Source organism: Pleuronectes platessa, chromosome 22 (assembly GCF_947347685.1).
Source record: "Pleuronectes platessa chromosome 22, fPlePla1.1, whole genome shotgun sequence".
Classification (NCBI taxonomy): domain Eukaryota; kingdom Metazoa; phylum Chordata; class Actinopteri; order Pleuronectiformes; family Pleuronectidae; genus Pleuronectes; species Pleuronectes platessa.
The window spans coordinates 15506304-15789946 of record NC_070647.1 but is presented as its reverse complement, the minus strand read 5'-3'; the positions used below and the strand labels follow the sequence as shown (position 1 = coordinate 15789946).

General features: G+C 44.8%; 18 protein-coding genes and 1 long non-coding RNA gene across 30 annotated transcripts in view; 10 read left to right on the top strand and 9 right to left on the bottom strand.

The window, feature by feature from the left end:
* The window catches only part of gnai1 (guanine nucleotide binding protein (G protein), alpha inhibiting activity polypeptide 1), a 204665-nt gene extending 144992 nt beyond the window's left edge, over positions 1-59673 (top strand). Inside the window, exon 10 of the transcript XR_008333798.1 lies at positions 59664-59673. The gene's annotated coding sequence lies outside the window, so the exon portion shown is untranslated. The remainder of the gene's footprint in view (positions 1-59663) is intronic.
* magi2a (membrane associated guanylate kinase, WW and PDZ domain containing 2a) overlaps positions 1-65371 on the top strand; it is a 169971-nt gene extending 104600 nt beyond the window's left edge. Inside the window, exons 3-23 of the mRNA XM_053414651.1 lie at positions 4432-4551; positions 8804-9022; positions 11695-11905; positions 14540-14619; positions 27801-27858; positions 28887-29008; positions 31065-31247; positions 36614-37303; positions 46843-46874; positions 49815-50016; positions 51586-51627; positions 51729-51820; positions 52153-52345; positions 54850-55110; positions 55605-55790; positions 56586-56802; positions 57749-57965; positions 58825-58968; positions 61879-62017; positions 62272-62360; positions 65315-65371. Coding sequence (XP_053270626.1) covers positions 4432-4551; positions 8804-9022; positions 11695-11905; positions 14540-14619; positions 27801-27858; positions 28887-29008; positions 31065-31247; positions 36614-37303; positions 46843-46874; positions 49815-50016; positions 51586-51627; positions 51729-51820; positions 52153-52345; positions 54850-55110; positions 55605-55790; positions 56586-56802; positions 57749-57965; positions 58825-58968; positions 61879-62017; positions 62272-62360; positions 65315-65371 — 3554 coding nt within the window. The remainder of the gene's footprint in view (positions 1-4431; positions 4552-8803; positions 9023-11694; positions 11906-14539; positions 14620-27800; positions 27859-28886; positions 29009-31064; positions 31248-36613; positions 37304-46842; positions 46875-49814; positions 50017-51585; positions 51628-51728; positions 51821-52152; positions 52346-54849; positions 55111-55604; positions 55791-56585; positions 56803-57748; positions 57966-58824; positions 58969-61878; positions 62018-62271; positions 62361-65314) is intronic.
* A 7003-nt stretch (positions 65372-72374) lies between these two features.
* On the top strand, positions 72375-103730 carry si:dkey-97m3.1 (fatty acyl-CoA reductase 1). Of its 3 annotated transcripts, XM_053415156.1 has the most exons (13): positions 72375-72578; positions 83649-83937; positions 93698-93873; positions 96386-96565; positions 97081-97258; positions 98051-98095; positions 98171-98289; positions 98932-98999; positions 100498-100669; positions 100759-100888; positions 101226-101353; positions 101523-101615; positions 101711-103730. In XM_053415156.1, coding segments are annotated over exons 2-13 (1488 nt in total). In that variant the 5' UTR covers positions 72375-72578; positions 83649-83739; the 3' UTR covers positions 101712-103730. The 3 variants fall into 3 exon arrangements, with proteins under 3 accessions (XP_053271131.1, XP_053271130.1, XP_053271129.1); XM_053415155.1 differs by lacking the exon at positions 101711-103730 and having other exon boundaries at positions 72375-72573; positions 101523-101685; XM_053415154.1 differs by lacking the exon at positions 101711-103730 and having other exon boundaries at positions 101523-101685.
* A 4503-nt stretch (positions 103731-108233) lies between these two features.
* On the top strand, positions 108234-126150 carry kdm7aa (lysine (K)-specific demethylase 7Aa). 2 transcript variants are annotated; one of them, XM_053415131.1, is made up of 18 exons: positions 108234-108373; positions 115601-115686; positions 116194-116311; positions 116542-116702; positions 118436-118577; positions 118752-118938; positions 119286-119448; positions 121084-121171; positions 121278-121384; positions 121533-121624; positions 121762-121848; positions 122292-122543; positions 122634-122764; positions 123404-123558; positions 123648-123742; positions 123926-124098; positions 124192-124577; positions 125043-126150. In XM_053415131.1, exons 1-18 carry the CDS (start codon positions 108276-108278, stop codon positions 125126-125128), a joined length of 2607 nt encoding a protein of 868 aa, XP_053271106.1. In that variant the 5' UTR covers positions 108234-108275; the 3' UTR covers positions 125129-126150. The 2 variants fall into 2 exon arrangements, with proteins under 2 accessions (XP_053271106.1, XP_053271105.1); XM_053415130.1 differs by having other exon boundaries at positions 123401-123558.
* Positions 126151-127697: 1547 nt separating this feature from the next.
* Positions 127698-129728, bottom strand: ndufb2 (NADH:ubiquinone oxidoreductase subunit B2). The gene is made up of 4 exons (XM_053415153.1): positions 129520-129728; positions 129212-129356; positions 128415-128490; positions 127698-127786 (listed from the first exon to the last, which is right to left on the bottom strand). The coding sequence occupies exons 1-3, from the start codon at positions 129603-129605 to the stop codon at positions 128419-128421; spliced, it is 303 nt and encodes a 100-aa protein (XP_053271128.1). The 5' UTR covers positions 129606-129728; the 3' UTR covers positions 127698-127786; positions 128415-128418.
* Positions 129729-144281: 14553 nt separating this feature from the next.
* On the top strand, positions 144282-147472 carry LOC128428881 (fibroblast growth factor 6-like). The gene is made up of 3 exons (XM_053415150.1): positions 144282-144624; positions 145135-145238; positions 147296-147472. Exons 1-3 carry the CDS (start codon positions 144282-144284, stop codon positions 147470-147472), a joined length of 624 nt encoding a protein of 207 aa, XP_053271125.1.
* A 4308-nt stretch (positions 147473-151780) lies between these two features.
* fgf23 (fibroblast growth factor 23) lies at positions 151781-153120 on the top strand. Its single transcript, XM_053415144.1, has 3 exons — positions 151781-152015; positions 152115-152218; positions 152644-153120. Exons 1-3 carry the CDS (start codon positions 151781-151783, stop codon positions 153118-153120), a joined length of 816 nt encoding a protein of 271 aa, XP_053271119.1.
* A 1864-nt stretch (positions 153121-154984) lies between these two features.
* Positions 154985-158850, bottom strand: LOC128428873 (fructose-2,6-bisphosphatase TIGAR B). Its single transcript, XM_053415143.1, has 6 exons — positions 158767-158850; positions 158460-158497; positions 157949-158070; positions 156650-156727; positions 156433-156543; positions 154985-155918 (listed from the first exon to the last, which is right to left on the bottom strand). Exons 1-6 carry the CDS (start codon positions 158796-158798, stop codon positions 155484-155486), a joined length of 816 nt encoding a protein of 271 aa, XP_053271118.1. The 5' UTR covers positions 158799-158850; the 3' UTR covers positions 154985-155483.
* Positions 158851-159453: 603 nt separating this feature from the next.
* Positions 159454-170901, bottom strand: LOC128428869 (G1/S-specific cyclin-D2). The gene is made up of 5 exons (XM_053415139.1): positions 170451-170901; positions 169356-169571; positions 166981-167140; positions 164689-164837; positions 159454-162461 (listed from the first exon to the last, which is right to left on the bottom strand). The coding sequence occupies exons 1-5, from the start codon at positions 170643-170645 to the stop codon at positions 162297-162299; spliced, it is 885 nt and encodes a 294-aa protein (XP_053271114.1). The 5' UTR covers positions 170646-170901; the 3' UTR covers positions 159454-162296.
* An 18838-nt stretch (positions 170902-189739) lies between these two features.
* On the bottom strand, positions 189740-194780 carry usp18 (ubiquitin specific peptidase 18). The gene is made up of 10 exons (XM_053415137.1): positions 194588-194780; positions 193817-193913; positions 193489-193631; positions 193329-193408; positions 193112-193246; positions 192608-192703; positions 192368-192529; positions 192167-192298; positions 191954-191997; positions 189740-190944 (listed from the first exon to the last, which is right to left on the bottom strand). Exons 1-10 carry the CDS (start codon positions 194634-194636, stop codon positions 190872-190874), a joined length of 1011 nt encoding a protein of 336 aa, XP_053271112.1. The 5' UTR covers positions 194637-194780; the 3' UTR covers positions 189740-190871.
* Positions 194781-195198: 418 nt separating this feature from the next.
* pex26 (peroxisomal biogenesis factor 26) lies at positions 195199-197386 on the bottom strand. Its single transcript, XM_053415140.1, has 5 exons — positions 197055-197386; positions 196831-196971; positions 196325-196641; positions 196083-196223; positions 195199-195991 (listed from the first exon to the last, which is right to left on the bottom strand). The coding sequence occupies exons 1-5, from the start codon at positions 197174-197176 to the stop codon at positions 195879-195881; spliced, it is 834 nt and encodes a 277-aa protein (XP_053271115.1). The 5' UTR covers positions 197177-197386; the 3' UTR covers positions 195199-195878.
* Positions 197387-197427: 41 nt separating this feature from the next.
* On the top strand, positions 197428-199000 carry llph (LLP homolog, long-term synaptic facilitation factor). The gene is made up of 3 exons (XM_053415152.1): positions 197428-197554; positions 198189-198396; positions 198488-199000. Exons 2-3 carry the CDS (start codon positions 198201-198203, stop codon positions 198667-198669), a joined length of 378 nt encoding a protein of 125 aa, XP_053271127.1. The 5' UTR covers positions 197428-197554; positions 198189-198200; the 3' UTR covers positions 198670-199000.
* A 364-nt stretch (positions 199001-199364) lies between these two features.
* On the bottom strand, positions 199365-204200 carry hcls1 (hematopoietic cell-specific Lyn substrate 1). Its single transcript, XM_053415133.1, has 16 exons — positions 204064-204200; positions 203239-203322; positions 203086-203159; positions 202340-202463; positions 202098-202208; positions 201775-201829; positions 201560-201670; positions 201378-201488; positions 201182-201292; positions 201049-201104; positions 200825-200894; positions 200588-200736; positions 200276-200500; positions 199953-200124; positions 199805-199870; positions 199365-199713 (listed from the first exon to the last, which is right to left on the bottom strand). Exons 2-16 carry the CDS (start codon positions 203320-203322, stop codon positions 199580-199582), a joined length of 1653 nt encoding a protein of 550 aa, XP_053271108.1. The 5' UTR covers positions 204064-204200; the 3' UTR covers positions 199365-199579.
* A 1858-nt stretch (positions 204201-206058) lies between these two features.
* On the bottom strand, positions 206059-220595 carry golgb1 (golgin B1). Its single transcript, XM_053415118.1, has 20 exons — positions 220470-220595; positions 218678-218756; positions 218198-218389; positions 217992-218105; positions 217693-217854; positions 217475-217597; positions 216952-217065; positions 216012-216714; positions 215829-215905; positions 215295-215355; positions 210000-215079; positions 209493-209904; positions 209166-209399; positions 208250-209086; positions 207927-208120; positions 207580-207739; positions 207396-207496; positions 207216-207287; positions 206811-206901; positions 206059-206700 (listed from the first exon to the last, which is right to left on the bottom strand). The coding sequence occupies exons 2-20, from the start codon at positions 218744-218746 to the stop codon at positions 206563-206565; spliced, it is 8934 nt and encodes a 2977-aa protein (XP_053271093.1). The 5' UTR covers positions 218747-218756; positions 220470-220595; the 3' UTR covers positions 206059-206562.
* LOC128428885 (uncharacterized) lies at positions 219065-223631 on the top strand. The gene is made up of 2 exons (XR_008333846.1): positions 219065-220607; positions 222031-223631. It is a non-coding gene; the product is annotated as an uncharacterized LOC128428885 (long non-coding RNA).
* A 622-nt stretch (positions 223632-224253) lies between these two features.
* Positions 224254-225867, top strand: guca1a (guanylate cyclase activator 1A). The gene is made up of 4 exons (XM_053415151.1): positions 224254-224451; positions 225303-225452; positions 225545-225638; positions 225740-225867. Exons 1-4 carry the CDS (start codon positions 224254-224256, stop codon positions 225865-225867), a joined length of 570 nt encoding a protein of 189 aa, XP_053271126.1.
* A 1013-nt stretch (positions 225868-226880) lies between these two features.
* orc5 (origin recognition complex, subunit 5) lies at positions 226881-232234 on the bottom strand. Its single transcript, XM_053415135.1, has 14 exons — positions 231812-232234; positions 231475-231567; positions 231069-231254; positions 230785-230859; positions 229954-230065; positions 229536-229666; positions 229358-229406; positions 229046-229136; positions 228907-228962; positions 228414-228526; positions 228095-228142; positions 227903-228013; positions 227224-227336; positions 226881-227106 (listed from the first exon to the last, which is right to left on the bottom strand). The coding sequence occupies exons 1-14, from the start codon at positions 231923-231925 to the stop codon at positions 227061-227063; spliced, it is 1338 nt and encodes a 445-aa protein (XP_053271110.1). The 5' UTR covers positions 231926-232234; the 3' UTR covers positions 226881-227060.
* A 1121-nt stretch (positions 232235-233355) lies between these two features.
* Positions 233356-253695, top strand: lhfpl3 (LHFPL tetraspan subfamily member 3). The gene is made up of 3 exons (XM_053415148.1): positions 233356-233797; positions 252618-252848; positions 253673-253695. The coding sequence occupies exons 1-3, from the start codon at positions 233356-233358 to the stop codon at positions 253693-253695; spliced, it is 696 nt and encodes a 231-aa protein (XP_053271123.1).
* Positions 253696-256695: 3000 nt separating this feature from the next.
* Positions 256696-283280, bottom strand: kmt2e (lysine (K)-specific methyltransferase 2E). 9 transcript variants are annotated; one of them, XM_053415123.1, is made up of 25 exons: positions 282915-283280; positions 274122-274306; positions 270419-270533; positions 269667-269896; positions 269319-269458; positions 268645-268760; positions 268439-268477; positions 268145-268345; positions 267843-267985; positions 267602-267719; positions 267389-267498; positions 267044-267296; positions 265989-266087; positions 263893-263964; positions 263080-263268; positions 262460-262786; positions 261935-262234; positions 261587-261737; positions 261220-261446; positions 261081-261137; positions 260194-260739; positions 259524-259804; positions 259348-259427; positions 259178-259257; positions 256696-258959 (listed from the first exon to the last, which is right to left on the bottom strand). In XM_053415123.1, the coding sequence occupies exons 2-25, from the start codon at positions 274190-274192 to the stop codon at positions 257892-257894; spliced, it is 5013 nt and encodes a 1670-aa protein (XP_053271098.1). In that variant the 5' UTR covers positions 274193-274306; positions 282915-283280; the 3' UTR covers positions 256696-257891. The 9 variants fall into 9 exon arrangements, with proteins under 9 accessions (XP_053271098.1, XP_053271094.1, XP_053271096.1 ...); XM_053415119.1 differs by having other exon boundaries at positions 268579-268760; positions 282915-283279; XM_053415121.1 differs by having other exon boundaries at positions 267855-267985; positions 268579-268760; positions 282915-283279.
* Positions 283281-283643: the final 363 nt, after the last annotated feature.

The window sequence follows — 283643 nt, the reverse complement described above, 5'->3', positions numbered from 1 at the left end:
CATGCAATATTGTGCTCATCCTACCTGGTTTATCTGCAAAAAACGATTTGACAGTTAAGTTTGAATGATTTACTGACCGGCTGTTATATTCCCCTACATAACATATTACACAGATAGACAGAGATTTGTGGAACTAGTAGATTGTTGTGCTGCCTCGTTCCAACTTTCTCCCTTTTCCATTCTCCGTCTCGTTCCTCGTCTCACGTCCCAGACACCGAACCTCAGATTCCCACAAAGCTCCTATCAGGAGACAAATGTCCCGTTACTACATCTGTTCACTATTCGCTGCCACGACCTGTTTGTTTGTCTCCGTCATCTTCGGAGACTCTGAGCAGCTGCAGTAAAGTGTAAAGGTGGATTTATTCTCCTGTTCGACGGTGCACGACGGGTTCTGCCGCAGACGCCTCGAGTGCTGGAACTGATTCATAGTCCGGTGTCTGACTTCATCTGTTTATAGCTCCACAGCTCCGTGTTTATTGCCCCTCGTTCGGAGAGAGATTTTCACCCGTCTCGAAACAAGCCGGCGGCCGATCACGACCATTTATCTGGAGAAGGGCGAGTTTGATGCAACGATTGAAAGAGGAAGCTGCACCGCTGAAGGCCAAAGTGGCTTCCGCTGGTTGGGGGGGGGGGGGGGGGGGGAATCTGTGGAGTCAGTTTGTCCCATGTTTTATTTGCTCTGATTGGTTATTCAACCGCAACTTTGTCAGGATTCTCTCCATGTTGTAAACTTTTGAAGGACTTTTGATTTATCTTTGTGCTGATGGACTTTTACTTTGTTGTTTTCACTTGTTTTTTTGGGGGGGGGGGGGGATTTATATCTTTGATGGCACCCAAACCTCTCCACCTCCAAGATGCTTCAGTGTCATGGTTGCTTTCTCAGGACGGCTTTGCCTGCTAGCGTCCTCCAGTTCTGCAGCAAAACAGCGAAACATTACTTACTCACTCTACTGTCGGGTCAAGCTGACAGTGAGCGCCCCCTGCAGGACAGTCTACTGGGCCTCTAGACTTTGTATTTAGAAGTTTGAATATGAACTTTCCCCCCCCACGTTTCAGTTAATGTTCGAATGCCAATTAAATGCGACTTCCTTTTTCCTCCAGCGTGCAAAGGCGCCAAGTCTTCACCATAACTTCCCTGCATATAAATCCAGCTTTTTAATGAATATTATCGAGTTCATCTTGTGCGATCCGTCTCTCTCTCTCTCTCTCTCTCTCTCTCTCTCTCTTTTTGTCTCACGACTAAAGCAGGAGCTTAGACACGACGTCTGCTCACAAAGAACAACAGTGGCTATTTTTAGTGAGGAGCTTCCCACACTCCTGACTGGGCCCAAACCCAGAAACACACCTGAGGGGTTTTGAGAATCCCGGCTCCAGTAAGACTGGCACAATGATGGCTGCAGTGTTTAACCTTAATGAGTGTCCCAACCCTCAGTGATGAAGGAATTGTAAATACAGATGATTATAACCACCCACTTGAAACCTCCTAACATCATTAGACTGGTGCCTCGGAAAGGTTGCTTCCCTTTGAAAGTCTCTACAGGATCGTGACCCACATACAGAGGATGGAAAAATGGAGAATCGGCATTGTGGTTGCTTTCGATATTGTCACCCGAGAGAAGTCCCCACCAGAAGATGCTGCTAATTATAGTCCCGCAACATCAAAAGTCCTCTTTGAAATGTGTGTATGTGTGTGTGTGTGTGTCTTTGCATGTGTCTGTGTGTTGCTCTGTCAGTAGCTCTGCATGTGAGGGAGGCTAATCTGATGGGTACATAAGCCCCCGTGCAGACAGACACAATCAAGAAGCTCTCCAGTGGAGGTGCGACGCAAACGTGCACACTGACACATCCACTCGTGCAGTTGTGTATTCCTCCCACTGTTCCCTGCAGCCCATTTGCTCTTTTAAACTGGTACAAATGAGTCTGACAGCAGGTTGCTGGTTCGGCTGCTGCAGCTCTGAAGGTCGCCATCAGTAAATCTGCGTTCTGAGGTTTGTGTGTGAACGGAGCTCCACTTCGTTCCAATTTGTTGGACAACTTGATTTCCACAGCAAGACATTTTGTTTCCTGATTTAATGTTCTGTAAACAACAACCAAAAAGAGCACAAGTGCTGATCATCGGCCTTTGGTGGGTTTAGCTTCTCCACTCAAGGACCAATTAATCGGCGCATTAACGAGACAACATTGGAGGAGCTTGGCAAACGGCTTAATGTCCTCATTTGGATTCATTTTCTATTAATTACATTGTCTGCTGGCATCTGGAGGAAGTTGAAACCATAAACTCGGACGAGGGTTGGGATTTTCTTTGCCGTTCACCCGAAAACACTTAACCCCAGGAACATTTATATGTATATAGGATTAGTCGTTATATCTTGTTGATAGTTAGAGAAGAGTAAGATAAGGGAAAGGAAGGATGGAGAATCACAGTCGAATGGAAACCAAGAGCATTACAGTTCATAGTCAGGAGCTTGAGCCTTAAATCAACAGTAAGAACTCCAGGAGTGTTTTCAAACCCAAACTTTAGAGTGAGTTTCGATTCGAGACGTGTTGCTGTTTATCCCCCAAAAAAGTCCATAACAAGTATTTTCTACAGCGAAGAAAAACTTTTCAAATGAACATGAACTCCTTCTGGCCCAGTGATGTGATTTCAACTTTATATAGACGTCGAACTACCGGGATGATTGAAATAAAAACATCTCAGATAAAACATTTGCTGGGACGGTGAGAGCAGCGCTGTCTAACCGATGCCTCTTCCCTCTCTATCCCCAGCAGAAGACTGATATAAGAAAAGTTTACAGTAGAGTTTGGGGTCTAAGAGGATTTAACTAGTTTATTTGACATATTCTTCTTCCACGTCTTCCCCCTCCACATCTGGACGATCCCAGAGTTGAGATTGTCCTGAATTTGACTGATATCTATGAGTGTGTGTGTGTTTTTGTGCAGCTTGATGGAATTTAAGGAGACCGTATATGAGCCTCACATTCAATAAACCGATCAGAACATCATCTTCTATTCGCTCAAAGATCAAGATGCACTTGCACCTTGATGAATTGCTATTATAACTAGAAAGCCACTTGCTCATTTATCTGCCCAAGGCCCAACAAGTCCCTTTATGAAACCACTTGTAAATTCACGTAATGTGGATCTTTATTTGGAACACTCATAAACCTCAGTCCCATTAATGTGCCAGATGTTTTTCATCAAGTTCCATGAATTGTTCTCTTTGAAATCAATGAAAATGTTTAAAAATATCCAGATCTGCTCCAAAATGAAACATATTCTTCCCTGACATACAACACATCCTTCAACCAAGTTTCATGGTAATGCATCCCATAGTTTTTTGTGTAATCCTGCAAACAAACAAACAAACAAACAAACAAACAAACAAATACAAACAGTTGTGTTTGACAGAGGTAAAATCAGATTTTCCAGGTTACTTCTCTGCAGAGGAAACTGATTTGTGTGTGAAACATGCAGAGGCCATGTTTACAATGCAATACAACTTAATTAACCCTAAAGGCAATTTGGTTTAAGCCAATTAATAGAAAAACAAGATCCAGACGTCCAACATCGTGGACTCTGGACGTGAAAAAGTCAACTGTGTCCGTCTGAAGCAAGCGGAGACACTGAAATTACACTTGATGCCTCTTTGCAAACTGTGTAATGAAACTTTTACGGGCATTTTTCCATCTTCGTGCAGTGAGTGGTGTCTTTAAAACAGAACCAATCCCAGCACGCCGCCTCCCAGGGAGAATCGGTGGCACAGTCGCTCCCCTGCTGACGTTAAAACGCACAGATGGATCCTTTAAACGCTGCGGTGAGGGTCTAACAAGTGGGTTTCACGGGGCTCCTCCATTTACTGTGAACAGCCCCTCGCTCAGACGTGGAAACCTCGGGGGTGCAGGGCCTGCGTGGTGTCACAGCCGGGATCACTTTGAAACAGTCTAATTAACGGCGAGGAAGTATTTAGGAAGTCATCTGAACCTCAGTGTAACGCTATAAACTGTTATTGTTCCACCAACTGGAGGACACACGATGGCGGCGGGTGGAGAACTCGGTGTTTAATGCTGCTCTTAAAGTTGAGAATATTTTCATTTCACTCTTGTGCTGCAGTCAGATGTCGGGGAGTCCTCATCAGGGCCGTCAGCTCCATGCAAATGGACTTGATTTCTCCTGTTGGCGTTCAAATTGCATCACTTAGCCCCTGAAATGGAAACAGCCTCCTCTCTTCTCCCGGGAAAGCTACGCTACTCTGATATAATGTCTCAGATGTGATAGACGGGAAAGGACAAAAGGAATAATGAGGGCATTTAATGAGTCAAGCAGGATCAACCTGTTGTAGATGTTTTTCCGATCACTTGGTGTCAGACGGCGATGAGGAGGCGTCCACAGCTGCAGCAGCGGCTCTAACTCCTCTTCTCTTATCTCCTGCAGGCACAACCAGGCAGCCCAAGGAAGGAGAGGTCCCGGGGGTGGATTATAATTTCGTGACCATTGACCGGTTTATGGAACTGGAGAAAAGCGGAGCCCTGCTAGAGAGCGGAACGTATGAAGGTAAGGGATTTAGCGAAGTGACAGATTGTGATTATTTCCTCTTTTAGCTGCTCTCAGACGTCCACGGAACTTTGGACATTTTCCAGAACTTACAAAGAGGCTCACAAACTTTGAAAGACATCATGTCCTGCCTCTTACGTTCTCTACCCAGACGCCACTTCTTGTTTTCCAGACTCCGACAGCCTCCCACTGAGTTCTTCCTATGTGAACTCCAGAAAATGTCATCACTCAATTTTTCGATTTTGATATTTCAAAGCGTTTTCTTGTGGAATTTATGCATCAGTGTGGCACTCCAGGCATTTTCCTCTGTGTGTGTGTGACAGTGGTGTGAATGAGTGCTGAGACAGAGCTCATCACACTCGCGCTCATACACACACACAAGCACACACACACACACACACACACACGCATACCATCCATCTTTCAGCTTTGCGCGGACATGAGCATCATCAGTCATGAAGGACAGAAAGGAATCTGTAAATTCTGAATGAAGAGAAGCCTGCACACACACACACACTCAAACACAAACACACACACACACACACACACACACACACACACACACACACACACATCAGTATCTTCATGTGCACTCTCTGGGCTCTGTCCTTGAGTCTGAGCTGCAGTGGCTCTTCAGTCGTCTAATCAAAACAAACAGACCGACACTCGCTCTCCTCTCTCTCTCTCTCTCTCTCTCTCTCTCTCTCTCTCTCTCTGGTCAGACGGACCCGCGGCTCGGATTTTAAAGCACTCCAAAAAAAAAAGAAAAGAGGAAGCCTTCAGCTCTCGGTTCGCCCGGCCACCTCCAGCTCTCAGGAGACCCTCTGCCATTATACAGATAACAGACACTGGAGCCACTAACTTCCCTCTCTCCCACCTGACTCCAGGTCTCTGTCGGCCCGCCACCCCCCCGCAGGAAGGAGGGAACTAAATTGCAGATGGCCGATTTAACGGTCGGCTGCCAGGAGCAGTGTTAGATCCTCTCGCCGATGGGAGCCGCTCTACACAGCGTGAGGGGGGGAGAGTTTCTTCTGCACCGTCGCTCGGCCACCATTCAGTGGTTTATATACTTTAATAATTTAACGGCCAATTAGATGTGGAGGAAAAAAGGGAGAAGGGGTGAGATTTAAGAAAAGAACGGGCAGGACGAGCAGCTTATGTTTGAGTCTTTATAACATAGAATAATGTAGGAAGAGCTCAGGTTCACTTCCTGAAACAAATCACCTTGATAACAACAATGAGGTTCTGACATCTCACTGATCCTGAGTCTGCGTTTCAATAGGTTTTTGAAATACGTTTTAAAGTGGGAGGAATGACAACAGATAAAAACATTATCAATTGTCTAACATCCTCTATTTTGGTCTAAAATTAAAGATTGTATAAAAAAATTGACTAAATCAGTAAAATAGAAATCGTCGTAGGAGCCTTTATGAAATTGACAAATGGGCTGGATCTGCCCCGTGGCCCTGTCGATTGAGCTCCCAGAGAAAATTAGAAACTCAAATATATTTGTTCAGCTCACGTGGCACTAAAATCCTTAAGAGCAACATCTGTGGCTGCTGCTTTCGGTGCCAGAAACCGATTGAAGGTTGATTGGATGTTTTTTTCCTTGATCATCTTTCTCCTCTCACTCAGAGTGTTATTGTGCAGAGAGATGAGGATCACTCCCTCATGAACCCTGGAAGAAGACTAAAGCACTGCCCTCCACTTCACCTCCAATGTGCCGAGGGAGACTTTCATTTTTCTTTTCTTTTCTTTGTCACGACGGGTTTTATCCTCACGTGTACGAGACTCAGCGCAGCTCTCTGATGCGACAGCGAGGCAGCCACTTCAAAAAGTGCAGGTTTCTGTGAAGCTGCAGGTTATTTAAGTTCACACGTGGAGCATCATTTCCTTCTCGGAGGCAAATCTCCGGTTCGTTAAGGCTCCAGGATTTGTGTCTGCTGTCGGGGGGGGGGGGGGGGGGGGCTCTAATCCCGACAGTCCCCGTAATCTTTTTACAGCTACTCTCCTTTATTTTTCATTGCAGCCTTCATGTTTTCCAGATCGTGAACACGATGTTTCAGGAGGTCTTTCCAACGCAGAGGGAGACACCAGCTAATGTTTTTTTAAATCTTCTTGGCTACTCTTCTTGTTCCCCTGCAGTTAATGCGGCAGTGTCCCTCCTAATGCTCAAACCCAGTGGGTTGAAATCATCTCTGAGGACTGTCACACGCGTCATCTTCTAATGTCTGATCGTTCGGTCACGGCCCGTTGAGTGGAGCTTTACCGCTCGTCTAATAGCAAACCTCACGTGACCCTCCAGACCTAAACTGTGGCGGTTGTCCTCCTCCTGGAAACCCGTCCTGTGCCGTGGCCAATCTTTGTGCCGACCACAAAGAGCCTCAGCTGTCTTTCAGGGCTCGGATTTGAGAAAAAGCTCAGAGGCGAGTGGAGTCAGATCTATTTTCTGTTTCTAAAGAAGAACATCTCTCAGACTTCGGGGCCGACGTGATTCGACACCTCAGCCCTGCACTTGAAGAATCACAGTCGAGTGTTCGGCTTCGACGACAGTGTCTTCTGCAGTTATTTCACTCGCTCTTTTCTTTACAGGCCTTGTCTTTCCTCCTAAAATCAAAGCGGAGGATGTAACGTGTCTAGTCAAAGGATTGGTTCAGCCCTTCACAAACTCCCACTTAATTCCATTACACATTTCACTGGCAACATTACACAGTGTAAGACACAAAAGCCCGAAATGAAGCCAGGACGAATGCTGATACGAAGTTTCACAGTTTTTTAGAGCATGAAAAAACTAATTAAAACCAAACTTACTAGAACATTGAGTACATGGACGTTAATTATTGTGGTGAGAGGACAGAACCCATGACAAAAATCTATTAATGTTCTTTTGGATTTATCGTTTGTTTAGTCCTTATCCCATCAGCTAACATGGAGGAGGCACCTTATACTGCAGCCAGCCACCAGGGGGAGCTTGAGATGCTGTAACTTGCCTCTCAGGAGCTGTCTTGTCCTCTACGTCCCATCCACTCACATGGTGGAGGCAGGGTTTATGACCCATACTGCAGCCAGCCACCAGGGGGCGATTAAGATACTATTAAGATATGCTTTGGCTTCATCTATAGGAGACATAATGTCGTCCATCTTTATCTTCAGTCTGTATTTTGTTCCCTAAAAGATTTCAGTGACCCTTAAAGAAAGGAGTGACCGTGACTAATGGAGGCTGTCGGAGGAACTCGGCCGCTGCCAGAAGACGAACTGAGAGACGGTGAAAATCTACACAGAAGACCGTGGAAGAAGCTGCTGACTCCGAGCCAAGTCAAGTCCAAACTGCAGCTTTGTTGGCTCTGACCAACGACTCGAATCTTAGAGGGAGATTCAGCGATTGTTCAAACCAAGCAGAGCAGAAATACGCATCCAGTGCATTGAGTGAAGTGCAGATGAGAGGACGGACGAGTCTGGCAACGGCAAATATCCCACAAACGTTGATGGAATTAGTGCAGGAGGAGGAGGAGGAGGCGTGTGCTCGTCTGTGTCACTTTTTATTGCATCTCCCAACTTGTCAGTGTTGTAAGACATGATGTGAAGTGGAGACCACAGCCTGTGTGCTCACGGATCAACGGTCTGACATCATGGAGCACAGAACATGTTGTTCTCCCTGCAGAGGCTACAGTGGTTTCATTATTTATTTATCATGTGGATGTAACTTGGGTGCATGACCTTTCCTGCAGTCAGCCACCAGGGGGCGGTTGAGATGAGTTGGCTTCACTTTTGGGGAGGAGTCTACGGCCTGTAGTGCTGCTGTGATTTAAATGCTAACATCTGGATGCAAATATGGTAAAATGATTGTTCACCATCTTAGTTTGGTGTCTTAATGCTAAGTACAGTTTATGCTAATGAGAATGTGATTTGTTTGTAGAAGAAGACGTACAAAAGGATCTCGGTTCATCCTCTGGTGACCTTGAATATCAAATGGGATGGAGTCAATGTTTCACTCAGATCCAAAAACCTCCACCTCACTGGGTCTTTACAGGAAAGATTGAGTCATTAAGGTCAATCCTCTGGAGACCACGAACATCTGCACGTCTCAAAATCCTTCCAGTATTTTCAGAGACAGACCAGCAGACAGACCCCCCCCCCCCCCCCCCCCCCCCCACAGCCCTAACACGAGCACAGCATTAAATATAAGATGTGAATTCAGTACATAAAAATAACTTTGGTTTTAAATGTCTCCCCCGTCTCGCTCTTGTTCCAGATAACTTTTACGGGACCCCGAAGCCCCCGGCCGAGCCCAGCGCTGCTCTGCTGCTCAATGTAACGGACCAGCTGCTGCCGGGCGCCAGACCCAGCTCCGAGGGCAAGAGGAAGCGGAACAAGTCGGTCAGCAACATGGAGAAGGCCAGCATCGAGCCCCCCGAGGAGGACGAGGAGGAGAGGCCAGTCGTCAACGGAAATGGCATCGCGGTCACCCCAGGTCAGCTCCCGACATCGAACCTCCACAGACGCAGAGGCTCAGGTCTCTCTGTCGGGACGTCTAGGTCTGAGGTCAGGGTCAGAGCAGCCGTCTTGGCTGGATCGGCCGCCGAGCATCAGAGAGAGTAACATTGATTTCACACAAATGTCTGTGGGAAAAATTATTTTATGGCAGGTAATGACTTTTAAATGGGTGACGAGGATGTCTTTATGTGCAGTTTAATGGGCGGATATGTAAAGTGTAAATTACAATTCACTCTCAGAGTCGGTGATTACCTCTGCGATTCAAAGTGTTTATGATTAAAAGCTTCGGTGCAGTCGCTCCCTGGTCAGTCGCTGGGTTTCATTATGAAACCCCAGATAGCCAGAGGGCGCACACACACAGACACACACACACACACACACACACACACAGCAGCCTGCAGGCACTTCAACAATCAGACCTTTTTGTTAAGTGTTTATTTTTCCAAACCAGCGTTCCCCTCCGTGTGCATTCTGAGAAAATAGCAGAATAGACATTAAACACGACTCTTTATATTATTATAACCAACGTTTCTTTATATATGTTCGTTCAACAGCAGCACGCAGCATCTGAGTCCACATACGTCCAAACACACATACACATGCACCCCCCCCCCTCGCGTTAACAGAAACCCCTTTGAATGCATCCCATGATCACATGAAAGCAGAATAATAAAAGGGGCTTTATGAGTTTGATTTCTGCGATTCCAAATCCAAAACCATGCTTCGGTCCTGTGACTTTCTAAGCTGGTTTTTAGAGCCCGAGGACAGTGGAGTCTCTCGCTGCACAGCAACAGTCACAACACCAGGAAAATCCAAAGCGTTCAGTTACTGATCCCGATCAGCGCCCGCAGTCACTTCTGCTTTAAACAGCCTCGCTCTTCTTTTTTCTTTTTCTTTTTTTTTTTACGGGAACTGTGGCGTTTTGAGATGAGATTTTGGTTTTCCTATCGCAAGGAGCTCAAACAAGGTAGGATCTGAATAATAATTACAAAGAAGTTTTAAAGATTCTAACTTAATATCCTGGATTTCTATTCCAGCACAAGACTAAAGACATAAAAGACAGATTTCTGAAGTAAATGACTGAATTAGTGAAAATGTGAATTTACAATCTAACAGTAACGACATTATGTACATATGACAACAACTTGCTTCTTGTTTTACAAAGTGATTTAAGTGTTAAGAGTCATGAAAGAGCTTTTTTATATCTTTAAAGAGGGAATGCCATAAATATACAATTTTAAATGAAACCGCTTTAGGTGAAAATATGATTGTAATGATCATTTAGCATCTTTCTTTATGTTTAGAAAATGTTTTATTGGACAAGAGTTATAAAAATACTAATTCAATCAGAGGAGATCCGATTTAAAAAATGCTATAAAATGCAAAAGCAATGACAAAAATGCATAAAATACAGTAAATTAAATTTGGTTTAAGGAAATTGTTTTAGGAAACTTTTGCATTTTATGAAACAAATTCTAATAACTGGACATTTGATGAAACTGATGCTCCATATGTTTGGGTTCAGACCTGAAAAGAGGTTTAAATTATATCTATATCTCAAAGAATAAACTGTTATATAACATTGTAAGTTAAATGTTAATAGACCTCTTTGGGTTTTTAGAGAGGTCGAGTTGTTTAAAGGGTTCACCTTTTAGTGAGTATATGAAAATCCATTTTATTAACTTAACCTTCGTTCCAGGAACCAAAACAGACGTCCTCAGGCTCCTTATTCTGAAACGTTAAGAGACCTAAAGGAGAAGACTGTACCATTTAAGTCATTAAAATGGATTTAGTAAGATCTAGCGAGCCTGTATAAGGATTTCACAGCAGTGCAGTGTTTTATGAAGGGTTACAAGTTCTGTAAAGTCTCCTGGAGCCTCCCTGTGTACATTTCTGATCGTCATCTGAAGTGAGGCGGACGACCCCGGCTGAACGTTTTGAGCTGATTCCTATCGGCGGCCTCCAGATGCTTGATACCTTCGGGCTCCGGGCAGCTCAGGGAACCTTGTTGGGTGTTGGAGAGCCTCTCTGAGCTCGGCAGCGTGGGGGGGGGGAGTCGTGTCTCTGTGGATGGACGGTGTGTGAGCTGACCAGGAGAGTTGAAGGGGAATCAATAGAGCACAGCGGGCTCTGTGATCTAAGCAGATAGCTGCTGCTTCACTCTTTCCCTCTCATAGATTATCTCTCAATCCCCAACTCTTATTTGTCCCCTCTCTACTTCCCTCCACCGTCTCTCTCTCTCTCTCTCTCCACTGAGATGTGCACACACTTGCCGTTTCTATCTCTTTCCTTCTATCCACCCAATTCTTCTCACCCTTTAACGTGTTCGCACTGCGCCACAACTCAAACTAGGGCATCCGGCTTCTCTCTCAATCTCTGTTGTCTCCTCTTCTTTATTCATCCGTCTGTCTTGTTACCCTCAATCATTCCCTTTCTTCCCGTCACCTCTCCTCACCTTATTCCAAAAACTCTTTCCTCTATATTCCTCCTGCCTCCTCCCTAAACCTGACTTTCAATCAATCTCTTCTCCCGACGTCCTGCGTCAATCCTTCCTCGCTTCACCTCCCCAGTTATTGACGCCCCCCCCCCCCCCCTCCCCCTCTCCTCCCTGAGTGATAATGACTCATCCTGTCCTGTTTGTCACCTCAGAGTCCAGCGAGCATGAGGACAAGAGCACAGACGCCTCAGGGGACATCGCCCCACAGAACAGCCCAGCGGAGGCCTCCACCGAGCCGCCCAAAGACGACGGCCAGTCGCCAAAGATCACGCTGCCCAAACTAGAGGAGAACGACGAGCTCGGGCCCCTGCCGGACAACTGGGAGATGGCGTACACGGAGAAAGGAGAAGTCTACTTCATAGAGTGAGTGGAAAGTTGTCATACGATGCATCGTCTCCTCCCTTAGACAAACAAAGATGGGGTTGGGTAATAAAACAATGTAATTTTATCAATAGCAATATAAAAAAGATTATATATATCGATATGTTTCTTATGCTTAGTGCAAACACAGATTTATAACATCATTGATTTTTATAACACTTTTACCTTTAACAGATTCAATAATGTGACTTTTATTGTGAAAATTATCGATATCGACTAATTTGAACATTTCAATCTTGATATAACTTTTTTGCTGAATCACCCACCCCTTGGTTAAAGTTATGTTACATGTTAAAGGTATTTGCTTCACATGTGGGAAATCATATTTCATCTGTAACGTTCTTCTGTGATTTATTCATGTAACACCTGAGTGACCAAATTAGAGCCGTTAGGCAGCGGCAGACGAGGATTGGTGTTGTCATGCCGCCAAACACATGTTGCCTGTTCATGTCTAGGCAGGCTTTGAATCCCCCCCCTCGCCACGGACGAATCACCATATGTCTCCTCCCCTCAAACGCTGAACCTTCACGCCCCCCCCCCCCATCCATCAAGCGCCGTACGCAGCTAATGCAGGAAGCTGAATTTGCAGTTTCGAGATTCCTCTCTTTCCTGAGCCTAAGTGTTGCCGTTCCAAAGTGAACGCAGTTGCCAAGAGGAAGCTCGTCTTTGATTGGCCTCCACACGAGATGAATTTGTTTACCTTGAAGTGAGGCGGCTGAATAGGGGGATAGAAGGGAGGGAGTGGGAGGTGGGAGAGAAAGAAAAGTGATAGTGATTAAAAATAGTCGAGACGGAAATAAGAGAAGGTGAGAGGGGTGGGACAAGAAAGAGGGAGAAGTTGATTTAGATACTGTAAATATGGCGAAAAAGGGAAGAAGGTTGGAGATGGGAATGATTGAGATGAAGGGAGGATGAGAAAAAGGAGAGAACAGGACGAGAGAGGTTGTTGGAAAGCAGAGCCAGAGAGGTTCGACCTTACCTTGAACTGCACTTTATTTGGCTCAGTGTTTGGCGTGGGCCCTAATCTCTCACTTTTATCTACGTCTACTCTCCCAGTCTTTTTCGAGTCCTCTGTTTTTAGCTCAAGGGGAGACAGAGCTGGATCGGCCACCAATCGAATCCAGACTGAAATATCTCAGCCGTGGCCTGCCATTAAATCATGTTCCAAACATTCGTGGTCCCCAGAGGAGGAATCCTAGGGATTGTGGTGTTTCCCCTGAATCCTCCCAGTAAATTGTCCCTAATATTGAGGCTAAATTAATCCAAAACACGACTCCGGTGGGAGGATAACGTTGTTTTGTGTCTGGAGGATGTGCAAAATGAGAATTAAACTTTAGCTTTAAAACGATGGGTACCGAAATCCGACATGACAGGTACCTCCCAGACCCAATCACAATCGTACTCAAGTAACTTCCCATCAACATCACCGCAGATGCCTAGTTAACAATGGTCTTAAGTCTGGTGGCAACAGACTCTCTGCATGGCTCTGGCAGCACGTAAAGTTAGCCTACAATTAGTTAGCTGTTACCTCAAAAACCAGTCGACAACAAAAGGCCTAAAGCTAAACGGCTTGATTTCACACAAATTAATTCCTTTTTAAAAACAATCCCGTGTATAGAGGGGAACCTAGCGTCATGTGGGATACGTTGGAAAGCAGAGGGATGATCCGTGTTTGACTGATTGCTTGATCCCATGCCGAGCACATCAGTCGGCAGTGTGGCTCCCCCTGGTGGTAAGACAGTTAATGACGAGTTTGGAGGTGGAGTGTTTTACTGTATTTACCCCTGAAATTGTTATTTGGGGTTTAATTATTGTAGGTGGGTAACTTTTTACTTGTGATGTGATTGTTGTCCTTTAAGCTTGTTGTTCTGCCCCCTAGTGGCCATAACATAAATAAGTGCAGCTTTAATATCTGGATGGTTTTTGTTTTTGTTCATGGCTGTAGTATGTTGATGTGTTTAAGGCCGTCGGTGCAGCCTCGGATCCGCTGTGTTTGAATCCAAGCTGCACAAAAACTTTTGTTCAGCAAAGCAAAGACCTCTTCGCTGCATCCTCTTCCTCATCTGACCTATTTTCGTATTTTTTTATTACTGCAAGCATTTTGCACAGCTCCCCTGCCCTCCCACTCCTCTGTGGAGGGAGGGAGGGAAGCCATTGTGGCTCCAGAGCTTCAGACGAGCTGCGGAGATGCATCGAGTTTCTCTGGCACTTCCTCATATCTGATCTAGATCCAGCTCTGTGTCAGAGAGGCTCTGGATGAATCTGCCAAACCCACAGCTGTTCCCCTCCATCACTCCCTCAGCCCCCCCCTCTCTCTCGCCCTCTCCGTCCCTTCCCCTCCCCTCTTCCGCCTCTGCCTGCTAATGAGCGACAGTAAGCAAATTAAAAGTATTGATTGCCATTTTGTAAACCCAAAGCTTTTTCTTTCTTTTTTTCTATCTCCACACCTTTTTTTTTTAAGAGGCAGGCACACGAGGGAGTCTCTTCTTTCCTCTCTGAAATCATCCTCCAGCTGAATTAAGAATCCACCAACCTCCTTCTCTCTTTCTGCCAAGTCTCCTCTCTCTTGCCATCTATCGCACTCCCTCTCACTCCGGCTCTGTCGTCTCTCCACAGCCACAACACCAAGACAACATCGTGGCTGGACCCGAGGCTCGCCAAGAAGGCAAAGCCGCCCGAGGAATGCAAAGAGGACGGTGAGTACCGCGTCCCGATCTTCTAGCACCTCGCGTTCACTCCTTTTTTGATTCCTCCAGCCTCCCACTGCTTTTATTCTACTGGATTTTGAGGCTCGCCTGTTGGTCTAGCGCGAGAGGAGACACCGAGACGGTTTCGTCCTCGGCTCATCGGAGGGAAAGGTTTAGTGCCGGTGTAGCGTTTCTGTTTATGAGGAGTTATGTGGTCGTGTTAACCGACCGGCGGTCCACTGTGAGTAGGAAGTCTCATGATATGTGTTTTTAAAAAGCACAGGTTCAGAGGCACTGGAAGTCACAAAGACTTCTTTATTCTGAACTGAGGGAGAGTGTCCTTCGCCCGCCCACACACACACACACACACACACACACAAACACACACGCACACACACACACACACACACAGACACACACACACACACACACACACACACATTCACATTCACAAACACACACATAAGAGAAAGAACTGGGATGAATGTTAATGCAGCCGCTGTACATATACGCATCGATCTTTTCGGGCCTCAACCCCCCCCTCCCTCCCTCCCCTCCCAACTTTCCCATTTGTCTTTTCTTTACCTGTCAAAGCGAGACGAGGATTTATGGTCTGAGCTATAGACGGGGAGGTGGTGGAGAGGAGGAGGAGAACCGGAGGTAGAGATGGACACTGACAACAGATGAGAAATTACTTTTTAAGTCTGTGTGTGTGGTTTGTGCTCACGGTGGGCGGATGCTTTATATTATATTTTCATTGTTTGTATTTAAGTCTTTCGCAAGATTAAGCCAAATATTTTCTTGGGGCGAAGGAAGAACTCGTGGAACTTTAGAGGAACTTCAAATTTCTTTAACATTGTGAGATAAGGCGTCTTTCCACATATCCTCAGAATCAGGAAGTGTGCTGATATCTGTGAACGGGTGAAATTTGGTTTCAGATGCAGATGATGATCTGAAATTTGTGAATGAAACATTTATAGTATCAAATATTCCTGTCGGAGAATGGATATCACTGCATATGATTAAAGCAGTTTCGTGAAAAACTTGTGTGTACGTGGTATCTGACATCATTATATGTATATACATAAGCCTTGGATGGGAGGGGGCTCTCTGAGTGCCCTTCTGGTTGTGTGTACTCCTGGGTCACAACAAGGATTGAGTTACTTTTAAAATACATCAAGTACTCAGACAGAGAGACGGTGCAGTGCTGGGTCAAACTCTGTTTTCACATCACACCTGCCTCGTGGGACATTAGGGCCTTTACACATTTTCTATTTCGTTTCTATTGTCTTTTATTCTCTATGTGTTTTATTATCCTCTTGTTGGGTTTATAAAATGTGAAAATGTCCGTCACCAGTTCCCCCGGCTGAAACGCGATCTTTTGAAACTGCTCATTTCAGTCTGATCCAGAAGTCCATCAGCTGGAAAATCAATATAAAACAAAGTCACTTCACCAATTTGGTTCAGGCTGATACATCTCTTCAACTATCCGATGGTTTGTCATGAAACTCTGTGCAGACGTGTCTGGTTCCCAGACGATGAATCCTCACAGCTCTGCTGATGCTCTGATTTATCCTTCAGCGTCTCCTTGAGGTTGACATTTGTGCTTTTGATTAAAATGTCTCAACCAGAGAGATCTTAGAGCATTATTAATGAATTTCAATTTGACAAAACACCTGTTTTCTCTGGATTCCGTTTCTCTTGTTACTCCTGCTTCCCTCCACAGTCCAAAGACCTGACTCCAGGTTATCTGGAGACTCTAAATCGACCTCTAGGTGTGAAGCTGAGCATGAATACATGTTTGTATTTATTCCTGCAATACATGAGCGTCCTGTCCAGGGTGTAGCCGGCCTCTTGCCCCATATCAGCTATTCTTAGATCTAAAGGATAAGCGGTATAGCTGATGGATGGATTGAACTATTTCAGTAGAGTGACAGAGGTGGTATCGGGTCTGAAAGCATCTGCACTGGTGGCATTAAAAAAAAATGGGCCCTCATCATGTTAACACTTTGCTCATTTTATCCTTCAAACAGAATTACCGTCCTGATCTTGTATTTTGCTCACAACACTCCCCCCAGTGCCGCCACTGATCGTCCCCTTTCCCCTTCAGTCTGTACATCAAAGGCAAAAAGAGCTCGGAGACGATGAGATGACACGGAGACAAAGATGGAGACACTTGTGAGGAGTTGTTCCAAATGAGATTGCACTTTTATCTCGGGCTCGTTCAATCCCAGTTATCTACTGCAGGGGAGAGGTGCTGGTGGTGCTGGTGGTGGTGGTGGGGCTGTTATCGATCTCGTTGGGCGACTCATCCACTTGGTTGATCCCGTTTGAGGGGACCGTGGTGCAATGGGGGGGGGGGTGCAGCTTTGTGAGGAGGTAGAACAATATTTAGTCGGGCCAAGTTGACGTCAGTTTTTGGAATGTGTACTTTTACTTTTTAGTTTGGCCCATCCACTAACACGGAGGAGACAGGCTTTATGACCTATACCGCAGCCAGCCACCAGGGAGCGATCACACCAGAGGAGCTGTCATGACGTCCATCTTTACATACGGCCTATGTTGATTACACTGTCTTCTAACTTCTTTGATTAGTTGAGTTTCTCAGGATGTTTTTTTCTCACTCCCAGGTTTAAATATCTGGGGAAACAGTCCATATAAGTGCAGAGTCGGGTCTTTACTGGTCTTTTTAGCTCTCAGAAACTTTGAGCTGGTCTCAGATTCAAGGGGTTTGTGTCAGCAGCCAGAGAAGAAGAGTGTTGTTCACTTTAAACGTCCACAGCCGGGTGGCACCAGACGCCCCGGGGAGCTGAGCTCAGTTAGGGAGAGAAAAGCTGCCTCCGTAAATTCGGTATTGATTGGTGGAAAAGGTGTGCGTTTTGTGTGTGTGTGTGTGTGAGAGAGAGTGTGTGTTTGTGTTAATTTTTGGACCTGCACCATGCTCTGATAAGCGCTAACAGGATCGCAGGGTGGGGTCTGTGAGCTGTGACTGAACAACAGGCTGAGAGGAGGAGGAAGAGGAGGACAGCACTAAGTGGGAAGCACACACAGAGAGGAGCAGATGTAGAGGAAGTGTTTGGATCCAGTGTCATACACCACAACGTCAACACAATTAAAATGACACTGGAATACTGTTATCATATTTATTATAGCGTGGGTCTGATGCTTGTTACTCTGGTGGTTCTACAGGTCTCAAGTCCTCAGAAGATCGAATCTCTTATAGTGGAGTAAAAATTTAAATAACAGCTGAGCCAACATACAGAATATTATAAAAAAGAACCGTATACTTGAGAAAATGTTTACACCGCAGCTGAAGGTGAAATCTTTCTTACGTTCAAACTCGGTTGTGAACATGAAGGTGAAAACCAGGAGCTGTCAGAGAAGTGTATGTTTGCTTTAACGTTCTGGTTCCTGCTCCCGTGAAGACGGAGCAGACGACATCACAGAAGCCTTGTCGTTACATAACTCGTGTTTCTCACCTCCTCTCTCTACCTCCGTATCCATCTTTGTGCTCCCCTCCCTCCCTCCCTCCCCCCCCTCCCTCCCTCCTGTCTTCCTGTCTCCTCTTTTTGTTTTGGCAGACGAAAAAGAACGAGAACAGGCTCTTTGCAGAAACTCGCTGTTGTTTCAAACTCTCTCAGCCTCTTAAAGTCGATTTTGTTTTTTTCCCGTTCTGCCAAATGTTTGTTGGCTGGTAGAAAGAGAAGCTGAGCCCCCCCCACCCCCGCGCTGTCGTCTCACCTGAGTCTGTGCTTATTGAGCCTGTTATTCAGCAGGTAGCCCCCCCCACACCCCCGACAAGCGAATGAAATGCAGACAAACCAGCGAGTTGTTGTTCGCCGAGATTTCAGCAGGTTTCATCAGACACCAGTGTTTTCCTATTCAGAGCAGCTCAAGTGACACAGAATGGAAAACTTTGAGAGTGATGCTCCGGTTTGAAGGCTCGTAATTATCTTACATTCTTTTATTATATTTTTATGGGACAGTCTGAGGACAGCGATGTGTTTTCTGAACATTAGCGCATGTGAACCTCAACAAGGTAATAACACACGTTAATGTTTTTAACCCTGAATATGAGCAGAACACGTCTCCTCTCTCGCTCACAGACATACTTCAAAACTCTCTTGAGGGAAAATAGTTTTTATTTTTCACTCCTCGGGGCGCCCGTAAAAAATAAATTGAAAAGAAAGAGAGAGAGAAAGAGAAATGTCACGTCGGCCGTTCACTCTGTTTTCCTTTTAGCCGCTTCAGTGGCACCACAGACTCTGTCACTTCTGTGTGATGCTGGGAAGTTAGATTTTTAAATTTTTTTTAAGGGGCGACACTGAATTTGAACGTGCACTCCGTGTGCTCGCAGTCCTACAGGTGAGTTATTACACGCTGGGAGACGCGGCCCCCCCCTTCTTCATCTCGAGACTCTTGTGGCGGTCGGGAGGGGGGGGGGGGGGGGGGTGTAGCTGTCTGCGAGGTGATTGATGGGTGTATTTTGAGAACATCCCCAGCAGAGCACGCCTGCGGCCTGAAGATTGGAAGAGGGATTCAAAAGACGGTGTGAGGCAGATGCACATATGTGTGTGTGTGTGTGTGTTTGTGTAGGTGTGTGGCCGGTACCTGGTGTATTAGCTGTCACTTTGCGTCTATATCAACCTCAGTGTTTTTGCACCCAAGTGAACTCGTATACTATAAGTTGAACTCAATATCGATATTTTTATATTTTTGTCTCTGCGTCTGGGATGAAGTTAAAGAATGAGTTCTATAATTTCCTTTTCATCGGCAAACCCCACAAATAGATTATATTCATGAATATTTCCTGGTTGTTGTTCTCCAGAAACCATTTAAAAAACCATAAATGAACTCCGGGTGATTTGTTTCTGTTCTATGATGAACATGGGGCTGTGTTTTTATTTTTGAATGAATCCCCTGCACATCATCCTGCTGCTATGAAGACTCACCAGAGCTCCAAATGTTTATCAGTCCACAGCTAAAAATAGTCCCTGAGCAGATTCATTATTTATCCTGTTTGAGCTACAACGTCTGTGTCTGGCTGGGTTATTGAAATTATTGAGACTGTGTTTAAAAATGAAAGCTACACTTTTATGATTTTAAAGGTTCAGTGGGAATAAACAGGCCACAGACACGGTGAAGAAATTTAGGAAAAGAAAAGTTAGTGAAGCAGAAATATTGAACATCATCTTTTATTTGATTTATTAGGCTTTACCGACTCAACAAACATTAAAAGGTAAAATCAGTAGATCTTCATACTTGTTTGGGCTTTAAATTATAAATACATATCTTTTTAATATTTGTAATTAACTGTTATAAATATTATAATCTACCAGAAACTGATCAACAATCCAAAGCCCCAAACTTGTTTTAACCATCATTAAATACAATTGGAAACATCTGAAGTTTATTTTGTCATAATTGCTTGAAAATGTATAAAAAAGTTGTTTTACTGTGGATTGATTATTAAAATAATCAAGTTTTAATACAAATATTATTCATTACATTAGTTGTAGCACATTACTATGAATAAATTCATCCCTCTCAACACATTTATCTTCACAGACTCTTATTATTTATATTTTATCTACAAACGGACGACTTGACAAACTACAAAGTGCATTTTTAATGAACTTTTCTCGAGGATGGTTTCTTTGATTTAAGATTTTATCACACTGATGAATGTTCAAGTGTTGATTTTACAAATTAGTAGCTTGATGCTATTAAACGTGGTGGAAGATCGTGATTGGTCGAGCCCATGTATCAGCAGGATCATCCATCATCATATACCGTCTATAATTCCACTTGTCATGGTGAGATTGACGTTTTTTACATCACTGGTCCAATAAGCAAATCAGATTTTTGTCAGTTTAGATTCTAATTGAGTTAAAAATGTGTTGAATCTAATTATCGTTAATTACATTTCCATTGCATCAACAAACCCATTACAAAACAAGCTCATTTGCATAATTTTCATTAACATGTAACAAGAGTCTCGTAAAAAAAAAAGAAGCGTCTCCACTCCTGACCCCACGGGGACAAGGAGGAGGTTCCTGGAGAGGAATACTGCAGCAGAATAAGTGTGTGTCTTTGTGTTAATCTGTGTGTGTTTGTGTGTGTCTGTACTGTAATTGTTCGCCCAATAAAGCCGAGCTTCGGAGGCGAAAGAGGAGTGAATAAGTGCCAGGTCACGGTTCAGTACGTCTCTGTGTCTCTGTCCCCGGATCGTCCTACCAGCTTGTGAAGCAGTTTGATTTTGCATTTGTATTCTGCTGCTTAACTACTGTCTGCTCGCTATGAGACACAGACCAGTGGGATGGGGGGGGGGGGAATCTAAGGACATGGATTTCTCCACACACGGTGCGGGAGCATTAAACCAACGAAAAACCAGCAGCATCAGAATTCACTAGAAGAGTCAAACTCTGCCTCGGCCGGCGAGTGACACCATTAAGTGATTTGTTGTGAGAGCCGGGGGTGTCACATTGACTTTCCCTGTCACGCTGCAGATGTATTGGCTTGTTAATCATCTTCTAAAAGACTTAAATCAAGAATCTTTCCCCAGCGGAGGGAAAATGTTCCCCTTGATTAATGTGCGTCGGGCCTGTGATGTAAGAATGTAGCAGTCAATCTCAGCTCATCCATCTGCGTCAGGCCCGGCCCCAACTTTTGAGATGTCACCATCGTCTAAACAGATTCGGCCGCATGATTTATCGGCAGCGATTAGTGCGGCGGAACTTGTGCGTCGGAGTGAGACTCTGACCGCAGCTTCCTGTCCGAGCCCGTCGGAGCTGGAGAGAAAACTAACCGAGCCTGACCCAGATCCGACAGGGAGGTCTAGACTGCTTCTTGCAGTTTGTCCTCTGGGATCTTTAATATTCTAGTTATTTACAGCAGGGACAGTAACACAATCCACACAATCCTCATGTCAAATTTATCACGAGTCCCCCTTTTTAAGTATTTTGGGGCAAGTTCATGTTTTTAGTCCTTGGTTTCAAACTCAGAAATTGACCGATTAGTTCCAAAAGTTGATTATCCAGAGATAACCTGCTGAGCATCAATCGCACCATGTTCAGGGGAAATCGGTCTATGCATTCTTGAGTTATTTTGCACACAAACACACACACACAATGGAACACGGTGATGCTTTTGTATAGTTTTCTATTGACACCATATCCCTCTGATCCAAATTCAACCAATACCCCCAAGATTCAAATCCCAGTTGTGTGTGATAGATTTCATTCGACCCGTCTCCCTGAGTGTGACGTGTTTGTAAACGTTTCTCTGATCCTGCACAGGAGACAGAGTCAAGTCATCAAATTCTCCAATTCTCCTCTTTATCGATCGACTTTTACTTCCAGCAAATCTACAGCCGTGTGAATTCCCCCTCTCTTTTTATTTTGGCTCACACTTCCTTGTTGGAGTCACAACATGTTGCAGCAGCCCAGTGACTTTCACACACGATGCAGACTCTGCTCGTTTAACAGCCGAGGCCGGTAAATTGCTCTTATTGAGATTTTCTCTTCCAAGTCATGTTTACCCGTCAACAAGCTCCACGAGGCCGTAGAAACACTCTATGTGTGTGTGTTTGTGTGTGTCTCTGTTTGTGTGTCTTTGTGTGTCTGTGTGTGGCGAGGCCAGCGGGCTCCACTCAGAGCGCTCAGGGTCCCCGTCCTCATATCTTCACTCTAATGTGCTTTTGATTGTGTCGGAAAAGACGGTGATTATCAGTCAGAAAAACATGATGAGATGTTTTCACTCGTTGATTCGAGAGAGCGCGGAGTTTGTGAATTCTGGTTTATGGATGTTGAGGAATTGAACTTCATCAGAATATTAATGCTTTAGTCACAATCAATAGATTTCACTCTGTTTATATTGTTTGGTTTCGGGAAAAAAAAATTATGGAACTGCCGAGAATAAAAAGATTTTATGATGGAAGATTCAAACGATGCTAGAGGAGGTTTCTGCTGATTTTCACAGAGGAGCTGGATAATATCAGATTAATCACTTTATTTTTATGCAAACACAGAAGGAATTGAATTCATGGGAGGTCTGCGTGAATTCATTTTCCCTGGGTTCTGTCCGTGCTACAGAAACTTCATAATGACCATATCTAATACCTTATATCACAAAGTGACGTCTGCTTGTTTCATGATAACAGCCCAATAGTGAAAGATATAAATTATGACCACAGAAATAAACCCAATCTTTATTTTCCAAATAATTTCTGGAATTGTTTGGTTCTTTTCTTTTCCAGCTTCTTATGAAGGTTGTTTGAATTTCAGAAATTTAACGAGTCAAAAATGGCAAAAGATCCTTTTTTTCAGTTACTGGTCGTCAAACTATGTTTCAATACTGTTAATGGTCACTAACCACTCAGTGTACTAACAGTCTGTTATAACCTCCACCAAGGATTGGTTGGTTGGTTGGTTGGTTGGTTGGTTGGTTGGTTGTTTGGTTGATTGGTTGTCTACATGTGAATATGGTTTCATAGGGATCTGTTGGGCCTTGGTGGAGATGCTCTGAGTTCCCAGTAACCTCTGTATATACTGGTTTTCATTGTTTAGTGGAGTTTTTACAGGAAGTAATCGATTGCAGAATCCAGGGGTGATTGATGACCAGCTTTCCTTCTCCCAGTTGTGGAGCTTTTCACTACACCACGAGAAAAATCCTTCTTAATCTGATGCACTACACTTTCCTGATAGAAAACTAAAAGTCAAGGTTGCTCAAAACATAATGGAAAACTTCCTCAAACTCTAACTGCTGTCTTATAGCAATTTCAGTTTGTGTTGCTGCTGTAAACAAACATTCTGTGTTTGCTTTCCAGATCCAGAGTTTAGCAAATGAAATGTTGTCTGTTGCAGTGATTTAACCTAAAGGTCATTTTATCTCATGGGTTATCAAAATTGTGTTAAATGTACTTGAATGTATGTACTTGTACGTTTGTGTGTGTGCGTGTGTGCGTGTGTGTGACATTTCATAATCTCAGATAAGTAGTTGTGTTGTAGTTTCTTTGTCTGTGTTGACATTTCGACTTTTCAGCTTAAGCTTGAGTTTAGATTGTCGTCGGTGATTCTTAACCGCTGCTCAAGACAACAGGAAACAAAACTTTTATTTGTTCAGAATCCAAACTTGTTCATCGGAGTGTGTCGCTAATTCCTGAAAGTCGGTTCTCACCAGTCGAAGTTTCCATGAATCTCTTTGACCCCGGCACAGAGCGGCACCCTGCTGAAAAGGACTTTAATTTCTGGAAGGCTGGAGGCACTTGAAATGATTCAGTTCAGCTGGTGTTCTCCTCAAAGGAAAAAGAAAGAATAGAGTAAAAAGAAACAGGACATGTGTGAATCCCCGCGGTGTCTCGGGGCTGTGTGGTTTGCCACCCGGACCAAATTAGAAATAGCAGAATAAAAGATGCACAAGCTTGTGAGCATGAAACTTCACTTCAAAAAAAGAGGCTTGTGTGAGACGCGGAATGAGAACATGAGATCGGGAGGAGACTCAGGATGGAGGGAGCAGAGATGGAAGAGGTCAGGGGAAGTGAGGTGAAGCAGAAAGAGAGACGTTATGAAGAGAAACCGGGGGGGAGAGAATATGTGGAAGATGTCAGGATGCCTCCTGCTGGCAGTAAGTGGTCCTCCACCTGTGACTGCAGGACGAGAGATGCCAAAACTTGTTCCACTCGCTTCTGGGCTCCATCATAAGAACTCCTGCCCGGACATTTTACATCAGCTTGACATTTTCCTCCTGGACTCATGCGGCAGGGCAGTGATAAGCAGTGTCGGCTTTTTACAGTGTGGCGTGCGCGCACACACACACACACACACACACACACACACATTGTCCCATGGAGCTAGGACTCCATTTGCAGGCTGCTGACAGAGAGGTTATAAACGAGGCTCACTGGAGCCAAACAACAGAGTGCGAGCAAAGAGACAATCCTCCCAGGTTCAGCATTTATCAGCCGGCTGCTCAGTGAAAGAAACACTTCATTGTGTGTGTTTCTTTTTTTGTGGGGGGGGGGGATACTGCACTGCAGCCATGACACCACAGGAACTCCTTAAAACATGAAATTCTGCAGAATAGCGGCCTCTGTGGCAGGAAGGTGATCCAACGATAGCTAATGTTAATTAACATGAGACACAAAAAGCATCAAGAGATAATTTCGATTGACTACAACTATGTTCTGAATATTGTAGGATGTTTTGGTATTTTTAAGATTGACATGAAAATGATTGATGCCCCTTTCCTGATTGTATATTAGAGAGAAAATGTTTAGTTAATAACTAACTCACAGCGGCTTCACATTTAGTTATTGGTGTTTTATTTCCAACTGAAATCTGGTTTATTTGTTGCCGTCTCCCCAACGTGTGTGTCTTCTGTCTTCCCTGGTCCGACCCTCTATCGTGAATAACTCTGTTTTCCTTCTTATAAATAAACCATCATTCTGCTGTGGGTGTTGTTTGCAGCTTGATTTGTTTGAGTTCCTCTTTTCGGAGCAGAGACATTTCTGGCTTCTTCTTGTGGACACTTAAATAGAAAAGGCTTTGGCTAAGATTCATGACAGCCCTTTGATCTCTACACGTGTGTGTGTGTGTGTCTACGTGTTTGGGCATATGCAAAACGTTGGTGAGGGTTTGTGTGTGTGTGAGAGAATTAACGTAAAGTGTGTGTGTGTGTATATGTGTGTAAAGGTGAGAACATGAAACGCTCTCTTTCATATTTAATGAGTGGAGATGGGGCTAAGGAACGTTGCAGTGTTCACAGGAGGTATTCCCGTGGGCTGTCAGCCTGCTCGCAGCGCTCTGTTATATCACTCACAACCCTATGTGCGTCTGTGTGTGTGTGTGTGTGTGTTGTAGTAGTAGATATCTCGGTGTGTGTGTGTGTGTGTGTTCATCCCACTGAAAGTTTAATCATTTGTTTGGAGGCGATGGGGGCAGGGGTTCAGAGCAGCATATGGCACGTGCATTAGCATTGCACCAGCATTGTTGTGATACGTCTGCTCCGTGACTGGGAGGGATGGGAGCGTGCACGGTAGGGATGGGAGCGTGCACGGCGCTAACTAGGCCAAGCAGTGTTATTGAATATATGCAGTGACCACACAGAGCAGTGTCTGTGGCGTGCAGCTCCTCGTTCCTCGTCTCTCTCGAGCTGCAGCCGGACTTTTCGGGAGGTGCTCCATGGCTCCCTCTGCTCGCCTCCCTTTCCTGATTAGGAAGCGTTTCCTCTGCTCTTATCTCCGCTCTCCTCCTGATTCCCCTTCGCCTCGTCACTAATCAAAGCTCGTGTGATTCCACGCTGAGCTGCACTGGAACACACTGTCGTCCCCCCCCCCAGCTCCGGGCTGCACTCACCTCGAAATGCAGTTTTAACGAGAGCCTCTCACACTGTGTACCCAACTTGCTTTTTGAATGATCATGCTATTAGGCTAAACCCTGCATGGGGATGGGGGGGGGTGCTTTAAATGCTAATTGTAATGTTCTGCAAAAGCAAACGGGAACTCCTTCCAGACGGGTTCTGAAGAGCTGCAGAGTCAGGGAGCTGTGGAGAGGGGAAGGAGGAAATGGAGGAGAAGGGGACTTTTGAAAATCCCGTCCAGTGTGACTGACGAGTGTCGGAAGGTTTGACGGCGGATCGGCTTTGATCTCCAGGAACAGAAGCTCGTCCTGCAGCACAGTGCACGTGCAGGAAGAGGCAGAGAGGGCAGGAATAATATGACTCCATGCATCTGTTCAGAAATATTAAAAAGTTCGAGGCCACTTTGAAAATACCAAGTTAAAGCTCTTAATCTGAGCGATGGGGATCTGGTCAGTGTGAGTTGCTCGGATGGATTTGGACATTTCTGCTCCTCTCAGGACGAATTACAGAATTCTTCAGTGACTTTTCCTGAGATGACATTTTCATTTTGTCCTGTGTAATTAATGTGCCTGCTCATAGCAAGCTAACAGGCTGAGCTCAGGGTTCTGAGCAGAGAACCACAGAGAACATGTAGATGCCTTATATATGTATGAGGTGTAACGCTTGGGCACTGAGCAAAGTCTCTGTTGGAAGGCTGTTGCAGATAAAGTTGTTAAAATAAATAAAAAAAATGCATTAATTCATATTTTAATGTTCATGATAAATATTTATACATCTATATTTATTTCTGCGGACCCTCTCATTAGTCGATGGCCTGTAGAGAGGAATCGGATCCGTGGCAGTTTGTTGCCTCTTGATCATTTCAATGTGTGGACTGAAGGAGCCGGGAATCAAACCACAAACCTTCTGATGAGTTGTGTGATGTTGTGTTGAGGGTTTAATCCCTTTACACATCTGTACTTTGAACCTGTGGCAGTTTAGTCAAAGTTTAGATGCTCATGTATTCAATAAAAGTACTTGTTGTATTTAATAGAACTCAGAAAGTAGGAACAATACATGTCTTGATAACAGCAGTTATTATTTTAAACGTTTAACTTTTTTCTACACACAGATTTTTCCTGTTTCATGTGTTTGTTCACATTAGATCACGGAAATCAGAGTTTGAATATTGATGCTTTGATCCGTCTGTCATTTGCCACTAATTGACTGTCATGTGTTACCCGTCGTTGTGTTAATGCTTTAGCTGGTAGCGTTTTGAGAAGGTTCGATGCCCCGAGGGTTCTCGCTCGCTCCAGTTCCTGCTCTGCTAATCTATGCAAAGTTCCTGCATCAAAACACAATATTTACAGCGGGTGGCAGAAGATGCGGCGCATAAATATTTCACCCAGTGCTTTAAATTCCGGCACCAGATCTTTCAATATTTGGGGGTTATTTTTCAACTTTGTTTCTTGAAAGGGGTTTTGGGGTGGGGGGGGAGCTTTAAAGAACCAGTAGCCTCTTTAAATCAATCAAAGTGACACGCTGCTGAGAAAACACATCGTTGTGTTTTTTCATCTCGTGTCTTGTCGCCATCAAATTTTCATAAAAAGATGAGATTGAAGATTTATTCACAAGAGCGAAAACGAGGCCCCGCTCGGAAAAAAAGGAAAAAAGGAAACCACGACACGAGCCTTCCAGTGAGCGTGTTAGTGCTCCATGAAAACACCCGGGTGATCACAGACAGGGAAGCCATGCTGTAAACTAATTCTACCACCGCAATGTAGCTGCTCTGAATAAACAAGTCCTTCATTCTCCCCGTCTCACTGCTGCTGTTGTTTCTCTCTTTCTTGCAGAGCTTCCGTACGGCTGGGAGAAAATCGATGACCCCATTTACGGCAGCTACTATGTCGAGTGAGTCGGGTGCATCTTTAATATGTAATGACTTGCTTTTGATTTCTCAATGTTGCCCGCCGGTGCTGTGTTAATCATATTTATAAGGAAGAAGAGCCGGCTGCTGCCAGGAAGCATTTGCTCGCTCTGTCTACCTGCTGACAGCTCACTGTTTGTTTGCAGGCCAGGGGGGGGGGGGGGGGGGAGAGGGCGGGGGGGGCTCATCAGCGTCTCTTTTATAAACATTCTGCACGTGTGTTCTCAAGTGTCACTTCTGTGGCTGGATGCTCTGAACTCTGGGGCACGGGGACGAGGACCTATTTTTAAACAAGAGGGCGGCGGAACAACCTCCAGAAAGACACATGACTATAGGAACTGCGCACACACACACACACACACACACACACACACACTCCCCTTCAAGACGCTCTCGTTGCGTTGCATTGTGGTCACGTAAACATCCGGACCTTCAAATTATGTAACTAAAGGTCAAAATATACTTGAGCCGGTGTTTTCATTCTCTTCGTGATACTTGGGGTTGTTCATTAAAAAGGTAAGGTGTGTGTCTGTGTGTGTGTGTCTCTGTGTGTGTGTGCAGTCTTAAAGAGTGTGTGGGGGGGGGGGAGTATTTAATGATTACTAATTATGTCACGCAGCCAAATTACAGTATTTGTGGTGGTTGACTCTCTCCCCTCATACAAACTAAATTAAGAACGTGGTGGGACGCAGAAGGAAGTCTCTGTTTCATGAGCAGGTTTCCTCTCAGTCTCTGACTCGCACAATACTGACTCTCAGAAGACGGAAGAAAAGCTCTGAATCAGTCGTTTGTTCTTCTGTCTTTTCCTTTTTTTTTACTCAGCAAAGTCTTTCTGCAGCTCTGTTACATAATCTGGGGACCTGCCGTTTAATTAGTCATCACAGCGGCAGCGGCTGGAGTGCTTTTCAGATCTGATCTCAGGTCGAGAGGGAGGCCGAGTTCAGTGCGGCGCCAGCCTGTGAAATCTAACATCTCTTCTTCTGTTGTTGTTGTTGTTGTTGTGTCATTAAAGTCATATAAACAGAAGGACCCAGTTCGAGAACCCAGTCCTGGAGGCCAAGAGGAGAGTCCAGCAGCAGCAGCAGATGCAAAGCCAGGGTCTGTCCTCACTGCCCCTCCCCTCCATCTACAGAGGTGAGAGCCCCCCCCCCCCCCCCCCTAGTGTCTGAGCTGAGCTTCTCTTTGTGTAGTCAGACCTATAACCTGTCAGTATCGTGTATGTTCGGTTCTCAAGCTACTTGTATCTGAAGGTTGTATATCTTCAAATGTAGATTTAACAAACTCTTATATGGAATAGATAAAGAACTGGAATGGCTCTTAGAAGAGTGCGTGCCTCTGCAAGGCCAAACATTCCTACATGTGAGTGTCTAGATCTTATATATAGACCTTATACGATCTGATACAAAGGCTCTATAACTCTGCGTTTGCACAATCCTGCTCACAAACAAATCAGAGATCAGACAAAGGAGAAAATGTGACCTCTGTGGTGAAGGTGAACGTCTCATTAAATCATTTAGAATAACATTTTGCCCAGACATAAATCAGTTAGGCTTGAAAATGGATTGAAAACAAATTCTGAATGTTATTTCAATAACTCACTTTCACTTTCACTTTCTTCCAAATTCACTTTCCTCGTCTTTCTGGAGAAACTATTGTTTTGTTGATTGACAGAAACAGATCAGAGGAGACGTCTGTGTGTGAATCAAAGTCTTCCCCGACTGCACGTGTGGGATTCAATGGTTTTGTTTAATCACTGGTTTGCTGCTGCCTGGTTCCAGTGCTCACGCTGCACCAGCACTGGGATGCACTGGTGAAGAGGAGGTTTGTTTCCGTAGTAACGTAGTGGTCCGGAGTGGAGAGCCTGTCTCCGTGGTTACACTTCCATTGAGGCTCTCTCTCCTCCCTCTCCCCACCTTCATCCTCCTCCCTCCTCCTCCTCCTCCTTCTTCTCTCTCGATGCCAGTGGAGGATGCCAAGCCCTGTGCCACCCTCCCCAGATCCGCCCTCACGCAGGTCGGCCCGGTGCCCGAGCGCTGCCACAGCCTGGGGGACCTCTCCCGCTCGCCGACCCTGTGCCGCCGGGCCGCCGTGTGCGCCTCCTCCTCCTCCTCCTCCACCGACGCCTCCCCGCTGCGGCGTGTTCTGACTCGGCGGATGAATATGTGCCCCCACCAACAGCACCACCAGCAGCAGCAGCCACTTCACACCTCCGCCTGCGCTGTGGTGCTAGAGCAGCCTGTCTGTAGCCCCTACTCCCTGTGGCACTTCGTCAGTAAGTAGGCCAAGAGAGAGGCAACGGAGGCCGACTGTCGCCCTCACGGCTGCCTGCGCTCCTTTGACTAACTGTAAGCATGCTAGCTTTGTGAGCACGCTTTCCCCCTGAAGGCTGCTGAAGGGCTTGTGTGAACCATGACATGTCTTATCGGCTGGCAGAAGCCGGCAGAGGAGTGTAATCACTCAGGCGATGTCTGGACCGGCGACGGCAAAACAAAGGATGTTAACTAGAACACTAGCCGCGACTCTTTTCTGAGGTGAAACGATGGGGAGACTTGTTTAAGTGTGACTAAGCTTGTTGGCTGAGATCCTCTCATTCTGCACAAGACGCTTCTCCTCCAAAGGCCCCCGCCCCCCCCCCCGCCCCCCGCCCCCTGCCCACCCGCCCCAGCTCCCCCTTCCTCCAGTAATCTCCCAGTTCCTCCCTAACCCCCCCGAGCATCTTCTCTTGGAACCGATCCCTGATTGACAGCATGTCATGTGCCCGATGTTGCTTCTTGTGGTTTCCTCTGGACGAGACTGAAGACCTGCACCTGTGATACTCTCTGCACCCCCTTCACACCCCGAGCATGGGAGCAGAGGAACAGACTGATTGTTTGGGGTTTTGCCAGGAGGGATTTCATTCTTCTTTTCTTTTAATTTCGACTCTGCACGGGAGCCCAATCTGCTGAAGTCCACATGCAGCTTCCAGCACCGCAGCCTCACCTCTGTCCAGAGTTGTTTGTTTTGCAGCTAAGATCATACCCTGCCAGTTTTTCCTGCGGCTTCACCTACTGGATAAGCTTTACCCGTTCCTCCACCCTGTGACCACTGCCCCCGAACCCAAACATGAGGCCCTGTCATCCTTTGCCTTAAAGCCTGTGAAGTATTGATGTTTCCATGTGGTTATTGGGTTTCTCTCTTGTGTCCTCTATAGAGAAGCCGCTGTTCACGCGGGACCCGACTCAGCTGAAAGGCAGCTTCCTGTCCACACCGCTCCAAAAGAGCAACATGGGCTTCGGCTTCACGATCATCGGAGGAGACGAGCCCGATGAATTCCTCCAGGTCAAGAGCGTCATCCCCGACGGGCCGGCTGCAGCTGACGGGAAAATGGCCACAGGTGAGAGACACAGGAAATCAAAGCAGGGACACTCATGAACCCAAAAACAACTTCAAGATAAGATCATTTATTTGTAACGGCCATATTCATAAATCAAAGTCCTCTGTCGTCATGCAGCTGGAAAGTTCAAATACTTATAAATATGACAAAAATAGTTTTATCGCTGTAAATGTCGGCATTAAAAATTCATGCTCTGATTTCTCCTTGAAGATTTGCCTCCTGCAGCGTCTGGTTTGTACATTAGTGCACATCCACAGAAGTGAGGTTAAGTGCACGTGTGCAAACCTCCCGTTTCACACATTTACCTTCTTTAATGCACATGAGCCGACAATTCATCAAACCTGTGCAGCTCACACAGAGATGAATGCAGCTTCCTGCTCAAGATGAAATATCTACAAGTGCAGTCCCCCATTCAGACACACAAATTATACCAGTAATGCAAATATGGTTCATGCGTTTGTGTGTATGTGTGTATGTGCGTGTGTGTGCAGGTCTATCTTGCCAAGCCTGCACTATACGTACATATATTTGTGTTTGTGCGTGTGCACCAACTGCAGAGTTTTTGTTCTCCCATTAATCATGAAAGGGTTGGACTGCGGCACATGTGCACACACACACACACTCACACACACTCACACACACACACACACACACACACACACGCTAGAACACACCAGCTTGTGTTAGGGGAATAGTAGAATCAGTTTTTTTTTTGCTGTTATCAGCATGTGATTATGTTTCTATCTGTAAACTCTGGAGCAGGCACAGAGGGTTTATTGGTCATTTATCACACGTTAGTGAAGATAGAACTCTCGTCCAAAATAAGCTTGAATCGTGTTTTGACCTTGAAGTTGTGTTAACACTCTTCTCTTAGAATATTGCGTCATAAATGTGCTGTAGAGGATTTATCCCTCCTTATGGATGATGGTCATAGACAGAGGAATTACATGTTCAGGTCCATCCGTACATACGTCCAGTCCTTGTGATTGTAATATCTCACAAACACCTCGAGGGAACTTCTTCAAATTTGACTTGAACGTCTACTCGGACTCGAGGATGGACGGATAAGTGTTTGGTGATCAAAGAGTTAAAGGGCAAAGTCCCTGTGGCATCTGAGAAATACCTTTCTAGATATAATTTAAAGCAACACTATGTAACTTTTACTGAGCAACAGCGCCCTCTGCAGCCACATGTGGGGATTCATTCTGTCGGGCTCCGGGTCCGTTAGGTTTTCACTGAAAGAGGAAAAACAAAGTTTGTCAATGTTTTGACTCACTGAACTGAAACAGAACTGACTTGTGAATATTACCCATGATCCCCTGGAAGTTGTATAATTGTGTGAGAGTCTGAAATAGATCTTGATGACTAATAAACAAAACCGCATATAAAACATTCTGGGTCTCATCCCATCCTGTGTACTCTCCCCAGACTAAACTCAGAAATCCCTCACCTCCTGTCTCCTCACCGCCACTTCCTCCCCATCTCTGCCTTCTCTCCTCCTCCCTCCCTCCCTCCCTTCCTCCTCAGACTGTGTGTCCTACTTTCACGATCACACGAGCCCACACTCAGGGAAACCCGGTCCGGCGAAGGTGTGAAATTTCCCAGACTCCAGATAATTTGCGTCGCCCTCTCCCGTGTGACGACCTCCGGGCTGTCTCCGCCATCAGAGGAGTTTCTGATGTATCGCACATTGCAGCTCTAGCACAGTCCAGGCGTTTCAGAATACTTTCAAAGAATTTATTGACTGCAGGATAAATGTTTCTCCGCAGATAGGAAGTGCAGGGGTTCGTTATCTGTGATATGTCTGAGTTGTGAGTGCTTGACGTGAAGAGGTTTAATTTGGAAGCTGGAGGCTGTTAATGAAAGATCAAGTGGGTTTAAAACGAGTGGAGCTGCTGCAGCACTCTGCTGCTCTGTGTTCAGACTCCACAGTGTGTGTTCGGTTCAGATAAGACGAGAGAGAAACAGGTACCACAATTTAAGTTTCACTTTATTGTGTTAAATGTGCATATTTTCATCCACAACACCGAACAAAACACACAATTGAAACGACAGACAACAGAGAATGTGTGAATTTAATGGTTTGAGCTTAGCGTGGGTTAAAACTTATATACACTTTGAACAGCAGGTCCTGTTTGGGCTTTTTACTGCATATCTCTCCTTTCTCTCATTGACTTTCACCATTTAAAGAAGTTATGAGTTTTTTTCAGTTTTATTCCCTCTTGTGTATTAGAAAGTTTTCTTTGTCAATTTTCAAATCTGAAAAGTTCAAAAGACCAAAGTGTAAATTAGTTTGGTTCTTGCTGTCAGACAGAAGTAGACAAACGTTGATCCTCTGTATGTGCTTATCATGATCAGGTTTATAAAATAACCAGTAACACCACAAGTTAATGCTGTTAGTTAATGACTCGTTGCCTTCAGGAGTAACACAACAGGACTTTTACTAGTTAGTTTACTGCACAGTCTAAATATCACTCTTTAACAAAAGCCGGCCCCCTGCTGAGACTCTATCGTGGCCCCGTCTTCTCAGCAGGGGCCACAAAGACCTTTACGTCCACAGACTCCTCAACACACCATTAGCTGGAGATGAATGTGTCATAAGGAATATGCAAGGATGGGACAATGACAGATGAATTAGCTGCTGGGGCCTTGGTCCCCGGCGAGCTTGGCGTTAAGGTCAGCGTGATTTAGAATACACAAAGGGACCAGCGGGAGCTATTCTAATAGATGGAGAACGGACGCATGGCGGATGTGAGTGAGAAGTTTTGTCTCCTCTCTCTCTGATGTGTTAATTTCTCTCCACCTTCATCCGTCAGTCTGTGTTCGTGACCTGATCAAGGCTCATTTTTACTGCACTCACAAAAGCAACAGTGCTTCTGTAGCCATGTTGAGTGCAGATTATACAAAGTGTCAAGAAGTATCAAAGAGTAACAAGATGGATCTGTTTTTAAATACTTTCTGGGGAATTTATCTTTCTTCTGCAAAATGCCAAACAGATTCTTCCTCTTCAGAAGAATCAAACATGAGATTGCTTCGCTGGAAGTTCGCCCAGCCCTCAGGAATCTGCAGTAATATTTGAAACAATGGAGTTTTGATTAAAAACAGACGTGGAGAACAGCAGGATGTTTGTTTCTGTCTTTTTCTGAGAAAAATCAAGGATTAAAACTGAAAACTGAACAACACGAGCCGGTCGGACTTCTGGTAGGACTACATGCTCGCACTCTTCATAGAATGGGTTAGGGTTAGGGTTAGGACCCTCCTTCAGATGTTAGTCAATCTCATCTCCATCATATTCACCGGTGTTAAAGACAATGGTCTTGGGGCCCCGAGCGAAGAGGGCCCCCCCTTAATAACAGCTGATTATGTCCCCCCCAGGTCCCTTTTGCCTGGGTCCCAAGAGACCAGTGAAACAATTGATTGTGTTCGAGGCAGAGACTGTTTTTGTAAGAGCGTTTTCTCACCTGAGGTCTGAACCAATGTTTGTTTCTTTATTTACATTCGATGATTCGGTGTCAACACGTCCTGCTGTCCTCTTCCTCTTCTTGGCATTAATTTGTTTGTAGACGGGCGTGCGTCTGACATCTGTGTGTTGGGTAGTGCTCTCTCTGTTTGAGGGAAGAAGACGAATGAGCTGATTCATTTCTTTAAATTAGTTGCCACTCTTATATCGCTGTTGTTTTACTACCTGCATGAATTATCTGAATTATCAGAATAAATGTTTTAACACTTCAAATAAACAGAAACTAGCTCTTTTTGGTTTTCACTGGTCGGTCATTTCGCTGCCGACTAAACTTTTTAAGTCCGAAGGTCGGGACCAAACAAAGTAAACGTGAAAGTGCCGTAAATCTTGGCTGATAAAACTTTGAGCACGTCTGCTGCAGATGATGATGAACTGATCCGTCAGGTGCCATCATGCACAGACGCCTGTGAGCTTAGAGCTTTCTGTCTCTGTTAAAACAAAAAAGCTCGATGCCTCCTTCTCTGTCCTCCCTGCCGGCTCATAAAGAATGAGATATGGTCGCGGCCCGGGCGCTGTGAGGTCACGGCTCCATCGTTTGTTTTCTGCCAGCGTGCCGCTCGACTATTGATTCCGACGCCGGCGCTCAAGGCAAATGTCGGCCCGGATTAATTAAGAGTTCTGTCACGTCACGTTGCCTCGAGATGTGAGCTCGCTCTGTCAGCGCCGGCGTTTGTCTGCATCACAGTTCACAATGAGAGAGAGAGAGAGAGAGAGAGAGAGAGAGGGAGAGAGAGAGAGAGAGAGAGAGAGAGAGAGAGGGAGAGAGAGAGAATTATGGTGATATCTTAACTTGGGTTTCTCGCCGTCGGTAGCTCGGCTCCCGATCTACTGTCAAACCAGGGAATCGATGTGAATTACCTTCAGTGACCCAGTCATTAGAGCTGTAATAGTCTCCCACTCACGTTTTAATAGAAGTGAACAGAACTTGGCTGGTGGTTGGCGAGGTGAGAGCCAATCACTGCAGCACACACTTTGATTATTAATCCTGAAGGAACTCTGTTTTTCCTCAGCAACACGCGCCTTCACAGTCTCCTCCAGCCGCCGCTCTCTCTAAAGAGCACCACAATTATCCCTGCAATTAGAAAATAATTGTTTTCATTATCAACGCAGGTAAATGCTGTTTGTGAGACTTCAATGTGGATCTCGCCTCGTGTTCCCACTCGCTGGGTGTTTTAATAACCTGCATGGTGCCGGCACCAAACACTATATTTAGTCATCTGGATGCGGAGCCTCTTTGTGTGGGAACAGTTAATTGTCAGGGAGGTTTTTATCTAAAGTGCAGTGTGTTGGAGTAAGCAAATAAAAAGAAACACTGTGTGCCGTGAAAGACAAAACATTTGAGCCTCTTGTCATCTTTCACATTTGAAAGATGGATAATAAGTTTTTATCTGTGGTCCTGGTCGACGTCTCTGAGGTGGACGGCGCTGAGGGAGATGTGGAAAAGTCCGGATCTCAGCTCCAGACACTGGATTTGGTTGAAGTTTGACTAAAGGATGAGCTGAGTTGAATTTGGTGATGAAGGTCAAAGGTCAAGGTCGCTGCGACCTCACAAAACACCTTTTTTTTCTTGTCAATGCAATTTGTCAGGAACGTCTCCAGGAAATCCTTTGAAATTTCAGTTCAGTTAACGGATTTGATCTTTTTGGGATCATGGATCCGTGTCTTGATCGAGATTCACCCAAAATGTGATGGTTTCCTCTTTGGGTCATAGCTCAGCCCTCCACTGGAGTTCATGGGAATATATCCAGTAATTCTTTTAGTAATAATTAGCTGTTAATATCGTTTCAGCTTATCAAACCTTCCACGATTGACACCTGACCACCATCTTTCCTCTATTTGTCTTCAGGCGATGTCATCGTCTACATCAACGACGTGTGCGTCCTGGGCACCACCCACGCCGACGTGGTCAAGCTCTTCCAGTCGGTGCCCATCGGCCAGAGCGTGACGCTGGTGCTGTGTCGTGGTTATCCTCTGCCCTACGACCCGGAGGAAGCCGCCAACACCAACAACAACACCACCACCACCACCACCACCATCATCTCCCCGCTGGGCATCATGGAGCAGCGGCCCATCATGGTGAACGGCCGGACGGGCTACGACAACTACCTGGAGTATCTGTCCCGCACGGCCCGCTTCGTCTCGGACCCCGGTCAGGACCAGGTCAACGCCCAGCAGCTGCTCCCGCCTCATCCGGGCGACACCCACTTGGACGGCTCCCTCCCTCCCACCACCGGCACCACGCCCCCCGACAGCATCTCCATGGCCTCGTCGGGCGCCACCCAGGGGGAGCTGCTGACCCTCACCATGGTGAAGGGGCCGGACGGCTTTGGCTTCACCATCGCCGACAGCGCCACGGGCCAGCGCGTCAAGCAGGTGCTGGAGCCTCAGGGCTGCCCGGGCCTGTGCGAGGCGGACCTCATCGTGGAGATTAACAAGCAGCCGGTTCAGGGCTTCACACACACGCAGGTGGTGGAGCTGCTCAAGGAGTGTGCCGTGGGAACCGAGACCAGCCTGGTGGTGCAGAGAGGGGGAACAGGTGAGAGGAGGAGCGTCGGCTCAGCTGGAGCGCTTGATTCTCTCCCCATCTTTTACCTATTTGTCTTTCTAGCTGCGGCTCTCTCTGCCTTTTCATCTATGTCATCCTTTGCTATTATTACTAAGTGTGTGAGTGTGTGTGTGACCCGGCTCAAAGACCACAGAAACCTATTATAGTTCTGCAGAGCTCCACAATGGCTGACTAATGCACAGCTCCTCTCAAGTGTCCTTCCTACTCCTCTCTCCTCTGCTCAGGGATAAAAACCCATCTTTCCCCTCAGTTGAATAGATCCAGCTCTGCTCCGCTCACTGAGCCGTGGTGGACAACATGCTTTTACAGCACTGAGCTATTTTCAAAGCCACTGTTTCATGTTTTTGTCATGACATTTTATTTCCACTGCGAATAAAAGCCCAGAAATGAGGGCCATGTCAGAAACACCAGAGTTTTTACACCAAACCCGGGCACAGGCTGCAAATGGCACCAAAGTGCTTTCATCCCTGTGTTTTTCAGACTGTGGCCCTCTGACAATCATAATTATGCGCTGCACTCTGTCATGAGTCACTCACAGGGTTGTTATTGGCAGAATCCACAGGTAGACGACTGTTTTCTGAGTGTGTGTGTGTGTTTGTGTGTCTGTGTTTGTGTGTGTTGGGGCAGGTTATGTGTAGATGTGTCTACATTCACTCTCTAAAACAAGCAGAAACCTTTTCACAGTTGACTGGTGAGGACTTTGACTTTGAAAGAAAGAGATTCGACTGATTTGACGGAACATTGCGTAAGCCTCCTGTGATCTGCCTGCAAACTTAAGGTGGTCTCCTTTCTGAATGGAGGATGTGCATCTGCCAGCGATGACTCACTGAAGAGAAAAAAACGTTTAAGATTTTAATTAAATCTCGAATCAGCATCCCTCTATCAGACAGATCACATCACAGCGGCCTGACTAGACTGTCCTGTCCCGAAGGCTCCGACTTGCGCGGCAGACAAATGCGTCCCCCGAGAAACAAAGGCTCCAGCAGGTGGATCCTTCTCAGGGCCAGACCTATCCCAGGAGTCATTCTGTTTCAGAGACAAACCATTTCAACCGAACAGCTAATCGTACAAATGTCAAAACACAAAGGCACATTAATATTTTTGTGTCTGAGAGAAGATTAACCTGTCCTCGATTTATTCGCTCATGCTCCACCTGACCTCATGGGATGATTTGGGAAACCGGTGCTACTTGTGCTTCTCTTTGTGCGACCAATTTGTACTTCTGCATTTTGCCTCTTTGTGTCGTGTAATGTCAGATACCAGTCATGATGCCAGCCGCCTGGTGCCACCGACACCGCTGAGACTTACACACAAAAGGTCAGCGGCGTCCTCTGAGTGGATTTATTGCCATTTATTTCTTTATTAGTCCGCCCGTGTCTCCGTCATGAAGCAGCGAGCCAACACAGCCCGAAGAGAAGAGAACACACACAGTCAACATATTTATGAAAATGTAGATTTTTTTCCCCCTTCTCCAGAATAAATATTTTTGTGGCCAGGACGTCTGTGACATCGTCAGCCATACGCGCACACATGGGAAAGGTCAGGAGTTGTGTGCCACGGTCTCAAACATCACCAATCTGTCAACACACTCCCCACACACGACACATACAAACACACAATCTCCCATCTGCGCTGGGAGCTAACGGCGAAGCCCTCCCGCCATCTGTCCGGGGTCTTCACTCGCCACGGAGCTTCAGAAGGTCGAAAACAAGCGCTCCCTTCGAAAAGAATCCACCCATTGGCCCTAGGAGGAAATAGCAACCTTATTTACGCGCTGTATTTCATCTCATTATTCCAAACCTGGATGTGGCTCAGCTCCACTACACACAACAACACACCAGGTTGCCGTGTCACATCTGTTTGTGTTGATTTCACTGTGACGTGACAAGCTGTAGGAGCCAGAGGTGGAAAGAGAAAAGGCGGCGGCTAGTACAGACACACGGCTGCAAACATATGTAGAAATGAGCACAGCTGAGAAAAAACGTGCAAGAATATCCTGCTCGTGTCTCAGACGTCGTGGATCTCTCCAGAGTCTTTTAGGGGATTTAACCAGTGTCAGACTTTAAGCTCATTAAGATCAGAGACGCGTGAGCCTCCTGGGAGAGAAACTGTCACAATCAAGCCTTTGTAATCTTTGTTTTCTTCCTTTCTCTTAAATAATGAGACGAGGGGCCGGGCAGGAAAACCACAGATCTACTTATATGTGGGAAAAAGCTAATCATTTAGTTATTTTTGTTAAAACCCTTGTGATGTTGGTTGTGTTGACGTTCACCTCTGGTTGACAGGTGTGTGTGTGTGGGGGGGAAGCTGTTTGTTGTGTCATCCATCAATGCGCACAACAGGTTAGAGATATTAAGAGCCACTACTGCAAGTTTATCTTTAAGGATCATTTTAACATTAAAGTAATTTAAAGTGCTTTACTTAAGATGTATCTAAGAGCTCAATTAATTAGAATAATAACATTTTGCAAGAATCAAAACCCAATTGTCAATATTTTTCTAGACGTTGAATCGACTCTGGATTTTTCCACCCTTTGAAAAACCTTGTTTCTCCTCTGGTGCTGATGAGAGTCGACACTCTTCAGACTTTCTGTAGATATTTATCACTCTCAAGCCGCGGAGCAGCACGTGGTGATTGAGAGGAAGAGTCGAGTTCTACCTTGTACTCGAACACAATGCAACACAACAGACAGAAGCAGTAACTAACACAGGAAGTGAGAGCCTCTCGTCCAAGATGTCAACTCCACCTTGTTTATGACTTTCACTTAGTTTAAATCTCCGCTGTCTCCTCTCGGCAGCAGCACGAGTCGCACGTCCTCTTTCAAACCTCCTCAAATCCTACGTGGACAGGAAGGAGGCTTCACTTCCCCTCAGGCTCGAATCCTACATAATTACTTTCCTCGTATATGAAGACATTTATATCATCTGGGGTTTATGTAAAAAATCTTATTAAAAAGTGATGTAGCGTACAAGATACATCTCCTCAAAACATCGATCATATTAAAAAATATATTAGATACATGATTGCCACATAAATTCCCCTCACACTCTCACACGCTTTCTATTAATTTGTGAAATAACTGACTGAATAATTAATGATAAGTAATAATCCCATTGAAATATGGAGCTGAGGAGGTTTATACCTCATGTCGGCTGCAAACTGGAGGATTTTATAATCTTAGGTGAATCATTAACGTGGGAAACGACAGATGTGACAGAGTTTTAATCTTTTAATCGTGAGAACGTACAAACACTGAGAGACTCCAGAGACTTGGGAACTCACCTCAACAAACATGACTGCAGGATACACAACAAACATGGAGGTGGACTTGTTTGTGTAATGTTTTGTCCTGTAAAACGTAATGAAAGCTATAAAACACAAGCCCTCCTACTGTTGCCACAATTTTCGTTTGTCCTTTTCTCCTGTGAACCTAGCAAACAAAAGTTAAAAGCCAATGAGAGGAAGCCAACCGAGCCGTGTTATAAAACGTTTATTACTGAAACATGGCTTCCTACTGTGTTAATGTGTCTCCCCAAACATGTTTCATATTCACCATTCAAGATTCAGACGGTGACATTAAGCCGTCTGTGAACTCTTCACACAACCAAACTGCAACAGCCCCAATAATCCTCTAGAGGGCAGCAGGTATAACATGTGCCTGAATGGCGCTAGGCTGCGTGGTATCGACTGCACTTTCCCATTTGATAAAAGTTCATCCAGTTTCATTATAGTTTTGTTTCCAATTAAATCCGATGTGAGTGAAACTTCATTAGTGTTTTGAAATCAATATTTGTCCAATCAGCGAATCCACCGTAGAAACTGTTCCAATCAATTTCCTTTCACGATATGTGGAACGAGGAGACTTTTATGGATTAAAGTGTGAGACATGTCAGAGTAGCTATCATTATAGAACTGTCACCATGCGGCTGGACAGATGTTCCAGCTTCTCACCATCAATACGTCATCACCAGAATAAAGTCGATTCCCGTGTCTCATCATTTTTACTGCAGGTTTGTTAAAATCATCGTTAACCAGACTCTCAGTCAGAGAGAAGCTGCTCCTCGCTGTGTTTTCCATCCTGCACCACACAGAGTGATCTGGAGATCTGATCAGTGCAAACTGAGCCGAGGCTTCACAGGTGGTTGTAAAAGAAGATGGAGACTTTCATTTAGCCGGCCCCGTCACAGGCTGTGAGCAGAATGTGATATTTAATAGTCTCAAGCAAAGTGAAACAGGAAGACGGATTCTTAAACTGGAAAGTTACACCTCCTGCTGGCTAGTGAATGTATTTATCTCACAATAATGATGGTTTTGATAATTACACACAACCTGATATTCTGAATCAATTACATTTTGGTTAAGTTCAGCCATTATCAGGTTGCTGGTGAGGGTCATTTACTTTTAATAAATTTAATCTTTAGTCAGTAATTCACAGTCCATTACAAACTTACTGTATCTGTTGCCAGCAGCATTTAAAGCTTGTATGTACAATATTTTGCCACCAGAGGTCACTAATGCACCGGCAGCGTAAACCACAAAAAGTTTTTCGTAGGCCACACTGTCCCGACACTTTGTTTATCAGCAAAAAAGTTACCATTAAACCAGTGTTTCCAGATGTGCGATGATTATTGTATTTGATACGGTAATTGTTCCCTCTGTACGATCAATAATTCATAATGTACGATAATTTGATCATCTGGTCCTTTTTTCCGAGCTAACTGGTTCCTCTAAGTAGCCTGTGTCTGTCGAGATATTATTTCTTTGAGGGGCCGCTTTGAATCTCGAGCTAAATCTATTAGCTGAGGTCAAATGGCTGCACTGTCCTACACATAATTAGTTTCGGATTATAATGTAATGATGTAGATGTTCTTCTCTTTTTTTTTTAAACACATTTTTTCCTCGGCTTGTGTCACGACTCCCAAAGCGCTCGGCATCAAACACACGTCATTAGAGCCGAGTTGACCGTCCCCAAAACTGGAGACGTGAAAACCCCACGTCGTGACAAAGTTAAACTATTAAGCGTCCCTTAAATCTGACCCCCCCCCCCCAACCTGTGGTTTGATTCACACAGGTTGGACGCACACCTACACGACAGCCAGGCACACTTGCCTCGTCTTATTCGCACATACCCTGAGGCGGCGTTCTGTGCACCAGCCTCTGCACACTTACATAAACTCCCCTCTCTTGTACTGTCATGGGTAACGTGCGCTTTAGGAATCAGCCGCCCGGTTCTGGCTTCTCACCTGAGACGGGTCTCATGCACCGAGATGACCAGAGGCTGCTTTGGAAAGCATGCAGCCCTCAGGTGAAGGTCGGCTTTGTCGAGAAAAGAGAAGAAGAAGAAGAGTTTGACTCACCGAGCCTCCTTCAGCCTCTCAGGGACTCGCTGGGCAACTAGACAGTGATTCATTGGATTTGTGTGTGTGTGTGTGTGAAGATAGTATAGTTGGAAGCAAAAGGGAGAAAGCAAAAGAGTGATTACTTTGGCGTTCTGCCTGTGGACCGCAGACTGTCAGCCATGTTCACACTTCTGTCCCCGGATGCTCCAAACCGTGAAGGAGCTCCCTGCCAGGGATCGATATCCCACCCGGTCGGCCCCCGGGGAGACGTCCGGGGGCCCGTGCATTAACGGCCAGACGCTGAGATCAGATCTTTGCAGCACACGGAGCGGTTAAGAAAAACTGGATGTTTGTTTTTCTGTCTCGTTGCCGTCAAAATGAAATCACAGGAGCTGAAGCTGGGCACCCATCTCCTCCCCGTGTGTGTGAGGAGGAGGATTGCTGACCTTGGTTGCCTCTTAAACAAATCAAGCGCTCCTATTTGGGTCTTAATGGGCTGGAGTGATTACACAGTGATTGCATTCGCGTGATTAAACAAATTGTTCAGTTTTCAGCTTTAATATCGTGCATATTAAACCGTGCAAACAATTTGTTTTGCTCACAGCTACAATGAGGCTGCTTCTTTTCTTTTTGTATTATTTAAACATCTGGCGAACGTGGAGCAGGCGTTTTTAATTGAGCTGCACAGTTTCCTGCTCTGGATTCTGTGTGGAGCTGCCAGTCTCTTCCCCGTGAGGTGCAGATACATATTCATAAAGGTCTGAAAAATTCATGTGTGCTGCCACAAAATTCTAATGTTGTCGTGGCCTCATTTGAATAATTGAAGGGCCAGAGGTAGCCTCTCATTGTGAAATTAAAGAGATTTTTGTGTTTTTTGTCACGCTGAACAAATGCAGCATCATGTGTGTCAAATGGTTTTAAACGTGTGTGTGTGTGTGTGTGAATTAGTTTTACGTGTCAGTCTTTGCTTTCTTTTCTTCTCGCAGAGCCGATCTTTTGTCTTTTAGAAATTTGATGATGAATAACCGTGAAAATGTTTTAGAACTACTAAGATTTGTAAGAACCACTCAGCTAATAAAAGAAAAACTTCACGGTCGAGTCATCAGCATCCTAACCTGCCTAGTTTGAAGTGGATCAAATAAGCATTTGAGAAAATCTAAAATACAGACTTCTCTCAGTGACTCTTGTCTGTGCACGTTAATGCAGCTGAATCATACAAGCATATCTTTATTAATGTACTTTGTCTGTACACACGGTAAACAATAGTTATTTTATGGCATTTAAGGTTTAAGTATAAGTGAATATGCCACATATCTTGAGTTTTTCAGAGGATTCATATCTAATCACACAGGTTCCCACTACAAGATGTGCAAACCATGTAAATAAAGCATGATGGTGCTGCACAGACACCAGAGACAGTTAAACACTTTACCAAGTTGATGCGCTGTCTTCTTTATCTTCCTTTTCTCACCATTGTCCTCATTTGACTTTGACCTTTTGTCCATTAAACTTTGTAGTAGATGTTTCCTGTTGAGGACAAGAACATGTTTTCTATGCTGTTTTGTTATATGACCTTCAGAAGTGAAAGCGAAAGTTGATTACCTGAGACATAAGTGGGGCCGAGTGCGCATCTATAGGCAAGCAGCCTTGTAGAGAAGCATAGAACCACTACTACTAATAATAACAATACTAATAGTATATTTATAAGGATTTATATCTATCGTTACATAGACTGTATGTTGTAGTGATCTTAATCTGATGTTAACCTCTACCCATTTATTCCTTTTTATCTATGATGAATAGTCCGATGTCCTTGGGTGTATAGAAATGCTCGGTGAATTAAAATCTTACATTATAAATGAAGAAAAACGGTTAATAAACAATCAAGAAATAGCCAAAGAACAAATTGTGTGAAAGCCATTCGGTAACCGGACATTTTGAGAGATTATTTAACAGCAAATTTCGATGCGGTGAAAGATTTTCTCATTTTTCACTCTCTTACTGTTTGAGTTTTCGTCTCGTCCTCCCACATTAATCTTTTCCCTCAGTTGTCACATTGCAGTGTGTGTGTGTGTGGGTGTGTGTGTGTGTGTGTGTGTGTGTGTGTGTGTTTGTGTGTCGCTGGAGTCTGATCACAACAGAACCATCATCCCCACAGAGAACCAGGAGGACCCGTCGCCCTCGGAGCAGAAACACTCCCCGACTCACAACTCTTTAATTGGACTTTTTCTGAACCTAAATTGAAAAACGAGGCTCGACTGCAGCCGATCTCATTCATCACTACCTGGAGCTGTGCCTGTGGGGGGGGGGGGGGGGGGATCACTGTGAAGATATTTGAACTGGGATAATCTGCTCTCATTGTTGGTGTTCTACTGGTGCTGCAGGTATCACACAGATGTCTAACTGTGGCATCAGGGCAGATAACCAGTCTGTTTCCTATCTGTATTTAAAAAGAGAGGTCTCTCAGCTTGAGAGCGGGACTCATTGATTTCACACTTGGGTATCTAACACAATGGGGCTGATCTATTCACTTCAATTCTATTATTGCGCTGCGTGCCGGTAGACTTGACTCACAACAAACACACAGAGCAAAAACGAGGAGTGAGCCAAAGAGTTATTTAGCACTTCCTACTCCAAACAACTTCCACGGCTACTTGCAGTATCTGCAAAGGAAACATGGAGGGGTGAAAGCAGCTCATTTTAAAAGATCATGCTCTTTGAATGGAGGAAAGAAAACGTAACCGGTTAACACAGTTTGATAAGTGTGGGTTGGACTCCACAGGGTTCATGTATGAGCATTCAGGCTCTGGGCTTTCAGCACCACGGACAGCTCCTTCACTCTCTCTCTCTCTCTGTCTCCTCCTCCTCCTCCTCCCAGTCTTCCTCTCTGTCGCTCGCCCCTCCTCCACTTCTAGCCGTGGGGCACGGTGACACCCGCTTCCGACTAAATGCTTGGTCCGCCTGAGTTAACAGTGACTCTACCCGAGGATCCCTGTGCACTAGAAAGGAAATTGGCAGATAAGCTGTCGTGCTGTTTTGATCTGTAAAATTTGAATTGGCTTATTCTGGCCATGAGTCGCTAACAGTCTGTAAAAAAGGCTGCCAGATTTCACTGTGTGGTTTTTATTTGTTCATTTCCGCTTTGCCACCGTTTGACTCGTGAATCAGCGAGAAGGATGTTGTAGCAGTGGAACTGGAGCCTGGCCAGGCCCGGACTGGGAAGGTTGGCTCATAAGTCAAGAAGTCAACCCATAATTAGATCCGTCCATATGCAGATGCTTGTTCCCAGAGGGGAGAGGGAGGCAGCACGTGGAAATCAAGAAGGGGAGAAATTGAATCAAGAAGATGGAGCGTGCTGTAAATTTTACTACAGAAATGGTGCTGGATCGTGTTTCATTACTGTGTGAGTGTGTGTGTGTTTGTGTGCATGTGGTTTGTGAATGTACCGGTGTCAGCTGCTTCTGTCCTGGATGGAGATCTGGAGGTTGTGCTTGTAAACAGCAGAAGGGACGTCCCTGTTTAAAGTCCACTGATAAATGAATGGGAAAGTCAAAGGGAAACTTTTTTGCCTTTTATTTTGCTGCTTTGTTTTACAAACAGAAACAACTTGAATATGTCACATTCATCCTGAAGCACCTTAAATGAAAACCAGATATAAATCCCATTAAGAGCAGCAACACATTTTAAACTTGGAATCATTACAAAAGAAAAGCACAGTTTATGAAAATCCTCATCACTGCTAAAAGATGAATCTGTTGCTGCTTCGAAGACCATACGTTTATTTTATATCACTTTTCAATATGAAGATACTTCACATTAGAGAAGCTTTTTTTCCGAGGTCTTAAATTAATCCCTCTCTCCCCTCACAATAAGTTTGTGCCTCATATTTATTTATTCACCATCTTCCGCTTTTTATCCTGTTTGAGTGAGCACTTCTTCTTTATCATTTCAACCATTCTCGCTGGTTTCATGTCACTTTCTTATTTTTATTAGCTTCCTCTGCAATTCAATAATGGGCTTTATTCCTCTTCTTCATTCTTTTATCTTCAATAATCCCTCGAAAAAAAAAAAGGCTCTATGGCTCAAATTAAACCTCACATTTCCTGATCTGCCTCTGCCACCGTTTCCCTTTTCGGTCTAAATCATATTTTTGTTCTCTCGACATTGCAGGTCACTATTCACCCTGGAAGACTCCTAAGCAGGTAACATGCATCAGCTTCCAAAATCTGGACCGTCCCCAGCTTTTGAAGCATCGATATAGATTTTAGTGGCAGCGGCTGCAACACGTGCTATAATCCCATCGACTCCTCTGCTCTCCAGAAATGACTTTTCTGTCCCTCCATCGTCGTACTAACTCTACTGATGATTCACTCCATGTCCGTGGCTTTTATAGCAGCTAGCCCTTGATGGCTGTCCCTCCTTTTATTGCTGTGAGATGGCAAAAAAGGTCAAGTAGCGCACTCATAACACCAGCAGACTCTTGATCCCGCTCGTCAGACTTGATTCATGGCCCTGACTCGGTGCCATCAGGGTTATACGCACATCCATGTATGTGAGTGCTTCGGCGCGGCCCAGATGCATTTGCGTCACTTTCTTAACCTTCACTTCACAACATCTTCCTGATTTCTGAAAGCTTTTTTATACCTTACACTTCCTCTTCCCGGTCGTTTATCTTTCCTTTCACCTTTATTTCCTTTTATCACATTAAAGTGAAATCCCCTCTTGCTGCTTCCTGTTCTGCCTCAAACACATTCCTGTAGCATCATGCTCTCCTGAGGCTGAGCAACAACCCACCAAACATCCTCTCAGATCAGGTTCCCTCTGTCTTTTACATTTCTCACCCTCACCCTCATGCCTGGACGTCCTGCCAGCCCCTGACCCCGGATCAGGATGTCCCCGTCCTGGATCGCCACCAACGGCCCAGAAACAAACCTCCATTGCTTTAAAGTCACCCCCCCCCCTTTGGAATCCGCCCATTGTTCATCATCTCTGCTCCCCCCCCCCCCCCCCTCTATTTTATCAATCTCCTGCATCTCCCTCGGAATAATTCTAATTCTGAGCTCTGAAGGAAAAGCTTTGAACATCACAGTGCAGCAGCCAGCGTGCAGAGCCTCACTCTTCTTTTTACCCCCTGGTGGTAATTTGTTGCTGTCCTGCCCCTCTCCCCCAGCTGCTGTACACCCCCCCTACACACAAACACACACACACACACACACACACACACACACACACACACACACACACAGAGTTCAGCCTCAGTTTAATTGGATTTCATTTGTTACAGGAAGACTTCCACAGCTATGAGAAGGAAATATGGAGGAAACTCGGCTAATAAGGGAAGAACAGGGAATTGATATAATTGTCATATCGACCTGCAGCCGAGCGCAGCCCTGAGCCACTGAGAGTTTCATTTGCAAATGAGCTCATCGAGGTTTGTCTGTCAGATTCAGCACCTTCCGTGTTTCCACATCAGCCTTAATGTGGACTTTATACTTTTATATACAGGTGGAGAAAGTCCTCAGATAATCCGGAGGCTCTCGCTCGGACATTTATGTTCACGAACGCACCTCCTCCCGAGTTGTGTGCGTGTCTGGAAGCAGCTCTAGTGTGTGCTTGCTTTAAAAGTCTTAAAACAAACAGACATTAAAGAGACAGACAGAGTGGAAGAGAGACGAGGATGCAGTCGTCTCATCTCAGGCGTAACAAGGTCTCCAGTCTCTGCAGCCCGGCCCCCGTGCAGACGTGCTCCACATCAATGGGCTCGACTCAAACCATAACGAATGGGAACACTTTTGATTCCGGCCCGGAGCTTTTATGGAGCTGATATTTATTCTCAGTACATCTTGAACCAGATGCCCCCATAATTCTGGATATTAAAGTGTGCCATATGCAGCCGGTCTCCCGACTCGGTTTCAAACAGCTCATCGCTCTCCCTCCGGATCCATCGCTCACACTTCCTGACGTGTCCCTGTGTCAGCGCCGCGGCTCATCTGACACATCAAGGCTGACACTCTGACTGGTGTCACAACACTGACGCTGTCACCACAAATACTTGACAGCACACACATACATGTTGTGTTTTGGAAGCAAAATTGGCCAAAATACACAATATGTATCACCTCCTTTTTGCTATTATCTAAAACTCCCCTCCATCATCCTTCTGTGTACTTCTTCATGTCCTTTGTTATTATTATTTGTTACACACTAACCTCACTCACTCTCTGGCTTCCTGTCTGTCCAGCTAGACTTGACCGTTCACTAAACCCCCGTCCCAGACAGTGATTGGCCCGTTACTGCTCAGTAACAATAACCAGGCATGAAAGGCCCTGTCAAGTTTGGCGTTTCTCTACACGGCCGAAAAACAGACAATTCTCATTTTTTAACGAGTTCAGAATGTGGTGTCGTTTCTTCAACAAAAAGGCAAGAGAGTAAAGTCTGGATATAACTGTTTACCTTCTTTAACATAAGCTGCAATCATTTATTTAACATTGATTCAAAGGCAAAACACACGACAGCAGCAAATGACCGAATGAAGTCATTGTCTTTCGAGTTACAAGTTAGAATTAAAGTGATTAGAGGTAAAAACAGCAGCTCTGCTCTTTATTTAATTCAGGACTTTCCCATTCCAAACAACATTAGCTAAACGTCAGCTTTGTTTCAAAGGCAGAACGCTCGTAATTAGTTATCAAGCTGGAATTAACAGAGTAAAAACAGCAGCTTTGTTCTTTTAATGGATTTGGGAAAGTTCTATCTTCTAACAACATTAGCAAGATGGTTGCACATTAGTCCGACACATCGATTTCAGCTTATCCTTAAATCCCGAAGAAGGCTAACTAGCTTTATTCTGAAGTACAAAAAACAATGACTCCTGCACTGATCATTAGCTGGTGAGAAGCTTCTGTTTCTAAACATGTTATAGATAAGCAGCATTGTCTCAAACCAGAACCTATTGTTTCAAAGTTACTATGAATTTAGTGTGTTGTTGGGGAACAGAGAACTTGACAGGCATAGCGGCCATGGGTTTAGCAAACGGTCAAATATCATCAGAGCAAACCCTCCTTTAGTTTTGTTCTCATGCTAATCAAGCTAACCGAGACTGGACTCTGGGAAGTACTGACCCCTCATGCCGCTGTGCTTTACAGGTGCTGGAGCAGTGGGATTCCCAGCAGGGCCAGGGCAGCCCCGCTCAGACCAGCCTGTCGGCCCCTGTTATCCCCCACAGCGCCCCCTTCCCGACACACCATCTTCACAGGGCCTCGGTCCCAGACTCTGCCCCCCTGGCCCTGGCTAAACCCGACCCCTATGACCTTTATGAGAAGTCCAGGTCTATCTTTGAGAGTAGGCGTAAGTACCAGAGCTAGGTAGCACTGTGGGTAACGACCCGTCACCGGGAGGCGGTGCCGTGAAGATTCATCACTTTCTCTCTTTGTTGCACAAACACACACAGGAGAAGAGGAAATCGCGAAAATTCAAATATCAAAATGTGTTTTTATTTGTACAGCCGATATCCACGAATCACAATTTGGGGTTTCACAAGGTGCAAGAGAAACTTCATCGAGAGCCACACGTTAAAAAGCTTCTTGAAGTGATTGACCGTCTTTCTATCAGAGATCAGACGCCCATTAGCATTTGCAGCTACTTATCCTGGTGTTATCTCCTTTGATCCTTGTTCATTAAACGCACACAAACAAAGCAGCATATTCACTAACGGCCTCTTTATTGACCGGTGGGATCTTTACGTCGAGGCGGTGACATCCTGGCACCTCGCGCCATAAACACCGGAGGAATAAACCAGCGTTTTATTTCTGTGCCAGTGATAATACCTCCCCATCCATTTGTTAAGAAAGTCTTTTTTTCCTTTCCTTGGGAGGACATTATCATCAGGACGCATCATTACTCTTCCCACAACTCTGCGGAAATGTTAGTGGGTTGTTTTTATGTGTGTGGGTGTTTGATTGTGTGGTTGTGTGTGTGTGTTCAGGTGGGTGGCTGCTGTTAGGATTGTAGAAACACTGAGGTTATAATTCAAACTCTGCACAATCTTTTAGTCTTTTATCTACTGGTCTATAACATTGACTGTATGAAGATGGACGATGTGAGAGCCGCCCCAAATCATCTTGATCGCCCCCTGGTGGCTGGCTGGTGTAGGTCATAAACCCCTGACACCTCCATGTTACGCAAACTTACTCCGAATATGTTGATTCAGAGTGAAACTGTTTCTGTAGAGATCTGCTCCTGTTCTGATTGAAAGCTCGACCTTGATCTGAGGTCAAAACTTTATTTTCTGCACTTCAAAACAAATCCAATCCGAAAAATGACCTTGACGTGATTTTTTGGTGTTTTTTTTTACTGCGATAACGATGTTTTCTGTAAGTACTTTCAAACATTGCCTTGGTAACATCCTGTATTTACCAGCTGGATCTCTGCAGCACTGGATGTGGTTTCTGTGGTAGCAGCTGCGTCACCGCTCTCGTCTGTAGTCATGATATCATCTTCTCCCATCATCCCTGCTGGGTCCCAGCAGAGCGCTCCCTGTGATTAAAACAGTCGGAATTGGAATCAATTTTTCATTCACAGCCACTTGTCTTCGGTTGACTTCCTTTCGCTACTTTGCAGATCCTGTTGTTGTGTGAAGCCCCTGATTGCAGATTAGTGCTCGCGTCCCACCTCACGCTGTAAACAAAGAAGCGCTATATTATTATTATACAGCCGTAAGCACTTCCTGACGTTTATGGATGATGCTGAAGTTCTGCGGTGACAGTTGTGCTGAGACACGGCCTTTTCTGCCTCGTTCTAGTCTTTGTGGAAGTTTGTGCATTTTCCGTTGTGCTCTCCGAGTGCGTGCTGCCTGTGTGTGAGCAAGATTCGTGCATCTGTTATTGTTTATTGGTGCGTTTCTCTCTTCCTGTGTAGAACCCGGCCAACCGAGGACTGTGTTTCCTGTGGACCTGACAGGTAAAAGTCTGATCCCTGCTTGGACACTGTTAGAGAACAAACTGTCACCGCAGCAAGCTAACAGAATTTTGTGTTTGTCGACTGTGGTTGTGTTACTCCAGGGGCGGAGTACCAGGACATCGAGGTCCACCTGCGCAGGCAGAAATCTGGGTTCGGGTTCCGGGTGCTCGGGGGCGATGAGGCCGGGCAGCCTGTGAGTCCGGAGACGCGTGAGAAGGCTCGTATGGCGATGGGCGTGGAACCCTGTCATTTCCTCCTCTCTAACCCACTACACACACACTGTGCTCACCTAACCCCCTGACCTCTGACCCCCCCCCTCCCCCGAGAGAGTGGTGGCTCTGGCTGCTTTAGTGTCTTCTGCTGTCTGTCAACGTAACAAAACAAGATTCCAACAGTGTTCTTCAGCCGATTATTTATCACTTATAACAAGTTAACACCCACTGCATGTGACACTCAAACAAGTCCAGCATCTGAACCCGTCGGATCTCCACTTCCTATTTGTGACAGTTGACGTTCTTCTAATAGATCTTGATCGGGGCGATCATCGAGAAGAGTCCGGCGGATCTGGACGGACGCCTGCGGCCCGGGGACGAGCTCCTGTTCGTGGACGGGATCCCGGTGGTGGGGAAACCTCACCGGTACGTGATCGACCTGATGCACGGGGCGGCACGGAACGGTCAGGTCAGCCTGGTCATCAGGAGGAGAGTGCAGGCGCCAGGTGAGAGATCAGGGATGGAAGCTCCTTATTATCATCACATCTTATAAATGAATCTATGATTTGATTGATCGTTAAGAGTAATTTATGGTCATGTAATAAATACAGTTCCAAAGCTGCTACTGGAGAGAATACGATTGTAAATATTCACAGTTTTATGGCTTTAACTGTCAAGTTGACTCTTTAAAAGGTTGAATGAGGTCGTATATCAAACCTTCCTGAAGAACTTCACTTTTAAATATATGTGTTTTCTGCAGAAAAATAAGTTTTTCAGCATTTGCAAATCATAGAGACGGGAAACAAGAGCAAGGGGATGACATGCTGATGTGACCAAGTATTACAGGTTCAAGTCAGTCTGCAAATTGCATCACATGCATAGTAACTGCTTGACCACCTGGATAACCCATTGACCAATGGGCTGTTAGTAATGGAAAGATATCCACTTTTAATTTAATATGATGAACAGTTGACTTGAAACACCAGTTAGTGCGACTGGGACAGATCCTCAGTGACGAACCCAGAAGACGAGAAACGTCCACACACCAGTTGATTCTCCCACAGACCTTTTAACTGGTGGACGGACATTGCTCAGTGAAGGGACTTCCCTGCAAAGCCCCTGCAGCCCAGACCTTGATCTATTCCTCTAACCAGAGTTCCCAGCGAACAGTGAGTTCCAACACGACAACCTAAATAAAACTCTGATTTAAAATAAATCTGTGATGACTTTAGTGGCTGGATGTCGTAGCATGGGAGGTCTCTCTTCTGGTGTTAACACTGGTGGGACACATTTTTCTTTTTGTCCACAAATACAATGAAACAAGCAAAAACAAACAATGTGTGTTGCCAGAAGCCTCAGTTTAATTCTTCATGGAGCTCAGCCCACGCTGCTGCACGGGGACATGTTCCTGCAGCATGATGAACGTGGGCTCTGCTGCTGTAAATACTCACACTGACGCTTTTTATATATGAGAAACATCGAGTCTCATCCTTAAAATAGACGGAGGATGAACATTTTAATTTGAGACGTAGTGACGGCTCTGTCACTGAAAACATCTTCGGGAGGAACACGGTTAACTCTGCACTCATCAGCTTTGAGGTTATGAGGTGACTTGATATCGCGGGCCGCCCACATGTCCACAGCTCTCGTCCTGTAATGATTAATAAAGCAGAATTTAATCAGTGAGAAAACCGAAGTTCTAATTTCACATTAATTGCACTGAAACCTCTGGAGATCGCTCTGGTTCTTCTACAAGCTCCTTCACCTTTGAGTCTGCACACTGGGACGACACGTCTCCTCGTGTGAACTCCGGCCTCCTCCGTCCTCATTATTACCTCTCACACACACAGACACACACACACACACACACACACACACACACACACACACACACACACTCACAGACACACACACACTGTTCTCACCAATCCACTTCTTCCCACTCTCTTTCGCCTTCTCCGTCAATTTCTGCTCACCAAAGGCTACTGGGTGACTCATGCCTGGCCTCTTCTGTGGCCCTTACTTCCGTCCTAATTGTCTGGCTCCCACTGGCACTTAGCGAGACGTCAGACTCCGCTCTCTGCTCCGAGCTCACACCTCCTCCTGCACCCAACTCCCCACTCTGGACTATTTTCTCCCATCGTAAAATAACTATCTGTGTCAGTCAGCGGGCGTGAAGCAGAACTACGCGAACGTACGTGGCTGTTTAAAGAGACAAATCTCCCTGAATCTTCATTCCGGTAAACTGAAGTTACGATTTAAATTCTCGATGAGCCTTCAAAACCACAACATCAGGTTTGATCTAGAAGCTGCTCGCACCCTGGATTGTCACGGTGCCGCATTTTAATGATGTTTTTTTTTACCGCGTGGTGACTGATGTGTTACTTTTTCTGTTGCGCTCTCCTTTTTTAAAGATCGGAGAAGAAAAACAGCTCCCGCCTGTCAAATTAATTGTTTTCTTTGCACGTTTAAAATTAGCTTTGGATTCTATTGAAGAAAATTATTTTGTTTCTGGGGAAAACAACATCAAGAGAGACAGAGAAGAGGAATCTTAAATTACATTCATCTGTAGAAGAGAAACACATTGTGACTGACGGACGGGATTTGATCTGAAATGTGTTTGTGAGATCTGTGGGGAGACGTGGAAAACAGCCAAGTACATTTACTCAACTAAAGTACAACTAACGGGTACTTTACTTGATTGTTCTACTTCACAACATATCAGACGGGAACTATTCAGCTTTTTACTCAACTACATAAATTTGACATCTGTAGTTTAAGATTGTACATAAAACTGGATCTGCTCCAAATTGAATATCTTCTTCCTCCACCAAATTTCATGGAAATCAGTTCAGTAGTGTTTTCCGGAAAATAATAAAATTCGTGTCACAGGGTCGTTCTTTCTGCCGTAAGAGTACTTTTACTTTTGATACACCAATGATATATTTGTACATTCTGTTCTGCACAGTTATAATAGTTACGTTACTTATTCCCCCCCCTCCCCCTCCAGGTGAGCCCTGTCCGGAGAACGGCCGCAGCCCCGGCTCGGTCTCCACGCAGCACAGCTCCCCGCGCAGCGACTTCACGTACGCCAACAGCACCGGCATCAACCCGCCGCCCAACACCTGCGTGGGCAACGCGGCCTCCTCGGACGGGACGTCGACCCCCAGCGCTCAACCCAGCGACGTCATCATCAACAGGAAGGAGAGCGAGGGCTTCGGCTTCGTCATCATCAGCTCGCTGAACCGGCCCGAGGCGCCCGCCGCTAACAGTGAGTCCTGTGCTTGTTTCAGTGCGGTTTGATGGAGGGAAGTAGATTCTCCTGCATCATCAGTCATCGTCTCTACACTGTTTAACCTCGGGGGGGGGCTAAACCTCACGTGAACCCTCTCAGACACACATCTAAGATGACATGTAATCTTTATTTAGTGTCAAGATAAACCTCAGTATATGAGAGGAGGTCACGACTCATTAAATAGTGAAGCACCTCTCTTTTTATCTGCTGAATTATGCACCCCCGCCCACGACACGTCAGTCACACACATCTCTGCTGCTGCCGAGCATCAGTGCATCGCCCACACACATGGGAGAGAGAGAAACCTGGATGCCTTACATAAGCCCGGGGTGAATCGTAAAACCAGAGAGACAGAGACACACTCAGTCAGTCAGGGAGCGAGCGAGCACACGCAAGTGTAATCCGCCAATCTGCTGCAGAGAGCGCGTCCTCACCTGCAGCGTGTTGCGTTCGATTCCCCCCCCCGACAGCTGTGCCCCACAAAATCGGCCGCATCATCGAGGGAAGCCCGGCCGACCGCTGCGGGAAGCTGAAGGTGGGAGACAGGATCCTGGCGGTGAACAGCCAGTCCATCGTCAACATGCCCCACGCCGACATCGTCAAGCTCATCAAGGATGCAGGCCTCAGCGTCACCCTGAGGATCATACCGCAGGAAGGTGAGAGAGCACGTGCACACTCACACACACACACACGCACTACACACTACACACACCCACGTTACAGAGGAGGGTCTGAAACTGCAGGACTTTGCGTCGACAGTGATTTATGACAGTAATTGAACTGGCTCGGTTAAATCAAAGTTGTTGTATAAGTTTAGCAAAATCTGATTCTTTTTAGATTAACTGTCACTTTCATTCACTTATATTGTTTTCTTTAGGTCTCAAACTTCTCTTCAAATCTCCAATTTAACGCTTTAGAGTTGTTCTTTATGATTCGTTTGGGAAAATAAGATTAAAAGCCAACTTAATATTTACGTGACATTTATGAACTCAGTCTTCAGAGCTACATTAAAGGAACCCAATGGAGATATTGACCACTAGGGGCACTATTGAGCAAAGCTTTTATTGGTAGGTCAACACTGTTTGTATTGTGAGCAGCTCAACCAACAAGACTCGTACAAAGATGGACGACATGACAGCTTCCCAGAAGTGAAGCCAAACCGTCTCCATCGCCACCTGCTGGCTGGCTGCTGTATAGGTCATAAATCCTGCCCTCTCCATGTTCGTGGATGGGACATGGACCAAATTACAAGTGGAGACACGTCATCCATCTTTATTCACAGTCCATGATCAACTTGGCTTTACAGTTGTTTTAAAGCAGTTATACGCTTGTTGTTATGTCTCCAGGTTGTGAAACAAATCCAATAACGCAGGTTTTACCTTTTTTAAATGGTTGAAAAAAGGATGAAGATATTTGTGATATGATTTTTCTTTTCATTATTCTCATCCCAGAGATCAGCAACCCCCCCTCGGCCCACAGCTCGGAGAAGCAGAGCCCCATGGCGCAGCAGCACAGCCCTAAGACGCAGCCCGGCATCGTGGCCTCCGAGCCCAGCCCGGCAGCCACGGAACTCAACCCCTCCGTCGGCCAACCCAACCCGGTGCCCCATCAGAGCCCTGTGACCCAGCTGCCCGCCCCTCCGCCTCCGACCTACGTCCACGAGAGCAGGTGAGACGCAGGTTCACAAGGAGGCCGGGTTACAGAGCGGCACACATCTAACAGTTACACCACAAACCCGTCTCATCCTGGTGCTGCGTTAAAGTGTCATGTTTTGATTTGCTGACACAGGGAAGCTTTTTTATAGACTCGCCCTCTATCTGTCTCTGGGGCAGAACACAGTAGAGGGAGTCCCTCTCCTCCCTCTGCCTCCATTCTCTCTTCCCTTTCTTCACCTTTTCCTTCTTTCGTTCTCTTGCTGCACTTCTTTCCCCTCTTTCTCGAACTTATAACGTCTTTTTGATTCTCCCTCTCTCGCCGTCTCCCATCAGTTTGTTGCATAACATCACTTAACTCCCAAGGCGCTAAATTATTTACCGAAATTGCTTCTTTTATCGAGATCTGTTGAATTTTTCACAGAGAAGTGCAGGTGTCCAGAGTGTCATTGTCTTTTCCCTCTGCTTCAAACAATGAACGAGTCTCTCTGGGCTCAGTATCAGCAGCCAATCAGAGACGGCTGTATCCCACACACGAAGAGGCCATGTTGTGCTTTTGACTTCATTTGGTCACGGTATCATAACCTGCTGATACATGCCCTCGACCAATCACAAGACTATCTCAGCTGTCAATCATGATGACTGGAACAGACAGAAACCATCTTTAAGATAAATGCATTTGACGTACAACTTATTACTTTGGTCCATGTCCCGTTCACTAACATGGAGAAGGCAGGGTGGATGATCTATACTACAGCCAGCCACCAGGGGGAGATCTAGATGAGTTGGCTTTAGTTTTGGAGAGCTGTCATTTCGTCTGTTTTTTATAATATAGGTCTAGTTTGATGGTTTTCAATCTGACTGTTAAAACAAGCCGACTCTGTCCTTGTGACCCAGCACCATGAGAGTTAACTGTGACAGGTGTAGGAATCCTCATGGACGTTCCTCTGATCCTCTGATAGTTACAGGTCAGAAGTGAAAGCGAGGCAGGACGTCAAACCGGACATCCGACAGCCGCCGTTCACGGATTACCGACAGCCGCCGGTGGACTACCGGCACCCCCCTGTGGCCGACTACCGGCAGCCGCCCACGTTGGACTACAGACACCCTCCGCTACTGGACTACAGACAGCTGGCCGCGGACACCAGGCAGTACATGCCTGATTACAGAATGCCACCAGTTCAGGTGAGGGTGTTTTCCATCATTCTGCTGGTTCTCCTGTGGGGACGCAGAGGAATTGAGTTTTTTCCACAAGTAGGAACGAAGACTGAATTTCTGAGACCAGTTAATTGATACTTAAAGGAGCACTGGTCAATAGTGTGTTGTGGGAAATGTGTGTGAAGCGTTTTATCAACTTTCAGCTCATAGTTTTGGTTTTACCCTTCTGGTTCAGTCTCACTTTGCTCATCAGTGTTTTTTAAAATACACTTGTCAGCGCTCTCTGCTGGACAAACAGTGTAATCATGGTTTCTAAATGACGTCAAACTTATTTTGTGTATGTCTTTACTGCAATGTGGTATTTCCTCATTAATGCCAATAGATTCTGAGCTTAGCTTAGATCTGCTGATATCATCCGCCTCTGCTCTGCTCATAATTTATACAGCATTAAAATGTTACTCTTTGTTCCCAGTTCAAGGCTTTTCAGTGTACTGCCTCTAATGAAGATCCAGAAACTGCCATAAATGTTCATAACGAATTCAAGTCCTCCTTTAAAAGTTATAATTTTTTATTTTAGACAGATTTTATTCATGTCCTCATCGTTTTTGCAGCTAATTCAATGTATTCAAAGTTCTGACTGCCAGCTCCCTTCTGAAAAGTTTTTTTCTTTAGCTCAAACTAAACTACACTACTTCAAAACTCACATAGTTTTTTAAATTACATATTTCTATATTTTATAAGTTGTTTCTCAGCCAATTGGAAGTCAGGGATAGAAACTAAGCAGTGAAATATAAAACTTTACACGCTGTATGCGGTCATAGTCCCGTGTCCTATGTTCTGTTGAGTCTCATCCTGTCTCATCATGTCTCAGCTCACACAGGACTTCGACTTCTTCACGGTGGAGCTGGACAAAAGTGTGAAGGGCTTCGGTTTCAGCATCCGTGGGGGGCGGGAGTACAAGATGGACCTGTTTGTCCTGCGACTGGCAGAGGACGGACCGGCCATCCGCAACGCGAGGATGAGGGTGGGTTCTGATGACGTGATTTATTTTAAAGAAAGCAACTATCACCCCCCCCCCCGCTATAGAGGTTAAGCTGCTTTCTATCTTTGTGGATTACATGGCAGACGCTCCCTGTAATTGTCTGATGTTATCAAAGCTCAGAGAGGGTTTGTCCTTTTGTGGTTTTTCAGAAGTTGGTCTCCTCCCAGAAGTTCCTAAAACTCAGTGCGTTTAGTAACAGATAATATTCAGACAGATAAAGAAAGATAACGTGTTTAAGTGGGACGACTTCAATTCTACTTTGATGTTTGCAGATCTGCACAATTCTCTCTCTCCAGATGAAGTTGTGACTGTGTTCGGTGAAAGAACAGACGCATGTTTTCACATTTTCTCAGGACCTACTCAAAATGCGAAAGAAAATCAAACAAAGCAAAAGGCTTCACTTCTACATCCCCCTCATTTCCTCCTGGTGCTTTGCTGCCAGAGACAGAATTTCACAGCAGCTTTTCTCTACTTGTCGATGTCGGTTTAATTCAACAACACATCGCTGCCGGTCTTCTGTTTCCTCTTTCTCTTACTTGTATGTTCCACGTTCTTTACGTCTGCGGCTCCGATAGCTTAAGTCTGCTCAACAGTCCTTATCTGTAATGAACCTGTAAAAGATAATGTGTGGTAAATGCCCCCAGGGGAGATATTAGTTCACCTCCTCAGTGGTGTAGTTGGAGGAGGAGGAGGAGGAGGAGGAGGAGGAGGAGGAGGAGGAGGGAATCTATCTTCAGCTTCACTTCAAGTCAGAAAAGAAGCTGCCAAGTCGTCTGATCAGTGGTGAAAGGCACCGTAAAAATCCTGCAAGTCCTAAATCCTACTCAAAGTAAAACATATAACATAAATATGCACTCGTATGTTATTTTGAAAAATAGAAATTTCCCAAGTGATTCTTTTAAATAGATAAAGCGCACAACTCTACCAAGGACCAACAATTCCTCCTGTAGCTTTTTCCGAAATCCTGCTGACTGACAAACAATAAAAACATAATTTCCTTTGCGGATGTGATAAATTAAAAGTACTATGTTTACATTCTAGTACCATCTTTTCCCTAGAAAGCTTGATTGTTGGAAAGTACAAGGTTGTACCTGAGTAAATGTACTGAGCTGCTTTCGATGAACTGCTTCTCAGTTACAGAAACTCACTGAGTCTGGAGCAGATTCCAGAGAACAAGGTGCAGAGAACACTTTGATCTCTCCTCCGACCCCCCTCTGTGTGTGGGGGGGGGGGATCAGTCTGTATTTAACTTAAGTACATGTGAGACGCTGGTTAGAAAGCACCTGACGCGTCTGTCACTTTGGATCTGAGCGTTATTAAGATGCAGAAAAGCCCCAAAAAACCCACTTGTGCCTTGACTCCCCGCTGTCGCTCTGACATTTGGAGTTCAGGCCAAATGGTTTCTCCTCGACCGGCTCAACAGGTTCTTTGTCACATCTTCAAAAGAAATGTAATTTGTCCCGAGCTGCCGTACACCAATCACAGCAGAGGAGCACTGACAGTTTCTAACAAGCTCCAAGTGCCAGACTGGATCGTTTTAAGAAGATTGTATGAAGTGATTGGTTGTTGCAGATCATCGTTGAGTGGGTCTAATTACCCCCCCCTCGCAGCTCTGAGAAGGGAGCAGCCCCCCCCCCCCCCCCCGCTCCACATTCACACGTCGTCCATCAAACTTTATTAAAGATGAAAATGGAGGCTCGCTCTCCTCGGCTGTTACGAGGTGAGGATTAATGAGGGAGTCGTCTTCCCCTCCCACCTCTGTCCAGACCACTCTAATGGGTCCTCCTGTCTCCACTCCAGTCCGCTCCTGACTTTCAAATTAGCCTGATCATTACCACAGGACTTCTCCATTTGTTAGCGCAATTGGCCCGGAACGTTTTTTGTCCCCTTACCCATGAATCCCCCCCCCTGGAGGGAGGGACGACACTTGACCCGTCCTCGTGTCCGTCCGGTAGCGTCCACGGAACAAATACAAACTCTCCAGTTGATGTTTATATTTGCAGCTGACTGTTCAGCTTATTAGAATTCATCAGGGCGTCTTAATACGTTTCTCAGCAGCTCCACAGAAAGGCGTTCGCCATAATTCCATTCAAATGACATGTCGGAATTACGGCTGAAGTTAATTACAGCTGACGGCAGCTCCTGACGGGTAACGCTTATTAATGCTCGCAGAGGCTCACGGGAAAGCAAATGAATTATGGATCCATATTGATCTTTATAAATCACTGTCGTCCGCAATAAAAGAAGCTTGTTAATTTTTCTATTTGGTACGTGCCACCCGCTCGTCTCCAGCCCCGCTCGCTGGTAATTGGCTCGGTCCTCGGTTCCTTAAACAGCTTCATTAATTTGCTCATCTCACTGGTGGCCCTGTGTACGTCCCCAAGAGGCTCATGGGACAAGATGGCAGCTAATAAAGATGTAATGTTATTAATTGGGGGTTTCTGGCAGTCACACCTCGCTCAAATGAGCCGGCGACAGTTTAAAGGACCAGTGGTGGTTTGGATTTAAGAGGATTCATCAGCAGAAGTGAAATAATAATAATTACGATGTTTTTATTAGATTATAATCCCCTCAAACTAAGAGTCACTCCTTTTGTTACCATAGAATGAGCCATTTATATCTACATCATGAGTGGGGGGGGTTCTACAGGAGCCCAGAGTGGACAAACCAAACCCTTTGAAGACTATCATCATATTTAATATATGAGGGTAGGGTTCCCTTCTGCATGGGGACTGCAAAATCCCTAGAAACGCTCCTGTTCCTCCCACAGGTATCAGGTTCGGGTCAGTCAAGTTCCTCCAAACTCAGAAAACTGTAAAAACAGCTCTGTCAGACAGTTTGCACAAAGTTAGAAGAAGGTCTAAAACTGTCACCCGCCTACTTTACATCCAGGTCGGGGATCAAATCATTGAGATCAATGGCGAGAGCACCCGGGACATGACCCACGCCCGAGCCATCGAGCTGATCAAGTCCGGAGGTCGGCGTGTCCGTCTCCTCCTGAAGAGGGGGACAGGGCAGGTCCCAGAGTACGGTTAGTACCAGAAACTTTCTTTGTCCTCATCATGTCTTTTAACTCTTAAGATGAATTACTGTCTTTCTAATATCACTCTATAATATCATTATTCTAGCATGTACCTGATATAACTTCTCTTTAATACACTCATTGTATTCTATGTTTACTAATTCTATGTCTTTTCTATCTGGACTAACACTCGTTTATCTTCTGTCCATTTCAGTGATCTATCACTAATTGATTGGTCTAGGTTGTTACTTCCCCTTCTATAGGAATGGTATCTTCCAGTCTCTCCATGTGCATGAAAAGTGACAAGCATGGCTCCCCCTATTTCTTCCTAATGGGCCACTCTAAAGACACGGTTTGTGACCATCCCGACGTTTCTCTCTTCCCTTTAACCCGGGCGTTCTGTGCTGTGGTGTGGTGTGGTTTGTGTGTTTGTGTGTGTATTGTTGTGTTGGTGTAAACAACTGTTCAAGACGCACTTTCATAACCAAACCGCTTGTTTTATGACCTCGGACGGTTGAAGAGTCTTTTGCCTTTCCGCTCTCAGATTTCTCTCCCAGCTGCAGGATGTTGTAAACCTCTCCCGTCTTGACTGGGAGATAAATCATCAGCTACCTGCAGCCGCACAGATAGAGCAAATCGAGCGTTCGCCCTGAGTCAGCCGGAGGAGACGGAACGTAAAATAACCCGGCCGATTATTTACCCCTGTGAAATTTCCGAGTAGCTCGAATTGAGCCTGGAAGGGGGACGTTTACTTGTGTGACACTGCAGGTGATAAAACTCTTAATGCGTCACTCACTCCTGTTGCAACCTCCCACTCGAGGGAAAGACATTTTAGGCGGGAACACGAAACCACTAAAGCCCAAAAGTGACACATGTTCATGAGTGATTTGGCTTCGGAGTCCTTAAACACAGGAAACGCACTTTGGTGATGTCGTCTCCCTCCTCCATCCGGCCCGAGATTTAATTTTCTCTCTGTGAAGTGTTTTTGTACTTTTTACCTTGAGGAGGCCTGATGTGCACACGGGGAGTCTGACTGTGGTCATCCAGGAGACACAGTGCTCCATCATCACAAATCTTCTGTGCTGTTTCGGCAGCTCTCCACGTCACAGGCAGCGTTTTCTAACCCACACGCTCTGTTCCGCGTGGGCTTGATTCAGCATTTCATCACTCGGAGTTTACAGGCACTTTATTTGCATAGTGGAAGGTTAAGCAAATCATCTATGGAGATTAATTAGGCCATTTAAAACATTAGCATAATAATGTTCAAGGGAGCGAGTTATTTTCGCTTCACGTTCATCGCGCTGCGCTTTTCAGGAAACGGCTAAAAGTGAAAACAAAGAACAGTGTTTTGCATAAAGGCATATGGCTGTGTGCACGTGCATGGCTGGGATTGTGTTGCCTGTCTTTGTGTTGCATTGTGTGGGGTTTTGTGTGTCTGTCTAGTGTGAGATTTGAAGCTGAAGGGCACGTATTTATCAAAGTCCTTCTACTCTACATCAAATTGACACGACAGCAAACTATAAAAATAATTAATCACAGCCGCACACGGTGATGAAGTTACATAGAGCAACAGCAGACGTCCAGGGTGAGGACTGGGAGTGAGAGAGGAAATCATTTTCTAACTGGTAATCGTCTGTATGTTACTGTGGGCGATCCAAGAAGAACAGACGGATTAAATAAATCTTTACTTTAGGGGCGATGTAGCTCAAAACCAAATCATAAACTTCCCATAATGCAACTTTCATCTTTTCCGTTAGATGATCCCCGCCGAGTAAACATCTGTCTGACTCTGGGCCTGAAGTTTGTGATGCTGTCGGTGTTGCTTGATTCACTTCCTCAGACTTCAGAGGCTCCTTTAAAGAAACATAAGATATTACATCTGTAAATCAGATATTATAGTATCTCTGTGACTAAAGATTCTCTCCTTTAACATATGGAATTAAAACCAAACAGCCTCTATACGGGTGAAAATACAAGAAACCATAAAAAGAAAAGGTTACTAACTGAAAGCACATTCTCAGGTGAGGATTTTAAAGCCATAATCAATATATTTTAACAAAAACACAATGGAAAATAGCACCTGTACTTTTCTACAAAACCTTTTACCAGGCTGTGACTTACAGCTGCACACGACCTGCCCAGACACACAGTTAGCATGAAGCTGGGGAACCTAGTGGAGCGTTGAGCAGTTGAAGAGCCAGGTGTTTCCCTCGGGAGTCACTGAAGTGCTCACTGGGATTAAAGGAGATGCGAGTATTGGGAGTTGTGTTCATCAGGTGGACACAAACCCTCCAGAGGAATCAATAACAACAGATCAACATCTCTTAATGAGGATATAGGTGTTAAGTTTAAAGTCGGTTGCCAAAACATCTGAAAACAATCAGGTTCAGACTTTCTGGCGTTTTTCTTTTCACATATGAAGATCAAAGCAAGAGATTCACAACAACAGGAAAATGTCCAAGGGCTTCTGGGTATTAATTCAACTTCTGAAATCACGTGTTTTGATTTACAACACATCGACACCAGCATCTGCTCTTATCACCAAAAGCTCTTGTGTCTCTTAGTAATGTTTTCTGAAGTCCACCATTGGACACACACACACACGGGACCCTAATGGATCTGATGTCCCTCCCCGTGCAGGACAGAAGTTCCTGTGTCCTCATAACGAGACCAGGTTCCCGTGTTCCTCCCTCTCAGTCCTCTATCTCACCTGCTCCCTCTTTATAATTGGGCCTCCCGGCGCCGGTGCAGTTAGCCCTGGCCTCTGCCCCCTGCCCAGCCCTGAACGTGACTGATGGCCGGGACTCATCAGTGCAGAAGCGGAAGCCAACAGTCCGTGAGACTGGAAGGGCGAGCTGTAGATTCACTGCAGCTGGATACACTGCCTCAGAGAGAGAGAGATAGAGAGACACTTGGCCCCTGAGGGTTTTTCATTCTCACTAAAGCACCACCCTATTGGGCACATCATCCATTTCATTAAACCTGTTTTCGATTTTCCGCCAAGGTTTGAGATTGGCCGAGGCTTTAAAGAGAGCAACGGGAGGCAGATTGATGTTTAAAAGTAGAGTCGCCCTGTGACACGCTCTGAAGTGGGTTGTCGTGCTGCGCTGATATTTGCTTTAATGCTTTTAGCTTGTAGAATAGGAAGGATTGCTGTGGTGATTATTTTTGTTTGTATTTATTGTTTGGTTTTGTTTTTGCAGTGGCATGCATGCAAGCTTTAAACTTTGACTTGTGCATGCGTGTGTGTGTGTGTGTGTGTTTGCGTTGCTTTGGTATTACTGACTGTGTGTGTGTGTGTTCCAGACAATGCTGCCCCATGGGATGCTCGCCCTTCAGCCTCCCCAAGCCTGTCGGAAGTAGCCCCTCCCATCGACAGCCTTTCCATGTCATCGCCTTCATCTCATCTGGCCCCGGCCCCCGACCCACCTCACCTGCTGCCTCTGGACGTCCCTCGGGACGCGGGGGCACGGGACGGCCGGACGGAGCGTTCAAAGAGCCCCCAGAAGGTCGAGCTGCTAAACCCAGATCCCATCGGCCAGGGGAGGAGAGCGGCTTCCACCGGCGGCAGCGGCAGAGCCAAGAAAGAGGGCGGCAGGTCCTCCCGCAAGGGGCACCGGGTGCAGCCCACTACTGAGGGGGAAGGGGGCAAAGAGGGGCAGAGTGGGGAGCTCAAAGCCTCCAGGAGCACCAGAGGGAGGTCCAAGGAGAGACAGACCGGGGAAACCAGAGAATCCACCCACTCTCCCAGCTGCTCCAAGCTCCCACACACCAACGGGACCAGCCGAGAGGACGTGGAGCGTTACGGCGTCGGGTGGCAGCAGCAGGTGGAGTCGGAGCAGTGCAAGCCCAGGCCCAGGGACCGCAGCCTGGGAGAGAGCCGGCCCAGTCTGCCCATCAAGACCACCAGCAGCAGCAGCAGCGGCGGTGGCGTAGCAGGGAGGAAGGTCACGGTCTCTCCCGGGCCCTGGAAGATCCCCGGGTCGGACAAGCTGCCCAGCACACTGCGCACTGGCACGTCCACGCTGAGCAGATAACACCGCGGCTCCGGGCAGACGACAGGGGCCACACTCATCTGAGCTACACCACCAACATCTGGATGACCCCACGATCCCCCCCCACCACCCTCCTGTGCTTCTTTATCTCCCCCCACCTTACTCCTGTTCTCCCATGAACCAGAGTCAAAACCACGGGGCTGGCGGGGGGGGGGCAGGATGATCTGGACCACGTGTTTTTAGAAGTTTATTTATGATACTGTACTCTAAATTATTTTGAGAAATATTTTACACCCACCACCTTAAGAACTGGTAAACCATCCACCTTTTTGAAGAAAACAAAAAATGGAAGAGCAAGTAGAATGTGTGTGAAGTGGGGCGGGGGGGGGTTGGGGGTTGGAGGGATCATTCTGGGGGGGGGGACAGACTTTTTAAAAAACTCCTCCCTGAGCGTAACTTGGGGACAAACATGCAAATATAAACCAGATTTTTTTTATATATCTTCCCAGTGGAGTCTATTTTATGAAGCAGAATGTGCAGAAGAGGGTTTGCCTGTTTTTGACGTGAGCGAATGGAACAAAGTGCGACAGCGGAGATGATCAACAGAACTTTGCCTTAACAGAGACTGTGTGGGCCTGGCTCTGTCTTGAATACTCTATCAGATGATTATAGACATAGATATATTATAATGAATATGAATATGTGGGATCATTCTTGTAAATAAGATCATCTTTTAAGCGAACGGACCCTTATAGCTGAGCCGATGGAAATTCTGGTCCACGATGAAACAAGCAGAACCAGAGCGACACGGACCAGAACTCTACTCTCAGCGGGGGGGGGGGGGGGCGTCTCCAACAGCTGTTTTCTTGTTTATCTGCTTAACGAAGAAAGCAATCCAGGAGGAGGTGGAGGAGGAGGAGGAGGAGGAGGCGTGGCACCGACACAGAGGCAGAGTGCCTTAGACTGCCAGGGTCAAAGGTTCAACTCCGAGACACTTCAGAGGGTTTGAAACAGGCTGCTATACCAACACCAACTTTACAGAACATCAACAATAAACTGTATTTTTTTTTACGTGTGACGAGGTGAAATGCATCGTGGGTAGAAACGAGTCCATTACCAGAGATATTAACGCCCCGTGTTTGTGCACGCAGTTCATTCTGGGTCACGCTTCTTTTCATTACTGATTTCTTAATGAGGTCTGACACCGGTAATTTCCATGAATTATGGCTTATACAACGTGGCATAATTAAATGTCAGCTCACGCCAGAGCTCTGCACCCAAACCAAACAGAGTTCAATCTGATATCGAGTCTTCGGAGAGAAATCAATCTGGAACCTGAAGCAACGAAAGCCCTTGATTTTGAAAATGCAACATTTCTCTTTTGGGTGAGACGAGGCGGCTGAATATGATTCCCTTCCTGTGACTGTGTGTTGTTCCCTGTATGTCTTAATTGTATTATCTTACGTTTGTATTTTTTTACACAATAACCTGACACCTGACCGCCTGCTGAACCTGTCGCCCTTTCTGTTGCTTCATTTACTCCCGTCGAGCTTTTGCTTTCTTTGCACGGCACGTTGGCAGCTTCTCGATTCTTTGGGGAAACAATGGCCGCTGGATTTCAGACAACAGCCTGTCACTTCTAAGCAGCGACTCACAAAAGGAGGCTTCACCTGCTCAACAGGTTTGTGGGGATCTGTCATCTCCTCCAACTTTGTGTACGGTTGATTTGGTTGGAGTGGATGTTTGAACAGCAGGACAAAAGCTTGCAAACTGAGACCATGCTTACATTAGGTAGTGAACCAGTAGTGAAGAGTTTCATCCTTTGAGACGCTCGGTACTTGGGTTTCTACCACTCCCTGCTGCTCAGCTGTGATTGGATCCCTGTGGTGGGGGAAGGGGTTTCGTCTTCTCCCATCGTCTGAATCTTCTTTACTTACATGACATTAACGAGCGGTCATTCCCCCCCCCCCCACTCCCTTTACAAACAAACCAGAAACAGAAAATCATTACAGCCCATAACACCAGAGCAAATGTTTCCTCTGCCTCCTCCTGCAGACAGAGGGTCCAGCGGTGTTTGGGTAATGAAAGAGCGACGGGAGAGCAGTCATTATGTTTGCTATTGTAATCCCTAATTACACGAGGACTAAGCAGACTGACTTTAAAGCACAATCGCACACAGAAGGTTTGGGGATATGAATTATTATGTCACAGGAAATCGTCAGCCAGGCACAGCACCCCCCCTGCCCCCCACCCCACCTCAGTCACGTGGAACCTGGAGGGTTGGCGTTTGCAAAACAAGCCCCCAGACCTGAATTTCAAGCTTTGTCAGACTAAAGGAATTGAAACTGTGTCATCCTGGAATGCTCCTTTTATTTCCTGACCTCCTCTTTTGAAGCGAGGAGCAGAACGATGCGTGCTGCGCTGCTCTCCACGTCCGAGTCGTCTCCTCTGAACCAAACTGTCTGAGTGGTTTGCTCTGGGAAGCTGAAAGAACAAGAACACAATGTGTGTGTGTGTGTGTGTATGTGAGTTGGAAGAAGAAGAAAACAGCAACACAGGCTGCATCATAAACTCTGAAACGACTCAGCATCACTGTGTAGTGTCATGGCAGCGAGTAGACCCCCCCCCCCCCCCCCCCCCCCCCCAACAAATATCTCTATAAATATGACTGTGTACTATGGACGATCACAAAGAGTGTAAGTGGAGCAATTATTTTTATGAAATGCAACGCTATGGATATATTAACTTTTGCAAAAATCTTGTTTACCTGTAAGATATTCTGAATCGCTGTCAAAAATAAAATAAAATCTTGACACAACACGGAAGATCCATCGAGGAGATGCTGCTGTGATTTATTACGGTTGTCTGGTTTTATTTAAAGCACGTTACACTTGACTTTAAACCCCCTGTTATTCATTTATACACCAAATACACAGTTTATAATGTACAGTACTGTAGTTTTAAACGCGTATTACTGTACAAGTATAGTTTACGTGAAATTTCTGTTTTAACCAATAAAGAATGATAAAGTAACACAGCTAGAATTGTTTGACATTTTAGGAAGTTTGCTTTCTTGTAGGATGTTTGTATCAAGAAAGTAAATAAGGATATTTACCAAAAATGACAAACTATTTTATTTTAAATATTATTACACTACACTAGGTAAATCCTTACAGTATTTTACAAAACTTTTTCCCAGGTCAGTTCTTGGCCTTGTCCACTTGATGGGTTTCTTCCAGACAGCAGATTATGTTTGAAAAACGTTTTCAATAAGTGAAATTGATCAATATTTCATAAAAACGTTAATATATCAACATCCCAGTGTTGAATATGCTGAACAGGGGGTTTGGAACCCAGTGTTTTCAGAGCATGAATAACCTCAGACTGCTTCTTCCTCTGCAGTGTCTCTATCTGGCCACACAGCGGCCGTCTGATGGTGAAGTAGAATCCTGCAGAAAATACTTTAAAATTCCCTGATTGCTGATAATACTCAAGTGTACATTTCCTGTAAATATATGTAATAACTGGTTCTTTTCTACTTTGAGGCTTGAATAGAAGATCTCAGGAGTTTACAGCCTGTGTGCACATCAGCCATGTCTCCACTGGAGGGCAGCACAGTCTAGGGTTTATAGTTTCATGCTGCTTGGTTTCATAATTTCTGAACTTACATAAAGTTATTAGTCAGACTCTTATAACATTGTGAAGGGATTTTACACATTACACAACGTCGCACCTTCAGTGGTAAATAGCAGAATAAAACAGTTGTAGCAGCTTTCAGAAGAGTCGATCACCGGTGTTTACACTTCCTCTAGGTGTGGTTTTGTGGTGAACACACATCCTGTTGAAATACACAAGAAAACACGAGATAACACTGTCATTAGCATCTGTATTTATTTAAGAGTAGATTTTGCACATGAGCAATCCCTCAGATTTACATGTGTGTGTCCTCAGCATGAGACCGGTTCTCTTTTATTTGACCCTGTGAAGTAAACGTTAAATATACTCCAGGCTTAAAGAAGACATCCATGCACGTGGACAGAGAGATGAAGCTCCACAGGAGAACGACAACACGCTCCCCTGCAGAGGCAGCGCAGGCCGAGGGGCCGAGTACAGACCTCAACACACGGAGGAAGTCACGGCTGAGGAACCACCTCTGACGTGTTTATTAAACGGAACTCCCTCACTTTACAGATTGTTGGGCTCAACTGCTCAGAGATGGAGAATTCAGATTAACACAGGGTTTTGTCTAAGCTGCACAAAAGATTGTTTACCAGTTGACTCACCGCTCACACACACACACACACACACACACACTGATGTAATTGGCAGCAGACATGACTCAGATTTTTCTCAGCAGTATCTGATGAACTGATTCACCTCCTCCGCTGATGTCTCACTGAAGAGCTTAATGTTGCAGAACAACTGCAGTGATGAGAAAACATATAATAATATCACCCGAGATGAACTCACTGTGCTGCGATTGGTATATATTTTTGTTCGTAAGATTAGAATGAGAATTGCTGTAATTCAGAATCTGAAAAACATCCTCATCTGTTAAAGATATTAAATCCTCGAGGCTCCTCTGATCAACCAGATCCACTGAAGCTTTGTTTACCTGTATAAAAGTTGATTCCCTCTAATCTCAGTGTTGCCTCACTTGTGAACCTTCACGTGGGAAGAAGCCCGAGAGGCTGCGCGTCAAAGTGAGATAGTGACAACTGGTGAAAGCTTAGTAGAAACTCCCTTAAAGCCAGACTTTGAGATATCGGGGTCAAAAGGCCTAAAACGTATGTTATGAGGCCACCTTGACCTTTGACCTTTGACCCCCTGTATCTTATCAGTTGATCCATCCAAGTGTTCTTAGATTACCTGGCTGCTGTAGCAACAGAAGCAGCGTCTGAGTTGAAACTCTGCTGGACTCGTGGTGGAAGCTGTGAGATGTGGAGTAACGACACAGACTGGAGCTTCAAAGTGTTCTCCAGGCAAACGGCTGGATCACAACCGACATGCTGCTATTTGATTCCTGCCACTTGATGTCTTTAATTATACATGAGCAGGGAATGAAACGATGCCCCCCCGTGTTTTTTTATGTCCCGACACCAGATCTCAGCTGCAGAGGGATCGATGGATCATTAATGTGCGGGGGGTAAATAATTTAAAGACATGGTTTGAGTGAGCGTGAAGGATCTGGGTCATTAGATCACTCTGATCTTGTCTTGTTATATAGATTTGTTTATGTGCACATTATTTCAGGTCACAATAAAGAGTGAGATCATTTACAGGCGGCCGTAAACTTTCTTGGCTCCATGACAAATGCAAATACGACAATTTCCCAAATCCTTTATATATAATTATGTAAATGGGGAAACAGGGGATTCAAGTGAGTGAGACGGAGAAAGTGGAGAAAGAGGAGTGAGACTGAGAAAGTGGATAAACAGGAGTGAGACTGAGAAAGAGGAGTGAGACTGAGAAAGGGCGAGACACAGGGGTGAGATTGAGAAAGTGGAGAAACTGAAGTGAGACTGAGAAAGGGAGAGAAACAGACGAAGTGGGGGAGTGGGATGTAAGAGGGGAAGAAAGTGGTTCTAAAACTGTTCAATTGTTAAAATGTGTTGAGATTTATTATCTGTAAAATTGGTTGAGACTTTTGAGTCAAGATGTGAAACGCAAAAACTTAAAATTATAGCTTTTGCTCCCTTCATTTTATTTTTCTGAATATAAGCCCTTTATTTGAATAGGCACAATTGTCACACTTGATTTATTTTCTCTTATTTTGAAATTCCACCCTTTTTATTTAGATAATGAGAGAACATTATACATATCTGCGATCATACATATATATTCAGTTCTACGTTGCGTGACAATAAATATTGTCAAAAAGGTTTTGAATGGTACTGAATTCATTTGATTTGATAGTCAGGTAGTGAGTACATGCAGATGTTCATTCAACTACTAGGCTACTTAAATATATATCACAATAAATAGTGAGACATTATGAACTTCTGGACCTTTGCTTCAAGACATTTTCTCTAACTCGACCTCTTTACATTTTAGTTGAATATGAGCTGAACTATATTAATCATGTGTTAAACCCAAGGCCCATTTTCTATCAAGTTGTAAAACAAGTACTAAATATTTTCTACAAAATAATAAAGTATCATTTAACTACTGAGCTGTGTGTATTGTTGTGTATTTACTTTAATAATCATGCTGTTATGAATCAGTCCCATAATTAAAAAAAACTCCACTTGTTTCCTCCAGAACGGCGTGTGCCTGCGGGCCTGCGGGGCGGTCCCTGCGGGGCCTGCGGGGCGTGGAGGGGGGGACACGCCCTGCCACCTCCGGAGTCAGTGTCACCGGGTCCCAGCCTCCGCAGACACACGTTCACAGGCGGGCAGGCAGGTTGTGCAATCGACGGAGGAAGAACCGGGCGTCTTGAGTCGGTGGAAGTATCCGAGCAGCAGGAGCCCAAACGCGGCCGGTGGGTGGAGGCAGAGAGTCCGCAGCTACCGCACAGCCTCTTTGACAACCTCGAGAGAAAGAAGCCGCCCGCACCGAGTGACGTCCACGGTAAGGTGCGTTTCTATCCCCCGCCTTTTAGTCCTCGTTTCAGCGGCTGTGCTGTGTGGGAATGCGGGGCTGAGCGTGGCTCCGGGCAGGTGGCAGCGGGGCGCTGGGGCAGGGGCACGCCGCCTCTGGAGCATCTTCCTCCGCCGGGTAGGAGGATGCTGAGCGGGGGAAGGAGAACATGGATTCAGGGGGTTTGGGAGGTTGTGTTTGAATTGTTTGTTCGTGTTGTGTGGAGGGTTGTGTTGGCGTGTGTCAGCGCAGAGCTGTAGCCGCCTCAGACGGCAGGGAGGGCGGCAGACACCGGGACCGGAGCCGCAGTCAGCGTGGAGGAGCCGCGGGGAGCGAGCAGCAGTTCGCCGCTACACGTCTGGAGCTCGGCCTTCAGAGGAAAAGCTCAGAACTAATACACAAAATAAACTATAAAATACATATAACTGTATTTAATTAAATGTGAACTTCTTTCACTTTCAGCCTTTAAAGTGGCCCTGTACTCTGCCTGTCTGACAACCTGATGAGTCGGACCAGGAAGTTGTTTGAAAGTGAAATTGGTTATTTTTCACATAATTATTTATATATATATATTAGAACCATAAGTCAGAAAAAGTTATAATAATGGTTATCAACAGCTATTTGATATTATTTGCAGGCACACAAATCAGTTTCCATTTAGTTAATACCAAAATACACACCTGCTTCTGTTTAATTCCCTGTGATCGTTGTTCAATTATTATAATTAATCCAATTATTTATGGATTAAAAACTCAATAGAAAGTAGAAGACGTTGGAACCTTCCTTCAGCTTTTTTTTTTTAGTTTTTTATCGGAAGTAGTGTGTTAACCATTTCCGTCTTCACGTCATCAAACCGTGTTATCAGGGATTTATGAAAACGATAAATTTATAAATATTGTGATTTCTTTTTTTTTTGGCGATCGAAGCGATAAATAACAGAAGAGTGTGTGTGCGTGTGCATGTGCGTGTGCGTGTGTGTGCCATGTGGAGGCCACTCGTTGAATCACCTCCTCCTGGCTGATGTGTTCTGACTGAGATGAAGATGAGCCTCCTCATCGTGAGTTCAGACCCTTCCCTCCATGTTTATTCGTTTCTATATAATATTAATTTCATCTCCTCAGCTCAGGTTCACATCAGAACACAGAACCTGAGGTTTAATCCCCCCCCCCCCCCCATCTCGTTCAGAACTCTAAACATTGTGTTAAATGGGCTGTGAACTGAGAACCAGCAGGTTCTAGTGATTTAAAACCATTATTAAGTCCTCAAATGAGTTCTTTAGTCGTCCTCTATTGATTAACTAACTGACTTATCGTTGCTGCTGTATTTTTTAAAGGCTTTGTCATCATTAATCATGTCGTAGATCTGAACTAAACAGGTTAAGGACACTGATCATCTCCCCTTCATTCACACAAACATGCATAATTCAAACCCAGTAAGCCAATGGGGTCCCGGCCCTGATCGATATCAGACGTTTGTCTCGTGTAATTCATTCACCGTCTTCTTAATGAAGTCCAACCACTCGTGCTGAGTCATGAAACACTTCCCTTTGAAAGATTTGAGCACACAATGCCTTTCACACATGTTGAATGTTTCAACAAGTTCCATCATGAAATGTGGGGAATATATCTTATTTGATTCTATATATAAACTCATAAATAACATGTTCTGTGAGCAGGTTTCCCTCCTCAGAACCTGTTTTGGTGCTCGTCACTATCGCAGCTATAAAAGACCCGTGAGCTGATTTCTAAATCGAGATCACAAAAAGCTAATTATCACAGGGCGACCTACATTTTGCTCTCAGTTTAGTGTAATGTATTCAATTCTGTGTTCAGTCTGTTTAGATGCTGCTCGAAGGATTTATAAAATCAAGGCTGCTCTCGAAGTGGAGGATGTTTAAATGTTAATAATTTAATATATCAACTTTAATTTACAGAATAAACAAAGCAGAAAGTTCACGTTGAAGGGTATTTTACTCAGTAATATCGGTATCGGCCTGACCCTTAAATCTCTGAATGTTAAGTAGATGAGTTTCTTCTCAGTCGTCCTGTGTGTTTCCATTTGTCAGAGTTCTCACACAGCACAGAGAATGCAGAGGTATGTCTCTTCTGCATCTTTGGTATTGGGCCTCTGGACACGGCTGTGATATAAAGACCTCCTCAGAAGATATACATCTTTTCACTCATTGCCTGTGTGGAGGAGTGAGTCCTGTAAAGTGCACCACCTTCCTTAGCCTCAGATTGTTATCAATCAGTCATGTTGAAGTGTGAAGTAACACATCATGCACACATCTCCATTTGGACATTCTGAGAAGTGTTGTGTAAAAATCTCCTTGTTGATTCGCCTCCTCCGGGGAATTCTTTTCAATGTACGACAGTAAATCCCTCAGTGAAACCTGCTGGTTAAGTATCGCCTTTAGAGGAAGGAGGTGCCTGTTAGGTGACTCTTCATATGGGGAGGGGTGGGGGGGGGGGCTGCATTATTGACTGTTTTAGATATTGATAAGTCTTGCGATGATTTTCTTATTTTGTAATTTGATTTTAAAAAAATGTCAGAGAAATGAAAAAGGCTTTGTTCCACAAAAACGCTCTCTGGGAATCGTGCACTTCTAGGCAGACTTCATCACACAGGCTGAAGCTGTTCCACCTCATTCCATTCACAATCACACATTTAATCTGGCAGGACTGAGATTTGCTCATGGTGCAATAACTTTAAAAAGACACTGTAGGCTTTGTTGTTGCTCTAATTTGAATGTGTTTAAAAGTTACAGGTTGCTCTATTGTGATCGGTTGTGCCGTCTCCTCTACCACAGCAGGACTGTGTGTGTGTTGTGTTTGTGTTGTGGTCTTGCCAGTTAGAGCTGCTGAGTAGTGTCTGATATGATAAATGTTTTAATTCAAGAGCAAGAATCTGAATAGTTTAGTAAAACAAACAACAAGTAGAATAATGCAGGTGTTTATTTAAAGAAAAAAACGAAATAAGATAAAAGTAGTTCACACACACTGCGGTTGTGGCCTTTCTGCAGAGCCAGGTCTAAAGAAGGAGTGGAGTCCCTGCACCTGTGGTTCACTGGTTCTCAGGGGAACTCCCAGTTAGGGTTGATTCAGCATTTGGTGCCAAGGCGGTGGATTGTGAGGATAAATGAGCAGGAGAACGGGGCCACGGCGGCAACAGGGAGGGATTGTGTTGATCCCACATTCACCCTGAAGATGAACTTTACTTTTTCTTTTATCAATGTGGCTGAAACCATCTGTGATTTGAGGAACTAAAGAAGTTGGCAGGTTGGTTTAACTACATTCCACTTGGAAACACTTGGAGGTGAAAGTCGTCTCTGGCCACTTTAAATGGGAGGACTACAACACCTGCATTGAAGGCTCAAGCAGATGTTGTAGATACGGTCCCTTGTAAAATGTCAGAGTGAGCTCATGTGAGAAAACCACAGGAACATGTTAGGAAACACACACACACACACACACACACAAACAGGAGGAACAAGTGGAACAAGATTACCTCGAGGTGAAGTAACGACAGGCTGATTGCCTCGACTTGCCCTCGAACCAAAGCCGATCTTGTTCCACTTGTAGAAGTCAAACATGTGACACATTCTAAGTCAGTGTTTATTTTTTAAGGGAGCAACAAGGAAACAACTCTCTGGGGCTAATTTGGAAAGAGATGTTTGACTAAGACCCTGTTAGGTCAAACCTTGCTCTCCAGATCCGGGGCTTGTTGGATAAACACCTAGCCTCCTATACATTCGACCGTTTGTGGCCAGCAGCCAAAGATACACATAGTTTCCTCCTGTATGTCAGTCTTTGCTCTCCCACGAGCTGATCCTGTCTAACCTGCTATCCCCCCCTGACTGGTTGAACATGAATGGGTGAGCGGGAGCTTACTGGGATCATAACCTCCTCACGAACGCCACAATGCAGCAGAGGTGGCCGGAGTGCAGAGGGGATAGAGGGGCAGCCGCTCCCAGGGCTGTTTCACAGTGAAGAGTGCAGCGGCTCTTTAAATAAGAACACAGTCAATTAGCAAGTTGTTAGTGAAAGTGAGGGCTGTTTTCCTCCCGAGGTATTTCCTCATGTTTTTAATGCCGGCTTTGTGTCTGATGTGGAGCAGAATTAGTTAACGCAGCGATGAGTCTGAAGATTAAAGGGCAGTGTGAGTCACTTGATTATTTAAGTCATCCATCAAGGAAACCAAGCTTAATATTTGCCTACTGTGTCGACACTAGTCAGTGTGGTTGGTTTAGTGTGGTAACGACAGCAGGAGTCGGTGTTAGTCATGGTTTCAATGAGTTAAGTATCAGACATTTTAAAGATATTTGACACTGACCAAAGTGTTTGCTCAGATAAATCTTAAAATCCTGCAGCAATAACCACGTTTACCAGAAGAAAATCAGAACTGCACCACAGTAAACATCAGATCCCATTTTGGGTAAAACATCAGTGACTCTCGCCCGAGCATGAACCACATCTTCACTCCGGTGCCTGGAAGAGAGCGGCCTTTCTCATAATCTCTCCTCCTCGTCTGGTATCCAGCAGACAGCCAAAGCTACCTCTTTTTTCTGACACATACTTAAGGACATCTGACACACACTTACACACTCACACACTCACACACTCTCTTTATTGACAGAAATTGGTAATTGGCAACAACCATCGTTTGCCTCCGATAATATCACAATGTGATTGGAATGAGCTGTGTGTGTGTGTGTTTGTGAATGTGTGTGTGTGTTGTTTGGTGTTCCCTTGTGTCAAATAAGATAAGATTACACATTACAAGATTACTGTACGTTTCCGTCCACTAGCCGCGTAAATCTGAAATATTCTGTGGATGTTCATGCCTCTCGTGTTCAAAAACCATCAGTGTTGTGGTGGTGTTTTCGACCTCGGCTCTTATCTGATGGATGGATGGATGTGATACTCGAAACGCTCACCAACTGGTGCCAGAGCTGCTCTGTCATTAACTATATGAGCCCAACTGGGGAGCAACAAAAGATGAAGCTGTTGAGCACGTGTGTGAACTACTACATTATTCTAAGTGCAGTGTGTTCACTGTGATCTGTCTTTGCACCAGAGACCTGATCAGATCCCTTGGTCACAGATATTGGTTTCCATGTTTGCAGACGGGTGTTTGTTCAAAGGCATGAAGGAGTCTTGAGTTAGAAGAAGGTGTGTGTCTGTATTGTGTCACCGAGGTTTCCATTTTACACTTAAGCGTATTACAGATGAAATTAGAGCATGTGCACATCTTGGATTAAGAGCAAAGAGGTTATTAATCAGCCCGGAGCTGAGTGGTGTAGCTTTTAATGTTATTATATTCCCAGTATCACATTCAATACACTGGGAATCTTTATTAAATGCATGGGGGAAATGAGGGCTTTTAATGGGTCAGTCTTCACACCGACACACTGAGAGCGTCCAGTGTTCCGGGACTTTACCCTCGGAGTGAATAACCAACATGGAGCAGTGAAGGCAGCTTGAAGGGGCCTCAGACATATCCAGGTCCGGGCCTCTTTCCACTGTTGGAAAATGAGTCTGCAGGATAAGAGACGGTTCATTCGTGGCCTGTGCCCCAGTCTGCTTCTGTGATAAGGGCTTAGAACTGCCTCACCAAAAGGCCTGTTGCCACCACCACTGCATGTCTGCATATGTGAGCTTGTGTCGGGCTGCGGAAATCGAGGCTCGTGTGTCAGCCACTGTGTTAATGGCTTCCTTGGATCAATCATAAAAAACCACTGAGCTCTCTTTTCAAGTCAGTCCAAGTGCATCCACAGTGAAAATCAAACAAATCCCACGGCTGTGTCCTGAAACACTCCCTCATTCACTTCTCCTCACATAATAAACACTCAATATATTCACTGTATAGTGAGTAATGCACCGAGAGTGGATTCTGAAGGATGAATCGTCCTTTTGCACGAGGCACCAACAGGCGTGGCGTTGCAATAATGCTCTACACTGGAATCTATACTAGAGTCTCTACTGGTGGAAAAGTTTTACAACCAGTTTGACAAGTTTGAACAAAATATGTCCACTGGGTTGCAAACAAAGCCTCCGTTGACATAATTGATGAGTTATTTGCAAGTTAGAAACACAAACGATGACATTTACCCCAGTGCCCAGAGCAAGACGTGTGTATAGGATCGGATGAGACCTTCATAGCTCTGTTCCCCACTGTCTAAGTGCTCCTGAGCAAGGCACCTTACTCCCCCAACACCTACTCCCCGGGCGCTGTGCATGGCTGCCCACTGCTCTGTGTGTCCTCCTGTGTTCACCAGATAGGACAAAAGCAGAGAACAAATTTCCCCCCATTTGCATTTCATGTGTGTGTGGGACCAACAAATTTATCTTATCTTATCTTATCACAAGAAACACCAAAGGCAGATAAAGAGAAATATACTGATGAAGTAAAAGCAGAGCTAAAAGGGAAAAGGTATCTATTGCACCCCACTAGTTGCATCTTCCTCTTACACACGCTCTTCAGTGGCAGTGATGTGATACAGAGCTTCACTTGTTTCAGTGCTGAAGACGACAGCATCCAGGGGAGTGTTATGTTTTTGTTAAAGGTGTTGGAACAACTCGTTCCCATGTGACAGGCTGCTGTAAGGTGCCGGATTTCTGCAAAACGAGCTGCGGTGGATTCGTTACTCGAGAGCAGGGAGCTGGGACTCGAACCGAGAGGACCACACGGTGCAGGGTCATGAACTCACGGCCCTGGCACGGCAGATAGATTACTATTGCCGGTCTGGGCCGGAGCCAGGCGTAAACTGAAGCCGCAGCGCCAAGAGGCTGTGTCACTGAGAGGCGGCTGGTGTCATTACACAATCCCTCTGCCTTCACACGAAATGTAGACAATGCACTGTTGCACGTGTTTGCCAATACACAGAAACACACACACACAATCTCCTCTGGCCCGGCATCTGATAGCGAGCAGTGACCTTCATGTGTAGATTTGAAACTGGCTCATGTTTTCCACTTTTAAAAATAAAAATGATATTAAGGAGACCCAGCTTAAATCCTCGAAGCCCACGGCCAACATCATTAATTCTAATTAGATTAGCCTTTAACTGCCTCGGGGGGGGGGATTACAAGGAAGAGAAGACCTGCTAGTTTTTGTGCGGTAATGTAATCTCGGATAAGGACTTCTTAAAAGTGCTGTGACATTACGTGGGTTTGTGTAAAAGGGCCGTGTCACCATCTCATGTGCTGGAGCTGGAAGTGAAGTTTTAAGTGATTCATCATCATCATGGAAAAAGTGATGTGTTTTTATTCCAAGGAAAGAATTCAGGGTTTGACTTGTTGACTTGAGTTCAGTCTGCTGTTATCTTAAATTCGTCTGAACAGCTCAGCAACCACGTGTAGCCGTGAGGATGTTGTAAGAGTGGTGTCATTTCTTTGCCTTTTAAAAAAAAAAAAACGGCGCGGTGCCAATGGGCGTGGCTAAGAGATAATTTCCGGCTACATGTGGTGTTTTTAAAAACAAACTTTATCTCTGTCCAGACTTGTTTCGTAGCTGCAGATCAGAAACAATCTCTCTGCAGACTCACACACCTGAGATCTTGGTTGCAGGGAATCCTACGAACTATAATGATGCAAAATAAGAAGGATTTTCTTTTCCTGGACAGACAACTTGTTTAGTTCATCACCCGTAGAGTCGTGACAGATTTGAGCCAATCAGGCAGCGACTGCATCCACCTCTTCCTCTCAACTGTGGAGTTTTCAAACTAAAATAAAAGTAGTCCGATCTTTGCCTTATTCTTGTAACACCAACAAACACGCTGTCGTCTTGGCGAAGGGTCCAAATGACACAACATTCCATCGGTGTCTCAAGTGCAGGTGATTTCTTTCCATGAGCTGATATATGTTATTGATCTAATTTTTATTTTCAGTCCTTACCCAAGTCCACTCCCTCTCGGTAAAGAGAAACGCACCTGCTCACTTTCTCTTTACTTGAGATTCTCATCGACAAGAACCTGATCACTATCACGTAGTTAAAGACTTATTGATGATCTGTCTTTAACGATTGTACTGTGGGAGGGTAATGACTGTATCTGGGAGATTCAGGACATGTTGGTTCTAGTGTTTGTTGTGGTTTCTTTTGAGTCTTGGCTCCTGGATGAGACTTGTTTGGTCCCGGTGTTTCTTCTGTGTCCTGGCTCGTTCGTGTCTCAGCTCTGTTTTGGCAGTAGGATGTAAAAACCACTGCCCTGAGGGGTTGAACACTTAACTCAGCTTTTCAGGGTTTTTATTTTCCCTGTTGTCAGTGTGCTATTAAGTGACTTTCACTTTGTGCTGCCTGGCAGTGGCATCCAAGTTGACTAATGCTTCCTTAATTATTGGCTGCATTTGTGCAACGTTTTACTCTTGCTATTTTTTCCCACACTCCCACTCTGTCGGCTTTTGTCCGTTTATAATGGCTTTAGCCGGCGTGCAGCTGTAGTGCTCGATTCTCGCCTGTGTCTCCAGCAGCACTCGGCTGACCCGCTAATGGAGGAGTGAGTGAGGAAGGGCCGGAGGCAGCGGGAGGACCGCAGAGCTGCCGCTTAAAACCACCTGCCTCCGCCAAACAGCGTGGACCTCCTGGGGAGAGGGAGAAAAACCCTCAGTCAGAGAAAAGAGGACGAGGAAGCATGAAATCAGGCCGGAGGGCAGCAAACCTCAGCAGCTCTGCTCTTTTCTTATGCAACAACTTGTTATCTTAAGTTTAGACGATGTCCTCAAATGTTAGAGCTGGGACAAAATATCACCGTTTGTTTAATGCACACAATTTGACTTTAAAAACGTAGGCTGCCTCCTTCATCAGGGAGAGGACAAGGTTAATAATCACAGCATTTCTCTAAGCTTTATTCTGCTGATCCTTGGCAATCGTTATGATTGACAAGTGCTTGATTAATAAAACAGTCGATATTTATTTGTTTTATATTACCAGGAAAAGCAAGTGATTTTTTAGCATGAAAAGAATAAAGTGAAAGAAAAGTGTTTTCTAATAGAAGATCACACTGTAGCTTCTGTTTCCCATGTTGCCTTGTGGGAGATAAAGGCTCAACACCGTCAGCCGGAGTGAGAGGCGAAGAGGGGGAGCTGTCGAACTGTGTGTGTGTGTGTGTGTGTGTGTGTGTGTGTGTGTGTGTGTGTGTGTGTGTGTGTGTGTGTGTGTGTGTGTGTGTGTGTGTGTGTGTGTGTGTGTGTGTGTGTGTGTGTGTGTGTGTGTGTGTGTGTGTGTGTGTGTGTGTGTGTGTGTGTGTGTCATGAATCTGGGTTATGTGCGTCCCTTCCAACACTTTTCCAGCTGCAGGAACATTTCCATTGTCGGGCATTAATCCGTAGTGACTCTGCCCTTGTCCTCGTGTCCACAGGGAATAACTGAGAAGCACAAGCTGGAATCTCATGGGCCTTAGCAGAGGGCCTTGACTTTGACCTTTTTTTAATTTCGGTGTCTGTGCATACAGACTAGTAAATCTGCACATACATTAACTTGTCTGTAAATTATATACTTTGGAAGAAAGGTTTTTAAATGAGGATTAGAGTAGTTTGTGTCAAAGTGAGCCTCGCAGGGAGTTTCTCTGACTGTGAACGAGAGGAGTATTAAATCCAACTCACACCCTGTTTGTAAAGGGAGCCTAATTCAATATTGCATGCACAAAAGGCAGAATGGATATAAACCAAGTAAATACAAGATTGTTTGTTGTCCGGGCCACGTTTGGCTCAGGAGGTTTTGGTTGCTGACTTCAGCCTTTGCCGGGAATCAGCTGCCCGGGAGGCAGGATGAAAGAAACACGGTGGGAAACATATCACTGCTCTGCTGAGTCCCTGAAAGTGCTGATCAAGCGTCTGCCCGGACGTAATGCTGTGCTAATGTTGGCAAGTCTTTACATGTAGGCGTCCCAGCAGCCCCGGCTTTTTACACAAGTTGGTTGGCAAACGTAAAATGTGACTGAGCACGTCATGACTGTTCACTTGTTCGGGGGAAAAGAGGACGATGCCAACCGGAGACACAAGGTCGTCAAACATTGTGAAGACTCTCCTGTGCTGTAGTTGTGCGTCTTTGTCGTGGTTACACACTAATTAGCTGCAACATTGGGAGCGTGGTTGTGAGGTCTCACCCCTTGTCGTACTTACTGTGCAGATAAGATTCCAAGTTGAAACAAATTGTGATGTAATTTAGATGATTGGCCACAGATGCTCGTAATTTCAACTGAATCGAGCCGCGCAGTCTTCATCAGTGGACAGGAACATTAAATATCTTTGTTTTGGGGCAAACTGATGCTTCAGCTGACCGTCTGTGTCGGTGAACTGTTCAGGAAACCTGGTATCGGTACTGAAGCTAATCACCAGCGGCCGAGCCCTCGGTCAGGAGCCAGGAGCCACGTCCGCCTCTATCCGATGTCTTTGCCGTAATCAGGACCATGTAGGACCTGGCCGCCTGCCACTGCTGATTTATTGTATTGAGTTGGCCCAAATAAGCAGACACGGTCCATTACACCGCCGCCATTAGAGCCGCAATTGATCCAATTTAAGTCGGCGTAGAATAAGGGCGGCCGGACATCGAGAAACGCAACAAAAATCCTTGAAGTAAAGACATGAAGGGGGGGTGAGGGGCACTTTATCTTGGGTCGTTGTGTGTCTGTGACGGGTAACACACACACACACACACACACACACACACACACACACACACGTACTCACAGATGCCAAACTGCCCCTGAACATTTCCATCTCTCTATCCCTTGTGAATATTCATATAATCTTCAGACTAGTTGCATGTTTTCTCATTGAAGGTCAGAACACAGAACAGCTGAGCCACAGTTTTAAATGTGTTGAGGTGCGTGTGTGTTGCTGTGTGTGTCTCTATGTGTATGTGTGTGTGTGTGTGTGTTTGCATCCGACTGAAGTAATTAACAAGCTGCACATGCATATGAAGAACTTTTCTCTTTTTCTTGTGACCTTGACTCACATCACTGTGATTCACGGTTTAGGGTCTGTTTTCAGACCAGAGCTTTCACGAGTTACTTCCTGATTCAGTTTGTATTAACTCTTATCCCCCCCCCCCCACCTCTCCCGCTGCAGGAGCTGCCTGAAGGCCAGAACCTCGACGACTGAGAGGAGCAGACAACAGAGGGAACGACCAGACTGACAGACATCTGCAGCGGGCAGCAACATGGCGTCCATAACGTCCATAGCGGAATACTACGCCGGCAAGAATGTCATGATCACGGGGGCCACGGGCTTCATGGGAAAAGTGCTGGTGGAGAAGCTGCTGAGGTCGTGCCCCGAGGTCAAAGCCCTCTACATCCTGGTCAGACCCAAAGCCGGGCAGTCCATGGAGCAGAGGGTCAGCGACATGATGAAGTGCAAAGTAAGTCGTCTTCCACCCGCTGCTCCCCCACAGGAGAATAACACCATGAAGAGGTTTCACAGAGAGGAAGTCTAATATGATTCTTGTGGTTTTGGTTGTTACGGTTGAAAAAGAGGTGATCAAGCTGCACTGCACTGGAGAGGCGACTATTAAAGATAAAAAATGAATGGATCAAAGTCACTTATTGCGCAAACACAAGAAACATTTGTGTGTTTACGGCTCCTCACGTGGAAGGATTTGTGTTTTTCAAAGTTAAAGATGACATTTGTGATTTCTTTTAATAAATGAAGTGATTTTATCAATCTATTCATTCTCGCTCTGGATCCAGCATTTAATCACTCGATACTCATTCCAGTTCTTAAAACTAGGCCTGAATAGATTATAGATTTAATATGAGCACTTGCAGGGCATTGGTTGAGTTTTCATGAGGGCAGGGATTTCTCTGGTAATGAACTCGGCGGACTGAGACAAAAGTTACAGATTATAGATGAATCACTCACGTCTTCACCGAAATGTGCAGTGGTTATGGTTGAGTTTAATATGAAAAATTATCACAGGAGGAGGTGAGGATGAGGAGGTCGGACAATGAAGAAAGGAAGAAATAAAGGAGGTGGATGGGGGGGGGATATAAGCTGAGGGGGAGCGAGGTAAGCTCTAAATATGATGTCAGCTGTATCAGGCCGAGCAGTGAAGCATGACTCGTCACAAACGGGACTGAATGAAGTCCAGATGATGTATCGACACCGGAGCGAGTCACTGATGTTCAGAAGCAGCAGCTGTGAACTCACGTGCTCCTGCTCTCCGGGGGCTGTCGGCCTCAAACTGTCAGACGCACCTAAAGAGAATCACACCTTCCCCTCCCCCCTTCTCTCTCTGCTCTATTTTCACTGCTCTGGTTGAACTTGGTGCTGCGCTCGTCGCTCTGCTCACCGCTCTGGATCTGACCCCTTGAATTTAGCCTTTTTCTTGTCTTTTCATATCTGTAAACTTTCACGGAACCTCTTTCTCCGTGTAATTAATTTAATTCTGTGGCCTCGAGGGAAAAATTTAACAGAGTACGTTGTTTTGCTCAAAGGTTTTATCAGTTTAGTGGATCAAAACCTCTTACTGTCCTGATACTGTACAGATGCAACAGGCTGCCTCTCCTTTACAGAAGGAAATGAGAGGGAACATTTAGATATGACATTATGATGTCAAGTGCATCATAAAGTATAAAGTAAATGTACTTGAAAAGATTCTTAAAAGTTTTTGATTTAAGATAAGATGACCCTTGACGCTGGGGGCTTGTAGAATTCTCTCTCCTGTTGCATAAACTAAAAACAGAGCAGTAATTTGGTTATGTCCGATATATATCTGTCAATCAACTTAACATTTTAACCCAATAACAACATACTCACCTGGATTAGAGCAGTGATTGTTAATCCTCACTAAGCCCAAATAGGATGAGAGCAGCTCTGTGTCAACAATATCAAATCACCAATATATCACAGAACTCATGTTGCACAAGTGATTACTCCTGTTCTAAGTATTTCACCCACTTCACATTCACTCATAGTGACGTAGGATTTTTTCCCGCTGCTGGTCTTCACAGTATCCCCCCCCCCCCCCCCCCCCCCCTCAACAAATTTCCATTGGATTTGGCCTCGCTCTAATAGTGTCTGCTATCAGGGCAGCGCTTGATGCTCTGCCAAGTACAGACTCACTCAAGCTCGGGCCCCATTCACAAGTGATGTCATTCAATTTCCACGACCAGGCCTCAAGTGCCAGTGGGTATTCATGCGGGTCCTGGGATCAGTGTTACACTATTCAGAACGAGGATAATTCATGGAGGAGAACAGTGGTTTCGGTCTCTGGAGCAGCCTCTCCTCTCTCTCCTCTTTCAGGCCCGGCCCGTATCTTTCTTACCACCTGTTGCTAGATAACAGCCGAGCGATCTATCCCACGGAGCTGCCCCGAGCGAGGAAAAGGACAAACCGATAGGGATCTCATTGTCTGCGCATCTCGGCTGCACTTCCTTTGACATTTAAGCTTCGTCCACCTCTCTGTCCGTCTCTGGTGCCAGGAACTGAATGGCCATGTCAGATCTTTTGATACAAGTGGGCTACTGGGTCCACAGGGTTCCTCCCCTGCTGTGCGGTGGGATTCTCCCACCCTCAAGTGGGCCGTTAATCCCTGCACCAGTCTTAACGTTTCATCTCTGAGGCTGCGCTGCATCTTCGTACCGCAGGACCGACTCTGTAGCTGGGAACACTGGGTTCGGATGTCGGCTGGAGAGAGGTGGGAGGTGGGAAGCTCTGGTGGGACGGACGTGGATGTGTGGAACTTTGCCTACAAGGCAGGATCCTGATCAGAGGAGGGTTTACTGTGTGTTTACTGTGGAATGAGTATTGATCACTGCTGTAGAGGATGTGCAGTGATCAATGTGGCACTTTGTGCTTCTGTGCATCTTGTGAAGGCTCTTTAATAAAGCTTCTCTCTGCAAAAACCAATAGATGATTGACAGAAGATGAATGTAGTTAAATAAAAACTAAAATTAATAAAATAGATGAATGCATCCCTCAATAAAACTTGATTTTCACCACTTTAAACCAAAAAGGCCACAGAGTCTGAATCAACCTCTCAAATACTTTCCACCGTCTCCTCAGGACATTCCCTGATTGTCACTCGTTTCCCCGTCTGTGAGTTTAGCCAAATGTTTCCTCGCCATATTTGTTCACACATGTTGTTTAATGGGCTCCGAGCAGGCGAGACGTTGAACCAGTTGTTTATTCAGCTGATGTTGTCTTGTTGCTTGAGCAAATACGAGTCGGCTCCACTTTTTTCTCCGGAAATCGTTTGGATCCCGGAGGGTTTTATTCATCCCAGTTTTAGGGGAGATTATGGGTTTGCAAAAAAAGCTTCGATGATGGAAAGTTGCTGTGTTTCTGAACCAGACGGACCCACCTCACTGACGTCCTGTGTATCAGACGTATAAAGAGCTTCATGCCTTAAATACCAGAGCTCAGCTCATCATGCGTCACGGCTGGTGTTCAGGAAACGAGCCTCACCTGTATCTGTTGTGTTCATGGAGTTAAAACAATAAGGGCGTGTTTGTGAATGTGTTGCATAAAAAAGTCCGGAAACTTCATGAGGCAGGTGCTGGAACTAGAATTACTACTAGATTATTGATGGAGCATTTCAGACACATGGATGCACAGGAACATGCAGTTCAAAGAGTTTTATATATGTAAGAGAACAGTTGCACTCACTCACCTTCTAATTCTCAGGCTCTGCTGGTTTCTGCTGAACAGTCCTGACGCAGGGCTCCTGCACGTTCAGCATTAAAGAACATATTATCCATTGATCACAGGATGCTTGTTCCCCAGTCTGACGTTTGCTCTGTGTTGAGGGTGCAGCCCCCTGCTCAGTGGTTTCCAGTAATTTCCCCATTAACACAATCTGATCCATCATAACTAGATGGTTGCATTGATTTCCTCTTGTCTGCATCCAGAGCCAATGCGATCTTTAGAGATTTATTGATGCCTTCTGGCCTTAACAGGGCACCTCTGTGTTTTTCCACTTGTGGAGTTGATGAAATTGCTTCCTGAATTCTTAATGCCACCTGAGGAATAAATGACTCAATCCTGAAGGAAGAACAGACGTTTATTCTGGTGTAGTTTTCTGCTTTAGTGCTCAAAAGATAAAATCCTGGATTTAACGTGTGGCACAAGGCTTTGTTAAGAAGGCAACCTTTAGGGATGAGCGTGAGTGGGGTGACTGAGCATTTTCTGTGTCTGGTTCTGTCCAGCGACTTCATGTGGAGAAGTTATTGCTGCCAGTCTGGCTCGCTGCAGAGCATCTCCTCTGTGGTTGGATATCATGTGATGCAGACAGACTGAGAGGCGACCAGTAGCCCTCTCCTCTCCGGACACAGGGCCAAGGGGGGAACCGATGCCTCTTTGAGTAATTAGGCCACAAATTAACTCCAGTTTATTAAACAAATTGTCACATTAAAACGTCCCTGGTGAAGTCATTAAGTTTTAGCACAGAGTCTCTACATTGGGTGGGGAGTCTGTCAGGTGACTGTGAGTGACCACGACTTTCTGTAGCTTCATTTCCCTCTTAGACCTGAAGGGCGACACAACCTAAAGAGGCCTTTTTTGGTTATTTGGCATTTTGGTATTGGATAATCGATACTGTAGAAATGGCTAAGGGAAAGCGAAAGAAAGTCGACAAACAGATCTCAATGAAGTATAAAAAAGTGGGTCAGAAGTTTGGGCGAAGGCTCGGGATCCGGTGGCAGGACAGACGAGACGCTGCTCTCCATATCACAGAGGCTCGTGTTCATCGAGATATCAACCTGCTGCTGCTCCGTCTCCAGATAAACTCTGATACCTATCTGATGCAGAAAATCAGCCCCAGTGACACAAGTCCGACTCGCCTTTCCCTGTCACAACGACAATCGATATTACGTCAATGGAAAGGTTTCACATCTGAGCCGCTGGGTAACATCAAGATAACGACTCTTGAGTTATCCAACTCCGGCCTGATGATTATCTTCACGAGCCACAAAGGGTGAAGCAGCAAACACAATGAGGACCTTGCATTCCTAAAACTTTACGTGCACACAAGTGTAATCGCACAAAATAAAGGTTTGGACATGGACATGACTCTTTAAGAATTTAACTAGAAAGCATATGGACCTGAAAGATGTCATCAGGTAGAACTGGTTCAACCAAGGACAGAGCATGAATTTTACATTTATACTTTGTCGTCATCTTAAATGGTGATAAAAATGTCAGTGTTGTATTTACAGCGCTTCAGTCTCGTCATATTTAATGAGAACACAAAGACCTGCCGCTCGCACCATAAACTGAGCCTCCTTTCTGTCCTTTTGCTCTTGGAGGGGTTAGAACATTCTCCTTGGCTCGGCATGACATCACTGTCTGAGGGACCGGAACGCGATGCCACCAACATACCGAGCGCCAAGCCCAGACGCTCCATTACTCTAAACCTTGTTCTGCTCATATCGATTGGTTTGAATTGAGTTGTGTACAGCGAACGCCGCCCGGAGCCAGACATGAGAAGACCGTCCATTTTCATTAGCTTGCTTTGACGAGGGTTTCTCCTAAATCCCGAAGCTTTGATTTAGATGCTGAATAAAGAAAGAGCAGACAGTGTCTCTTCCAACGTGCACATTAAGTTTAGTTTTCTTTGCATCCCAAGGCCTGAACACGATTCAGCATCTTACTGATCTCCAGCTCCGACTGAGAGGATGTTTTGCTCAGCAGCAGTGTTGAAATGTGCAGTGACATGCGCTGGTTAAATCAGTTCTTATGCCTCTGGGAGCCTCGGAGGGAGGGAGGGAGGGAGGGAGGGACAGGGCTGGATTGAAGACAGGGTGAGGAGGAGGAGGAGGAGAAGAGGACATGAACCCTTTTTTCCTCCTTAATATGCTGAGGGCTCTGGGGGGTTAGTCACGTCTGTCCTTCCTCACAGCTTCCCACGAGACGCCTCGCTTTTCTGACTTCTCTCGAGACGAAGCATTTCATCCTTAGCATGGGGCCTTGTCTCTTTGTTGACAGATGGAAAAGAGATTGAGCTGGTATCTGAAAAATAAGAATTATCCACAGTTCCTCCATTGTGTCCTCCACCTTTACTGAGCTGTGTTGTGTTTTTAGAATACACAATTGTCTGGCTTCTTTCGACCGTATATTCCTGCTCACATCCTATTTTTCGACTAATATAGACTGAGCGTGTCAGGAAATGGAGGTCAACGCTGAGGGTGCAGCTGTTAATTGCTTCTGTCTGACACACTTTAGTGAACCTTCCCTAGCTACAGTAAATTTTCCCGGCATGTCCATCTCTGATTGGTGGTGTCTGGGTTCCTCTGCCAGTGTGACGACCAACCAGGATGAAAGCCACATCCCAGACTCTTAGGGAGATTTTAAATGAACAAGAAGAGAAACCGGTTTCGTTGGTTTCCCTTAATTTTTTGGCCTGCTACTCATTTCTAGCTCTTTTTGTCATCGTCATGAGTTTGGTCTGGTGCAGCCCAGTTAAAGGGCAGTTACTGAGAAGAGAGGCTGTTTAAATGACCTCTCGGTTTGCCGGGCTGAAAGGAAAGTTCCATTAGTGTTTGGTTTCTGTGAAAGTCCGCGGAAGCGATGCATCAAGCGCTCACGAGGGACGATATACTGCTGTCAGTGTCTCAAACAAATGACAGCGTCCAGCGCAGAGAAAGGACAAGATGGTGACCACATGTATTAGCCACCATTACACTTTAAGCAAAGGAAAGTCACTGAGGAGAAGTGACTCTACAGACGACCTTGATTCTTGCTTGTTCACGAACACGTCTTTGTTTGTCTCGACTGCAAGATGAGCGTAGAGGAAACACAAACTGGTGGAGCATTGTCTCCCGGTACAAGGCGGTTTGCCCGCAGATGCCCATGGGCCGGGGGGGGGGGGGGGGCGGTGCACTGGTAGATGGGAGCGGCGGAAGGCTGGCACAAGACCGCTTATCATCCATCTAACAAAACAATCACACAATCCCACAATGCCATTCTTTGCCTGTGTCCACAACAAAGAGCCCTCTGAAGCCCTCTTTCTACAGCCTCATTTCCCCCCCCCCCCGATCCCCCTGACCCCCCTGACCCCTCTGCACTGTCTCCCCTCTGGGTCAGCCTGTAGTTTTAACTCCGGATCATGGCTCCTTCTTAGGAACAATTCCAGTTAAAAGTCGTGCTGCTATTTTTCTGTGACCAGTGGAAATAGCAGAGGGAGAATGTAGGTTTTATCTGTCAAGTGCCGAGTCAGTGACAGCACTGCGAGTCATGAACGAGGGGTGTGTTTCGTTGTGTAACACAGGGAATGAGAAACCAGTGTGTGGCCCCAGTCACAACAGAGCTGGTTTTACAGCCGGTTTACATCCGGAAATGTGGCAGTTGTATTCCTCTCTATTTGCTCTTTATGTACCTAAAGGCGTGAATCACTTCAGTTAACATAGATGAATATGATGATGAACTATTGCACTCCTTCAGGTGGTTGAACAGGATCCTGTTGATGTTGTAATCAGCCTTAACTGTCTTTGCATATTTCTACTTGACAGGACAAGTCAATATTCCTGATGTGGTCCGTCCTGTAGATCTAGTTTCACCGCCAACAATATTTTCTCTAAAAGCTTGAGTAAGAACTGGACTTAGTGTGGTGACAAGTTTCCTCCTCGGTCGAAACCAACCCTTGCTGTCCCCCGGTGTTGAATTTTTAAAGTGGTTTTGGTTTCAGCAGCACTCTCAGACCTCATGAATGACAATCCCACGACCAGAGGGCTGCGTGTCTGTTCCTCCACGAGCAGTCTTTGCTATTCAGAGACTTTTTAAGACACGGTTGATCCCCAAAAGTCCTCGTCAGTGACATCTCAGAAGAAACTCTTTGTAACTGACGCTGCTCCTTGAGGATTATCCCTCTGCACGTGCACCTGATGTGTCAGTGACAGATTCAGTGGGTCAGTGGCTACATTAACACAGAAGAGTTCACGTTGGCTCTTGAACTTTCCTGAAGACGTCCTCAGCAGACGACCGATACACTTTGGGGGCTACTGGCAAATCTGGTTGGTTTGGTTTTGCTGTGAATCCTAGTGAAGAGAGAACACTTTGTTCAGTAACACTGCAGAATGTACAAAGAGGGACAACATTCAGATGAGGGGTGGTGTCTAGGTATGAGGAGCATGCAGGAGGCAGCCATGAGGTCGAAACTCCGCTCCGGAATTAACTTCTCCCGAGGGCAAGTGTCTGGAGGAATTTGCATTCTTGCATACGGGAAAATGTCTGGAATCCAGTGCATATCTGAGAGCAGCTTACGACTACAACACACAATGATTTGGCTTTTTTTGGATAGAGATGAGAACTGAACACTGACTGAATCTCTTCTTCTTCTTCTGTGGCCGCTCTCTGCAGACTGCCGCTCTCTGTCTGCCAGCTGCTGCCATAGAGCAGAGGGATGGGGGATATTTTTGCATTACATAATAAAAGCAGTGCCACGCTATGATGCCGATTTTTTTTTTTTTTTGCATGAATAAACCCTTCCCCTGCCGAATGGGAATGGCTCTGGGTTATGACTTTACATACTGTACGTCAAGGTTTGTGCCTGATATGGGCAGCAGTTGGAAAATAGAGGAAGAGCAGAAGCAGAAGAGACCGATGAAGCCACAGAACATGAATATAAACAGTTGTTTGAAGCGGTTTAATTCAACGTCTGTCCTTTTCAGGAAGAGAGTTCTGGTTCCTGGGACATCTGACGCACAACTTTCATAACAGAGAAGGCACGCACGTTGATGCCAATTCCTTCGCTTCCCCTCACCCTCGTTCTTCTTCTCATGCCATCTCCTACCCTGTGTCTGCTCAGTGTCTTTCCGGAGATGTCAGCCACGCCGTCGGTAATAAAAAACTGGCGCCACTCTTTTGCGGCTTCTGATTGGAGCTGCACGGCGGGGAGGAGTGACGCAACATGACAGCCCCCTGACTTTCTCTGCTGCCTTTGGTTAGCGTCTCCCGATGCAGCACTGTGGGGTTTCATGTTGGGTGCTGCAGGGGGACTGTGACACAGCAAGGGACCCGGAGTGAGACATGAGCTGGTAAATGTAGACGAGAGGTCGCCCTAATCTGCGTCCATGTTGGTCGGCCTGAAGCCCCCGTGTGAGCAAACAGGTGGAATCATATCACACAAGCTGGGCTTTGTGTCGGGTCACACGTGCATTATTTGTGTAGTGCAGAAGAAGTGAGTGTGATGTGTACACAACAGTTGTGAGAACTTTTTTAAGGAATGAGTGTGCAAACATTTGTGTCACTAAGTTAAATATTTGCTCTTTTAACTGCACATTACTCATCATATCCTTTTGGTTGTGAGGCGTTTGAAGACGTCACCTCGAGCTGTGAGAAGTGTGACACGTTTTCACTGTTTTCTGAAAAGTTTAATAGATTAAAGATTTCTCGTGATTACTGATCACTGCCGAAACATTAGTGGCACATAAGGGTCAAAGGTTCGTTGTGAATTTCCATTCAGATTCAACTAAACGGAAGTCCCACATGGCTGGATGGATGTTTTTGTCTGTGTCTGTGTGTGTGTGTGTGTGCGTGTGTGCTTTGCTACACACGTCACTCTGATTCATTGGTCCATTGTTGCAGCACTACCTCTACATGACATGTGCAGCTCCTCTGACAGACATTTCTAATCTACCCGACTTAAGTAGCCTTCATTCACATAAAGACACCCAGTTTTTCTTAGTTGAATGAATAATAAGTCAGATAAGTGACAAGAGGTCAAGGTCAAGTTAAATATTTACCTCATTTGAATCAGTTGAGCTCTGCATCAGTCATTAGCAGGTCAGAGGTCATGATTCTCACATCTGTGAACTGCCTCTTTCCTCTTGTGCTCTTATTGTTTTCATGAAAATAAACCCTGAATCACTCCACAGATCAGAAACATGTGCTCGTGATATTACAACTTTAAAGATGATTTTGGCCAGAGGGAATCTGGCAAAGTTACACATGTGCTGTGTCTGCTGACTCTAAATCATTAACATTCCTCTTCCAGTGCTGAGCTGTCACTGCTGGAGTCAGTTTTCACTGTATGGCCTCCAGCTCTTCTGCAGTATGCAAATAATTATAAGTGGCTTATATATTTGTTGCTTTATTTATCGTTGTGCATTACTCAAACGCTGCTTGTTAGCAACAATGGCTTGTTAAACTGATGTTTCTCTGCGTGTGCGTTTCTGTTTTGGCAGCTTTTCGACCGCGTGCGGGAGGACAACCCCGACTTCCACCAGAAAATCTTCCCCATCAGCAGCGAGCTGATGGAGCCGGGCCTCGCCATCAGCCCGGAGGACGTGGAGAAGCTCAGCGCCTGCATCCACATCATCTTCCACTGCGCCGCCACCATCCGCTTCGACGAGCCGCTCAAGTGAGGATCACATGATCACAAACCCCCTCGTCTAAGCTTTACCATCCCTCCTTCACACGTACACATAAAACACACAACACTCATTTCTGTCGGCACGGTTTTCATCTTCTAAATGATACTTGCAGCTTTTTTCATATTTCGCTAAACCCAATAATTTACCAAAGACCTGGATAACTTTCCGTTTTGCTGCGTAAACGTTCCTAACAGCAGGAACTTCCTGTTGTTAGACGTCACTAGAGGATACGCACTGTTTTATTGATCTGAAGCAAAGAGGAAGCAGGAGGGTTTACACAGCAGGACAACATCAAGTCTCCTAATGTTAAATCTGTCAAACAATAAATAGTTCCTCTTTATTTTTGCAAAAAACACAGAGCATGAATAGCTTGTGTGATCAAATCTTAAGATTTTACAATTGTAAGACAATACTGAGCCATGTTGGAGGAATAACCAAGATTATATCTGTTCATCGTTCCCAGAGGATGAGGTCTGAAAACTTTGGTGATCTCCTGACATCACATCTTACTCCATGAGGTTGACATTTTTGGTTTTGGCTAGGTCCATCCCCGATATTCTGGAGAGTGATGCCATGCTAGTTTTGAACAACCTGTTGTCATCAAAGACTCGTGTGTCTGACCTCAGCTGTAGGAATTTGACAATGGACAATAACAGGAAGCCTTTTAATAATTTCCATCCAATTAACATGCAGAATTCCAATGAATGTGGAAAATGTTGAAGAAATCTGTTGAAGAAAAAACTCGAAGGATTTATGTCAGTCTCAAATGAAGCTGAGTCTCTCTGGAGGCGGGACTCATTACAGTTTGAGTGACAGCTCAGTCAGAATAAAGCTGCTGCACTGAGCTCCACATGGCGTCATTTTGATCAGTTTAATCTCTCTCTCTCTCTCTCTCTCTCTGTCTCGCTCTCTCTCTCTCTCCCTGACTTGTGCTCTCTCTCCCTCTCTGTCACTTCACACTCCATATCTCTCTAGGTGACCTTCCCCTCCCTCCTTCTTTCTGTTCAACCCTTTTCTTCCAGCATTTCCTCCCCTCATCTCTCTCTCTCTGTCTCTGTCTCTGTCTCTCTCTCTCTCTCTCTCTCTCTCTCTCTCTCCCCCTCCCTCCCCTGTCATCTCTGGGACTCATTACTCTGCTTCTACTGTCCTTTAAATATAAGTCACTGATTCAATGAGAACAGTGTTATCATAATAAATGTTTGATAATAGTTCAAGAAGAGGATGTGAAACAGGTGCTGGGATCTTCAGATCAGAAATGAACAGATCAGGACTTGTATCCTCTGACTAATCAGAACAACACAAAGAGGAGACTGATGAGTCAGATGCAGGAAGCGTCGGAGCGCAGTGGTGCCGGCGTGAAACCCAGCATATGGTCCCAGAAGGTGGCCAGCAGACACCACGACAACACACACACACACACACACACACACACACACACACACAACTCATCCTCTAATCACCAACTTCACTCGCCGCCCGTTAACGAGCTGGCCCCACCTGAGCACATCTGATTCATGCTAGTGGACCCATCGCCCACGACAGAGGGACACCGTCCATCTGCAGCTCCCTCTCACACACACACACAGACACACACCTGACACACACAGAAACACAGTGTGCTCAGTGGTGTCTGGTTTAACTGACCCTGGGTTTTTTCTTTCGAATGCCTTGAGGCAAAATGGACTGTGTGTGCTGCCGCTCCATTCTGCTTTTCTTTCTTTTCTCAATATGTTGGGAAATAACTAATGTAATGTATTAATACTTATAAATAGTTTCGGTGTGGTTTCTAGTTTTACTTCCACCAAGGAGGTTATTTTTTGTGTTACACAAAAAATGACTGAATATTTTTGACTCATTTATTGTTTATCTGAAGCTTTTAAACTTGTAACTTAACAGAGAAATTGGGAAACCCTTGGTTTAATTCCCTAGCTCCAATCAGAAAAATCAGCTATTTGTGTTGAGGTCAAAATCTCAGGTACGACTCCACAAATCGAATGATGTAAAACAGATTGTTCAGCGGTGTGAGGGATTTTAAAAACTGTTGATTGTGCAGCTCTGTGCTCTCCGATGTGCAGGAGAGGCTGAAAACTGAAAAATAATGATGAGACAAACACATTTATTATAAGAGCAGATGTTTACTCTCCTCAACGTCCCCTCGTGTCCTTCTGCTCTGGGTCACAATCATGTTCAGCAAATTCAGATTTGAGTGAAACACTTAGTCGACGGCAAATGCAAATGTTCTTACATGCAAATGCTCAGACTGAGATAGTGGCAGTCTCACACACACACACACACACACACACCATTTAAAAGCCTTTCCCCTACACACACATTTCATCTCAATCACAAATGCAAACCTTTCACCACCCACACTCTGACTCACTTGCTCACCCCTTTCCTACCTCTCTCTCTCTCTCTCTCTCTCTCTCTCACTCACACACACACACACACACACACACACTCACTATTTAACACTGTGTGTGCCCTCTCTCCCGGCAGACTCGCCCTGCGACTGAATGTAATCGCCACGCAGCAGCTCCTCAGCCTGGCCCACCAGATGCACCACCTCGAGGCCTTCATTCACTACTCCACCGCCTATGCAAACTGCAACCGCAAGCACATCGATGAGGTCATCTACCCGCCGCCCATCGAACCCCAGAAGCTGATCGAGTCCCTCGAGTGAGTGGACGAGGGAATGCAACCAGTTTGGTGGCCTTCAGGCTGCGAGCGATGGAATGTGAAACTGTCTCTGAAACTGATAAGCTTCCTCAAATATTTAAAGAGAGACAGGTTGTATCGACCCTCAGGAAATAAGTCGAAGGGGAAGCGAAACTTCATAGAGAGTAAAGCCGTGCGACAGTTAGTTAATAACTGAGAGTTAAATAATTGTTTCTTCTTGGTTTGGGGAATAAAAGATATACTTTGCTACAAAACTAAGTAAAATATTAATTTCTCATCAATATGGTATAAAAAATACCACTTTTCTTATTTTGTACCATCTTTGAGAGAAATGGGTTTAACATGTTCTTTTTAGCCTGGTCCATGTCAAATCTGCTTACATGGAGGAGGCCAACATATAATTAATGATTTAAAAAATATAAATGGTTCAACCTATAATAATATGAAATACAGATATGTCTGTTCTGTGCGTCAGTGCTTCGTGTGTCTGACTGTGTATTGAATTTCCTTGTCAGGTGGATGGATGACAGCATGGTGCGGGACATCACGCCGGGCCTCATCGGCGAACGGCCCAACACCTACACCTACACCAAAGCCCTGGCCGAGTACGTGGTGCAGCAGCAGCAGGACAAGCTCAACATCGGCATCATCAGACCCTCCATAGTGGGAGCCAGCTGGCAGGAGCCGTTCCCTGTGAGTCCACGGAAATCAACCACTTTCACATATCGCACACTGTGACACTCTGACATGAGAACAGGCTCGTTCATCCACATGACGATTTCTAGATCCCTCTTTGTTAAGGGTCCCTCCTGGGGCAGTTAAACCAATGGACATGAGATATTGATCGACGTGAAGCTGCTCAGGTCAATTCCACCCTCCTCTTGAGTGGCCCAGGATGAAAGATAATCGGTTAATAGTAAATTAAATCCACCCAAGTAGCTGCTGGGACGGAGAAGTAATGGTGGAGCAGAACAAGTAGGGAAGGTTGAGAGACCAGAGAAGTTTACGTGAAGTCTGATCAGTCTTTTCCACCAGGATGGATTCGGTGCAGATCAGAACCGACTTCTTTTAGGAACCAAACGTTACATAGTCCAGATTCCATTCCAGTGTGAACTAATCTGATGCACCAATTAGTGTTTTTTTCCAACTGCCAACAGACTTTAGAAGAAGGAGAAGGTTACGTAGTGGAAGTTGAGGTAATTTCCACTGGAAAGGAATCAACCTGGTCTGGATGCAACTGCTTTCCTTGCTTGGTTTTAAAACAGATGTTCAGGTCATTCCTCGTCCATTTTGAATGGAGTCTAATTGAAATCGACAAATGGCTGCTGCCCAGCCCCTTATGTGTTCCCACCACAGGAAGTGACATAAGCCCGAACAGCTGTTTCAGAACACGGAAGCATACACACACTGAATGTTAAGGATATTTAAAGTTAGTGTCATGAAAGTCTCCGAGGATTAACACGTGTCTCTGCTGCTGCTCCTCAGGGTTGGATCGACAACTTCAACGGGCCGAGCGGAGTCTTCATAGCTGTAAGTAAAACACATGCTGCTCACGTTTAAACACAGGTTTAGAATCTCGTTAAGACTCTTTTGTTCTCCTATCAGGCCGGTAAGGGAATCCTGCGCACCATGAGAGCCAACAACGATGCGGTGGCTGATCTGATCCCTGTGGACGTGGTCATCAACCTCACTCTGGCTGCCGGCTGGTACACGGCTGTACACAGGTCAGTTAACAGAGGCACAGACTCGTCCTGAAAGAACCTGAACCTCGAATCTCAAAACTAGAACCACAATCGGCACTAGAATCCAGTGTGTAGTTTCCCCCTTGATGAGTAAACTGACTCAAAAATATACTGTTTATGTTATTTTGAGGACGGCAGCTGTAATTATTCAGTGTCTTCTAATACACATAACACTGTACTGCTGGAAAACCATTCATTTCTGTTGAGCCTTATTAAAGCATCCTGGTAAAAGGTTGCAAAGTCGGACAAGACATCATTTAAAAAGACGAATTCAAATTTATGATGGTCTGCAATCTTCAATTAAAGCAAAGTTAAGCAGCAGAATCATGAAATACTTTGGACTTGAGACCCAAGTTACATAAAATACACTGAATATCATTAGACTGTAGTCACACGGGTACATAAACATTCTTGTGTTATGTCAGTGTTTATGTATCTGATAATATTAAGTATTAAAGCCCCGTAGGAAATTATGTGTTTAAATTTAATTTCAGTTATTCCCTCAGTTTCTCAACCTTTAAGTTTTCTTTTTTGAATTTATGATCAACCTTTACAGTCTATTTGCTCTGTGTTGTAAGTTAACGTTGACTAATGTGTTCTTATCGACCTTCTCCCACCTTGCAGACCCAAAACAGCTCTGGTGTACAACTGTACGACCGGTGGCATCAACCCGTTCCACTGGGGAGAGATCGGTACGTACGCTCCCTCTGGGTCGTCTTGCTCTAAGGGAACAGAACACCATCCCTGCAGGCTGATGTTAATAGGCCAGTTTCGTCTGAAGAAACCCACAATATTGTTGTGAGGGTCGGCTCTCATCATCACAAATCAATACTCCAGTGTTGTGATGTAATGTCCTGGTGATATGGTTGTGGTGTTGGGTGTCAGGGGCCTTGTGGGGAGTGACTGCCCCCAGCTGGCAAGAGACTGAAGATGGATTTCACACTGATGAGGGAGTTGGTCATAGATAACGAGACATTTATCTTCAATTCAAAGTGCTTCACAGGTGACTGACAGAGTAAAGGATGTTACAAAGAACTCAAACTGAGTTTAACATTCAGAGTTAGAGACTAGTGTACAGCAATGCAATCAATAACAATAGACCAGACCCTTTGTTTTTATCCTAACTGTTTGTGCTGAGGAGGGGCTGGAGCGATGGGACGAGTGAAAAGTCAGTTTCCCTCGCAGCGGCCGTCACGTACAGTGGGATTAGAGGCTTTGGATGTCAGGCTGGACCGATGGCAGGGGACCCTCTCTTTCCCTCTCAGATTAGCAAACATGTTCCCTTCGCAGAGGAAATTGCCACCAGATGGCTGCGAGCGGGATTAGGTCTCATCCCAGCGACTCCCCCGGTTATGAAAGAGGAACGGTGGACTCTAATCTGACCGAGCGAGAGCGAGCAATGAAGCTAATCGAGTGCGAGCGGATCAGAGGAGGCGGGAAACAAGCAGCAGAATCAGTTTTTCTTCTCTTTGTGTGATATTAAAACGAGGATCAAGTCACTCGCAAAGAATTCTGGGTACTCTAGCCCAGTTTTTTCCTTTCCACCGCTGTGCAGTGAACGTCTGCGGGCGGCTCAAGGTTAGCGGCGCTCCTCCCGACCAGGCTGCGAGGAGCCGGACCCCAGCTGGCTGTCTCCTCGGATCCGGTCACGTCCCTGCAGCCGCCACCACCACGTATCTGCTGCCATGGGTGCAGCCGGTTGCGAGGCCTAGTTTGAGTGCCGTGTGTGACGTAATGTGTAGTCACATGGCCGCTGTGTGTGTCTGTGGATGACCGATGCTGGAGGAAGAGGAGGGGAGCTCAGTGCTCGGTGGGGGGGGAAATGATCGAGGTCAGACTTCTGATCCTGGAAGTCATGATCCCACAAAAGCTGCAAATCTGTGCGTTTGTGTGTCGGTAACTTGTGTAACATGTGAGTTTGCTTTAAGAGATAAAAAAAAAACTCAGCCCCAGCATTTGTCTTGATTCACGTCACAGAGCTTGACATCCAATCATCTGACAGATATGCACTGATCTTTGATAAAAAAAGCCAAAAGGTCACTCACCACTGCTCTTACAATGTTTCCTCAAGCTCCTCCCACAGTGTGGATGAGAGAATATTAAATCTCCTGCATTATAAAAAAAAAATTGGGACGTTACTGGGTTTTGTGACTTCGTCTCATCCATTCGTATCTTTCTTTTCTTCTGCAGAGCACCACGTGATGTCGTCCTTCAAGAGGAACCCTCTGGAGCAGGCCTTCCGCCGGCCCAACGCAAACATCACCTCCAACTACCTGATCTACCAGTACTGGATCCTGGTCAGCCACAAGGTCCCCGCCCTCCTCTACGACTTCTTCCTGCGACTCACCGGAAAGAAGCCGCAGTAAGACTCCAAAACGCCTGTAGTGATAAACACCTGAAGAAATAGTTCAGCTGTGTCGTGACCTCCGACCTTTATCTCTCTCGCTGCAGGATGATGCGCATCTTTAATCGTCTGCACAAGGCCATCGACCTGTTGGAGTATTTCAGCGGCCAGGACTGGGACTGGAAATCGGACAATATGAGCATGTTGTTGAAACAGCTAACACCAGAGGACAAGAAGGTGAGGTTATCCACGCACTCATAATTCCCTCTCTGATTGGTCACAATGAATAATTTTACTTTTGATACCTTGAATTCTTAGGACTTTTACTTCAAATTAATAATTAACTTCTAGTTTCACTTAAATTAACTTAAAATTTCACTTAAATTATCAAAAGTTCTTTATTCACTGAAATGAGTTTGCTTCTTCTATTTGAACCCAATGACACTGAGAATATAATCAACTGTTCTAGCATTAGGGAGCCCATTGCTCCACCTACTGACTGAAAGCGGTATTAAACTTTATTTCTTGACTTTTGTTATCAACATCTGTCTTATTTCTTTGTTGCCTCTCGCAGACGTTTAACTTTGACGTGCGTCAGCTGAACTGGCCCGAGTACATCGATAACTACTGCATCGGCACCAAGAAGTACGTCCTGAACGAGGACATGGCCGACATTCCTCTCGCCCGGCAACATCTGAGGAAGTAAGTCAACTTTACATATTAAGTGTAATGAGTCTATGAAAATATGCTTCCAAAGGATGGTTTTAACTTAAAAACAATTTACCCACATATACATATTTAAGTTTTACTGTACAGATCAGATGTAGAACTCACAGGCTTATTGTTTTAACCGTGTCTCTCTCCTTCCCAGACTGAGGAACATCCGCTACACCTTCAACACTCTGCTGATCATCTTCATCTGGAGGATCTTCATCGCCCGCTCGGAGATGGCCCAAAACATCTGGTACTTTGTGGTCAGCCTCTGTTTCAAGTTCCTCTCCTACTTCCGTGCATCCAGCACCTTAACCAACTGAGTCCTCTCCCCCCCCTCGCCTTTAGAAATCAGCAGGACACGTTTCGGTGTGGATTATGGAGGATCTCTACGTGCGGGGGCGGCGGTCGAGTGGAGCACTCAGGATGGAGGAAAGACGTCTACCAGCCGTGAATTATGTGTTTCATTTTGGAAATCCGTCACCAATTCCCCGTCCAGAAAAAAGTGTTCACTCTTTTTCGAACCCTCTTCTTCTCAAAGTGGCCAATTATATATGCAACAATAAGCCTTCTGGGTGATTTCTACTTTCTTCTCCACCACATGGGCTCCATCCTCTTGGATCTCGGTACACTGCCTTTTGCCTTGGGATGACTTCTTCTCTTTTTTTTCATACTTGAAATCTAGCAGTTCTTCAGTGGAGGACAATTTCTACGAGGTTATTTGGGGTCTTGGTTTTTTACTGTGGGGGAAGCCACTTCCTGTCTTTATTGATGCGCAGGTGATTTGGATATCTGCACGTCATGTATTATGTGTTTCTACTGCCTTTTTAACATAACACACACACACACACACACAACTGACTAGTGTTACCCGTCTCAAGGTCAATCCACACATTACTGATACCAGGATTAAAGCAAAAACCCAAACACACACACACACACACACACAGAAAACCGCATCACTAGATACGGAACATATAGATCTGCCGTCTTTCTTGCTGAGGTCTTCACTTAATTTACCGTCACACGATTCTGTCTCGGAACACTCATCCACTTTTTGCCTGTTTGTACAGAAGTTTGTACTGAAACTAAGTTTACTACTTTTACATCTTTATACTTGCGTCGAAGGCTCGTCTGTTACGTGGTAGACCTTGGCAGTGTATTATATATAAATAAGAGTACATCAGAGTTGAGTTTATTTGTATAGCCCAGTGGGATATATTGTACAGTGTTCCCTACTGTTTCTAACCGAGCGCCGCGAACTTTGACCTTTCAGGAAGTAACTTCAGAACAGAAGTGGTTAAATAAGGTTCTTGGTTTATCTTATTTTAGAGAGAAGGTGAAAACTGCCACAGTGACTCAACTGTAATGCTAATACACCGCTTGAAGAAAAGAAGGGAACACTTATATCACCAAGTCGGGTAAACTTGAGCAGAGTGTATGAAAGCTGACTGAAGCTATGAAAGCTACAAGCCGGAGCTTTTCCACCTCAGCTTCATGTGTGAGAAAAGAAGGATCTTTGTAAAGCAGCTGTTGACTGTGAGTAAACAGGCCGGAGTCTGGAGCCATTGTTGTTACTGATTGCAATATATAGACTGTCATCTGCTTAGAGGGAAAACATAATGTATTTGCAAGTTGATATACAAAACAAAAGTAGTGGACCGAGTATGGAGCCTTGAGGGACTCCCTACCCCAATCGATGGATGGGCAGCTGTTTTTAAGAAAGACAAACTGCGTATGATGTCTGGACCTAAATCACAAGAGTGACAGATTATAACCCCCCCGCCCCCTGTGTTACATTCTCGACCCCTGTTTGGAAAATCTGTACATATCTGAACTTGCATATTATTCTTATAGATTACCCCAAAAACTGTATTTTACTGTAGAATTCTTGTGCGTGGTGAGTGACTCCACGGGATTCCAACGCAGAGCTTCCGACAGAGTCTACCAAGAAGTGTTAAAATGGTGACGGGCGATTTTTTTTAACTAAACTGTACAACGTTGTACAGGTTGACTCTTGACTGAGTACAAATACATAAGTTATGAGCGTTTATGGGAGAAAAAGGGATACAAATAAATAAAAATTTATGCAAAAATGTCTGTGGTTTACCGTCCTTAATTTCAGAGGATGGTAAACCACAATGTCTGCAGCAGCGCCTGTATGAACTTTGCAGAGCGCCAGGAAACCCGAGGACAGGAGCTAGTACACTGTATGTCAGCAAAACAGCAACACATAATCAATAACGTCATGTTCTTCTTTCTGGTGTCATTTGCAACATGTCTGACCGCCTGTGTTCCCGGCTCTGACATCACGTCGTTCAAGTCTGCTTGGCAAAACTGAAATAAACAACAAGATGGAATTAAACAATTGCAATATTTCTGATTAATGATTCCATAATTCATATTTTTCGCCAATCATCATCCTCTCAAAACGGAACTAGCATCATTTCATGTTCCAGTTTGAGATCCAAATCTTTCCAGAGGTTTGCTGGTTTAAAACCAATAGAATTGTTAGAGGGATGATGATGTGTATTTTGTGCTGCTGCAAGAATTGACAATATAAAAGCTAACTACATTTTTAATGAAGCACCATCATAACATGGAAACATCTATGACTGCAATGGTCTGAGGTGGATTTGTGCAATTATTCATAACAGACCAGAAAGAGTTTGCTTTTTCAAATAAAAAATACACAATTTATTACAATCTGAACGACAATACATAACAAGACCTTCTGCAGAGTCTGGTCCTGCTGGGAGGAGAGATTTCATTTTGTCCTCCAGGTCTAATCCTCATTGTTCAGCTCACTGAGAAACAGCTACTCCTCAGGAACGTCTTCAGCCAACAGAGGGACGAGGTGATTGTTCACATTGTTCATCTGGTTGTGAAGCTGCACATCCTGGAACAGACTTAGGCAAATCTATTACGATTTCTTTTTCAAGTTTAGCCTAATTTCATACAGAGCAAGTAATTATTCCGATACTGAGCTCAAATATCAATCAATATCAGATGGTATTCTTGCATCTGGACTCACCTCTCTGGGCCTGAGGCCTCCCAGTTTAAAGCGACAGCAAATCACATCGCAGCAGTAGCCGACAAACCCGTGGAGCATCCCTGTAAAGAGAGAGTGATGTAGGTTTAAAAACTGTCACTAACTCTGTAGAAGTGCAACACTTGAAACAGGAGAATTTGGTTAAGAAAACATGTGGAATCCAAAAGTTAAAAGCTGATTAGTGATATTTTACTATTGCTCTGGGACTTGTAATCAGGTGCTACCTTAGTGATCTTATGGATTCTCACCTTTGCCACAGTCTTTGTTGAGGAGTCAGGTCGAAAATAACCTGATCAAACACACAGAGAAACAAAGGCAGCAGTGAAAAGCAACATTTCTTAAAACTGGAACAGAAACTCTGCAGATAAAGTGTGTGAGACTCACTGGTTCATACTGGAGGCCGCTGGATGTGATCATGGTCTCAGCCAGATCCAGAATATCTGCTCCCACATCTGGAACCAGATGTTAATAACTTAAATAATAGATCAACATATCATCAATATCTGTGTATAACTGGTTTCAGTGTGTTAAAGAGAACAAAGGTTAAAAAACTCACTCACGGCAACTGTGATGTCGCGGTTTATTCTCAGTTTACTGTGAATGAGTGAGAGTAAGTCAGGTCTATAATAGCATCCTGGTCGATATTATAGTTATTAGCAATGCAACATACAAATAAAAATGAGTTAATTGTGTAATTTATGTAAACACACCTGGAGAAATCTTTGTCCACTGAGTATTCGTATTCCATCCACGTGTCTCGATAAACGAAGAACTCCAAGACGCCTCATGTTCGGGTTCAGGACGCGTCTCCTACTCGTCCTTCGACAAAACATCAGAGCAAATCAGGGTTACAGGCAGGACCTGACCTCTGACCTCTGACCTCACTGCTCATATTGAGGATGCAAATATTCACATAATGGGGAAAACAGGACTTCAGTTCTAGAATACATTTAATCGATACATCAATTCGCTGAGATCTAATAACATCACATCCTCAAAATCTTAGCCATTCATAAAATGTTTTTAGTATTGGTCTAAATATCACATTACTGGTTTTAGTACTGGTCTCGACGTCATGACATATCATTGCTCTGATATCCCGTGATCATATACATTGAATTCATGGATCCCTTCAAATAAACGACACAGAAAATGACAAGAAATACAAATAACAGACACACAGAACATCTCTGTATAAATATAAATATAAAAATAAATATACAGTGTCCCCTCATTCTAACATGTTAAGACCATGCAGTACATGTCTTACCTGTGTTATCATGTGTCGTCCTGTGTCATCACATGTTTCAGTGTTTGGAGGATCCTCACCAGTTTTCATCTTGTCTCTATTTCTTCATTATGATGCCAGTTACTCACGGGAGCGCGCTCCTCTCTCTTCCTTGTTTGGGGATTAAAGCGTGACGTCAGAGTTTGTATAACGTGCGCGCTCAGCAGGAACGCGCAGCCAGCAGTGTCGATACCCAGTCAGCAGGTAGCGCTGTAACACCAAACTAGTAAAGAGTGATATAACGGCGTATTTCTTGAACATTTTTAGAAATGAATTAATTAAACGTTAAACTATCTATCTATATTAAAGCTATATTATATTAATTTAACAATTTATTACTATAAAATAATATATTATATCTGTATTATATTATATTATATATTATAATTTGCAAGAGTAACTTTGTAAGATTAGAGGAAGATCTCTCTGTATAAATCGACCTGTTACACTTTGTCCTTTGCAAATACAAGTTGCATCACTTAACAACAAATCAATTAAATTATGTTGTGTTTGTTTATGAAGTACAAGTTGTGCAAGCTCATCCATCAGCAGTGACACAGACACATCTTCAGATCCTCTGACTTTCACTTACAAGGAGTTTCCTGCGTCGGGCTGCACCTTTATCCTTTTTACCTTTTTCTCTGATGTGTTTCATATCATTAGTTGATGCTCGTGCATGTGTGGATCTTCATAGTGTGCAGCCGTGCTTTCAAATCACTAATGCTTTCAGATTTGCATGATTTAAGACGATTTAGGATTTATGCACTTGGCCATGTGTGGACTGCTGGAGTCTGTAGAGTTTGTTTGCAGTGAGCTGATGCAATTCCATTTAGACTATATATTAGTGCAAACCACAGTCAAACTGATCAAATTCAAATCTGAAACCATGCTTTTCCAGTTAAATGTAACTGGTCTTTTCTGAGGTTACATGGCTGCTCTAAGAAGTAGAAGTTGTGCACGTTCATCCATCAGCAGTGACACAGACCCATCTTGAGAACCTCTGACCTCCACTTACAAGAGGCAATTAACTTCCAGGAGCAGTGTTTACAGGCATGTGTGGCTCTGCACACCAGAGGTGAAGCTGCTGGACTGATGGGAGAGAGAACAGCTAATGTGAAAACATGATAACAATCAGTTACAACCAACTGGTGAGGTGCAGGCTGCCATTGTCACCTGAGGACAAAGGAGATGTTTACGTCTTGCTGCAGGCCCAGACTGCACCAAAGGAAAAAAACAATACAGACGAAACCTGCAGACGAAACCAGTGAATCACATGTGTCGCTCGCCTGTGCAATCAGAGCTCATGAGTCTGTGCATGCATGCACCAGAGCTGCTTGACTATGCAGAGCAGCACAGATGGGTGTGTGGGGGGATGGGTGCTGTCAGCTCACAGATCAAGCTGTGGGTCGGTGGTCCCATTGCTATTCACCGCACAAGCACGTAGAGCATGTCAGACACGCTCCATGGAGACATACCAGGGCTGGATTTGGTTGTGTTTTGGTTCTCCTGTGATGCTCGGGGATATTCTGTCGCTTTTTGCTTGAAGAGAAGTGTGAGAACGGCAGGAAGATAAACTCTGCACATTTTCTGCTGAGAGAGCTGCTTTGGCTTGTGTGACAGATTTATGGTTATATCATATCAGCTGTGTTTATAGGTTGCAGATAAGTCTGTACTGATGCTGCACATTTACATGCCGATTCCCTAAATCAACTAAATCAGTTTTTACACCTTCTTTTAACAGTTGTATTTGCTTTTTGTACATTTGCACTGAATTATCCTCTTAATTTGTACCACACAAACGGAGGCTCTTTATTGTCTTTGTTTAGTCCTAACTTTTAATCACTTGTTTACCTTTGTTTAATTTGCTTTTGAATTGTGTCTAATTATTTGTAATAGTAAAGTACCTTGTAGCTGTGGTTTGAGAGGCGCTATATGAAAGTTTATTATTATTATTATGATTATAATTGGGATTGTTATTAATATTATTATCATCATTATCACTAGCTGCAGTAGCTGTTCCAAGCTCTGGAGCTTCTTCCGTACTACTGTAATACTTCCTACTGATATTACTTATCTACTTCAAAAAGTTCTACAATATAGTGTCACTTTTTATTGTCTGTGAGCCAGATGTGTGTAAACAGTCTGTGGTGCAGAGCGAAGTTTGTGTGTCATCCACAGTGAAGATTGTAATGTCAACGTTTTCATGAAATTAAAATGACTTTGCTCTATTAACTTTTCACATGTGCTGCTTTGATGAAGAAGTATGTAAAAATGTATTATCATGTATTGCTAATTTTTCAGACATTGAAAGATAACAGTTTTATTTTCAGAATTATAAAAAACATAAAATAATAATAAGAAAACCATGACGTCTTTGCTTTGTAGGAAAAGACCCAACAACCGTGTCTGTTATTGTTGTGTTTTCACACTAATGGAAATCCAGTTGAGGCGTGACGTCAGAGGCGAGGTGTCCTCCGAGTGGCGGAAGCTCTCGTGCGGCCTCGGGTATTTCCGGACGCGGGGCTCAGTCCCCGCCCCGCTTCATTCCTGCGTTGTTTGGGGACAGTAGGAAGATGGCGGCGGCCCCGCTGTACTGTGTCTGCCGGCAGCCCTACGATGTGAGCCGGTTTATGATCGAGTGCGACATCTGCAAAGACTGGTTCCACGGCAGGTAGGTCGGCGACGGGGTCCCGGGGCGGCGGAGTGCAGCGGAACCGAGAAACACGAGAGGCTTGGGCGAGAAAGGCGACGGTTCTCCGCACGGCGCTGCCTGGAAGCTAACTTAGCATGCTAACGCTAGCGGTGGGCGACGGGGGCTTTAAACCTTCCATTGACGCGACTTCACGGGGAAGAAAGTGGGGCTGCGCTCACTGAAACAGCCTCATATTTATAATTTAATCGCTCAAAACACATAACCTGAACTTAGTCTACACAAATATATCGATATTGATCAAAAGGAACCACAGAGGAATCAGTTTTTATCCACTAATACGCGGATCTGCAAGGAGCCGCCGAGCTGTGTCAGTCCGACCCGGCTGATCCGGAGTCCGGTGGGGTCATCGGTTCACTCTCCGGCTGCTGGTTGTTTTTTATTTTATCAAATCCCAGTAGAGATGAGTTTAAATGTTGTCTTTACTTTGATTTAAACCGGTTTGATTTAAACCACTCGACATAAACAAGGTCTCCTGTCATCTGCTTCTCCTAATCGGGTTATTTAAGGTAATGGCAGCCTGGACCGACCTTTAAACGTTAAACTTATTCCCATTGTCAAAGTTTTTTAATTGAATTATCTGTTTTGACACAATCTCTAGATTATTCCTGATACCAATAATAATACAATTAAATCCAATATAAGCACATTTCAAGTTAGTGTGTAATTTAAAGATTCAGCTTTTTTTTATTTTGTACATTTTTAGTGGTTTGCTTAAGTTAAAAAAGAAATGTAGAGAACAAGGTGCTTGTTATGGTTTGGCCTTTGATTGACAGCTTGAGAGATTTAAACCCCCTCCCCTTTAAAACACAGGAGGCACATGGCAGGAGACCCCTAGTGGTGGACAGGGGGAGTCATTCAAAGAACCACACGGGCACATCTCCTTGAACTGCTTATTGTCTTTATTCTGTTAGTTTATAAGTGGGTCACTGTGGGTGTTATAGATGTTTTTCTGAGCTATGTTGTTTGTGGGCGGCAGCTGTCAAAACTCTCCCCGAAGGTTGAATCATTGTCTCATGCCATCCTGTTTTGTAATTGCCTGTGTGTTGTGAGGTTTCAGTCACGCTTTTTGTCCTACCCACTGATGTCGGCTTTGTTTTGGTGTCACTGTCACACTGAACTCTTTTTGGGTGATAGCGTGACCTAGATAGTAGTGCAAGTTGTACTTTAGATTGCGTGATCAGTGTTCAATGTCTATATCGTATTGAGCAAGACAGAGAGCTGCTGGAATGCTTGTGTTGAAAGATTGATGATGATGATGATGAAAGGATAGAGAAAGTGTTGTGTTGTCTTATCATTGTCAGACTTGGGTAACCAGTCAAACCAGACTTCATCAACTGTGACTTCTAATAAACTTAAACTTAAAAACCCAGAGTCTAAAAGCTGTCATCGATGAAAGTTTCATTTTCCCTCGTTCTTCCCTCCGCTGAGTCTGCCCGTGTGGGCGAGTCTCCACGGCAACTGTTTATGAATACAATAACCTTTTTTTTTTTGCTTGTGTGGAAATGACGGAAGCCATTGCGTAACCGCAGTAAGCACGCGGCCAGAAAACAGGCTGCCCAGAATTTGTGGCGTACGACAGCCAAAAAGGATGGGCTGGCTGTGTGTCATGTGCCAGTGAGGAAAGGAACAAACGCCGGAGCTTCCCCCCCATTGATGACTAATAAGCAGAGACACACATACGCAGAGCGAGTGCTCCAAAAACAGCCACATTTCCAGCCTCGTTCCCACGAGGCGGGCCAGAAGGGGAAGGGGGTATTCTCTGGCTGGAGATGGTGGTACGCCGACACAGTGGAAATGAGTGGAGCTCAGCCTCCTCGTGCCTGGTTTTGTGTGTCTGTGCTCGTGAGATTGTTGTTTGTGTGGGGGGCGTTTGTCTCGCTGTCTGGAGAATGTCCTGCTTTCCATCACTTATATCTCTCAGCATCTGTGTACACAATACAGCCAGGGACTTTTAATGGTTGGAGCACCGGGGCAATCAGGGCAATGTGGTTCCTCTGCAGCGGACTAGTGATCAGTGAGGTAACAGGAAACAGAAACGTATCTTTGTCTTGATAAGCTCCTTGCAAATGTACTTTGTATAGAGTCCATTATTGACACACATCAACCATCCACTATGGCTTTATTGCTATACCAATACTGAGATATTTCCTGGCTCCATCTGGGTTTGTGTTGTTGATATAGACTTGAGATGCAGTAGCAGATGGGCTTCAGTAGTTTATAGTAGATTGTATACTATCATTGGATAAGTCACTGTTATAAACTCCGTGACAGTAACTAGTAAATGAAGTTGTGGTCACATTACATTGTTGTCATAAGCAGTAATTCCAAATATTTCTGCCCTGCATATTGTCAAAAAAGAGGAAATACCTATTTCCCATCACAGATTGATATGCCTGAGATGAAATTTTATTTCACCGTGAAATAAAGTATAAGTATCCGCTTTTCTTTTTCCGTCAATTTAATTTTGAGCCCCTCAGGTATCTCCCTTAAAGGACTCCTCTTGAGCCCTGTAGTAGAGCTTGTGTTTTACATCACAATTGCAAGTTTGAACTCTTCTATTTACCATTTAAAGCCTCACATAATTACAAGACCTACTTCTGTAAATTGGTTGTTTGCCTTGTTTCCCAAGATGCCTCTTTATGTCAACGCTGTGGATGTCGGATTAGCTTGGAAGTCCTCACAGGGTCAAGTCGGATCACAGTGTTTACCCCAGTTTAGGTGTCGGGCGCTGTGGCCGTCCCATTGTCTGATTTTTGGTGCGGGCGGAGGGGGTGATTCTAAACCAGCAGGGGCGTAGGAAATGATTGATGGCAGCTGCAGCGAGCCAAGTTCAATGCACAATCCGTCAATGTCTCACAGAGTGTGAGCACACCAGAGAGAGATGGATACCCTCGACAGAGTGCCTTTTCAGTGTTTGTGTTAAATGGATGGTTGAGTGAAAGAATCCTCTTTTTTTTTTTTGTCCACGAGGAGACGATTCGGGTCCTGTCTATTTAGATGTCTGATAAGTGAATTGGACCAAGTAAAGAGCGGCCTCATAGCTCCTGTTAAAAGCCATGTTTACATTCATTAGTACAACTGTCCCTGGGGGGGCTGGCAAACTGCATTACTTGTAGCTTGATCAATGTTGATTAGGGGTCAAGAGCCTTGTGTATTGATTACAAGTCAGTGTGAATTATGATATTAAAGCCATACATTATGCCTTACAGTTCATTTAGTTTATAAATCTCTATTTATAGCATTCCTTTTAATATGGCAGTAGATTTGACTCTGTTCACATTCAGCTCAATGAACGTCTGTCTAAAATATACAATGTGCAGCTCAGTGTTGCTGCCAGTAAGAAGTGACGTACTTGTCTTCTCTTCACAGTAACGCATTTGTTATTGATGCCTCCTGACAATCATACAGAGCAGATTTTATCCTCAGATCTGTCTGTCTCTGTGAGTTTATTGGCTGATGTATTCCAGCAGCAGACAGTCACAAGACTGATGACTTTGTAGGTTTTTCAGGGGCACTGGGGGCCTTGGGAGAACCACGTTGAAGACATGTGTGAAAGCAAAGCGCTTGGCGCCGGGAGCCTCAAGTCAACCCAACCTGCACCCAAAACAATTAAGTAGTTAAAAGACCCTGGGGCTCCCTAACGCACCATAAACAACAAAGTAATCCTCTTTTGTTGTTTACCATCCGACCACAGAGAGATTCTACGGTCTCTTTCAAGCTCCAACCACTGCAAAGATGTTAGTTCGCACATATGCTAAGTCGTTTCAAAGATTTAACCAGTAAGGACAAAATGACAGATCCCTATCCATATGTCAGGGCTCAGTGGCTCTTACGGCTGTCCAGGTCCGACACTTTTTATGTAAGCTTTGGCTGAGTGCATTTAGTGCAGGTCTGGAGGAGTCCGGTTCTCCTCCGGGGTAGATAAAGATAGATAAAGATAGCCAGGTGTGTTTTACTGCCCTCATCTCCTCTCTATCTCTACCACCCATCCATTAGAGATCTGCCAGCTCCCTAATGTAGGCGTGTCGGCGCCCCATGCGGAGCGGTTATTTAGAGCTTAAAATAATGGCATTGCCCGCCTCCAGCCTTTTGTGTTCGTGAACTGATCATGGAGGACAATGAACCCCTCATAGTGCACGGACTAATGAATAAGCTCCCTCAGTCACACAGGAAGGAGGCCCTTGATGGGAGGAAGTGGAGGGAGAGGGGCTGTTGATGGCCGGGGCTTTAGCCAAGCACACACGTCTCGTTCAGGAAGGGATGTTGTGCTTGGTAATCTGCCGCGGTGCCATCACAGAACAACTCCAGTCTGAATATGGAGAGGCTCAGACTTTTTTATCTTCTGGTTACGTCGACTGTACTTTCTGTCGTTGTCATTCAGTGATAACACAATCTCATTGAGTATTACATTGATGTCTGTTCAGTTGCTTTAAATCTGATCCCAGTCGTTTTCCAAGGCAGTGAGGTTCTCAGTTTGAGAGCTGTTTGCACAATCACCAGCTCTGCAATGATGCAATACACCATCAAGCACGTGCAAGGCAGGAAATACTTGGCCCGCTTTTCTTTTTCATCGGAGTCCCCCGCCCCCCTTGTTTTGCATTTGCAGCCTCGAGTCCACACAGTTTCACAGGCCCTGTTAAGCAGTGATCATTACAGGTGACATGCAGCTGAGTCAGGCCAGCGCATGTGGCACAGTGCCCTGATTTCCCACTGTGGCGCTGCATAAAAGAAAATACCAAGTGAGCCGAGGACAACCAGGTCACCTCAGCTGCAAAGGCACCGCTCTCGCTGGTCTTGACCATCCGGCGGCGGAGAGCTGTGACTCATGCTTTCCCTCCAGCCGACAGCCACATGTTTGAACCAGGATTCCTGACACATGAGCTCGGCCCCGATACTACAGCCAAGCCCTGTGCAGTGTTATTGTTGGTCATCTACTCGCTCACGTGCAGGAGCAGGGGTGCTGCTCTTTTCACGGCCTTTGTCACTGTGGACGTTGCAGGGTAAATGAGTGTAAAGGAAACCGGTGATAGATAAATGTGCCTTCTTGATGCCAAAACAAAAATCTTATCAGTTGCTCAACTGATGCAAAACCTCCTAATGTATTTGTTTAGAAGGTCATTCAGGGTGATTACAGCAACTACATGCATGTTATGACCCTTTCCCTTAGAAAATGCGTGAAAGATATCAGCTTGTTTGCTTGAGGGGTGACGCTCTTTCTCACAAAATGTGTTTGCGCTGTGCAGCCAGCAATAACACCAGGTTGTGTGTGTGTGTGTGTGGTAAACCTTGGAGAAGCAGCTACTGTTGATATCCTGTTAGTGCACCAGGGTGATGGAGTCCGGCATTCACACGAGCTCACCACTTCCTGATGGGTTAATGGCCCTCGGCTTTATTTCCTTTACAGTTTCCTGCAATTCCTCGTAGATCAAAGGTGATAGCACGCTGCGGTCCACTCCATCCCACGCAAAGTATCATGTTTTTTAAAGCGGAGGTTTTATCGGCAACATTTTTTATTGCTGGGCAGTATGCTACTGTTGGCCACTCACAAAAAAATGTGATGATGGTTTGAACATGGCAACACTATTAAAGTTTAAATTCACCATGTTTGTTATTTTACAATGGTTTGCATGTTGCAGTTTCTTCCTTGGGGTCATCACAGTGTTAGGAGCTTAGTGGTTTGTTTCGTAATTGGACAGATTCAAAACAAGCTAAGGAAACAGAATAATTAAAAACTTTGTTATATAAGACTCCAAAGATGTCTAATTGGAAAGATCACAGTAAACAAGAAAATCAGCCAGAAAGTTTCCAGGTCAACTGGGGACACGTGATATAAAATCCGACAGTTGTACTTAAACAAAAATCACTTTAAATTACAAACATAATATTTGTCTGTTATGAGGATCCTCTCTGTTTAACCCTCCACCTCATTTTCCATCATATAACCACTGAAATGATCCGAGCTGCACGAGCCTCAGCTACATGCTGCAGTTTTTCTAACTCTAAACATCCCTTGGTGTCTGTCCAGGTTGCTCTGGATCGGGGCTCTGGTATGCTACAGAGGAATGCAAGTGTGCTGGTGCCTGTGGTTTGGCCGTGGCAGGACGGTCGGGGGTAGCAGTGTGAGTGACACTGTCACTGTGAAAAATGCAAGACTGCAACAATCCTCAGTGTCCGTGCAAGCAGTTGGTGTTCAGTTCAAGTTTTGACTTAGTGCTGCATTCAAACACAAAGGAACAAAACAGGAAAACGAGTTTCCAGGATGATTACCAGCTCTTCTGGCCCTGCAGTCGTGCTAGTTAGGTCGTATAGATAACAACTTTTTCCCTGTTATAGATTTGGGGCAGTTCATTAACAAGTGAAACCAGATTCAAACTAATTATCTTAAGCTGCTTTTATGTTGTTGAATCAATTGAATTAGTGTTGATATTTGGTTTGACTTTGTAACTGCTGTGGTGGCTTTGCAGGAACTTTGGAACTTTTTAACAGTTCTAAAACATTTGTAGAAAAACTACTTGAAGCAAAGTTCACATTCTAAACACAAATTGCACTTTACTGTTTCACTGTGATTGTTTACTTCAAACTTAAACCCCCAACACCGCCTCTGATTCATGAGGTTTGAGAGTTTGACATAAGCTTTGGTTTGATTCATCTGTGTCAGTCTGACAAAGGAGCCTCTCGAGTTCTGTCAACACTGCAAATCATCTTTTCTTTTAGAGTCTTGTTATTGATCACTACTTTTACATTGTCCAAGATGTATTTCATCACATTCCCTAAGTTCTCTGTTGTCTTGTTGCTGAAAGGTTTCTTAACGAAAGTGACTCATGAACTAGACACGCAGGATAACTTCTGAATCGTGCTTGAACATGCAATAGCAGGTATATAAACAATCTTTGGCTGATCTAGACGTGACTGATGATCAACGTGGAAAGAATTATCTTTGGTAATAGTTCCTATGTTGCAACGTGAGCGAGGTTTTAAGTTCTCACAGTATCAGAAACATTCTTTGTAGCTGTTGTCATTGGACCATCTATAAACGTCAATCCTGATGTTGTACCCTGGTTTATTAAACCCATGTCCCATGTGGGTTTTAATAAACTTCTATAATCACTGTTAACTCAAAGTCTGTATCTGCCATAAGAGAAAGTGTGAGCCTGCTCTAACTCTGTGTCTTTTCTCCGTCTCCAGCTGCGTGCAGGTAGAGGAGCATCATGCCGTGGACATTGATGTTTACCACTGTCCCAACTGTGATGTCGTACACGGACCCTCCCTGAGTGAGTAATGCTTTCTCTCATTAGTGGCACTTCTCTGCTTTAGTGAGTCCCTCCCTCCTTCCCCCTGTCCCGACATGCATCTCATTCATCAAACACTGTCCTCTGATTCTCTGCCTATACATTTACATGTCTAACCTTCTTGTAATTCAGTATTTCACCTCCCACCCCCGTCTCCCTGTATGTTGGGAATGGTCCCAGGGGAAATGTTTTTTCTCTGTAGTGATAGTCAAGTCTGAGTTTTTCTAAAGGGGGAGGGGAAAGGGTTAACCTCTGAGCGCCAGAGGGCAGACATTAACCGGCTAATTGAATGGCGCTGTAAGCCCTGCACTTTGATAGGACAGGCCCCTTTATCTCCATCTCTCTGCACCGGGGTTCAAGTAGTGAATAAACATCCTCACAAAAAGTGGCGATGACGTGCATAATTCAGCACTTTGTTGCCCGAAGGCGGCGGAGACATGTGAACCCAAACAACCCTGTGAAACTCTTCTCTCTCTTGTTTTATTGCAGTGAAACGGCGAAACAACTGGCACAGGCACGATTACACGGAGGCCGACAATGGATCGAAGCCGGTTCAAGCTGGCACCCCAGTGTTCGTCAAGGACCTGCAGAACAGAGCCTTTGCCAGGTAGATATGAGTTTTGACACGTGCACAGATATGACAACTGTGCTTAAAATTGTCCACATAAAACAACAAATCCACCTGATGTCTATAACGTTTTGAATAGTGACATAATCTGGATGTGCCACTTGTGATCTGATCTCTGAGGACAGATGTTAAAACCAGGTCTGAACTGGATCAATGGGATCATGACTCTGAGTCTCTGTTAATGAAAACATGTCATGATCTCTTTCCAGCGGTGATGAGATTCTGATGCGGATGAAAGGCGAGCAGGTGACGGCCCAGTACCTGGAGAGACACGGCTTCAACTACCCCATCCAGGTCACCGAGATGGAGGGTCTGGGACTCAAACTCCCGGCCCCTGCTTTCTCTGTCAAAGACGTGGAGCAGTATGTGGGTAAGGAGATTTCATAACCCACTTTAATGTTCATCCTCTGGGAAGGATGTGGGCTCCGGGATTGGAGGAGGCGGCAGCATCGGCCTGCTGGAAAGCCAATAAAAGCTAAGTGGCCATCGCTGAGCAGGCGCCATCTGTGTGTCAATACGAACAGGTTTCCAGGTTCATGGGGTTTCAACCCACTTATCAGGCATCAGACGATGGCTGAATGAGTTCTAAATGAGTGACGGCTAGGCTTTCACTGGCCTCTCCGTGACCACGGCTCTTCCTCACCGAAACAGCTTGCCACTTCCCAGCTCCTGTTACCAGCCCATTACCAAGCCCACCGGTGTTTTTATCATTAAGTTCAGATTACAGACTCCCTCTCTCAGTTTATCTCTCTCTCCCATGCCCTATTGAGCATTAAGCCCATGCACAGGTGTTGTGACCAGAGACCGAGTGTCTGGTTACGTTTCTTACAGTTCGAAGACAAAGGGACTGGAGGAGTGAACGCTGATGTCCTCTGTGACTCACTGGGGTCTAATGCTGTTGTGTAGCCGGCGCAGTGTGTGGTCAACGGTTTGATCTAGTGCTTGAACTAATGAACGCCGATGGAAGCTGTGTAAATGCAGCCCGATACAGACACTACTCACATTTAAATCCATGGGTTTGTTTTAGGTTTCATTACTCATGGATTTTATTACAACGATAATAATTGATGAATACGAGTCAAGCATCGTCAATCAGTCGCATGTTGATATTCGTTATTAAGTCTTGGATTTATAGAGATTTGAACGTGTTTCTGTCATAATTCATTTTGGACCACATTGCTATATAAACAGATGATTAACAAGGAAAACAATTTCTTAACTGAGCAGTAATTAATGCGCTAAGTGAAGAGTCTAGTTCAATCATATTGACAGAGACATATTTGCAGCAATTACCTTAATTAATGACCTTTTTAACATGACCGGGTGGTGTAATATATCACAGTGATTGTCCACATCCGGCAGCTCAGAGCCTCTCGAGCTGTGGATTCTCTTCTGTTTATGAAAAGTTTTCTTCTTGCTGTCGTGTTTGTGAAGCTGCTGGTTTTCTCTCTTTCTCTGTGACCGACTGCCTCGAGTCCAGCTGTTCTCTGTCATCAGACGCTGGCCAGCTGGGCTTCAGGGGTCTCTGTGAGTGCATGTGTGTGTGTGGGAGAGAGAGAGAGAACATGCATAGGGGTAATAAAAAAAAGGTGTGTGGGAGGGGGTGTTGGGTAAAATACAACAACCAGCTGTCTTGCTCTACACACTGCACCCAGCTCCGACTTCCGGCCCCATGTGTCACCCGAGTGTGATTTGTAGCGTCTCGACTGTTCGTTGTGTTCTCTCTGCCGTCTTTTTTCTTTTCCTCTCCAGCATCTGTTTTTTGTCTCAAACGTGCAAACACCTCACGTGCACGCTGTTTCATTTCTGCATATATTTTCCCAAAACTGCATTAAACGCAGCAGACCTCTCACCTCCACCCACTGCAGCTCCTCAGGGACCGGTGGCCTGGACAGATTGAAAGATTGTCAATGTGGTCTCTCTGTACGACCCCCCCCTCCTCCCCTACCCTTCATGCTCTGCCACATTGGTGCCAGTTTACCTCAGGGCTTGATCTGTGAAAGCACATGGAGATGCCAGGAGGCCAATGACCCCAGTGAACCCCACACCCACTGATATGCTTCATCCACTAACCCTAATCCACTGTCACTGTCTCCTGTCTAGGCACCGACAAAATCATCGATGTGATAGATGTGGCTCGGCAGGCGGACAGCAAGATGAAGCTCAGCGAGTTCATCAAGTATTTCACCACGTCCCAACGACTCAAGGTGCTCAACCTCATCAGCCTGGAGTTCTCTGACACGAAGTAAGTTATCCTGTGTTTTATTCCCTCTGCACAGACAAACAAAAGACGATCCACAAGTTTGTTTGTTTTTCTGCCGTTAACCTGGAGATGTTTTTAAAAGGGAACACAGTGGCGCTTTGAGTGATAACTTTCAACTCAACCTTCTAAACCTTTCTATGGTGTCTCTTTCTGCAGGATGTCTGAGTTGGTGGAGGTTCCCGACGTGGCTCAGAAAATGTCCTGGGTGGAGAACTACTGGCCGGACGACTCCTTTTTCCCCAAGCCCTTTGTCCAGAAGTACTGCCTTATGGGGGTCAAGGACAGCTACACAGATTTCCACATAGACTTCGGAGGCACCTCCGTCTGGTACCATGTTCTCTGGGTGAGTGTGAGCTTTGGCTGTTGTTAAATCACAGGGTGAGTTGCCCTCACATTAGTCAAGCCCAGTGAGCTATAGCGTGTTTGTGTATATACTGTGGTATTGAGGGTGGGCAGTCACAGCTGATTGGCCAGCACAAGCTGAAAGGTCACCTTGCGTCTGGCATCATGAAGCTCTGCGGTTTCAATCTTCATGATCTCACTGTCTAGTCCAGAAACTGCAGCAGACATGAGTCTCAGATGGGAAGTGGGTGTTCAGAACAGCGGGCATCATCACAGCTGCCACGCTCAAACGCACAACATCGTGTGTGTGTGTGTGTCTGTGTGTCATCCTCCTCTTCTGTTCTTCAGGGTGAAAAGATCTTCTACTTGATCAAGCCCACTCCTGCCAACCTTGCACTATATGAGGCATGGAGCTCCTCGCCCAATCAGAGTGAAGTGTTCTTTGGGGACAAAGTGGACAAGTGCTACAAGTGCGTCGTCTCCCAAGGAACCACCCTGCTCATCCCTACAGGTCTGTATCTTTTAGGCCTAACATGTTTTTATTATGTAATAAGTTAACTTCTAAGATCAGCCCCTGAACAGTTAGCTCCAAGCAGATGGATTACATTTTCCTTTAAATTCATACTTAAATCACATATAGGATGATAAAGTAATTCAACCTTTCAGAAGGCAAATACACCAGCATCTGTTTTAACTGAACCAAACAGGTCTGATGTAAAAGTAACCTCGAGAGTCTTGTATAATACGTAGTTGTGTCTGTGCACAATACATTTCACACACTCAACACAACAGCTATTTGCGTCGCCAGTGTTGTCTGCATTTGTTTGTCTTTTCCCATACGTTCAAACGTTGAAATAATAGTTTCCCATGACTCCTGCCAGGAAAATACAGGCTTCCTGAAAGACCTCTATCATTTTCAGAGGAAAATAACAGAGAGGGGGATTTTCTCTCTCAGCGACAACCCAAACATTTCTCGATGATCATAATTACATTGGAAAAGTGAAGAGAGAAATATAGCTTGTGTTTAATACGATGAAAGAGGCAATGATGCTGTAGATGACGGCTTCCTCCTGCACGTGACTTCTCACATTCTCACTTCTCTTTATCTGAGGTTGTGTTATTGTTGTTGATGAGCAGTTGTGTTCAGACCCTAAGTCTCACATGAAGGATTGCTCAGGAGGACAGGACATGATGTGTAAATTCAGCTGCGGGAATCGCGTTATTCCGTTTACAGCCAATCAACACTGATTTCGACCCATATCACCAAAAGTGCTAGAATCCCATTGTCTTTCCAAGTTGGACACAAGAGTCATCTTGAGTCCAAAGCTAGAATAGTTAGAAACTTCTTCAACTTGCTTACCAAACAGTTTCTAGACATTAAACACGGGAGTGGCAGCAACGGTTCTGCAAAAAGTCCGAAGCCACTGACTCTGACATTTGTGTTTTGTGAGAAAACTGTTGTGACTTCTGTGCTGTGTCTGAAAGTGTCTGAGCAGAATATGACGTGCTTTCATTCATAGAAGTGAAGTGAACACGTCCGTAGCCATACGATTGTTCATCCGTCAGCCTCTCAATGGACTTTTTTTTAAGCCGATGGAGTTCCTTCACTCCCCCCCCACCCCCACCCGTCTCCCGCTCCCAGAAAAAGACAAAGCTCAGTTCAGCCCGTCAACTGCTGGACGTCTTCAACCAGTCTTCAACCAGTGCTTCTCAGCAGGTTCGAAGCAGCATTGTAAAAGAGCGTTTTGGGCAGGGAGGGTGTGGAGAGGTGGGAATTAAGTGGGGGTCAGAGAGCACAGTAGTTCAGTCCACCGGAGCATTATCAGGCCTGTCTATCAGCCTTGCACTGACCCCCCCCCCCTCCCTCCCTGACACTCACTCTGTTCTCTCGCTCTGTGTTGGATAAAGAACCATGTTTATCTGAGGGGAGACTCGTTATTTTAATAGATAGCATTATCTCTTAGTCCGACTGTGGGAGGAGAAGTTTGTTCTTTTACGCACACCTCAGGGTGTATCTTCAGACATTATAAATAAACAGATTCTGCCTGATGAAGTTTAATGGTGATTGTTTTTTTTGCTGATATCTCTTAATTATTGTGTCAGTGTAGACTCTGAATTAATTTATGTGCTCTGACGCCCCCTGCAGGCTGGATCCATGCTGTTCTCACCTCTCAGGATTGCATGGCGTTTGGAGGGAACTTCCTTCATAACCTCAATATTGGCATGCAGCTCAGGTGAGCACCTCAGAACACACTGATTTACCTCCATTTATGTTTGAAGGCAGACGCTCCTGTTTATGTTGCTTTTTAACTCAACTCTTTTTCATGTGCTCGTTCGTAGGTGTTATGAAATGGAGCGTCGTCTGAAAACACCAGACCTCTTTAAGTTCCCGTACTTTGAGGCCATCTGTTGGTACGTGGCCAAGAACCTGCTGGAAATGCTCAAAGGTGAGAGGCAGACGTTTGTGAAACTTGTGATGGCTTAAGTAGAAATAAAATAATATTTCTCATCGTGGAAATAACATTTTCTTATGATTAGTTTTTCTGTCTTTAAATTCTATCTGAGTTACAACCAAATGTTTGTTTTCTCCCTCAGAGCTCCGTGAGGACAACTGTCCACCTTCAACCTACCTGGTGGAGGGAGTCAAGGCTTTAATCAGTGCACTGAAGACCTGGTTGAAAAGAGAGGTGAGGGTCAGCCTCAGTTTCCTCAGAGGTCATTTCTGAAAACAGAGCAGCTGAGTTCCAGTAGGAGACGTCTCCTCTGTTTGTTCTTTAACTTCTCGATGACAAACTTCTCTCTGTTCTCTTCCATCTGTTTTCAGGAGACTCAACCCACCAGTGAGGTACCAGATCATATCAGGCCCAACCATCTCATTAAAGAGCTGACCAAGGAAATCCGCTTCTTGGAGGTAAGAACAGAGAAAAGAGTAGAGTTAGGCCCTTGGACTTCATTTAGACTGTGTGAAGGAATGCATTGATGCTGGTTTTAAATATCTATAAACTGTTACTGGTGACAGAAAGCTGAAGGTGTAACATAATTTTAATATCTAATTTATATCTAACGATCTATTTTAGCAATTTCAGGGGAGTCAGTGTTCAGGCACTTTATCATTTCGTGATATTCAGGTCTTTGGAGAAACGTTTTCTACAGATTGTCCTTTAGTTTCGGTGTCAAATTAATAAAACCAAGCAGTTCTATCCTTCATGTTTTGAAAGAAATTTAAAGTATTGTTTCAAACGAACCAGGACTTTACACTTGTTTAAAATGTTTCCTATTGTCAGCCACCTCATGAAAGCACCAGCCTCGGCAGACACTTGACTTCATGAATGTGTTTTGAAATCTACTCCACAGGAGGAACCAGTCAGTGTTAGCAAGCCAGTGAAATCTCAGGGAAGCGGGTGCGCTCCAGCATCTGGATCGAACGCCTGCCCGGCCACTCGGTCCACGCTGGAGAAGGTGAGCCATGCGCGGCGGGCGCGGCGAGCTGCCAGGCGGCTGAGGGAGCAGCAGCTGCAGGCGCCCAAAGTGCCCTCCAACCTGGACATCTTAGAGCAGCACACCAGGGAGGTGCTGAGGAGGCTGGAGGTGGGGCCGCTCGATGAGGTGAGAACAACAGGAAGCTACAGAGAGGCAGCACAGTGTAAACAGTGAAGGGGTTTGGTTCTCTGACTGACTCTGGTGTGAACTCCTCAGGATCCAGCGTTCTGTGCCAAGGTTCATGGGAAGCTCAACAAAGTGTCGACGGCCTCGGCCATCGCTGCGGCTGCGGAGTCTTTAGAGGACAACCACCTCCGGCTGATGCTGGTCAACGGCAGAATCATCAGGTGAGAGCTCGGTTCTCTGTGGTCGACACAGCAGCGTTTGATCCACTGAGTCATGAAGGCTCAGGGGGCATGTGCAGTTTGTTCATAGCAGAAAAATAGAAAGTCTTATATGCGCATTAACTCATAATTTTTTTTTGTCAAACTTAAACCCAAAACAAAATGAAAAAATCTAGGAAACAGACTAAACCAATAAGATAATGTAAATAACAACAGAAACTAGTGTTGGACAGGACTGAAACAAAAATTTCTAATATTTATGATCCCGTGTGTGATATGAATAAAAAATACCTCACGTCGACAACAACCTTAAACATTAGTGTTTAAGAAAATAGTAAGCTTAGTTTCCACCACAGGAATTAAATGTTTGTCTTACAAGGGGATTTTATATTTTCTAACTTTGTGTACTATAACGTGTACTATTATATATTCATTAGGATCTTTTCAGGAACTCTACTCTTCCACTGTAGTGACCAGAGTCCAAATTAAGCTCCAGGGAACTTTTTGGCTCCCGAAAAGTAACGGATGCATTAAATAAATGTTTATACAAACCATAAATGATGAATGTCAGAAAGTTTTTTCTGACTGATTGAATTAAATCACATTTGGCTGGAAAACAAACTCTTTGATTTGTTTTAGCAGAGATATGAGGCGACCAGGCAGCAGCCCGGTGAAGACGGAGGGTGAACGGTCACCTGAAGGCCAGTGTCCACCAAAGAGTTATGTGGATGTGAAGTCGGAGTGGACGCAGGAGGAGCAGGAGGAGCACAGCTCGGTCGACAGGCCCTCGCTCCTCGGTGAGTCACCGCTTCTGAAAACCATCGTTTAGAAGAAACCACGTGAAGTGACCATCAGGAGCTTGACTGTGTGTTGTTGTGTTTTTCAGCGGGTCTGGAGCGGGTGAAGACTGAACTCAGGGAAGAAGTCTCAGGAGACTCAAGTGTTTCAGATGTGGAGTCAGACAGTGACTCTCCCACAGAGGTGAATGATGAGCAGGATTCTATATAATACACTTTGTGAGAGGATGGAGAACCACAGTCAATACTGAGCTGACTCACAGCTCTGGGAGTTGAACAGTGAACTAAACAAGCTTCAGGTCAAACATGTATAAATGTTTTGCTTGTATTTTCTTGTCTCAATCCTCGTCTTGCTTTGCCAAAGCAGCGTAAAGCATCGTCGTCGTCTTCATCATCATCGTCGTCCTCGTCTGATGAAGATTCAGAGAGCTCCCCGGAGGAGGGAGAGGAGGAGTCGGGCTCATCTCAGCAGAAAGGCTCAGGGCACGTCATAGAGCTGGACCCGTCAGGACACAAACTCAGGCACAAACCACTCAAACGGTGAGAAACACATGCAAAGATGTAGATAATGTTCCCATAGATCAAAGCTGGAACATGTATTAACTAAGAGGCTGTGACGTCTTCCTCCTGCAGAGACCGTCCTACCTCACCCAGCACAGAAGAGGCCATTCAGGGGATGCTGTCCATGGCTGGCCTGCTGTGCTCCCCCAAGCCGGAGAAGGGGGCCTCGTCCCAGGAGCCCTGGTGGTCCAGCCCGAGCCAGTGCTCGAGGATGGAGCCGAGGGAGCCGGGGCAGCACCAGCGCCTCCTGCAGGGGGACAAGAGCCCGATGGACAGCCAGGGCAACAGCAGCAGCGAGGCCTGGGACAATCAGGGGCTCCCCAGCCCCCTCAGTCAGAGCCACGCCCCCAGTCCAGAGACGGACTTCCAGTACTGTGACCCCTCCATGTCTCCTCCGCTGCACCCTTCCAAGAGACACGCCCCCAACCCCCCACCAATCAGCAATCAGGCCACGAAAGGTTTTAAACTTTTTTTCTTCTTCTTATGAGCAAAAAAAGTTGAAATATGAAAACATAAAAGTGAAAGTTTAAGCTGAAAGCAATACTCTGAATCTTTTACGGAGCACTAGCGCCCTCTAGAGGCCACAGTGGTTTTCATGTAGCGAAAACACAAAGTCTATCAACATCCTATTTACTTAAGTGAAACACCACTGGGTAACGGTGAATATTACCCATAATCCCTGGCTTCCTGAACCAGAAGAGCTGTCGCTGTAACAAATAAATCAAACTCTGTTCAAAATTCTTCATATTTTTACAGTTTCCTGCTGAATATTGGAGATAAACTCTGAGTTCTATGTATTTAAACCATCATCAACTCATTTTAATGAAGCTGCTGTTTTAGGGTTAAACGGTCTGTGACACAGTCGTGACTCTGTTCATCTTCTTTTGTATTAAAATCCATCTCCTCTGGTTTGTCTTTTCCAGGCAAGCGGCCCAAAAAAGGAATGGCCACAGCCAAGCAGAGACTGGGAAAGATCCTGAAACTCAGCAGGAGTCGTGTGTTTGTGTAACACTTCAGAAACAACGAAAGAAGAAGCTGGGGGATTGTCTTCTCCTTGGAAAAACAAAAAAGAACCATGTGTGTATTTGTTACTGGACACGTTTGTGCTGTAGAGAACATGAGGGGGAAGAGGGGGGGGGGCTCAGCGCCTGGAGTTCACCACGACTCAGCGTAAAAATTAACAAAAAAAAACGAACTCACTGTGCATGCTTAGGAGACAGGGTATTGGATCTGAAACAAGCGAGTCACTACAAGCACACTAAGAACAAAACAGAACCGAGGAGCGAGCATGTTGTGATGCTTTCTGCTGCAGGGAAAAAAAACATTAACCCGGTGGACTGAAGCTCCCGGGGGCATTAAGGACTAAAGTCGACCACACGAAGCGACTCAAAGACTTTCACCGACACATCTACTGCTTCCGATGCCAAGATCCCCCCCCCGCGTCACGTTTGCTAGAACACACCCCCTCTCCGGAGAACCCCACCCCACCCCCGCCCTCCCTTGCTCTGTCAGCGAACAGGACGATGGAACAGCAGAGCTTCTTTTGTTTTCACTCTGCGGGGAGAACGAGGTGCATTAAGAGGAGGAGGAGGTGAACTGAAATTTCTAAATGGTGCTTATTGGTTTGTACTTTTCTCCACTCATGCTCGTCCCTTCCTGCCCTCCACCGCCTCCCCCCCTCCCCATCTCCACTTTTTATCTCAATCACACCAGCAATAATGACGTAGAGGAGGAAGGTGAGAGTGAGAGGCAGCATGGCGGCTGCGCACTTCCCTGTTTGTATAAAAGAAAAAGAAAATGGGTGCATTAGAAACCTTCTCTCAGACCTGCACTGTCTCTGCTGAGTCATCAGAAAGGAGTCTCGTCTTTCTGGGTAATTATTAAGGGAAGTCGCTCCGGGTGCTGCCTCCTAGTGAAATAGTTTTGAATAGGAATTACGAGTCGCTCGACAGAGAAGTGACTCGCATGTTATCCTGCTTAATTTATTTTCCTGTTTTATCTGTGATGTTTTTTTTAAACGTGTTATTTTTATGGAATTCTGAATGATGTATTTATTAATTGAAAGAGAATTTTTATTTTATTTCGACCCTGAAACTTCGGCTCATTCCGAGGTTTCTTTTTTTTCTTAACTTTTATTGTTTTCTCTCCTTTTCTTTTTTATCTTTAACACACTTTTTTTGTAAATGTGGATGTTTTTAGAGTTCATGTGATCATCTGTCGAGTAGCAGTTTACATACAGAATCTTTTTTATCACCTTTCTACCATCACAACCTTTTCCTTTCTTCTTCCCCCCCCCCCGCTGCCCGGTCGAGAAGATCCTGTGTTGATTCTCGTCTCTTCTGGTTCGGGGCCGATGTGCGAAAATAGTTTTTTGGTTGAGAACATCGACACCTGAGCTTTTTTCCAACTAGTGCCACTTATCATTTAGCAAAAAAAAAACAACAGGAGTATTCTGAGCCACTGTGGTCGATCCAAAGTAGTTGATGTATTCAGAAGTGAAACTTTGAGGAACTTCAACAGGATGCGTGAGGTTTTTTATTTTGAAGTAATACCAGTGCTGATGTGATGTGTGATTTGCTTGAGGTTCTTCACTCTCAGGGATTGATGCCATGGACATAACTTTCGATTAGCCACCAGCCACGTCACGGAAGAAACAGGATGTTCTCGACTCTTCCAGCTTCTCCTTCTGCTCGGGAGCGGCTGAGCTTTGCTTGTTTTAACGAAGAGGATTTCATGGTTGTGGTTTTCTAGTTGTGAGGATGAGCCGTCAGTCATTACTTCTGTTCTGTCCCCTCGCTCTGTGTTTGTGATACGTCGACTCTAAAATACTTTCCGCGCATGTAAATGACACCGAACTGTTGCCAAGTAGCTTTACCTCGTTTTAACAGCGTGAGACTGCTCAGGTTGAACTTGTCGTGCACGTGAACCCACGAGTGACTCTTCACTCAGCTCTGATGGTGTTTCACACAATCCCAAAACAAACCCGATTTCCTCCGCTGTTTTCTGACACTACACTTGAACCTTTCTACAGAACCAGCCATGGAATCATAACATCTACAGTCCTGTGTTTTCCAGTGATGATGAGATAATTAACTTCATAACTCGAGGTAAAAACTGAACTATCACCTCTGAGTTACTTAGCTGTTATCACAGGAAGAGGGAGGACATAAGATGGATGATTCCTATTTGAAGGTTTCTGTTCCTGAACTCTTTGCATGTTAAGTAATTTTTAAAAACACGAGCTGGCCCGCAGGCAGGGTTTCTTCTCAGCTGTAGTTTTCATCGCACAGGATCTGTCTTCTTCTTTTAGCTTTTATATGCAGCTCTCTCTCTTTCTCTTGGCATTTGTGTGTTTTTTTTCCCCCAGATTTGAATGGCTTATGATTTAAAATATACAAACACTGGCTAACTGTGACACTGTTAATGCATTTTTTTTCCCTGCATTTCAAAAATTGCGTGTAAATAAAAATAATGAAATTACGTTTGCCTCTTCTTCAATCTGTCTTTCAGTTTCACAGTTGGTTGTATTGTTAGATGTTCACACATTTCTACCATAATCAGACATTAAAACCATATAGTTTAACTTAAAGAACTTTATTAATCTATGTACAACAGCGACCTTCAGAATAATCTGAAGACTGGCACAGCAGCGGGGATCTCTCCGGATCTACAAAATAAAAACAGACACTGTCACACAAGACAAGTAAAACGTTCATGGAATAAAGGCTCCATTCATGAAGGTTCTGTTTGTGTTGACTAATTAACATGTATTAAATCAACTGTGTGGTGATTTTGGAGGCTGCGTGTGTGGTGCTGGTCATTTTAATTGTTCTGTTTACTCCATTTATATCTATGACGAATATCAGTAACCTTTGTGTAACACTTCACAGCTACAGCCTCTAAAATTATCACAGTACAAGCTTACCGGAGGTTTGGACTTATTACAGATACGACTTAAAAGGTTCAGTGTTTAAAATTCAGGTGAAAGGATCTATTGGCAGAAATTTGTATATAAAACAATCCTAGTGATGTTTTCACGATTGTGTTTAATCTAAATTGTATGAATTGTTGTTTTCTTTACCCTTGATATTTACATTAGGAGCAGGTCCCCTCTTTGGAGGCTGCCATTTTTTTTTCAGGAGCCCAGACTGGACAAATTAAACATCTTCTCCTTCATGTTGGAAGGGGTGGGGTGCAACTTCACCACTAGATGTCACTACATTTTACACATTGAACCTTTAACTATGAGCCAACTATAGAAGCAGCTACGTGTCCATTTCAGCAAAGCTTCTCACCTTATTATTCATCATCTGGTGGGATTCCGAGCTCCTCGTCTGTCCATTCAGAGACCTCAGGCCAGGGGAAGTGACCCTGCAGCAGAGGACACAACCTTCAGCTTCACATCCTGACTTATTGTGTTTCTGTCAGGTTCCGTAAAACTAGTACAAGTTCAAACAGGGCTGCAACAACTAATCAATTATAAAAATAGTTCACATCTGATTTAGTAAGTTATTAGTCGGGTCTGTTAACCAGCCAATCCTGTGCCTTGTATCACTCTCATGATGCCGTGAAGAGCACTAACAATACAGAGATTTACAATAAAATAAAATAAATAAAATAAGATAGATCCATGAGAACATTTTAGAAATAAAACCAATAAATTATATATGAAAGCTATAAAAGAAGTTAAAAAATAAATAAACGAATAAAGACAAAGGTGTTAAATAAGATAAAACTCATTAAAAGCTAGATCATAGAAATGTGTCTCTGATTTATATTTATCAACAGAAGAAGCTCGTCTGATGTGTGGTGGGAGTTTTTCCCAAACCTCTGATGCACAACAGAAAGCTGTGCGATTAAACTTTTTGTAGTTAATTGTTGGGATATTTAACTCAAGATAGAAAAGCTGAGGGGGCTGTTCGAACACACTCCAATAAACAATCAGAAATGTATGAGGGTGCTGCACCATAAAGAGACTTAAAGATGTTAAAACCTGAGTAATGTGATCTTTCTTTAAAACCCTGGGTGCTGAATTTTGTTCCCTCCATGTTCTGCACAATGACCCTCCATGCACAGTGTAGTGTTTACTCACCAGAACCGCGTCCGGGTCGTGCCAGCAGTGCCACAGGATCCAGAACCACATGGCTCCACTGAGCAGCTCCGACTGAAACTGCTGGCTCTTGGTCAGTTGTGGGTATTGTCTGTACTGCGGCTCAATGTGAGGACCTCCGCTGCCCCTGTAGAGTTAGAACACATCTTTAATATAAACGTTATATCAACAAACATCTTGTCCTGAGTTCTGCTTCTTCACTATTGCGTTGTTTTGATTTAACGACGTGTTAGCGTGTTGTTGCTACAGCTAGCACACAGCTCGGTGCTAGCGGGCAAGAGGCGACTTACTTTCGGATGTTTACTCTGAGAGGCCCGCGGCGGAACAGCCGGGAGCTCATCCGCAGAACCCCCAGCGTCCTTTGTAAAGAAGACATGTTGGATTTAACCAGCGCCGCCGCTTCTATGCTTCTGTGTTTCTATCCGAGCTAATGGCGAAAAGTCACCTTCTCCACAAACCACCTCCTAACAACGACCCCTGTGATTGGACAGAGAGGCGAGTCCCACGTAGTTCCGTCAACAAGAAGAGGCGGCGATAAAACCCACAGCGCCCCCAAGCGACCAGGCGTAGCACAGGCGGAGATAGATAGATAGATAGATAGATAGATAGATAGATAGATAGATAGATAGATAGATAGATAGATAGATAGATAGCATAATACAATTCACAATCAAAATCTTTATCTTACTCACAAAACTTATTACATCATCAGTCAGGCTCTGCTTTCCTTAACTTTGTATGTATCAAACTATGTAATGCTATATATAATATTCTTACTTTATAATCACAGTTATTTCTTTTAAATTAATGTTGAGGATAACTTGTGTGTCTGTGCTCAGTGTAAATGTCCGTACATTTAAAGTCTAAAATAGACTCACACTGCACATCACCAGACAGTCAAACTTAGGTTTGCGTGAGCTAACATGTAGGAGTGTGTGTGTGGGTCCAGAAAGAAAATAATAAACATGACTTAATATGTTTGGAGGTTTGTTTTCAAAAGGAAATAATAATTAAAAAAAAGTCCTTTTCCAAAATGCTTCAGCCAGGCAGCCAGCAGATGGCAGTGAGAGTCTGGAGCTTGAGGGCCTCATGTGACAGGAGGGCCAGACACTGACCTGCTGATTGACATGAACCTGACATGTCCTCAGCCACCCACACGCCCACGCTCAGGGCGGAAGCAATCACAGCTCCCTCTGAAGTGCAGTGAGAAGGAAATCGCTCCGTTTTTACTGCACTTCTAAGAGAGCAACATTCGTCCCAAGGGTTGTCATTTTCCCAGTTGGTGAGTGGGAGGCTGTCGGCAGTGGTTTGTCAGGCAGTGGACCTGGAGGAGACGTTCAGGGATGTGAAGGTCCGTGTCTTTGTATCCAGACAAGGGAGGAAGACATGCAGCGTGGGGCCAGTGGCCCTGTGGTCACACATTCCTCAACTCCTCCAGTGCTGCCCACAGCCGTGACCAAAATATCAGATCCTGTCATGCAAACACTGCGGTCACAACATCACGCTTTCACACATATAGATGTTTACATTGTGTCCTGGACAATATCGTGGCAACAACAGGTGATTTTTTAAAACCACCATGTTCATCATAAACCTACATTTCACATTTACATTTAACAAAGTCATGATGTAAACAGTCTTGTTTATCTGGCACCTTCTGTACAGACGTGTATTTTTAACAACAGGAAGTGATTTAGATTTATGTTGCTGGGGTGAAAATTGCACTGCCTACCACTCCTATGCTATATGTTCCCAAACAAAGTCACGTGACTGTTGTACATCTACGCTTCAGCAAACTAAAAGTAGAAACACCCTCGGAGATTATGACTCTGGCAAAAGTTCTGCACTGGAAATTGTCCCGGGTTAAAAATATTGAAGCGCACGATGTTGAATGAAACTAAATCCTGAACTCAATGTTCATATTGTGCATTTGGCACATGTGCATTTGTGCTCAGTGGTGAGTGAGACTCTCATGTAGTTCACAGAGGCTTCAAACATTAAATAAGTAAAACCGAAATTATCATATGGTAAAAAAACATTGAGATATTGTTGGTCTGTGGTGTTGACTCTACTGGAATTGGTTCAGATGAATTATATTATTTATGCAAATAAAAGTGCTGATCCCACACGGACACCAAATGTAGTGCTGCAGTGGTGAAATGTCAGACTCTCTTTAAAAATATCTGTCATTAAAGACCTGTGCACAGAACAACATACACAAGACACACAAAACACACAACCAACACAATTTAGATACAAAGAACAGCGGGTACACATTATTAATTAGAGGAAGCATTCAAAGTGCTTTAGTATATTATTTTTTAGATTCATAAGATCACAATAGCAAAAAAAAGTACTAGGTCGTCTCTTCTAATCTCTTCAGATAAAGTTTTTCTTTAAAGAAATCATAAATAATCAATTAATGACATTTTACATAGAAAAAACTGCAAACAAACTAGGATCTTTATCTTAGAGGGAATATATAATATGGTTTAATGTAACTGAACATGACACATTATAGATCTTATTATTATGTGCACGTGTAATATAACTGACTGCAAACTTCACTTATGAATCCCTGTTATTAAAAGAATCAATAAAACAGTTATAAGATACAATTTAAAACAATTGTTCTGTGATACCATAGACGAATTAAAAAGATAAAGTTTTGGTTTGGTAGTAAAATATAGTAAAGTATACAGCAATGCATAGGAAGAAGCCTGCATTACTTGGGGTAAACATTTACATTACAAGTATTTTGTATACATCAAGCAGTACATGTATGAAATATGAAGTTATTAATTGCACAGATATGGTTTTATCAACATTTAGAATCTATCAACATGTGAACGCTTCCAGAACCTCAAGAGCCAGGTTATATATTTTTAGATACATTAATCCGCCTTGTTTGATCCAGTTATCAGTTTAAGGTATTCAGACCAACCCAGTAGCTGTGACTTTCCCCCGGGGCAGCGTCACCAGACTGGATCCAGCTGCTGTGAGGTCATCAGAGCTCTTAATTTGAGCGTGTTATTGGAAGTGGTCAGGAGGCAGCTTTCCCCCTCAACCACTGATGTGAATGCCATCATTATGTTCCGTGCAGCCTCTCAGAGTGGTAGTTTGTGTGGGGCTCGCTCGCCCAGGCCTCGCTCTCCTTGTATGGTTGTTCCGCAGGTGGAGGCTGCGAGTGTTGTTAATTACTCTCCACGCAGTCCCGGGGTAAAAAATAGACGTGTGTCTTCACTGTTGAGACGTTTTAAGGCAAAAACTCAGGTTGTGGTTTGTGCAAATAAGATGCAGGACAGCTGTTGATGAAGTCCACGTTCTCCCATGGAGCTTATTTGTTCTGTTTTTGTGTTTTTAAAGCTGCAGACTGAAGTATTTTTAGCTCCTCACACACATTAAATCCTCAGTCAATGGCAGAAAACATCATTGGTGGTGGGGCAGTGGTTATTTACAAGCCTCAAACTAAAAATGGCCTGATGATTTTTTAAGTGTTTCGGATATCCGGCGTGAGAGTTGTGTCAGTGTGCTGTTGTTGTTGTAACCTAGAAATGGCCTCGCGTCAGAAGCCTCCCGGCAGCAACCGGTGGCAGCCACAGCACGGCCGCAGCAGCCACGGCTCTAGCCAGGGAACCAGAGTGGGCAGGCAGATCTGTCAATCAGTGGCTTCCGGAGTTTGTTTTCTGAGACCTCGTCTTCTTAAGTGCATGGTTGACACAGACAGTTTTTTAAGTTTTCTTTTTGGGAGCACACACGCGGCAGCCGCAGAGCAAATTGCAAGGAGAGGAAGAATCTTTAGAGAGGTTACAGGGAAGTGTGGGCTTTTATGGAAGACACAGCAGGATAGAAACAATTTGGTTTCACTCATGAATATGACTGGAGTTTTGATTTGTGTTTAAACATCCAGGTCTCTCTCAGCCTAACTGGCTTGTGAACCCTTCAAATGAATCAAACGTGGCCCCTCGTCACACTTTACGCTGCTCTGACGCTGTATGAATACAGAGTTGGGGGTGTGAGGATTAAAATACTGTGCACTTGAGAACTTAACAATTGTTTTCGGGCACTTCCATGTTATTAAGAGCCAAGTCGGATATATTGGAGCTTTCAATTTCCCCTATTTTCTCCTTGTAATTAGGACTTGGATGTTGACACCAACTCTCCTACGGAAACTGATCATTACGATAATTATGTTGCAACATGAAAGCAGCATTAGTATGAATTTGAGTTTCCTTTGTGGTTTTGTGTGTCATTTGTTTGTAGGTTTCAACAAAGGAGAAGAATTGTAATGATTTAAAAAAGAAAAGAGGATATCTCTGGTTCTGCCGCAGCAATTTTGATGCTTTTTTAAAAACTCAACATTGTAAATCTGACATTCTCATATCATATCACCCCCTCAGGTTTATCTTGGCTCCACAGTTGTGTCTCGACTCCAGCGGTGGGAAAAAGCAACTGACAAAACACTTTTGTGCTGAATCACTGTGACGAGACGTTAGTGTTTCAGTGTTTGTTTTGGGCAGCGTTATCAGGCCCTTGGATGGGGACACTGCAGCGTGATTATATGTGTTGACAAGACGGCCGGGATATAAACAGCATCAAAGGGCCGACAATAATTCAGCTCTGCCACTTTTACACCGTGACACCATTCGAAATAGCTCGTGTGAGGCAGCATTGTTTCCTGCACTCCGGCGTGGCACTTGAAGGGCACACGGGGAGCCGTCTCATTAGGGCGACCTTTGGACGGGGAGGTCACAGGCAAAAGGACGCGAGCACATGAGACCCCGGCCACTTGTGTCCCCGTCGTGCCTGGGATGCACTGCGCTCGCCGCTGCCTCTGTTGTTGATGGATCAGATGGATCGGATTCTCTCTGGTGCATGTTTCCATTAAGTACACACACATACACTCAAACACACACATACACACACACACACAGGCCTCTATAATGAGCGATACATTTCTGCATACTCGGTGTAGGGACTCTGACTCCTTCACAAAGATCAGTGGACAGGAAATCTTTCTCATTTAGTAAAAATACTCAACTTTTCACAGTTAAAGGACTAAGAAGTAATCTGTCAGTGCACAGACACAATCGTGGAAAATCCCAGTTTCTCTCTGGCTCATGGTTCCATCCGTCATCAGATAATCTCCTGAGGTTATTGTGTTGTATCTTGATATTCCACTCAGACACACACTACCTGCATTGCAGAGGATGACACCGTTGTCTTTACTAAGTGCAGCCGAGCACGTGCACACATCGTTATGAATCCCATGAAACTAATGTAATTCTGAAAACACGCAATGCATAAATATAAATATCTTATTCTTATACATTGCGCTTCTCACAAGTTCAATTCAAAGTAAAGTGGTATTGATCCCAGTCAGTGCCTGTGGCCCGATGCTGCAATGCAGTGAGTTATCCCTGGATGTCACTGTGTGTCCTAATAGCTGTTTGACACCAGAGGGCGATGTCAACATGTCAGAGGAGGAAGGACGGGGACTCCACCGAGCTGCAGCTGGAGTCTTCTCTACACTGAGAATAAGATTTAATGTTCAAACTGAGCTTTTTCTCAGCTTTGTCACGTTACAGAGAAATTGATCTACGGATAACTGCGATGAACCACTAGACACAGCTTTTTATCCATTAGGGCATCAGAGGCCTGATCAGACAGGCTTTTAACCAATCATCATTTTAATCCAATCACCTAATCCATGAATTTGAAGTCTGTCCACCATCCTCCAGCTGTGAGACACTGTGGACACGTGTGTAGGACGTTGTATCTGGATATAATGATTGGAATTTCTCTAGTTTTTGTTCTTATGTGTTCACCAAATATTTATCAATCAAATCGTTTCATCCAGTTTCTAAAGCATCAAATAAACAATTAAAACCAAACCCGTCGGAAAAATAAACATAAGTGTCATGAGAACTACTTAAAATGAAAGGAACCATCTTTAATTTTCCCCTCCATACTTTTTAGTTTGGTACGTGTCCAGTCTGCTAACATGGAGGAGGCAAGGGTTTAAGGACCTCTACTGCAGCCAGCCACCAGGGGGCGACTGAGATGATTTGGCTTTATTTTTGGGCCCTCTTGTCTGTGGCATAGCATATATCCACTAACACACGTCATAAAATAAGTATAATTAAATTAAATGCTCATATATATACTTTGTCAAATAAAATCTGTAAAGTTGAATAAAAGAATATCTAGATAACCAATCAGATCCAGTAGGGGTCGCTGCAACTTCAACTGAGTGTCTCATCAAATTGGTAAACAGACGATATTTATAAGCATTTCACATTCCCCCATTAACACACACAATCATACAAGTCTTATACACACCACACACACACACACGCTAGCAGCTCAGTATCTCACCCAGAGACAGTTTGACAAGCAGACTGAAGGATCTGGGAATCGAACCTCCTCACTTCGACCCTTTGTACCAGTGCTGAAAGTCACATGCTGGTGTCGACTGCTTCCTGTTTGCCCTCTGACCTATGAGGACTGTTTCATTTCAGGCCGAGCACCCAGCGGACTTGTTTGCTGTGATGAAACTAATCTTACTACAGTTATGTCAACTCAAAGTCTTGTGAGTCTCTGTGTCTCTGCGTCGGGTCTCAAAGTTTGTTTAAAACAGAAACAGTGTCGGGGTAAATCACAAGTCGACAGTGATTCCTGCGGATCAGTCTTGAATATCATTTGTTATTAGTTGCTCTTCATGACGGGCCGGGAGCCAGAACCTTTGATCGACTCCTTGTGGGTTTAGATTTCATCCAGCAGGGGCCGTGACAAAAATAAATGATCTGATCTTTGTTGTACTGGCAGAGTGACAGCAGCTCGGTCCAGGATGACTCACTCTCTCAGCAGCGAGCCATTCCTGACGCTCTCCCCCCGACCCATCAGCCAAATTGCAGTGAGCCGACGCTCCTCGCTCGCCCCTCGCTCGCCGCGGAGCAAGGTGGTCGCATCCTCGGGGCCCCGGCGGCACTCTTCACATCCCACAGGAGTGAGAACGTGCAAAGCAGTGAGCAAATGTGTTGGGAGAATTCCTGGCATTCTCCTGCCTGGTCCTGGTGGCCTGGCTCGGTGTTGGGTTCCTGGGAGAGAGGGAAGAGGAGCCAGGCGAGTCGGCTGCAGACTCAGCAGCTGACACCTCCTCTGATCTCTATCTCTTCCTCCAGCCATAAACCAAAGCGTCTGACTTTTCAGCATGGCCGCCACGTAAACAGAGCTGTCCTCGTGGCCTCAGGCAGGTCTGCCAGTTCTGGCCCTGAAGGAGCTCTGACCAAACCTCAGTTCATTTCACGTATCTGGAAAATTCACATCGCAGAAAATGTTCTAATCGGGAACTTTCTAGAAAAACCTAAGTATCTCATCAGTTTTTACTCTACTTCAGATCTTTTGGAGCTTTTTTTAGACATTAACCCTTTCTATGAATTTTGCCGTCCACATATGAGGAACCCAGCAGGAGATTCTTCTGGTCTGACATGTTCTCAACACCGGGAACATTTTAGGAACATTCATGTTAGGGGGGGCGTCTGGAGCACACAGGAGGAAAAGTCCTATTCCAGCAAAATGGGCCGTAAAGTCCTTAATGTCGGGACGAGCGAATAAACCGATAAATGCAATTAACTCCTCTAGGAAATATAGGAATAGGCAGCACTGGGGTCAGCCAGTTTTCAGGAGCTCATGCTAAGGGTTTTGTGAATTGACAGTCGTGCTGAGCTCGGGCTCTTGGGTGTAACACAGACTGACATGTGACGCCCACAACCCTGTTGGATCGCGTCTCGTCGGAAGAGACGTTTAAGCATCTTTCAGTTCTCCAGGGGTGAGAACGTGATTACTGAGCTTAACAGGAGGTCAATGGTCGTGTGGGGGGGCAAAACACATCCCTCAGAGTCATTCGTGGGTTTTTATCACTTGCTCCGAAGCAAAGGCCAAACAGTTTACCACAATGTTTTGTTCTGCTATCATTGTGTGATTTGAATAATGAAAAGTATGGCTCTTCTTTGAAGCTCCTTAAAAGCAATAATTTAGTCAAATGAATTTGTTTTGCTCTGTCAACACGTGGGTGACATCAGACGGGACTTTGTTCTTGTCATTTGCATTTTATTTGTTGAAAAAGCCCCAGAACAGGATGTTAGACTGGTTCCCATTGTGCTGAAGGTCAGTCAGAGACCGAACGTTGGTAGAACGGTTTCACCACAAGCTCAATCAGTAGCTGCTCCGGAGCTTTTGATCTGCAAACAAAGGTTTCACAGGTTTTCTGACTTTTTCACTCTGTCACGAAGATTTGATCACAACAGGAAATCCTTACAAAGTCGCACTATGCTAAAAAACAATGATTCAAGAATACCTGATATGTGGATTCTAGAAGACTCAACCAGGTTTGTGTGTAAAGATGGACGACATGACTCCCGAGAAGAAAAGCCAAAGCATCCTGATCGCCCCCTGCTGGTTGGCTGCTGTATGGGTCATAAACCCCGCCTTCCACATGTTAATGTGTTGGTTACATTTTTCTCTAAGATTTTTTCTATCATTTAATAAGTTCTCATCACATTTATGGTTAGTTTGAATTGGTTATTGAATGCTAGGGGATGAAAAGTCATGATTGACAGCTGACCCTGAATCTGCACGATGGCGTCGTTCATATCTGAGGAGTTTTGGCTTCATTTCTGGAAGGTGAGAGGAGGTGGAAACAAGTCGTTCATCTTTACAGTCTATGATCTCTTATAAAGAAAACAGGAGGTGAGTAACCATCGAGTCATTGTCCGGTTTGTCTGTAGCAAGAAACACCTTTTTTCCCACTGTCACTGCTCTATGACGTTGTGCTTGAAAACTGCTGTGTCACTGCCTGGGATTTATAGCCGGCGTAAAAGTCACCTCTGCCTCGCTTCTTTTTCCCTCAGTCACTCTTCGCCCAATTTAGCAGCAGACACATCTTTCTCTGCAAGGTGCACAGGCTGTACCCTTGAACAGATATTTCTACCGGGAACACTTCCTCCTGACAGCCTGCACCTTGTGCTCCAGCCTCAAAGCTCCACAGAATGAAAATTAAACAGGGTCGAGCGGATCCGTCGCTCACCTCAGCTACAGTGCATATGTTCTACTATCAGTGTGTGTCGGCGACTGTCAGGCTCCCTGTGGATTTGCTGCTTTTTTCCCTGTGTCACAAATTCTCAGAGCAGCAGAGAGGAGGGCAAACCCCAGTGCAGTTTGAGGCTCTTGAATTATACATGAGCTTCTTCAGCAAAAAATCCTCCAGCTACTCTCAGGGCGGCACTGGTACTATTTTACAAACCCTGGCTCCGTTGGAGTGAAATACAGTTGTTTCGACCGGTCAGCTCCTCTGCTCGATTATGCAAAGTTTGTTCCCTGAGAAAAGGAAAAGGTCTGCGTGCCGGACATGGAGAGGTTACGATGTCAGACATGTCAGGGACCACTGAGGAGGAATTGTACCATTGGTCCATTGGATTTTGTACGATACCTCCAAAATATTATATTTTAAAAAGCTTGTAATCTTCACATTAGAGAAACTGGAATTCTTTTGTTTTTTCGTAGCAATGATTAATCAATTTTCAAAATAGCTGTCAATCATTTTTGGGGTCGGTTGAGTAATTAAAGTCTCGGCTGTACTATCACTAAACTGATGGTAGCATTTAGCTAAAAGCACTGCTTTGCCAAAACACAAACCATAGACTGTAAATAAAAGATGGCCGACATAACGGCTCTCTAAAATGAAGCCAATTCACCTTGATTGCCCCCCTGGTGGCTGGCTGCAGTATGGGTCCTAAACCTCTCCTCCATGTTAGTGAATGGGACATGGATCATTGACAGCTGAGCCTGCTGAGACGATTTTTTCCCTCTGCATCCCTCGATCGCTAGAAGCTAAAATCTAAAAACTAAAAGCGCAAAATGGCGGCACCAATATCCAGGAAATTTTGGCTTCATTTTTCCAGAGAGGGAAGAAGTGGGAATCTATTGTTCATCTTTATTTACAGTCCATGGTGCAGCCTCACAGAGCTGCTAACTTCCTGTAGACTCTTGTTTTATCATATAAAACCTGTTTTCCTCTGTTTATGTCTTATAAATAATAACTTTTCCATCCACTGCTGTGGCTCTAAAGCTATAATCCCGTCCGTGTACGTGAAGGCCTGTGCAGCCCGGGCGTGTTGTCTCTGCGTTCACAGTTGGCCCGAGTGTTATTCGCCGTCTATGCCAACGATCCTGATGTCATTCCAGAGAAATCCCTCCCCCGTCTCCGGGTCCCCCCAGCTGTTGTTTCAATATCGTCTTTTAAACCCCATGTTAATAAAACAGTAATTGAAAGAGCTTTGCATCCTCCTGTATCCAGTTACTTACACTTTCGTAATAAAAGCTGTTTGTGAGGCTATTCCCCCCGGTGCATTGTCCTGATTGATGTGCATGTGTGGGTGTGCGTGCACTAAATAGATACTATAATTGCAACAGCTGACCTGACAATAGTGAACTGCAGATATTTCTCTCTTGCTCGCGTCTCTGGCGTCTGCGTCGTCTAATTTAGCTCTAGTGTATTCAGTGGAGGTGAGTCTATAGGCGAAATCAATGTGCGCTGTTATGTGAGCAGGTTCCTTCTTCCTCCGGCTGTTCCCTCGGTACGTCGAACTTTCTCTCGCTCCAGTCTAGAGCCGCGACAATTAGTCTATTGATTTTTGAGTCGCCTCCAAGGAAAATTTATCTGCAACTTTTTTGATAATCATCTGCAAACTTTATTCCTCAGTTTATACGACTCAATGTGATCATAAGAATTGGTGTGAAGTTGTGAAATATCCTCTGTGGCTTTGGAGAATGTTTTACAAATTTGGAAGGATAATAACACCTTAAGGGAAATGTCAAATGTTGTGTTTTTAAAGCTTGCAAAATAATTAGGGTTTGCCTCAGCTGCATCAGTTTTAACTGTACTTGTTTTAATCCATCTTCTCTAAATTCCCTAACTTTATTAAAGTCTTAAATTCAATTACTCTAATCATTTTACTTTGTTTTTCAAGCATAAATTATATAAACATGATTGTTTCATCCTCAATTCAATTCAATATCTTTGGCTTTTGGACTTTTGGTTGGACGAAACAACACCATGGACTATTTTGTGATATACATCCATTTCTGATTTCAGGTTATAGGCCAATAATAAAGAAAACTACTGATATTGGATGGGACATGGATTGCATTAAAAAATCAACGTCAAATAACACTGATGAAGTGAAGAGCTTTCCAGAATTTTTAGTGGATGGGGATATTTATTTTATTTCTCTGTATAACTTTGAGCAAATCCCATAAATATATTTGATATGTCGACAACTGATAAATACTTGAGGATCTTTTTGTACTTTTCTGTCAAAGTGCATTTTATGTGATGTTTGCGCAGTAGAAAGGTTTTATGAGCAAACAGCAGCCTCAGCGTCGGGCCAGCACCAGAGTATTATCTGAATTAATCTGAGGAGCGTAGTAGCCACTGATTAACGGTGCCCGCTCTCCATTGATTTAAGTTTCCCTCTGTCAATAACCCCATAGTTTTGTCTATTCAGGCTATTGGTTGCCATTGGTTTGCACAGTCATGTGCTGACACAGCAACTCAAGAGGCTGTCTCATTAATTTGCGAATCACTCAGGTCCAGCTACTCCGGTGGGAACAAAGGACCTAGATTTTCTCTTCCATTATATTTCTTCAGGGATGATTCAGAGGAATGATGAACTGCAACATGTAAAATTAAATAAAAACATGAGTTTGAATCATAGGATTGTTCTAAAAAGGGTGTAGAAGGAGAAAAGACATGAAAATATAAATATGCTAGACACTAAAACCGATGTTTGTATGTTACCATGTCTGTTCATAGTCTGTGACTGTGATTAAAGTGACAGTTGTCCCCTCTGGTTATTCACATATCACATTAACAGATTATCAATATTCTAAATTATTCTATTCTAATTGTACTTCAGTGTAGTAACTGCGTAGATATACTTGCTTTCCACCACAGATCAATATTTTACATATGTGAGTAGTTTTGACTGAAAATTTACGTAATAAAAAAATCAATATTAATTTCAACCCAGAATACTTTAAATAGTCATGTAGATTCAGCCTGAATATGTTAAATATATAAATATATATATACCTAATAGTGTATTCAAATCCTGTATATGTTTGCTACATAACGTGCACATTAGATAACTTTGGAGAAGATACATTTGGAAATATTGAAATTAATCTCTGTATTCTAAGATATAGATGAAATGTGTTGTTTGTTTGTTGTTGTCTTGCGATTCCGCTGTTGTTTATCAGCAACAACACCTCTCCGGTTGCTAAGGTGGGCCTGAGGCTCCCTGGTAGCCGACAGCACCTCGGGCTCCAGAGCCCAGTGCTCTGTGACGCACTGGGAATTCCCCTGAGCCTCTGTCACCTCCCAGCACCCTGCACCGTGCAAACAGGGATGGAAAGGTGGGGGGGGGGGGGGGGGGGGGGGGCCGGGGGAGGAACATTTTGACTTGGAAAATCACAGGTTTCGATATTATGAGATAAATAACTGCAGCTCAATGTTAACATGATCAGAAACATCTCGTGTTTTCTGCTGACAAGTCAAAATGTCTGCTGTGGTAAACACATCTAGTTAGCAGACAAACATTTAATAAGTGGTTTATGATAACCAAGATAAACAATAGAATGTTCAATTAACAATATAACAAAGGTTTTAAATCATTGTGTGTTTGTCATTCTTATCTCATAATGAGTCTTAAACCACAACCTTCACTTAGGACCAAAAATCTGTCTCTAATTTTAAATAATTGATAATGTGATATTTATCGTTATCGACTAATGATTTTAATTTTTTTATATATTATAATATTTATTGGGAAAATATGCTTTTAAAGCTACATCAAAAACCAACTGCAGGTCTTTTTTCCCTCACTGCTTCACTCTGCTCTCAGTTTAATAACAACACCATGTGATTTACTTCATGCAGGTTATATTTTTCCTATTAGTTGCTGGGTGAGTTACTTGCAATAATAACGCGCAATCTGACCAGGCAAAATATTTGGTTGTGTAAACTTCCTGAACAAACAGCTAAGGACGTGTCACACAGGATTGTCCTTCGCTCTCCTGTGACTGGCTGTGACTGTTTTTACACCTTCCTTCTAAATAAGGCAGCAGGCTGCCAGGACATATGACCACCGTCCCGATTTGGGTTCTGGACACAGTATCCATCCGTCCATCCCATGGTTGCTCAACACCAATGAAAGTCAAACACACAGACACACACAGACACACACACACACACACACGCACACACGCACACACGCACACACAGATACAAACACACACACACACACACACACACACACACACACACACACACACACACACACACACACACACACACACACACACACACACACACACACACACACACACACACACACTCACTCACACCCTCCCTCCCTCCCTCCCTCCCCTCCTGCAGGTCTCCCATGTGAGAGAGCTGGTGTCAGGTCAGCCATAATTAGCTGGAGGAAGACCAAGAAAATGGGTTAGTTTACCTTCAAAATAAAAGTAGCAATTAAAAGACTTTGATTAGATATGACACGCAGTTCCGCTAAGATTAGATTCCGTGTTTATTAATGAAATATAATATAATAATAATATATTATAATAAGTGTGATGAAAATGACACTCTGGAGAGACCAGTGTTGACATTTGAAATTTGTTTCCTCAACTAGTAAACGCCCATTTTAAATTTAGACCCAACTCCTACAATAAACACTGTCTGAAAGTCCATCATGTCTTCAGTTGTCCTATTTTCAAACTGTCAAAAAGTCAGATTTGCAGCTTGAACCTGCAAATATATGCTTGATGATGAATATATGTTTTTGATGAATTAGCTGATCATCTGAATTTTAGTTCAAATTGTACAAAACAAATCGTAAGTCTGCACTTTGTGCTTGTCGAAAAATGTAAATCCTAATTTATTAATCTGAACTTTAGCTAAACGTTAGGATTCACTTGTATGTGCCAGTGATCAGTGGAAAAAACATAAATCTAAAGTTTATTGGAAGGTGATAAGAACAATTTCATTACTTCTCGGTACAGATCCATGGATTTTGGTTGAGATTTTGTGTTGTTGAATTTAAATATGGTTAAGTTTCTTCTTTGCTGTAAGTATTTTGATATTCTCGCCAATACAATCTAGACATGTGTTAATTATTTAGTTAAGACAAGGTCATAGTTTGTCAGTGTTTATTTATCTGAACTATTAACTATAATATATTGCTGGTTTATTGATTATCCTAAATGGATGGACTGGAGATATTCCGAGTTGCAATGGATGTTATTTATGGCTAGGCCTTAAAATATGAACAAGGTTATTTTCAAACCAGTGGAACCATTTCATGTTGACTATTGCTTTGAACTGACATATGTCGTTCAGATTTTCCTCAACTTGACACTTTATCTCATTGAGTTCAGAGGTTTGTGGAGATGCGGTGACGCAGGGACTCCCCAGGATGAGGGTTTTATTTTGAAATCTACCACAGGAAACCTGTCTCCTCATTGTGCGCAGCTTCTCCTGACACCGATGTGAAGGTGCAGCACTCCCCATCATTCCAGTCAGAACTGCTGCTGCTGCTGCCGGGGTCCTCTCTCTCCTCCTCCTCCCATCCCCTGCCTCTGATGGGGGTGCGCAGCGGTGAAGTCACAGTGATGTCATGGTAGGATGTGGGAGTCGGGGGCAAGGTGAGCTGGTTTTGCGGTGAGTGGTGTCCCCCCTCCTCCACAGCCAGCGTTTGCCTGTAGAGAGGCGCGGAGCGGCGAAAGATGATCATCGTCACCGGCACCAATTCAAGCTCCGACGCGCTCAGTCCCTCTCCTCCTGCTCACATCCCGGGCTATGGGGCCTCGGTCTGCCTCCATCCCACAACACGCCTTCAGCACCGCCACCACCATGCCAAAGGACAGGAAATAAGAAGAGTTGCGTTTCTAGGGCAGGTAACTTTGACCACGTGCCCCGAAGGTGAACCGGATGGCCATTGCGCAAAGGTGCCACTCCAGCATGTCCAGCGGGGCCAGGGCGCACTGGACGCTGCCGGCGCTTCTTGTTCTGTGGACTTCTCTCTGCGGGATCGCCTCGTCGTACCCGATTCCCAGCAGGACTAACGCCACTTTGCTGGAGAAGAAGTGGGAGACGCTCTTCTCTCGCTCCTACCTGGGTATAGCCGGGGGGAAATCGGAGCTCAACTGGGAGAGTGACTATTTGCAGGGCATCAAGAGAGTGCGGCGGCTCTACTGCAACGTGGGCATTGGGTTTCACCTGCAGGTGCTCCCGGACGGCAGGATAAGCGGTGTGCACAGTGAGAACCAATACAGTGAGTTGCATCCCGGAAAGCACGGATGGAGGAAACCAATGCGCAGCAGGGAGCGTAAAAGTTTCTGCCCCTGCATGATATGTAATATAAGAGGTGTGGAAGTTTCCGAAAGCAAAAAGTCCCGAGCCTCACATGCGTGCAGAGAGAAACATCCTCCCAAACCAAAAACATGACATGAATGCCCTGGAAGCAGTTCAGACGCACGCTTATTTTTACCCTGCAGCAGGACGCACGCACATGCACGCACACAAACACTTGCACACACACACTCACACACAGTCATGCACATAGAGAGGGAGCTCCGTGATGTCTAAAACGCATGGATCAGGGCTGATGGTGCACATCATCCCGGCGCAGTGCACCTGCAAGGTTACACCCATCACTGCTGCAGAGGCCAGTACCACCGGCGCAGTGTGCGACTCTATCTCTGCTGTGCGTGTGCGTCAGTGTGTGTGTGTGTCTGTGTGTGTGCGTGTGTGTGTTTCCCTCATAACCTCCTGTTTTCTTCAGGTCTGATAGAAATCTCCACCGTGGACCGAGGAGTCATCAGCATGTTCGGAGTGAGGAGTCAGCTGTTTGTCGCAATGAACAGCAGAGGAAGGTTATACGGAACGGTACGTGTGTACGCAACTCTACACACACACACACTCACTCTCATGCACACATGCGCACACACACTGCTGAGTGTAAGACGAGTTCATGTGGCCGCTGCATCCTCGGGTTTATGAGCACTGTTGTGTTATTAATATTTCCTGATGATGGGGGGTTTCACACGGAGTCCCAATTAGAGGATGAATCAGCGCCAACATCTTCTTCTCCATGTCAGTGCCACACTGAACAAGTAATCCATTACCCCGTTACAAGTACAGGCCACACATTTAAATTTAAGTAAAAGTGCTACCAACAAAAGTAATCTAAGTAACTTAGGTAAATGGTCCATATAGCACAAAGCCTATTGAAATATAATATACTATGGTTACTGCTGCTGGTGGAGACAGAGCTAAATAGCTTCTATAGTTACTGTAGTAACTACTAACTATCGCTATAGCTATTAACTGTAGTGTAGTAACAAGAACTAAGCAATAGCTAGTAACTATACTCTAGAAACTATTGGAAATGCTAGTAACTATACTGTAGCAACTGTTGGTACAGCTAATAACTATACTGTAGTAATTGGCTACTATCCCTATAGCTAACAAATATACCACAGTAACAAGTAACTATTGCTATGGCTAGTAACTATATTGTAGTAACAAGTAAATATTGCCATCAATAATGGAGTATTTCTCTCGTAGATGTAGTAAAACAGTAATATAAAGTAGCATAAAATGGAAATACTCAAAGTAAAAGTGCCTAAACGTTGTACTTATGTACGGTAGTTGAATAAAGATCAATTCTTTATTACTTCCCAGCCACTGGAGTCTGTAAATCTTAATATGTGATTTATTCCTCATAATGTTCATCGAAGCAGATGATGAACTTTGCTCTGCAGTCAACACCACGCCTGCAACATGTAGTCAACAGTCAACATTAGAGTCTGATCCTAGCTCCAACAAACGACAGCACATGTCGTCTATATACGTTTTCAGTGGGTTTATCAGGAACTTTAAAAAAAGTAAAACCTGATTTTCAAAAAACTGTCTGAATGTTATAAAATACCTGACCTTAAGATGAAGGGTTAAAAGCTGCCCTGCTGAATTTGTAATGATCCTTTCAGTGTCATTAAAAGAGACAAATATTTAACTTGTTGTTGAAGAAACTAAAGCAAAGAGGAAATGCTTCTAAAATATGAATATGAATAAAATTTTACCTCCATACTTTTCCTATTACCTCGCACCGAATACCAAACTGAAGACTCAAACTCAAATGATGTTTCTATGCTTCTTCTGTTCAATTGATAAATATATTCTTATTAGAGATAATGTATCACAAGTATTTTTGAAATGTTGAGGTGCTTGAATTTGAGTAACTCCAGTTTATACTCCCATTTACTTGTACTGTACCATATTTTAGAGGCAAATTTCCCTTTTTACTTCGTACTTATCCGATGTTCAGTTCATTTTCCAGATCAATATGTTATTACTTACTATAACCAACTAATAAATTATGTATTACTATATAATAAACTACTTAGCAGTATATAACTACAATTAGCCTCCTTTTTACCAGATGCAAAGTAATGTTTGGATATATCCAGCGAAGTATATGATTCTGTATGTTTACTTTTGAAAGCAAAGGTATATTTTGATGTTAACACATATCTACTTTTCATAAACCTTTCGTAACATGCTATTGTCCCTTTAACATTAATAACTTTAAGCATAATGTAAATCTAATCTGACTTAGCATTGACTACCTGCCTATCTATGTGCGTTTGTCCTATAAATTCATATTTGAGGTTATTCAGGGTGATTTTACGAGTCGAGCGTTAACAGCGCTGAGACGAGTATCTGCTTTTCAAGGGTTTTGCAACAACATGCCTCCTCCTCCAGTTTCCCTCAAAGCCTTCTATAACCGTCTGTTTGCCACAGTAAAGGTCACGTGCGCAGACGACGTGCACGATGACGCGATGTCCGTCCCGCGTCTGTCGGGAGATTTATTGACTCCTCTCATTTGTCCATTTGTCTGATTGTTCGGGGGGGGGATGGGACTCTCTTTTTTGTCTTTCCAGAGAGTCTTCGTGGACGAGTGCAAGTTCAAGGAGACTCTGCTGCCCAACAACTACAACGCCTACGAGTCTTTCGTTTACAAGGGCTTCTACGTGGCCCTCAGCAAGCATGGCCGCGTGAAGAGGGGCAACAGGGCCACCACCGCCTCGACCGTCACACACTTCCTCCCGCGGCTATGAGAGAAACTGGCAATAACTCTGTAATTTGCACATGTGGATGTTCTTCCAGGTAAAACAGAAATGCATAGTCACGATATACACACCAATGGACTGCGTAAGAAAACACAAATATTTATTCTGTTTATATATATATGTATATTTGGATAGCTATCTTTGTATATGTATGCCATACTGTGCTGCTTATTGTTTTTACGGCCGGGGGCGGGGCGGAGCCTCGGGCCGGTCTCACTTTACCTTGGTGCTTGCTGTAACTGAACTATGTGTCACTTCCTTTTTTGAGATGGAGGATGAGCGACATCCTGAGCTTTTAAAGAGTGAAATGAACACGTTTTATTACCTCAAAGAACCACGTCACTATACATTTAAAGGGATGCATGGACTTCCGCCCGAATATCTGCTACGTTTCATCGTTTCGATCGAACCTCTGAGTGCTTGAAGCCAGCGGGGGAAAACTTAAATGCACTACCTTTGCTGCACGATTTTAAAAGGTGCCTTGGTGTTCCCACTTGTGGCCCCCTTCAGCTTGCATGTAAGAGACACCCGCTGGAGTCAGAAATAGGGCTGACGCTCCGGAGAGGGCCTCAGGAGGGGAGGGTTGGGGGGGGTGGCGGGGGCGGGGGGGGTTGACTATCTGGTTTATTTTCTTTTCTGTAATTAGATCGATTAAGTAATATACAATCTGTGGCGGAGACCAGAGAGTGGTCGGCCATGGCGGCTGGCGCCAGGCCACGAGTTTGACTGGGTGGCTTCGCCAGCAAATACACAGGGTTGGAATACATATCTATCTGAGCATGGAGAACGTTTTTTACTTTGGACCGGGCCTTGCATCTGCACAGGAATCAGGCGAGCGGATGGAGCACACTGTAGAGAGACGTGTCCGCACATTGTCCCGGACGGAGCTCCCACAGCAGAGTGGGATGCTTCAGCCGCTGTTTGAAAACGATGTCCTCTGTCCGTCCGTGAAACCAATGAAAAAATGTAAATAGCTGCAAATGTAAAGAAGAAGAAATCAGGAGCTTTTTAACGCTGCTTTGTTGCAGTCGCCCGAACGAGGCAAAGAGAAAGAGTCCAGGTTGCACATGAGCCGTCGATGATGGTGCCTCCATTTTTCTTTTTTTTGGTGAGAATCGGTTTCTTTCCTTCACGTTGCGGTTGTGTGTTCGGTGGGAGTATGTGTGCGCGCCCCGGGGCCGTGTGCCCTCCTCGTGTCTGTGCTCTGCAGCAGCACTGCAGTGGCGGCGAGGTGTCGGGAGCTGGAGGCAGATAGTTATTAATGCAATTACAGATGAGCCAAGCACGTGGCCCCGAAAGGACTCAAGGACAGTGCAGTCGGTGGAGTGGCTGCTCCCTGGAGGATGCGTCACATTTTAGCAGTTGGAAACACTTGCATCGGAAAGATGGTAGATCACAGCATCTTCTTCACGTACAAATCGTGGAGGTGCACATGTGATCAGCTCGTTTTCCAAAGCTGACGCTGTACCTCGCTTTGCAGACTCGCTGTCGGCACGTGGACCCGTTTCAAACTTGTTATGTGACTTTGCGTCACTTCTGAGAATCTTAACGTGTGCATGTTCCCTTGAAGTTTCTGCAGCTGTTTACTTTTAACACTGGTGGGCTGCTCCACCATCTGCCTCCATCCGTTCATGTGTCGAAAGAGGAAGCAGGGCCGTTTAAATCCAGGAAAGACGTATGCGAGGGGAGGCGGCTGCTGTGTTTGTTGTTCGTCAGACCCCCCTGCAGGAATGACAGGCAGCCCCCCCTACCCACCGCCACCACCACCTTTGGAGCTCCATTGCCCCCCCGAGCACCATCCACCACCCACCTCTGCTCTTCCCCCCTCGCCGCGGCGCTCACCCGCTGCAGGCAGGGACCTTTGGATTCCTGCTGTAACCCAGGAGCTTCCTCCTCTCCTTTCAGCCTGTTTTAGTTCAAGGTCAGAGTCACGGACCAGCCTTGGCCAGCCGGGGTGCTCAGCTATATGGGTCGGACTGTTTCCGTGAAACAGAGACACTGAGTGCATAAACTAACTTTATTTTATGCTTAAACAGATTAGAAATGATTGAAGAGGTGGGTTTCTATTGGACAGGTGGAAAAACATGGCTCTTACAGTTCCCTGCTTGAATATCTCTGAACCAGTCCTGCTCCTCCCTCTGACTTTATGAGCCCCACCTCTTTAAAATGCAGCTCCACGACATGCTCCCCCCCCCCCCCCACCCACCCACCCGTCCCCCACCCTCCCATTTCCAAGTACTTGCATTGGGATATTTCTGGGGAGGGGACATCTGCAGAGTTAATGCAGTGTGCGAGGAGCAGGCAGAGTTGTGCACAGCCTCACCTCTGCTGCTGCAACTCCAGTCCTGCAGGGCTCTCCCTGGCCATCCTCAGGACGAGCCCTCTGCTGCTGCTGCTGCTGAGTACCGACCCCGACATCTCCCATCACCTCCTGAACCAGTATCACCCGCTGCTCTACTGTTGTCTGCGACGCACAGACACACTCATGACAGTATTCGTCCCACTGATACATCTCCTCTTTCCAGTCGCGAGTGCTGAGACCACGATGCTGAGGAAGTTGAACTGAAAAGACTTGTTGCTGTGGAAGTCAATGGTGGCACTCGCTATCCACATCACTGTCAACGTGTCTGACGTCTCTCGTAGCACCTTATTAACCACATCTCGATTATAATCTCACGTGGAGAGTGGGTTTTCTCACACATCTCAGAGCTGGATCCTAAACGAGTGATGGGTCGTGTCTAAATAAAGAAATAGCTTCACCTTTCAGCTTTGACCAAAAGGAATCTTATCCAGATTGATGTTTTCTTTCCATCGCTTTAATCAAATTTAACTTCATTCAAGACGAGGAATAATTTTTTTTAAATGATGTTTAATGTCCTATAAGCATGTCTGGGCCCCGAGCTTGATTAGGGCTGTGTGCTTCATGTGTTTTTATTTTTTATTTTGAATTCCTGCTCTGAAAGTAGTGAGCCTCCACTCTATTCCTCTCATCTCTGCTCTCATATACCTCACCTCCTGCCTTAGTTTTGGTTTGCTAATGACTGTAAATGATGAAGAAACAACCTCCTGTCACTTGTTTCTGAAAACAGACAATGCTAAGTAAGGATATTAAAGTTTTTTCCTTTTATTTTTGTACGTATGTGCTGTGCACAGCAGTCTACTGTATTCCTGAGATACCAATAAAGGTTTGATTTTTTAAATGGTTGCTGGTTAAGTGTAATTACAGCATGAAAATACTCCTGTCCATCAAGAAACTGTTAGAAAAGACAGAAAGGTTAGGGTGCTTGTGCAGAAATATGCGAGTCATATTACTGTAGCCGACATTATTAGATTGCTAAAACAATATTTCCCTCTAATCAGAGTAAAAGTATAACAAATCACAGAGTAGAAATACTTGAGTATAGCAGGAAGTACGTGTACTTTAGTGCATTAATGTAATTAGGAAATAGGAACTGTCTCCAAACTAATGTATAAATGTACTCAGTTACTTTCCACCACTACAGCAAATGTGAAAATATGTAATTGCACTCAATTAACTTGTTTTCCTACAACTGGAAACTGCTTTTCATTTTCAAGAGAAGCTGTTGAAATGTCGTTTTTTTATAAGGTTCACAGTTAAATGTGATTTTTAACTCCAGCATCCAACTCTCAGCCTGACTCACTGTAACTTTCCAGGAAGTAAGTGAAAACTACATTCAGTGAGAGAGTGGCTCCCTCTGCCGGTGAAGAGCGGGGATGTGGAGTTGGGCAGGTGCGTAAAAGCAGACAAACTCCAGACTGTGGCTCCACGTTCAGCTCGTAGTGAAACTAAAGTTTGATGTGACGATTAACTTCCTTAGTAAAAGTCTGAATTTGCACAAACTGCAAAAATCAGTTGAGCTTTTAAACACATAAAATGACCTTGATTTGATTAACAGGTAGTTTTTATAGGTTAATATTCCTCTTTATTTTTGAATTGCCTAATTAAAAAATAACCGGACTTTAGAGTATTTGGTCTAAGGTTTAAGGTGGACCAGTCGAGACGTGCCACCTAAAATAAGCCTCCTGTTGTGTGACCAGAGTACCGGGATAAACAGACAGAGGTGGAAGTGCCCTTCCGCTGCAGCAAACCCGCACATCTGCTTTGGGGGCGAGCTTCTTTTTTTGTTTTTTACGCAAAGGATGTGAGCAGGAGTGGCACTCGGGGGGCTTTAAATAGGAACTGTCTCCAAACTCTGAGACAACACAGCATCCGAAAAACTCCCAGCAGCAGCAGCAGCAGCAGCTCTCAGTGGAAAGCGCCGGTTTTGCTCCAGGATGGACGTCAACAAGAGACTGGGGATGAGGGACACCCTGCTAGCGCTCCTACTCGCAGTCTTCCAGGGATTTCCTCTCGGGGACGCAGTCCCGAATCCGTCCCCGCTGGTTGGATCCAACTGGGGGAACCCAAGGAGATACATCCACCTGCAGACATCCACGGATCTCAACAACTTCTACTTGGAGATCAGATTGGATGGCACAGTGCGCAAAACGACCCTCAGGAGCTCGTACAGTAAGGGCTCCATGCACACATCTTGTTGTTTTCAGTTTACTTGTTGCAGTGAAGGTCTGTTGTTAACATCCTCTATCTCTCTCTCTCTCTCCTGTGCAGGTGTGCTTTTACTGAAAGCTGAAACGAGGGAGCGCATCGCCATCTTCGGCATCAAAAGCAGCCGGTACCTGTGCATGGATTTGGATGGAAACCCCTTCAGCTCTGTAAGTTGCTTTTCAAATAATTCTGTCGATTTCCTCGCTAAACTTGTATTTGTCGGTTTCCTCTAACTTGGCACACGTGTGAGGTTTTACGCATCCTTGAAACATTACTTTGAATATGGGTTTTCTTTTACGCACGAACATAATGCAGCAATGGCATGTCTAAAATTCATTATTTTGAATAATATTAGATAACTCAGATCAACGACTTGTTAATTGATGATCTTCTGAACTTTTTTGTGTCCATATTTGGCACAAGTGCGCGCTTTTACGCATGGTTTCAAACCACATTTGGTACTTGTATGCACCACATTTGTCATTGTTTTACTACAATCCATTTCCCAAAATGGTTTCACTTGATTATTCTTCAAAGAATAAAAATGGAATACCTCAGTTTAATGTTCTTCCTCTCTCCTCCTCCTCCTCAGCCCACCTGCCTGAAAGACGACTGTCTCTTCAACCACAAGCTTCTGGAGAACAACCGGGACGTGTACTACTCGATCCGGACAGGCATCCTCTTCAACCTGGAGGGCTCCCGGCAGGTGTACGCTGCGGGTCAGAACCTGCCCCCGACCTCCCTCTTCCTGCCCAAGAAGAACACGGTGTCGCTGGAGCGCCTCCTGCTGCACCGGGAGAAGAGGAACCAGCTGGTGGATCCCTCCGACCCGCACAACGTTTACATGGGTCAGAGCGAGGTGGGCTCCGACTCCCGGGCCGTGCCGGAGGACGACGCCGAGGTGGAGGTGGAAGTAGAGGTGGAGATCGAGGCCGGGGACGCCGGGGAAGCCGGGGACGACGGGCGCAACGTGTCCCGGGAGACGCCGATGGATCCATCCACCCACGACCCTTGGAACGTGCACTCGTCCAACCCCGCGAGCCCCCGGAGCACCGGCACCATGGGGTGACTTCACTTGTGACCCAGCTTAGTGGCAGTGTGGGCGCCCAATTTACCATAACTTACATGTAGCTTTGTAGTTCATAAACATATGATACAAACAATATACAAACACAGACTTAACTTTAAGGAAAACAGAGGAAAGAAGAGCATTTCTTTCTTTTTCAGACTCTTTCTCATAAAAACCGTTCAACTATCAATCATCCACAGAAGCAGTTAGTTTCACTGAGAGTAGAAATTATTACACTAGACTCACATTGTCTCTCAAATCCATTTTCTACTCTAATCACTTCTTTAACATCTGCTCTGAGATCACAGGTTACATTTATTCCTCAAAGTCCTTTAAGAGAAATGTCTTTAACGTGGATTTCACTGATCACTGACCAATATTCCGTACATTCCCAAGTAGGTTCTGGAGATAAATGGAGGATATGAAATCAGATTTAGTTCGAGTAGATATCGTAGCTGTGCCAAGAAAAATGAGTCGAATCAATTCCCACTAGTTATAATGAATTGTCACTCTCTTGCATGGAGATATAGTTTCAGCAATCTTTGGAAAAGCAGGACAAAAAAAGAACCTAAATATATAATAACAACTTGTTTAGTTTTTTTTATGTGTGGTCTCTTCTCATCATGGTTTTTGCAGCTGGTCTGAGAAACCCACATTTCAAAGTGAAATTAACCCCCCGACAGACAGAAGCCTGACTTCAGCCTCCCTCTGGGGGACGGAAGGCCCGGTCTACTGATGTGAAACAAGGCAGGCGTGATTTTACATAACAGCCTGCGTTTACTTCAGAATGTGCATTAGTAGAGTTACGATGAGGTTTGGCTTGTTTTTCAAAGTCCCACATTTGCTGAGTTGGATAAAGATGATCTGAAGTTTATTGTAAGATGTTGAACCTAAAAACAAAAACCGATATCACTGCAATCACTTACATTATCTGTTTCTGCAATTGTGTTTTTTAAATTTTGCCACCAATAATACAACCTATAATTCTTGACTTGAAGTAATATGAAAACAGGGTAAGCAACCTTTACGGAGCAGTGATCTTGAATTCAAATCTGAACTCTATGATTTTACGGGTGCCGGGCACCACCAGCAACATGAGCCCCAGTCCCAACGAGTATTTATTTATTTAAAACCATTCCTTTAGTGTTATTTATGGTATTTATATGGATGCTTTTTCCTTTACAATGTACATATACTGTAAGAAAACATGGTTTGTCTTTGAATGTATGAGCAGGAGTTGTGGATGGAGCGTTGCTTGAATTTGGGACAAAATAAACTCATAAAGGAAATGTTGTGTGTCAGATTTGCGTCTTTCTTTCGTGTGGATCTTTAAACGTTTGGTGCTTTGTGTGCTGCGTCATTTCCCGGGGACAACATGTACTATGCAAACGGAAGTCATGAATATGGGAGCAGGTTTAACAATCGACCCAGTTTCTGTGGAGTTCCGCTCAGGAGCCGAGGTTCCTGCACTCTTCACACCTCACTTAGCTTCATTAGCAAACGGGCACATGAGCTGCGCCGCGATTTCAGCTTTGACCGACGGCTTAATTGGTCGTTGTCGTCCATTAACCTCCGAGGGAATAGCTCGACATTTCCGCTGCTGTGGTGACGATTCCAGAACTTATACAGCTCCAGGCCAAGTAATAGTCTAGTCACAGATAAAAAACTAAAACAGCTGAGACAAGACTTCAGTTTTTACCAAATAAATGTATAACCTTATCCTGGGAATCTTTGCCAAATTATTATCTGTTTAATATTTCTATTTTTGTTTATATTTGTTTGTAGAATCTATTCGATTAAATCAGTCAAGTAAATGCCTTTGAGTTAAAAGTGCAATATTTCCCCTTTTATATGAACAAATATGAAGTATAATATATATAGGTGTTCAGAGACACCTATGAGTATGAAGTATCCGCCCACATAGACATAAATAATAATTTGTTTCACAGCGTTTTCAGATATGTGCATAAAAAACTCAAACAAAGATTTAGTGTTGTCATCTTATATTGCACGTAAAAGTAAAAATGAGCAGCTGCACAGGAGACTCATCAGTGTTCACTAAAACATTAAATAGACTTTGGCAATAAAAGAGGTAATAGAACATTAAATATGGAGACTGACACTCGAGTCTTTACTGGCCTACAGTTGGAAGGATCACATGTTTGATAATACAGGTATTTATATTACTGATCCACAGTAAAACATATAGATTACTGAGTAAAACACCATTTACCCTGTTTATTCTTGTTCGGGTCACCAGTGGTAACTCTTGAGGTCTCTTATTTCCCTTTAGCGTTTGTTTCTTTACATGTTGAACATCACGTGCACAGATGCTGCACACACACACACAGAACCTCTACTCACTACTCAGCGGCTGTGAGCTCTGCCAGGTGGTCCGTTCTGTTGGTGAACACACAGCGAGCGGCAGAGAGCACCGGGCCGGACTCGGACGGGCTCAGAGTGAAGATAAAGCGGCCGATGCCGGTGTTCGGACAGGGTGCGATCAAGTGGGACATCTTCACCCCAGCAGGTAGGGAGCATTTCAAGTCCTCCACAAGGTGCCCGATGGCCACGCGGATGTAGGCACCGTGGCTCACCACCAGAGCGTGGACCGCGAGGCCCTGCAGGCCGTCGTCAGCCGCACCGACCGAGGGGACGTCCGGGGCGGCAGCTGCCACATCCTTTGGGGCGTCTCCGCCGGATAATGCTCCATCAGAGGTGTCCGACCCAGACGCGCCGTGTTCCTCCAACATTTGCTTGAAAAGGCCTTTGAGGAATTTTTTGAATCGCAGTCTCACCTGGAAGCAGGAGGACATCACCCAGAGATCAGAAGGATTCCACAACTGACTCTGCGTCCGCCATCAGCAAATGGCAGGAGGTCATGTTTGTTTTCTTTTAGCTGAAGTTTTGCCTCATATTTTTTTTTATCGTTCTACAAACTGTATATTAAAATTGTTCCCTAATTCTCCCTTTTCAAGCAAAACTGCTCATAACTTGATGGTTTTTCAGTGAAGATTTGCTGCTGGTGATTTTAAAACATTTACATAAATTATGTCTCGTCTAAAAACAAAAACCTGTTTTTTTATGCTTATGGACATATTGACGATAAATGATTGTTATTCAACAGAAATACAAAAGTCTACTCCACTGAGTCTTGCTGCTGATATCAGTCGGCAAACTTTTAAATGCAATGTCTCAGATTGAACACTGAAGGGCGCTGTTGTGCAAACAACACTCTTCTGACCTTGAGGTTCTTGGTGCGTTTTCAACTTCCACACTGTGAGTGGATCAGCATCTAAAGGATTGACTCACCTGTCCTAAAGTCTCTCCTCCCGGCGGCGTGTAATCTCGACACGACTGGCCGGCGGCGTTGGCCATGTTCTTCAGATGCTCTTTGGGTCGTCCTTCAGCGACACCGAAACCCTGCGACGACAAAACCACGGATCAGAGCCTCAAAACAAAAACCACTGTGGGGATAAAGGTGTTAATCTGTGACACGTCCACGTTGTATGGAGCCCACGAGTCTCACCCTCTCTCTGAGTAACGGCTCCAGGACCATCTCCATGCCAGAACAGTGAGTGTTGCTCCTCAGGATGAGTTCAGCCGTCTGATGGAGGAAATGAGATCTGAAGATCAATGAGTCAAGACGTCTTCATCTGCCGAAACACTTGAGAATTATCGGTAATACATGGTGAGCACCGGTGAATCAAAACCCACAGACGCATGAATGTTCACACAACTATTTCATATCGGGAAGTCATCCTGCTTTTCTCCTGCATCAGGCGAAAACTACTGGGGACATGTTACTGGTTTCACTGGAAGATTTGTCCCTGATGGGAAAACCTCAGCATTAGCTCCTATTTAAGATTTAACACACACATTTACAGACAAGTGGGGGTATTTGAAACTCTGACTGTGGCACTGCGGAGGGTTGAGAACCTTCAAATTAAGAGGTTGTGGGTTCAGTTACCTCAATCTCTGTCAGTGGAATCTTTCAATAACTGATGACAGTGCTTCTAACCTGTTCTGTTAATATCACCGTTTTATCACACAGGAGCTGGTGAAGATTTATCATTCTTCATTAAAATAGGAAAATGTGCGTGCAGTCTGTCCGCAGGATATGAGCCAGGTCTGGAATTACTTTACTGAAAAGGTCACTGACGTAAGACTGTTGCACAAAGACTTTTATTCTCTGGAAAATTTGATATCAACCCCCACGAGAAGTTCCATCAACAATGCATGACACGCTGAAGTAAATCTGATGAGTCGGAAGTCTTATTGAATCAAGCACGATTAGAAAAGGAATTTAGCCGTGACTCATTACAGCAAACTATTTTTAGTCTGTTTGTTTGTCAGCAGGATAAGAAATAAGATCAGAACCCTTATGAAGAGTAGAATAACAAATCTGAAAATCAATGTTTGAGCACATCACTCGAGGATTCATTGAAATACTGTAGTTTGTGTTTTCCGTGTCAAACTGTTCTTTTATAGTTCAGTTTCATTTTGATTTATTCTTCTGTCCCCTGAATTGATTCTGTTCCTGGGAAGCTGAAATATGTAAAATTTTCCCCACTGAGATCAAAAAATAATTAGATTATCTTTAAAATAAAAACATTAAAACAACTAAAACCTCCACAACAGTATGAGCGATCGTGGTATAGAAGGAGAATGTCGCCCAATGTTAACCCTGATGAGTTTTTCACTCAGGAATGCAGCTCTATAGCAAAAGAGGAATAAGAATCAGGCTCTGGATTAACAGGCTGTAAAGTAAATAATATGTAGTTTGTGTGTTTTCCTGTTGTAGCCCAGCTGTGTGTGTCTGTCTCACCTGCACAGCCCGTTGTAAGTTGCTGGCGAACACGTTGTTGAAGGCGATGTCTCTGAGGTATCTTCCAGCTGCGTCTCCCTGCAGCGAACCCGTCTCTGACAGGGACGTGTCCACGCCCTGACCTGAGGGGACAGGGAAAAATGTTTTGCAGCCACGAGACAAACAATTTTGTGTCTCTTTTAAAGTTGTTGCTTGTTGATTTACACCTATTTTGTTGTCATTTTGCTTTTCTTTGTGTTTTATTTCTATTATGTCCTTTTAGTCAGCTCTCATCTTGTTGAGCACTTTGTTAAGAGAGGGTTAGGGAGTTTATTAAAAAGTTATATGTCGTTATTGTTGTTGTAGTCGACCCGTACTTGTGTAACTGTACTTAGTTACTTTCCTCCCTGAGTAGCGGACCAGTCCAGTCCAGTGTAACGTGAGAGGATATTCTAACAAGTGGAGACTGGTAGTTGAAGTTGGGCTGTGCAGGTGGATCCATGTTGAATTCCAACCTCTTGGGGTCACGTACCTTGCAGCAGCTTGTCTCTGTTGTACGTCGTTTCCCCACTGCGGGAACACAACGTCACTCAATCAGCTCAAACACACACAACAGTCTTTTTTACTCAGTGACAACACAACGCTCGTGTTGTGTAGTTTTAAACACAAGAAGCTGAGTGATGGGGACTGAGCCCCAGTGAACTACAAACACGTCCAGCCGCCATGCTGCGCCAGTAGCCGGCTCACTGGTGTGAGACACACGGAGACGAACCAGTTCCACCGTGCTCACGTTCTCTGAGGATATGAGAGTGGAATTGAATCTGTGAATGGTCACTTACTGTCTCACGAGGGTTAAACTGAACGTCAACATCTTCTCCTCCTGTCACTTCCTGCTTCTGCGCCTGCTTCTTCTTCTTTCCTGCTATCTCGGGATGGCAAACGAGGAATCGGCTCATTACCGCCCCCTATCGCTACAGACAGAGTGAGGCAATTTTTATAACTTTATGACGTTATTATTCCTAGTATTCCTATATTGGATGTAGAAGTAGCATTTATTATATGAATAACAAAATTCTGTATATTTTTTCTATATAATCTAGTATCAAGTTCCCCTGTATTTTTCCTACTATTGAAAATATTAATTGTTTATCACAAGTGTATCTCCCTATTTCCATACATAGTATATAGATATTCTAATACAAGTATTTTCTTGCAACATCATTTTATCGTCAATTTGCAACAAACTATATTATTATTGTAAATGTACCTGTACACATTGGATTACTGTTGGGATGACAAAACACAACTCAAATTCCACACAAACACAACTCGTGTGTCTCGGGATGGATATTTCTGTAACAGGGATATAAAATTCCCTTTTAAAATATAATCTTGGCCTTTCAGTTGCAAGGCGGTTTACCGATTTCTAGACAATTATCTCACTAAATTAAGGTCACAGTTCAAACAGAATAATTCACTCAACAGAGAAGCAGATTAAATTCTGCAGGACAAAAAAACCACTCGCATGATTTTAGCCAATTTATTGAGGAGAAATTGTTGAGGTACACTGTGTGGTTGCAGGTGGGAACAGTGGGAGAGGAGTTTGGAGAAAAAAAAAACACAACCACACTGAACGACGACAAAACATTCTCGTGGCTTGAACTTTGACAAAACGGGTACCTCAAAAACGAAACAATATTCCACTTTAGTCCAAATGAACACGCCAATGAAAATCCAATTCTCTTTTCTGATACGTATAACATCGAGTTTAGGCAGTTTTTTGACTTAGCACCAGCTGGATGAAATAACCTTGTGTAAAGTATAGGCACATCTAATTGCTCAGTGGAATCTGGCAGTTTGATATTTTTGGATTTAAAAGAAGAATTAGAAGAAGCACCTAACTTCCTCTCATCCACACGGAGAAGAAAAGAAAAAAAGTGAAACCCGTCCAACAAATTCAGAGTGAAAATGATGTGTGATACGAAGTGTGATGAGGTAATGATGAGATGGCCTCTCGCTCTATCTGTCCAAATTAACCTGAGGTACACAAACATTACAAAGAAGCAGCAAGAATATGATAAAAATATTTGTTTTAAAAGATACAAATTAAACAATAAAAAGAATAAAACATGCTAATCAACAAAAGATCGGCAAAACACAAGTACAAGTACTTCCAGTCCCGCACCAAACTGTGTTACGTTCCCTCGGGTACACAAACAAAACAGAAAAGCAAAAAGGAGACGTATACAAAAAAATTCATAATATAGCAGCACACAAGTGAATCACAATAAGGCATCTTTGTGTAAGACTAGAAAAGAAAAAAGCTTCATAGCAGCAAGAGAATCATGTGTATAGTCTGTTTTTTGTCACTTTGGAATTATGTTTTACAAATTATACACGAAACATGTAAAAGCACGAACATTTTGTTCTGTTTAAAGCATGTTTGTTTGTTTTTTTAAAGGAAAAAAAAAACATTTTGGCTTTAGCACAACAGAACAGGCATGAACACAATAAAGAAACTATGTCTGTTCTAATATATAATGAGGATTTCTGCTCTTCAGGGGAAACTGGTTATATACAAAACTTTCCGACAATGTAAACCCCTTTCACCCACGTCTGTAATGGAGAGAAGTCACAAAAATGGCAGTTTTGACATTTCAGTTCGGAGAGCAGTTTAACATACAAAGAACAAAACAATAAGAAAAGTTTGGACACAGAATGTGTTGAACTCCTTAAAAGACTATTGGAAGGTTTAGGCTATGAATGAACAAAATTTCAAGTAAATAAACGCACTGGATAAAAAAAAAAAAAAATCTAAGTCTACATGTGACTTGGCTTTACGTAGTTTCTATACTATTATACAATAACTGATTATCCTAGGTCTACTCACCTGCCGAGGAATAGCTTTCAAGACAACGTGCGTTACCCCATGGGAATCCAGCCCAGAAAAAAAAGAAAATCAAATAACTTAAAAGAAAAAACTAAAGAATTGAAAAGAAAACTAAAAATTACCCTACTAACCCACTGAACTCTCCTCAACCACCATCCCCTTACCCATCTTAAGGAGTGTGTTTTTAAAAGTGCATCAATATTGTTATAAGTCGCCCGCTCTCCATAAAGTTAAATGGTACAATGGATAACAGGAGAAACTGCGGCACGTCCAAACTGATCCGGCCGACATCACCGAGGATTCTGTTCCTCCTCTTGTGTCACTCAAGTATCAGAAATATCATATAGCTTAAGTTAATTTCCCAACTCTGTCATGACTTCTGGCATCCCCCCCCCCCCCTCTAGACTTTCCACATGCTCGTCATCGTTCCTCAACAAACCTCTCGATCTTCACTCGTTTCCTCTCAAAACTTTCCAAATCTCTTTTTTTTTTTGATTAGTAACATGACAACAACCTGGCTAATGCTAAAACCACATTTTAAATACAGACTAAAAACGTCTATCTGCTCTCGAACACCAACGTCTGAACGATTAAATGTAGATTCGCTGAATTCAACATGTACAGGTTCACAGGGTCCTGTTAATATTCTGTGCTCCTCGGTGACTTTGGCAGTGAAATCAAGACTTTAACTGATCTCGTCTTCTCTTCTCACTCTTAACCTTTCGGACATTAGCCTCTGCCGCCGTTCCCATCCCACCCCCCTCCCTCCCTCCCTAACGTCCTTCCTCTGTGAGCGGGCCCAGCCCCCTCCTGGCCAGCACTTTTCAGCATAAATAAGGAGCAGTGCTACAGGTGCACCCAGTATGAGAGATGGAGCAGAGCGGCCACCCGCGGTGAAGCTCCTCCGCATCAACTTCCTTTAAATGACATGTACTGTATTTTATCAGCATTGCAATCATGCGAGGAAAACCCCAGTAAAACTGTGAATTGATAACTGTTTGCTTAAGATGATAAAAGAGTAACATAACTAAATGCTTGCTAAATATATACATTATTTATTATATATATTTTTTTTTTGCTAGGTTGTATCAAAAGAAATATGTATATTTCATATAATTATGCTATATATATTTTTTTCAAGTATGAAAATATATTCAGATTTCCGTTCAGGGGAAATCTAAGGCACTATCAAGTTTTCAAGCATGAACCTTTTTTTGTTGTTGTTGTTGTTAAATAACTTGTTTGATTAGATTCCGTCAAGCGAGGTGAGGAAACACCCAGCCGGGTATGAAAGGGGCAAAAAAAGGGGCGAAATTCCTTAATTTCTAAAAGTTCATAGATTGTCACACCATCACTCATGCAGTGACTAGATACTGGCAGCTCACAACCCCCCCACCCCCACCTGTCTCGCTCACTCCGGCTAGTTCATTGGTGTGGCGGTCACGAGTGGTGCGTGTGAGGTGGTCGAACAACAGCGGTTCACAAGTTGACATCGCGGACATCTGTGGGGGTGCTGGACTGGTCCTGCTGCTCCCTGGCTTTGCTGCCGGCCGGGAGCCCGTTCTCCTGCCGGTGCTGCTGGCCCTGCTGCAGGCTGGTGGCCAGCACGCGCTCGATTTGCTCCTGGCACGCCCTCAAACAGTCCTGGAACAAAAAGGGGTCAGACGTCGTTACACACGCACACGTCACCTGCACCTTGGCTTGTGTGTAAGTGCTTATAAAGACATTCCAGTAACCGAACAGCCCTGGAAGCATAACATTTTGTTTTGCATCTTTTGAACTGTCCCCACCACACATGCATACAATCATTTGTGTCCCAAACAATAAAACCTGGCTTTATGTCTGACTTTTCATTTTGTTAACTACCTCCACCAGGGAGGTTATGTTTGTTTTAAGCAAGATTACACAAAAACTAAACGGATTTACCCCAAACTTAGTGTAAAATATGTTGTTTCTCTAATTATACACCCAAATACTGCAGAAAAATGTAATCACATCTGCCTCTAAAAGCCTTTTATCCCAACTCTTTGTGAGTTTTCCTACAGATACCTGTAGATTCAAAGTTCAAAGAAATGTGAAAGTCTCATATTAGCACTGTCAGCTGGTTCTCTCAGCTGGTCTCTACATTATACACTAATCTAATTATGTCACAATAAATTAAAATGTCCGTACATATATGGAGAGACCGACTCTTTAATGTTTACACCTGCACGCTGACACTCGCGTGCAAAAATCTAACGAAGAAGTCGTTTAAGTGCTTTGGTCACATGCATGGCATACCAGCAGGGAATTATGGTTTTTGCAGTAGGTGGTCCTGTCTGCATCATGACCAGAACAATGGGTACCAGTACACGGCGATGCCACCAGCACAGAGCAGCGAGCTACAGGGTGGGCACAGGGGTGCACATCTGATGTCTGAGTGAAGGGGCACGATAAGGAATGGAGGGTCCTAAAAGGAGCTGTGGTCCATGAGGGAGCAGATAATGGGAGCTGAGGCTCTGGATTCCCTCTCTACCTCCCCTCCTCCCCTTGGGGTTTACAGCGCGGTCAGTCCCATGTGGGGGCCTAGAGGAAATGGCTTTGACCTACTGCACCCTGACCCTGTGAGTTTTGGTGTAAAACAGAATATAGGACAGTGAGGCCGGATGTTTTTGGACAAGTTGTCTTGTGAAAGACGGGTGGGGGGGGGGGGGGGGGGGTCATCTCCCCTCTGCAGGTCTTGTGTTGGAGATGTGGGAGGTCTGCCTCGCTGAGCCGGCTGCAGGATTCTTAAAAGAATGCACCGAGACTCGCAAAGAGGCCAGCATTCCTTTGAAATGTACGGATAATTGGAACCTGATGGGCTGCAGTCGGGGGTGCCTGTTGTGACGGCTGGGTTGCAGGGCACTCGTCACCACAGCAACGCAACCACAAGCCAAGAGGCAACCGTCCTGTTCGTCTGGCCCGGTGACTGCGGCCTATTAGGATTTCAGGGGCCTATGAAATGATCCACTGTGACACCGAAATCCCCCCCACTGGGATAAATATGGTTCATGTAATGTGTATTTATATCTAATGTGAGTGTATTTCTATTTATTTCTCATGTACAAACACCTGGAATCTGTACAAACTCCCTTCGAATTTTGAAATGCGTATTTTATAAACACACTGGTCTCTTGTGCATAATTTAATTATCATGGCATGTGTAATTTATGACGTGCACAATGTATTAAAGTCTATGGAGTCCTATTTACAACCATTATATTTATAATAGAGCCCCTGTATCCAGTTCAAACTCCATTCTAATGTTTAGTCTATGAATGATCAAGGATTTAATTAAGTGTTATTCACTCACATTGAGTTAATAACACAGCCCCTGTACAATATAAAGTACAAGCGCAATTCAGTGGTTCGAATAGTCAGTACAACACACTGATCAAGTCAATGAGAATGTCCGTCCACAGGTATGAGGACAGCTCGGACAACTTTGTGTGTCTTCATCCTCACTTACTGGAAGAGAGCCGCTCCTTTGCTTCATTACGAACGTATTCCTCCACCAGGAGGGGCCCACAGCTAAAGTGGAAGCCATGTGAAGAAATTGCATGTGTCCTACCACAAGAATGTGGGCTCTGAGTTTTAAGAAGACATTCCCTCTGCCGCTGCTCTTTATAGCTGCAGTCTGGCTCCCCAGCCAAGAGCCAGAAACTTGCTCTGCCTCTCTCTCTCTCTCTCTCTCTCCATGAAAGTAAATAGCTTCAATCTGCCACTACTGAAGTCATCACTGTTGTTTACTAAAGGGCCTTTGATGCTGCAGTCATGAGATATTGCAATGATTATTATTAACAACGCATTGCTGCATTGATCTATAAATCTCCGTCACTGTGGTACTCACCACCTCTGTGTTGGTGATCTTGGCCAGCAGGTCCGTCAGGTTGTCTCGACTCAGCCTCTGGTCAGAGTGGTCGAACTGGAGACCACATACAGCAGCTCCCATGCTGCCTGTGGCGATCATGGAAGGGGGATTCATGGCGAGGCGGTCATCTGGTGAAGGAAGAGCATTCATGTGCAATTAGTAAAGCAGCAGCTTTAGGCCACAGTGACGCACGGAAATTGCATTTGTAACTTTGATACGAAGCGCTGCAAAACTTGACACAGCCCACAGGAAGTGTGAGAGATGCACGCGAGGTGCAAACATCTGAATCATCCTAAGCTCAGCAGCTGAACCTGACTTTCCCACAGTCTGGATTTCAACAGCCTGGGCTGCCACTGGAACCTGTGTGGTTTTCTCCATAGAAACGACAGCCTTGATTAGAAAAGCAGAGTAGGAAGCCTCCTACTCGCTAAGAAATGAGTTCCAGGAACGACTCCCTCCAGCACTTATCGAAAATCAAGAAAGACCTGAACGACAACAGGTCTGGATGGAGGAGGTAGAGGACGAGTGCAAACCATGAACAAAGCTGGACGGGCGACTTTGAAAAGTTCATGATCTCTGCCCTCACGAGAAGCAACATCCCCTTCAGTAAATATGTGAATAGGTCTGAGGCTGCATCCACACTACTAAGTTTTGAAACGCATCGATGACACTACGTTTATGTCCGGCGTACACACTACTCCTACATTTACAAAGTTTTGACTTTTGAGCACCTAAAATTGACAAGTTTGGAAACGCTAGAGGGCCCATTTTCGTTTGAAAACGTTGCTGCTGCGTTGTCATAAGGACAGGACAAAACAGAGAGGTTTGTAAACGATGATGCAAGTTCTTCTGAGAACAAGTCCACTACCATGGGTGAAGGCAAAAGTTGTTAAAGCTAACTGAAGTACCTCCTCTCAGACTTAAGAGATACTTGTACTGTTAAATTGCTTAGAGCTGACATGTGCCTTATTTCTTGGGAGTTTCTCCTAACATGGCCAGTTAGAATCTACTTTTAATGGTGAGATGTTAAGTGGAAACCGCCCCTGGTGCTTTTTCATCAGTCCTGATCAACGCTGATCTCGAGAAGGCAGGGAAACGGCAGACACAGCCTATCAGATGGTCGCAGCCCAGTGCCACCCATTCCTGGTGGCCTGTTCGCTTTGATTAAACCCTGTGGAGCGGCCTGCTTCACTACGCCCATCTTTCTCCTCCAGGGACCAGCTGTCCATAGGAGGAGCTCCTCCATCATAAGAATAACATCTCAACTCCATATAAAACTCCAAACATTTACATTACTGCAGAACCACAGCAGGCCTCCTTTTTTTTCCACTGTGGCTGCTTTGTGCTTGGATATAACTAGCTGCTTATGAATAGCAGAGGCGACCACTGAAACACACCCAAATATAAAAAAGAAAAATAAGTGTGACACTAAAGCTTTGCTGAAACGGGGAAAGAAACTCATTGAAGGAGCCTATGGTTCCAATAATTAGCTCTAGTAAACAAGTAATTATGGCAGGATTTCACTGCAAAGGCATTTGTGGGGAATTTTATTGCACTTAAGTGACCTTCTTTGTTTTATTTCCTTCATTGAATTAGCTGACAGGAAGTGGCAGATGAAAGTCAGCCTTGTGACAGAGGAGCGCTGCATTGTGTGTGTACTAGGTGATCCCGCAGTCGCGTTTCCATCCAGGATATGAAAATATTAGGAGGGATTCCTAGTATAGACAAAGGAATGCCATGAAAATTCACCTAGGAAGAGGCCTTAGGGGACATCTGAGTTTGAGCTCCTCCAGAGTTTATTCTGGACAGGACGCCAGGATGGGAGGAGGAAGGAAGATGACTCGAGCTTTGACTTTCTTAACCTGGAAGCTTCTCTGTCAACAAACAGGACTTAAACTGCACCTGAGTCATCCAGCAAAGTACGTGTGCGTCTGCTGGAGCAAAAGTTAAGAGTATGATAAAATCACCACCATCACCACGTACGTAGCTAATCTAAACACAGGCACTTATATGATTATTCTCAGGCACTTAGTGGAGAAATATGGCGATGACCACTTTAAGCAGCTTTTTGCAGCTGTTAAGAAAACCCCTACTACAGGCTGTACAGAGAGGAGAAAGTGGATAAGGCAGGCCGAGAAGAAAGAGGTCACAGATGACTCACAATGGGAGAATGTTTGTGTGTGTGGGAATATTCTGGTGGATGTGGCAATAGCAAGGCAGCACAGCAAGCACGCACACAAGGCATATGAAATGATATGAAGCGGCGTTTACCTGTGGCACAGAGAGCGATGAATGTCAGCGTGTGTTTGCGCACCATCGCCAGCTTGTCTTTGGGGAGGGGCAGCCTGCGTACGATGTGCTCTATAAAATCATTGGGAATGACTGAGGCCATGTTCCACTTCAACTTCCCCAGCACCACCAGTTCCCAGTCCTGAAAGAAACCAGACAAATTAAAGACGAGTTCCAACAAAAGCTTCCAGGCAAAAGCCCCCACAGTCTGAGGGGTTAAATGGCGTGATGCCATGCCTCCATTGACCATGAAAAGGATCACAGTCCATCTCTATTCCCAGAGGAAATGGCTCTGTAAGAGGGGCAACATTTCTTCGCTTTATCTCTCCTCACTGTATCTTATTATCTGCATGCCATTCTCATTCCTCGCATCCTTTGTGTTCATATCGCCGGCATGTGACAAGCTTTGCCCTGCTTAGAGGCCCTGCCAATGAGAAAGCTAGCGCCTTCCTTCCTGTCACAAGCCTCAAACAGCTACCATGAGTTTGCAGTGCACAGGCAGCAGCACAGAGCTGACTCTTCACTCAGTCTCTACACCGGCCGGAAAGTGAACACATGAAATTAGTTCATTTTAACAACGTATTGTAATGATTGTGAATGTCAGAATCAAGGAGTACGGGAAAGAAATTCTAGAACCAAAGTCAGAAAAGTGCAGGGACACATTCATTTGTCGTTATGATCATCGGAAACTAATGACATTTGCCCCAAACAGAAAGATATCCAGATGCCCCAGGATTGCCATAAATCTTGCTCATAAAAAGAGATTTAGAGAAACTATAAAAAACTAAATCTTTCCAATCTTTCTATTTTTAAGCATTTATTAGAGCCATTATTCTATTTTAAGGTTTCAAGTATTTATAAGTCACGACATCAAATTTTTGTGCCGCTTTCTCTTGTACAATGACAATGAAAGCTTTCTATTCTTTCGTAAGTAACACTGTGTAGGGAACTTTTTTAATCATGTCACATACTCACACATTTCCATTAAGCGCAGCAGTTTTTGTTTCTAGTGAACTGTATTGTAATAACAGGTGTATATTATTATGTCCACCTCATTCATATTAATACACCAGATGTTGACTTCATGATGAATAAATGCTGATGATTTCAACTTCACACTTCCTGTGTCACCCACAATGTAAACGTAGTAAACGACAAAACCCCGACAGCAGCAGGGGCCCCCCCTCCGACGCAGATCTGTCATCTGAGATGTCAGCCATCATTTACATATACGTTTGGTATCTAGCCCATAGCCTGACACATGTTTTGCATTTAACCCATTTAATCTAACCCCTGAGGAGATTATTGACTGTGACATGAGCGGGGCGGAGGTTTGTTGTACGGGCGCTCACTTCCTGGACAGCTGCCACACACACGCACAAACACACACACACACACATACATGCATGCACGCCCTTAAACTTCTCTGCTGCACCAGTAGAGTGTTCATTACAAGGAAGAGCTGCAACATCTTTCACTGGCTCACGGTGCGTCCTCCGAACATCCTGTGAGGATATCCAGGAATCTGGAGTCTTACGACAATATCGAGCATCAGATGGGGTGCATGTCATTTCCCTCAACCGCTCCAGGCAACACAGGAAGATGTATAAAGAACATATGGAGCCATTGGCTAAAATAAGAAACGGGTCAAATGGTCAAGACCCTCAATTCTTTAGTAGTACACCAACAGAAATGTGATGACGAATGCAAAGTATGTTTTCTCTTGTAGTCAAAACTTCAAAGATAGGTCAAAGCAAAGCCTAAAGACTGCACAATAATCTTAATAATAATTTGATTCACTTCTACTTTTCTTAGAAATGAGAAAGTAGTTCTCGGAATCATGAAAGTTTGAGCATAAAATAGCTAATTCAATTTGCCTATGTGGAGAAAGTTTTGCTCACTTAATATCCTTGTGTTTTCGGCTGTAAAGTATTGTTGTGAATTCCATAAAGGGATTCACTCTTATTAACCCTCATATGGATGCATGGAAGTACAATGAAAGTGCTTATTGGCATACATCCATCTACATCTATTGGGCAAACAGAGCACATCCATTATACCTAAAGATAAATCCAAATTCTATGCTGCATAACTGGCACTAGATGGCAACACATCCCTCTCCGGTCCACATGGAGCCAAAGAAAGGATGTGGCTGTATTGTGCACAACTCCACTTATGGGGAAAATGGGATACTTCCTGTGGGACAAATTAAGCTATTAGCATTATAAAATCATCCCAAAATGTGATACTGCATTTTTTTTGTATGCCTCCCGAGAATGAACGAACAAGCAAATTGATGGATGAAGGGATGAATGGATGAAGGGATACATGCGTGGATGAATGGGGGCAGTTCTTACCAGCAGCTCCCGTGGTGAGATGGAGTTGTCTGTGTACATGCAGAGTTTCTCTGCTGATAGCGGCCGGCTGTCTTTTAACTTGGAGGCCAGGAACATGCACACGGCTCCCAGGAGCTGCAAGTAGTTCTTCCTAGTCTGCATCACTGCTAAAAATCTGTCCAAGTAATTAATGGCTAAAGGGAAAACGTCCTCGTTGCTCTTCTCCTCCTCACACACCTAGAAAGACAGATATATAAAGTGGAAAGTGTTATATTGTCGTATATAAAAGAGGAAACTTCTCAAATACAACTTAGATGTGATATGAGGATTGGTTTTACTTACAGGATTGTGTTGTTTTTTACATGATTGTGTTAAAAAAAGGTTAATCAAATGTTGACTTTAAAACACATCTTAAGTCATGAGCTGCAAAATCAGGACGAAAAGCAAATTAGTTTAATAGGAAGTCGCTCAGCAAAGAAGAAGAAAGAAAAAAAACTCGCCTCCTCTTCCTTGTTGGGGCTTGTCGCGTTTTTTTTGAAAATATTTTAAAATTAAACCAAACAACTTTGGGGTTTTCAGAAAACGTGCAAAATGTCCCCAAGATGTTTTAAAACACTTCCCGACAGTTATAAACAAGAAGCGGTGGCTAGCGTGAGGTGTTTTTAGAGCTTTTTTAAAAATGAAAGTGGTGTTGCACTCAAGTCCCCCCCACCCCCATTGCCCTTGCCATGAGCCTGCATAAAGTTTTAAACAATTAATAATAATTACACCGAGGGTGGGAAATGTCAATTTTCGATATTGTTAATTAGCCCAAACTCCCCCTGCGTGGTTTAAGCTAGCCAGCTAACAAAAAGCACCAGGTTATTAGCGGTTAACCGATGTAAATATCAAGCTAGGCTACTTCTCTGAAGCCGATTTGTCTTCGTGCAGGAATTTCCGTCTCTCCCACGCGTTTCGGTGAGTCATTGTCATTCAATTGTCAAAAAAACATGACGAGTCTCCCTGACCTAAAACACCCGGGGTTCGAGAGCTAGCATTAAAAAGAAAGAAGAAGCTAAAAAGGCAAAGAGAAAGTTAGCTTTAAAAAAAGCATCCACAGCTCGAAATGTCCCAAACCTCGTGCATCCAGCCTGCAACCATTCGTCTCATGTAGGGTTGAATGTCCTTCTGCACCCGCTGGAAGTACGAGCACTGCGGGAGGAACCGGTCCTCGATGGTTAATAAACTCTGCAGCACTCGGTCGTCGTACAGGATGTTTGGGTCCGGCTGGGCTCGCACGGTTATGTCCGACTCGAGGCAAAACAGCTCCATGACTCGGGCCCCTTCTTACCCCCTCCACCGCTTCGGCTCTCTCTCTCTCCTCGTTCTCCTTTGTTTTAATGGCTAAAATTGTGAGATAGGGAATCAACTGGTGTCAGACGTTTGTTGAGAGTGGAGGAGGAGAGGAGAGGAGAGGAGAGGAGGAGGAGGAGAAGTGCCCAGGACGAAGCATGAAGCGGAGATGACTGGGTTCGCTCCAGTCCTGCTGCCTCCTGGCTCACTTCTTCCTCTGCGGCTGCTCCGAGGTCCGACCGGCCCCGTGGAGCAGCGACACATCCGGAGAGACCTTTCACAATAAGAGCCTCTGTGGGAGAAAGGAGAGGCAATGTTTATAAAACACAGTTCATTCACAGAGGTATATTCAATGTGTTATATGTATATTTGTTTATTAGTTGCTGTACAGACACATTTAAAACAACATAAAGGCTAAATTAAAATTATTATAGGCTTTATTTGTATACAAGGTGCAGTACAGAGACATTGCAAACAACAGACAATATTAAAATGATAATAAGCTTTATTTGTATTCAAGGTGTAGTACAGAGACACTTAAAAAACAACAGAGAAGATATTAAAATGATAATAAACTTTATTTGTATTCAACGTGCAGTACAGAGACATTAAAAACAACAGAGACAATATTAAAATGACAAAAAACTTTATTTGTATAGCCCCTTTCATACACAGATGTATATTCAAGGCGCTGGACAGAGACATAAAAAGCAATACAGAGACTCAATGACAATGATAACAATAAACTTTATTTGTATAGTATCTTTCATACAAGAAATGCAGCTTGAACATGAGAACATGTTAAAAGGACATTTAAAAGAAAAGGATATAATAGAATTAACAAATTAAACATTGTATTTACAAAAATGCATAAAAACTGAAACGAAAGAATTTGTTTTGTTTTTTAGGCTGTTCTGTTCAAAGTCCGTTGCATTCCATTACTCAGTAGACACTTTATATATCCTCCCAAATGTCTGAAAATATGTTGTATATTAACCTCCCCGAAGGCTGCATTAGAATAATTATCAGCAAGAATGATGCTTTATAGAATACTGGAGGGAAGCCATATAGCTGCACTAGTCCACAAATCATAGACTATTTACATTTTTGTATGCAGTTTATGGTACAAATCAGCACCGTTGCGCTGTCTGCAATTAGACCTTCATATCTCCGAGCCCCGACCCAGCTGGCCTGACACATGTGAAGACAGTGCTATAAAATGTAGACTGAAGAACTGACAGAAACTCGTATTCTCCCTTAAAAGGCTAGCAGGTGGGGGGATAAGTGTGTATAAAGATTATTAAAACCATGCATGCCCAGGATTGGTAAAATGCTAGCAGACATGTACTTATCTTCTGTTAGCTACAGGGTGGCCTCTGCATCAAGGTTTATTACTCAGTTTCAGCTAATAGCATCATAATCTTTTAATTGAACATGCAACGTAAATTATAAAGGAATACATTGTTTCTTGAGAAGGTTTCAGACATGACCTGCGGGTAAAAGCCAGACTACGAAGTTTTCTTCAATGGTGTCTTCCATGCGTGAGGCAACGCCTTTCACTAGTGAATCCTGCGGGGGATCCCCTGCTGTGTTCACACATTGGATTCTCCTGGATTTGTTTATACTAGGAGGCCAGGCGGAGATATCTCACACGTGTTTTACCCAAATTAGCTAACATGAGGGTGCTAACACAAAGGACTCTGATTGTTAAAATACCTAGCTTAACATATCATGTTAGCATACTGATATTTAGCATTTAGCTCAAAGCACCACAGGGCCAGAGTCTCACCAAATTACAAGTGTGACTGTTGACTCTTGGTACACAACTGCAGCTTTTGTAGTTGTTGTAGGCTTTGGTAATATCGGTTAGTCTTGCTCAAAGTGAGTACACAGACTTTGGACTTTTAAAAACATGGGGGCTGGTTGTTGCACACATCCTTATGGCTAAGGGTGTGGACGGCATCTGGAACCACCAGTAGGGGAAAACGTTTCCGTAAAGGAAGTCCTTTGGCATGGAGGCTAGTATGAGGATATGGACATGCAAATCCGCAGAGAGTGCTTTCAAGAAGTGTTTATTATGTTGTCCTTCTAAGACAGGATCTAATCTGTAAAAAGATGGGGGTCATAAAATGCGGAGGTAGTTTTGAAGTTGTCAGCTTCCTATCACGTTTGATCTATGAAGGTCATTTCATTCCCTTGTTGGCTCCCTGTGCCAAATATTTACAATAAAATGCGTCTAAATTTGCCGCCTCCAATCGCCTGCAGGACTATTAAGAGTCGAACTGAATGACAGTGGTAGAACTGCCTCTCGCTGGAACGGCTTCACAAACGTCCTCCTTTCACAGCCGCCACCAGAGAGCTGAATGAGATATGAAGTTTCAGTGAGAAAAATCGAGGAGTACTGTGGCGCTATTATGAGAGAAGACTGTGAAATGAGAGTGGGAACTGTCTGAGGGAATGTCAAGGTTAGCAAGATTAGTTCTACTTCAAAGGGGGGGATGGGGGGGCTGGGTGTATGTATGAGAGGATTCATCTTAGAATTGAGATTTCATGTCAGAGGGGTTATCCCTTTGTCTGTGCATGGAGAGGGTGACAAATCCCTGGGTCGATGTTTTTGTCTCCACAAGAGGCCAAAGAAGCTTCACCATACCAGACATTCAAAGCACTGACACTTGAGGGAAACAGAGGTGTTAGACAGATAAAGCACCCTTACCCTGTTGCTGCTGTTTGTGCATGTGTCCTATGATAACACATGTCAGCCGCTATCACACACTCCGGGCTGCACAGAGGTAATACAGAGCGGCCAAAGCCCTGGGAAAACGTGGAGGAGCGTGAAATCACCTTGATCCAAAGATTCCTGCTGCATACCAGTCCACTGAACCCACCAGAGCACAGGGGCCCGGAGATGGGCAGACTGCCACAGATCAAGAGAAACAGACAAAGAAAGAAAGAGAAAGAGAAAGAAGGAGATGAGGTGGAGGGTGATAGTCAAGATCTTTAATCCTGGTGATCGGTTTAAAGCTTAACATCATCTCATGCATTTCCTGTGCGAGATCAAGTGAGTCGCTCCATGAGGGAGGCCTCTCGGATATAAACACTGGATTTGCTTTTACATGGCAGTTTCAGGGCTAAGCTTGATTACAGGTTGCCCATGTGCTCTGAGTCAAGCTGGCTGTTTGGGTTTACTGACAGTAGAGAAAAGGATGCTATGGCTGGAATGCTGTGGTGTGAACAGTGGTGAACACTCCTCCCAGCCCTGAGTGATAGCTGGTCGAGCTCAGCCAGTACAGTAGATAAAGTGGCTTCTGTCTGTCATACGGCTACAGACTATGTGGGCCTTCCTGACAAGTGTGTTCAACCCACTGGAAGTGTGCTAAACACCCTTTCTGGAACATCAAAAGTAGGTGACATAAATGTTCATGGGTAGTTGTGTGTTCTTGCTCTTTCACATGCTATTCTGGTCATGCTATCAGTGGGTGGAGTGCGCCTCTATCGCGAGAATCACACATCAAAGCTGTCCTGACACTGCCACTCACTGCAGAGGGGCTGAGGGGAGAAGTGGCCTTCAGCAAGTAAACAACTGTTTGCAGCAGCGCTCCCTACAACTATTGCTGTGGTTTCCTTTACCCGGCATCTACTGATTATATTTGTTTGTATGTGTAAATTCCACTTCCCCAGTTCTCCTTCAATCCTTAAGATGTAATTGGGAGCCCTGTGGTGCAGCCAGTTAATTTGCACTCAACTACGCAGGGAGATTAGAAAACAAATGGAGCGTCGTCAAATCAGCACAGGAAAAAAAAAAGAGGGTGTTCCCCTCCCAGTGTCCTAGGAATGTTTTGGCTAAAGTGAAAGCCATCATTCAAACTGAAATGCCCACGTTGAGGAGACAATGACGGGACAGAAGGCAACATCCGGGCCTGGTCTTTAGTTGTCTTGCTCTTGAACACAAGAGGGTTTCTTTTCTACAGTTTCGGCCTTGGTCCCTGTTGAATCCCCCCCCTTCCATGTAGTCTGTATACAAGTCTGACGTCCGGCAGCTTGCATCCCTCACTCCTACCAGAGTCTCTGAGAACATTGCCCTATACTCCACCATGCACTCAGGAGTAATAACAGACAAGAGGAGGGGAGAGGAAGAGGGTTCATTTTAAACAAAAGGAGTTCTATGAGGTGACAGGAACAAGGGGTTTAGGTTTGTTCTGCAAAATACTCAATGCTGCTTTAAAGGAACAGTTTAACATTTCAGGACATAATCCTTATTCTCTGTCCAGCAAGAATTACAGTAGGTGAGGAGATACCAGGTATATCCCTCTTGTTTAATCCGTACAAAAGCCAAATTGTAAAAACGCCTATCAGCTGTTTTAAATGAGGCTATATGTCAGAGTGTTACTTGGCAACTGAGTTCCCATGTACATTCCCCCCTATAATACTATATAATTTGATATTTTCCCTCCTAGGTTTCTGTGTGGATTAAACAAATGAGATGTAATGTGTAGATTTGTGAGGTTTAAAGGAGCTTATAGGGGGGATTTGTGACAGAGGCAGGGTACCTGTTTCCTCTTGTTTCCAGTCTTTATGTTAAACTAAGCTACCTCGCTGCAGGCTGTATACAGACAGACACAAGAGTGCTGTTGATCTTATCATCTAATTCATAGCCAGGAAGTTTCCCAGAACAAATATCCCAAATTTAGGTTATTTGTATTGACACCCATATCTCTAGTTCCTACCCGATTCTTGGAGAACACACGTCTTTCTGTGTGGGGGCTGGGAAGGGACACTCAACACAAAGGAAAAGCCTGGATTCAGTCATAACCGGCCAACGACATAGGTTGGATTTTAAGTGAGTGAGATCACATCCTCTCAATTTCACAGAGAACAAACTTCATGTCTAGAAGGAATCATTCATATCTGGATATCTGGATAAGATGGGATTAGCTTCTGTCCCAAAGAGGGCATGCATGTAAAGTAATGTCCATGTTCACGGTATGAGAAGACGGCATGCGTCTGCAAAAGAGAGTGGTGTTCTTCACGCAGCTAGATTTCAGACTGTTATGTAACTCTGCAGTGGGGGCCCCCTTGTTCTGTTCCACCAGTCGCCTCTGAAGTCCCCCCCACTTTTCCTGTTCATTTGCCTCACAATACAGATGTCTCAGGGTGGCAATGAGGAGGACGGGGGGGGGGGGTGACTGGGCCACGGCCAAGAGGCAGCGGCTGCCTGTCACAAGTGAACAAGTGTGTGTGGTCAGAGATTAGGGAGGGAAGGACACAAACAAAAATTCCTGCGGAGGAGCTCCTGTGGCAGCTGTGGCTTTCTGAGTGCGAAGGATGCTTGACAACTGGAGACGCCCGATTGGCCTGCAAAAGATGAGTGGGTGTGTCCTGGCAGTGGCCCGGCTTCCTCTGTGTGATCTTAAATGAGAAGAGTGACAATTCATCAGGGACAGGATGTCCAATAGGAAGACGGATCCCAGGGGCAGATAGAGGGCCTTGCAGCTGGCCAATTAATGACCTTGGATCAAACAAAAGTTAGTCGCCTCTCTCTGTCCTTTACCTCAAACCCATTCTGTGCCCATTGAAAAATGAGGCATTAATCAGCAGCAGACGGCTGAGCAGTTTCCAGTAAGTCATTTTGCACCAGTTTATTTTAAACCAATGGGTCCCGTTGTTCCACAAATAACATTGCTTTCTTCATCCATTCACTTCCCTTCAGCTCTGCAACATTTCCACTCCTGCACACTTACATTTCCCTCCTGAGAGAGAGGAGGAAATGGGGGGCCTCGCCATGTGAACGAAAGCTCTTTGAAAGTGGCTCTAGTGAGGCGATATGCTACTTATAAACGGCAAGCAGGGAGGGTTTCAGGGTCGGACTTCTGGGGCCTGGACTGTCTGGGAGCTGCCTGGTGTTTTCCTGTGTGTGATGCATTCTAACCCTGGGCCCCCTCGACTAGGGCTGCAGAATAAAGAGGCCTCTGTAAGGCTGAGTCAGCTCCAGCCCTAATTCATCTCATTGCTCTCATTGCTTGATTAAATTCAGCAGGGGAACTCAGAAGGCCCCTATTTCCCCTCTAGACGCTGCATGCATTCAAACAGTAGGATGGAAATCAACCTGTTATCAGCATGAGAGCTGGAGCCGGCAACAACAATGGTCCTCGTGTACTGCAGAGAGAGAAACAGGCCTCGAACCACAGCCAGACCAAACACATCGATGCACACTGATAAGAATTAGTGCAACAGATCTGAGTGGGAGTGACAAATATTGTTTCTATGAGGTAACTATTGCCAATGACTTGAGATTGAAAATATAACAGCACTGCTAGCATTGCAATCGAGCATAGAAGACAATGTAAGAGAGTGTGAATGCAGGAAACCTATAACGCCAGATCACAAAATAAATAGATTAGTCCGTCTCTTGGCTGCATTGAGCTAACCACTGCAGTTAGTGATGCAAACACACACACACTTGGTGACATCCAATGTTTCTCTTGCAAATGGAGTAATCTGACATTCCAGAGAGCCCAAGAATAAAAGAAAAACACAAACAGGTGCATACCAGGCCTATCTGCAGGAAATACCATGATACGAGCTGGCATGGGGATGGTGTGGTCAGGGGTGGATGACAACATCATTCTCCTCCCGTCCCCCGAGATCCAGCCCGGCTTCAATCCTGAGGAAGTCCAGTGGACGTTCAGCGGAGCAAAGGGTTCAACTTTCCATGTGGCGCCCAAAACCATTAGCTTGAATCTGTATCCTCTGCAGCCAGGAGACGGTTAGCCTAGCTTAGCATTACGACTGGAAAAAGGGAGACACAGTAAAGGCAAAAATATCCCCATAAGCATTACTAAATCTCACTAATTCACATGTTATACCTTGTTTGTTTAATTTGTGCAAAAATCTGTGTTAAGACATAATATTATATCTAATGGGAGTGCTTAGACATAGACTGGTATACAACCCCCCAATGAACCACAGAAGAGTTGGTGGTAAGGGATTTTGACGAAACCAGGTGAGCTGCTTCCTTGTATTCAGTTCCACTGCTAACCGGCTGCAAGCCCCAGCTTAACACAGTATATAGAGACAAGACATGGTTCCAATATTTGTGTCTAGCTCTCAGACAGAGAGGGTCTAAGCCTTTCCTGTCAAAACGTCAAAACGATGCATGTAATGAATGGAATTTATTTTTCTGCTTTTACATGTCATTGTAAAAGAGTTTGGTCAGCATTTTCCCATGCCTTCCTCCTTCACACATCACTCAGGGTGCAGCTCTCTTCAGCTCAGAGAACTCAAAATCCAGTTTAACAGGCTGAGCTTTGGTTTAGACACAGAAACAGAGCAAAACTCACTTCCTCCCGAGACAAAACCAGTTGAAATCAAAACCTGGAGATTAGCCTTAATCAAATAACAAGCTTGCAGAACCCGATAGGGCTTTGTTACCAAACTAAGAGCCCCCTAAGCTATGAGAGGTGGCTCGGACTGATCATGATACAACATGCTACACCCCCCCACCACACACACACAGACACACACTCAGTTTTCTTCATGCACAATGTGACACTTGAACCTAATAAACATTCCCACAAGGACTGCCTTCTTTAGCAGGATATCAGCCCTGTTAATAATAGTTATCGCCCAGGAGAAAACTTCTTCCTCTCTGCCCAGAGTCGTCGAAGATCAAATCATCAATTCTTCCCACCGAAAGTCTGGGAGGAACTGGGCTAATTCTGATAGCTGTTCAAATGTCAGCCGTGGGCCAACCCACGCTGGGAAAGACGGAGGTTTACAGTGCTGCTGCAGCCCGAAGCCGCGATGGTCCGGCTGATCCTAGGTCACTGCTTCCCAGGACCGAGGCCCTGTCCCTGGGGAGCCCTGCTGAAGTTCCAGCTATGTCACTCTGGCTCCTCAGTACTCGCACAGCAACGACACAATGCTTTGTAATGGCCTACATACTGTGTGCAGACAGAAATATGCAAGCTAGACATACATCAGAACTTTAAGATACCAGCTTGTGCAAGTGGTCTTCATGCAACACAGACGATACATGGTCTGGTCAGAATTCTCGGTTGGTCCAGAATGAATAATCTAATACACAATCTACAGACATGCATTAATTGTCTGTAGTGAATGACTTAACTTACCCTCTGACCTTTCCTCTGGTGGCAACATCACCAAGCTCTCTTGAAATCTACCTGATGAATTGGTACAAATTTGGTATAGACATCCATACTCTGATTTATGATTGACGAATCTAACACTATGGTGAAAAAGTGTTTTCAATATACATGCTAAACATCAGCATGTTGACATTGTCACTATGAGCAGGCTGGCTCAAACCACTGCCTCACAGGGTATAACCAATGACCACATCCTCTTTTAAAGGAGTTGATATCATGCACGATCCCCCCTCATCAGTGTCATCATAAAACTTGAAATGATTCCATTCTCATGGAAATCGAGGGAGGGCTGGCTGCCTCCCTAACAATGTAGGATGTCTTTGTTTCCGACCTTTATGTAATCACTGATAACAGGAAGTAGTGAGGCATATGTTATGGTTGGAGCCGCGGCCAGAGCTCAAGCCCTTCGTCAGGATTCCCACCGTCACTGAGGAAATGAAAGCACAGGGAAGCTGTCTTTATGGTCAGCCCATGAAGACATAAATACTCACTGGGAGAAGCAAGACTTTCAATGGGACAGCAGAAAAACTGATGACTGGGCAAAGAACGAATTGCACAAGATGAAACAAGCCTCATTGAATGACCACGGAAAGCTGCTCAAAGTTGATGAGACACAATGCAGCGCTGGATTTATTCTGTTGACCTGGTAAAAAAGCAAACATTCTTTAGGAATGTGTGAAATGTGCTGCGTGGGAGGAGAAGTTTGACACATGTGGCTGTTTGCTCGACATGAAAAGCTGCCAGGGCTTTCAAGGTGCGGCTCCTCTCTCCACCCACGGCTGTCAAACTGATACGAGTTGTCAGATGTGAAGGAGACTCTATATGTTTTCATTCTGAATCGTTTCCTGAAATCAATCTATTGGCGAATGCAAATACAGGGCTGTTTGATGCTAATCCCACGTCACAACGCAGAATCACGCCCTGCTGTGTGTTTGTGTTGCCCCTGCAAACCAAACACAACTACATATTACGCTGAAACTGAGTTTATACCAGAATCTGAATCCAAGAAATGTGTCATTTTGGGGAAAAGAAGACTGGAAATAGTGCAAACATCATATGAAATGTGACATTTCATTTTTTTTAAAACAAGCAAAAATCTATGTTTTACAACTTATATGTCTCTGCCACTGTTTGGTTAAGAGTACATAAGTACCTACACGTGCTTTATACCTGTGCTATAGTCAGTGGTAAGAACACATGAGTTACAGATCAAAAGTTACCAGTCTGGTCCAAGTGCAAACTGCGCTGTGAGAGAAAGAATGAGGCAATCATTTTTGGAGAGACAAGCGCAATATGAGGTTAACAGCTGAGGGTTGTGACTGCAGACTATTGCGGTTCAGCAGAGAGGAACAACAAAGGTATCAATGGCCGACAACAGCTGGGTCTGCTTCCTCCAGAGCTGCGTTTGACGGATGGGGAACATGATATAGAGTTTTCCACTGTGCAGCCTACATGACATTTGATATTTCGGTGGACATGTCCAGTTCGGCGTAATCGTCTCTAGCATGACACACAGAAACGTCAAAATGCAGAGGACGTGTCATTCTCGTCCGTGTTGTGAAACGGCGCTCTTTCTCATCTGGCAGATAAGAAACACATATGTAGTACATTCAACTGGCCCTAGAGAATGTGCACAAGAGGGAGAAAGTGATAACGCATTCCCACAATCATTTCCTCCCTTAGGGCCCAGACCCTGCCTTGACAGCTATAGCTCACCAGCTGAGAGACAGAGAGGATGTGCTGGGGAATGTGTATTCAGCAGCAACGAATAATGAAAGATGGGCTACGTGTGAACACGCTATTTAGCTTTGACCAGCTCCCAGTGGTATTTAAAGACAATAAGCCTTTCATCCACAGTTGTCTATGATTCGGTGTGAGAAGGTAAAGTTCTCATTATCAAACTAAATTGCCTGACACCCACAGAACCAGAGCTTCTAGACCAGACGCGGTATAATTTAAACATACATTGTGTCCCTCGTTCTGTCTAATCTATTCAATAAAATGATTTCAGTAATTTATTGATCTCTCCTTATCAAACTGGATGAGGGAGGTGTCCTTTACAGGCCTCCCATTCTTAAGTGAATCATTCCAGTTCAAAGGGTTTTATCGCAATTTATCTCGAAAGCTTTCGGTTTTTATTTTAATAAAGAAGTAAACAAGATAAGGGGAACACATGGAAAAAGTATCATGGTCCTAAATCCTAATCTGCCACAGACTGCTTCCCATGCAAAAAGTACACATGCGCCAGTGTGACCACGCAGCAGATCAAACTGAAATTACATCTGTTATTTTGACATTTTAGGGAAGCATCAGATACAACTTTGATGCAATGAAATTACTTAATATCACATGATTTTATCTTTACATGTCTTATAATCATGCCATATTTTCAGAATCACATTTACTCAAGTATTTATAAAACAAAAAATACTTTAAATGCGAGTTTTCACCGAAAATGTTAGTTTCTTCGATTATTGAGATAAACAGCTGCTTGGCTCTAATTCTTAAGAATGAAGTGCCATCAAACTATTGCACAAGTACATTGAACAATAAGATGACAGAGTATCAATCAAATGTCATTGTATAAATTGAAAATTGGCACTAAAACCAGTGGAAGAGACATTATTACTTTCAACAACATGTGGGATTTTCTGATAGCAACATATAATTAGGTAATAAAGCGGCTTTTATCTAAGAGAACATGGTGACTCATGACTTTTGTGGATCTGCATCTTATCTTTCAGGCCACAAGTTTCTATCACGCTATCGGAAGTCAACTAAATATTCAACTACAAGAGAGAAATTATTTGAAGAAGAATTTCTGTGGAAGCTCTTTGACACATTTTGACCACAGACGCCCAGCTTCCCTCAGTACGAACACAGAATGTGATGTTTTCACCACCTTCAGGCTCAGTGTGACCTTCCGTTGGCAACCTCTATCTGTCACTGATGTGGGGAAACAGCGATGGCCGACAGAAAGGCAGACGGGCACGTGCCAACACGCTGAGCACTGCACCCTCTTTTGACACAGCAGGAACGCAGTTTTCCCACACAGGCTTGGAAAAACCAAACATGTTCTCACAACTGTTCTCCTACATGATAACAGAGAGGTTTATGTAATCATCTGCCGATTTGAATCAGAAGATCAGATCGCCGCCAAATTCTTCTGTGCAACAACCACAGAGCATGACACATGGTGGCATGAATGAACAGCCTCTATGAAAGATAAACACAGTGCTCTATTAGAACAGAGGTATCTCATATGTCGTGTGTGAGACTGGCCCCAGGCTAGAACCACGTCTTATTCACAGGTCCACTGCAGCCAATTAGGCTCACTCATGCTGCCATATCAAACAGCTGCTTAAAAAAATAATGGGATTGGTTATTTTTGCATGTTACTGTCCTGCTCGTGGGATTTTCATCTGCAAGACACACATCTGAACCTTCAGGTTTAATCTCATTTCCAGATGTTTCGTCCTCTGGCCATTTCTCACATGGGCTGGGAGTTTCAGAATGAAGCCTTGTGGAGCTTTACATCATCCGTCGCCAGCAATGCATCCGCATCGCGAGGCGTGTGAACTTGTTCCGAGCGGAGAAATCTCGCTCTGATTTTAATATTACAAACAATCACTGGCTGTGGCTCCTCTGCAGCCCCAGAGGTGCAGCACTTCAGTCTCCCTGTAATGGAACTTTGTGTGGGCTGAGAACTCGTTGACGTTGGCTCTCACAAAACGTCCACATGAAAATGCTTTTGCAAAGTCATATCAAGCAGAAAAGGCGCAGTTATCCAGACGACTACAGCAGCGGATTGTGCAGCAGATCAAACAGTCTGGCCTGGGGCGCATTACATCAGATTTCATTTTGAGTTGAGGCCCTTAATTCATTTCTGACATTTACAGTTGGATTGGAGTACCCCTCTCCGAGGCCTCTTGGCTCTCAGTCTGCACTGAGGCCCCACCAGCCACTCTGGAAAAACCCAGTGCATCTGACTTGCATTGCCTGGCTCCACTTGTGTGTTCTGTTTGGCCCGTGCCGCTGGAGGAGGAGAGCAGGCCAATTACCAGCCGCCGCTCTGAGACCAATATGATGTCATCCCCCCGCTCCGCCATAACAGGCTGCAGATGAGAGGGGCTGGGCCTCTCAGCAGCCTTATTCGCTTAATGAAAAGCAGCAAAGAATTAAAACAAATCAAAACGGGATCGAAAATCTGTGAACATTAACATTTTTCTCCTCATCTTAACCTGTTATTATCCATTAAAGTGGCCTCTAATGCATCACCGTGCAGCGGACCGGAGATAGCAAAGATAATAGCTCACTGTTTATCTCATGAGCCAGAGCACCTTGTTTGAATAAGACTGATAGTGGCCCATGAGAAAACAGTGGGAATGCCATTGTGTATTAAAGGCTGCACATTTCACAGATGTGAAGCGGAAGCGAGTTTCCATGGCGCAAACCTTAAACGTGCCCCACCCATCAGCGCAATCACCTGCATCGTCCTTTCATTTTCAGCTAGCAGGAAGCAACTGTGTCCTCACACATCAAAGGTGAAAGTTTTACAACAACGCGTCGTTAAAAAGTGCGCCAAAGACAACTCTCCGACGTACGCTCGAGGATGCAGAGGCCCGTGCACTCGGTCACACTCCAAACGCTCGATTGCTTAAAAACCTGGAGACCGCCTCAGTGCAAATGTCCCAGAAGGCCTTGCATCGCCGAGGAAGTCTTGAAGCCACATCAGAGAATCCGAGGGGGCCTGTGGGCTGCAACAGATCTCCTCTCATTTCCCCACATACTCCATCTCCAACGCCCACCAACCGCACTCTATGTATAGACTCTGGAGATGATATAAAGCCTGAGCAGATAGCCGGCCTCAGCTCAGTCTAAACAAATGGCAGCTTTAACTGTTTCGGTGTGCTCGGCTGTGATGTACATACGGAAAAATGCTTCGATTTGTATCTATGGAAAAGCTGTTGAGGAAAAAGACATAGATAACTTTTGGTTCCGGAAGCAACTTTGGTTAAGTATCGAGTGAAATGCAAATGATTGGAATTGTCGTTGACATTGTTTCTGTGTGTTTGCAGAGTTGCGCAGTAGCTTGACTCAGCATGGGTGATCTAATTTGGCTAACAAGATTAAGCTAAGCAAAGTTAACCCTCTTAGTTTAGCATGGTAGCACGCTAATATTTGCTATCTAGCATCGAAACAAATTGGTAGTGTTAATTACCTTGGAGGAAACTAATTTGGTTATCTTTGATTAGCTGATATTAAACAGGTGTGAGGTTTAGCATGTTCACCATCTTTGATTAGCTTGCTAGCATTGATGCTGATGCGAATATTTTAGTTTTGGAGGTATACGGTGGTGAAAAAATATGTTAAACTGAATTGCAGTTAATAAAGTCCACTCTGAGGGAGGGAGTCAAACTTTGTGGTTGTCGAGACCAAATCAAAACACAAACCTTATTGTGGTTCTAGAGCAGAAGTCAGGGGATTACCAAACTCATTAGGAGGCGTCCTCTTGGCCCCATGAATACATTCAGTGTTTAGGATGTTTACATCTGGAACAACGCAGTGGATGGACTTACTGATATTACAATCTATGAGCCAAATGGCTAGCAAGGGCTAAAAATGTTGACCTGTATATTTTCATCATTCAGTCCAACTAAAATGAGAAAGATCTGGTCGGGAAAACCTCAAACCGTCACTTAACCTCATCTCCTCCTCACAGCTGAATATATATAAAATATATTGGTATTTGTAGTGGGAGAGTGAAAAGCCTTGACAGTAAATTCCTATCTAGGACTTTACAAGCCTAGGTTTATATATGACTCAGGGGAGGGAGGGTGAAGCAAGGTCAGGCACCTAACCTCAGCATGAGCCGGCAAAGGAATGGACTTACTACCTCTACAAATGAAAAAAACTATTGATCTCATAACTCATTTTTGAATTTGTTCGCAAAATCATTTTTGCTATCAATTGTTATCTTGAATTAACGTTTCTGTCTTTGTGCTAAGCTAACTGGCCGCTTTCCTTAGCCGTATATTTAATGGGCACTGAGAGTGGTTTTAATTTTCTCAGCTCTGCCAGAAAGCAGAGGTGTATTTCCAAAAATGACAAACTTTGGGAATGACTGCGTTGTTATATGTCAACTCTCCCTAATGTCACTATCAAATAAAGGCAAATAATACCAGAAATGATGGATTTGAGGGGATACGGACCAGAGCTACCACCAAGACGTCAAATTCAAAGCTCTACCCATCGTGTTTGCAGGACTGATGACTTCACTGTCCTAAACCTGAGAAGTGAAGGATATACTTCTGTTCCTCTGTGATCCTCTTTCATGGGGGCTGTATCCTCTCTGAAGACCCCCACCTTGTCAATGTGTCTTTGGTTCTGTGTCATAGAGACTGTGTGAGCTATGCCCCGCTTCGCATTCCTCTGCCATCCAACCTCTGTCCAGCCAGGACTTTCCCACAGAACCCTAAACCCTGTGAATGAGAGTAGACCTTTGTTTCAGGCATTTTTCATCCTGATCCCGGCAACTTCCCCATGGTGGAATGCAATAGGAATGCCAGAGCCAGCTACCTGGCATTAGAGAGTCTTTGTGCGGAAATAGGAGAGGCTGAAGGAGAGAGCAGGTCAAAGAGGTTTGACAATGGATAGCTCACTTCTCAAGGTGCCCAGCCCATGTTACAGAGCCAGTGAACCTGGGTCAGGCCTCTTAAACATGGCAAGGTGCAACTGGGAGAAGTGAAAAAAGCCTCTTTTTTTTTCGGGATGTAGACCAGTTTCGCTATGAGCCCTTTCTCTGTCACAAGTTTTTCTCCCACTGTACAAATCATTAACTTGAGCAGCGATGTAGCAACTGATTGGCATGTATACACAGGCACAGCTGAAATGTGTGTCTGCGGCGGTTCACAAGTTGTTGTGAGCTTATCACTGGCTGAGTGCAGGAGCGGTGAGACAGTGGTTAGCCCGAAGGTGCAATTCCATTCGTTCCTTTATGCAAAGAAGAATTATAATTTGAGGGATTGCCATGTGAAGATGAGGATTTATTATGATACTGTCTAATAATGTTTAGGCAAGTCACAACAAGAGGTATTTTTTGGTATTGGCTTTTGGATCACAGTCGTTTTTTTATTACTCAGCTGATGCAAAACACTGCATAACACATCATACCAAAAACAACAACTCCTTCATACTAGGTGGACCCACAGAGGGGCCACCAGTGCACAGACACGGGTGTGTGCATGTCAGAGCAGGAGCAAGTTTGAGGTGGGACGCTCACAAACTGACAGACGGTTACCTGGGCCCGTCAGTGAAGCCATTTCCCCAGGTAAACCGAGCCGCCTGGCTTCCGAGATGATGGCGGATCTTCCCTGGATCCTGTGTCTGATGATAGGCAGCTGAGATAAGGCGCTAACTGAAGGGTAACGACAGAACCACGAACACCAGGGTGGAGCGTCGGGTCACACTGACGAGATGCTACATGTGATGAGCGTTGTTACCACCGGGGGCCTCCGCTCACCTCCCGTGAGAACCAATATCTGCAAACCACTCCCAAGTCCTCTCAGCTGGAAGTGCACTTCATAGTAAACATAAATAACCCCGAAAAATAACTGAGATTGAATACATATCATTAGCTGCTAAATAAAAGTGTCACTTGCCATTTTGATTCGACCAAAATGAAAGCGAATAAACCCCTACTGCAGCTCTAGTCCAAACCAAACCAGACCAAACTTGAGCTGCCCTTTTTTTTTCTTTCGCTGTTCACTTATAGAAGTTTGACTGCTCCACATCCCGTTTCCTAGAAAACTCAGCAGATGTTCTATTTATTACACTGCATCTGCCAAGAATCTCAGGGAGGACAAGCGAACACGTGAAGCGAGAGGGAAAACTCAGTGACGACCGGACTCCCCTTCTACCTCCTGAGAGGAGATTTGATGATCTCACTGGGGAAAGATAAGGCTTCCTCCTCGACACGACTGCTCATACTACAAATTCCACCAAGATCGCGGCAGCTTGTTCACAGACCAATGCAGCCGATGTGTTTACACCTAAAACTCGCAGGTACTTGCCAGAATTCACCAGTGTGACCTAAATATGAGCCAAGAGCCGCCATTCTGAAACTGGAGGTAACTAATCACAAATCAAGGTCATAGACAAACATTCCTCGATGACAGAAGTCAGGGTTTAAATCTGGATTTAAGCCTTTTTTTAATTGTCGAGGATTTTCTTCTCATGGAGAAATTTGCTGATCCTTTTTTAGTCATATGCTCCTTTATCTGATTGAGTAGTCTTTTTATATTAGAGTCAAACGATACGTGGACATTTGCCTTCAGTTCCTTGTATGTTATTTACAAAAGCAGACTTCACCATGGCCACCAGGCCCGAGAGCGAAAGATAATCATTTCCTATTTGAAACCTCATTATGTAACCAAAGGAAAGCTCTGCAAGCAGGCTGCCACCCCCGAAGCATTCATGATACTTTTCTGATAGATTCATATATGTAGAATCGGAGCAATAAAGAGTCGGGGGTTCTTTACAGGAAGCACATCTTCCCTCACAAAGTCATTTCTTACAAGAGGAAACATGCAAGGATCAGGGCAAAAGTCCACTTCATTCACAGTCTCTGTGCTGAGCAGAAAAGCAGAAGTGTGCAAAGACAGTGAACAAAAGTGAGTTCCTGTCTACGACTGTAAAAATAAAAACACAGGAAGAAACTTGTGATTTCAGAATGAAGCAGACAGAAACTGCAACACACAGTCGCTTGAGTCTATATGTCTGTTTGAAAATGTAAAAATCATTATGACATGGGAATTTATAATACGCATGAAACTAAAAAAAACGCAATAACTGTCGGAGAAGTATAAAACCTACAATATCTTTCCTTTTAGTTCCACTCTAATTTATCTGTAATTGGAAAATACCGACATCTAATTGTTATATAACACAACTGTCTTAGAATTAATTAGAAGATTGAAGGATAAAAAACACCTCTTGCTAAAGCAAACCACGTTTAAGCAGTGGAAATTATGCAATTGGATGTGGTTAAGCTATATTTTTATGTCAAATATAAATATAATCTTCCCTGGTGCTTACAATATTTGTTTTAGTTTATTTTGTTTCCTATTTCTATATTTAATTAGTCCTTAATTCATCCTCTGAAGACCACAAATGTGCAAAACTTAAGGGCAATATATCCAGTAGCTGCTGAAGTTGTGAAGTGGCCTATCCAACACGCTGGCATTTCCATAGAGCCAAGCTACCAGCATGGGTAAAATATTAGAATACAACCTTTGTATCTTTGCCAGTCAGTTCACAGTTCGACTCCACTGCCTCCTGGCTGCTTTCTGCCTGTGTATGAACAGCATGAGGTTTCTTCTTTGACATGGAATGACATTATTATTGTTGATCATCAAAAAACAGACAGAGAGCTGGAATACTGCTTTGCTGTGAGTAGCATTTGAAGAAGAAAAAAAAAAAACAAGTCAGGCACAAGGCATTTATCTGAGCCTGTGAAATCCTCCACAAAAAAGGGAAAATTTAAGAGTGGTTCTCACATAGCCAAATTCCATTTTCTCTCGACGCATCAGTGGTGTGCTCACCTAGTTACTGGTAAACACACATCAACAATGACGAAAAAGCATTAACGAACCTAGAGATATTCTCCAAAGAAAACAGTTTTAAGTGTTGCCACACGGCACAGTCTGAACAATCTCCCGGCTTCCACAGCCTATGTGTCTGCCTCAGCTCATGCATTGTGTCAATCACTATCACTGCGGGAGAAATTCACAATCCAGCTGAAGGGAATCTTTGCGAACTGGCTGACACCTGACCGAGATAAAGGGCTAAAGCTAAATTGGGGAGACTATGATCGGCCGTAAAGTGTCTGTATAGCCACGTCCAGGGGCCAGAGCTCAACCTCAAACAATGGAGACAGAGACCTCAAGCATGTGTGACACGTGCTTGAAAAGAAACTGAGACGTCCAGACGCTCAGTCAGGTTTTACAGGCCTCTGGCATGTTGCCGCCTCGATAGTGTCTGCAGGGGTCAATGTCAGGGCTGTTCCGGGCAGGTGCTCATCAAACTCGAACCCTGACACATGGTCATACAACACCAATAAGTAATCAAAGCCCCACAGAGAGAATAATCAGTTCACTGGATATGTAGGAGTTATCATTCTCGATTCGGATTCTAGTGTTTCTTCTAAAAATGCTGCTGGCCTATACATATTGGTTGGCTATTGGGGATGTATATATTCTGTCTAGACCAATTATTATAAGGCAGTTAGCTTGAGCTGTGTTTAAACATGACCACCCAATAATTAGATGTACTAAAAGGCATTATAGTACTTTGAATTTATTTTGTGCCAATACCTCAATACTTGTACATATGTAATATTTAGAATGCAGCACTTCATTTTGCAGTGACAATGTTTCACTCTGGGCTTTTAGCTATTTTTGGTTTCTACCAAGTCCTGAGGGAAACATGGCCCATCGCTTATCTTTGATTAAAAGGCCAACGTTCATTGTCTATCCTACGTTTGGTGCTCGGCAGGTAGAATTCCGATGGATGTTCAGAGTCGTTTAAAGTCTAACTTCTCAGTACGACTGAGCCAAAACAGTAAAATATTGGGCCAGAAAAACTAAATAATGTGGTGAAAAACACTCAACACTTTATGGAGTTGAAGGGAACTTCAGACTTGGATGAGGATTCTTTGTGGGTTCATTACAAAGAGCCACCCCGGCCCTGACACATTACACATAGTATTGTCATGCAGTAATATAAATAAATACACAATAGCAGAGTATTTCTAAAAACTGGTAAAAGATAAATCCATCTTGTAAATCCTTCAAAGTACCCAAAGTTATGATAATTCCTTATTATGAAAAAATTCAACTTTCCTCTTGGTATACATACATAAACCAACTTTATTATTATAACTGTTTCCATCGTCAGTTTTTCAAGATGCAATGGCAACGTCTCCAACACAATTCAAAACACCAAACCATATCTGTGACACTGACTCAAGTCTAGACACATAACGCACATATCTGGTCCTGGTCGTTGGTCTAAACGTGGGAGGAAGATACCACCTCTACAGAAAGCAGCTCCTCTGCTACATGGCAGTGAGATGACTAAGCACGGGGCCCACAGCCTGTGGCACTGTGCAGGCATGTTCCATTCTGTCAGGGCTCCGCAGCACATAGGCACCATTTCACACGGTCCCCCTGAATCCGGGCCAAACGAGTGGGAACCTCAGAGGCTGTGCTGACAGCCTATGCCGAGCACTCAAGTGCTGTGGTTACAACTGCAACAGTTAAACTGCCTTCATTGCGAGATGGTCTCTGCAATGCATTTTTAAAAATAAATATATACAGATCTTAAGTACTAACATTCTGAGCTCAGGGGGTTGGGAGACGTGCTGACATTGGTGCGTCAACAAAAGACAGAAAGACAAAAAGGTGTTAAAACCAGTATTGTAAAAGGAAAGTTAATATTTATAGGTAGTGATAAAATAGGTAGTGATAAAATACAATAAATACTGATATGTTAATTAGATTTTTTGTTGGTGATGTTTTTGGCCCCAAATCAGACAGAATTACTTCATTGCTCTTCATGAGTGACTCACACATTTTACCGCAGTGTTAGGAAAATGAGCACTGAGCCCCGTTGCAGGTATTTCCCCCCAAACAGTGAAGATCTAAGCTAAGCATTCTTTTCAAACCACCCCCCCCCCCCCCCAGTGTCAGTGAGCTCGTTGGCATTGTGTGTGGTCTGAGAGTGGAAAAACCTTCTGTGTTTCAAGTCTTGAACGCCACCTACTGCTGTCAGGCAGAAATTACGATGCTGGTGTAAAGTATACAACCTAACTCCTTCCCTGCAGTATTGCTATGAGGTCACACAAACCATTAAACATTAAACCAGTCACTGTGTGCAATAAAATCTAAAATGTTAACTAATCATATCAATCAAGTAATCATTTAATTCATTAAATTCCTATATTTCCATCTCGGACCTATATTGAACCTCATTTCACATTCTATCCGGAGAATTCAGGTTGTCGTCCCTCCTCTTTGGAACTTCTTCTGTACATTAACATGTACGCTGTGCCGCTGTAAAACATAAGACAGAGATGCATCAAACAAAGTTGTGCCTCTCGGAGATGGGGCAGGAAAAGGATAAAAGGAACAAAAGATTTACCAGACATGAAAAGTGAAAATGTAACTACCGGGTGTGAGGGGAAAAGATGTTTGTTGTTGGAAGACAACACAGACAAGATGGATTTCCTCTGTTTAGAAGTTCAAAAGTTTAAAAAGCCCTCATTGCAAAAACACCGCCACCTTTAGTCTCTAATCTCCCCCCGAGGAACAGACAATAAGGCTTTGTCTTAAGACTTAAGGCTGTTTCCGCGAGTAGGAAGATGAAAGCTGCATGATGTCAGTGGAAGTCAAGCACTGGATTTACATGTTAATGATGGAAATATTAAATTTAACCCTAAAAGCAGCTAGTGGCTGGTTTGAGCTAGTTTTAATGTTAGTGTCATGTTCACTGGTCATCGCCTGTTTTCCAACATGTTTGAAGGTGGAAAGACAATTTTATAAAAGTGGCTGAATACAGAAACATTGGGTTTTTATTAGAATTAAAAGAAGTAAATTTAGTTTAATCAAAGTAATATTTAAGTGACTTTCCCACATGAAGATAACGCTGACAAATTTAAGAAATGCAAATTTTTTACCTATTAGAAAGTTGAGCAATATCATCAATTCACCGTTATATCTACAACTTGTGCTCCCAAATGGAAACATGCAATTGTAAAATAACAGGTGAACCAGGATGGAGCCCTGAGGCACTCCACAGTCAAATTAAACCAGGGAGGAAAGAGATTAATGCATCTAAGCTGGTTTTTCGCTCAGCACAAAGACCTTTGTGTGGTTTGTTTGTTAGCTCTGTACAACATGTTAACATGTGTTAAGTTTAAGTTCTAGTAGGCAGAGTTTGGCTGAGGCTATGATAAGTGGCTGTGGCTTATAGCTTCAACTTTAGCATACAGATATGTGACTGAAATCCATTTTGTCATCCTTTAGAGGGAAAGTGAAAAAATCTTTACAAGATTACACAGACCCATAATATTTTCCATACGTTCCCTGCACACGTTCCCAGGAAACCTGTGTGTTGAAATAAAAAGCCAGAATTACTTACAAATTTGCATAATAAACAATAGTAGTAATACTAAAATCCTTCAACAAGCAAGGGTAAAACCTGTTTCACTTCTGTAGATCATAATGAAGTAGAAAGTCAGGAATAAACTTCATTCAAATGTCTTATTGAACAAACCTTCTCTACGCTGCTGTCGTCTGCATAGTACCATTGCTGGTTCCCCCCCGGACGAACGTAGGCAGTGTAGTGCCCACCCATTGTACCACCAGAGTGCACTACCACTGCATACAACGTGTAGGTGTACTCATCCTAGAAAAACAAATAAACTTTTAGATGACAAAATACAATATCCAGAGAGTAGATAGGAAATATAAGTACCTGGGCGAAGTCTCTAGAGAATCCACCTCTAGCGAGCTCAGAGAAGTCAAAGGTCTCTGGAAAGGTCACCCTGCAATCCAGTTTTCTGATGCCACCTCGGCTGCTCCGGTATCGCTTCAGTTGCATGCACAAGATACGAGGCAATGAGAGCAGCTTGACATCCTGGAAGATACAATTAAATCTATAAGTTGACGATAAGGTTAGTTAATATCTTTGGGTCACATTTGATCCAAACCTCACCCGTTTGGACGGAGTCTTTCTTTCACATTGTGCACAAAAGCAGCTATCTCTGCCACTTAACTCCTGATCCTCTAAGAAGGAGGATATGCAACCTTCCTGAAAATGTCAGAAACAAGTGCATTGAAATCATATTATTAGTATGACGGATTATTTGACAAATTGGGGAATATGTTCAATTTGCTTTTTTAACGACAGTTTTTACGAAAGGATCAAGACCACTCTCACATCTGTACAGTCAGTATCAGCAGCTGGTTAGCTTAGCTTAGCTTAGCATAAAGACTAGAAAACACTAGGCGGGTTCAGTAATTAAGTTAAAAACTTTATACTTTTGTTTACGGTTGGTTTAAACAGCAGAGATACGTTAAATTCAATGATGATTCAATAAATGAGTATTAAGAGGTGCTAAGCTAATTTATTATAACTCCTGCTGTACAGACATGACTGTGGTTTCTATCTTCTTGTAAAATTCACGTCATACATTGTGAACAAACAAAGACACTGCACCAGAGAGTCCTGATCCTCCTTCACGTGCAGATGCAGGCTGAGCTGGAAGCTGGTCTGAGTCTGGATGCAGCTGCACTCCAAACACTGCAGGCGAGTTTCCACAGAAACCTTGTACAGATTCTGGATATCCAGAGCCTGACGGAGAAAAACAAAGGTGAGCAAACATGTGACACACTACCAGGTGAAAAACTCAGAATGCCAAAGGTTACAGGCCGACCAGTGCTCTGTCGTCCATCTGCTGCTGCATGAAGTTCAGGATGGAGAGGAAGACTTCGTCGGCGTCGTGCTGCACACAAACTACAAAACAGTTTCATTGTCACGAGTCGGGAAATAAACATCAGTGTGACACGTTGACCGTGTGAATCTGAGGCTCTTACGTCGAAAGCTGTTTCTGTCCAGACAGTAGAGGAAGTCTTGATGGGGAGTGCTGTGCCGATGGTCGCTCTTCATGGCTGAGAGGACTTTCTTCAACTCCAGTGGGACGTTATGACTGTCTGCTTTAACACCAGCTGAATCCCACCTTGTGCAGTTCAACAAATCATCATCAATCTTCATTAATTAAACCAGTATGAATTCAACAAGGCATGAATTTGCATTTCATTCTCTTCACTTAAATGTGGGAGGTATTAATATATCCAGATTTAGCACTTTGTTTTGAGGCATTGCTTCCTTCAGCCATGTGAACATACAACTTCATTTTCTTACCTTTCCAGCAGCTCTGACAGCTCCCAGGTCGCAGAGAGGGTCTGCAGCAGAGTGTTGACGCAGCAGGACAGCTGGTAGTTGCTGAGGCCTCTCATTTCTGGGACAGACAAGAGGACATATTCAAAATGAATGGATTCACCTGTGATACAACTGCCAATACAGCCACACACCACACCACAAGTTTGTGTGAGATGTCTTCAGGTTAATCTGTCTGTACCTACTCCCTTTAGAAAACCCCACTGTACAGGCGACAAGTCAAATACACCAGAGGGAACTACCACAACAGAAACACTTGAATAAATAACAAATAAAAGAAACAATAAATGATGTATTAATACAGACACACACAACATACAACATTTGGTTGATACCATTTGCTCCTGTGTGCTGTGTTAGTTCCTCGTTCACATGCCACACTGCACAACAATTGAAGCAACACAATGTCAAAACTAACCAAGTTGCATTAAACCACAGGAGTGTACAATGAAAACAATATCAATAACTTATAGCAGTATTTTATAAGAATTGGAAAAGCAATTTAACAAAGATTCAATATATATCATTATGATTCTCAACCATACGTTTTTTTAATGAAATGTATGAATCTATATTGACTGTTATTTGTATATTGACGTAATCTTTGGGAAATATCGTCCAGCCCCAAAAAGAGGAGATTAAATTCACCTGGTAACTTCTTCTAAAAAATCACATTCAGCATCAAACCGGAATCATCCCCATCAACACACAGGATAAAGTCGTTACTCTACTCACCGTATTTAAGGTCCCTTAATGTCAAATAAGAATAAAACCTGGATAACATGATGTCAGACTTCACTTCTCAACAGAACAGGAGTCGAACGTGTCTTGTGTTTTTTAAATCATCTGTTCGAGTCCAGCGTTCTTCTCTCGTTTCCCAGTAAACATCGCATCCACGTCACCTCCTCCGGATCAGTTTCGCTTTCCAGTGTCTCTGTTCGCAGGAAACGAAACCTACCAGTTGCCATGCGCGGATTTCAATGACACATTTCATTCGACTTTATTAGCATTTCGTGACAATTTCTCCAATGACTTTAAATATTGAAACCGTTTGAGTGTAAATAATGTTAAACTGTTTTATTTATAGCTGCACTGTGTGATATTATAATGCCATTGTTTGATTGGCTTCGATTTGTTAAATGTCGATATCGATTTCCCCAATATTATGACTGATAAAATGTCAATAGATATAATGTTGAAATTCTGTCATTTAAATTGATTAATTAGTCATGTATTTGATTTAAAGTTTTCCTATTTCTTTGTTTAACTTTTAACCCCAAGTTTGATTTACTCTATATAACCATCAAACTTAACTAAAACACAAAACCATCCATAAAACACAAAACTCATATATATGTATATATTTATTGCACATATTCATTGTCATATCTTGTCACCCATAATTTGTATGTCTTCCATTGACATTCTGATCACACTGCTGCTCCTGTAAAATCTGGAACTAATTATAGTGGTAAAATAGTTAATGTTATGATCAAGAGGGGTCAGTCTTCATATGAAAATATGTGTAAGTTGCAGCAATAAAAAAGTCTGAGGTTTCTAACAAAAAATTTACAAATATACACGGGAAAAGTTTGTTGATACAACTGTTGGTTTTCATAGGTAGGATGACGCCAATGCCCAACAGTCCGGATAAATTCAATTCACCACAGTGCACATATTCATACATATCCTAAATATATTTTATTTCAACAAGATTCCTTAATTATTCATCCTGGGAAATTGGAGAGAATTTCAAAAACACCTTATCTCTATCATTAAAGAAAGAGAGAAGTGCCTCTTTGCCCAGATACATGCCAACATGTCATGAGTTCTTTCATGGCCCTCGTCTCATCCTTCCACCGAGTTTTGTGTAAATCTGTTCAGTAGTTTTGCATAAATCCTGCTATAAATTAACAAAGCACACCACCAAACAACAATCAACCTGATTTGGGCAAAAGTGGAAATAATTAAGCCATCTTCCATTACAAAAATGAGTCAAAACTATGTTCAAAACATAAAGTGTCTTTCACAGTCCTTTGCTCTGAGTGAGAGAATGGTAGTAGGGTGCAACCATGGAGCTCCACATCTGTTTGAGCAGCTCAAGAAGTTTGGAAATCCACAGGAATGATGACGGGAGAGCTGATGGGAAAACAACAGGAGGAAATGCAAAAGTTTTATACTTCAACAAACCAGGTGATGGAACTGAGATGCAAAGAACATGTTATCCAACCTGGATCCATTCGAAGTAAGAGCATGTAGACAAGGACGGCTGCCACGAAGATTCTCCGCAGAGAGAAAGAGCCAGAGCCGGTCATAAAAAGTTTTTTGTATAAAAAACGGAGCATGGCTGTGAGTTTATGGACGACAGCACCTGTAGAGCACAAACACACCCAGAGAGAGACACTGTCCATATTCAATATTCATACTTATGTGATTTTCTAAAATGCATCAAAAGAAACAGCCATTTGTTACCTTTATTTGAGACACTATGTGCAGAGTTAGGGCCGCCCCCAGGATTTAGAGGTGGCTCTAGATTCTGTTGCTCTCTTTCATCTACAACATCCAGAGCTGTCCGTCTCTGGTCTTCCGTGAACGCCCGTCCTCCGACCTCGCCGACGATCAACTCCCGAGCCTCGTCCGTGTGTCCGAGAGGGACGAGGACGTGCAGCAGGTGCAGTTCTGCGACTGTCCCGAACCCCGACGCTTTGCTGTTGGACGGGCAGTGTAACCAAACTCTGGCTGCCTCCTGCATCACAGCAGGCTCCCCCACCTTCGAGTAGAGAAGTATGCTGCCAATATACAAATGAGAGAATCAATTTTGAGAACGGAAATGGTTGATTAAGCAACTGGTTTAAAAAATATGGATCTAAAAACCTCTCTGTAACCGGGAATGATTGGTAGTTTTTGCTCATTAAAACAATTCATTCATGACCAAAATTTGCAGTTAAACAATCTCAGACTGTTTGAAGTCCACTCACCACATCTGCATGATCTTTGCAGGTATCTTCTCCTGGAGCTCGTACTGCTGCAGGACCCAGGGGAGGACACCGGGCCACTGGTTGAGCTCAGCCAGGGCTTGGATCCCTATGGTGCAGAAACCAGCCTTGAACTCTGCGGACCTGTGGGGACAAAAAAACAAAAGACAAACACTGACACACTTGTCTCTCAGGCTGAAGGAAACACGTGAGCTCCGGACACTCACCGGCTGTCCTCGGCCTCCGGGCCGCAGAGACTCTGCAGACTTCTGTCACATGTGTCAAACGCTGCCTGGAAGTCTCTGTGAACCACCATTTGCTCTGCAGCCGCTTCCAGCATGTTGAGCATCACTGGGGAAGCTGCTCGGACAAATCCCAGTTTAACAGCCAAAATGACTGATACAACTAACTGGTTATAACACCGGTGGATGCTACTACACGTTTATAAGCTTAGTTTATAGCTGAGGGTTTAATAAACCCGTGAAACCCGCTCGTTTACACCCGATATTCTCCTTTACGTGTTGTTTACATTCCACTCCCGCTTGCACTTCCTGGTTCAGACCGCGAGCCAATCAGACGCCGTTGTCTTCAGGCTCCCCCAAAAGAGCCAATCACGTGACAGCTTATTCGCGAAAGGCGTCCTTCCGTCTTTCCTCTCCTCCTGTAAACACGTGTGAGGAGCGTGTGGGGACATTTAATCATTTAACTTAAACTACGCTCGCGTAAAGTAAGTGATGTTTACTGTTTACGTTGTGCTAACACTCCTAGCATGTGGGATAAGCTAACGTTAGCTTTTTGTGGTGTTTCCCTGCGAGAGTTTCCACGCTGGCAGCTCGAGGGCTAACTAGCTAGCAACCCTCGGTTAGCCTGCTGTGGTAGAAATGAACTGCAAAGCTAATTGTTGTCCCTGTAGCTAGCTGACACGTATTCATGTCATGTAGCTGCAACACGTAAGTGACCATGTGCAGCGTTAGCTTTGTATTCAGGTGGATAGATTAGATTGACATGTATGATCTCGTGTCACGTGAGGCCGTTCTTTTAAAACAAACGACTCGTAAACTACTCTGTGTTCAAAGTTCTCCCCGTTAACACATTTAATTTACTTTTATAAATGAGCATTAATATAATTTGTCATCATCCTCATTGCTTTCATATTCAAATAAAGAAAACTCTGCTATAGGAACCTAAATCTGAGTGTTTTATTAAAAACCATAAAGTGTCCATACTTGATGGGGGAGGAGGATCAAGTGATCTGATAGGTTGAATAAGTACTTAACTTAAAAGTAAAGAGCTGCCTTTGCTTAATGCATCTGCCATTAACTCCAATATAATAACTGATGTATGTTGTTGTTTATTTCCAGAACCTCCTCAAGATGGCAAAAAGCCTGCGGAGCAAGTGGAAGAGGAAGATGCGCGCAGAGAAGAGGAAGAAGAACGCCCCCAAGGAGCTGGCTCGTCTGAAGCAGGCTCTGAACTCGGACATGAAAGGAGACGCTCTCATGGCCGACGTGCAGGAGATCGCCACCGTGGTGACGGCGGAGCAGATCATAAAGCAGCAGGCTGAGGACGGTGAGTGACAGAGTGATCGGGGCCTACAGGCGATCATCAGCTTGAACTGTGGCTGTTTTCAGACCTTTGACCTTTGGCTTTTGTGTTACAGAGGGGAAGATGGACATGGACGCCAAACGCAACAAGACAACCATGTTGGACGAGAACGGACAGTACCCGGTGTGGATGAGCCAGCGTCAGGCCAAGAAGATGAAGGGCAAGCGGATGGCAAAGAAAGGTGGAAAGAGTGCAAAGGGCGGAAAGGGCAAGAAGAAGAAGGGCATTGCCTGGTGAGCCAGAGGAAACCTACGGATGGTTTCCTTGGCTTCAAAGACTTTTGTTGCTGAAACACGGGATCGTTTCTTGTGTTGATCTCTACATGACATCTGTCGCTGGCTGCTGTGGGATCCTTCACTCGAGCAGAACTGCTGCTGTAGAGAGATCCACTGCAGGAGCTGGTTGGTTCTGATGGAACCGCAGCTTCATCTCCATGTTAGACCAAGTTTTACGAAAATACGACTTTATGTAAAATATGTTTGTCTGAATACAACATAACAGGTGATTGTCATATATTCTCCACTGCAGTTGGAATCTGTGCTTTTTCTGATAAAAAAATATGAACTGATCTACTGATTACTATGTGTTTTTTTTCTTGTACCATTTAAGACTCGTTAATATGATTTAAAATCATTATAGCGTACCTGGAGACTGTAAATCTCTCCCAGTTAATATTTCACATCTATTGCCAGACTCTTGAAATTAATGACATAAGGGAAAATGTTTTGAATAGTCCTGTTAAAGAAAGTCGAAAAAACAATAACGCATCCTTCCTCCAAGTTTGGTAACAATCCGTCAAGTAGTTTGTGTTGTTAGTGAAACACTTCACAACATTAACTATTTGTGTTTAATCCAACTTATAATATGATCAGGAAGAAATTCAATACAATACAAGGAATATAAAATAATATAAACACACAGAATCCTGCCTGTAGAATAGTTCATTGACTCCAGTTTATTGCAGATACAGGATGCATAACTTCATCGGTCATATTCTATAAGAAAGTTACTACCACCGTGTAAGAGGATTGAAATCAGCTGATCAGAAGCTTTCCTGTGATTTATTGTATAAACACAGATCTGACCTCCCTCCGCTGAACAACCTGAGAAATCTGAGATTCTTTAAAGTGAAGCAGAACGTCCCGAACTACATGAGCTGAACATAAGTAGCTGGGAACAGACCAGTGCGTCCGTGACACTCCCCCTTCCACCAGCCCTCGTCGATCATTTCTATGTTGACGATCACGTCGTCCGGGTTGAAGGAGATCTCATCGTCCGCCTCTGCACAAATGAGATCGAAGGATTTGTCGCGTTGAGTGTGAAGACGATCGTTAAGTGTAAACAAATATGAAGCGTGGAAGAAGTGACGTACCTCCTTGATAGTCGTAGATGGCTACTGCCTTCTTTCCAGATGTCAGGTCTTCATAGATGTTGTCACCTGTAAAAGAAAACTGAAGTGAGCGTGCCCCTCACATGCAAACTCGTTAAACGCTTTAAGTGCAGCCGACTCGGAGGCAGACCTGTCTCCGCAGGAGGAAGAGGAGGAGGAGGAGACCTATCATCAATTGTATCATAATCCCCGCCATCGTCCTCCACGTCTGCCGACCTGTCAGGAAGCGGGGGGGCCTCAGGTTCCAGGAAGTCTTCTGAGCGTGGAGGCAAAGCTGGAGGCTCCTCGTACTCGGGTTCATCCTGCAAACAGCACAGGAGCAGTGAGATCAAATCCTGGAGACGAGCTGAAAAGACTGAAAACTGCAATCCCTGTCGTTATACTTTAAAACAACAGATTAATTCAATGTATTATTTGGTTGAAGTGATGATAGATTGAATCAGAGGGTCTTACGTCAGGCTCTGGCTCATATTCTGGTTCAGGTTCTGGCTCATATTCAGGTTCAGGTTCTGGCTCTGGCTCATATTCTGGTTCAGGTTCTGGCTCTGGCTCATATTCTGGTTCTGGTCTTTCTTGTATCTCTGGCATGTGATGGTGGATCTCCGCTGGCATTTCGTACACTGGAGCCACACGTGGAGCAGGAGGTGGAGAACGCTCCTCCTCTTTGCTGCTCTGCTCCTACAGGAAACACAGCAAAACACAGAATCATGAATACACACGTTAAACATTAGTTTATGTGTCAGTTCACAGTTCATGTGTTTTTACCTGCTGTCTACGTTTGGCCTCCTCTCGCTCTCTCTTCTCTCGGGCCTGTCTCCTCGCTCGCTCTTCTTCGGCTTTCTTCCGGTTCTCCTCGTCCGAAGATTTGGCCATGTTCTCAAAACGAGCCTTCAGCTTCCCTGCGCCTGACGTCGCTGCAGGGAAACAAACGTAAACATGAAATCGGTGCAACAGCAGTGACGTCCAACACTTGTGATGATTTAGGAAGAGAATGAAACATACAGGCCTCCAGGGGTTGTGTCTTTTCATAAGCAGACGACGGTGCCTCAATATCTGCAAAGCCGACTGCGCTCTAGGAAAAATGTACAAATGTTTAAATCGTCATAATGGAAACGTGACATTCCTGCAAATAGGAAATTCAGATTTCTTATTATTTAATCACAGTTTGCAGAATATAAAATTGATCATTCAACCCTGGCTGATGACTCAATAAGGAGAATCCTGACCTTATCCTGGCGATCGGCCTGGACTCCATATCGACCCCCGAACCCTGCTGAGTAATCTGAACAGACAGGAATTGGTTCAGTCCCATGAAAGTTACTGGTTTTTCCTGTGACACACGTGCAGGTGTTGTCTCACCTTTTTGTGACTGATGTTTCTCCGTCGCTCCTTTGTAGTCGTAGCCCAAAGCTGCTTTGTCTACTTTGTCCTTCTCCACGCCGAACTTCCCCCCAAATCCCTTTGAGTAATCTGATGAAGACCAACGTTATAGACATTAGACCTGAAGCAGAGGACGATGGCGTCAACACAAACAAACGCTGCGACTCAAACTCGCCTTTTTGTGACTGGTGCTTCTCAGTTGCTCCTTTATAGTCGTAACCCAAAGCCACTTTGTCCACCTTCTCCGTCTCCACGCCGTATTTCCCTCCAAATCCCTTCGCGTAGTCTGGAGAAAACAAGATGAACATTTAAAAAAAGCACAATTTGTTGATGCTAATTAAAACCTCTTGAACTCACCTTTTTGCGACTGGTGCTTCTCCGTCTGGCTTTTGTATTCGTACCCCATCGCGGCCTTGTCCACTTTGTCCTTCTCCACACCGTACTTTCCTCCAAATCCCTTCGAATGATCTGGAGCCAGAAGAGATTGTCAGCAAAATCCTGTACTATAGAACTTTAGTCTGTTATATAGAGATGTATACTTTTATATTAAAAAAAAAAAACAGTTGACCCACCTCTCTGAGACGCATGTTGCTGCACTTCCCCTTTGTATTCAAAGCCCATGGCAGACTGCAGAGAAAACAGTCAGTAAATTATACCGATCATACTGAATGCAGCTCAAAATATCTTGTTGCATAAAAACAATTAGACAATCATATTAATTATAAAGTGGCAAATAAACTGTAAATTTCGTTCTATAGTTTTAGCAGCTTGTTTTAACTGTATACCAGAGCTGTAGTGTTTAAGACCCTGCAAACTATGGAGGCACTAAATCATTCAGAGTTCTTTCAATTAAGTTATACTGCAAAGATGCTGAAGTATTTCTGATTCTTCGAACCTCATCCACACGGTCCTTCTGAACGCCAAATTTCCCGCCAAACCCTTGAGCCGCGTCCGTCTGGGAGGAGTGCTGCTTGACCTGGGACACGTAGTCGTGACCCACAGCCCCCTGGACGCAAGAGGGACATCGAAGAACAAATTCAGGCTATAGAGCATCGTGAAAAGTGAAATCTGGCAGCGTATCAGAGGAGAATGTTGTAAAATATATATATTGTTGGTTATATTGTGTGGTTTGTTGACCTTGTCCATTCGGTCCTTCTCCACGCCAAACTTCCCTCCGTATCCGTACGATGCTTTAGGAGTGTGTTCTCTCTTCCTCACCTGCTCGTGCTCCGTAGACACTTTGCTTCTGAGCTCTGCAATGCTGTCTCACACACACACACACACACACACACACACACACACACAAGGTGGTCAAGATGGCTGCACACAGAGGTGGACATAGACAAAAATATACACACATAAACACAGATATAGACAAATGTATACACTTGTACACACATAGACACTTATATACAAAAATACACACACTTATACACACACAGTCTTATAGACACATTTATACATACACCCTTATACCAAAATATACACTCTTATACACACATCTACAGGTATATATATATACACACATGCATACAGACTTATAGACACATACACAATTATTCACACACACTTATTCCAACATATACACATGCTTATACATATACACATAAGTATACACACTTATAGACACGTATACACACATAAACACAAGATATCTGTCAAGACCACAGGAGTTTTTTCAAGAATGTTAGTCTCAGTCACCAAGTTAAAGGGACTCGAGCCATTTGACCTCAGCAGTCAGCAGGGTTTTAAATCCCTCTGTCACTGTGTCATCATGATGAATTACCCATATTAGGAGACAGCCGCTGTCTGACAGCTGCAGCTCTGTTCTCACTTCCTCTTCCTGTTGCGACACAGCACCCACTTCCACCATCCTCCTTTACCTGATGTGCTCCGTGTGTCCAGAGCCCTCGACGGTCTTGGCTCCCCAGCGCTGCTCCTGCTCGGAGATGTCATTCTGAAACACAAAAAGATCATGAGCTCCAGAATAGAGGAGGGAGGGTCTGTGGGCACTTCAGGGTTTTGGTCCTCGGCACCTCGAAGTCAGGGTCCGTCTCCCAGTCGTCGGCCTCGGCAGCAGCCTTCACCTTCACGTCGTGGCCCACGACCGACTTCCACATCTGGGGGAGAGAGAACACACGTCACACAGGAAGGTCACATCAAGAAACATGAATTATAACTAACACACAACCACACCACTGTTTGCTGAAGTCCCAAAAAGGAAGTGATTTTCAACACGGAGCTTCATTTCCCCTTCAACGAAACACACCGAGGCTGCGACGTGACTTTAAAACAGCTTCACGACAGCAGATTATTTATTATCTGTCATATTCTCTCACATCTGAGTTTTAGGAAGGAGGCCCACTACTTTACACACGTTAAACACTATGGCAGTGACTATTATGGGCTGTCATCAGAAGCAAACGCACTTCAAAGTTTAGTTTTACAGTCATTATTGTCAAAATGTGACTATGAATTATGGTATTTTATATCTTGTAGACTTTATAATAACCTGACAAACAAGTTACACGAGGGAGGCTTCACATACAAGAATAATTCATTAATTACCATTTTCATACTTGCTATAATTTTATTTTAATATATTCTACTGTAACATACGGCAGTGCAGGTGCATGTGAAGTGTAATGTGAGTCCTGACAACTTTACTGTGCTGTTGTTAAACTTATACAAGTCAATAAATGTAATGTTTGGAATATTATAACTAACGGTTCACAGCACAGTGGTTTTATTTGACCTACTTCCTTATTGGAATTTGGAAAAAAACTTACTAAAACTTACATGTAAACATAAATATAAGTTTATGAGTTGGTTTAAATAAGATATATTATAAATCATTTTACCTTTTGACTTTTTCAGTTTGATAAATCCGTGTTTGAATCCAGAGCAGCAGCTGAGCTTCCTCACACTGACTGTGTGATGGGCGACACGTGAGCGAGCACGCAGCCCAGCGGGAGCGCGCGTCGATGTAAATAATAGAACGGACGACGTCACTGTAAACGTCACAATGTCCCTGATAATAACTATAATGCCAATAATTATAATAAAAACACAAACACATGTCGCACTTGTAGCATTGGAAAAATTTTAAACACATTTATTCAAAGGAATTAAAAAGGAAATCAAGTTGGAAATTACCTGTAAAAGTTTCAAAGTAAAGATAAGACTGACTATTATGGGATGTTATCTGTAGTAACAAGTTAATGACTTTAAAGAGTATTACTGTTATTATAATTGTTATTTAAAAGCATAGAGTACTGTTGTTTATGGAGTTGTAACGCAGTTTACACACTTGGGGGCAGACTTGCACAGATTTAACGCTGCATCTACAGAAAAGAGACAAATCAATAATCAAACTCAAGATTGAAAACATAAACTTTATATATTTAAGTTTCAACTCTACTTAAACCTTTAATTCAAAGTTTTAAATGTGCTGGTGATTTTAGTGTCTCAGTGATAACAGTGTGTTTGTATCATTGTTTTAATTGTGTAAATCAAGTATTAAATGTTGTGCAATTCAGATTATTACAGATTATTTCACTAGACAGATCCTGAGCTTCACATCAACATTAAGAAGCTGTGACGATCAAACGCTGATGTTTAATTTAAATTAACTTTAAGTAGTTTCAAAGTATTTCAAAGATAAAATGGAAAAAAAAGAGAACAAATAAATGAGGAAATGATTCATTCCTGACGCGATCGGTCCCTGATCTAAACCAACACTTTAATTACATTGTATTTTTCTATACAGCCCTTTTTAAAACAGTTATTTACAGCAGATGTGAAGAAGGTTAATTCAGGAAGAAGGTGAGTACAGAGTAGTCGTTTAACAAAGACCCAGTGATTTAACAGAACGTGATGGGAGATATCAGCGAGGATATATAAAGGACGGTTTTACATTTTTAACTAATGATCAATAAATATTATGCTACGTCAGAGTAGTGGATATCAGGATGGATAATAAAACAGCAGTCTTCGTCCTCTGGAATGATTCCACACTGTGGTTACATTGCACTTAAAGGCAACTTCATCTGCCATTAAAACTACACAGCAAACTGCAAAATCTACATCTGTGCAACAGAAGCAAGGACGGGGGAAGAGTCGTGTTGTGACAGGAGGGAAACCCACGTCCACCTGACAGAGATCATACGTGATTAGTAGGGTAAAGTAAAAGAAACACACACACACACAAGTGGAATGTGTCAGAACAGAAATTACACCGTGCTCCGTTATTTTGTGCATGAATGAGATGAGGAAGAAGAAGAGACTGAACAACACGTCCTGAACCTCAACCCTCTCAGAAAAATGTTCAACACGTTTGTCTTTCTAAATGTAAACTAGAAACACGGGCAGAGGAGGGGTGTTTGTTTGTGACCAGTAAAATCCGGCACATTTAGGGGATTGACATTTTTGGTGCAGCTTGACAGAATTTAAGGGGACTGTTGGTCCTTGGCAGAAGAACGAACTGTACTGGTAGCCATTCCAGTTACTTAAGTACCAGTAACACACTGTAGTAATTCTACATTAAGGGTAACAGTCATCAAATTTAAAATTCTACTGAAGTATTTCCTGCAAAATCAATAAGATCTAACTGACATTGGTATTTTGATACTGACTCATTAGTATCTGATAAAGGTGGATCTAGTTTTTAAATACTTCTTGTATAGGTTGGGTTCAGAGGCTCCTCGAGGTCGTTCCCCCCCCCCCCCAAATATATAAATCTGAGGCTTTGTGAGATGAATAATGACAAATGTTTTTGGTTCTTGGAATATTCTCTCATATTCGTTGTGTTACGAAGTTAAATGTCTCTAACAACTAATAGATGTCTGAAAAATATGACGGAGGACAGAAGACGGTTTAATCTCTGAAAGTTCTGAACCTTTCTGAACAGACATACTGGGGTACCCAACTTTCTCTTTCTGGACATTTCTCAAAATATCCAACTTTTGCTTTCACATACAGTTTGACCCTTTTTGTTTCTCTCCCCATCTGAAGGCACATGAGGAAACCATCTGCCAAAATACTTGATTATCATTATTTTATCCCTCGAAACCGCAGATTAAAGTAAAGGAGGAAATCAAGCTTTGTCCCTTATGTCCTCTCTGCTTGGAAACCATGTCATACACCAAAGTCATCAAAATGGTTAAAAACCATTAATCTATATACTTTGGCTAAACGTTAAATTCCTGTAAAGTGCAGTGTGTGTGTGTGTGTAGAAGAGCCTCGCACCCTTTAATTTATTACATGTAACAATATAAAACATATCGATGGCCTCGGGTAAGTCCCCTTTTCTTTCCCTTCCTCTCGGTCTGTGTGTTGTCGGTCAGATTTGCCAGCTGGTTTCAGAGGAATCCGCCCAAACACATCAGCAGCAGGACGTGCACGGTGAGCAGATAGAGGCTGATCAGCAGGGGCGTGCGCTGGCGAGCACAGAAGGCCACTCGCAGCATCCGCTTCCAGCCCGGTCCACCTCTCCGACTCTGCCGGGGACAAAACACAAGGTTAGGGGACGCGTGGGGCTCATAAGTCTTTATAATTACAGTTATTAAGAGGACAAATTGGCTGGTCGGGGACATTAGTGGAAACGTACCCGTTTGACAGCTCCCTCTGGCGGCTCGATGAAAACAGACGTCTCTGAATGATCCCCCTCCAGGTCCGAGTGCCATTGGGCCGGGCTGTGACTGATAATAATAATAAAAAACAGATGTTTGCCGTCACTTTTTGGTGATTAAACAGATTTACCAGAGCGGAAACGGGAGCAGGTGAATTATAGATGCAGGAAAACTAAAGAGAAAGTGTCTGACATCACTGTTTGTTTCCCCAAATATTATCTTTAGTATTTATACAATACACACTTAGTAACATTAGTATCTCCACACTAGATGTTGTGAAGTCATGCCTGGAAACAGCTTTGATGAGGGAAGTTAGACTGAACCCAAAAAGTGAAAGTAAAGAAGGAGCAGAACTAAAATCACAAGATGAAATATATTGGTACCGTTTGAGTCCATCCTGTGCGGCCATGAGCTGCTCCTCAGCCGCCATCCTCTGCTGCGTCTCCTCATCCAGCCTGATGTGGAGAAGGTCAAAGTGAGACTACATCCACACTACTCCAGAGTTTCAGAGCTGCTGCAACAACATTATAGTAGGGATGTAGTAAAACTCTCTTGTACTCTACCTCCGCTGTAGCTCTTTGACCTCAGCCATGTAGGTGTGGATGTCCAGCTGGCTGCTTCGCTCCTGGGGGGCTCCAGGAGGACTGTCCGCTTTCTCAGAGCCCTGTGCAGAGGTTGTTGATGTTGGGATTATTTCACATTGACTCAAGAACAACCACAAGTACCAGCACATGTGTCTGCCCCTACCTCTCTCTGATAGTGTTCCTGCTGGAGCTTGGGCCTGTGAGTGCGAGCTTCCTCCAGCATGGCGGTGAGCTGTCTCAGCTGGTGGTCCCTCTCCGACAGCGTGGTGAGGGTCTGGTGTTTCAGCTGCTCCGCTTGAGCCATCCAGTCAATGCGCTCCAGCCTAAAATAACCAAACAAGATTCTCAAAATCTGACTGCAAATAAAAATGGATGACATGTGCCCACTTCCTCCGGTTGCACAGAAATTCAGCTGAATTACTGCAGTTACTTTAGCATCACTTTAGTGGGTCCATGGTAATCTACAGTCTATAGTGGAAAAAGACAAAAAGTGTCTGAAGTGTGTCTCACCTGAGAGTCTCTATTTCCTGTTTGCCCGTCTCCACCATGTTCTCCAGCTGCGTGAGGACGCCCAGCGTGTCTTCGTTCTTCATCTTCTCCTCAAACAGCTCCTGGCTGATTTTAATGAGCTCCCCTGCTCCCAGCCGCGCCAGCTCCAACTTCTGCTTCTTCATCTCAGACGTTTGAGCTTGAAGCTGCTCCAGCTGCACACAACCAGAGGGAAAGAAGAGAAAATGATGTTGAAACAAAAGTCTGTGACAATTTATATAAACTAGTTTAAACATGTTTGTATTTTTAGTTTTTCTTGCTGATTATTGTCCCATGTCACTCACCAATCTCTCCCTGTCGTTTTGAAGGGCTTGCAGTGCGTTCTTCAGGCCCCACACTTCTCCAGTGGAGCCTCCGGGGCTGCTGGGTACCACGGGGCCCCCGGCCTGGCTCACCTCCTCCAGCTTCAGGTTCAGTTCCTGGGCCTTGTTTATCGCCTGGTCCCTGCTGTCCTGGAGGGAGGCCATGGCTTTAGCAAACGAATGGTTCTCCGCTCTCAGCAGCGTCGTCGCTTCTTTCTCTTCCAACAGCTTCTGCTCGATGGTCATCAGGTCTCGGGCGAGCTCGGCCACCCTCTCCTGAGCGTTCTCCGACTCGGTCCTCATCACGCCTCCCTCCCATCGCAGCTCCGCCAGCTCTTTGCTGTTGCTGTTCTGCTCCTGTAGCTCCTTAGATCGGCTCTCCTCTAGAGCCTCCACTTGTTCTCTCGCCGCCTGCAGCTGCTCTCTCAGCTTCTCCACCTCTGCACCAGGAGCATCTATCACCTGAGACACTGTCCCACTGTCAGTAGCCTGACTGAGAGTCTGCCTCTCCACCCTCACTGCCTCCACCTCCGCCTCTCTGGCGCTGCTCACGCTCTTTAACTGACTTTCCAATACCTCCCGCTCCCTTTCCAGAGAGGTGATCCGCTCTCTCTGCGCTGCCAGAAGCTGTTTGTGTTGGGAGTCCTTCATGCCCAGGACTTGGTTAAGTTCCTCTCTGTAGCCGTCCAGCTGAGCCGCCAGTTTGCCCTTTTCAGCGTACAGGTCGTCTCTCTGGACCAGCAGAGAGCGCAGCTCCTCCTTCAGGCTGTTGTTCTCCGCCGCTGCTTCCTGGATCAGAACATCCTTCTCCAACATGACCTGGGAAACAATACAAATATTATTATCAGCCACTAGAAAAAACACTACAAGTTATAAATATCTGTACTTTGTACCCTACCTGCAGGTGTTTCTCCTCCAGTTGTTTGTACATGTTGAGGACTCGGTCTCTGTCATCCTGTAAGGAGCCCATGGCTTTCATGAACGAGTCCAGCCGGGTTTTTCTGTTGTTGCTCTCTTCCTCAACGTTTCGCAGTTTTTCTTCCAGATCCCGAACTTCTTCTCTCCTCTGCTCCAGCTCCTTCTCAGCTTCGTGTGCCCGGCTGTCCGCCTCTTTTCTAGCCTCCTCAGCAGCCTGGGAAATAAAAACACACAGGAGATGGTGAGAAATGTCTAAATAATATACGATAGCTGCTTTGCTCTCTTATAAATTAATCAATGTTAGAACCTGAGCAACAGCTTGTTCCTTCTCCCCCAGCATTTCCACTTCTCTTCTTTCCTTCTCATGTAACTCAGTCTGGAGGCTCTCGGTGAGGGCCTTCGAGGACCTCAGGTCTGTCTCCAGTTGCTCCACATTCAGACACAGCCGCCTCTCTTCTCCCTCCCTCTCCCTCAGCTCAGTCCTGGCCTTGTCGACTTCGCCCTGCAGCCGGCCGACCGCCTCGTCCAGAGCCTGGACTCGGTGACGAAGACCCTCCAGCTCTTCTGTCAAAGCACGGACATCATTTTGTGCAGACGTCAACTCTGCTGTTGTTTTTTGAAGCCTGCTCTTTTCTTCCTCGATGACAGCTTGACTCTCTGCGACTTTCTTTTCCTCCTCTTCCAGTCTGAGCTGCCAGTCTTTGTCTGCTTTCTGTAGTCTGAAAAAAACAACAACAATTGAGTAATGTATTCTAAATGTTGGGCTAAAAGACTGAGTTTAATGAATCAAACGAAACAGAGAGAAGCTTTTTACCTGTCCACAGAAAGCTGAAGTTCCTCTTTCAGTCCAGTTTCTTTCTGAAGCTGCTCTGCCAGGTTCTTGGCTTGTGTTTCAGCCTCCCGGACTTCAGCCTCCTTACCCTGCAGTACATCATTAAAGCGAGTCTCCCACTGCCGGGCCTCATCCAAAACTCTGTCCCGGTCGTCTTGCAGTGAGGACATGCAGCGTGAGAAGGCGGCTAACCTGGCCAGAGACTCGTCTAGACGGGCTTGCATCTCTTGGGCTCGTCTCTCCGCTCCCTTAGCCATCCCTCTGGCCTCCTGAGTTGCTTCCTCTTCCTTTTCCTGGTCTCTGTAGGCCTCCTCCAGCCTCAGCTCAGTCTCCTTCAGTTCAGCTCCCAGCCTGAGCCTCACAGAGTCTAGTGTTTGCTCCGCCTCAGCCTTTAACGAGGCCTCTTTCTGCTTGGCGCTTCGTTCTAAAGTTGTTTTCTCAGCTAAGGCCTCGCTCAACTGTTTCTGGACGTCATCCAATTGAGATTTACAGCTAACCAACTCCTCCTCGGTCCTCTTCAGGCTCTCTCGTGTTGTGGAAGTCTCCAGCTGGGACTGTTCCAGTTTGGTGTCGAGCTCGTCGTGGCTGTGCAGCAGCACCTTCGCCTCCCGCTCCAGTTCACTGATCCTCTCCTGGTAGTGGATGCTGTCGTTCTGCAGCTGCCGCACCTCCCGCTGCTTCTCCCTCAGCAGTTCCTCCAGCTGACGGGCTCGGCTCTGGCTGCCTTCTCGGACCCTCTGTGCAGACCTCAGCTGTTGCTCCAGCTCCCTCTGCTTACCAGACTCTGCCTCCGCCTCGTCTCTCTCTCTCTGGGCCTGCCTCATGTCCTCTTCCAGTCGGGACGCCCGGTCCCTCTCGCTCTGAGCCTCGGCTTCGAGTTCAGCTCGCTCCCTCTCCAACGTCTCCAGGTCCCGCTGAAGTTCAGTCAGGTGCTCCCGGTTGTCGGCCGTCTCTTGCTGGTAACCAGCAATACTCCCATTGAGCTGGGCGAGCTGGTTCATCAGACGCTCCTCCAGGTTATCTTTGTCTGTTTCGAGGCTTCGGAGGAGGTCTTTGAATTGAATTTCTCTCTGGGAACCCTCTTCAATCAGACTCTTTTCTCTATCTTTACTTTCTTGTAGATTTTTTTCTAGAGTAGCCATAAGACTCAGCTCCTCTTGACTTTCCTGGAGCTGTTGCTCAAGAGAGGCCAGTTCAGCTTTGAGTTCAGCCTCCCGTTCGTGCCACAGACTTCTCTCTGTGTTAACAGCTGCCTCCATCTCCTTCATTTTAGCCTCAAACAAAGCACTAACACTTTCTGTCTTTTCCTCCTTTTCTTTCTCCTCTGTGGGCTGCAAATGTGTTTCTGGTGCAGACGCTGCAACTATTTGTTCATCTGGAGTCTCCTCTTGTATTTCTTTGTCTTCATACTGAGTCTCATCAGGCTCAGCTTTGGCCATGATTGTGTCTGACTTCTGTTCAGTGACCACCTCTTCTACAACTGCAGCAGAGCTTAGTGGAGCCACTTGGATTTCACTCTCCTCTTTCTCTCTTATTTGGCCAAGCTGCTCCCTCAGTTCCTCCACCTGCTGCACTAAAGAGTGTTTCTCTGCAGCTGTGGCTTCCAGCTCAACTTTCAGAGCCTCCATCTCTTCTTCAAGTCTTTCAACCTCAGCTTTGTGAGTGTGGTCCCCTCGTTTTCTTACGGGCTTCTCCTGCATCTCTCTAAGTTTTTCATTCTCCTCCTCTAACTCCATAATCTTGTGCTGCTTTGTTTTGGCAAATTTCCTCATTTTGTCTTTCACCGAATCCACCTCCTTCTGCGCCTCCTCCGCCTGCCGCTCAGCCTCTTGCCTTTTCCCCTCATTTGTCCTCACTCTGGCAGCTAACTCTTGTCTCTCCTGTCTGGCAGCTTCCAGGACGCGCCTCACTCGCTCAGCCTCGTCGCTCACGTTTTCATAAGACTTGAGCAAACTCTCGTACTCGTCCTTCATGCCTTGAACCTTCTCCTCCCATTGTCTGCTCACCCTGGCGGCCTCTTCTTGCGCCAACTCCACTTCTCTCTTACAAGTGTCTTTCTCATTCACTATGCCTTCCATGGCCAGTTTGAGGCTCTCGCAGGACGATCCAAGGCTTTGGTTCTCAAGTAACATACGATCGACCTCCTCGATCAGCCTTAGCCTTTCTGCTCTCAGCTTCTCCAGCTCATCTTCTGCCGACTCCAGTTTCTGCTGCAGCTCGGCCATGAGCTTCTCGGTCGCGGCTAGCTGCTCCTTCTTGGTTTTATTGTCTTTCAGGGTCTCTTTGCGAGAGATCAGAGCAGCCTGAAGTTTTCGCTGGAGCTGCTGGATCTTTGCCTCGCTGCCTTTTTCTTCCTCTTGCTTCAGTGGAACCTCGACCTCTAACCTCTGGGTTTTCTCCTGCTCAACCTTTAATTCTGTCTGTAAAGAATCGATAAGTTGATCCTTCTGAGACACTGTATCTTGCATTGAGTGAATGAGAACGTTCTGCTCACTTAGCTGCTGACTCAGGTCCATTATCTCGTGGTTCTTGTTTTCGATGAACTGCTTGAAGTCTTCCAATTCAGCCTGAAGATTTGCGATGGAGGCCGTGGATTCTGCAGACGCCTCTTTGGTCGTAGCTTTCATCTCTGCTTTTAGGGTTTCTGCATGAGACTCAGCTTGACAATACTTTTCCCGAAGATCACCAATTTCCTCTGAGAGCGCGTCAATCTGTTTTTCTTTTTCTCTCAGCGCTTGCAGCTCGTCGCCCAAATCCTGCAATTCAGCCTCTTTCAGTGACAGACCGGCCTGAGTTTCCTGCAGCTGCTTCTCTAGCTCTGAGTTAGCGATGCGCACAGTCCGGATCTCGTCTCTGAGAGCTTTCAAAGATTCCTCTATTTGTGTGGAGTGGATGTCAGACGGCTCTGCAGGAGGCTGAGCTGGATCACCGGTTTGTAGTTGTAATGATTCAGACTCCGATGCGGCAAAGTCCACCCAGTCCTCCTGGACCCAATCGCCGGCTGCTTGCTTCTCAGCTCTTTGTTTGGTTGCTTTCTGAGGCAGGTTCCCTCTCTCCGTGCTCACTCTTTCTTCCAAATCCCTCAGTTCAGTCATAAGGGTTTCTCTGTCTCCGCTCTGTGCGTCAAAACGTTCCATCAGCTCGTTGTATTCTTCTTTCTGCTGCTTCAGTTGTTCGCGGTGGTGTCGGTCTTTCTCTTTCGCTTTGCGGATGGTTTCTTTGCGAGATTCCTGAGCCTCGAGAACCTTCTTTTGAAGCGTTTCACACTCTGCTTTCATAGAGGCCACTTGGGATTGTAACTTAGTCGTTTCAGAGGAAATGTCTGACGCCTGCTGAGTGTTTTCAGCGTCTTTGCTTAGTGTTCTGTTCAGGATGAGTGTCTCAGCAATGACTTGATCTTGTTGGCAAATTTTCTGCTTGAGACTTTCAACTGTCTCCTCTTTAGACCTTAAAGCTTCCTCGAGCTCCTGGAGTTTAGTCTCCATTTCTTTAATATCTTGTTCTCTTGTTTTTTCTTCTTCTGGATCATTTGCAGGATTTTCTTCCTTCACTAACTCATCTTGCTCTTTCCTCGTTTTTGCTGCCTTCTCAAAGTCAGCGACCTTCCTCATGAGTTCTTTCCGTTGCACAAGTGCAGCCTGCAGCTTCTTCTTTGTGTTTGTTAGTTGGGTTTCCATCTCTCCTTTCTGCCTTCGCAAACTACCGAGCTCATCATCAACATGAGTGGGCGCATCTTCACGACTCACCTGCTGTTTCTCATCTCTCACTTTCTCAAGTTCCACGATCTGCTCTTTCATTTTACTGACTTCACTGTCGACCTGGAACTTCTCTTCTTCTACTTGAAGCAGTTTAGTGGACATACTGTCATTGAGCTCCGACATCTCCTGCTCTTTCTGACTGAGACGAAGCTGCAGGTCACTGATCTCTGAGTCCTTCATTGACAGAGACTCGTTGTTGAGGTCTGATGTCTGGGAGCATTCCAACACGCTGTTTCCCATATCGTGCAGCCTCTTTTCTAGCTGAGAGGAGAGCAGTTCGGTGTCTTCCAGCTGAGCGCTCAGCATCCTCACCTGACTGTCCTGCTCTGACAGAGCACTGTGGGTTGTTTCCAACTCGGTCTGCAGGCTCTGGATCTTCTCCTCCTTGGCTTTACTTTCAACATTCAAAATGTCCATCTGTTCCTCTAGAAGCTGCATTTCAATGCTGTGCTTTTCCACCATTGAGCTACTTTGCAGGGAAACCTCATCCAGCTCCAGTCTGGTTTTCTTAAGCTCCTCTGCAAAGTTATTGACCTGAAACTCTGCCTCTTCCTTTGCGGCAATAAGAGACTGTGCTTCTTCTTCCAGATTCCTGATTTTCTCGTGTGACTCTGCGGCGTCCTCTCTGAGCCGCTGCAGCTCAGCCTGAAGTTCACTGTACCTATTCTGGAGCTCCTCTGCTAAGGCTTGAGCAAACACCTGGCCAGAGGGCACGTTAGCATCTGAGGGGGAAGAACTCTGCTGAGTTACATGAACCTGCACCGTCTCTTGGATGATGACAGAGGAGGATTCGACTTGAACTGTGGAGGTTTCCTGCTCCATGCTCGTCGCCTCCCATGACTGCAGCTGCATTTGGCCGAAGTCCTGCATGAGGGAGGGCCACTCCTGGCCTCCATCTTGATTCATAGCTTCCAGGAGGGTCCAGCTGCTGTGGGCCACCTCTGAATCACTACTGGCGACCATCTCGTCAGAGGAAGTCCCTTTGGATTCTTCTGGGGACTCAGACGGGTGTCCGATAAGCTCTGGGCTGCTCTCAGTATCAGCAGACATGGAGAGAACGGAGGTGTCCTCAGCAACTAAGGTGGTTTCTTCATCTTGTGTATCCTCCATTAGGTGAGGAGGAGCTTCAGAGCTGTCACAGGCGGCTGAACTGGCGACCTGATCCTGATCTGGAGTCTGATGGTACATCTCACTTGATATAACCTGACTGGAGCTGTGGTCTTCAGCCAGTCTGAGGGATTCTCGCAGGGCCACCAGCTCATTGTCTTTTTCAAACAGCTGCTGCTCCAGTTCCAGTATTTGTGCTGTGGAGTAAAAACATGAGGGTTTTAGAGTAAATAGAAAATTACAATTACTACCCAGTGGTTATATGCCTTCGTGCAGTTTGAGATCAATTTGTTATCTCATAAGAGGTCATTGTGAAGTTTGATCACTGAAATCGAGTCAGTTCATCTTGGCGATAACAGTTCTATATTGTTTGATTCTGTGTCAGTATTTTGTGTAGGATAGATATTTGTACCCTTTTCAGCTTCAGATGAATCCTGTGCTGACGGTTCAGTCACTTCACCTCGTTCAGAAAACTGGAAGAAAGAAACAAAACTGTGACCATCTTTTCTAACTAGGACGGACTGGAAGTTATGATTTACAGAGGAAAAATCCAGTGTGAGAGATTGAAACACTTCAACTGAAATCTATCTCAATAGCATATCAGGCTCCAGAGCAGAGTGTGAGGAACAGTATACAGCCCACAACTGTTATAGACTACTTTTACATCATATCCCCCTACCAGCTACTACTGTACTTCTAGTCCCACATCTTCCACTTCAACACTATTTAAAATCATATAAACATGGTCCAACTAAACCGAAACTCAGTTAAAATTTGAGAAACTCTTGAGTGCTCTCTGAATGCTCCTCTAAGTTTACTTATTGAGAACATTTGAAAGCAAATAAACATTTGAAAGCAAACAACAGAAAAAGCAGGACAAACAGACAATGTATGCAGTCACAGATTACATGTTTACACCAGGTGTAAATGGAGCTGTAATACCCACTGTAATAATTTGATGCTCCAGCTGCTGTATCTTGGCCGTGGCCTCCTCCTGTTCTGTGGTTTTTCTGTCGAGTTGTTCTGAAAATCAGATCATCATTTTAAAACATCCTCACCTCGATGAAAAGCTTCATATCTTTCATTAAAACATTCAATCCCACACACAACTAGATGCATGTGCTCTTACCCTGAAGGGTTTCCATGGTGTGGGTGAGCTCTGCACGCTGCTCCTCACTCTCACTCTCTTTGTCTTTCAGCCTCGTCAGTTGGTTGTTGATCGACTGCACGGTGTCCAGGAGAAGAGGAAGGTCGGCAGGGACGGCGTTTTCCTCAGAGGTTTGATCGTCATCTGGAGCCAAAGCTTGTAAATGTCTCCAAACTTCAACCAAGGCCTCCCCCTTCTTCTGAGCATCTTCCTGCTCCTCTTTAAGAGAAGCCAGCTCTCTTTCTAATTTTTCTATTTCTGACTTCTCCCTCTCTTCGGTTTCCTCGCTGACGTGAACTGCCGTCTCTCTCATTGATGCAAGTTCACTTTCAAGGCGAGTTATTTCTGCCTTGTCTCTCTCTGAAGCATCATGGCTCGCCTGGACGGCTGCAAGCTCAGCCTGTTTCATCAGAACCAGTTCTCTCTCCAGTCGGGCAACTTCCATATTCTCCATCTCCAGAGCCTCCTGACGAAGACATTCAGCCTCTCGCAGGGAGAACAGCTCGCTCTGCTGCCTTGTCACCTCCATTTTCTCCATTTCCAGAGCCTCAAGGCTGGATCGAAGGGCTGCGAGCTCTACATCGGCCCTGCTGGTCTGTTCGGCCCACTGCTGCCTCTCCTCCTCCCTCAGCTTCACGGCCTCTGCCAGCTCTTGCTCCATCTGCCGAAACTGAGCAGTCAAGATCTGAGAAGGGAGAGAGCGGGTGAGGCAGAGAGAGAGGATAAGAGTCGGTGTGTGGCTCAGCCAAACAATACATATAAAAGAAGTGCCATCCTCATCTCAGGTGTGTCGTCTTTAAACAGTTTGGTTGTTATAAGATAGGAGGAGTTTTCCTTTCTAACAAAGCGTCTGTAAATATGTCAACATGAAGAAAAGAATTAGAAGCAGCTCAGATGGCATCTCGTCCGACAGGATCTGTACCTGTTTTTGCTGATCTGCACTGTTCACCTCCTCCTGCAGCACTTCCAGCACCTGGGAGCGAGATTTGAAAGCTTCCTCGAGCTCTTCACAGCGCCTCTGGGCTGCCTGCAGAGCCTGAGAAAAACAAAACAACAAAAAACAAACAAGAAAGACGTTAGGAACATGAAAGCAGGTGTGAAGCATGACGGTAATATTCTCTTCCACTGCTTTGGAAACTGAAACATCTTTGAGTTTGTCACTGGGATATGAACAGAGACGGATTCAAAGTTGTCATCTTTTTATCTGTGTGTGTTTGTTTGTTTGTTGTGTGTCAGTTAGCAGGGGGACACAATAACTATGGGACAGATTACCACAAAACATGTCTGAAGGATGTGGCATGGGTCAGGAAATAAATGTCATTATGGTTGTGAAACAGAGTTTCTTTAATAGTGAGAAAGGGTATTTTAAACCAGTTCAGCCCATTCAGGGCATTTTGACCCAGTTCAGCCCTTTCAGGTCATTGTATAGCATCTTGATCTTGTACCTGCTGAAGCTCTCCGTCATTCTGAGACTGCAGTGTGACCCTCATCAGCTCTTCTTCATGCTTCTGAATCTGTTCCTGGAATCGCACATCCTTCTCACACACCACCGCCTGCATCTTCTGCAACTGAAAACAAAAACAACAACAAATAATCCAGAGGGATCTTTTCTATGGACATTTAAAGTTAACTGTTGACAGTTAAGTACAGTTTTAATTGTCACCTGTTCAGTGTGGGCAGATTCCTTCTCGTGTAGAAGCTGCTCGGTGGCCTGCAGTTGTTGCCTGAGCTCCCTGCTGTTGGCCTCCGCCTCGCTCAGCTTGTTCTTCAGTTCTTGGAGCTCTTCCTCAACCGCAGCTCCGGTGAAAGAGCTGTCTGGGCTCAGCTGTAGACAAAACAGATGCTCAAGTCAGATAAAAAACAAATGTCTTGATAGTAACAGCTTAAGTGTATTTACGAAAAAAGCATTTCTTATTCTGTACAACATGTTTTTTTTGTAATAATCCTCAATCTCAAACTCACTGTGCCTCCTCCAGATCCTTTTAAATCAGTAATCTGTTTGTTGAGGGAGGCCATCTTAGCTTTGGCCTGCAGTTTGAGTTTGGTGAACCGAGTGTCGGCCTCTTCCTTTTCATTCTGGGGATATTGGGAAAGAAACAGCTGTGGTTAACAGACATACATATCTCTGGAAGAAGGTGTTGATTGCAAACACAGACAGGATTTTTCACCTTGAGCTGAGCATCTTTGTTGGCCAACTCCGTGTCCTTCTGGACAAGATGAGTGTCTTTGTCTCGGATGAGCTCCTTCAGCTGCACCACCAGCTGCTCCAGGTGAGCCAGCCTCTCCATGGCCTCCTCAGGTACCTCAGTCTCTACCGAAGCCTGGCCCTCCCCGCCGGGGAGCTGAGGCACCAACGTACCCTAAACACAGAAAGAAGTGAAAGTCATCAACATGCCCACTCGCTCACAAAAGTTCTGGCAAATGTCCACAGGAAATGACTTGCAAAACTTCTGCGTGGGACTCAGTGCATGTCTGAACACAGAGTACGAGAGCTCATCTTTAATTCAAGCGTGGAGAGATTTCGAGCAGAGATTTCTACCCTCGGCTCTTTGTGTCCCAAACAGAGACACAAACTCATTTAAAAAGAAGATGACAGTTAAAATATTGTTCATTATAATTTGTTATGAATGCATGTGTTGCCCTCTCACCTGTGAGTCTCCATCCAGGCCCTCCTCTCCGGAGAGCTCCTGGAGGACATTGGCCAGGCGGCTGAACATCAAGATGGCCCTGGGGGGCAAAAAAACAAGCTTTGAGGCTTTAGCGACTAACATCAGAGAGACATTTCTGTGCTGCATCAGCAACTGCACTTTCCTGTTTACCATAGAAAAACCTTTTTCCATTGTCCTCTGTCAACATTTTAGGTGGAGGCATAAATTAGTGTTATTTATAGTATCATAAATGCATGTTGAACCTGTCTTATTTTCATAATGCAAAGTATCTAACACATGATATGTACACGTGACCTTTCCCCGTGTCTCAGCTCGACGTGTCGTCTCATGCCCGGCGGCACGCCCTGTGAAACGGATGTTGGTACACGAACAGTCCTGAGTATATTTATTCACCTTTGTTTGCACATGCAGGCAGGGACGGGACGCTTAGAATAGTTTTACAGATTTGAGACTATGAGAGATTTCGCTATTGACAAAAACAATCCCAAAGTCCGATCAGTCGCTGTCGTCTTTTTGTTTGGAGATGGAGTTTTACCAGGTGACCGATGAAATTGTAGGAATTTGATTTGAGACCAGAGTCAAGAAGGAACGTTCAATTGTTATTTTTAAGGCAACAAGGACCAGAATTCCTTAAAGTGCTCAAAAGAAACAAAGACGTGAATATGTGAAATGTCAAGAACAAAGTCTGAACTTCATCTGCTGAGCGAGATCCTGTGACGATTGAAAGCTGTAGAACTGCGACTCAAAACAACTTGTGGTGAGGTTTCACCAGTTAAATATATCTTTTTAATGGCATTACCAATTACCACTGCTAAAGCGATTAGTCAATTAATCAGTCAGTCAATGACGGCTGGATTAATGATGAATCTGTTTAAGTCATTGTCTCGCAAAAAAAAAAAAAAAATGTTCCATTTCTCAAATTCTATTAAATAAGTTGGCTTTTGTTATTTTTATGTTAAGGAATCTGGGAAAAATTAAAACAGATTTATAACCTTATTCAGATCTGATCCTAATCGTGAGAAATTTGGACTAAAGAAGTTTCAACTTTTGGAGGAGAATCAGTGACTTGATTGTATCTTGTTTAATATAGCTCACAGAGAAATTGTTCTCATATCGTTTAAAGTTCTTTTGCAGCTCCAACTGTACCTAAATAGTGTATTATAAAATAGATAGATAGATAGACAGGTAGATGGACGGATGGATAGATAGACAGACAGACAGACAGGTACACAGACAGGAAGACAGGTAGAAAGATAGATGGACACACAGACAGACAGATGTGTTTCATTACTATCAAATAAATGTCTTCCTTCGTGTTAGAACGAATAAACTTAAATCTATAACTTATTATATATTTTTCATCCGATCCATAGCAACACATTGTCAGATACCCCCTAACCTTGTTTCTCCTCCGGACCGAAGCGAGCTTCTCCGAGTGTTTCCGAATCCGCAGAGCTCGGCAGCACTGCGGCTGCGTCACAGCGTCGCCGAACAGCTCAGGTTAACGACAATAACGACGAAAAACTACCGTGAACTGCACGCGATACCGGACTCCGGGAGGAGAAGATGAACCGGGGACGCTGACCGGGAAAGCTCCGGTGTTTACTCTGCGGCTCCCACGGCACAGTCCGGTTAGCTTAGCGGGCTAACGCCGAGAACTCGTAGATTAGCGCCGCTGCTTCCGAAGCTGCTCTGCGGGGTTCTGGTGCGTGACAGCGGTGCGGAGCCGCCACGAGCGGACTGCTATGAGCGGGACGCGGCTCGGACTCACCGGTGTCAGCGGCTCTCGGGTCAACGTGTCCGGGATTTCTGTCCTGTTTCTCCTCGGTGGATTTCAGAGCTGAGCCACATCACCAAACGCATCCCGGAAGCAGAGCTGCCTCTGCGCTGATTGGACGGAGCTGTCAACGTAAGGGACCGTCTGCAAATCCCCGAAGCGTCTAGGGAGCATCTGTCTTCTTCTTCCTCATTCCTCATTTTTTTTCTTCTTCTTCTTCTTCTTCTTCCTCATTCTTCTTCTTCCTCCTCATTCTTGTTCATCCTTCTTCTTCTTCTTCTTCTTCTCCTCTACATCTCTCCGTTCTTCTCCTCCTCCTCCCCAACCTTGTATTCTTATTCCTCTCCTCCTCCTCCATCTTCTTCTTCTTCTCCTTTTCCTCCTCTCCCTACTTCCTCTTCCTGCTTCCTCCTTTCTCCTCCTCTTACTTCCTTCTTCCTCCTCCTTCATCTTCTTCCTTCTTCCATCTCCTCCTCCTCTTCCTCCAACATCAAGGTGCATTTTATCTTGTATCTATCATTACAGCTAGCCACTGTGTTTCAATATCCTTCTTTTTCTTCTCCTTCATCTTGCCCATTCATTATTGTATCTCTAATTAGCCTTTATATTTGATAGCTCGTTCTTCTTCTTCTTCTTCTTCTTCTTCTTCTTCTTCTTCTTCTTCTTCTCCTTCTTCTCCTCTACATCTCTCCGTTCTTCTCCTCCTCCTCCCCCCCAACCTTGTATTCTTATTCCTCTCCTCCTCCTCCATCTTCTTCTTCTTCTCCTTTTCCTCCTCTCCCTACTTCCTCTTCCTGCTTCCTCCTTTCTCCTCCTCTTACTTCCTTCTTCCTCCTCCTTCATCTTCTTCCTTCTTCCATCTCCTCCTCCTCTTCCTCCTCTTCCTCCAACATCAAGGTGCATTTTATCTTGTATCTATCATTACAGCCAGCCACTGTGTTTCAATATCCTTCTTTTTCTTCTCCTTCATCTTGCCCATTCATTATTGTATCTCTAATTAGCCTTTATATTTGATAGCTCGTCCTTCTTCTTCTTCTTCTTCTCCTTCTTCTCCTCTACATCTCTCCGTTCTTCTCCTCCTCCTCCCCAACCTTGTATTCTTATTCCTCTCCTCCTCCTCCATCTTCTTCTTCTTCTCCTTTTCCTCCTCTCCCTACTTCCTCTTCCTGCTTCCTCCTTTCTCCTCCTCTTACTTCCTTCTTCCTCCTCCTTCATCTTCTTCCTTCTTCCATCTCCTCCTCCTCTTCCTCCTCTTCCTCCAACATCAAGGTGCATTTTATCTTGTATCTATCATTACAGCCAGCCACTGTGTTTCAATATCCTTCTTTTTCTTCTATTGGAGCATAATTCAGAGTTATCTAGGCCATATTAAAATCTTCCATCCTATTATTCCAATGATAAATACTATTTCCATTTCTTCCCCTCCATGCTTTGCAATTTCCCTCTTTAGCATTTTAGCTCTCTAACATACTTATTACAATAAAGAACATTGTTAAAGACAAAGGAAAGGAGCGTTCAAACTAAATATACACACAATTTGACTCCTTTGCATCAGTGACATCGAAGAAGGAAACATGAAGAAGAAAGGACACGACCTGAGAGTGAAGCTGATCGTCAACCATGTCCGCCAGCTGGGCAGGAGCCTGATGCTGCTCGCCCACTACGCCACGGTGTTTGTGGCCTTCTTTGGCCGCAGCGTGCAGTGGATGGTGGAGGTGGTGAGGTGGACCAGCCTGTTTGCACGATACACCGTGTCCGCGTTCGATTCCATCTACAGACTTGTGCACGGGGGCAAGAGGAGCAGCGTGGCCGCGGGGACCAGAGAGATCTGCCCGGGCGCCGACACGCAGCCACAGTGTGCATCATAACTTCATATCTGCAAACTGACAACCACCAGTGGAGACTGGGTCCACGTTTGGAAACCAATGGGGAAAAAAACGCACGATGAAAGAGAAAAATGAGGCCTTACTGAAGTGTGAAACTTTTAACTTTTTTTAAGTGTTTATAACATAACTATTTGTAACATAGTCTTACCAGTCTTATACATTTTTATATTTGTGTTATCGTCAGCAAAAGCTCTTTCAAAATGTTGGAAAACATTTCAAGCTTTTTGTTAGATGAAGTCACTCATCCCTCGTACCCGTTGACATGACAGGGTAACCCGAACCAGAATTAAGTAAAACACTACGGAAGCATAATTTATACCATTTCCCAGTTATCACACTAGATATAACACTACATGAACTCAGTAAAGTACAAACCACTACCGAGTGGCGACACTCCTCATGAAACCACATTTAAAGCCACTAAATCCAGTTTGTTTATTTGTACAGCCCTAAAGATGTCTGATATTTTCAACCAGATCCATTTATTATTCTCTGAGAAATCAAAGAAAATTAAAAAACCCAGTATCTCTAAATGTTAGAGAAAGTGAGAAAATATATCATTCCTGGATTTGCGCCCTAAACCAGATTCAGACCAGAATGTATGAGGTTCTTCCCTGACCCATATCACATCTTTCCTCAAGGTTTTGTGGAAATCTATCCAGTACTTTTTGTGCCATCTTGATCACAAACAAACAGTCAGGGGTGAAAACAGCCAAATGTATTTTTCAACCTGTGCCTGTGATGTTCATACATGATTTAATATGAATATGTAGATTTTTTGGGCATCTTTTATTCTGACATGCCTGAAAAGACGCATGCTGCTTTATCTGTGATTGACATAAATTCGAATGTGTTCCGACGTCAGTGTGAGAAATGGCATGTTGCTTTAAATTGACCCGCAGCTGCATTTACTAATGTAAAGTTTTTCATTTTTACTTTTGTATTGATCATTGTATTTTAAATGTAAGTGCATTCAGAATGCCACTAAAGCACTGACATGAATATTCTGGTTTTACTTCACAATTTCAGCTGCTGAAATCAACAAACAGAAATTCAAACATATGTCAAGATTGTTATACCAAAGGAATCCTGTGCAAGAAGTGAAATTTAATTTCATATATTTTCTCGTATTCACCCTGAGACTAAAGGAAATGTCTGCATCATTTTGTATATGTTCCCAAAATGCAAGCTGTAATCTTTGTTCAGTTATTGTAATAATCAGCCATAACTGGTTTCATACTCTAATATCCAAATAAATTTCTCTACCAGACTGTTTAGTCATTTATTTTTCTTTGAAACAAGTCACAGAGTCCAAGGGGACGTCTTCATATCATATCTAGACATGACCTGTGGAAGAAGTTGGGTCTGAACTTTCCCTGGATGTCATCTTTAAAGGTTCAGTGTGTAGAATTTAGTGACATCTAGTGGTGAAGTTTGCACGTTGCAGCTGCCCCTCCCCTCCCCCTCACCTTATTATCTTTTGTTTTCACTAAGAGCATCAAAGCTGCACCAATCAGCTGCTGAGCAAAGTGAATCAGAGGCATGGCTGCATCTCCACGTGAGCGATGAAAGCTGCCGAGTGTCTGTCAGCACATCTCAGGGGAGCCAGAGGTGCACCAGTCAACCTGCCCTCTTAATGGGGCCATTAAGCCGATCATCTGCATGTTCGTCTGGATTACAGCCGGCGATTACACCTGAGGACACAGAGGGGGGTGCGCCGACTCAACCTCCACACACAGGCACCTACAAAAGGCCCCCACCCGCTGCCACCTTGAGTCCCACTGTTGTGTGACTGTGAAGAGGGAGCACCCTTCGCTTCACAGTAGACCAATCGGGCCGACAGGGTTTGTGCAGCAGCTGCAGGAGACGTCGGATACTTTGCCCTCGGAGCGATGGGAAACACCAGTGGAAGCACTGTGGACGACCTGCAGGCCGTGGAGATGCACCTCTGGTACAAGAAGTTCATGATCGAGTGCCCCTCAGGTCAGCTCACCCTGCACGAGTTCAAGCAGTTCTTCGGGCTGCGCGGTTTGGACCAGGAGGCCAACGACTACATCGAGCAGATGTTCCGCACTTTTGATATGAACAAGGTGAGACGCATGAGTTCAATTCAAGAGGGTTCTCCACTTTGGGTGCAGAGGGAAAACTTTTAGAGGTAAATGGGAATAAATCAGAATGAAACATTGAGAAAATTTCTTTCTGTGAGGAAATAACTGACAGTGAAAGAAATTAGGATTAAAATGTCAGCGAACCGAAAGGTGAAAATAAAATCTGCATCAAATTTTAAGGAGTTCTTCCCTGACTCACACCTCATACTCCCACTGAGTTTAGTGTTAATCTGTCACATCCTTTTTGTGTAATTTTGCTCACAAACAAATCGATACGACCTGCAGCTAAGGATTATGTCAGAAATGACTGAAAAGGATCAAATCACAATTAAAAATGAGGTCTCTAAAACTCAGAGGGGCAAAGATATTTATCACATTAGACATCTTTGAAAGGTCAAAGTGTGGCAGCGACCTCCCAGTACAGTGTGGCCCTGTTCCACTTTGCCCCTCGGCTCCCAGTTGAATTAAGAGGGAGCACATGTCAGGGTCATCACAGAATGTCCGTCTGAGAAGCTGCACATCTATATTTAGTCCCCCCCCCCCCCCCCCCCCAGCTCAGTTAAAAAGGCCAGGGTATAATCCTCATGCATGATATAAACAGTGAGATTATCCGTGAGACAATGTTTTGATGCTAAGATTGTTCAGACACAGAGTCCCCGGAGATAATCCTCCAGCCGGGGACATCTTAACTTCACTCACACAGCTTCGGCCTTTGAGATGAGGAGGATCTGATTGTTTCCCTGTTGCAGAATAAGTGGAAGGTCCCACATTAATCACTTATGTTTATGATAAAAGAATAGCCCACATCTCACGTCCCCCGCTTGCTCCTGCAGGACGGCTACATAGACTTCCTGGAGTACGTGGCAGCTCTGAGTCTGGTGATGCGAGGAAAGATGGAGCACAAGCTGCGCTGGTACTTCAAACTTTATGATGTGGACGGAAACGGCTGCATCGACAGACACGAGCTCCTCAACATCATAAAGGTGGAGCAGACGTTAGCTGCATCTCTCACTCTGTGTTTCCTTTGGGCGTCTTCAGGACTGGTTTTTATTCTGTTTTTGGTTGTTTCCCACAGGCCATTCGTGCCATCAATGGAATTGAAAATCAGGATCTGTCCGCAGAGGATTTCACCAACAGTGTGTTTGACAGGATTGATATAAACGGAGACGGTGAGTGTGTCGTCTCTGAGTCAGGAAATATGATATAACGTATATTGTGTTAATATGAAACAAAACATTTTAATATCTGTGGATCTACTGTTTGTCTGCAGGCGAACTCTCCTTGGATGAGTTTGTGGCCGGCGCTCGCACTGACAACGACTTCATGGAGGTGATGATGAAGAGTCTGGACCTCACCCACATCGTGGCCATGATCCACAGCAGGCGGCACAGCGTGTAGCATCCACCACCCCCCCCCCCCCCCCGAGCATCAGTGCGTCCTCGCCTCTGGTTAAAAAAAATCATTCACAGACTGAGATTTCTATTAAGATTAAACCCAGTTGAGTATGATGCTGGTGTAACGCTAACATTTCAATTAATGTAAAAAAAATAAAGAGATACATATGCACTTTAAATGCATCTGGATGACTCAGTCAACCTTTACAGACCCGTCATTGTCCTTGAGTAACGATGGTGAGTTCTCCCGAGGCCACGCCGGCGTCAGAGACGACCTCTGACACGGCCCACTTACCCCCAGATACCCACCAGGGATAAGAGAGGGAGATAGTAGAGGAGAGCAGCAAGTACATGCTCTCAGCCGTGATTTCAAATCTTTGTTTCTATCTTTATTTTCCGAGTCCCTCTGCATCAGATAACTCAGATCTCTATTTGCCCGTTAGCGCCTGTGGGGTTCACAGGATGAAGGACAGTAACAGGAACAGATGAAAAAGTTTCTAGAGAGATGTACAAACATCTTTAAATAAATAAATTTACCTTATATAAAAAAATAGACGCTGCAAAAAGCAAACTGCTGACCTGTGGTTTTGTGTCTTGTGTGTTTCTCTGGCTGAATGATTTGCTTCCTGTTCAGCATAAACACAGATTCAGTTATAGATTAGCTTTCTGTTGGTTGGCTGTTCTCGACGGGAGCCTTTTGTTAAACGACTGCAGACTTTTTTCAGATTCTGATAATTTCTACAATAAAGACAAATACTTAACATAATGTGAACGTGTGTAAATCAGTCGGACGCATCGTATTCACAGGAACAACATTTAAACTCGGAGGATATTGATCAGAAGTCAAGTCAAGAATATTTATCAATATTTATAAACATTTAAGAGCTGTGATAACTTTAGGGATTTTTACCATCTCAGGGCCTGTTGTAAATCTAAATCTGTTTGGAAATATCCAATGAATAAAGAGCAAACATAAATTCCTTTGACAAAACAAAAAAAAGATAAAGTCAGCTTTACAATACAATGTTTATTTTTTGTACAAATGCAAATATTTAACATGTGAGGCACAGACACTCTACAGGAAAAGGTTTCTGTATCAACCACCAGGGGGCAGCGACAGGATTGGATGAATTGTCCTGTGAGTCCTTAAGCATGTTCTCATCACAGTGCGTCGCCTCTCATCTGCTCCCCGCAGGCTCACAGGAAGTCATACAGATACTTGACAATTTCAAAGTTCACTGTCCTGGAAGATAAATCACAACGGGCACATTGTCAGTGGAGGAAAACACAGTAAAAGGTTGGTTCCCTGATACAATTCAGCCTGTTTAAATCATGTGAATGAACAAAGAGGAGCACACACCTGGATATGGCACGAATGAAGTCCAAAGAAACGGCACATTTGTACTTGGGGGCGTCGAGCTGGTCGTCGTGACTGACCTGAGACAGCAGCTGTAAGGTCACCAGAGAGGAGATCTAAACGTGGGAGAGAGGGAAACCAAAATATGTCTCTGTTCCACTTCTTGAAAGACAACTCCCTCCCACTTTGAGGCACACGCATTAAAACAGACGTCAGACAGCCACACATATGGGTCAAGCCCAACTTTCTAAAACCATTTCATGCTCGGGGCCATAAATAGATCAGCGTTTGGCCACAGATCCCAGAACTCATGACCATTTGGGTTGAAACCTCTCATGTGGGACGCTGTGGTCGTTAAACTCGATTAAACAGAAAATATTACAACATTTGTGCCTAGAAATGTATAAAATGATCATTTGAAACCCTCGGATCATAGAGTTCATGTTCACTTTCCTTTGGTCGTTTGGTAAATGTGAGGAAAAGCATGAAAGTAAATGATTTTTAAATATTCTGTTGCAGCCACACGAGGCTTCGTACAGCTCACAGCAGGAGGCACAATCATGGAGAGAGATTTGAAGCTTGAGGGTGGAATTCAGTTTATGTCAGAACAGCGGTCGACCATTCCACAAGTGTTGTGTGCATGTTATTGCACATTGCTCCCAGCAGCACATTAGACTCTCACCTGGGAGAAGATACTGGCGGTGGGGGCGACTCGGCTGTCCACCACGCTGTAGAAGATGGCGAGCAGGCGGTCCAGAGGGAACGGCTTGGGTCCAAGCAGATGGTTACTAGTCTGGAAGATATAGATTTTTAAGATAAGTTACATGTGAGGTGAGAGGAACAGAGAATAACTAGAGTATTGTGTGTAGATCACCTTTTCATTTTTCTTCAGGAAGTTAGTTTTTTTGATTTTGCCGGCGTGCTGTCGGGATGAAAAGAAGGAAATCTAAAATCAGCAACATTTCCTCTCCTCTTGAATAAATTAAAACAAGAGTCGTACTTCAAAACCGTTCACTGCATCAACAAATTTCAAGAGACACTTCTGCCATCTGCAATGTTTCTAAGCTGCAGATCACTTCAGTGTAACAGGCCTTGGTTCAGATTGACTGAGGACCTTGGTTGCGTGTCATCCCTCATCTCTCTCTCCCCCCCCTGACGTCCTGTCATCTATATAAAAGAGAAAAATGTCCCACCTTGAGGAAGAAGCGCTTGTCTGCTCGGGCAGGGTTATAGGACGCCAGGTAGGCCGCGATCAGCAGGAACTTTGAGTAATAAGGCAGCTCGACGTGAGTGTGAGCAGATAAACCTGAGGGAAGAGAGAAATAACCTTGAACACAATATAAAGCAGATATATGCATTTTAATTGGGTGAAAACCTGTCCAGTAAATGAAATGACCTTTATGGGGTTGGTTTCTACTTGGAGGGGGGAGGCTTACAGGAACTGACATGCAGCCCCTCCAGACACTTTCAGGAGATTATCTGGAGTTCAGTGCACGTCTCAAAGCAGCTTAAGTTTGAGCCGTTCAACTCAAACCAGGAGAAGCTCTCTCACTGAACTCTCTAATGATCACACCACAGCCAATCAGAGCTGGAGCCGATAGACACCCATGAAAGAGCGATTGCACGATGTTCAGGGTGAATCTGCTGTCGTGTGGTCAGTGTGTGTGTGTGTGTGTGTGTCGGTACCTCTCAATGCTCCAGCTTCCTTCTCTTCCATTTGCTGCATCTGCTCCCACTGAAGACTGAACCGAGAGGACACAACATGATGAGCAGAGCAATCACATGTCGCTGGTGAAATGATAAAAATTTGTAGAATCGGAAATACCTGGACACTTCTCGAAGATACACCGTCTGCATGGCCTTTTTCAAATGAGGCTCGATGTTTCTCCACAGCTTGTGTGTGTCCGTCTCTTTCACTAAACACAAAAAATAAATCAACTGTATTGAAAAAATGTACAGTAACGACAAGTGATTTATTAAAGGATTATGTTGCTAAGTGTCTGTCTATGAGAAGTCCTTAAAAGCAACATAAGAGAACATCCCTCTTTACAAGCCACGAAGAAGAGGAGGGTAAAATAAGACATTTTAAAATATTGATCAGCTGTCGGACGAATGGAAACTCCTCTTTATGGATTACCTTTCCCTTCTGCCAATGGCTCGCAGAACTTTGAGAAGTTGAGGGCAGCCTATTGGAAAAGAAAGAAAAAAGAGAAATCAATGATACAAGACTGAAAGAAAATCAAAACAGTGAAACATCCTCACTGACATAGAAACGTGTGTGTGTGTGTGTGCGTGTGTGTGTGTGTGTCTCTGACCAGATGGCGAAGCTCTCTGAGGTCCCGACACACCGAGAAAAAGACTCCCAGCAGGATGTTGATGTAGGACGAGTAGAACTCGGCTGAATATGATGGATGTCTGTCCTGTGATAAGATCTGCTGCAGCTCGCCTGGGAACGAGGGACACACACGGAGATTAGATTGAGCAGAAGTGAAAAGAGAGATTTAAGTTATTCTCTCTACACACAAATTCTCACATATCAAGCTAGTGAATTCATACAGTGGTGTTTTGCTAATGCACGACTCCTCCTCACAGCCGCTGCCTCAAGTGTTGGAACAAACTCACAGGTACAGATCGCACATCACACACTGCATCGGCCAAGTGTGGATCATCACCATGCAGCGCAGTGAGAGTTACTCATGGCGCCGGCTGATGCACGCGCGAGGACGTTTATACCTTTACTGTAGTCGGGGAAATGGAGCAGAAGCGGCTCAAAACAACCCGTGTTGGGTCTGAACTTGTCCCAGGAGATTTCACTGAGCAGGATGACGGTGACGTTGTCCTCAACCTGGAGGACGGATACACGTAGTTAAGATCGGATAGGTTTCATTCTGATTAGGGCAAAGTGATCCGTGCACGCCACTGGAAGAATTACAGGGTTTCCCACATAATTCATTCAATCTATGGCGGTTGTGTGACATCCCTCGCATGCAGGACAGATTCTGAGAGAGTTAAGAGAGACGGACAAGTTCTGAAACTTCATGGTTGAAAAAGAGGAGCAATAGTAATGATGTCAGTGCATGAACAAAAAGATGTGATGGACAAAGTTCCTTTCTGCCTCTATAATAAAATATATTCACAAAAGTCTCCTTGTTGATCTTTTAGTCGAGGCCAGAATAATAAAGTAAATATATAAAATACACTAGAGACACAAAAACCCTTGATCAGCCATTCAACCCTGAGTGGTGGCACTTAAGGCGATTGAAATTAAAACAAGACGGAATCCTCTTAACACCCGCAATTCACCAGAGAACAGTCAGATTTCACACCTGAGTTTTTTTTACTCGTGATTGTGTTTAATCAAAAACCTGTGATTGGCTGCCATCCTTTCTTTCCATCTAACAGCTTTATGAAAGAGGTGTACACACACTCACAAACACACTAAGCTCAAGGTCATCCATCACAAAATAAGCTCTTCCACTCCCTCTTCATCATCCGCACAGTGCGACAACAATAAAGTGGCTCAACTTGATGGTTAAGACAAAAGAGCTCGCTGCTCTTTCTCACCAGCTCCTGAAGACGCAGGAGGGCGGGGAGGAGGTTGGCGTCGGCGTCTCTCAGCAGCTCGGCTTTTTCCATCACCTGAAAAATACATGTGTAGGTTATACTCAAGAAAATAAACATGTGAATGGGTGTTTAATTGTGTTTTATGCACTTTGAAATGCAAATAATGATGTATTAAAAACACGTGTTTCCTCGTGGCTGCTTTTTCATAATCATGCAAACATCAGAGTACTTTGCAAAGTGAGGACTGATTTTGTCCAGTTGGATGTGAAGTGCACGTCACTCACGATGTATCGCGTCTGCGTGGCAGGAGACTGGGAGCACTGGTGCCTGTAGATGCGTACGAAGTCGGACAGCGAGGGTTTGCGGGTGAGCAGCGCGGCGGCCTCGCAGCCGAAGAGGGACAGCAGCACCTGTTCAAACAGCAGCGAGTTGGAGACGCACTCCACACAGCTGACGGTGGCGTGAGGCAGCTGCAGGACAAGAGGGGGAATAAAGACAATCAGTTTGAAATCTGTGTGGGAAGCATCAGTGAGGATCTTTATATTTAGATCACACAAAGGAAAAGAGGAAGTCAGATTTACATGAATGGTAAATGGTGTGTATTCATGCAGCTCCCACTTTCACACACCAGGTACCATGTCCTCTCATTGACCATGTGGACGGACTGAAGTCACTGAATCTGACTCTCACCTCTAGTTCCTTCAGCAGAACTTGCATCACGTGACTTTTCCCCGAAGCCCGATGACCGTAGATGAAGATGGAAGGGTAACTGTACTGCTGAGGCTGGAGGGGACACATCAGTTTGTTTGGTTATGTCTCTTATATTTTCGTATGTCCTCTATTCATAATACCTGGTTATGTTTCTCAGACTTTAACACCTATTGTGTTCATTAAAAACAACACAAACATTGTCTGTATAACATATACATATCAATTAAGTATCTAGTATATTTGTAAATGATGTAATTGACTGTTTCCTGCCTGACATGAATGTTTCCAGTGACGGAGCGGACATGTGTGGATGTACCTGCCCGAGGAGGGACAGCAGCAGCCCGGCCTGGTTCTCTCTGCAGGGCAGCTGCTCCCGGACCCTCTGCAGCTTCTCCTCCTCGTGTCCCGGGTGTTGTGACAGCGCTGACATCCTCCTGCTCCTTCTTATTCCAACGTCAACAACAACAACAACAACACAACCAGCGTGTAGCTCGTCACTGCCCCGGACACAGAGCGTCCGACCTGCGGGGCAGGAAGCGACGAAGTGCGGGGGAAAAACTGCCCAAACCGGGGAAAGCGTCGGGAACTATTCACCGTGAACCCGACCAAGAGCTAAGTAAAGCGTCCATGACTCATAAATAAAACGTTAAATAAACGTTAAACTTAGAGAAACCCACAGTTTTGAAAGTTACAAACAAACACACGAGCGAAGAGACACACGTCAGTTTCCCGCGCGCCTTCAGATTACGTCACATGACGACGTTCACTTACCAGCCAATCAGAGATCACTGCTGCATTGTGGGCAATGTAGTTTTGGTACCCTTGTGCCGAAACCCTTCAAAATAATAGGACGTTGTTCATTAAAGGTAAAAAAAATCACAGCGTTTACTGTTAGATTTGAGTTAAATATTTTAAAAACGAGAAGAGGCATATGTAATATATTATATATTTACACGACAAGTAAATAAAGCTTTTATAAAATATACTTTATCAGCCAAAATCTACAAAACAAGACTGGCAATAAGGAAACAGCGATAAACAAGTCTTTCCACAATGAGATAGCATAATGTTTAATCGAATAAAACAAATTGGGTATTAAACTAAGGATTTAAAACTGCTTATGATGCAATTGGAGAGAAACAATATTAAATAAATTTAGTAAAAACAAAGTATGTTATCACCATTATTATCATTATAATATTTCTGTAAAGTGCATATTTTTGTGCAGAGGGAATTTAATTATCAGAGGAACCATAATACCCAGAGACTGGTTTCCGACTTGTGTGTTTAAGCTTTGTCTTATTACCGTAAAACCACGTCACACAGGATTAAGGGCTGTGGGCTGGCTCTGGAATATATGAGGCTTTCCTCCAGATCCAATTCAGAAGGAGCTCAGCTGCGGTTGTTGCTCCGTCGCCTTCGAGCTCAGACGAACCTTTGCAGCGAGATCCCACTGATCGGACGGAATAATAATAATAATAATACTAATAACAGCATCTGGCTCTGCATCATCCAGGTACATGCATCTGGTTTGTGCATGAGCACGGAGAAGACAGGGTGATTCACGGTCCTCTGTGGATGGGTGAAGCTGGAGCTCGTCTCTCCAGGAGCTCCCTCTTTTGCAGAGTGAAGAATAAAACGTCAGCACAGGAGCGTGAAGCCTGAGATGTGATGGACGTGGAGCGGTGATGCTGCGGCTGCAACTGTGACTCAGTCGGGAGGAGAATCCAGCGACCCGGAGAAGTTGTGCTCCCCGGATCCAGCGGCTGTTCTCCGGATCAGATGCCGCAGATGCTGCCGGAGTGAGGACGCGCAGAGAGATCCGAGCGGAGCCACCTCTTCTCCCCCACAGACCGGAGGATGGTCCCCGGGGCCCCCGGCACCATCACCACCACCACCATGCTCCCCGCGTCCGAGGCGGCCAAGATCTACCAGACCAACTACGTGCGCAACTCCCGCGCCATCGGCGTCCTGTGGGCCATCTTCACCATCCTCTTCGCCATCGTCAACGTGGTGTGCTTCATCCAGCCCTACTGGATCGGGGACGGCGTGGACACCCCGCAGGCGGGCTACTTCGGTCTGTTCCACTACTGCATCGGCAACGGGCTGTCCCGAGACCTGACGTGCCAGGGCAGCTTCACCGAGTTCAGCACCATCCCCTCCGGCGCCTTCAAGGCCGCCTCCTTCTTCATCGGCATGTCCATGGTGCTGGTGCTCACCTGCATCGGCTGCTTCCTGCTCTTCTTCTTCTGCAGCACCGGCACCGTGTACAAGATCTGCGGCTGGATGCAGCTGTCTGCAGGTAGGATCCCTCTGCCCACAGGTGGAGGTCTCACTCCAGAGGCTGGTCGGTGCATGGAGCTCCATGTGTCCAACATAACATGCAGGGTGCACTCAAATATCCAACCCTAATGAGATTTGTTATGAAATCAGCTGATCTGAGACAAAATACACAGGTTTACTTCTTCCACCCTCAAGATCCAAATGTTCTCCAGCCTCTTGGGCTCATATTTGCAGCGAATTGACCACAGAGTGTCAGATTTTCATTTACAAAACCTGTTTGTAGGTGGAGTTGCTACAGCCTTATCAGGGAGAGTGAGATCTTGAATTGAAGCAGGAAAAACACCATGTGTGTATAAGTTTTCATTAGGCAAATCATGAAAAAAAGGTCTGGACTCTAACCGTCTGCTGATCTGATGCACATTCTCTTCTAGCCTTAAGATTAAAATGTTCCCCAGCTTTTTTATCTCAAGTTTGCGGTTTCATTTTGCAAGATTTTCTCCCTTGAATCCCCACATGAGACTATTTGTCTGGTTTCGAGAGCCCTTATAAAACATTGTGTAACTGTGGAGTGGTGTAGGTGGAGCGGCTGCAGCCTCGGGGGAAGTGAGACCTCGAATTGAAGCAGTAAAATTAGTTTGGAACTTAAGTTTTCATGTCAGAACTGGACTTTGAGGTTTCTAACATTCACTTAGAGATTATTACAGATGGGGATCATCAGTGGTGTGTGTGGTTTACATTGTGTTTCCCCTCTACTTCATTTCAAATAAGGAAAAGATGAAAGCACTTCCTTTTCTCTTAATATGAACTAAAAGGCTCTCTAATATCAATTTAGTCAGATTTCCAAGATTGACGTATCAGGGTTTTTTAGAAATACTGGAGATTAACACAATTTTTTATATAAATGCTTATTGGACATATTTGTTTATTTGGTTCCTATAGATCCTTTGATATTTTAAATTCTATATAACACAAGACTGTAGATGCACCCACACACGGAAATGAAAACACAACCTCTTCTCTGTGGAGGTAATCAAAGCAGCAGAATTTTCTAATCCACCTAATTGGTAGAAACTTTGCACTTGCGTTACCAACAGTATTTACAGATTTGAGTGAATGAAAGCTCAGGGAGATGAATTGTGATGAACAGCGTGTCCAAGGTGAACAACAGATGTGATCAACCTCCGTCTTTCACACGACCCTGACTCAACATTTACTGATGTTGGCTGCTAACGTTTGTTTTTTAACAAGACACCAAACAGAATCTTTGTTAACTGAGCAAATATTTAAATTGAGAATCTGTAGATTAATCAGAAAAACATGAGATTTAATATGATAGGAATCAAACTTCCTGACAAACACACGTCATATTCATGCAGCCGCCTTCAGAGATAAAAAAACGGTTTCATCCTTTGGCCTTAAAGTTCACCGATGACATGATGCAACACACATTTATTAGATATTTAGTGTTCGTGATTTATTATTTTATAAAGATGAACAACATGACTGTGCAGAAAAAATGAAGCCAAAACGTTTCGATCGTCCATCTGGTGGCTGGCTGCAGTTAAGGTCATAAATCCCACCTCCTCCATGTTAGCAGATGGGACATGTTGGTTTTTGTTGTTTTAGTTCTCATCACACAAATGTTTCTATAAGTGTTCGTTTCGATGGTAGATTTGGTTTAGATTAATTTGATGCCATAAAAATGGGGTGAAACGTTGTGATTGACAGCTGAGACTGACTCATGATTGGCTGTGGATGTGTATCGGTGGGACCACCGCTCTGCCCCCCCGATCCCTCCTGGACTGACTCTGCCCGGCTCCACAATGCGTAAGATGGCAGCGTTCATATCCAGAATATTCTGGATATTGCAAACAAGTGCCGTCTCTAAAGTATCCAGAGTTTCTCAGAACCCTCAGAGCGGCGAGGGCGGATCATTTCTGAAAAAAAAAACAAAGGAGCGATTCTTAATGAGCAGCCGCACTTTGTGTCTTTGCCGCTTCTTTTTTTGTGTGCGTGTGTCACAGATCAAAGCTGCGTCTTATTCCTCAGAGTCACATGTTGCGTTTGTTCAGTTTTTCCCAGCATGCCGAGGGAGAAGATGTGACGCTTTACAACAACAGTCAGGAGAAAGAAATTCAGGTGACAGATATTCAAAGACTGTCGATACGCTCGTCCTCTCTGGTGGGTTTTTGTGAATGTGATTAGCATGAGCAGAAAAAAAGCATTTACTCAATACTATGAGTAACTTTATGCTACCGTACACACATTTAACTACATATCAGAGACATTGGACTTTTTCACCTTATATGAATCTTACTCTAGTCAAATTATTTGCAGCTATTTGTGGAGAATAGGGTTTTTCTGATTATATTTTAGTTGACATTGATCTTTGACCCTAGCTCCAAAAGCGAATCATGTGGAGATACCCTCCTAGGTAACATTCTCATCAAGTTGAGTGTAAATACATCAATACAGTGTTGAGTTACTTCGTACACACATACACACGCACACACACACACACACACACACACACACACACACACACACACACACACACACACACACACACACACAAGTCTGTTCCAATCATTGTTGACAGCCGAACCAAAACCTTATTCCTAACGTTGAACTCTTACTTTTACCTAACCACAGTTCACATCTTAACTGGAACCTTAATCAGGGCCGAGCCTTGGTCCCATGACAAGCTCAGTGTTGAGCCCTGAATTCTGGGACTTTAACCCCAGTAAAATTTGGACTCATCTTTTCTGACCATCAGCCTCAGCGTCTTTCCCCCCCCCCCGCCCCTCCTCTGTCTCCTGATGCATTGAAACCTCTGCAGCCTCAATAGCCCGATATCGAGACTCTTTCTCCATCTGAGCTTCCCGAAATCCCTTTGTGATTGTAAAAAAATCCTCCTCTTTAGATGTGATTTGAGGAGTTACGGAGCGGCTGTGATGTGCAATCAAAGGCAACACGTATAACTCAGAGGCTTCAGCATCAACCCCGGGTCGTCCTGAATGTTTGATGAGCACCCACTTTCCGCATGAATCTCCCCGTCTTTCCAACTTGACGTCTTTCTCAGCGTCCTCTTCTTCACCCTGAGATATTTGTATTCCTTTCACTTTTGTGACCACTCACTCTTTTCACATGGGCTCACTCAGTCAATCTGTGGAGTTTTAACCAGGGGGCCTGACAGGAAAATGTCAACCAATTCTGCAGCAGTGGACTCAGACATTTGCGTTCTCACGTACAGCCCCTGCAGAGGACTTCAGGAGATCTCCCAGAGTTCAGCGCAGGTCTGAAAACAGCTCTGGCCTCGGGTTGGGAACGGCAGCAAAGGTCAAAGGGGTCAAAGATCACAGTGTGTGAGACAATGAGGTGGCACTTTTGTTACAAAGTGAATTCCATCTTCTTCTGTCAAATGTCTGTTAATGGTTTGAAATCAGATGTGTGTGTTTTGTCCTTCCCAGTTTTCAGATTTCTAAATTTTTTTTGCTTCTGGTGTCTCACTTCATAATTTCTTAGTTTTTCAAACGGAAGAAAAACTAAAATCTGCAACCGAATGGATTTTCCATGACCTTATAACTTTTAAGGTCATTAATGTCTTATCAGTTATTTATGAGGTGCCGACAAGTTTTTTATTTGCCATTAATGAATCCATTAGATTGCAATTTGAACGATTGCCTGACTAGAGAGGGTCGCTGGCGATGAGGAGAGGAGGAGGAGGCGAACGTGCTCGGACACGAGGCTGCACGTCGCTGCTTAATAACCTGGACGGCCTCCACAGCTCTGATTGCCATCTGGGTCTCACACACACAACACACACACACACACACACACAGGGTCATGCCGACTGGCCATGGCACGAGCAGCTGCCCATTCTGCGGGCCTGTAAATCGACAGACGTCCACAGAATCAGACGGTGGTGACCGAAAGTGTTCTTGAAGCGCTTCCAGCACCCGGCCCATTTCCTGGTCGTCTGCCGGCAGCAGTAAGTGGCTCTGCTCGTGACGCTCTCTGCCTACTAAGTGCTCCGGAGCTGGCATTCAGACCCCACAATGAAAGGTCCATTTGGTAGCTGGAGGTTTATCGATCAAAATGTTGCTTTCCAGAATAACAAGCAGCGTCTCTCTAACGGGGGACAGCTGCCTCTTCACGTCCCTTTCCAGCCGCTTGTGGCGTGATTCAGTTATGTGTTATTGTTTGGAGCCCAGAGAGTGACAGGGCGAGGACACAAGAGCCGCTTGCCGAACGCTTGGTGCATGATAACGCCGTTTGATAGAGCGCCCCGACTGACTGATATCATTGTACCGAGGCTCGGCACGTCGTGCTGCTGGTTCAATTTCACACCTCCTCAGAAAGTTGTCAAGTGGAATCGGGGGACGTGCTGTTCATCGCCGCCACGCTGTGTCTTCAGAGAGAGGAGGTGGAGATAGGAAAGAGACGTGTGAGGGCTGAAACGTGCATTTTGAAATACTGCTCGTGTTGTTTCCATCTACTTTCTTCTGAACTGATCTTCTGAACCTCAAAGAAACAAAGTTAATGGATTGATGGTGATGATAAGTTTTAAGTTTGTAGTTTATATAGAAATCAAATACCAACATCAATGAAAAGGACTGAAATATAAATATATACGATAATAGTTTAAAAAAACAGCTTTTCGTTGTGTGATATAGTTTTCTCACTGGCACCGAGTGGATTCTGGTCGTTTATAGTGTAACGTATAAAGTGACATGTGAAATGTTGAGAAAACAAGATCTGGATTTAAAGCCGGGAGCTAATGACATCAGCCGGGTCCTGATCCTCTCACATGTATAACGAAGGGCCGGAAGAGTCTGAGAGGCTTTACAGTGATGTAACATGAGACTAAGATGCACACACACACTCACACACGCAAACACACACACAGGTGATCAAAGCCTCTTCTCTGTCCTCTCTTGGTTCAGCTGGTCCCCCCCCACACCTCCGCCCTATAAAGTAAAACATTTCGTCTTTTTTTTACGGTCAGAGAGGTCACAGAGGTTGGACGGTGATTTAAAGCTGAGACAGAGGCATAAATAACAAAAGGAGACGGAGCCGCAGGGTGAATCAGCCAAATTAGAAACCAGCCGAGTCAGCAGGACATCGGGGAGGAGAGGGATCTCCACCGCCGGCTAAATCCGAGGATTAAGAAAGTGGATCCTCCTTCGGCTGATGAGGATTTTAAAGGGACAGCAGTCAGCGTATGATAGAGACAAGTCTACTTTTCAGAACAGGAGAGGGTTAAATACAGTCACTTCATTGTTGGGCTTTTTGGTGATTGTAGAACGAAGCTCTGGAGCCTTTGTGATTCCCTCATCCAAGATTTTTAAAGATTTTAGAAGTCAGATAACAACAGCTCATGGGAATTTGGCATAGTTTGATCAATTTCATGTGTCCAACTATATTATTCTATTATATTTCATTCATGATTTTGCTTTGTCCACACATATATTGTGTCTGTAGTCTGTGGAAGGTGGACAGGTAGATAAATGGATGAAGGCTGGATGTCTTAGAAGGATAAAAACTGTAAAGACCCTTTACACTGGAGGTTTGGACCATATCACATGATATTTGATGCTTAATTCAGTTCACTTTAGGGGCTTTTTACTATATTTCACTATATTTCCGTCACAAGCAACACATATATTAAACGATAAATGTACAACATGATAAACACACAAGCAAAAGCCCCACTGACATCGTCGAGGTCACATCATTTAGGTGATGATAAGTTTGCTTATTTAAAAAAAAGAAAATTGGCTGAGACGTGATGGACAGATGAGGCTGATCCTGCAGGAGGTGGCGGCAGAGGTGTGTCTGATTGGGGAATGGCGAGGTGTTTAGATTCTTAAGTGTGACTGACAGCTCTGATTGCAGAGTCGTTAGGACGCGGAACGAGCTCAGAGATTGAGATTATGTGTGAGACGGGAGGAAGAACTGTGGACGTGGACAAAGTCCCGCTTCTTCTCGGGGACTGTGATTAAACTGATTATGCTGCAGGAAGTGGACGCTTCGCTGTTACAAATAAACCAAGAGGTGTTGATGTAGGTGATTTATGCACTGATGTAGCTGGACAGCTCGAGGCCTCTTTGATTGACTGAGATGGAGGAATCACTCTATTTCCTTTGTCGGGGCGGTTGTCCTAATGTTTGATTGTCTATACTTGCAAAGATATTTTTGGATTATTATAGTTATAAATATTACATTTCAGATCATAAAGTTATGTGTGATTTGAGTCACGTCTCGTGAATCATGATGGATTCAGTTCCTACACACATTTCCTTCAACCCTAAGTGAAGATTGTAGAATAAATATTGGAACTAGAACGGCACATATCTCCCTCAAGGGCCAACAGTCCCCTCATGAAACCAGGTTTAAATTCACTAGATCCAGATTTTTATGTGGCTCTGCACCAAATTGCTTATGAATATCTAAACATGCACGATTCCTTTCATCAACCTCCAGGAATTATCCTCTGAGAAATCAAGGAAAATGTGGAAAAACGCCCATTTCCTAAATTTCCTAAATCCGCCTCCTGATCCAGATCCACTAATTGAATGGGTTCTTCCCTGACCCATATCTTATCCTTCCACCAGGTTTGTGTAAATCCCTCCGGGGCTGAAAACCTTAGAGACCTCACCGACTCCATTGCCTCATCATTATATCAAACTTAAAAGGAAGTGGGTCTATGTTAACGTTGCTACACGGCAGCCGCAGGAAGCTCTCCAGCATCGCCGTTATTAAAAAACTGTCAGACCTCCGACCACAATCTCTTACATGAGGCGTCCTCCAGCCTGGATTTCTGTTGTGTCTGCCGGTAGGAACCTTTATGCATGTTTCATGAGCTCTGCCTGCTTCTCCCATGTTCTGCTGAGGCCAGGACGGACGCCCGGTGCAGCTTCGTGGTTTTTCCAGAGCTGTGTCGGGCTCCAAATTGGTGAGGATGACGAGTGCGGTTGATGGAATAGAGTCCAGGTTTGTGGTGGAGCCGGTAGCTGAGCTGACGGGGAGATAACGAGGTGCTTCCTGGAGTCCCTGCAGGATGAGGATGTGCTGAAGCTACAGGGCTTAATAACGCTCCTAATCAGCCGCTAGTTATCGAGCGGCCGAGGAGCTCACAGCTGGAGCCTGAGGAGGAAGTGAGAGCTGAATGGCACGAGGAGAGCAGAGGAGCAGTGATTGGCAGCTCGGAGTTTGGCATCCTACAGTGTGTCTGTTAAACAGTGTGGAGCAACAGTGTCGGTGTGCATGGAAAGAGATGAGCGTGCACGTGCAGGGCTGGAGTTGTCACATACACACACACGCTTGCAGCTGTGGATGTTGTTATTTTCCACCCTGCAAAAGAAAATGTTCCCAATTTGTTGTTGTTGTATTCTCCGTCTTTAATATGTATCCCTAAGGGAGCGTCACTAAATTGCTCCCCCGCTTCCTGCAGCACGACGGCTCGGTGACAAATCCCCCCCGGCAGGAGAAGGTGATCATCCCGAGGAGTAAGCTCGTCACAGAGGAGAATAAATCACTTTGTTTTTCCCTCTGGCTTTTGGAAGTCGTGGGAAACACTCGCAAACTTATATATTTCCTCCGAGTCGTGGATATCGGTCTGTTCTGCGTATCAAAGATTATCACGATGGTGGATTTCAGTGTCTCGTCTCCTAATCCGATCATCAAACCCCAAATTCTTTGTTAACTGTCAACTTGCTGACCTCATCACTCATGAACAAACAAACATCATTTGACAAATTGCTTTAAAGTGTCACGCTTCTAATGTTAAATTGTCATTTGCAAACTTTTAAAACTCAAAGGCACCTTTCACCACTTTTTTAAGCGAGAACACGTTCAGGTTTTGATTTATTTATAAACCTGTCACACCAGATTCTTTTCTCGGCTCTTTGTCATCATGGGAATGTTGTTAAGAGGAGGCCGAGTGTTAAATGCTCCATTTCGGGAATTATTTGATAGATGCAAACAGGAAGTGAATCTTAAAACACAGCCCCATGAGGATTGTTGGGTTATTTTATCCATCCATCAATCACAGCTGGATTCTGCTTCCTGACACGCAGCAGTGAGCGATGGCACTGGTCCTGTTTCCCAGATCTGGAATTTGTTTTGTGCTATTTGTGCGACTTTAGGTTCACATCCATTCTCTCTGGGCCAGAGTTGCCTGCAGTAGCAATCAGAGCTGCAGGAGAGTTGCACTGAACGGAGGTGGTGCATTGAGCCTCAGTGTTACCTCACATAGACGTCTCACACCTTGAGGTAAACATGTTTTCATGCTGGGTGAAAAGGGAAGAGCTTATATAGAGGCTGGCAAGAAGCCGGGGGTTTAGGGAGTCAACATGTTTTTCAAGCTGTGGCAAGATTATCCATTTAGAGGAAAGATAATAAAATATATATATCAGAACTCCAGGTTGTAGGATGTAGAGTTTAGGGTTCAGTCAAAGAGAATAAGGATTCATTTATTTATTCCAGAATGAAACATCAAGATCATTTGACTTTGACTGGATTTATTTGACCTAACGTGATCCTGTGATTACTATGACTGGCTCTTCCTTCTCAGACCTTGAGGATCCACCAGGTCTCCTCTGTTGGTGGAGACTTCCTTCCTCGACCAGCTCAGCGCTGAAGTCTTCCTCGTTAGGGTTTGATTATCCCGTCTCTCCGGGAGTAATGTAATTAGTGTATCCAGGATGGAGGAGGAGGGGCGGCTGAGTGCAGCTCTGCCAGGAGGCCCCCCCTCCCCCCACCTCTGAGAGCTTACGGACCGACATGCCACAGAGTCAATCCTGAGCTGGTCACCACCTTCTCACCGTCGCCCATCACCTCATCACCTCCTCACCGCCCATGACTGGCCACGGCTGTGAAAGTTTCCAGTCCCAGTCAGGGGCTTAAACCCAAGCTGAGCTATGATGGGATGTGACAGGCTGAGCACGAGGAGCGAGACCCCGGGTCAACACCACGACACATGGACTTCCTCTTGATCCCTCGGGGCCGTTCAGCCTGAGCTCCCAGTCCAGAATCTGCCCGTTCGGTTGACCTTACAGATTCAAGGCGGCTGTTAAAAATTTATTTATCAAAGGCCAACATGAGCTTGTCTGAGATGAAGTGGAGCAAGGGCGTCGGAGCCGTGTTTCTGTTGTGCTGCTGATCTACAATCGCACAAAGTAAACATTTTGGAGCATACTTTGCAATCGCACACAGTTACAAAACGACCTGCAGCAGAAACACCAAACTAACAACTCCCCCCCCCCCTCCTCCTCCTCAATCTGTTTGTGTTTATTCTCAGTCCAAAGCTCTCTCCCCCTCTCGCCCTCTTCTCCGTCTTCTCTCTCTCTCTCTTTCTTCGCAGCTTCATAATCACGAGATTGTTGAATTTCACTTAATTAGGACCTGAGGGCGACGGGGGAGAGCGAGAGAGTTGGTTCACACAATTAGTCTCGAGCCTGACGGCGGTGGGAAGGTGCCGCGTTTTACCAAAATATAAAAACATGGGGATGTGATGTATTAACAAGGAGATTTTTTTATCTGTACATGAGTGTGTTTACTGCGCAGACAACACAGAGCAGGTCAACGCAATATGAACATTTAGAGTTTTAATACCCGGTTTCTAATGAGCTAGAGTTTATTCTCTTGACTCGCTGATTCAACTCGTGCATTAGTCATCACACTGTATAAAACCAGAAGCCCCAGACCCCCCCCTTCAGCTCTCCAGGAACATTCTACAGGATAGTTATTCCTCTAGCTTTCCTGTGTTGGCATCAATCGTTGGTTTGTGAGCTGCCGTTTTGTGTCTTATTAAGGAGGAAAGTGTAAAGTGTCCTCCTCCTTGACACAGTTGTAATTTTCTCTCAGTTTGATCCATTGGTCTCTGCAGACGTCATCATGTCCTCTACTCCGACTGATGTCAACATGTTTCTCACTCTGCTGCGAGTCCAGAGGAGGGAGGGGCCTGGTGGGGGATTCCCATCAGGGGGTTTATCTTCTTGATCACTAGGCCGGGATGGAGGAGACAGATGCCTGATTTGTCCTCCTCTTCCTCCTGAGTGAAGGACATGGTGACTCTCTGCGTGTTTCAACGTGAATGTGCATTTTGATTGATGTTCACCCGGTGAGTGCCTCCGATGGGGGAGACGGTGGCACCGGCTCAGGTTGTCATTCACCCCAGTGTCACGTTTCCATCCCTAAACTTTATATTTCCAGTTGAACAGATGGATAAAACTGCACTTTATTTGTATTTACCCTGTTTTGTTTCGTCTTACTCTTCAATCTCTACAAACTCTCTCTCTTTGCTGTCTCTATCGTCCCAAAGTCCAATTCATCACCTTCAAATCCCGTCCTCTGGTCGTCTCTGCCGCTCCAAAGTGACACCACCTCTCCTCCCCGAAGAGCAAAAACAAAACTCTGATCCATTAGGATGGACTTCCCCGCAAAGAGCTTTTTCTCGGCAGGGGCGTTTCGTCCCCTCCTCCCTCTTCAATCAATACGCTCATCTCGGGACGAGGGAGACGTTTGATGGCTGCAGCCTTTTAGCGATCATGCAGACACGACATCCAGAATGCATCACTCCACCGGAATGTCTGTGGCCTCTGCTGGAAGATGTAAGTGCTTCCTCTGAGACCGGAACGTGACAGCGGATACCAAGAGTCGTAAATGTCCACCTGATGTTTTCCTGTCGAAATTACCTCAATCACTGAAAGGCGGCCGACACAACTCATTCAGTCCATTCAAGTCTGCAGAACCACGAGTCGTCTGCTCCTGCTGCTTCTCTCTCTCTCCGAGGGAAACGACTAATTACACCAAACATCCTTCCTCGATTGTAACGGTGGCACTGAGCTGCAGATGAGCGGGCGCCGCCATGCTGTGAGGAAAACACGACTAACAATGTTCACATTGGAAAACATGTTGGCGAGGGGATTGAATCAAAGCAAGCGAGTGGAAGCTGGGGACATAAGTCGAATGCAAATGAGGTTGGAGCTCGAGGAAGACATCAAAAGGCTTCGGGGGGGGGGGGGGGGGTTAAGAAGTGAAAGCTGTGGGGGTGATTGCATCCCAGAGGACTTAGTTATGATTACACCAGGGAAGAACAACACTGCTCACTGCACTCAGAGGCTCCTATAGGCCGCGAGGGAAGTGTTTGCTCAGGTGTGTGTGTGTGTGTGTTAACAGTTGCCGCTACTCTGCAGTGTTTGTTTACAGACACCATTTTTTCACAGGTAAGTGATTGTGTGTGTGTGTGTGTGTGTGTGTGTGTGTGTGTGTGTCTGTGGAGATGGAGAGCGGGGACGTGTGTTGTTTCTGTGATGTTCGCAGCCTCTTCAGTCAAAACCCCTCCTCCCTCCGTGCTTGTAGGTTGCCATGGAAACCCCCCCTCCTTGCTCCTGCTGCCGCTGCTGCTGGCGGCATCACCCCCCCCCCCCCCTCTCCATCCCATCGGCTCCCCTCTATCCCATCACCTCCCCTCCATCCCATCGGCTCCCCTTCATCCCATCAGCTCCCCTCCCTCCCATCACCTCCCCTCCATCCCATCGGCTCCCCTCCATCCCATCACCTCCCCTCCATCCCATCACCCCCCCCTCCATCGGCTCCCCTCCATCCCATCACCCCCCCCTCCATCGGCTCCCCTCCATCCCATCACCTCCCCTCCATCCCATCACCTCCCCTCCCTCCCATCACCTCCCCTCCATCCCATCGGCTCCCCTTCATCCCATCGGCTCCCCTCTATCCCATCACCTCCCCTCCATCCCATCACCCCCCCCCCCTCCATCCCATCACCCCCCCCTCCATCCCATCACTTCCCTCTCAGAGAGATCGCCCCTGCGAGCTGCTCAGGATCAGACGGAGCAGCTGGACTTTGGGGATTGATGCAACCCCCCCCCCCCCCCCCCCCGGTTGCAGATCAAGGTGTCTCCATGGCAACGTGGATGGATTCGACTCGGCCCATCCGTTAGAGCCGAACTCTTTCTTCAGGTCACGGAGGCGGGTCGGGGGGGGGGGGGGGGGGGGGGGGGCACAGCTGCATGTTGAGTGACCGGAGGAGGCGTCTTTTTCTCCCATTAGTGCACGAGGGACAAAAACTTTAAGAAGCTTAACAGACATTCTCCTTGTTTATAGGTAAAAAACTACTCAGGGAAAAGTGAGTTAATATCACACATACATCACAGTTATGGAAACTCCAGCTAAGTTAGTCTATTTACTCACTTGGGGGCCTCAGTAGCTCCTGGGATGGTCCTGCAGTTTGTTAAGGTTAAGCATGATTTGTCAAACTCAAACAGGAATCTGTAACTGTGTCTGTAGAATACACACTTTACAGTAAGTATTTAATCAAGCAGGCAAACGAGTTTAAATCAAAACTCAAAAAACTACAGAAGGCAAGAGGAAGAAAAACAGTAAAACTAAATGATAACAAACAAACTGACAGGAGAGAGAGATCCATCCTTGATCTTTTAAATCTTGTGGTCCATTGTCCCCGTTCATCGCAGAGCTCCCCTCTCATCATCAGTCATTAGTGCTCCGTGCTGCAGAAAGAGAGAGGGAGACAGAGAAGGGGGTGGGCAGGGGGCTTGAAAGACAAGACAAGAAAGTGGAGGACATGTATTCTCTGCCATCACAGCAGATCAGAGACACATTGGAAGTTAGCGAGACGGCGAGGAGCAATCCCCCTCGGCCCGACTTCAAAGCGCGGCGGGTGTTGAAGAGGAAAATAAGGACGGCCGTTAAAGATTCAGAGGAGCTGCCAAAGTCGTCTACCACTCCAAGAACGCCTGTCACCACATCTGAGGCGGCGAGGAGAGGAGCGAGCGCTCAGATGAGGCCACGACTGATCACACATGTAACATGTGACTCAAGAGGAACACTGGGTCGAGTGTCAGAATAGAAAAGTGACCATCTGGGAAAACAAATCCTGTTCCTGCCGCTGGGCCATGACATGTAACTTGACTCAAAGCGACTATGCAAGACTTTTAACATGTTGTCACTCAGTCTGGGATGTAGCATGGATCAGGTTTGTTGTCCTCCTGTTCTGTTGGTGTCCCAATTCAGGGGCCGCCAACTTTGGTGGACGTGGTCTTGGTTTTTTAAACGCAGCCTCTGAAGGATGCAGGCCCTGAGTTGAGAGCGTGTGATGCGGATGTGTGAGTTCATGCTGCTCAGATGAACGTGGCTCTCACGTATTGATCAGGAGGGATGAAGGAGGAAGAGGAGGGAGGCAGCAAGATGTTTTTTGTGTCACATTCAAACCACGGCGTGGAGGTGCCGGTGCCCCCCTGACACGCCGCAAAAAACCCAGGGAAGCGACCTCTTACTTCCCCAAAAACAAGTTCCGTGCTCCTAAGAACTAAGAGGAAGCTTTGATTAAAGCTCCTTTGGAAACTCTGAGACTCAAACAAGACGGGGAAACACGATCGGGGGCGGGGTCGGCGTTCGGATGCGACTCGTGAGAAGCGTCTCCTGTGTACTGGCAGGCAGCAGCAGGGCCTCGTGCATCTGAAGCAGGCAAACAACACCTCTGCCCAGGAGGATAATCAGAATAACTTTTTATGCAGATTAACACTAAAAGAAGAAACAGCTTTGATTCGGCGCTGATGTCTCGCTGAGAGGTGTTAAACAAGGAGGCCACGGGAGGTGTCTTAAAATAATCCTCATTTGCTTCCACGCTGGTGAGCATCAGATTCGAGCAGCCTTGGTTCTCGTGTCATTCAACTGTTTCCTGGAAGGAGCAGCGTCGTCAGCTCAACTCTGATCACAGGCGGTTCGGCCGTGAAGGCAGATTTTCAGCCCAAATGATATTTACCCAGTCTCTATTAACAGCCATCTGCCCATAGAAGCAGAAAAAGCTGATGCATTTAGTTTTAGGCTGAAACTGAAATAACAGAAACGCAGTGAGTCGATTAACCTGAGCTGAGTTTATACTGTTACATGGTTTCTAAGTTTTCATTGGAGTGTGTGTGTGTGTGTGTGTGTGTGTGTGTGTGTGTGTGTGTGTGTGTGTGTGTGTGTGTGTGTGTGTGTGTGTGTGTGTGTGTGTGTGTGTGTGTAACCTTGAATCAATGTCAGCTGCTCCCTCTGTGATAAATGATGAAGCACTAATCATATAATAACTCTCAGACTTGTGTTCGGCCTGTTCTCAGATCAGACCCGAGCTGCTGCACCTCCCTGCGCTCAGGCTTGATTAGATTGAGAAAAATCTGATCCTCAATCAGTTTTACCGCTGCCTCTTCGCTAGGGACCGTCCCAAACTACCTTGTGCTGGACTAAAAATGAGGATTTTCCATAGAGTGAAAGAGTTAAATAAGGACTTGAGTGAAGTGGGACTGCGTTGTGTCTCTGAAGTGTGTGTGTGGTGTCTGTGTGTGTGTGTCTGCCTGACATTGAATATTTAAACAGACATTTTTCATTCCCTTCATGTCTCAAATGAGCAGCATTGGGATTCCACTCTTGTAAAAGTCGTCCCTGACTCGTTTACTCCAGAGTTCACTCTCCTCTCTGCTCGACCTCGTTGTCACACACCTGAAAGAGACACAGGAGCGACACACACAGACACACACACACATAAATATCCAACTTTTCTCAGTGATTGTGATAATCTCCTCCTCGATCCTCGTTGTTTTCCCGTCATGTTACAACTTCCTGACAAACTGAAAACAACCCTCTGTACACATCTCCCACTTTACTCATCGTTCTTTCTCTCCCCTTCATCCTCTGTTTGTCTTCCCCTTCTCCCTCCTCATCCTCCACAGTGACTGGTTGTTACAAGAGGGCGTTCTCATGGTCTTTTGCTTCGGCTTGTGAGCTGTGTGACTACAGGGGCAGTTTTCAGCACCACAGTGAGTGGACAGCTCCCAGATTTCCATGAAACTAACATTCCAAGACTTTTTTCCCGTTTTCACTGATTTCTGAGGGAATCATTTAGGATCTATATTTCTTTATTTTTTACATATCCTGCCTGATTAGGACCAATATCTGAGTGGGTGAAAAATATGGGGAACATTTCAAAAAGACAACGTGGATACAGACAAATGTTCAACATGCACGAGGTCCATCTGGGGAGGAACTGACTCCTGGAGCAACACACTGAGCCTTCTCAGCCTTTAATGTCTGTGTACGCATTCAAAGATGTACCCACACATTCACAGATCCATGCACACATTAACAGAGTTGTCTACATGCACAAATCTCAATACGTTTGCAAATCTCATTGCATATTTACACGTTTACAAAACTGATGACACTGTGATGGAGATTCTTTTCGCCGCTGTCCTCACACACACACACACACACACACGTAACACTGGCTCTATATTACAGGTTCATATTCTCTCTGCAGTTTTCTCAGCTCTCAGCAACATGTGACTCAATGAAACATAAAGAGAGGAAGTGCAGCGAGCAGCAGCATCAATCAGACGCACCAGTGGTCGATAGCAGAGACACAGCCTGTGAATGAGCAGACTGAATACACAAGAGGATGTACTCCCTTATCACAAACACACAAACACTCGCACACACACGCACACACACACACACACAAAGGTCAGTGGGATGGAGAGGGGGAGGAGGTATTTTCTCCTTGTACCTTCTTACATCTGCCAGTTTCTGCCCAAATTAACTCCCATTAATATAACTAGCCATGCTTCACCTTGATGCTGATGCACCATGCACACAGTATGAGCTCTCCCACACTCACACACACACAAACACATACAAACACACACACACACACGCCTGGACATGTACTCACACCACATCAATAATCTTTGTGAAGCGCACAAAGTAGACAGCTACAGCTGGGCTGTGAAGTGCACCATAATGACTGTGTGTGTGTGTGTGTGTGTGTGTGTGTGTGTGTGAGTGTGAGTGTGAGTGAGTGTGAGTGTGAGTGTGTACTATTTGGAGATTGGACTGAAATCTAGATGATGACACCTCCTCCTCTGATTGTCCCCGTGGTCGCAGCCAGCAGCTGTCAGCTGGGAAGCCCTCAAGGAGAGAGAATGTGTGTGTGTGTGTGTGTCAGTGTGTGTCAGTGTGTGTGTTTGTGTGTGTGTGTGTTTAATCAAGGACTTTCACCACCGCCAAGAGGATGCTTGGAAAAACTTTTCAATGGCAAAGTTATTCGGAGCAACCTCTCATGTGGTGAGATCATTTCCCTTTGAGCATCAATAAATAATCAGATTGTGAAATGACACATAGGATGGTGAGCTGCACATTACACCATCATGTCTCCTTAATCACTTCCCTCAGCACAGCACGCACGCACACATACACACACACATATATACACACACGCACACACACACACACACACACACTCACACACTCACACACACAAAGCTTCACCTCAGTCATCCCCCTCTTCCCTCTGTGATGGAGAGTGAATCTCAGCTCATCAGCAACTTCCTCTAGTGTTAGAGCACCACCAGCACCAGCACCAGCACCACCACAACCACCAGCACCACCAGCACCATCAACACCACCAGCCCCACCAGCACCATCAGCATCCCCCTGAGCGAAGCTGTTTTAACATCTCTGAACAGTCGGCCGACATCATCTGAACCTGGATCACTCAGCCAATACAAACGGAGCTTTTAGGCTTCACTCATCTGGAGACTGACAAGGAGCCAATATGATTCCTCATCTGCGGGTTTTATAATATTTCATCTTTCATTATTTAGTGGGATTGTGGGCCGGCCACTCTGCAGCCGAGCCGAGCCGATGTTGAGATGAGGAGAATTTATTTACTAGGCGATGAAGAGGCTTACCCCCGTTGTCGCTCCACGTTACTCTGCATTTGCCTTTTGTCGGATTCTTGTTCTTTTTTTGTCAGAGGACATTTCTATGCGATCCAAAAAAAAACAAAAAACATTCTAGCAGAAGATAAAAGATCGACCTCAGCCTACTGCAGAGGCCGTTTCGGGATCAATACAGTTATGGTTTGAGCTTTTTTTCCCACCTTGCAGATAACAACAAACAAAATGTGACATGTCGGCTGAAGCTAAAAGATTCAATTCAGTGCAAAACGAGGACAAAAGCCGGGTTTTGTCAGGAATCATCGAGGTATTGAAGATGCAGCTCAAAGGCAGAGAATGAGATCAGTCAGTGAGGGAGCCCTGTACATGTGGCTTCAGTTCAACACACTCAGGCATCAAACCTGCCGCGAGTGGAACCTCCGAGAAAAGGGAGATCTCCAGGTTGTAGAGACACAAACCAGCGTCTCCTGGATTTCGAGGTTCAGCTCATTCTATTAATATTGAAGCTGAAAAGCCGACAGGAGCGAAGCAGCTTGTTTACACAGACAAGAAATCCTCTAATATGAAGACACTAGGAAAATAAATGCTTTGGCTCAACAAAGAACTTCATTGAAGATTCTTGAGTTATAACAACTTTATGGCGAAATTTACTTGAACAAGGTTTTTCTCTAGTTTATTGATTAATATGTGTTTAATCATTTCCAGCACAAACATGTTTATACTTTTAAAATGGAACAAATCTATTTAGTTACTCAAACGCCACTGCAAATCAATTTAAGCTGCTTCTATTTAAAAATATAAGTTGTAAATAGCTTGTCAAATAAATACTGTTCCTTCCATTTCTACATTTTTAACAGGCTGCATGTTTTGTGTAGTAAACATTTCAACAGACTGCTGCATTTTTTTTCTTTGCTCTGAGGAAATTGATTTCCAAACTCAGCAGACAATGGGAAAGTCAATACACTCAATGCCTCCTGGGAAATGGAGGCCCAGGATATGGATGAGAGTGTGTTTACAACAAGACTGGTGATTATTACAGGAGCTAGTTGCTGCTGTTGTTCGTACAATTTGTGAGAAGCATTTAACTCGTGAAGCAAACAAAGAGGGGAGGGGGGGCTGAGACTCTGACTCATCCACACACTCATGTTGTCTGTGCTCCCCTTCGGTCTCTGACACAGGCTGTGGGTAAAGGTCTCCGGCCTCACTACTGCACCAATGTAGAAAAACGGGGGAGAAGGGGAGGAAGGAGGGAGGAGAGGAGAGAAGTAGGGATGAGAAGGTAGGGAGAAGGGGGGAGAAGAGGGGAGAAGAAGGGGAGATAGGAGGAGTGAGGAGAGGGGAGCAGAAGGACAGAGGAGAAGAAGGGAGGAGGGGAGGAAAAGAGGAGGAGAAGGTGAGGAGGATAAGATATCTGTACCCGTATCCATAGTACTTAGGTTGATTTGGTCTAAACATCCGTCCTGTACCTGCATCATTGCACACTGCCACCTGATTGGCTGGATAGTTGGATGAATAAGCAGCAGGTGTTCCTAATAAAGTGCTCAGTAAGTGTACAGCCAAGAATACAGTACATGTAAACTTGTATATCACTAACATCTGCAGTATATTCTGTATTTATTCTGTTTAACCAGTCATAACATCAGTCCCAAAATATCAACTCCCACATTTCCCACAATGCCTCACTGCTTGGTGAAGGGCCTGTGAAACATCAAGTGTAAACCTCACTAACACAAAACGTCCATGACACAAAAATCACTGACACACAAAACCTGTATCGATCCCACAGAGCAGCATATTCCACAAATAGCCACAGACCTCAGAGACCCACAGACGGTTGATGAGTGTGAGTCTGTGGATGTGAAAACAGCTTCCTGCCGGCAGCAGAGGTGTCGACTCTGCTCTCGGTCTGTCATCCTAATGAAGGCACTCCGACTCCACACATGGTGCCATGACACCTGGAAACTGATTCCTGCTTCCACCTCTCCATCCTGACTCTTCTCCTCCTCCTCCTCCTCCTCCTCCTCCCTTGTTTTTCAACCCAACACGAACAACACACTTGTCCTCCTCTCCTCCCTGATCCAGGTACTAGTCTGATCCTGGGCTGCATGATCTACCCGGACGGCTGGGACAGCGACGAGGTCAAGAGGATGTGCGGTGAGCAGACGGACAAGTACACGCTGGGCGCCTGCTCGGTGCGCTGGGCCTACATCCTCGCCATCATGGGCATCATGGACGCCCTCATCCTCTCCTTCCTGGCCTTCGTCCTGGGAAACCGCCAGGACAGTCTGATGTCTGAGGAGCTGCTGGGAGAAAGTGAGCCGACACACACACACAGTCATTCATGCTAGATATGCCGCTGAGATAACGTGATGTGGCTTCGGTTACAAGGTTTGATTGAATCTGAGTCGACTGCTGGAATCTAAAAAACGTCTAAAAACCATTTTCTTTGAATAATCTTCACATGCACAGAGTTCTTCATTTGCATACATTGGAATGTTACCCAGCACCTGCTTCCCATGAGATGACAAACACAATCAGACCCAAAGAAAATGATTTAAACAGTGGAGAGGCAGGAGGGACGGGTGAATACAGATGAAGGAGGAAGGAGATAAAAAGCAATCAGCGAGAGAGAGCGATAGAGAGAGAGAGGAAGATGAGTGACTGGGAGGAAGAATGCACCGATATCAAGGGTTAATTGAAGCCTGGGGATGCTGGACAGAGTCATGAATTACTAATGGCTGTTTACACAGCTTGCTGCCAGCCTGTCGAAATGAATCACTGCCGCCCTATCACCCAGGACACAGTCGCCTGTTAGCTCGCAGAAGCAAAGTGATGGGGAGGAAGGAGCCATTATCAACGAGAGACGCCGGAGAGGGAGGAGAAGACAGAGGGGAGAGGAGAGAGAGAGATAATGAGGCGAGGAAGAGGAGGAGGAGAGAGAGGAAGAGGCAGACACATGAAATGTGAAATCATGGGATTCATCAACAAAGTTTAAAAAGGATGTTTTTTCTTATCTTGTCAGTTAAAAGTGGGAAAGTGACACTTGATCAAGTTTAAAAATATATATAATGCGACACTGCCCCCTGCTGGTTCAGCGTCTCCTCGTACTTCTTACCGGTCCTCTCTTTTTCCCACAGAGAGCGGAAACAACGCCATCTAGCGGTCGCATTGAGTAAAGCAGTCACACACACACACACACACACACAGGTAAGCATGTTATTTAAGTGGAAGTAAAAAATAACCAACACTGATTCTCATCTGTAACTCGATGCGACTGTTACTTCACTATAATTAATTATTGCAGCCTTTAGATTTTTCCTATTAAAACATCCAAGTTTTCAAAAGCTTGAGTTTGTATATCATGTTTATGTGGGAGAGGAATACACCGACCTACTCTTTAATTTCTAGAGGAAATTTCAAATTAAAAGCACGGAAAGTAGATTAATTTCATCGTGAACATTGTGCAGATTCTCTCTTCTCATCGTCTCATCTTCTCTCCTGCAGGTCTTGCTGCAGAGACATGATGTTACTTCAGGATCCAGCTGCCTTCTCCTGGTGCAGTTTGTGGCTGAGACACAGAGCTGATGTGTGGACAGATTAATGATGACGAGGAGGAGGAGGTCTGGAGGAGCCTGTCCTCCCTGAACCTCCCTCTGTAAAATAACCTTCTCAGTCGTCTGAAACTGCTTTTTACAAAGACTTTCTCCGGCCTCCATGTGGACGGGAGGCTCAGTCCACAGGTTCCGCTGAGGGACAGAAACAAAGACTTAATGTGGTAAATCTGCTCTGGGGGACACTTGACGTGGCAGCTGCTCAAATTGAATCAAATCAAAAAAAAAGAAATTCTCCAGACTCCGAGCGACACACACGAGGACTCAGGGGACTTGAGGTGAAAGCTGTCGGAACGTCTCTCTCGTCAAAGTCAACAAACTCCAGGAGAGGAAACAGGAGTTCAGCTCCGGTTCGACCTCTCGTCCACGGAGAGGAGGAGACATCTCAACGCTGAGTAACAGAAAGAACAGTGATGTTTCTTTATGATTAAATGTTTGATGTGATAGAAACACGAGGTAGTAATTAGAGGTTTTGCTGGTGACACCTTTGCAAGAAAATAAACAAAAAAGAATAAAAAATAAAAGTGCACTAAATAGGAGAAAACATCTATTGTATGGAGACTTTAATCTGTGTGTAGATGTGTTGATGACGTCGCTGTGCTTTGTCTTGACTTTGAAAATGGTCCATTGCTGCGTCTTGTAACCTGACAGTGTTGTGGAGTAGGGAAAAGGGCCTGAGAAACGCTAAATCATCAAGAAGTGTGGCTTTATCCTTTTTTATATATTATTTTTCACAACTAAAAAACCACTGACGTTTACATTAAAGCTGCTTATGGATGATGGAACCACAGAAATTTAAAGCAAAGATCTGCTCCGCTTGGCTCTGTGAAATCCCCAAAAATAGAATCAAATGAAAGTAAAATTAAATCCATATTTGAACATCTCAAAACCTTGTGGCTGTTGAGCAACCAAACCTGTGACCAAAACAAATGTTTATAGGCAAATACCAACCGTCAAATGGCAAACTGTCATTTTAATATTTAACCAAATGAGTCAAACTGTTCTTTATTGAGCTTCACTGAATTGAATGAGCCAGACAGACGCCACGTGTTGCCCCATGTTGGTTAATTCATCGGATTTTATGACCTGGTTAATGTACAACATGTAAATCTATTGTCTTTGAATATTAAATATAAGGATTCATTTAATTTCCCTCAAGAGCCTTAAAATGTATTAAAGAGTCTTAAATTGAATGTATACTTTTTTTCTACTTCCGGCTGTGGGCGTTGGCTTTACTTATAAAAAGTTTGTATCTGGAAAATTATATAAATCTTTTAATCATTCTGTCCCTTCTCATCATTTCATTATCAATATTCTGCTGTTTACCAGCTCAAGTTCAATTAATAATGGATGACATTATTATGAATCATTGATTCACTCTGCTGAGAAGTATTGACAAATATGTAATGATGTAAAGGTCCATAAATTCATAACGATTGTTTCATAGACTTGTTTGAATGTCAGGAGTTAAAATGAATTTTGTGAAATGCTGTATCTTGAAATACATGTTTACAATTGAAATAACACATCTCATAGTCAATTGATTATTTCCGACATCTTTTTCAGACACTGAGGTAGATCAAATTCTTACTGGGAATTCAGAAGGTCAAAACCTTGTGATTGAAATCAGGCTTAAATAAAGTTAATGATCAAATCTGAGGCCACCATGTTTTATCTTCTGCCAAGCGAGAGAGAATCACATGACGAGAGTTGGACCTGATGCTCGTCCTTGTAATGAGAGGCAGTGAAGGGCGGGAGCTTCATCACAGTAACGACTGAGGACCCGGTGGACTCACCAGCCCAGATTGAGATATTAGCTGTGACATGCTCGCAGGGTTCTGGATCACAGGCCATCTGCTCACATGAATCGTGGGCCCGGCAGGAGGCGGCGCACCTCCACCAGGAGAAAGGACAGTTCTGACTCCTGGTGATGAGATTGTGTTTCATCAGGTAGTTTGTTCTGATTGGACTAGAAGCTTAAAGCCGTTTCCGTGAGGCTGCAGCAGTGATTACACAGCAGAGAGTTTTTATTTTCTCAGATCAGAACCACGAGTCAGATTGAGCCTGAGGAAAGAGCAGGTGGTCTCCTAAACCAGCACAGCAGTGGATCTGTGTACGGGGGCCAGTTTAGGACATTTCAAGCTGAGCCAATCAAGTTCAGCTCTCACAGTACATTCCTGCCTGCACCGAGAATTAACATGAGAGCCTCCTGAGATAAAATCCATCCACTGATAAACACATTCGGATTAGATTTGTTATTGATTTATCTGATTGTTTTTAAATATCAACTAATATTTCAAAATGATTGTTTGAAATTATCGTAAAAAATATAGATAGCTTACAATGAGGAAATCATTTTTAGTTTTATGGATTTATGGTTATGTGTGTGTATCCATCAAGAACATTATCCAAGAGCAGTTAATCTTACATGAGTGAACAGATTCAGCCCTGAACGAGCTTTTCTTCCGTCCTTGAATGTTTCTTCTTCTCTCCTGAAGGCAGAACAAGAGACGGTGGCACAAATTCTCCCAGACACACGTCACCACAAGTGGTATAAAACTGTCATTACAGTGATTTATTATAATGAACCATGAAAATAGCCAACCAGTGCAGTGTCTGTGAGTCTCTCCCTTCCGCACGAACATACACTCACACACAAATAATAAAAAAAGAAAAGGACAAAGTCGAAGAGTCGGAGAGGGAAGGAAAATAAAAATAAAAATAATGCTACAGTCACAGAAACATTCAGCTTTGCCAAGAAGAGCGTTCATATGTACAACGATAATTCAAAATGGGATGGGAGCGAATTGTACAAGCATAGAAAAGAAAAGAAGCAAATATTTACAACCTGTTCCTGGTGAAAGCTGGAGTAACCACCTATACATTAAATTACACTTTCTACAAATAACCATTGATATTCAAAAATAAACCGCTAACGTCCTACCTGTGGGCGAGACCACTCTGCCTACTTCAGAAGACTAAGAGCACTCGTTACACGAAACCTCTCTCACACACAAACACACACACCTTCCTCCTCAAAAGCAGCCACACACACACAGACACACACGAGTGCAGCCTCCCGGGGGCGGTGAGGCAGGCTCCGAGAAACGGGTCTTTTTTTCTGACTCTGCAGCGGTGCACAGATATTTGTTGTTAGACAGAGGAATAAAAAAAATAAGTGTTTTTTTTTCTCTATACAAAAAGCTTTCTCGTTGCTATAATGAGCCACTAGGTTAAAACAAAGAGACGGTGTAGAGAGCCGACGAGACGAGAGAGAAGAGGAAGTAAAAGGAATAAACTGACAAAAGGAGGAAGAGGAAAGGGGGGTGAGGGGGGGGTTTACAGGCTGGAATGTCAATTGATAAACAAAGTGCGGGGGCCTTACAACGGGAGTCCGAACGAGACACAGAACAGAGAGCGTCCCTCTCCGTCGCAGGAAGGATATACAAAACAAAGGGAGGCCAGACAGTGAGGGATATGAGCACCGGGGGTAGACGGGGGATCGTCCATCTTTATTTTTACAGTCTGTCTTGAAGATTATTTCACTGTCCTTTTTTCTAAAATTTTTCTGTCCTTGTGTTATTTTAAAAAGTACCCTCCTATCCCACAATCAGCTGTTTTTCCACTGGCCATGAGTTCAGGTACATAGAAAACATATCTACAGCTTATGGTACACGCCCCTCTCAGGCTGAGTTCTCAGGGGCTGCCGGGGTGGGGGATGTGGGGCCGACAGCAGAGAGGGCAGTCAGTGCCACCCCGTGCTAAGGTACCCCGAGCTGTGGAAGGGGGTGGAGGGCGAAGGAGCTCCACGAGTCCCAGAAGGCATCTGGGAGGCGGCGGCCTGGGCCTGGCCTTGTTGAGTCTGTTGGGGGGGAGGAGGGGGAGGTGGAGGCAGTTCAGTCTGCTGAAGGGATGGGGGGTACGTTGATTGGGGCACTGAGGGATTGGCTGCGGTGCCTGGATGCATCAGTGCCGGCTGAAACCCCCCTAAGTTCTGAAAGTGGTGGGGCTGCATCGGGGGGTTGGTTGATGGGGCCGGGGGAGGAGGCGGAGGCGGCGGAGGAGGAGTGAGCGACAACAAGTTGCCGCCGGCAGGAGGCTGCTGCTGCTGCTGCTGCTGCTGCTGCTGCTGCGGTTGTTGGGACGTCTGAACCTGAGGGGGAGGAGGCGGAGGGGGAACTGTGGTCAGCAGGAGCTGGTGCTGCTGGATGGGAGAAGGCTGCAAGTTGACGTGCACCAGGGTGGGGCCGCTCATCGGGTGTGGAGGCGGAGGAGGCGGAGGAGGAGGCACGGCTGAGCTCTGATAGTGCACACTGTGGGGAAGAGTCTGCATCAAGGGCTGAGAGCCGAGGGGGTAAGGGGGGGTAACGGAAGGTTTGAACCCGACGAAGGGTCCAGCGGGCGAGGGGCTCTGGCTGGAAAAATACACCGTGGAGACTGGAGGCGCTGGCGGAGGAGGGGGAGGTGGCGGGGGAGCACTCTGTGCGTTATACTGGGGGAAAGTGGGGCCAGTCTGAGCCTGGGTCTGCAGCTGATTTTGAGGCTGCGCCGAGAACAGCGCCCTCTGGCTGCGGTAGGTCGAGCCCGCAGCCTGAGGCTTGGGGGAGTGAAGGAGTGAGGATCCAGGGAAGTGGACCGGAGAGGAGGGTAGGGGGGCTTGATGCAGCTTGGTGGGGGTCAGAGGAGCCGGCTTCGGTCCTGTGGGTTTGCTCGCTGGCGGCGTTGTCAGATTTGGCGTCCGAGGTTGAGCGTCTGCGTCGTCCTCCTTCACTGAACGACTCGGAGTCTGGGAGACGGCACCGGGAGAGACGGGCTGAGAGGAGAGAGGCAAAATCAGACACCTGCTGAGAACTCGCTGAGATGAATCCGATCACCACCGTGTAAAATCTAAATATTTACAGGATTTAAAGATGTTAAATTGTGTTCATGATGTTTAATTGCAGCTCCACTTGTGACACAAATACTACAAACTTAATAACTGAGTTTAAAAACATGTAAACACTCTCAAATCACAGTCTCATGAGGACTCACTCCATGGGTCGGGGTCTTTTGAAGACCTGGCGATGGACAGTCTCTGGGTGCAGGCGTGTCACCACCTTCTGTCTCACCATCTGCAAGAAGAGTAAAGAGGAGTAAGAATGACTGACGGGTGAAGGTTACTCTTCATCCAGATGAGTCAGTGGCAGTGTCTGGATTCTCACCCGTGTCTTTATCTTTGCTGAGCAGCAGCGCTCGGTGGTAGCTCCGCTCTCGGGCCTGCTCCACGGAAGTCGACGACGTCCTGCAGAAAAACATTCGGACCATTACAAATCATACGAGCTTCATAACAACTTGATAATAAATGTGGTTGTTCATGTTTACTTCTGACAGCACATACCACTGTCCTTCCCCGCCTTCCTTCTCTCCTTTCTCTGCAGCAGTCTCCGCCTCCTCATTGGTTTGAGGCTCTTTTACCGTGACCGTGGGGGGGTTGGTGGTGGCGTTGCAGAGTACTGTGGGAGCAGGGGGGGGAGGTGGAGGCTCACTGGCGGTCTCCAGAGCGACAGGAAAGACGTCCATGCTCAGAGGCGGCAGGTTGGAAACGGGGGAGTTGCACTCCGTCTTGGAGCCGCTGCGGCGAGCTTCTCGTTGACGCTTCCTGTACTCGAGCAGAGACACCTGGGAAGAGAGAACCTCAGTGTCATCTATACACAAGTCTTTTATCAAACCACTAGAGGGCAGCATTTGGACGATCACTGACGTAATAGACACTGATCATCCCCTGATCCACATGAGTGTGTGTGTGTGTGGTACAGAGAATGAGCCCAGACAATGATCCTCTCTACACATCACTGCAAACCTCAACATCATAAATTAACAAACACATGAGACTAAGAACTAGGTAATGTTTCATATATTTGATCAACAGATTAAATAAAACAATTGTAGCAGCTCTGGTACAACGCGTATCATTTTCTTTTATCACACAAATAATGAAATTGTAATGCAGAAATGGTGCCGATTTTAATGTAGAGAATACAAAATTATCAGTAAGTTAGTAGATGTACCTTTTTCTTTTGTGGAGGGTTCTGTGCCGACCCTCCTGCCTCGCCGCTGCCGTCCCCGTTCAGTGAGCGAGTGAATCCCAGTGCACTGCCCTCCTCAACGCAGGGGTAAAAGAGCTGCCCCTGGCCTTCAGTGAAGGGGGCCTGAGCACTGACCAGTGGCCCAGTCACTGCTGTGGTAACTGCTGCAGTCCCAGCTGCAGCCTCAGGCCTGAAAAGAGCTACCAGAGGCTCCAGAGTGTGTGACGGGGTGAGGTCCCTTAAGTTTGAGTTGACTGGGGAGAAGTTCAGGCCAGCTGCCCCAGTCGGGCCTCTCTCTGGGCTTTTTATCCAGCCGGGAAAAGTGGAAGCAAGAGTTTCTGCGGACGAGGGAGCCTCGCTAATGACTTCTACAACTCCACCATCAGCCCGGTCCTCTCCGCAGTCCATAGGCTCCGTCACTGGGGGCTGTGGACTCTCTGGAACTGGCAGCTTGACCTCGGTCGGTAGCACATCCAAGCTCGGAGCCCTGTTGCTTGGAGAGGAGACCAACGAAGGCGGGCGATCAGCCTGGGAGAGAAGAGAGGGATCAATATATCTGTTTTAATGAAGAAAATGAATATGAAACTCTGTAATGTCAAACAATGACATCAGAGGTACAGTCACTCTGCTCTCTTAGTAACAGTCGAGCCATATGATGCCAGTAATATATCCTGCCTCTGAATTTTTAATCTTTCAAATTAAATTCCTTGGATAGACCTTTCATTATGAAACTTTAAATATTTAATGAGGCAGCACACAAATCTGTCTTGATGAACTGAAAATGAGACTAATCCAGTTTTAGGCAGGATCCACAATGTCTGATAATCACTGAACCTCGAGAACCTGATTTGTTGTCGTGTAAATGTTACCTCTTGCACACTGGGTTTCCGGCTGACCTCTGGTGAGCTCTCCTCAGAAGATTCACTCTGTGAAACCAAAAACACTTTCAGTCATTCTGGTTTTTTCACCAATACAAACAAAAAAGCCACGTTCATGCACCAGCCTTACCTCCTGAGGGGCAGTAAGTGTCTGTGTTGGGGTGCTGGGCAGGGGCTCCGTAATGGGTTCCTCTGTCCGGGGACGTGGAGGGGTCGCGAGTAAGACGGGCGTCAAGGGTGCCTCCGGTTGTTCGCTCCTGGTGGGCGTTGCACACGGGGAGCCGTAGGGCGTGGAACTCTCGGACATGCAGGCATCTAACGGATTCAACCGCCGCTTTTTCAAAGGTGTGGGCAACTCTGAAAGAAGCAAAGTTTTGTGAGTGCATGAGTTTTTATCCAAGCGCCTTTTGAATACCGACTTAAGTAAGATTTATTCTACATAGGTTGCTTTTATGACCAGGCTGAGCACTGAATACCCAGTTTTCACAAACACTGACCTGGTAACAAGCAGATGCCATTATAAGGTAGAGGGCTGTCCGAGTCTCCATTGATGGAGGGGCTTAGAGGTCCCTCATAGGGCATGAGGAGGCTATGTCGTCTGGCTGGGATGGGGGAGCCTTCCTCCTCCAGAGCCTGCTTCAACCATCGCTGTGAAAAAGAGAAGAGGGAACTTCAGTGAAACTAGTAGAACATCAGCTTAAAACAAGTTGCTCTGTCCTCTTCTTTAACTGGTCACTTTTCAATCTAACCCCTTTGATTAGTTTCACACACTGCAAAATGTTTAGCGTTTAATTGGCTGATGCATACATAAAGAAAAGGAATATTTCTGTAACAAGACTCTGTACCTTCTTGCAGGAGCCCGTGGTTGGCGGAGTTTCTGGCAGTTCTCTAGATCGCCGTCTCCCTGAAGGGACCCCGGGAGTGGTGGGGCTGCGATTCGCCAGGAATGGGGACGAGAAACGAACGTAGTGTTTGGGCGTGCTGTAGACCTGCGGCGAGCAGGCCATGCCCGGAAGGGCGTTCAGCTGTGTGGCGAGTACTTCTGGGTCACTGCTTATTCTCAGTGGTCTCTCTGGGATCGGCTCGGGGGTTCGCACTGCATAACGGTCCTGCTGCTTGTCTCCCACCCATTCGCTGACAAAGTGCTGTTGAAAAGTTTGAGAGCATTTAGCAAATTAAATGACAATTTATTCAATGTAATATGTTTGATATGTTGCGTTCTACAAAATAAATGATCAATCAATAATTTCTTTGTTTCAAAGTAGCTAAATTTAAAAACAAAGTTGTGAGCCCATGAAAAAAGTCAAAAACAAACAGAGTTGCTCAATTAGGTTGACGTTGCCCGTACAGACATAAAAATGAGAATTTACCTTTTTAGTTTTGAAGTTCTTGCTCCCAGAGCGGTTTCTGTCAGGTGCAGGTGAGCTGCTGTGCGGAGGACTGCAGTCCTCTGCCTGGAAAGCCATGGTCTCGGGCTCCAGTGCAGTGAGGAGTTCCCCTTCAGGAGACTCATTGGACATGGGCTCAATAGACTCAGTCGGGGAGCCTGGGGCCAAGTCCGAACAGGTGCTGATGGTGCGAGCTCGCCGGCGCTGCTGACCGATGTGCGTGCGGTTTCTCGAGAAACTCTTCCTGTTTCTAGAGGATTTGACCTTTGCCTGCTTTAGTCCTGGCTCCTCTTTCACCTCCAGGAGTGGCTGTGATGAAGACATTCAAGTATTTAGATGTAATAAAAAATAAAAATGATAAATATTAGTTTCATCTAAATCTGATCAGATGTTTTTGTTGATCTGGATTTCTTTTTAAATTTTAAAAATACAACTTAAAAGAAACTATTTTTGGGAAAACATTGTTTGGCCAGGGTTAACAGAACAGAGGCCACTTTGAAAACCAGGTTTGGCCTCTGTGTGCGATTGCTCAAGTATTTATGTCACCCAACATTCAAAAGAAACAGCAAACTACAAGGTGCTTGCTCTCGCTCTGTTCTCACCTGCATGAGAGTTGGGGAATCTTCTGTTTCAGGAGTGGCCGGAGGCTCATCCTTGTAGTCACCGCGACCCCCCATCTCTGGCTTGCCACCGCCGCCGATTCGCTCCAGGGCCTGCTCCCTGCGTTTCTCCCTCTTCTCCATGCGGGCGAAGGCTTGCAGGATGGCCTCCATCTTCCTTTCTTCGCGTGTCTGCAGAGGGTTTGTTGTGGGGGTTGGGGGAAAAGGGGGTGAGGGAGTGGAAGAGGGCGCATACGCATTAGTCCATTAAACATTACCTCACCCACGGAGCCCCAGAGGGAGAAATACTTCGGGTTAATGTGTGCTTCGCAGAAATAGCCTTTCTAGCTGAGTGCCAAGTGCAGAGACAAGTGAAGACAGTGACCCCCCCCTTCTCTTTCACAATACGAGAAAACAAAAGGGAGAGGCCGGACAGAAGCGACAGGAGAATGTTGTGAGGCTGCGTCAAAAAGTAACTGGGACGACCAGACATTTGAAATGTGTTCTGCCTTATGTGTTCCTGTTTGCATATTTGTAAACACAAAAAGATTCCCAGCTCTGTATATGGAAACCATGGCTACCTCCAACAAGATGAAAAGGGTGCCACCTTCCTTCAGAACACCTCCTTTGAAAATACATCTATACCACTAAACATAGAGGCAACACCAGAATTTCTGCATAGGTCAGGCCGTAGATTGGCGTCTGTACAGACGGGACTGTTGTTATGATTGTCAGTCAGTCACCTCTGAGAGTTTGGGGGTGGGGGAGGCTGGTAAATGGGTGGAGTGGGTTTGGCTATGTACGGGTCAAGTTTACCTCCTTGTGTTTCAGTCCCTTCCAACTGGAAGCCGCCCCGACAGGGAGATGGGACTGCTCCGCTGGGCTGGCCTGAATGTTCAATAAAGAGACAGCCTAGTTTAGAAGAGACATGTCCCCCCTAAACAAGGCTTCAACAACGCTGGACAGATGTGGATTCTAGCTTTCTGGTGGTGTGTATTAGTAATATCCTACTATATAGGACACTGCCAATTAGAGTACTTTAGGAATGTGCTGATGAGACAACTGTCAAATATTGAGGTAACGTTCTCCTGTTATCGCCTCCAGGTTTGGGGGATTTTCTACAGCTGATGTTTTTAAACCTTCATCAATGACAAGTCGCAAACCGCTTTATCCTATTTAGTCCTGAAGCAACATGTGTGTGTATAAACTTTTAAGACCGGGTGCGACAGGTTTTCATGTTTCTCCCTGAAGAGCTGGATAAGACATGTGAGTTTTGTAGGTCATAATTTTAAAGACGTGTACAAATTAAATTGATTGTGATTTGCCGAAATGTATTATGGGAAATGTAGTGTATATTTTCAACGCTGTTAACCTGCAAAAAGTGTTTAAAGTTCACACCATGGCTGAAGAGGGGATTGTTATTTACAGCAGTACATCATTGAAGAAAACAAAAATGACTAAGATTCAGAACCTGAACTAATATATTATATACTAATAATATTCACAAACTTTAAGAAAAAGGCAATGATTTAGAAATGGCAGCCAAATTCTTAAGCTATCAAATGTTATATTTGGTGCCTTAGCTCTTAATGGGTTCAGGACTTCTGTCCTTACAGTAACGTCTAAGCATGGTCATCAATCAATTGTCCTACATTACAATGTTAAACATTCACAGACAGACAGAAATGAAAAAGGAAAACTATGGAGGTTTGTGGCCAAAGTTTTTTAGGTCTATATTTAATGTTGCACTACAAGAAGTTTGTATCTTCATTGTCCTCAAGGGTAAATTTGTCTTGCAGCCAGGTAAAAAAAAAACACTGAGCGCACAGTGAAGGCTTTACTCAGGAAATCAACAGCCAAACGCTCAGTTAGCGGAGCATTACACAAACAGCCTTTTCAACCGATAGGCACGTCTGTTAAGTAGGCAGGATATCAAGCCAGCACACACTGATGTTATCTCCCTCGCACCTTGGATTTAGAACAACCACATGCATCTACTACGCTTGTGATAGTCAGCGTGTGAATGCATGCTTCTTTGCTGTAGCCACGGAGCACGCTCTCTCTCTCTCTCTCTCTCTCTCCTGGGCCACATTACATAGAAGGCTGACTATTGGATCTCCCAAAGTCATTGTGGCCCTGGCAACAAGGCTCTACCCTCTGCAGCCCCTCCTCTCTATTTCTCTATCATCCCTTCTCTTCAACTATCCATCCCTATCTGGCCATTAGCAGAACTGTATGTTGGCCAGAGATGAGTCAGCAATTTAAACTTTGGGTCCGCTGTGTGAAATGGAGCTGACTGCAGGGTAATTTCCAGAGTGTGTGTTTGTGTCAGTACAGTGGGCCACGCTCGCCCTGTGGGTGTTTGATCCCATTGCTCTGGGGCATGAGGCTGTTTGGCAGGGACATGGAGAAAGGCTGAACCGGTAACAGGGCGTTTCAACTGACTTGACAGTTAAATTCAAACTATAACAAACACTCTGAGATAGTTTCAAGGCAACACAATATCCAGGGCTTGTTCCCACTCATGTGTATGAATATGTGGCACTTGGGTTCGGATTCCTTTTTTAACATTGTGACCAAAAAAAAAGATGAAAATGAGGAAAATTAAATGTATGACACACAAGCACAAAGCCATAGAACATATAAGTTTGGAAATAACTGAGGGATAAAGACATTTGTAAAACAGCAACATTGGCAATGGTGAGAGTGCTAGCAGTAAATGAAGGATGAAGACGAGGGTAGGTTTAAGGATGAAAGGTAGAAGACAGCTGCTCCTATCCAAGCGCCCTCAGGTCCATACCCAGTGCAACAGGGGGCATTTACATTTTTGCTCTTTCTGCTGGGTGGCTTTATTGATTGAAAAAAACAAAAACACACAAACAAAGCTATAGCCCCTAGCTTGGCACACTTACCATCTTCCTCCTCCTTTCTGCAATCTGCTCGTCTGATTCCATCTCTACTTCATTGCTAACGGAGGATTTGTCTTCAAGATCCTCATATAACTCAGGATCCTGTGAGAGGAGGGAAGAAGGGGGGTATGGCGCTTTAGAAAGGCTGATCATTCAGTCTGGCTACAGACTCAAGGGAGACAGGTCAGAGTGGAGGAGAGGGGAGGTAGGGTAAAGAGAGAAGGGAAGTGAGGGGGGGGGATCTGTAAAGGTACGGGGGGTGTCACTCTTTATTTTTTTTATTTAGAGGTTCATCCTGTGCACAGAAGACACCTGATTAAATCAGGACCCTCTTCCTGAATGAACAGAGCAGCTGACACATTGAGACCTGTCGTCAAACTGATGCTTCTAGGTAATTCAGATCCTGTGCTCTGAAATCTCATCTCCTCTTTTCTTTCTTTCAGCTGTGACACAACTCTGCAGTTCATTTCAAGTAATTTCTTAAAGTCTAAACCATCCTACAACCTAAGCTGCGCAAAGCTGGGTTGACGCTTAATGGTCAAACACCTAACTTCAAAATAAACTTAGACAAGAACTAGATTTCCCTTATTTTCAACTGTTGAATGAATCTTGTGTCGTTAACATTAAAACTGCTGTTCTGGAACAAACTCTGATGCAGTTAACACGTCCATGAGCTTTTCTCAAACTGTCTTAAATGTCTACACTTGCACAAAAGAGAAATACACTGCGACACATCTCTCCTGCACAAGTGGCACCACAAGTAGTGTGTGCAGTAAAATCTGAACTGTGTCCTCAATCATTTATCGGGAAAGCGAGATGCATAAGAAGGGGTGATGGGAAAAACAGGGAATTAAAGAGGATGTATACTAACAAAGAGTGACTAACAATGGAAAACACATGCACAGACCATTCTACAAAGATCAAATAAAATTGAATGCATGGACAACAAGGTTGAATGTATTTTAACAAAATGTCCATGTAACACATGAGCCGTCAAGCATTAAAGAAGAGTACAATCTGGTGCATTCAGTGTGATGATCACAACAGTGCGATCTTACCTGGTTGTTGGAGATGGAGAGGCGGAGAGGAGAAAGTTTTCTCTGTTTGCCGTCGCATAAACTCTTGCTCTTCCCCTCGCCGTCCAAACCCATGTTCTGGTTCTGGCCCAGGTCGTCCCGCACCGTCTCCTTGTCCTTGCGACTCCCCCGGCGGCGACCTCCGGAACCTAAGTTCTCCGTGGGCTCCAGGTTGTGCTTGAGCACCGGGCATTCCTGGTTCCCCCTCACACAGGCACAGTCCACCTTGTACTTACTGCACAAATGAAGACAAAGCCAAATATGAAATCAGAAGGAAAAATAACAACGTGTTTCTGCTTTGATTCCACTTAACTCCTCATAACTCACCAGTTGCCATAGTCGAAATCAAAACCAATGGTGATCTCTGTGCCCTTGGTGATAGGCCTCAATGAGTAGATGTATAAATGCAGCATGCCGTCCTCGATGACGTGCCGCACCTGAGGGCACATGAGCAACACATTAGTAAATTCTAAGAATGATGGACACATGCAACACATCGGGGATATGGCTGGAGTTAAATATTAGGGCTTTTTTTTTCACCTCAGAATTGGGGGTACAGGAACGGCGGATGAAGCGTGCTTCGTTGCCGAAGCTGCGAGCGTCCACACACATCTCCAATCCATCAAATTTGGAATAAAATAACACAAATGGGTACGGCCTAAAAGGGGAAACATCAATCAATGCATTAGTGGTCATAAATCACCAGTGTAATATTTTCATAATGTAGTGTATTCAATTTAAATTCATGAGATTTTCTCTGAGAAATATTTTGACAACTGACCAGCATTCTGACCTCTTAAAGAAGTAACCATTGGCCTCAAATTGCTGTCGAAGCATGAACTTTCCCCTGTACTCAATGATGAGGGCGTCTGGGGCCAGGTCTCGCACCGCCTTGAGGATCTTCTTGTTTTTCTGAATTTGACTCTGGAAAGAAGAGAAACAGAGACTCTGGTTAGGCCAATTAAATCCAATACAAATCCAAAGAGAAAGTTTTAAATATAACTTTATAGACAAAGTAGAGCTTGTGTGTTTGGATGTTATTGGAGAGTTAACACTCTAGAGCAGACTATATGCAAGTTATACCTCCACAGGTGGTTTGAAAGAGGCTGGGTGTGTGTTGTACGCCAGGCTCTTGCCATCCCCTTGCTCTTTAACACGCAACAGGACCTGGACGTCCTCACTGTACTGATTGCTGCTGGCCTCCTCGTAACGCTCCATCCACGTCTTGATCTTGTTCTCCCAAAGAGACGGGTGTTCTGTTGGCTCCTGCTCTGGAGCGGCACCCTGAAAGTAACAGAAGCAGTTGTTGGTGTTTAGACACAAGACAAGACACAGGATAATAGAGACAGTGGTTATGTGTTGCTTGTGAGAGTTTACCTTCACTCTGGAGGACTTTCTGGAACCTTCTCGGAAGGCCTGAAAGAATAACCAAATGGAAATGTCCATGTTATTTGAAATTCAAGCCTATAAAAACACAACATGCCTTATTGCTGGTTTTACAAATTAGTCAAGCGGACCTTCTTGGCTCGGGCTGAGGATGCTTGAGGCTCCTTATCGCCACTCTTTTTACGTTTTTTATCAACCTGTTTTTGCCCGAGACGCCCAGTCGTCAGAGTGATGGTGGTTGGCGTGTGTTGAAAGGTTGAGTACAGCTCTAACGGCACCTCGTCTCCGCTCTCTGTCGCACTGGTGTCCCCATCTGAATAAGCACATAATTACACATTAGTAATAAGAAGAGAGAACTGAATAAAGAAGTATGGCTATAAAAAGCTTTAGCTGCAACAAAGGCACAAAAAGAGTCGGTCCAATGACAACAATGGAAGATATGGATTGTCACAGCACAGATTAGAAAGAGGCCGTTAATAATCTGTCCAGCAGGTGTCAGTGTGTTCCAGGTTCAGGCAGTTCAAAATATGGCTAAACCTGCAGGGGGAGGAGGCTGTACCCTGACACAGCCTACAACCTGCTCTGTTCACTAACAAGCTGGCCATTTACTGCAGCAAGGAAACAGGCAAAAGCAGAACTGAAAGATCCATGTAAAAACTCACAAAGAAAACTTGTGACACATGGTGTATCTTCCACAGGGGGAAAGAGCTCTCAGATTCTGATAATATCTGGCAGCATACATGCCAGCTGTAGTTTATCCAACTCAGTGTAAGTAAATATAACTTTGTCTTGCTCTACAGGTAAACTAAACCAGAAGCTTTAATTTACAGAGACTGGGGGCCTGTGTGTGCCTCTATGCCGTCATGCTTACCAGACAAGCAATCTCGTTTCCTGGTCTGCAGCAGGATGGCCCTCTCCCTATCAAGGTGTCGTGGTTGGCAGCGTTCACACAGATAGGTCTCAGGAATGTTCTGCCTGTCGATGCCCATGCAGTCAATATGCTGCCAGGCACTGAGGGAAAAAGAAATGACAACAAGCAGGTTTTTGAAAACTCAATTGTTTGAGGTTGCTTCAATATTAATATCGAGGGAGGACTCAGGAGAAACGGACGTTTGACTCATCAGCTAATTTAAAATCCTACAAAGCATCTGCTAAACAATGAACAACAGAGCAACACGAGTGAAGGCGTGTGACTACTTGTGCTAATCGAACTCTTTACCTGCACTTGTCACAGCAAATCATGTAGCCGTCATCGTGGGTGAAGCCACAGATGCAGCGGGTGATGTCAGCCCCGTAGCTGCCATCCTCTGAGGTGCTGAGCGTGGTGCCCCTGGATGCTTCGTCCTGGCCCCCTGGAACAAACAACCCTCCCTCTCCTTGTCGGATCAACATGGAGGGAGGAGGGGAGGCCGGCGGTGTAGGTGGGGGCCGCGCCCCATAGTTATGGTCCTGGCGGGAGGACGGAAGACATGAGGGTTATGTCATGGAAGTAATAGACAGTTCAGCAAGTTGATAATACAGAAAGCAAACACCCCAAATTGTGTAGCATGTTCTCGTTTCAGAGAATGAGCTGAAGAGGTCATCAAAGTCTTAATGTACTTAGTAATATGAGAAGGGAGTTTGTAAGGATTCAAACTTATGATCCTTTTCATTATCGATTAACCTTTATACTTTTCATATAATTTGAGAAACTGGGACTATAAAATGTTTGCCACATAAGTTTAATCAACTAACTCAATGAATAATCTATTGCAAAGATAGTTGCTGATTAATGAAGCTCTCACTTCCCATACCAGAAACATATCGAGGACCTGCCTGTTACAGGTCAATAGGTCAATGATATTTTGGCCTAAAAGGGAGCTCGTCATAAGAACCCTCAATAATTAACAGAAAGGGAGGGTTTATGGTATGAAGCTTATTTGTAAGGGAGTGAGAAGTTGTGTGTGAGTGTGTGTGCGTATGTGTACTCACGGCATAAGGCAGGCCAATGTAACTGTGGGAATGGTGTGAACTGGTGCTGTAGATCTGGTGTGGGTAGCTGGACTTTTCCACTACCACAGGGCTGGCCTCCACCGATTCTGGTCTGCTGGGCAGCAACACAAACAGAGAACGTATTTTACTTTATACTGAAAAACTAATAATAACGTGGTTACACAGGGCAACTCGTGCATTGTTCTCATCCAACAGTGTGAGGAAGTGTGTGTGCATGAGGAAGGGTTAGCAGGGAAAACGCTACGGCAATGACAGTCACATTGACAGAGGGCAGGGTCAGTGTGACTGCTGTTGCAAATCCAGTTAAACTTTGGCCTCACAACTCAAAGTCCTCACAACCTGAGACAAATAGCAGACATTTATAAAGGTTTTTACCCCTACAAGGCAGGTAATCAACACGTGCTACCTATTATTCTAACAAAACAACAAACCCAGAATTCTTAAGCTCATTCATACAAAACCAGTAAATCAACTTTCCCTCAGATCACAATGCAGCCGGGGAGGGAGCCTGTTTGGCCGTTTGAGACCAACCCACGTTTATTATTACACGATTGGTCTATTCTTCAGTTGCTGAGGGGGAGGCTCCAGAGGAAAGAGGGAAGTAGAGCTGGCAGAACGCATGAGGCATGAGACAAGATAATCAGGTATGAACAGGGACACAAAAAAAGAAGTGAAAATGTGAGAGGCTGAAAGTAAGAAGACGCGCAAGAAGCTTTTGAGATAAAAAAAAATGCCAGCTATTAATCTGAAAGTCAGATATCTACGTGTTAATGGTTCAATCATGCTGAAAAAGATCTCGGTTTACAGAGTCCTGTTCAGAAAACTACTCCAAAGCCAGAGACAGAAAAAAACCTTTATGTTTTAGTTAATGTGCTGGTGGTTGAACTTCTTTCCCTCTCTGCTCTTTCTATCTCTAACGTCCCATGGACATAAAACAAAAGAACTGCACCTTAACCTCTATGAAACTTACTGCCAGCAGGTTTACCTGAACAAGGCATAAACATGGAGAAAAGCACACCAAGCAAACCTGTTAGATGTGTACAAAAGACTTGAAGAGTGTAGTAACAGGCTGAGTAGTACTTCAGTGCAACACTGTTCAGCTTTACCTATTCTGTGACACATTCTAAAAACCCTATTCAGAAAAGAAGTTCAGCAAACAGTCCCATTAGGAGATGTAATAACCAAGTAGTTGGAGCAAGTATTAATAGCATTTGTGAACTTTTAAATATAAATAGACATAAAACACACAATCCCTCACCTAAACTCACCTTTTTTAAAAGTTAGTCCAAAGGTAAAGTGGTGACATGGTACCGCATGAGCCTCGCTCTGCCCTTTTGCTCCGGTTGCATGCCGTAAGAGCACTATGCAACACTTCCTGTGTGTATCGCTGCTCACTGTCAAAGTGAAAATGTAAGTGCATGCATGAGGTCTGGAGGCAGACCCAGAGGAAGGTGTGTGTGTGAGTGTGTGTGTGTGTGTGTGTGTGTGTGTGTGTGTGTCAGTGTGCGTGTGTACACAACAGATTATGTGACACCTACACATATTTATCTAAATGTTTATGGATGAAGAAACAGTCATAGTAAAAATGGTGGAGGGAAAGTTTTAAAATCCTACTTGAGTGTGCAGTGGGCTGACACACTTACTCCACTTAATCATTAACCAGACTAAAGCCTCCTTTACTAAACAGAGTGAGACTGAGGGCATTTGGTGCAAGGATCACTCTTTTAGGTGGACCAACAAGTGAAACAGTGAGTGATATAAAAGGACTCACAGCGCAGTGACAGAGACCGCATGTAAGTGAGCCCGCCTAGTCAGTGGGAAGTACGTAAGCATGTTTGAATGCATGTGTGCATAACTGGAGGGTTGGTATCATTCCCTTCACCACCCCTGTGAAGTGGAAGGAGGGGCTAGAGAGTCAGAGTACACATCAGTGGGAGGGTTGTAGCTGTGCAGTCAGTAATGCTCAAGTTCCAAAACCAACACCTATGGCCTGCGTCACAGATAAAAAAAAGATGAGGGAGCGAAAGACGGTGGAATAAAAAGGAAGTGTGGATCTTGAAGTTTAATTCAAGGTGGCAGCTCCCTAGGTCCTATTTATAGCATGTAGATGTCAAGTATTTAACGAAGGAACAGATGTCATTTAAAATGCAAGCACCTGCTGTTGGAGGGAGAAGAGGCAGAGTGGACAAGTGTGGCGAATGGAGAGATCAACAGCAGGAGAGAAAAGAGCAGCACTGAACAGCCAGAGGCAACGCCTTCACTCCCAAAGAGCGCTCGCTCGCTGCTATGGCAACACTATGTGTTCTGTCAGCGTGTGCGCGCACGCTAGGCTCTAAGTGTCACCGTGGACACACACTACATTAACCAACAGCTGGTCACGCTGCTGCAGACTTCAGGGGGATGTGGAAAGGACGTGACGCTGTTTCTCTGGTGAGTAGCCAGCCCCGCTGTTCCTGGACTCGGCTGGCACACTCACAATGCTCTACACACAATGCTAGCTGCGTGCGTATGTGCGTGTCCAGCTACACTCCGTCCCTCTGGTCAGGAGGGAACCTGTGCAGCAATAGGTGGAAGCCCCTTTCAAGCTCCTTGTCTGAATTGAATAAATCTGCAGAAGAAGATCGGACACAGTGCGTGGACGGACAAAGAGTGAGTGAGAGAGTCAAGTCCGGGGCTTACTCCTACCCCCTGTGGCAGCTCCGTGGAGAGGAGGAGAAGGAGGGGGAGGCGAGGGGGGGGCAGTGAGAATGTTTAAGACGCCATATCAACGTGAGGGCCACCTGTCACTCAGGCCAGTGACCATGGCAACAAGCCCTGCGCAGTGCAGAGGGGAGGGAGGGGGGGAGCGAGGTGCAGATACCATGGCAACAAAAGCTGTCAAGGCAACAGCTCTGATGAAGGCAGAGGGGAGGGCGCTCCATCTTTTAAAGACACAGGAGAACCTCCACAAGTTGATGACGTATGTTATTCTTTAGCCATACGAGAACCTCTCACTTCATTTATCTGACCAGAAAAAAAACACACGGCAATGTCCTTGAAAAAACTATAGGAAACCGAGAGGAGGGGCAACAGGAGGCTTGTTGCCATGGTTCCATGCACCACTTCTGCTTCGCTAAATGATCGCAGCGTACACATGTGCAATCATCGAGCTGGAGCATTAGGAGAGGAGCAGGGAAAATCATGTGTGCTTCTGTATGCTCGGGCTCAATGCCAGTTTTATTTTCATGGGCAGATGTAGTGAATAGCCGAACGCGCAAAATGTCTCTGTGACGAGCAATAGCTGAGTGGCAGTATAATCAATGAAAAGACAGAATTGTCCATTAGAGCCGATACTGGAGGGGTCTAGCAAATGGACTGGAAATTCCTCTCCCCATTACCGGTAACTGTGCAAATGTTGGAGGGGAGATCTACGCAAAAAGAGAGGATTGAATCAAGCCACGCAGCAAAGAAAAGGATGACTGAGGTGCTTCTGTCATTACAGAGGGCTTGTTGGGGCATATTCAAAGGAGAGGAGGGACAGGGGAAATCATATTAGACCGAATAAGTGTCAAGTGTATGTGACTAGCACCAAAGAAGGGCGAGAAATGAGAGCAGGAGAGGGGAGAGGGGTGAAAGATTATAGAGCTTGGAGAGAGTGAAATTGATAAGAGTGAACAAGGGGTGTTTTGTGGGGGTTACTCACTCTGAGCCCGCCGCCATGTCCAGGTATGAGGTGTCTGCTGTGTCCACCCCCACTGGGATGACTATGCTCATGACGTTCTCTGCTGATCAGTTCTTGTCCTACTGAGTCCAGAGAATGGGAGTCCAAAACACTGAGGCATGCCAGCCGCAGCAGTCATTGCAGACATCTAAGTGCATCCACAAGGCCTGAACATGCAGGAGATGAGGAAAAAGTAGACAAACAATAGAGGGAGAGAACAAAGAAATGTCATTAGTATTGTGTAGCAACATTTGGCAAGTATATATTCACGATCCCCTGACACACAGGATGATGTGTCATTAGTTTCATTTCAAGTATGGAGCGTTTGCAAGGTTGCAGCTAGCAAACCCGAAATTACAAATCATAGTGAAAAGGGGGTATTTCCAGAACACGTTAATTCATACCAAGAACAGTTTTGCACAGGGAAGAGTCAGAGAGGAATTCCCCCTCCGACAGAGCCGGGGGGTTAACTGATGAAAAGCGAGAGGATATGGTTTTGTGAGGTGAAGCTGCTTCTGTGAACTGCGCTAAAGCAACCTCTACACACACTCTGCCTGGAATGCAGAGGGCCGCACTGTAAGGAATCTCCCGCCACTAAGGGGAGCAAGAGAACACACGGCAGCCAGCCGCCATGAAAGGAGGCAGGAGAAACGCACACAGAACAAAACACAGAGGCCATTTTTCCCCCTTCGACAGACTGCTCTGCTCCGATCTCACACACGTACTCTCATCCTGGTTACACATGCACACAAACAAAATCTAACACTGCAGCTGCACACCCACACATCCTCTTAACAGGAAAGTCATTGCGACTCTCTCGCACAGCTCAGGGAAAAGGCCTCTGTAAGATCTTCATCAATGATTGATTATATTAGGCATCAGGTATCGACTATGTCCTTTTGGTCCCAGAGTAGGTGGTTTGATGGATTCATAAATTAAACACTGTGGATAGTAACGATAGGAATATTAAGCCACGTATTTGCGTCTGAATCCAGACGAGAGCATATGTCAGTGTGGCTGCCCCTGATACAGAGAGCTCTGTTGATAAGCGGGATTAGTGGGAGGGACAGATGCCGAGACAAAATAGGCTGGAGGTCACACCTCCGCCTGCTCATGCACGCTGGGGCCAAACAAAAGCTCAGATCTCGGTAGATGGGAGAGGGGTTACAAAGCAAGGATATGTTGTGTATCGAGTAGGACCATACGTCACATTTTGGCCATCAACAACAGTGCATCACGCCAAGACCTGTCTCTGCATGCCTGAGGTAATGAGGTATTGCCCCGACATGTGCAGTGTCTTTCTAGGAAGTCTGTATTTTATTACCAGATGTGAAGGAAACATCTCTCGGTAGCAACAAAAGATTATTGCTCCTCCAAATAGCAATGGAACCATTCGATTTATTTCAAAACTAATTCACCCAATATCACTGTGTGAGCCAGCAGTACTGGTGAGAGGCTCACAGACATGACAGCTGTCATCTCCAGGCCTAATTAATAGAAGGAAGAAGACCCCTGTGAGACTGTGTGTCAGCCAAGGCTACTGGTGGGATCACTTTCCAAATTCACATGCGAACATTTTGCATTTCAGGATGGAAGCTGATTTAACAGGAACCTTCGCTTTCAACAAGGACGGGAAAGTTTGTCTAAAAATTTAATAACAACCCCACCCACCCCTTTGTGTCATATGAGAGGCCCAGTATACTTTAGCACTGGTTAATAGCTTCACCCCGAAATAGTATGTTTGTCCTCTCGTCCAAGAGGTTCGTCTCCAATTCAACCCCAGACCCAGTGAGGGAATCCTGATGTCACTACTATGGAATATAAAAGCTTACGTTCACACATACACATATACACACAACCCCCCGACCCCCCAAAATAACACAGCCAGATAAGCCCTGGCCCTGTCCTCTCAAACATTCCTCTATAAGGAGCCTTGCGTGGTGCGCAAACACACTTGCACTGCAGCGGGCCACAGTCGAGACTGACAAAAGACGAGTGGAAGAAAGAAAAACAAGTACAGTGCAGCAGCATTCCTGACTAAATCTGAGCTGTGCTGTGACTGCCTCCGCCTGCTCCTCCTACTTCCTCTCGAAGAGCTGTCCATCACCAAGGAGAAATGCAGCCAAAGACAAGAAGAAAAAAAACACATCACCCTCCTTCCTGTGCCCAGTCACCCCGCCCGGCCGGATTTCTCTCCCTACTCTGTGAACTTCCTAAATAAACCTGAGACAGTAATGCAGAGCGGAGGGGAAGGGGAGTGTCGCAAACACTGTTCCTAATTACAAGGAGGCTGGGAAGACCATTTAAAGGCACCTTTGGCCAAATCCTCTGCCGTTTCGGAAACTAATGAGAGGAGCGAGGGGTGGAGAAAATGGGGAACATGCAGAGGGGAGGGTGAGTAGATGAGACATAGGGAGACATGCAGCGAAAGTGGACAATAGTAAAAATGAGCCACAGGATGGAAGTGGTTACGGTTTACATTGGGTCTCGTCTCTCTACAACTGTTCACCTTTCATGTGCTCTCTGAGGAGATTTCCGTGCGCTGTTGGGAGCTTTAGAAATCATCCACAGCCCCTCCATTTCAGGAGGGCAGCAGGGTGGGGGAGGTGGGGTCTGTCTGACAGTGACGCTACACAGCCTGGGTGGACTCTGGGTGGCAGAGTGGAGCACATAGCGTAACCCAGTCTCTCCTTTCTCCTCCTTCCCTCCCTCAGTGAGGGGACACAGTCACGTCATTGTGTGGGGTATAACTATCCTTTTAAGACAGAACCGCACTGAAGTCAGTGAGGGAAAACCCATACCATCACACTCAAACCACATAGCGACAGACAACAGCTTTCCTCGCTCCTCAGTTTATTACCACCGATCTATGTGTAACAGTGTTTTCATTCTTGTTTTCGCGGCCAAGTCTGGGCAGATTATGTTTCTCGATAAAGAGGAGGAGCAGGAGAGACTGAGGGATTCCAACTGAATCCAAGCTGATGTGACTTTACACCGTCCTCACTGCTGGCTGCAATGACTCAGCTCGCAAACAAATGGATAAAACAAACTCACACAAGGACAGAGTCGTATACACAGGAAGCATGACCCAGATGGAATGTAGGCCTAGCCCTCATTTTCACGGTGCCCACAGTGGGACACAATGCATCTGCCCCGTCCTTCGTAAATCAGTGTGCCCATGGTTGCCAGCACTCCCCGTGCACTTAAGCACTGAAGGTGAAGTCATACATCAATACAGCAGGGGATGTGGATGTTAGCGTCTACACAAGCAATATTTAAGGGCCACATTAAGAGTTGTGTTGATGTGTATGCAAGTTAATAACCTCAACAGACTGTAAAGGCCAGACGACTTAGACGTGCTCATGTACCCTAACTATTAACTAGTACACAATAAAGGCTTAGGGCCAGCAGGGCTGCAGAAGAACAAAGATCTCTTCATGGTTACAGGTTCACTTCCATGTGGACAGTCATTTAAAAGCACGACATTCTTGGCATCTGCCACACAGGCTTGTTTTGGTATGGTAAAAATCTAACAATGTCCTGTGTGCTCAGTTCAAACAACCAGGATATGAGCGAGTTAAAGTCATTAGGAAAAGGGTTTGGCAGCTAACCTGGGGCAGCCCCCCCGCAGTCTGAGTAATGTCTGTTCACGGAAAATCGCTCGGGTACGATCTCTCCATCTCCCACTAGCTGCTGCTTACAGAGTATCACAGCCGGGGAATGGTGAGTTCCTTTAAACATTTTTACACCAAAGCAACTAATTCACATACGCCATCTTTATCTGTGTGTGTGTTTGTTAAAGTAGTTCTGATTTTGCCCCTGGTTTTACCAGAGAGTGACAAGCAGGGACATCTGCAGCTGGCAGCTAATTAAAGCATTTGGGGAATGCATTGTGCAGCTACATAAAATGTAAACTATGTGTGAGCAAAGAGAAGGCTACACAGCATCAACGGGGCAAAACACTAAGAGCCACTCCGGTCCCATTACAGAAGAGTTTGATGATAAATTTAACGCCTGTTCCGCAGTGCCATTACATCACCATCATTAACAGCACATCTCTTTATTTGGCCTATCCCTCCTTGTGCAGCTACCCGTAAATACAACTGTAAAATAGGCACAGCAACAGAAAGAAAGTAAGGACGTGCAGTCCGGCTGCAGCCTCCGGAGCCCCAGCCCTAAAGCCACCTGTCAGGGAGGCAGCTTGCTAGTTTAAAGAGGGATCTGTTGCGGCCCAACTAGCAGCACAAAAACAGGTCACCTGAGCCTTGGCTTCTCGTCCCAGCTGGGATGCCACGTGACTGTGTCAGGCTCGTGAGCTGGCCGGCTTTGTCTCTGGGTCTCTCAGGATCTGGGTACCAAACAAGGGTGAACGCTTGAGACCAGACCACAGCTTTACCCCCTTCCTCTGAGGTGAGATGTGAGTCTACAGAGACTCACACTTCACTGACAAAGAGATGCGACTGTTTCAGGTATGAGACTTTATTGTCTGGAGACGGGGAAAGAGCATAAAAACAAGGAGAGCTCTTCGGAAGAGTGTCGGAGAGAAAGCTGATGAGACTGTGACCTTGATCTGCCCTGTTAATATGTTAATACATGAATAAACACCCTGTGCCTTTGCTTGACTTCTTTATTGTCTCGCTCTCTGTTGATTGGGCTGAAAAAAATGAATATTTTGTGTTTGGCTTCTGACTTTGTGTCAGAGAGTGTGTTTAGGTGTTAGGGTAGGAGAGAAGGTTTGTCATTTGAGACCGTAGAGTCTCCCGGCTGCCTAGCAGAGAGTGCTGTCCCTATGGCAGGGGGGGGGAGTGGCAGCTCACCTCCTGTCGCCATCTCTGTTAATACAGCAAGCGAATGCACACTTTGCTGCACAAGGGAACCAGGCACAAATACAGCCAGGCAGGTATTTAACACACTTTACAGCGAGGGGAGGGAAGGGGGAGTGAGTATCAGGTCTGAGGCCTTTGCTCCTTCACAGGGAAGAAAAAGATGGCTTGGGATTTTGTGTATTATGTAGCAGAGACAGATTTAGTACAGTAGGGCCCTCTTACTCATCTAGCTGTACAGAAAATCCTCCTCAAAAGAGAAGACCCTTTGTCACTATTAAGTGAACCGTATCTACAGCCAGCTGAAACTCATTAAAAAGAACCAGGTCCTCAATGGACGGAAGCTATACAACTGTTCAGGTGCTTAGTGATGTATATGAGTTGAATAATGATACAGAGACTCCAACCTGCCTGCCTATATCAAATGATATGCAGGAGTGTGGAGGTGTGTGTCCTGCTTTCCTCTGCCACATGCTTTTGTGGCGTATTTGTAAGATACGTCAACACAGTGAGGTTGACAACAATACAACATACTCACATAACCGCGACATAGCTGGTTGGAGTAAAAAAAAAATATCACATTTATGTGGTTGATAGAGGGGCTGATAATGCAAGCTTCAGAGGGAAACCTCAGCATACGCACCTAATGACACATTGCCTTTAAGCAACTTTTAAAACATCCCCCTTTTCACTGACCTGAAATTATCAGTAGGAAACACGAAAAAAATGTTCTTGGCAAACGGTGATAGGCATGAAAGGACATTTCATCTCCACAGAGTGCCAAAGTTCATCCCATGGGGGTGATGTAGGGGAAAGAAACAACACTGAACATTGTGAAAGGTTGTGAGCTTTAAACTCTATCCTTACAACTACTGTTGATTTGGATCCTTCCCATACTTTGTGTAGTTTAGTGTATATTTGACTGATTCAGATCTCAAACTCGCTCGACAAATTGCGCCAACATGGGGGAACAATTCTGACACAAACATTCATATTTTACACATATACTATTTAGAGTCCAAAAGATGAGGATCTGGAGAGATACCGGCAGTGTTTCTTTCACTTATATGTTCTTTAAATATATATTGTGAAACTGGAGATTGTTATATTACCTAAGAATATATATATCAGAACCACGATATCTGTGTTATCTCATGGGTCCTTCTATTGAGTAATCTTCCACCTGGTTTACATATTTGAATGTATTCAAATACACTCAACTATCAAACTATCCCCTTGAATTCTTATTCAAATTACTTTAATATGATAACTAACCCCTCTCTCACACACCCCTCCCCCCCCAGTGCTACTATAAAACACAAAGCATATTACATTTGAAAGGGATTAACTGAAAACAGTAAAGACAAATGACAAAGCTTGGTAGTGGGGGACAAACTGCATAATAGTGTTAACTTAAAAAAGAGGATTCCTGGCAGGTGAGAGAGAAGCAAGCCTTAAATAGATTTATTTTGAGGGGTGTGTTAGTGTATGTTGATGAAAGTCACTCTTTGTTGTCAAAAAATGTACACTAACAAGGTTTTAGATGCATATAGCTCGTACTTATTGTATAATTTCTGTAAATAATAATCCTCATGTGCCAGACATCAAACACGAAACACAAGCAAAGGCATAAGCCGTGACGCACGTTACAGGGCTGCTGTGTTTTTCGTTTTTGTGTGTGTGTGTGGAACAGATACAATCTATACAACCCATCTATGACTCCGTGTGACAAAAATCCCCCTAAAAGACGCAGTTGTGTATCTCCACGACGAGAATTCAAAATTGTTTGTTCGTATTGTTTTTGTCAACCCTCGGCTACGATACAAAAAAGCCTGTGTTGTGTAGTTGCTTCCCGTTCAGTGTGTCGGCGCTGCAGTCAGTCCTGCCGATAGGGGTGTGGAGGGCACAACGTTGCTATTATGTTACCACACAACTCCCTGGTGCTGTCGCCATTTTCAAAGCGCTTTTCTCAGGACGGCGAGACAATCGTGTAACCAGGGGAGGCTCGCCACGGACAGAAAACCCCCAAGATTGCATTCAATCGCCTCTTTCATACACTCTGCCTTAAGTATCACCCTGTCGGTACAGTCTGTGTTGTTACCAGTGGGCTTCTTTTTTGTCAATTCGTCGAAAGCGCAGAGCCCGTGAGCTAATCGGCTAGCAATGGTGGCCTGTCGAAATGTAGCAGGCGGTGATCGGAGCAGTGGAACAACCCGAAGCACGTCAATGTGCGTTTGACAGGAAGCGAAGACAGCAGCGCTTCACACATTGACCACTCGGGGATTTTTTAGCAATTGGTGGGGGGGGCCGCGAATAAAAAAGGTCCAAAAAAGATCCGTGGAGAGTAAAAACGCACAAAGCTAGCGGGAGCTGACGGGAAGCTAGCTAGTGTAGTGCGCAGTGGGTTAAGGTTAGCACGGGCAGCTAGCAGCGACGCGAAAGTGGATTAATACTTCGCTCGTCACAGGCAGGAAAGAGCGACAACGTTGAGAGATAACTCCTTGGGGGCAAACCAAAGCCGATTGCGCATTCCTACGGTAATATGTTTAAGGTCCGGTGGAAATGATTTGCGACAATCAGCGTAGGCTGGGGTTGCCGAATCGAGATGGAGAGTTACGAATTGTGTGACTGAGGCGAGATGCCCAAATGGAACATCCCCTCCCCCACGCTTGCAGCAATTGAACCCAATACACCCCGAATCTAAATTAAGTGATCAGGAAGGGTACTTTAAAGTCCGATTACAACAAAACAGCAGCCACCATTTCCTCGCTCGACATTTGATCCATTCTCGACTCATCTCGCCGTAGTGGCGATTCTATAAAAGCTCAGCCGCCTGTGAGATTACTGCGCAATGTACCCGGGCATTTAAGTTATTTCAACAGCTGACCTGTGCTTCGAGTAGATCTGGACATAGATTTAACGCCATATGTCTGTGTACATGCATGTAAAAGCTCATTGTTCCGGCTTTGAACAGCGCCATTGTATAGATTTAGCTGAACGGAAATAATGCCCCCTGCTCTGGGGTGAGCAGGATGGGAGCCACCACGACAAATTCAAGTTTGCAACTAATGGTAAATTTACGTCGTTCATACTGCGTGGCAATGTTTAAACCGTGTATTCGAGTACCATAAGGTTGGAAGAGGAGCTAGCGCATATGCCAAACGCTGCAGCGACTTGCAGAGCAAATACTATTTGAAAATAAAGCGGGCAACGTTACACCAGGGGGAAACATTATTTACGTTAAAACGGATCTAATCGTGCGCAACATTGCCCGCAGTGTCACCGTGTCAAACCGAACATCAAGCGAGCGCCCCTCTGCCTCTATTTATAATCAGGCGACGCACGAATCCTGTTAATATGTCGTATTTTGAGGGCAAGTTCCCTGCTGGTAATGTTAACTGTTGTTGACTGGCTCTGCTCTGGCGAAAGCGTTACACGTTATGGGACAGACAATTCAAATGCAGCATTACCGCTAATGTGTATTTGAGGTTGAGGCTGCTTTAACCACGTTGTCAAACGGCCCCCTGCTATTATAGAATAACGGTGGCCCTACATCTTTGTATGGCGTGTCGTGTTTTGCCACACTGTAGCGAAAAGTCAGAGCCCTGGTTGGTCTGTGTCAAGCTAATTTGAGCTAGTAGCATGCGCTAGCTAGCAAGTGGTCTCCTGACGTTAGGCTTTCCAACTTGACACTTACATTAGACACTTGCGTAATCTACATAGCGGGCATCTTATTTTAAATGAAGTGAATAGGAACCAAAGGGATATGGCACCTGCAGACCCCGAACTAAGGATATCGACCAGCTAGCAAGCGAGCTAAGCTCAGCTGATACAAGAACTACGTTAGCCAGCATCAGCATGATGCGCCTAGCCAGCTAAGTAAAGCCAACGTTAGCCTTCCAGGTCGGATTTGTGCTCAGCCCAAAACAAACACTCAATGTGGTGTACTCACCGTTTTATGTCCACTCTGGAGGATCTCAATAGCGAATAAGGGGAGATGGGGGAGACCCGTCGCTTTCCACACAGCCTCCACAACCAAAACAATACTTCTGTCCACACACTGCGGATCCCTAGCAAAGCTTCAAAATGTTTGTATTTCAGCGTCTCCCCTAAAAAGTTGCTTCCCGTGAGAACTCCCTTGCCTCTTGTTCTACTCGGGAACCTGAACTCAGGCTAAAAATCACCTCGGAACCGTTAAAACTGAGCCTTAGTCCACGGCGACTTTTAGAAATTAGATCCCCTCAGACCAGTCTCTTTTCCCTTTGCAAAAATGGCGGCCCTGCCAGGACTGCCGAGACTCCGCCTCCCCCACGAGCCCCCCTCGCTCCCTCCCCACCGCTCGAGCCGGGCCCCGCCCCCTCACACTGCGGGGCTACACTCCCGGTTTCACAGGGGCGCCGGGGCCGCGCTCAGATGCGCGCACACGGCGGCGATTCCTCAAGCCTCTGCTATTTCTGTCGGTGACGCTCTGGATCTAAACCCCCGCGAGACAAAGAAGTATTATTATAGGAGAGAGAAATGGCATTCGGCTCGTTGTTTATTATCATACGCGACAATTCTACTCGATAGTCACAATGCAGCTGTTTTCGTGGTTGTTTTTCCAGTGTTTTTAATCATCAATGGTCTCCACTGTGTCCGTGTTATCTTCACGATCAGCTCATGAAAGTGAAGTCAGCTGTGG

Bases quoted from the DNA above. Each gene is read 5' to 3' on its own strand.
- pex26 (XM_053415140.1), bottom strand. From the start codon at position 197,176: ATGCTCAACATGCTGGAAGCGGCTGCAGAGCAAATGGTGGTTCACAGA. The intron at 196,224-196,324 runs GTAACAAATGGC...TGTGCTCTACAG, and splicing joins ACATAGTGTCTCAAATAAAG to GTGCTGTCGTCCATAAACTC. The intron at 195,992-196,082 runs GTTGGATAACAT...TTTTCCCATCAG, and splicing joins CTTACTTCGAATGGATCCAG to CTCTCCCGTCATCATTCCTG.
- LOC128428881 (XM_053415150.1), top strand. From the start codon at position 144,282: ATGGCCATTGCGCAAAGGTGCCACTCCAGCATGTCCAGCGGGGCCAGG. The intron at 144,625-145,134 runs GTGAGTTGCATC...TGTTTTCTTCAG, and splicing joins GCACAGTGAGAACCAATACA to GTCTGATAGAAATCTCCACC. The intron at 145,239-147,295 runs GTACGTGTGTAC...TTGTCTTTCCAG, and splicing joins GAGGAAGGTTATACGGAACG to AGAGTCTTCGTGGACGAGTG.
- kmt2e (XM_053415119.1), bottom strand. From the start codon at position 274,192: ATGAGCATAGTCATCCCAGTGGGGGTGGACACAGCAGACACCTCATAC. The intron at 262,235-262,459 runs GTAAATTCTCAT...ACTTTTCAACAG, and splicing joins AGAACTTCAAAACTAAAAAG to CACTTTGTCAGCGAATGGGT. The intron at 259,805-260,193 runs GTACATCTACTA...CTCTCTTCCCAG, and splicing joins ACCCTCCACAAAAGAAAAAG to GTGTCTCTGCTCGAGTACAG.
- golgb1 (XM_053415118.1), bottom strand. From the start codon at position 218,746: ATGTTCAGCCGCCTGGCCAATGTCCTCCAGGAGCTCTCCGGAGAGGAG. The intron at 215,080-215,294 runs GTACAAATATCT...TTTACTCCACAG, and splicing joins TTCATCTGAAGCTGAAAAGG to CACAAATACTGGAACTGGAG. The intron at 206,701-206,810 runs GTACGTTTCCAC...TGTCCCCGGCAG, and splicing joins CAGAGGGAGCTGTCAAACGG to AGTCGGAGAGGTGGACCGGG.
- kdm7aa (XM_053415130.1), top strand. From the start codon at position 108,276: ATGGCGGCGGCCCCGCTGTACTGTGTCTGCCGGCAGCCCTACGATGTG. The intron at 115,687-116,193 runs GTGAGTAATGCT...GTTTTATTGCAG, and splicing joins CGTACACGGACCCTCCCTGA to TGAAACGGCGAAACAACTGG. The intron at 116,703-118,435 runs GTAAGGAGATTT...TCTCCTGTCTAG, and splicing joins AGACGTGGAGCAGTATGTGG to GCACCGACAAAATCATCGAT.
- ndufb2 (XM_053415153.1), bottom strand. From the start codon at position 129,605: ATGTCTTCTTTACAAAGGACGCTGGGGGTTCTGCGGATGAGCTCCCGG. The intron at 129,357-129,519 runs GTAAGTCGCCTC...CTAACTCTACAG, and splicing joins CTCAGAGTAAACATCCGAAA to GGGCAGCGGAGGTCCTCACA. The intron at 128,491-129,211 runs GTGAGTAAACAC...CCTCTGCTGCAG, and splicing joins ACGACCCGGACGCGGTTCTG to GGTCACTTCCCCTGGCCTGA.
- fgf23 (XM_053415144.1), top strand. From the start codon at position 151,781: ATGGACGTCAACAAGAGACTGGGGATGAGGGACACCCTGCTAGCGCTC. The intron at 152,016-152,114 runs GTAAGGGCTCCA...TCTCCTGTGCAG, and splicing joins GACCCTCAGGAGCTCGTACA to GTGTGCTTTTACTGAAAGCT. The intron at 152,219-152,643 runs GTAAGTTGCTTT...CCTCCTCCTCAG, and splicing joins ATGGAAACCCCTTCAGCTCT to CCCACCTGCCTGAAAGACGA.
- hcls1 (XM_053415133.1), bottom strand. From the start codon at position 203,322: ATGTGGAAGTCGGTCGTGGGCCACGACGTGAAGGTGAAGGCTGCTGCC. The intron at 201,489-201,559 runs GTGAGTTCAAGA...TGTTTTCTCCAG, and splicing joins GAAGCACCAGTCGCAAAAAG to ACTACGCGAAGGGATTTGGA. The intron at 201,293-201,377 runs GCGAGTTTGAGT...GGTCTTCATCAG, and splicing joins GAAGCACCAGTCACAAAAAG to ATTACTCAAAGGGATTTGGG.
- si:dkey-97m3.1 (XM_053415155.1), top strand. From the start codon at position 83,740: ATGGCGTCCATAACGTCCATAGCGGAATACTACGCCGGCAAGAATGTC. The intron at 98,096-98,170 runs GTAAGTAAAACA...TTCTCCTATCAG, and splicing joins CGAGCGGAGTCTTCATAGCT to GCCGGTAAGGGAATCCTGCG. The intron at 99,000-100,497 runs GTACGTACGCTC...TTTCTTCTGCAG, and splicing joins GTTCCACTGGGGAGAGATCG to AGCACCACGTGATGTCGTCC.
- guca1a (XM_053415151.1), top strand. From the start codon at position 224,254: ATGGGAAACACCAGTGGAAGCACTGTGGACGACCTGCAGGCCGTGGAG. The intron at 225,453-225,544 runs GTGGAGCAGACG...TGTTTCCCACAG, and splicing joins AGCTCCTCAACATCATAAAG to GCCATTCGTGCCATCAATGG. The intron at 225,639-225,739 runs GTGAGTGTGTCG...GTTTGTCTGCAG, and splicing joins GATTGATATAAACGGAGACG to GCGAACTCTCCTTGGATGAG.
- llph (XM_053415152.1), top strand. From the start codon at position 198,201: ATGGCAAAAAGCCTGCGGAGCAAGTGGAAGAGGAAGATGCGCGCAGAG. The intron at 198,397-198,487 runs GTGAGTGACAGA...TTTGTGTTACAG, and splicing joins AAAGCAGCAGGCTGAGGACG to AGGGGAAGATGGACATGGAC.
- orc5 (XM_053415135.1), bottom strand. From the start codon at position 231,925: ATGTCAGCGCTGTCACAACACCCGGGACACGAGGAGGAGAAGCTGCAG. The intron at 230,066-230,784 runs GTGAGAAAGAGC...TCCGTCCTCCAG, and splicing joins TCCTGCGTCTTCAGGAGCTG to GTTGAGGACAACGTCACCGT. The intron at 228,963-229,045 runs GTATTTCCGATT...CTCTCGGTTCAG, and splicing joins TATCTTCGAGAAGTGTCCAG to TCTTCAGTGGGAGCAGATGC.
- lhfpl3 (XM_053415148.1), top strand. From the start codon at position 233,356: ATGGTCCCCGGGGCCCCCGGCACCATCACCACCACCACCATGCTCCCC. The intron at 233,798-252,617 runs GTAGGATCCCTC...TCCCTGATCCAG, and splicing joins CTGGATGCAGCTGTCTGCAG to GTACTAGTCTGATCCTGGGC. The intron at 252,849-253,672 runs GTGAGCCGACAC...TTTTTCCCACAG, and splicing joins TGAGGAGCTGCTGGGAGAAA to AGAGCGGAAACAACGCCATC.
- LOC128428869 (XM_053415139.1), bottom strand. From the start codon at position 170,645: ATGGAGCTGTTTTGCCTCGAGTCGGACATAACCGTGCGAGCCCAGCCG. The intron at 167,141-169,355 runs GTAAGAACTGCC...GGTTTCTTTCAG, and splicing joins TCTCACCACGGGAGCTGCTG to GACTGGGAACTGGTGGTGCT. The intron at 162,462-164,688 runs GTGAGTACCACA...TTTTTGTTCCAG, and splicing joins AGATCACCAACACAGAGGTG to GACTGTTTGAGGGCGTGCCA.
- LOC128428873 (XM_053415143.1), bottom strand. From the start codon at position 158,798: ATGTTGACGTTCAGTTTAACCCTCGTGAGACA. The intron at 158,498-158,766 runs GTAAGTGACCAT...GTGTTCCCGCAG, and splicing joins AGTTTAACCCTCGTGAGACA to TGGGGAAACGACGTACAACA. The intron at 156,544-156,649 runs GTGAGACTCGTG...TTGTCGTCGCAG, and splicing joins AGCCGTTACTCAGAGAGAGG to GGTTTCGGTGTCGCTGAAGG.
- usp18 (XM_053415137.1), bottom strand. From the start codon at position 194,636: ATGTTATCCAGGTTTTATTCTTATTTGACATTAAGGGACCTTAAATAC. The intron at 193,632-193,816 runs GTAAGAAAATGA...GAACTGCACAAG, and splicing joins CTGTCAGAGCTGCTGGAAAG to GTGGGATTCAGCTGGTGTTA. The intron at 193,247-193,328 runs GTCGGCCTGTAA...TTTCTCCGTCAG, and splicing joins AGATGGACGACAGAGCACTG to GCTCTGGATATCCAGAATCT.